This window comes from Mauremys mutica, chromosome 17, assembly GCF_020497125.1.
Source record: "Mauremys mutica isolate MM-2020 ecotype Southern chromosome 17, ASM2049712v1, whole genome shotgun sequence".
Classification (NCBI taxonomy): Eukaryota; Metazoa; Chordata; order Testudines; family Geoemydidae; genus Mauremys; species Mauremys mutica.
In genome coordinates this window covers 10,712,414-10,959,349 of record NC_059088.1, presented here as the reverse complement: position 1 = coordinate 10,959,349, position 246,936 = coordinate 10,712,414, and the positions used below count along the sequence as shown (strand labels likewise).

At 53.5% G+C, this 246,936-nt stretch overlaps 5 protein-coding genes and 1 long non-coding RNA gene across 7 annotated transcripts; all 6 read right to left on the bottom strand.

The window, feature by feature from the left end:
• Positions 1-26,951: 26,951 nt before the first annotated feature.
• On the bottom strand, positions 26,952-28,409 carry LOC123351533. The gene is made up of 3 exons (XR_006574034.1): positions 28,020-28,409; positions 27,784-27,883; positions 26,952-27,027 (listed from the first exon to the last, which is right to left on the bottom strand). It is a non-coding gene; the product is annotated as an uncharacterized LOC123351533 (long non-coding RNA).
• A 681-nt stretch (positions 28,410-29,090) lies between these two features.
• On the bottom strand, positions 29,091-67,041 carry LOC123351978 (sialic acid-binding Ig-like lectin 13). Its single transcript, XM_044991662.1, has 9 exons — positions 66,818-67,041; positions 55,445-55,594; positions 34,661-35,062; positions 33,359-33,679; positions 31,776-31,829; positions 30,853-31,116; positions 30,488-30,568; positions 30,287-30,340; positions 29,091-29,191 (listed from the first exon to the last, which is right to left on the bottom strand). Exons 2-9 carry the CDS (start codon positions 55,566-55,568, stop codon positions 29,091-29,093), a joined length of 1,401 nt encoding a protein of 466 aa, XP_044847597.1. The 5' UTR covers positions 55,569-55,594; positions 66,818-67,041.
• A 7,121-nt stretch (positions 67,042-74,162) lies between these two features.
• LOC123351977 (sialic acid-binding Ig-like lectin 13) lies at positions 74,163-77,550 on the bottom strand. Its single transcript, XM_044991661.1, has 4 exons — positions 77,224-77,550; positions 75,608-75,661; positions 74,531-74,794; positions 74,163-74,284 (listed from the first exon to the last, which is right to left on the bottom strand). Exons 1-4 carry the CDS (start codon positions 77,540-77,542, stop codon positions 74,163-74,165), a joined length of 759 nt encoding a protein of 252 aa, XP_044847596.1. The 5' UTR covers positions 77,543-77,550.
• A 12,576-nt stretch (positions 77,551-90,126) lies between these two features.
• Positions 90,127-236,579, bottom strand: LOC123351530 (myeloid cell surface antigen CD33-like). The gene is made up of 8 exons (XM_044990919.1): positions 236,522-236,579; positions 231,274-231,423; positions 230,523-230,927; positions 226,972-227,292; positions 225,585-225,632; positions 93,089-93,173; positions 92,721-92,844; positions 90,127-91,733 (listed from the first exon to the last, which is right to left on the bottom strand). Exons 2-8 carry the CDS (start codon positions 231,395-231,397, stop codon positions 91,542-91,544), a joined length of 1,299 nt encoding a protein of 432 aa, XP_044846854.1. The 5' UTR covers positions 231,398-231,423; positions 236,522-236,579; the 3' UTR covers positions 90,127-91,541.
• On the bottom strand, positions 117,185-169,536 carry LOC123351528 (sialic acid-binding Ig-like lectin 13). Of its 2 annotated transcripts, XM_044990915.1 has the most exons (12): positions 142,597-142,684; positions 135,061-135,210; positions 133,894-134,298; positions 132,572-132,892; positions 131,178-131,582; positions 129,856-130,176; positions 128,464-128,868; positions 127,139-127,459; positions 124,879-124,932; positions 123,919-124,216; positions 123,540-123,639; positions 117,185-117,631 (listed from the first exon to the last, which is right to left on the bottom strand). In XM_044990915.1, the coding sequence occupies exons 2-10, from the start codon at positions 135,182-135,184 to the stop codon at positions 123,996-123,998; spliced, it is 2,577 nt and encodes an 858-aa protein (XP_044846850.1). In that variant the 5' UTR covers positions 135,185-135,210; positions 142,597-142,684; the 3' UTR covers positions 117,185-117,631; positions 123,540-123,639; positions 123,919-123,995. The 2 variants fall into 2 exon arrangements, with proteins under 2 accessions (XP_044846850.1, XP_044846851.1); XM_044990916.1 differs by lacking the exons at positions 133,894-134,298; positions 135,061-135,210; positions 142,597-142,684 and adding an exon at positions 169,434-169,536.
• On the bottom strand, positions 200,430-206,318 carry LOC123351531 (myeloid cell surface antigen CD33-like). The gene is made up of 5 exons (XM_044990920.1): positions 206,267-206,318; positions 203,182-203,331; positions 202,428-202,832; positions 201,110-201,427; positions 200,430-200,539 (listed from the first exon to the last, which is right to left on the bottom strand). The coding sequence occupies exons 2-5, from the start codon at positions 203,303-203,305 to the stop codon at positions 200,439-200,441; spliced, it is 948 nt and encodes a 315-aa protein (XP_044846855.1). The 5' UTR covers positions 203,306-203,331; positions 206,267-206,318; the 3' UTR covers positions 200,430-200,438.
• Positions 236,580-246,936: the final 10,357 nt, after the last annotated feature.

Below are 246,936 nucleotides of genomic sequence, written 5' to 3'. Positions count from 1 at the left end.
TCTTTCGCAGACTAGACTCCTTCCTAGTCTGTGCCCAATCCTCTCCCCTGGTTGAATGCTTGTTAGCTCCAGCTCAGTTGGTACGTAGGGATTTCTTCATGACCAGCAGCCCCCTTTGTTCTGTTCCACCCCCTTTTATATCTTTGGCACAAGGAGGGAATCATTAGTCTCTCCTTCCTTCCCACCCCTCCTTCTAACTGGAGAAGCACCAGGTTAAAGATGGATTCCAGGTCAGGTGACATGATCACATGTCCCGTGAGCCCCCCCTCCATTCCTCCAGGACTGGCCTAAACGTATGCACTGGAGACTTGCAGGTAAACAGAGCCATCCACAGTCAATTGTCCTAGCTAATGGGAGCCATTAAGATTCCAAGCCACCATTAATGGTCCACAGTTTGCATAATTACAATAGGACCTCAGAGTTATGCTACATATTCCTAGATTCAGGTACAAGAATGATACATTCATACAACTAGGAGGACCACACTCAGTAGATTATAAGCTTTGTAATGATCCCTTACAAGAGACCTTTTGCATAAAGCATATTCCAGTTACGTTATATTCACACTTATACACATATTTTTATAAAACATGGTGCAGTGCAACGTCACAGCGGCGCCTCCGCAGCAGGGGTGCCCCTCCCCCTGCTGGCTTCTGCAGCCCCATGGCTCCTGCCCCCTGCCTTGGAGCCACCCTGGCCAGCTGCTCCTGGGAGATTCCAGTCTGCTGTAAGGAGCAGGGGGAGGGGCTCTGATGTCAGCCTGTTCCCTGTCCTCCCAATGTGCCCCATCTCCGCAGAGCGGGGGGGGTGGGGGGGGGACAGGGCTCACCCAGAGTGGGATGGCGCGGCTGTGTCTCAAGGAGCTTTCCTTCAGCCTGCAAAGAGCTGCTCTCTTAAAGGGGCAGCATGCGGTCTCGCACACACTCCCCCAGCTCACACACACTGTCTCTTTCACACTCACCCCACCCAACACATACTTATCTTGCTGTTGTTACTTGTTACTTCCTGCAATGCACATATATGCTCTGTAATTTTATTCTTTCAAAGTTCTGTTAGTTGAGTTTGTTGACTGGTCTCTGCATTTCATAATTTTATTTCTCTTTTACGCTTACATTGAATTCTTTGAGTAGTGAGTTCTAAACTGCCTGACCTGTCCTGGCTGGAGTAATTATCATCATTATTATTGTTGTTGTCATATTGTGCTTTATCATTCATTGTGTAAAGTGGTACAATCAAATAATAGCATCCTCCTAGAATGGAATGTTAGCTTGAACTCACTTTAGTAATTTCAGTTTCAAAAACATTAGCTAAACACAGAACTTTAGACACTGCACAGATGTAAGTCGTTTATTTTCAAATTGTATTTTTAATTATAGCTGTAAATTAACTTAACATTTGCATGAAAATGACTGCGGTTCCAACTGTGATACCAATAGCAATGATGGAGTCAAATGTTAGTGAGTCACATACAAATTCAGGATTGTGGTCGGTAAACACAAATGCCAAAAGAATTAGAAACATTAATTCCTTTAATAAAATAAAAGACAAAAAAACCTGAATCACGTATAATAAAATTATGTTTTTTGTGAAAAATACTTGACTAAAATAGAGGAGATAATGGCAGTAACACAGTGTGTCTGTTACAGAAAGTAAGACAATATTATTTATTTTTATTTATCTCTACTAAAGATTGTGTATGAAGTCTCAGACGTGTGTTTCTGATAGCTGCATTAAAGCTCCAGAACTGATACCTCAAGGCTTGGGATTGAAATATCTTGCTGTATTATCTCCTGATTGTTCTAAATTTACATATAAGATTTAAACTTGGTTTTAATTGGCGTTTGTATATATATCAGAGCAGTAGCCGTGTTAGTCTGGATCTGTAAAAGCAGCAAAGAGTCTTGTGGCACCTTATAGACTAACAGACGTTTTGGAACATGAGCTTTCGTGAGTGAATACCCACTTCGTCGGATGCATCCCACGAAATCTCATGCTCCAAAACATGTTAGTCTATAAGGTGCCACAAGACTCTTTGCTGCTTGTATATATATTGTCTTTCTTTATATAACAATTAGATACTGTGCTCCTGTCAGCTAATCCCTACTTTATTATCTGCAAAGCCCTGAGAGTTTTCAGGTGCCTAAGTAGTCCCTGGAATCATGGCTAAAGTTTCCTCCCCCCACCCCAAATCTGAACTGGTGCCCCCATCCCGGGTGAGCCAGGAGTGGCCGGGGGCTGCGGGAGGCCGTGGGCTCTGGCGAGATGCAGCCCACATGTGACAGCGCGAAGCCTTGAGCCACATGCCGAGCACCAGGCACCACAAGCCCCAGCAGCAGCGCAGGAGGGTGGCAACACCCCATGTGCCAGGCCCCCCTGACTTCTGTGCTGCTGCTGGTGGTGGCGCTGCCTTCAGAGCTGGGTGCCCAGCCAGCCCCCACCAGTATCAGGCCGCCCTGCCAGGGCTTAATTTGAGCCACAGCTGAGCTCTGGCATCTCTTTCAATACAAATTAAACCCTGGGGGAGGCAACAGGGCCCATTGGCCTCACCCAGGGTGGCAGTTCCCCCAGCTGAGGTCTCGTTCTCTGTTTCCTCGGTCCCGTGAGTTTCTAATTCCCTGTCGGCTCTTCGGTGGCTGAGGAACATCCCGATCTACACGCCAAACTCAGGCATTGTGGATTCCCTGACCCCCGGCTCGTCCTTCCTTCTGCTTCCACGAGAGCAGCAGGGTGTCCTGGGAGAGTGAGAGAAAGAGAGATTCTGGGATATGTAAATGGCTGACACTCAGGATAGATAGATAGATAGATAGATAGATAGATGATAGATAGATGATAGATAGATAGATGATAGATAGATATATGATAGATAGATATGGGTGTATGGGTGTATGGGGATGAATAGATGCATAGACAGGTGGGTAGGGACAGAGTTGGGTGGGTGGGTGGATAGATGGTAGGTAGGTGGGTAGATTGGTGGGTAGCATGGGCAGCAAGTTCTTTGGGCCTGTGGTGCCTGGGCACCAGGAATATTACTGTCCCGGGTCCCAGATCCAGCACTGTTTGAGGCCTCGCCTCTCCCTTGGCCCCACCTTCTGCCCCAGGCGCTCCTCCCGCGCATCCTCCAGGTGATTTAAAACGGCCCGGGGCCCCCACCCACCACTGGCAGTGCAGCTTCCTGTCTGCTCGCTCCACGTGGCTGCCAGCCCCTCCCTGCAGCCTCTGGGTGGGGTGGGTCTGTGTCCCGCTGCAAGCGCCCCTGCAGCCAATAGGAAGCTGCGGGGCAGTGCCTGGGGGTAGAAGCAGATGGAGCCCCCCCAGCCCGCCCTACCTAGGAGCTGTAGGTAAGCGCTGCACCTGCCCACCCGCTCCCAGAGCCTGCACTCCCACCCCTTTCCCATGCACTCCACCCCCAAACTCCCTCCAAGAGCCTGCAACCCTCCCTCCGCACCCCCTCCCATCCCCAAACTCCCTCCGAGAGCCTGCAACCCTCCCTCCGCACCCCCTCCCATCCCCAAACTCCCTCCGAGAGCCTGCACCCCTCACCCCCTCCTGCACCCCCACCCCTTGCTCCAGCTCAGAGCCTGCACCCAGCACCCAAACTCTGTCCCAGAGTCTGCTCCCCACCCCCTTCCCACGCACCCTATCCTGCCCCCAAACTCCCTCCCAGAGCCTGCACAACTCACCCTCTCCTACACCCCTACCCCTTCCCCCAGCCCGGATCCTGCACCCCAGGTCCGCCCCCATCCAAACTCCCTCCCAGAGCCCAAACTCTCACCCCTTCTGCACCCAAACTGCCTCTCAGATCCTGCACCCTGCACCCATCCTGCACTCCAATCCCCTGTCCCCACTCAGGGCCTGCATCCCAGACCTCCTCCCCCCACCGAAACTCCCTCCCAGAGTCTTAGGCAGGTGGGGGATGAAGTTTGGGGGGCGCGGGCTCTGGGTGTTCTGGGCAGCACCAAAATTTCTACAAACCTGCCACCCCTGGTGGGTAGGTATATGGGTAGGGGGGTAGATGGGTGGGTGGGTAGGTCAGTAGGTGGGTCGGTAGCTGAGTTACCGTCTGTAATAGAGCAGGGTGAGGTAATAGGCCAGGAAGAATCCAGTCGCCGCGAAGACGAGTTTGCAGCTGATTTCGATAAATGCCCGAGTGAGGCCACCTGTGGGAGCTGGAAGAAGCCGAGAGTCAGGGATAGATCCCTGCAACCCCTGTCCCAAACCAGCCAGCCCCCCCACCCCCGTCTCCACTCCTCTTCCAGCTCAGGGTGCTGATGGCCTCATGCCCCTGGGCTCAGGGGCTGACCTGCAGGGCTCCACCTGAGCCGTTCCCAGCCAGGGGCTCCCCGTCCACCTGCCACTGGAGCTGGGGCGGGGGCTGGGAGCGCAGGGAGCAGCTGCAGCTGATGCTGGGCCCCTGGCTCTGGCAGGACGAGTTCAGCCCAGTCCCCGGCCGGAGGCTGTCTGGGGAGAGCAGGTGACACAGCAACAAATTAATAGTCAGAGAAAGATACCCTGGGGCAGGGAGCTTCCCGGCTCAATCTCACTCATCTCCAGTGGCAGGGAGTCCTGTTAATTAACCCCACTCACACCCTTGGCAAGGAGTCCCACGGGTTAACCTCACTCACACTCAACGAGCAGCTGGATTGTCCCATGGGCAGAGCTCTCCTCTCTCTGGGCCCAGCACCCGTACAGCCCCCCATCCTTGGCCCTCACGTTGGGAAGCTCCAGTCACAGCTGGCTTGCCCTCCCCCAGCCCAGCGTGGGGTGGCTGCTCATGATGGAGCAGAGGAACCTCAGGGAGTCGCCCTCCCGGACCTTGAGCTGTGACCCTCTCCCCTCTCCCCCAAGGACAGTGCCCCCCACTGACTCTCCACCCCACTCCCAGCAGCACAGCACGCCCCACTGATGCCCTGCCCTGCTCCATTTGGCACAGCGCCCCCTAGCGCCTTACGCTACACGTGCACACGCAGGACCCAGCTGGTCAACCCAAAGGGATTCTTCGCCCAGCACCGATACACCCCAGTGTCCCCTCTGCTGAGATTTGGCAGCTCCAGGTGCCCGGCCCCTCCCTGGCCCTTGCCCAGTGTGGAGACGTAGCAGCTCTGGGGTCGGAGCACAATCTTGGTGCCTTGCCATGGCAGCAGGTCTCTGTCGCAGAGATCGGTCCCTGACCCATCTCCTCCCCACTGCCCAGCCCCCACTAGTGCCACCGTGGGTCTGGACACAGAGGGAATCGAGCCTGCTTCCCCCCTCCACAGTCCTGTGGCTTCCCTCGGGCTCCCCTCTCCAGTCATGGATCAGCCTGGCCCGGCTGAGCCTGGTGCCTGGCCCTGAGCGTGGGCAGAGCGTGACTAGGAGGCGCTCACTGATTCCCGGGGCTCGCAGCGTGGCCTCTCACCGGGGCGTCTGTTCCTGGTCAGGGTCCCGGTGACAGACCTGACTGAGCCCTACCCAAGAGGTGCCCGACGGAACTCAGGGGCCAGGTTAGGGCCGCACCGGGGAACCAGAACCGTGGGAAACTGATACCCAAGGGACCAAAACTGAGGGGTCAAAATTGGGCCTAATTGGTAGAGTCACTAACGAGGGGACGGGCTCCTCCGGCCTGGGTATTGGGGCGAGTGTCACCAGGGTCACAGTCTGCCTGGCGCCTGGGCATTCAGCGTACTGCTCACCAAATGTCTCTTCCCCAGGGCGGGACAGAGCCAGGGGTCTAAATAACCCCACCCCCACCCCCACCCTAGACCCAGCACCACCAGGGACATCTGACACCCCCGTCATGGGTCCTTAGCCGTCTCCCCTCGGTTCGTCTCTCCCCAGCCCTCTCCTTTTGTCCCCGGCCTTGGACAGCCAAACCTGGGTAGTTTGCAGCCCGGCTGCGCCCAGAGGGCAGGCTAAAAGACGCTGATACTGGCTGGCCAGGCTGGTAGGTTCCGTCCACTCTGCCCTCAAAGCCCCGCGGCGCCGAGGCTCAGAGCCTGGGTCCGTTGGGTCGGGCTCACGGGGCTTGGGCTGCGGGTCTCTGATTGCAGCGCGGACGTTTCCTCCGAGATCTGTGTAGACCAGGGGTCCCCAACGCGGAGTGCCCGCCTCCTGGCCCCCGGGAGAGCGCCTCTCGATGATGTTGCTTGTTGGCAACAAGCGTTGTCATCGAGAGGCGTCCCGGCCGAAATGCCGCTGAAATTCAGAGGCATTTTGGCGGGTGCTCCACCGCCGCAGTGGTCCTTTGTCTGGCGCCCACCAGACAAAAAGTTTGGAGACCACTGGTTTAGACGTTCGGGGTCGGGCTGGGGCCTGGGCTCAGACACATGTGGGGGACTTGGGGGCCGGTTCCTTCTAAATCTCCCACTGGCTGAAGGGAACAAGGGCCGTCCTTACAGTGATGCCTGATTTGATCCTTCACCTTGAAAAGGCGGCCACTGATTTCCCCTCTGCCCTGGATCTGCAGCGCGGGGGTCACAGGCCGTTTAACGGGGGTTTCCCTGAGGCAGGGCGGGCCAAGGTCTCTGGGCACCGAACCCAGAGCCTGGAGTGTGTTTAGTGCCAGACAGTGACTGGATCCCATTAACACTCTGCCCCATATAGAGCATCCACAGATCCCGGCAACAAGGGGAAAGAGGGAGGAGACGCAGTGGGACAACCTGGGGGGATCTCAGGAAGACCTGGGGTGGCTGGTGTGAGGGGAAATCCCAACAAGGGGGGACAGGAATGGCATGTGTGGATCGGAGCACAGGAGGATTGTGGGGGCAGGGCAGGTCGGGGGTAGACAGGATCCCAGAAGGACCTGGGGGTGTGGATGGGAGGGGGGGAGCCATAGCCAAGGCGGGCAGGAAGGGGTGAAGATCCCAAAGGAGAAGGGTCTGCACGGTGTGGGGTGAAGGGGCTTGGAGTAGAATTGGCTGAGGGTGCCTGGTGGGGGGTGGGGATCCCAGCACAGGGCTGAGTCGGGGGAGGGGCTGGAGGGCAGGGCTGGGGGGCCCAGGGGGGAATCCCAGAGGGGGCTGGGGGCCGGCGTGGAGGGGCTGGGGGGCGGTCACTGACAGACGACGTGGAGCCGGACGGTTCTGCGGGTGGAAGGTCCCTGTGGTGGCCTGTAGGTGATGCTGCAGACGAGCTCTTTGCCGTGGTCCCCCAGGCCGGGCGTGAAGCTGAGCGCGGAGCTGCGGGCCCAGGTGCCGTTCGCCAGCTGGGCTGAGACGTTCTGGGCTGTGTCGCTGAACGGTCCCGTCCAGGTGACTCGGGGAGGGGGCCCGGAGCAGTGCCCAGGGGCCGTGCAGGTCACAGTCACCGGCTCCCCGGCCAGCAGCGTCCCTGGCAGCTCCTCCGCCGGCGAGATCTGGATCTCTGGCTCCTCCGTCAGCCCTGAGACACGGGGAGAGGGGAGAGAATCACTCAGGGACACGGGGCCTTTCCCCTCTAGTGGCGCAGCCCCGATCCGGCCCCAGGGCGGGGACTGGCTGGCTCAGGGGGGCTGATGAGCGGTGTCATAAGTATAGAGGGAAGAGTAACAACTCTCTGTGTGCAGTAGCATCGAATCCCTCTGTGGCAGCTGTACTAAATCGCCTTCCCTGCAAGGGATTAATCAGCTCAAATAACCTAGTTGGCACCTGACCAGAAGGACCAATGAAGGAAGAAGAAACTTTCAAATCTGCGGGGGTGGAGGGAGGATTTGTTTGTTGCTCTCTTTGTTGTTCCCTCTCTAGACTGAGGGAGAGACCAAGCAGGTACATCTCCTGAAACTATACCTGGAAGAATAGATCTAAAACCACAGACATTGTAAGCAGGCAAGGAAAGGCGCTAGGTTATCTTGTGTTTTAGCTTGTGAATTTTCCTATGCTACAGATGCAGTTTGATTCCTGTTTTTGTAACTGTGAAGCTGAGCCAGAGGGGAATCCTCTGTGTTTGAAATCTTTTATTTACCCTGTGAAGTTACCTTCCAAACTGATTTTGCAGCTGTGATTCTATTTTTCTCTCTCTCTATATAAAATTCTTCTTTTAAGAACATGATTGATTGTCAGTGTTCTGAAGACAAAGAGTCTGGTCTGTGCTCACATTGCTAACCAATTGTTTGGTACATTATTCTCCAGCGTCCACAGGAAAGGGGGTGAAGGGGCTTGGGGGGTGTTATTGCCCCAAAGGGTCCGAGGTACTCTGCAAGAACGAGACCGACTCCACACTGAGAGTAATTGGCTTTAATGAAGGTAAAGTGACACATCTGCAATGGGGACCCCAAGCGTTGCTGTCACTGAGACGGGGACCCAGCGCCCTGTAGCTCGGCCTGGGGTGAAGTCCGAAAACAAACACAAAGCATGCTCATTTTATACAAAACAGCAGCATATCAGCTCATACATAATGCAATAGAAACTCTCCACACTCCGGGGCTGCCCCCCTGCCCAACAGCCAGGGGCTTGCCACACAGCAGTCCCAGCCGGTTGCGGCAGGTTAAAGCTAGCATGCTGTGTCCTACAATAACCGGAGGCTGAGAAAGCGGAACGGCCTAAGCTAAGCCGTAACAGAATCTTCTGTGGTTCCCTAGCCTCCTACAGGGGGATACTTTGGGGGGACAGGGATTCCAAGTGACCCTTCCCTGGATTTTTCTATAAATCACTTGGTGTTGGCAGCAATACCATCCAAGGACAAGGGAAGGAATTTGTGCCTTGGGGAAGTTTTTAACTGAAGCTGGTAGAATATAAGCTTAAGGGGTCTTTCATGCGAGTCCCCACATCTGTACCCCAGAGTTCAGAGACAGGGGGACCCTCACAAGCGGTGACTGCGGCTGCTCTTACCTGGCACAGAGATCGTGAGCGCAGGGTCAGCGCCACTGGAATTGGAGCGGTAAGTGTGATCTAACAGGCCTTTCTCGAAGCTAAAGAAATATCTCCCGGCATCCGTCCGTCGGGCATCACTGATTTGCAGGGAGCAGTCGCCGCGTGCTGGATCACCCGTCAGCCGGAACCGGCCCTGGGCCTCCTGAGACACCTTCACGGTGGGGACACTGCTGGCCACGGCAGGATCCCAGCCCACAGTAGCAGGCTCCTTGTACCACCATCCGTAGAGCTGGGCCGAGTGATTGTCGGTGTCGTACGAGGCTGGGTACGTGAAGGTGCAGGGGACGAGAACGCAGAGACCCTCCTGCACCGACACCGACTGCGGCACCGTCAGGGTAAATCCGGGCAGCTGGGACAGGGACCCTGCAGGGGACGGGGAGGGATCGAAGTGGGGCCCATAGAGAGCAGAGACCCCCCCCCCGAGCTCCCCCCCAGACAGGGCCGCTCCAGGCACCAGCCTGCCAAGATTGGGAGGGGGCGGCACCCGGGTTTGTTTTTGTTTGCCCGGGCGGCGCTGGGAGGGAGGCGGGGCCTAGGAGGCGGGGTGCCCTGTTGGGGGGGTGGGGACTTGGGCGACACGATGCTCGGGGGGCGGGGACTTGGGCCACGCGAACTCGAGGGGGCGGGGACTTGGGCGGGGCGACGCTCGGGGGGGGCTTGGGCGACGCGACGCTCGGGGGGGGACTTGGGCGACGCGACGCTTGGGGGGCGGGGACTTGGGCGACGTGACGCTCGACGGGCGGGGACTTGGGCGACGTGAAATTGGGGGGGCTGGGACTTGGGTGGGGCGACGTTCAGGGGGCGGGGACTTGGGCGGGGCGAAGCTCAGGGGGCGGGGACTCGGCGGGGCGACGCTCAGGGGGCTGGGCTTGTTTGACGCTCGGAGGGGGGGCGGCGCTCCTTGTTTTTGCTTAGGGCGCCAAAAATGTTAGAGCCGGCCCTGCCCCCAGAGCTCTGCCGGTGCCCCTCACTCCCGACCTGCAGCCCCCTGCGAGCCCAGCCCTGGGTCCTTGAGCATTTCTCACTCCATTTAGTTTCCATCCCTCCCTACATCGAGCCCCCTGCCCCCAGTCCCTGTCACTCAGCGCCCCCTAGCACCACACTGGGGCACTGGGCTCCCCTCCCCCTCTGGCCAGTCTCCCTTCCAAGTCCTGAGACAGACCTGGCCCTGCTTAGCGCAGGTTCTGCCCTTCCTCCTGCCCTGGGGCTGCAGGTGCTGCTTACTTACCCCTCCAGAGCAGGGCGAGGATCAGGACCCTCAGCGTGGCAGGACCCCCTGCCCTCCAGGGGGGGCCCTGAGGTGGGAGCTCCCTTTCCCCAGCATCTTGCTGTGGCAGCAGGGCTCTGCCCATGTCTGGAGCGTTGGTCTGGTACAGACCTAGAGACAGACGCGGAGTGGGAAGTGTGAGAACAGAGGCTGTTTGGGGACAAAGATCTGCCTGGGGGACCATCAATGCTGCTGGGTTCTGCAATGGGCATATCTGGGGCTGCTGGCAGCGCAGTGACCTCCCCCTCCTCAGAAAATCCCAAATCACCAGATGATCCTGAGAGATCGTGGGCTAAAAAAATCCTTAAATTGCCAAAAAAAAAAAACCTGAGATTTTCCTCTAAGAATCATGAGAGCGGCCAGAAAATCCTGATCTGGTGACAGAAGATGGTCAGAAGACAGAACTGCTGAGTGCCTGCTTTGCTTCAGTGTAAAACAACATGTGTGCAGGCAACCAGTGAAGTTACCATGGACAACAAAGGGGAAAGGCTGCAAATCGGGATCAGTAAAGAACACGTCAGAGATGTTCCGGACAATTTGAATGAATTCAGATCAGTGGGGCAGGAAGCTGTTCAACCCAGGGGGCTGAAGGAATGAGTCGAAGAAATCTTGGAGCCACTGGCAATAATATTTGCAAACTCATGGATGATAGGAGGGGCCCCAGAAGACGGGGGAAGGGCTAACAGAGTGGCCATCTTTAAAAGGGGGAAAAGGGAGGAGCCGGGGAACTATAGACCAGTCAGCCTGATCTCAACACCTGGAAAGCTACTAGAACAATGTATAAAACCTTCAATTTGTGAGGCCGAAGGCGTGATCAGCAGCATGGATTTACCAAGAACAAATCCTGCCAAACCAGCTTCGTTTCCTTCTTTGACGAGGTAACTGGTTGGGAGCTGGGGGAAAGCAGTGGACATAACATACCTGGACTTCAGCAAGGCTTTTGATACAGTCCCACATGACATTCTCATAAGGAAGCTGGAGAAGACGTCTGACGGAACGCAAATGTGAAATTGCAGAACTACTAACTCTCATTTAAATCAGCTTCTGTACCAGATGACTGGAGGAGAGCGAATTTGACACCAACTTTTAAAAAAGGCTCCAGGGGTGATCCTGGCAATTGAAGGCCAAGAAGCCTAACTTCAGTGATGGGCAAACTGGTTGAAATTATAGTAAAGTGAAACTATAGCAAAGAGCAGAATGATCAGATGCAGAGATTTGTTGGGGAAGACTCAATATGGTTTTTGTAAAGGGAAATCATGGTTCACCAAACTCCTAGAATTTTTTGAGGGAGTCAACAGCATGTGGACAAGGGTGACCCAGTCCATGTACTTAGATTTTCAGAAAGCCTTGGACAAGGTTCCTCCCAAAAGGCTCCTATGCAAAGTGAGCTGTCATGGGATAAGTGGGAAGATCCTCTCCTGGATCAGTGACTGGTTAAAAAATAGCAAACAAAGGACAGGAATAAATGGCTAATTTTCACAGTGGAGAGAGGTGAATAGTGGTGTCCCCAGGGGTCTGTACTGGGAGCAGTGCTGTTCAACATGTTCATAACTGATCTGGAAAAAGGGGTAACCAGTGAGGTGGAACAATTTGCAGATGATAACTATCTTGAGAAGTTTTGTAAGTTCAAAGCTGACCGCAAAGAGCTACAAAGGGATCTCACAAAACTGAATGACTGGGTAACAAAATGGCAGATGAAATTTGATGTTAATAAATGAAAAGTTATGCACATTGGGAAACATAATCCCAACTATACATATAAAGTGATGGGGTATAAATTAGCTGTTACCACTCAAGGAAGAGATCTGAGAGTCAGTATGGAGAGTTCTCTGAAAACACCCACTCAATGTGCAGCGGTTATCAAAAGAATTTGTTGGGCATCATTAAGAAAGGGATAGATAATAAGACAGAAAATATCATATTGCCTCGATATAAATCCATGGTAACAATCAAATCTTGAATACTGTATTCAGTTCTGGAGGCCCCATCTCAAATTGGAATTAGAAAAGATTCAGAAAAGGGCATCAAAAATGATGATGGGAATGGAACAGCTTTCACAGAAGGAGGGATTAATAACACTGGGACTGTTCAGCTTGGAAAAGAGATGACTAAGGGGGGATATGATAGAGGTCTGTAAAATCCTGACTAGTGTGGAGACAGTAAATAGGGTGGTATGATTTACTCCTTCCCATAACACAAGAACTAGAAGTCCCCAAATGAAATGAATAGGCGGCAGGTTTAAAAGAAATGTAAGGCCGTATGTCTTCACACAAGGCACAGTGAACTCTGCAGACAGGGTGGGGCGCTAATGCTGCCCTCTCTGGCCCACAGCTGCATTCTCCCCTCCCCCGCTCAACCCTGCTCCTCCTGCAGCTGGGACTCTCCTCCTTGTCAGTGTTACGGACCCTCCATCCTCTTCCTTCTTGTGAGAATGGTGGGGCCCACTCCCTCCTTCCCCTCCTCACATGTGAATTGGGCCATTCACACCTTCCCCCCGTCTTTACCTGTTAAAATGGTACAGGCCTCTCACTCCTGCCTCCCCTCCCCCATCCACTGCAGTGAGCTGGGCAGTTCTCAGCTCGGATCCCCCATGGCCCATGCACCATCCCCTGCCAGAGCAGGGTGGGTCGGGCCCCATTGCCCAGGGCTGGAGGGGGAGGGGCCGGGCCCGAGAGATCCAGACTCCACCCCTAACCCTGGGGGGCTGCCCTGCCCCTGTAGAGTATCTGGGAGCCTCAGGGGGTCTGTGCCCCACACATACACCCCACTTTGCCCCCCATGGAGTTGGGTCAGCACAAAGGAGTGAGCACAGTGGGACTATGGGTGAGAAGTTTGCACGTATGTGCTCAACCTGGGATATCTATAACTGCCCCCTCTGCAATACCTGCCCTCCCTGCCCCCAAACCCGCCCCCATGGGGAAGGGGAAACCCCCGGCAGTTCCATTTCCCACCATCCCTCTGCTGCCCTCAGGAAGGAGACTGAGAGATGGGAGCTGGGGAAAACCCTGCTGTACGTGCCCCCCTGAGCCAATGTCTCCAGTCTGGTCCCCATGGTGGGGGAGCCCTGGGGTGGGATCCTGCTTGGGCTGGAGGGGCATCAGCAGAGCTGTGGGGGTGGGGAGCCCAGGGCTGGGATAACAAGGGGCTGTGGGTCGGGATTGAGGGGCACCCCAGTCTCCATAGACCATCCAGCTCCCTCCCCCCCATTTCCACTCACCCCTAGACCTGCAGAGGGGGGCTCAGCACCCGGCTCTCCGACCCTGCAGCCCGGGTACCTCAAGGTTTGTGACTCGGAGCCTGGGGAAGCAGCATGCACAGAAACCTGAAAGCAGAAGTGGGAGCTGTCAGGGGCCCTTGGGAGCAGATGCTCTCTCAGAAACCCCAGAATCAGCATCTGCCAACTTCCCGTCCCTCTGGCTGGCACTGCCTGCGGCTTCCCTGCAAGAGGGTCAGGCTGCATATTGCTTGTGGGGCTGGAAATAGAACCCAGGAGTCCAGACTCTGAGCCCTGCTAACCCTCACTCTCCTCCCACAGCTAGGACAGAACCCAGTAGTGGCAGGGGGGCGTCCAGCCCCTGCATCCTCTCTAACCCTTTATTTCTGCTGTCTCCAGTTACCAAACAATATTTTAACACTAGCAGTTTGCACCTCTTATCACACTGTACGGGCCGCAGATCCTAATCACTTACCCGGAGCTGAGATGCGTTCGCCTCTGGGGTGGGGCAGCTGCAAAGAGCTCACTGGCGCCGCTCAGAGAATTCTTCCTGAATCCTAAATCCTAAAATACTGAATTAACTTTAGAAAAAACACAGAAAGATGCACAGTTCCATGTCGAAACCATTGTCAGTCATTTATTTAGGGGGTTTTGCCGACTCAATAATAAAATAATGTTCAGTTCTCTCTATTCTTTCCTGGACCTGAACAGAACAGAGACATAAATAAGGGGCTTTGAACGTTCCTGTCTTTTGTTGTTGTTATTTTTTCCCATGGGGGTTCCAGCCCGGGAGCACCCACAGAGTCGGCCCCTGAACTTTTTCCAGCCTCCCAGCTAGCTCCTAAGTCTGCTGGGAAAAGGGACAAACATACACGTATCCCTTCTCCCAGCAGACTGACTCAGCCCCGGAAGTGCAGGGGACAAATTAAGCCCCAGATGGGGAGGTGGGTAGGGAGGCAGTGGGGGCCAGAGGAAAATAGGGGGACTGGATGGGGGGGCTTGGGGAGGCAGTCGGAGCGATGGGTAGGGGGGGTGAGCCCGGGGCTGGAGTCTACTGCTGCATGGGCAGGGTCCAGGTCCAGAGCCCAGCACTGTGTGTCCAGGAGACAGAGCCCAAAGCCCACAGGACAGGGCCCAGGGAGGGACCCCGGGGCCCGGAGATGGAGCCTGAAACCCCACAGCTGGAGCCTGCCACCCCAGGGCTGAACCGACTTCACCACCCTGGGAAGGGGAACTCACTGGCCCCCTCTCCTCCAGAGTTTGTGTCTCCAGATGGGGCAGGGCCAAACCCCTGCTGGCGGGCCCAGGGAAGGGGTCCCTACTTTGTCCACCCCAGTCACGACCCATGAGGATCTGACCACAGGAAAACCCGCATTTGAGAAACGTCTTGGATAACCTGGATCCGCTGGCCGGAGATCTCGGTGCCATCGATGCAAGCGAGAGATTGTCCCAGATACATGGAGCTCCAACGGACAGCTGGCTTCTGACCCCACCATGGGGGGACTGGCTGTGGGAAGGGGGAATAGGACACGGGTATTTTCCCCTGCGGACTCCTAGCAGAGGAAGCATTAGCAGATCAGAACTGGTCCATTGAGAGCAGACATTTGTTTTCTGTCTCTTGGTTCCTCAAACGCCTCCCAGGTCCCGGGTCACTGAGGATTCCCTAGTGATGAGAGCTGGGGCAGCGGGTCTCAGAAGGGGCAGCTGAATTCCAGTGGCTGCAGACTCCAGCCTTCGATTTAAGAGCTGAGATGCAGCTGAATCTGGGGTGGGGCACAGGGACTGTTTATACAGGGATCCCTCGTCCAGTGCTGAGCTGCAGAAGTGTCTGGGAAAAACTTATAACTAAAAGAAATGCAGCACCCTCTAGATGCATTGAGGCCAGCCCTGGCGGCTGGGCCCTCCCCAGTCTCCCAGCCTGGCCCGGTCTCCCAGCAAGACCATGGCACGCTTTGCCCCAGGCCAGTGGCACGTCAGCTCTGCCCCCCTCTATGTGGGCATCAATGGCTGTGCTGGAAGGCTGGTTGCCAAGCGGATCTCGTACAACAGGAAGTTTCCAGTCAGTGAGTTTGCTCCACTTCCGGCCAATCGGCCACAGTTCGGGGCCGGGCAAGAGCAGCGGAGAGCAGGGGAGCGGGTGTGATGAAGCAGGATTTTTTGTTTTGTTTTTTCAATGGTTTGCATGCAGAGGGGGTGGGACTCAGTTTCCTGGGTGTTACTGGTTTAGCGAAGTGGTGGGAGAGGGAGTTTGTTGTTACAGGGGGCCAGTGAATGGCCTGGAGAATGGATACCCCAGTGACTGGTGACCTGGTGACTCGGAGGCCCAGTTCGGGAGTCACAGCTGGTTCTGGCCAGTGGGAGAACAATGAGCTATGAAGAGAGGACTTGAGTGACCAGACCAGCCAGTTCCATCCAGAGGGAAAACAAAGGAAGAATAGAGTCATAGATTCATAGACTTTAAGGTCAGAAGGGACCATTATGATCATCTAGTCTGACCTCCTGCACAACGTAGGCCACAGAATCTCACCCACCCACTCCTGCAATAAACCCCTAACCTATGTCTGAGCTATTGAAGTCCTCAAATCATGGTTTAAAGACTTCAGGGTGCAGAGAATCCTCCCGCAGGTGACCCGTGCCCCACGCTGCAGAGGAAGGTGAAAAACCCCCAGGGCCTCTGCCAATCTGCCCTGGAGGCAAATTCCTTCCCCACCCCAAAAATGGCGATCAGCTAAACCCTGAGCATGTGGGCAAGACTCACCAGCCAGACACCCAGGAAAGAATTCTCTGTAGTAACTCAGATCCCACCCCATCTCACATCCCATCATAGACCATTGGGCATATTTACCACTAATAGTCAAAGATCAATTAATTGCCCAAGTTAGGCTATCCCATCATACCATCCCCTCCATAAACTTATCAAGCTTAGTCTTGAAGCCAGATATGTCTTGTACCCCACTGCTCCCCTTGGAAGGCTGTTCCAGAATTTCACTCCTCTGATGGTTAGAAACCTTCATCTAATTTCAAGTCTACACTTCCTGATGGCCAGGTTATATCCATTTGTTCTTGTGTCCACATTAAATAATTCCTCTCCCTCCCTGATATTTATTCCTCTGATATATTTATAAAGAGCAGTCATATCCCCCCCTCAGCCTTCTTTTGGTTAGGCTAAACAAGCCAAGCTCTTTGAGTATCCTTTCATAAGACAGTTTTTCCATTCCTTGGATCATCCTAGTAGCCCTTCTCTGTACCTGTTCCAGTTTGAATTTATCCTTATTACACATGGGAGACCAGAACTGCACACAGTATTCCAGGTGAGGTCTCACCAGTGCCTTGTATAACGGTACTAACACCTCCTTATCTTTGCTGGAAATACCTCGCCTGATGCATCCCAAGACCGCATTAGCCTTTTTTCACAGCCATATCACATTGGTGGCTCATCCTGTGATCAACCAATACTGCGAGATCCTTCTCCTCCTCTGTTAATTCCAACTGATGAGTCCCCAGCTTATAACAAAAATTCTTGTTATTAATCCCTAAATGCATGACCTTGCACTTTTCACTATTAAATTTCATCCTATTACTTCTACTCCAGTTTACAAGGTCATCCAGATCTTCTTGTATGATATCCCGGTCCTTCTCTGTGTTAGCAATACCTCCCAGCCTCGTGTCTTTTGCAAACTTTATTAGCACACTCCCACTTTATGTGCCAAGGCCAGTAATAAAAAGAGTAAATAAGATTGGTCCCAAAACCAATTCCTGAGGAACTCCACTAGTAACCTTCCTACACCCTGACAGTTCACCTTTCAGTATGAGCCATTGTAGTCTCCCCTTTAACCAGTTACTTATCCACCTTTCAATTTTCATAATGATCCCCGTCTTTTCCAATTTAACTAATAATCATGCCACTCATTATTGGAACTCATTTACAAAACATTTTTTTTAAATATTACATGAATATCTTGTCTCATACTATAGAATTAGAATTTATACTCCCTATTCCATGATGAGATATTTTGGGGCTATAATGTATTTTAATTAAAACAATCTTTCGATAGAGCAGCAAAGAATCCTGTGGCACGTTATAGACTAACAGACGTTTTGCAGCATGAGCTTTCGTGGGTGAATACCCACTTCGTCGGATGTCTTGCATCCGACAAAGTGGGTATTCACCCACTAAAGCTCATGCTGCAAAAACGTCTGTTAGTCTATAAGGTGCCACAGGATTCTTTGCTGCTTTTACAGATCCAGACTAACACGGCCACCACTCTGATACTTGACATAATCTTTAGATAGATTTTTTTTCCTCAAAAAGTATTTTATAAAAGAAAAATCCTATTTAAATTAAAAAAATCCAATTTTATTTATTTATTTAAAAAAAATCATTGATTTCTATCCACCCAGTTTTGTATACTAAGCAAATACATAGGTGTGGGTGGGAAAGATGGTAAAGTTAAGTTTTGTAAAATGTTTTTTCCCCCTTATCAGGCATGTGCAGCTCTCCTGACAATGCTGTAGTTGGAGCTACAGGGACACCTTCACCGGAACAGCCAAAGAACCAGGAATCTGCTTTGAGACCATTAAAGACACCAATACCAAATAGCACAAGAGTGCAGATGAAGCCTCAGGACAGTCCACACCTCCTATACGTCAAACCCAAGGACAACACAAAAGACTCTGTTAAAAACCAACCACTCAAACACAACTCCAGTTCCTCAGTGGCCAACACCACACCAAGCCCTGAGAAAACTGTGAGCGAAAACGCCCACATTCACACACCTGGAGCACACGCTTTAGGGGTTGTGAATAAAAAAACCAAGGACTGACAAACCATTCTCCCAACACCATAATCTCCTCTCAGCTCCCCCATATTCTAGTATTTGGGAAAAGGATGATGCTTCATTCAGAATACTGGTGGACGCTGGATCCTCAGGGGGTCTAAAAGAAAGGAGGACTGGAAACGACATCTGTCATAAACAGACAGTTAAGGGTTAATTCCTCTTTTACCTGAAAAGGGTTAAGAAGGTCACATAACCTAGCTGACACCTGACCAGAGGAACCAATGGGGGGACAAAGAGGGAGGAGGGAAATCAGTCTTTGTCTCTTCAGAAAAGTTTATGACGGAGTGAAGGATCCAGGAATCAGCCATTTAACATTTCTTAAAAGTAGTAAGTGTTTAGAGAAGGAATGTATTAGCTTATGTTTATTTTCTTTTGTGACTTGGTTTTGCACAGAGGGAAAATCAAATTGGGTTTCTTTGTGTAACTAAGGTTTCTGCCCAGAGGAACATCCTCTGTGTTTTGAACAGGGCCGGCTCCAGGCACCAGCCAAGCAAGCTCGTGCTTGGGGCGGCAGGTTCTAAGGGGCGGCGTTCCCTCAAATTCTTTTTGTTTTTGTTTTTTTTACTTTGCCGCTTCGGCTGCCCCACGGTATTTTTTTTTTTTGCTTCATCGCTTCGGCCGCCCCGCGGGTTTTTTCTTTTTAGCTCACCGCTCCAGCTGCCCTGTAGGGGGCGGTGGCACGGAGGAGAGGAGCACCCTGCTGGGAGCGGGCTGCACCCTCTGTCTGCCCCAGCTGGCCGACCCCCTTCTCTTTCCTCCCTTGCTCCCTCCCGCTCCCTCCGCTGCCCAGGGCACGTCTGCAGCGCCGGGAGTCCCCCTGCACCCACGCCCTGGCCGCCCTGCACCGTTTTTTTGCTCTGGCGCTCCAGCCACCCCGCAGGTTTGCTTTTTTTTTGTTTGCTTGGGGCAGCAAAAAAGCCAGAGCTGGGCCTGGTTTTGAATCTGTTGTCTGTGAGAGTAGCTTGCATGCTAATCTCACAGAGATTTTCCTTTCACCCCTTTTTCTTTAATTAAAAGTCTTCCTTTAAGAATGTCGGAGAAAAACTCAGTTCTCGCTTTTTCGTTTGGGTGCAGCAAAATCAAATACTTTATTATTTCTCCAGTAATTACAATGGAGGGAGAGAGTGCCATAGGACACAGGGTCGCCCCAGTCCCGGACAGGTCTCTCAACTGGTAAACAATTACAGCAAGCCTTTATACTTTTGTTACAGACAATAACTAGCAATAATACAGACAATAAAGAGCAACAACTTCATTTTGTTTATACATAAGCCATTCTGCTATCTTGTTTTCTCACTCCTAAAAGACACCAGGCTGCATATTTGGTTATCAGTTACAAGGTCTTCCTTCCACAAGAACCTGATTGATTTTTTCCTTGTTTTAAGATCCAAGGGTTTTTTGGATCTGGGCTCACCAGGAACTGGTGGGAGGTGAATCAGTCTCAATCCTGCCAGGAAAAGGGGGATAAAGACTGGGGAAATATTTGGGGGGAAGACAGAGTTTCCAATGATGCTCCCATAAACGTTTGTTTAAACTATTTGGTGGTGGCAGCTACTAAATCTAAGCTGGCAAATAAGCTTAGGGGTTATCTCATGCAGGTCCCCACATCTAACAGAGTGGCCATCTTTAAAAGGGGGCAAAGGAGGAGCCTGGGAACTATAGACCAGTCTGCACCCAGTTCTTTGCAGCCCATTTCCTCATCCACCCCACCTGGGTGCTGGTGCAGTGAGCTGAGCGGGTGTCAGCCTGGATCCCCCATGGCCCATGCACCAGCCCAGAGCAGGGTGGGATGGGCCCTGCTGCCCAGGGCTGTAGGGGCAGGGTCCAGCCCCGTGAGATCCAGCCTCCATCCCCATCCCTGGGTCGGGACCCTGCTCGGCCTTGAGGGGCATCGGCAGAGCTGTGGGGGCGGGGAGCCCAGGGCTGGGATAGCAAGGGGCTGCGGGTCGGGATTGAGGGGCACCCCAGTCTCCACAGACCTTCCAGCTCCCTCCCCAACCCTACTTCCACTCACCCCTAGACCTGCAGAGGGGGACCCAGCGCCTGGCTCTCTGACCCTGCAGCCCGGGTTCCCCAGGGCTTGTGACTCGGAGCCTGGGGAAGCAGCAAGCACAGGAATGTGAAAGCAGAAGTGGGAGCAGACGGGAGGGGGTTGGGGGGAGATGCTCTCTCAGAAACCCCAGCACCAGCATCCTGCCGACTTCCCTTCCTTCTGGCCGGCCCTAACCACAGCTTCCCTGCAAAAGAGGCAGGCTGCATATTGCTTGTGGGGCTGGAAATAGAACCGAGGAGTCCAGGCTCTGAGCCCTGCTAACCCTCACTCTCCTCCCAGAGCTGGGATAGAACCCAGGAGTCCTGACTCCCTGCCTCCACCCCCCACTGTAACCCACTAGACCCTGCTCCCCTCCCAGAGCCAGGGACAGGAAAGGAGTCCTGACTCTGAGACCCTGTACACCCCACTCTGGTCCCAGAGCTCTGGATGGACCCAGGAGTCCTGGCTCCCAGCCCCGCTGTTCTGACCATTCCCCTCCCAGAGTCGGGAATAGAACCCAGGAGTCCTGGCTACCTGCCCCCCATCCCAGGTCTATCCTTTTATTACTGCTTTTCCCCGTCACACAATAATATTTGAATGCTAGCAGCTCACACCTCATATCGTATTGTACATGCTGCAGACGCTAATCACTCACCCCAAGCGGAGATGCAGCTGCCTCCAGGCAGGGCAGCTGGGGAACAGCCACACAGTGACACTGCCCAGGGGTTGCTCACCCGGAGCTGAGATGCGTCTGTTTCTGGGGGGGGGGCGGCTGGGAACAGCGCACGGAACAGCAGATGTCCGGTTAGGATGGCTAGTGAATCCCGACTCCAATGGGAAGAGCCGGGTGCGTGAGGAGACCTGCGTGGCAGGGAGCGAGTGCGAGTGTCAGGCTGGGGCGAGATGTGAGATTTCAAGACAGGAAAGGGAAGTCAGGGCGTGAATCTGGCCCTAGAACGTCTTGCAGTAGCCGGTTCCAGTAGCTGCAGATCTCGGTGCCATTGACGCAAGTGGGAGATTGTCCCAGATACAGGGAGCTCCCGGGCACAGCCGGCTTCCAGCCCCACCGCGTGGGGGGACGTACTGGCTGGGGGGACTGGCTGGGAGGGTAATGGGGCACAGGGCCCTTCCCCTCTATGGGGCGCTGGCTCCTATCTGCCCCAGGGTGGGTTTGACGCTCTGTATCTCAGGGGAACAACCTACATCCCCATTTTTATCGTTAGAAAATGACTGTGTGAATCCAATGCAAAGTTTGTCATTTCGGGTGTCTTCAAAAGGCTTGTGCTGCAGTGAGCATTGCTGTTATAGTAACTGTTCTTACAGTAATGTTCATAGAAAAGGGGCATCCGAAGAAGTGAGCTGTAGCTCACAAAAGCTTATGCTGAAATAAATTTGTGAATTCTTTCTAAAATCCAAAAAATACTGTGATTAGTTTTATGAAACTTTTATTTTAAAAAAAGCCTGTGACAAAGTTGGTTTTTTTTTAGTGATTTGCATGAATACTGTCTGTGCCTCAGTTTCCCTGTGTGGTGAGTGTGTAATGAGGTGGTGGGAGAGGGGGGTTGTGGTTGCAGAGGGCCAGGTGTGACCTCGCCTAACAGCCCTGACCCTGGACATCGGCCTGGACACTATAGAACTTAACAACCCGTGAGCCGGAGGCCCAGCCCATCTTGGGAGCCAGCTGGTTCTGGCCCGTGGGAGGACAAAGGGCAGAGGAGAGAGGGCTCCGGAAGGCAGCCGGTTCTGGCCAGTCAGAGAACAAAGGACGGAAGAGAGGGGACTCAGGTGACCTGTTTGCCCAGGAACAAAGACAAAGGGTGGAGGAGGGGCTGTGGGGGAGGAGATATGGGGGGCTCGGCCGGAAGGACGTCACTTCTGGACTGGCGACAAAGAAGGGCCTGAGCTACCTGGATGGGGACAGACCCAGCTGGATGGTGCTGCGACTGGCCAGGCCCGAGGGCCCTGAGAACTGCCTGTGCTGGGTTCAGACATTCAATAAACCTCCTGTGTTACGCTGCCTGAGACTCACTGCAGGGTAGAAATCGGGGGGGTGTTGCTTCTTCTGTAGGTGGTGGCTGTGGGGGTGCAGAGGAGACTCCCTGAGGGGCCTACAGCGAGAGACAGTCAGGCTGAAGATTCGGGAGATGCGGCTCTGGGAGGTGCTGGAGCCCAGGTCTTAACCCCCCCAGAGTGTGTGTGACCCCGAGAAGGGCTGTCACACCGAAGCATGGGGTCCTCCCAGGGACCATACAGATCCGAGAGAACCCGGGGCCTGGGAGTCTGTGACACCACCCAGATCTGGTGTAATAGGTTTAATACAAGAAATAAAACTTAATTAGCATCAATATATAAAATATAGCCTAAAATGTATGTATCTATCCAGTGTATGTGTGTGCGCACTGTCTATATGTACTCTCTCTCTCTCTCTCTCTATGTATATATGTGTGTGTGTGTGCATGTATTTACAGTACAGAGCCATTTACGTGCGACCAGCTTAGGTATGAATCCACTTAACACGCGGTAGCGCCATGCCTCCCTGTGCTACCTATTTAACATGTGAGACTCGTTAACACGCGGTACAGGAACTTGCTATGTAGCGCTACGGATTTGCTCACTAACTCACTGACATACAAATCGACAGGCAGTGCGGAGCGGAAATTTGTTGTACGTCTCTACTAATATTTGTAAAGATGTATCATGCACACTTAGTCATTGTCACGCTAGAGGGCAGAGGGCAAGCGTCAGCCTTCCTACAGTGGAGAAGAAAAGCTGCTGCAATACATCGAGCAAATAGCGGAGAAACCCAGGCCAAAGTTGCAAAAGACATTGGGATTGCCGAATTTCCTCTCCAAGGATGGCTAAAAACCAAATCTAAACTGAATGTGATTCTCTGACATTTCTAGAAACCAAGGATTCTGCTGTGTTTGGACCAATCCAAGCCATAGTAGGTGCTACTGTAACACAAAGACAAACCCAATCGATTCAGCATTTCTCAAAGACTCAACACTTGCTTTCACGCTAAGATCTGGCTTTGTGGTAACTGCATTGTCTTGCAAGGATCAGTAACTAGCATCACCTGGTCTGCTCTGTTCTCGCAGGGGGTCTAAAACTTCATCGCACCATAACCCCCTTCTGACAACAAACATTACTGCACGACCCCAGGAGGGGGGATTGAAGTCTGAGCCCACCAGATCCCAGGCAGTGAGTCTCGGGCTTTGGTCCCTGGGTACAGCAAGTCTAAGCCAACCTTGGCGACCCCATTAAAATGGGGTTGTGACCCACTTTGAAGTGCTGATCCACAGTTTGAGAGCCACCGCTCTAGAGGGTATCGTACTGCGCTCGTCACCGGGGTATCTGGACGCCTTGCAGTCATCACAGAAAAAACAAAAAGTAATCCAGGGCTGGCCTTAGCCATGGGCGAACGGGACTGTAACGGGTTCGGTCACAGAGTCCCCCTTGGGACTGTCACCTGATGTGCTCACACTACCTCAGAGTCCATTTTCCCTGCCAGCTTGGGACTGCAGAAACCTGCCTTGTTGAGCCAGACATGCCAGCCTGCTGCAACACAGACCCAGGTTCTGAACCATGGCCCCAAAGCCGCAGATTTAAATGAAAATGACTTAGCATGTGCTCCTGTCTCCAGCACCCAGAGACCCAGCTCCCAATGGGATCCAAACCCCAAATAAATCCGTTTTACTCTGTATAAAGCGTATCAAGGGGAAACTCATGAATTGTCCACCCTCTCTAACACTGATAGAGAGATATGCACAGCTGTGTGCTCCCCCAGGTATAAATCACTTACTCTGGGTTAATTAATAACAAAAGTGATTTTATTAAGTATAAAAAACTGGATTTAAGTTGTTTCAAGAAATAACAGACAGAACAAAGTAAGTTACCAAGCAAAATAAAACAAAACAGGCAAGTCTAAGTCTGATACATCAAGAAGCTGAATACAGGTAAATCTCACCCTCAGAGATGTTCCAATAAGCTTCTTTCACAGACTAGACTCCTTCCTAGTCTGGGCCCAATCCTTTCCCCTGGTTCAATTCTTGTTAGCTCCAGCTCAGGTGGTAAGTAGGGGATTTCTTTGTGACCGGCAGCCCCCTTTGTTCTGGTCCACCCCCTTTTATATCTTTGGCACGAGGAGGGAATCTTTTGTCTCTCTGTATCCCCATCCCTCCTTCTAATGGGAGAAGCACCAGGTTTAAGATGGATTCCAGTTCAGGTGACCTGATCACATGTCCCGTGAGCCCCCCTCCATTCCTCCGGGACTAGCCCCCACGTATGCAGTGGAGACTTGCAGGTAAACAGAGCCATCTACCGTCAATTGTCCTAGTCAATGGGAGCCATCAAGATTCCAAACCACCATTAATGGCCCACACTTTGCATAATTACAATAGGACCTCAGAGTTATGCTCCATATTCCTAGTTTCAGGTACAAGAATGATGCATTCATACAAATAGGAGGACCACACTTAGTAGATTATAAGCTTTGTAAAGATCCCTTAGAAGAGACCTTTTGCATAAAGCATATTCCAGTTACGTTATATGCACACTCATAGACATATTTTTATAAAGCATGGTGGAGTGCAACCTAACAGGGGCGCCTCCGCAGAAGGGGTGTCTCTCCCCCTGCCTTAGAGCCGCCCCTGGCCAGCTGCTCCTGGGAGCTCCCTGTCTGCTGTAAGGAGCAGGGGGAGGGGCTCTGATGTCAGCCTGTCCTTCCAATGTGCCCCATCTCCGCAGAGCAGGGGGCGTGGGGGACAGGGCTCACCCAGAGGGGGACGGTGCTGCTGTGTCTCAAGGAGCTTTCCTTCAGACTGCAAAGAGCTGCTCTCTCAAAGGGGTAGCATGCGGTCTCGCACTCACTCCCTCACCTCACACAGACCCAGCTCACACACACTGTCTCTTTCACACTCACCCCACCCATTGTTGTTACTTCCTACAATGCACATACATGCTCTGTAATTTTATTCTTTCAAAGTGTTGTTAGTTGAGGTTTTTGATGGGTCTCTGCATTTCATAATTTTATTTCTCTTTTACGCTTACATTGAATTCTTTGAGTAGTGAGTTCTAAACTGCCTAACCTGTCCTGGCTGGAGTAATTATCATTATTATTGTTGTTATCGTATTGTGCTTTATCATTCATTATGTAAAGTGGTACAATCAAATAATAGCATCCTCCTAGAATGGAACTTAAGCTTGAACTCACTTTAGTAATGTCAGTTTAAAAAACATTAGCTAAACACAGAACTTTAGACACTGTGCAGATGAAAGTCGCTTATTTTCAAATTGTATTTTTAGTTATATCTGTAAAGTAACTTAACATTTGCCTGAAAATAACTGCAGTTCCCACTGTGATACCAATAGCAATGATGGAGTCACATGTTAGTGAGTCACATACATGACTGTGGTCGGTAAATATAAAAGCCAAAAAAATTAGAAAAATTAATTTGCTTTCTTAATAAAAGAGAAAAAAAACCCTTAGTCACATATGTTAAAATTATGTTTTAATGACAAACAATTGACTAAAATAGAAGAGACAATGGCAGTAACACAGTGTGTCTGCGTAAGCAGATTTTATTTGTATTTATTTATCTCTACTAAAGATAGTGTGTGAAGTATTAAACGTGTGTTTCTGATGCAGGAGGAAAACGAGTCCTCACTCTGAGGTTGGTTGCTACATGTCAGAGGCAGTTTATTCTCAAGCAATATTGCAAGGGGGAGAAACCACAATGGCAGGTCTCCCAAAAGATAAACAATGAGGTCAAGCATTTATACCTTTCATTACATACAGTGATGATCAACAACTACATCTTGTTTATAGATATTCCTTCCTGAGACCTTACTTTCCTCAGCAACTTCTGCTACAGTCTGTGTTCCATTCTTATCTAACACACGGTCGAAACCAGCATCTCTTACAGTCCTTTTCCACTCGCCCAGGCCCTGCTTGGGAGTCTCGCGTTATTAGCTGTTAGAGTTAGCCTGACTCTTGCTCTTCCTGGCAGACTAAGATGTCTGCGCTTTTCCCAACTTCCACATTGATGTCTGCGTTAAAGCTCCAGAACTGATACCACAAGGTTTGGGATTGGGATTATTTTGCTGTATTAGCTCCTGATTTTTCTAAATTTACATACAAGCTTTAAACGTGGCTTTAACTGGCGTTTGTATATATATTTTCATTCTTTATATAACAGCTAGATACAGTGCTCCTGTCAGCTAATCCCTACGTTATTATCTGCAAAGCCCTGAGAGTTTTCAGGTGCCTAAGTAGTCCCTGGAATCATGGTTAAAGTTTCCTCCCCCCACCCCAAATCTGAACTGGTGCCCCCGCCGGGTGAGCCAGGAGTGGCGAGGGGCTGCAGGAGGCTGTGGGCTCTGGCGAGATGCAGCCCATGTGTGAGAGCGCGAAGCCTTGAGCCACGTGCCAAGCACCAGGCACCACAAGCCCCAGCATCAGCGCAGGAGGGTGGCAACACCCCATGTGCCAGGCCCCCCTGACTTCTGCGCTGCTGCTGGCGGTGGTGCTGCCTTCAGAGCTGGGTGCCCGGCCAGCCCCCGCCAGTATCAGGCCACCCTGCCGGGGCTTAATTTGAGCCACAGCTGAGCTCTGGCATCTCTTTCAATACAAATTAAACACCGGGGAGGCAACAGGGCCCATTGACCTCACCCGGGGTGTCTGTCCCCCAGCTGAGGTTTCATTCTCTGATTCCTCAGTCCCCTGAGTTTCTAATTCCCTGTCGGCTCTTCGGTGGCTGAGGAACGGCCTGATCTACACGCCAGACTCGGGCACCATGGATTCCCTGACCCCCGGGCTGTCCTTCCTTCTGCTTCCACGAGAGCAGCAGGGTGTCCTGGGAGAGAGAGATTATGGGGTATGTAAGTGGCTGGCAGTCGAGATGATAGATAGATAGATAGATAGATAGATAGATAGATAGATAGATAGATAGATAGATAGATAGATAGATAGATAGAGGGTGGGTGGATGGGTGGGTGGGATTGTAGGTGAGTAGGTAGATGGGTGGGTGAGTAGGTAGCTAGGCCCTGTGTTGGGTGGGTAGATGGGTACATAGGTGGCTGGGTAGGTAGGTAGTTGGGTAGGTAGGTAGATGGGAGGTATGTGGGTACCTAGGTTGGTAGATCAGTAGGTGGGTAGGTCAGTGGGTGGTTGGGTCAGTTGGTTGGTAGCTAGGCGGGGTAGTAGGTAGATGGCTGGGTCAATGGGTACATAGGTAGGTCAGTGAGTGAGTGGGTGAGTAGGATGGTAAGTTTGTAGGTAGGTAGCTAGAGGAGGGGTAGTTGGGTAGATCGGTGGGTAGGTCGGTGGGTGGGAAGGTCGGTAGGTGGGTCGGCCATCATGGATTCCTGGGCTCCCCACCTATCCTTCCTTCTGATTACATGACAGCAGCAGGGTCTCCTGGGAGAGAGAGATTCTGGGGTATTTATGTGGCTGGCAGTCTGGATAGATAGGTGGGTGGGTGGGTGGGGATGAATAGATGCATAGATGGGTGGATAGGTACAGACTTGGGTGGGTGTGTGGATAGATGGTAGGTAGGTGGGTAGGTATATGGGTGGGGGTAGGTCGGTAGGTGGGTCAGTAGCTGAGTTACCATCTGTAATAGAGCAGGGTGAGGTAATAGGCCAGGAAGAATCCAGTCGCTGAGAAGACGAGTTTGCAGCTGATTTCGATAAATGCCCGAGTGAGGCCACCTGTGGGAAATGGAACAAGCCAAGAGTCTGGGATAGATCCCTGCAACCCCTGCCCGAACTAGCCAGCCCCCACATCCCTACTCCTCTTCCAGCTCAGGGTGCTGATGGCCTCATACCCCTTGGCCCACGAGCTGACCTGCAGGGCCCCCTGTGAGCCCTTCACAGCCAGGGACTCCCCGTCCACTTGCCACTGGAGCCAGGGTGGGCGGTGGGAGTGCAGGGAGCCGCTGCAGCTGATGCTGAGCCCCTGGCGCTGGCAGGATGAGTTCAGCCCAGTCCCCGAACAGGGACTGTCTGGGGAGAGCAGGCGACAGAGCAACAAATTAATAGTCAGAGAGAGAAACCCTGGAGCAGGGAGCTTCCCGGCTCAACCTCACTCAAATGCAGTGGTAGGGAGTCCTGCTAATTAAACCCACTCACACCCGTGGCAGGGAGTCCCACGGGTTAACCTCACTCACACTCGATGAGCAGCTGGAACGTCCCATGGGCAGAGCTCTCCTCTCTCTGGGCCCAGCACCCGTACAGCCCCCCATCCTCGGGCGTCACGTTGGGAAGCTCCAGTCACAGCTGGCTCGCCCCCCAGCCCGGCGCGTGGGGGGCTGCTCATGGCGGAGCAGATGAACTGCAGGGAGTCGCCCTCCCGGGCTGTGAGCTGTGAGCCTCTCCCCTCTCCCCCCAGCACAGTGCCCCCCACTGACTCTCCACCCCACTCCCAGCAGCACAGCCCACCCCACTGATGCCCTGCCCTGCTCCGTTTGGCACAGCACCCCCTTGCGCCTTACGCTACACGTGCACACGCAGGGCCCGGATGGCTGACCCAAAGGGATTCTTTGCCCAGCACCGATTCTCCCCAGTGTCCCCTCTGCTGAGACTCGGAAGCTCCAGGTGCCCGGCCCCTCCCTAGCCCTCGCTCAGTGTGGAGACGTAGCAGCTCTGGGGTCGGAGCACAATCTCGGTGACTTTCCATGGCAGCAGGTCTCTGTCACAGAGATCGGTCCCTGACCCATCTCATCCCCACTGCCCAGCGCCCCCTTAATGCCACCATTGGTCTGGGCACAGAGGGAATCGGGCCCGCTTCCCCCACCCTCCCATGGGCAGAGCTCTCCTCTCTACAGTCCTGTGGCTGCCTCAGGCTCCCCTCTCTGGTCATGGGTCAGCCTGGCCCGGCTGAGCATGGGGACGGGCCCTGAGCGTGGGCAGAGCGTGACTAGGAGGCGCTCGCTGATTCCCGGGGCTCGCAGCGCAGCCTCTCACTGGAGTGTCCGATGCTGGTCTGGTTCCCAGTGGTGTTGGGGGGCCCGGGCGGGTCTGTAACACAAACCAGACAGGGGGGATCAGGGAGGCTGGACAGCACCGGTGGCTATACAGGCCCCCCTCACCCAGCGTGGGGACGTAGCCAGCTCGGGGGGTGCACAATCTCGGTGCCTTTCCATGGCAGCAGGGCCGGTGCAACCATTTAGGCAGCCTAGGCAGTTGCCTAGGGTGATAGGATTTTGGGGGGCGGCATTTTCTTTGGCAGCGACCATGGTGGCCGGATCTTCAGCCGCCCCGGTCGCCGCCGGCATTTAGGTGGAGGGAGCTGGGGCAGGGGAGCACAGGGAGGGCCGCCTGCAGCAAGTAAGCGGGGGGGCAGCACACAGGGGAATCCCTGCCCCAGCTCACCCCTGCCCTGCTTCCTTCCTGAGCACGCCGTGGCTGCTTCACTTCTCCCGCCTCCCAGGCTTGCGGCGCCTAAGCTGATTGGCCCTGCAAGCCTGGGAGGCAGGAGAACTGAAGTAGCGACGGCATGCTCGGCAGGAGGCAGGGCAGGGGTGCCTCAGGATAGAGGGTGGGGGGGTGGGGAGCTGCTGCGGGGGGGCGCCTCAGGACCGAGGAGGGGAGCTGCCGCAAGGGGGGCACCTCAGGGCGGGGGCTCAGGGATGGGGGAGGGCGCAAGGTGGAAGTTTCGCCTTGGATGCAAAACATCCTTGCACCGGCATGGCATGCACCTGCAAAACATCCATGCACCTGCATGGCAGCAGGTCTCCATCACACAGATCAGTTCCTAACCCATCTCCTCCCTGCCGCCCAGCACCCCCTAGTGCTGCCCCGTGGGCTGGAGACAGAGGGAACTGGGCTCTAGCCTCCTGGAGTCTCGGGCCGCAGGCCGGCCCCCTGTATCCCTAGCCCTGGTCCCAGCGCTGCCCTGGGGGAACAGCGCGGGCAGTGAGCAGGAGAGGGCCTGGGGGCAGAGGATGGGCGGGGCCACGTAGGGCTGTTTGGGGCAGCTCAGCCTCCCCTGGTCTGAGACACCCCCCACCCATGAGCCTGGCCCGGCTGAGCCTGGGGCCAGGCCCTGAGCGTGGGCAGAGCATGACTAGGAGGCGCTCGCTCATTCCCAGGGCTCACAGCGCGGCCTCTCACCGGGGCGTCCGTTCCTGGTCAGGGTCCCAGTGATGTTGGGGGGCCCGGGCAGGTCTGTAACAGAAACCAGACAGAGGGGATCAAGGGGTCTGGTTCATCCCAGTCCCTGGCCAGGGGCTGTCTGGGGAGAGCAGGAGAACCAGCGACAATAGTCAGAGAGAAATCCAGTGGCAGGGAGTCCCGTGGGTTAACCCCACTCACACTTGACGAGCAGCTGGAACCGCAGGGAGTCGCCCTCCCAGGCTGTGAGCTGTGAGCCGTTGGCCACCAGGGTGCCGGGATCTGGGAACAGGAATAACAAGAAGCCGCCCGCACACTGAGCCAGCCAGTTCCTGCCCGGGGGCTGGATCGGGGCCAGCGTCCCCTAGAGGCGAAAGGCCCCGTACCCCACTCCCCTCCCCCTAGCGATACTTTGGAATAGCTGGGGGTCGCTCCTGTTAGCTCTGGAGATGGGGATTTGCAGTGTCCTCACTGGAGCTGAAATACCCACGGCAACGTATTAGATTGGAGAGAGCCCCCCACTGACCCCCTGCCACACTGCAGCACGGCGCCCCCTAGCACCTTACTCTGCACGTGCACACGCAGGGCCCGGCTGGCCGACTTGTAGGAATTCTTGGCCCAGCATCGATACTCCCCTGCATCCCCTCTGCTGAGATTCGGCAGCTCCAGGCACCCGGCCCCTCCCTGGCCGGGGCTCAGGGACTCCTTCCCCTTGGCCCAGATCAGGGTGCCCTCGGCTCTGCTCCCAGGCTCACAGCTCAGACTCAGGGAGTCGCCCTCCTGGGTCTCCAGAGACACGACCTCGCCCTCAGCTCCCCACGCATCTGGCACTGGAGGAGAGGAACAGGCAGGTTAGGCCCCCCAGAGATCCTCCGCTAAGGAACCGAGATTCAGCCACCTCTGGGCAGGGCTGGTTCCAGGGTTTTTCCACCCCAAGTGCTGGGAAAAAAAAAAGCCGCAATCGCGATCGGCAGTAGGTCTACTGTGCCGCTTTCATCTTTGGCAGCACGTCCTTCCCTCCGAGAGGGACCAAGGGACCCTCAACCAAATTACTGCCGAAGAGCCCGATGTGTCACCCCGAGCACTTGCTTGCTGAGCTGATGCCTGGAGCCAGCCCTGCCTCTGGGGTGGGAAACGGGGGCTGTTTACATGAGGAGCCCTCACCCAGTGTGGAGACGTAGCAGCTCTGGGGAAGGAACACAATCTTGGTGACTTTCCATGGCAGCAGGTCTCTGTCGCAGAGATCGATCCCTGACCCATCGCATCCCCACTGCCCAGCTCCCCCTAGTGCTGCCTCTGGGTCTGGAGAAAGAGAGAACTGGGCCCGCTTCCCCCACCACCCTCCCTACAGTCCTGTGGCTTCCTCAGGCTCTCCCCTCTGAACATAGAGCAGCCTGGCCCAGCTGAGCCTGGCCCCTGTCCTGAGCGCGGGCAGAGCGTGACTAGGAGGCGCTCGCTGATTCCCGGGGCTCACAGCGTGGCCTCTCACCGGGGCGTCCGTTCCTGGTCAGGGTCCAGGTGATGTTGGGGGGCCTGGGCGGGTCTGTAACACAAACCAGACAGTGGGGATCAGGGGGGCTGCACAGCACCGGGGAGGGGGGTTGTCACTAGTGATCCCTGAGCCTAGACATGGCCCCTCGCTGTGAGCTCAGCTGGGGGACGGGAAAGTCCCTGAGGTGACACAAGACCCGTGGGCGGGGAAGGGAAGCGACAGACCCGACTGAGCCCCACCCAAGAGGCGCCCGACGGAACCCAGGGGCCGGGTTAGGGCCGCGCCGGGGAACCAGAACTGTGGGAAATGGAAACCCAAGGGACCAAAACCAGGGGGGTCAAAACTCAGCCTAATTGGCAGAGTCACTAACGAGGGGCCGGGCTGCTCAGGCCTGGGTACTTGAGCGAGTGTCACCAGCGCTGCCGTACGCCGGGCACCTGGGTATTTAGCGTCCTGCTCCCCAAACGTGTCCTCCCCAGGGCGGGACAGAGCCAGGGGTCTAAATAACCCCACTTCCACTCCCACTCCAGACCCAGCCACCACCAGGGACATCAGACACCCCCGTCATGGGTCCTTTGCCTTCCCCCCTGAGTTCGTCTCTCCCCAGCCCTCTCCTTTTGTTAGCTGGCCATGGCCTGGGTATTTTGCAGCCCACCTGCACCCAGAGGAGTGGCTAAAAGTAACACCCGGAACAGACGGACACTAGCCTGGAAGGGTCCGTCCACGCTACCCTCAAAGCCCCACGGCGCCGAGACTCAGAGCCTGGGTCCGTTGGATCGGGCTCGCGGGGCTCGGGCTGAGGGTCTCTGATTGCAGCGCGGAAGTTTCCTCCGAGGTCTGTGTAGACGTTCGGGGTCTGGCTGGGGCCTGGGCTCAGACACGGGGGCAGGGCACGGGGGGGCAGGTTCCTTCTAAATCTCCCTCCGGCTGAAGGGAACAAGGGCCGTCCTTACAGTGAGGCCTGATTTGATCCTTCACCTCGCAAAGGTGGCGGCTGATTTTCCCTCTGACCTGGATCGGCAGCGCGAGGGTCACAGGCCATTTAACGGGGGTTTGCCCTGGGGCAGGGTGGGCCGAGATCTCTGGGCACCGATCCTGCAGCGTGTTTAGTGCCGGACAGTGACTGGGTCCCGTTAACACTCTGCCCCATATAGAGCATCCACCGATCCTGGCAGAAAGGGGAGGGGGGAGTAGACGCGGTGGGACAGCCTGGGGGGATCTCAGGGGGAACTGGGGTGGCTAGGATGAGGGAGGGAATTCCGGAACAGGGGCATTGGAATGAGGGGTGTGGATCGCAGCACAAGAAAATTATGGGGGCAGGGCAGGTCGAGGGTAGAGAGGGGAGCCATAGCCGGGGGGGGGCAGGAAGGGGTGAAGATCCCAAGGGAGAAGGGGCTGCACGGTGTGGGGTGAAGGGGCCTGGAGTAGAATTGGCTGAGGGTGCATGGTGGGGAGTGGGGATCCCAGCACAGGGCTGAGTTGGGGGAGGGGATGGAGGGCAGGGCTGAGGAGCCCAGGGGGTGGGGATCCCAGCAGAGGGGGCTGGGGGCTGGCGTGGAGGGGATGGGTGGGTCACTCACAGCCGACGTGGAGCCGGACGGTTCTGCGGGTGGAAGGTCCCCGTGGTGGCCTGTAGGTGACACTGCAGACGAGCTCTTTGCCGTGGTCCCCCAGGCCAGGCGTGAAGCTGAGCGCGGAACTGTGGGCCCAGGTGCCGTTCGCCAGCTGGACTGAGATGTCCCGGGCTGTGTCGCTGAACGGCCCCATCCAGGTGACTCGGGAAGGGGGCCCGGAGCAGCGCCCAGGGGCCGTGCAGGTCACAGTCACCGGCTGCCCGGCCAGCAGCGTCCCTGGCAGCCCCCGCGCCGGCGAGATCTGGATCTCTGGCTCCTCCGTCAGCCCTGAGACACGGGGAGAGGGGAGAGAATCACTCAGGGAGATGAGACGTTTGCCCGTTAGCAGTGCGACCCCGATCCGGCCCCAGGGCGGGACTGGCTCGCTCAGGGGGGCTGATGAGCGGTGTAATAAATATAGAGGGACAAGTAACAACTCTCTGTGTGCAGTAGCATCGAATCCCTCTTTGGCAGCTGTACTAAATCGCCTTCCCTGTAAGAGGTTCATCAGCTCAAATAACCTAGTTGGCACCTTACCAGAGGCCCAATGAGGAAAGAAGAAACTTTCAAATCTGTGGGGGTGGGGGGAGGATTTGTTTGTTGCTCTCTTTGTTGTTCCCTCTCTGGACGGAGGGAGAGACCAAGCAGGTACAACAGCTCCTGCAAATATACCTGGAAGAATAGATCTAAAAACCCAGACATTGTAAGTAGGCAAGGAAAGGCACTAGGTTATCTTGTGTTTTAGCTTTGCTACAGATGTAGTTTGATTCCTGTTTTTGTAACTGTGAAGCTGAGCCAGAGGGGAATCCTCTGTGTTTTAAATCTTTTGTTTACCCTGTGAAGTTACCTTCCAAACTCATTTTGCAGTTGTGATTCTTTTTTTATATATGTAAATAAAGTTCTTCTTTTAAGAACCTGATTGATTGTCAGTGTCCTGAAGACAAAGCGTCTGGTCTGTGCACACATTGCTAACCAATTGGTTGGTACATTATTCTCCAGCCTCCACAGGAAAGGGGGTGAAGGCGCTTAGGGGGATATTTTGGGGGGACAGGGATTCCAAGTTACTCTTCCCTGGATTTTTCTATAAATCACATGGTGGTGGCAGCAATACTGTCCAAGGACAAAGAAAGGAACTTGTACCTTGGAGAAGGTTTAACCAAAGCTGGTAGAATATAATCTTAAGGGGTCTCTCATGCGGGTGCCCACATCTGTACCACAGAGTTCAGAGTGCGGGGAACCCTCACAAGCGGTGACTGCGGCTGCTCTTACCTGTCACGGAGATCGTGAGCGGAGGGTCAGAGCCATCGGAATTGGAGCGGTAAGTGTGTTCAAACGCGCCTTTCTCAAAGCTAAAGGAATATCTCCCCGCATCCATCCGTTGGGCATCACTGATTTGCAGGGAGCAGTCACCGTGCGCCGGATCCTCTGTCAGCCGGAACCGGCCCTTGGTCTCCTGCGACACCCTCAGGCTGGAGATACTGCTGGCCACGGGAAGATCCTGGCCAGTAGCAGGCTCCTTGTACCAGTGTCCGTAGAGCTGGGCCAAGGGATTGTCGGTGTCGAAGGAGGCTGGGTACGTGAAGGTGCAGGGAACGAGAACGCAGAGACCCTCCTGCACCGACACCGACTGCGGCACCGTCAGGGTAAATCCAGGCAGCTGGGACAGGGACCCTGCAGGGGATAGGGAGGGAACGAAGTGAGAGCAGAGCCCCCCCCCAAACTCCCCCCACAGCTCTGCCAGTTCCCCTCACTCCTGACCAACAGCCCCATGCGAGCCCAGCCCTGGGTCCTCAACCAATTCTGACTCCATTTACTTTCCATCCCTCCCTACAACGAATCCCCTGCCCCCACTCTCTGTCACTCAGCGCCCCCTAGCACTGCACTGGGGCATTGGCCTCCCCTCCCCCTCTGGCCAGTCTCCCTTCCAAGTCCTGGGACAGACCTGGCCCCGCTTAGCGCAGGTTCTGCCCTTCCCCCTGCCCTGGGGCTGCAGGTGCTGCTTACTTACCACTCCAGAGCAGGGCGAGGATCAGGACCCTCAGCGTGGCAGGACCCCCTGCTCTCCAGGAGGGGCCCTGAGGCGGGAGCTCCCTTTCCCCGGCGTCATGCTGTGGCAGCAGGGCTCTGCCCATGTCTGGGGCATCCAACTGGGACAGACCTATAGACATAGAGCGGGTGAGTAGTGTGAGAGCAGAGGCAGTTCTAGGAGGGCGCAGCTCTGCCTGGGGGACCATCAGTGCTGCTGGGCCCTGCAGGGGGCTGATCTGGGGCTGCTGGCAGCGCAGTGACTTCCCCCTCCTCAGAAAATCCCAAATCACCAGATGATCCTGAGAGATCGTGGGCTAAAAAATCTTTAAATTGGCAAAAAAAATCCTGAGATTTTCCTCTAAGAATCATGAGAGCGGCCAGAAAATCCTGATCTGGTGACAGAAGATGGTCAGAAGACAGTACTGCTCAGTGCCTGCTTTGCTTTAATGTAAAATAACATGTGAGCAGGCAACCAATGAAGTTACCACAGACAACAAAGGGGAAGGGCGGCAGATCGGGATCCGTGAAGAACACGTCAGAGATGTTCCGGCCAATTTGAATGAATTCTGATCAGTGGGGCAGGAAGCTGTTCAACCCAGGGGGCTGAAGGAATTAGTCGAAGAAAACTTGGAGCCACTGGCAATAATATTTGCAAACTCATGGATGATAGGAGAGGTCCCATAAGACAGGGGAAGGGCTAACAGAGTGGCCATCTTTAAAAGGGGGAAAAGGGAGGAGCCGGGGAACTATAGACCTGTCAGCCTGACCTCAACACCTGGAAAGCCACTAGAACAATGTATAAAACCTTCAATTTGTGAGGACGAAAGTGTGATCACCAGCATGGATTTACCAAGAACAAATCCTGCCAAACCAGCTTGGTTTCCTTCTTTGACGAGGTAACTGGTTGGGAGCTGGGGGAAAGCGGTGGACATAACATACCTGGACTTCAGCAAGGCTTTTGACACAGTCCCACATGACATTCTCATAAGGAAGCTGGAGAAGACGTCTGACGGAACTCAAATGTGAAATTGCAGAACTACTAACTCTCATTTAAATCAGCTTCTGTACCAGATGACTGGAGGAGAGCTAATGTGACACCAATTTTTAAAAAAGGCTCCAGGGGTGATCCCAGCAGTTGAAGGCCAATAAGCCTAACTTCAGTGATGGGCAAACTGGTTGAAATTATAGTAAAGTGAAAGTATAGCAAAGAGCAGAATGACCAGATGCATAGATTTGTTGGGGAAGACTCAATATGGTTTTTGTAAAGGGTAATCATGGGTCGCCAAACTACTAGAATTTTTGGAGGGAGTCAACAGCATGTGGACAAGGGTGACCCAGTCCATGTATTTAGATTTTCAGAAAGTCTTCGACAAGGTTCCTCCCCAAAATACTCTTAAGCAGAGTGAGCTGTCATGGGATAAGTGGGAAGGGCCTCTCCAGGATCAGTGACTGGTTAAAAGATAGCAAACAAAGGACAGGAATAAATGGCTAATTTTCACAGTGGAGAGAGGTTAATAGTGGTGTCCCCAGGGGTCTGTACTGGGAGCAGTGCTGTTCAATATGTTCATAACTGATCTGGAAAAAGGGGTAACCAGTGAGGTGGAACAATTTGCAGATGATACAAAACTTCTCAAGATAGTTAAGTTCAAAGCTGACCGCAAAGAGCTACAAAGGGATCTCACCAAACTGGGTGACTGGGTAAGAAAATGGCAGATGAAATTCAATGTTAATAAATGAAAAGTTATGCCCATTGTAAACATAATCCCAACTATACATATAAAGTGATGGGGTATAAATTAGCTGTTAGCACTCAAGGAAGAGATCTGGGAGTCACTATAGATAGTTCTCTGAAAACACCCACTCAATGTGCAGCGGCCATCAAAAGAATTTGTTGGGCATCATTAAGAAAGGGATAGATAATAAGACAGAAAATATCATATTGCCCCTATATAAATCCATGGTAACACTCAAATCTTGAATACTGCATGCAGTTCTGGAGGCCCCATCTCAAATTGGAATTAGAAAAGATTCAGAAAAGGGCAACAAAAATGATGATGGGTGTGGGAGAGATTAAGAAAACTGGGACTGTTCAGCTTGGAAAAGAGACGACTAAGGGGGGATATCATAGATGTCTGTAAAATCCTGACTAGTGTGGAGACAGTAAATACGGTGGTATGATTTACTTCTTCCCATAACACAAGAACTAGAAGTCCCCAAATGTCATGAATAGGCGGCATGTTTAAAAGAAATGTAAGGACGTATTTCTTCACACAACGCACAGTGAACTCTGCAGACAGGATAGGGCGCTAATTGTTATACCCTTGGGGCAGCCGGTGTAGGAAGCAATCACTTGAGGCCAGAGAGCAGACAGCTAACAAACCACCATTTTATTTACAGAACAGAGAGCTCACTCGTTGAAACTGGCTGAGCTAACCCATAATAATCTAACTCAGTTGCCATAGCAACAAAAACCATGACAACCAAATACACAACATATTCCTCCCCCCCCTAATAAGAACATCCCCTAAATAAAACACACACTAGACTAGAGAAGGAGGGTAGACTGCCTCCATTCCCGGCTAAACCCTGGGGATTATTTTGCCCCATACCCGTGGGTTCGCCCTAGCTAAAGATCCAGCCGATGAGGAGGCCTTCTGTCTCTAGGTGGATTACGGCGAACTTCTGGTGTTATTGCACCCGAAAGCACTAGGGGCTCACGGTCCTCAGCACGAACAGGTGAGGAGGTGGTATCAGCTTGTGCTGGGCAAAGGGGTATCTCAGCCGCCGGCAGTAATGGAGGAGAACAGTCAGAAACAGGGGACTCGTGATTCGGTCCCTCACCAGAAGAGTTGAAATCAGACCCCTCAACTGCAGATGGGTCCTGAGGACTGGCATGACCTGGCAACAGCTGATCTACATGTCGCCGCCAGGTAAGATTCTCTGCAGTCCGGACTGTGTAGGAAACAGGTCCTGTTTGAGTGATGACTGTGGCCGGAACCCATTTAGCTCTGGAAGTATAATTCCGAGCCAAAACTGGCTGTCCCGGGCTAAAGGTTCGGTCTTTTGCTCTGGGTGCCCATCTGATGACTTGATATTGCTGCTGATGTTGCACAATTTGTCGGGGTTCAGAAGGTTTCAGCAGATCAAAGCAAGTGCGCAGCTGTCGTCCCATCATTAGAAAGGCCGGAGATGCGTGGGTCGTAGCATGAGGTGTGTTTCTGTAGGAAAGTAAAAAGATATCTAGACGCTTTTGAATGGAGTGTTGTCCCCTTGCTGATTTCAAAGCGTTTTTCATTGTCTGCACAAATCTTTCAGCTAATCCGTTGGTGGACGGATGATATGGTGCTGACGTGATGTGGTGTATCCCATTTGCCTTCATAAAATTTTGAAACTCCTGAGAAACGAAGTGTGGTCCGTTGTCGCTCACAAGTTGTTCTGGCAGACCAAAACGACTAAAGAGTCCTAGTAGTTTTTGGATAGTACTCTCTGCAGAAGTGGACTACATTATAGAGACTTCTGGCCATTTAGAATGGGCATCTATTGCCACCAAGAACATGCTTCCTTCAAGGGGGCCATCAAAGTCAACGTGAATACGTTGCCACGGGTTTTCAGGCCAGTCCCATGGGTGTAGGGGTGCCCACTGGGGTGCATTCCTCACACCCTGACATGACATACAAGCTTTTGCCTTCTCTTCAATAGCGCTGTCCAGTCCAGGCCACCAAAAATAGCTTTGTGCAATTTCCTTCATGCGCACTATTCCACAGTGACCGGAATGTAGCTGTTCTAACATCTGTGATCTCAGGGGTGTTGGAATAATGACACGTCTCCCCCACAACAAACAACCAGATTGGACCGATAACTCCGTCCGCTTGGACATGTAGGGAACAAGGTCGGATGAGACCGGAGAGGTTTGTTGAGATTTTCCATGCATCACCAGGTCCATAACTTGGGACAATACTGGGTCAACGCGAGTTGCCTTCTTTATCTGAGTAGCAGTGATGGGTGTATTCTCTACCTGTTCAAAGTAGAAGATTTCCTTTTGGGCACTATCTTGGTGTTTGACCGGCAAAGGCAACCTTGAGAGGCCATCTGCATTGCCGTGTAGAGTGGATTTCCGATATTTGATTTCATATTTGTGTGCTGAAAGTAACAATGCCCAACGTTGCATACGACTAGCAGCTAATGGGGGAATGCCTGTGTAGGGTCCAAAAATTGATGTCAGAGGTCGATGGTCTGTGAGAAGAGTAAATTTTCGCCCAAACAGGTACTGATGAAACTTCCGAATTCCAAAAACAATTCCTAATGCCTCACGTTCGATTTGGGCGTAGTTAGTTTCTGCTTTGCTTAGAGTGCGTGAAGCAAAAGCAATAGGTCTCTCTTCTCCTGAAGGCATAATATGTGACACGACTGCTCCCACTCCATAAGGGGAGGCATCGCAGGCCAATTGCAGTGGTAAGGATGGATCAAAGTGCGTTAGAACTTCAGAATTTAGCAATGCATCCTTAGCTTTGTTAAACGCAACATCACAGGCTTCAGTCCACTTCCAGGCCTTGTTCTGCCCAAGGAGCTCATGAAGTGGTTTTAGCAGTGTGGCTAACTGTGAGATGAACTTTCCATAATAGTTCAGGAGTCCTAGAAACGAGCGCAGCTGGCTTACATTTCGAGGTGGGGGAGCCTCCACAATAGCTTTAACTTTTGCAGGGGCCTTATGAAGACCTGCAGAATCAATGATGTGTCCCAAATATTCAACAGAGGGCTTGAAGAATTCACACTTGTCTTTGCAAACTCGTAGGCCATACTCTTCCAGTCTTTGTAGGGTAGCCTCTAAATTCTTTAAGTGATCCTCTTCATTTCTTCCAGTGACCAGGATATCATCCAGATAGCACTTAACTCCTGACAAGCCACACAGATCTGGTCCATAGCCCTCTGGAACAGGGCGGGAGCAGATGTTATTCCGAAGGGTAGGCGACAGTATCGATAAAGCCCCTTATGAGTCACAATAGTCAACAGCTCTTGGGACTTTTCATCGACGTGCATCTGTAAATATGCTTGACTCAGATCAATCTTACTGAACTTTTGTCCCCCAGCCAGGCCTGCGAAGAGGTCATCGATGCGGGGAAGCGGGTATTGCTCTGCACACAACACTGGGTTGACAGTGACTTTAAAATCACCGCAAATCCGGAGAGAGCCATCTTTCTTCACGATTGGAATGATAGGAGTGGCCCATGAGCTATGGGTAACTGGTATTAGGACTCCATTGGTGACCAGGCGCTCCAGGTCTGCTTCAACTTTTGGCCTGATGGCATATGGCACAGTTCGGGCTTTCAGATATTTTGGTGGACTGTCAGGTTTAATGTTCAATGTCACAGTGTCGACACACCAAGTCCTTACACCAGCATGCTGATGCCTGGTGACCCGGCTTACCACAGCGGTAACATTCTTGACTCTGCACAGTTTTGTGGGTCGGTTCTTGTGACACTTTTTGCACCCTAGGGGGTGCACCGATGTATTGTGCCTCCCTTGTAGCCAGTTCCATGGAGACAGCAATATCAACAGCCTTCTGTAAGGTAAGCTGAGCCTCTGTCAGTAGGCGCTTCCGTATAGCTTCACTGTACAGGCCACACACTAACCTGTCACGCAGGGCATCATTTAACATTTCTTTAAATTCACAGTGTTCTGCTTGCTTTTTTAGAATGGCTACAAATTGTACAACTGTTTCATCTTCCTTTTGGTCTCTTTTGTGGAACCTATATCTTTCAGCAATTACCAGTGGTTTTGGGGAAAAATGGGACCCCAGGATTTCCACAATGTCACTGTAAGATTTAGTTGCTTGCTTAACAGGGTGTAGTAAGCTGTGTAGCAGGGAGTAGGTTTTAGCCCCTACAACACTTAAGAATATTGGCACCTTCTTCGCTTCTGTAATGTCATTTGCAATAAAAAAAAGCTCAAAACGCTCAGTATACACATGCCACTGCTCTATATTCTCATCAAAAGGTTCCAGAGGCCTGGTCATGGGATCTCACCCCCACTTTGAGCTTGTGGGTTCAAAGATGGGGACCCGCATGTATTCTGCCACTACCCTAACCCTTATGGTGGGGTTCCTTCTCGCTGCCACCACTCGATTATTTCGGTGAATCGAGACACCCCTCTGTCCCCCCCGTCTCCCTTCAAAGACACTCCCTGGGAACACAGATCCACTCACAGAGGAGGAACCTTCCCCCTCCCTTCTCTTCCCTCTCTCCAGCCTGCTCCGGAGAGAGAGATACCTTGATTCAAACTCCTTGAATCTCTACACACCGGGAAGCAGCCCACTTCCCCCCTCCCTCTCCTCCTTCCAGAGACTTTCCCTGCTTTCTCTGCTTGGAGACACCCTTGTCTCCACAGAGTGGCGCCTAGCTTCCTTCCCCTGAATCCACAGGTAAGGAACTTAACCAAGTCCTGAACTTAAAAGAGTTTATTAAAAGAATAAAAAAAAGAAGAGAAAAAATACACAATCTCTATGAATCCAAGATAGACATTCATAGGGTCTAATCTTATTAATCCCTGGAGAAATTTCTCCCTTTTCCTCAGTACAAACAATACAGGCAAAATTACGAATAATCAATACATACACACAGAATTGCAGACACAGGATTCTTATATGAAATTACCCAGTACTTCTAATACTCACTAGCTTGAATAGAAGAAATTAGTTCAGAGAGATGAGCAGACTTGGTTAAGCGTCTGGTCTGGTGTAGGTCCAGACGGCTAAGAACACAGAACAAAGAACACAGAGACCCAAGTTCCCGCTCTCTGGGATTTTCAAATTCTCTTCCCTGATTGGTCCTTTGGTCAGGTGTTTCACCAGGTCTGGGTTAACCCTTTACAGGTAGAACTTAACCCTTAACTAACTACTTATGACACCATGATTTTAGTTTCACTTTCACAGTCAGTGCAAACAAGCTGCTTTTGTTTGTTTGTTTGTTCTTTACCTTAACTTCTACTTCCTTCTGTTACTGGAGCAGCACCGGAGTCTCACCCTCGTCGCCACTTGTTATACCCTTGGGGCAGCCGGTGTAGGAAGCAATCACTTGAGGCCAGAGAGCAGACAGCTAACAAACCACCATTTTATTTACAGAACAGAGAGCTCACTCAGCCGGTTGAAACCGGCTGAGCTAACCCATAATAATCTAACTCAGTTGCCATAGCAACAAAAACCATGACAACCAAATACACAACACTAATGCTGCCCTCTCTGCCCCACAGCTGCATTCCACCCCGCCCCCCGCTCCACCCTGCTCCTTCTGCAGCTGGGACTCTCCTCCTTGTCAGTGTTACAGACCCTCCATCCTCTTCCTTCTTGTGAGAATGGTGGGGACCATTCCCACCTTCTCCTCCTCATATGTGAATTGGGCCACTCACACCTTCCCCCCGTCTTTACCTGTTAAAATGGTACAGGCCTCTCACTCCTGCCTGCCCCTCCCCCATCCACTGCAGTGAGCTGGGCGGGTCTGAGCTTGGATCCCCCATGGCCCATGCACCATCCCCTGCCAGAGCAGGGTGGGTCGGGCCCCGTTGCCCAGGGCTGGAGGGGAAGGGACCGGCCCTGAGAGATCCAGACTCCATCCCTAACCCTGGGGGGCTGCCCTGCCCCTGTAGAGTATCTGGGAGCCCCAGGGGGTCTGTGCCCCGCACACCCCCACACTTTGTGCTGACTCAACTCCATGGGGGGCAATGGAATGAGCGCAGTTGGACTATGTGTGAGAAGTTTGCACGTATGTGCTCAACCTGGGGTATCTATAACTGCCCCCTCTGCAATACCTGCCCTCTTTGCCCCCCCAAACCACCCCCATGGGGAAGGGGAAACCCCCGGCAGTTCCGTTTCCCACCATCCCTCTGCTGCCCTCAGGTGCTCTCAGGAAGGAGGCTGACAGATGGGATCTGGGGAACCCCCTGCTGTACGTGGCCCCTGGAGCCAACGCCTCCAGTGTGCTCCCCATGGTGGGGGGGCCCTGGGTTGGGACCCTGCTCAGGCTGGAGGGACCACGGCAGGGCTGTGGGGGCGGGGAGCCCAGGGCTGCGATAGCAAGGGGGCTGCGGGTCGGGATTGAGGGGCACCCCAGTCTCCACTGACCTTCTAGATCCCTCCCCCCTATTTCCACTCACCCCTAAACCTGCAGAGGGGGGCGCAGCCCCTGGTTCTCCGACCCTGCAGCCCGGGTTCCCCAGGGTTTGAGACTCGGAGCCTGGGGAAGCAGCATGCACAGAAACCTGAAAGCAGAACTGGGAGCTGTCAGGGGCCCTTGCGGGCAGATGCTCTGTCAGAAACCCCAAATTCAGCATCTGCCAACTTCCCCTCCCTCTGGCTGGCACTGCCTGAGGCTTCCCTGCAAGAGGGGCAGGCTGCATATTGCTTGTGGGGCTGGAAATAGAATCCAGGAGTCCAGACTCTGAGCCCTGCTAACCCCCAACTCTCCTCCCTCAGCTAGGACAGAACCCAGTAGTGGCAGGGGGGCGTCCAGCCCCTGCATCGGCTCTAACCCTTTATTTCTGCTTATTCCAGTTACCAAACAATATTTTAACACTAGCAGTTTGCACCTCTTATCACACTGTACGGGCTGCAGATACTAATCACTTACCCAGAGCTGAGATGCGTTCGCCTCTGGGGTGGGGCGGCTGCAAAGAGCTCATTGGCGCCACTCTGAGAAATCTTCCTAAATCCTAAAATACTGAATTAACTTTAGGAAAAACAAAGAAATATGCACAGACCCATGTCAAAATCACTGTCATTCATTTATTTAGGGGGTTTTGCCAACTCAATAATAAAAATAAAATAATGTTCAGTTCTCTCTAGTCTTTCCTGGACCTGTACAGAATAGAGACACAAATAAGGGGCTTTGAATGTTCCTGTCTTTTGTTGTTGTTACTGTTTTTCCCCATGGATGTTCCAGCCCGAGAGCACCCACAGAGTCGGCCGCTGAGCTTTTTCCAGCCTCCCAGTTAGCTCCTAAGTCTGCTGGGAAAAGAGACAAACATACACATATCCCTTCTCCCAGCAGACTGACTCAGCCCGGAAGTGCAGGGGACAAATTAAGCCCTGGATGGGGAGGTGGGTAGGGAGACAATGGGGGCCAGAGACAATGGGGGACAGGATGGAGGGCTTGGGGAGGCAGTGGGAGCCCAGCACTGCGTGTCCAGGAGACAGAGCCCAAAGCCCATGGGCCAGGGCCCAGGGAGGGATCCCGGGGCCCGGAGATGGAGCCCTAAACCCCACGGCTGGATCCTGCCACCCCAGGGCTGAAAACCGACCCCACCACCCCTGGGAAAGTGGGAAACTCACTTGCCCCCTGCTCCTCCAGTGTTTGTGTCTCCAGAGGGGGCAGGGCCAAACCCCGGGGGAGGGGCCTCTGCTTCCCCTCCTCCCCCCACCAATAACCACCTGGGAGGCTCAGGCCACACGAAAAGCTGCATTTGAGAAACGCTGCCCCAGAACGTCTTGCACAACCTGGATCCACTGACTGGAGATCTCGGTGCGATCGATGCAAGCGAGAGATTGTACCAGACATAGGCAGCTCCAATGGACAGCCGGCTTCTGACCCCACCACGGGGGGGACTGGCTGTGGGGAGGGGGAATGGGACACGGGTATTTCCCCCTGCGGTCTCCTAGCAGGGGAAATGTCAGCAGATCAGAACTGGTCCATTGAGCGCAGACGTTTGTTTTCTTTCTCTCCGTTCCTCAAATGCCTCCCAGGTCCCGGGTCACTGAGGTTTCCCTAGTGATCAGTGCTGGGGCAGCGGGTCTCAGGAAAGGCAGCTGGATTCCAGTGGCTGCTGACTCCAGCCTTCGATTTAAGAGCTGAGATGCAGCTGAATCTGGGGTGGGGTGTGGGGACTGTTAATACAGGGATCCCTCGTCCAGTGCTGAGCTGCAGAAGTGTCTGGGAAAATCCTATAGCTAAAAGAGGCATTGAGGCCAGTCCTGACGGCCGGGCCCTCCCAAGTCTCCCACCCTGGCTCGGTATCCCAGACAGACTCTGGCCCGCTCTGCCCCAGGCCAGTGGCACGTAAGCTCTGCCCCCCTGTGTGTGGGCATCAGTGGCTGTGCTGGGAGGCTGGTTGCTAAGCAGATCTCGTACAAGAGGAAGTTTCCAGTCAGTGAGTTTGCTCCACCTCCGGCCGATCAGCCCCAGTTCGGGGCACAGGGGTAAAGGGAGGCTCTGTAAGCAGTGTCAGGGTTTGATCACCCGTGATGTAGACAGCCAGCTCTGTTTCATGGGCAGCATTCGAAAGCCCAGATCACCAGGAAAGTGTATTTTTTACGATTTTGAATGCACGCAGGAGGCTGGGCTGCACATACCCAATTACATTGTTTCGGTGTCTCTAAAGCTGGAAAAATCCTGGGAATTTAAGGGCAGTGAGTGTCTTTCTACCTTTGTTAAGACCTTTCTTGGCAAAGAGTTCCGGGACTGCCCGTTCCTAGCACCCAGTTCCAAAGGTTACGATGCGAACGTCGTCGTTAGACAGTTACTGAAGGAAAAGATGTGCACTCGGAGGCAGGTTTTCTAACCTGTTAATCATTCTCCTGCCTCCTCTCTGAGCCCTCCCCGATGGGTCAATGTCCTTCTGGAACTGCGGGCACCAGAACTGGACACCGGATCCCAGCAGCGGTCGCACCAGGGCCAGATCCAGAGGGAAAATCACCTCCCTGCTCTGACTCCAGAGCTCACTGTTGATGCACCCAGGACGGCCGCAGCATCGCACCGGGAGCTCCTGTTCAGCTACTTATCCAGCATCACCCCCGAATTGTTGTCAGAGTCCCTGCTGCCCAGGAGAGCGTCCCCCATCCTGTGAGTCCGGCTGACACCCTGTGTTCCTAGTTGTACATGTTGACATTTAGCCCTATTGAAACACACATTGTTTCCATGTGGCCAGTTTACCAAGCGACCCTGAGTGCTCTGCAGCAGTAACCTGGCCTCCTCATTATCTGCCACTCCCCCCATCTGTGTGTCATCTGCAAACTTGACCACGGCTGATTTTATGTTGTCTTCCAGGTCGTTAAAAAAGGTGTTAAGGAGCGTTGCCCCCGCGGTGCCGACGGACGGTGCCGGTCGTCACGTGGTCTAGCCGGCGAACGGGACCTGCGCGTGGCGCGGTGCTGGGAGCTCGACCGGCGGTGCCGGGAGCTCGACCTTTGGCCCCGGGAGCTCGACCTTTGGCCCCGGGAGCTCGACCTGCGGCGTCGGGAGCGCGACCGACGGTGCCGGGAGCTCGACCGACGGTGCCGGGATGCGGATCTGGACCGCGTGCGGCGGCGCCTGGAGCGGCTACGTGACTCTCGACGCCTCTCGCGGTGCCTGGAGCCGGACCTGGTACGGTGCCGGCGACTCGGCGACCGGGACTTGGAACGTCGTCGGGAGTGCGACCGGTACCGCGACTGGGAGCGTTACCGGGACTGCGACCGGCGAGGAGACGGGGAGCGTCGTCTTGACGTGGATCGTCGTGCCCGGTGCGGTGGAGAGCGGTGCCGTGAGCGAGATCGGGATCGAGATCTGGCGGCGGTGCTGCGATCAGCTCGGTCGCCCGGGGACGGGGGGCGCATCATAAGTGGCTTCCCAATAGATTTGAGAGTCCGCACCGGTGGCAACGGCAGCTGAGCGCTTGCATCAGCGGTAAGGTCAATCAAATGTCTTGCCGTCGCGAACGCCTCAGGCGTGGATGGCAGCCTCAGCTCCTCCTCGGTAGGTACCGGGGAGCTGGGCGGTGCCGGACTCGACGGGCCTTGCGGCGCCGGAGTCGACAGCACGGTGCACGTTTTGTGCACAGCCTCAGCCTGCACCGTTAAAGTCGGAGGCGGCTGGGCTAACGGTCTCTTGTGCTTGTCAGAGACCGTCTTCGGCACTTTGCGCTTCTTTCCCGGGGAGAGGGAGCGGTGCCGGGTCTTCGGCGCCGGGTGCCGAGATGCATCGGCACCGGGGCGGCTGGGTGCGGTCGGCGCGCTGCTAGCTGAGGCAGTCTTTGGCGCCGTCGGTGCCGGTGCCGGAGGTTGGAGAGCTGACTCCATGAGGAGTTGTTTCAACCATGAGTCCCGTTCCTTCCTGGTGCGAGGCCTGAAAGCGACGCAAATGGGGCACTTGTCCGACCGGTGCGACTCTCCAAGACAGCGGAGGCAGGAGTCGTGCGGGTCACTTACCGGCATAGACCGCTGGCAAGCCGCGCAGGGCTTGAAACCCGCCGGTCCGGGCATAAGCCCGCACCGGGGCGGAAGAAGAGGGCTAACCCCTCTAATTCCCTAATGACTATCGTAAACACTAACTATAGAACTATTAACAAGACTTAACAACTATGATAACTATATACACTAACGATCGGAGAATGCTAAGGCTGTGGAGGAAAGCAGATCACTCCACTGTTCCTACTAGCCGTCACGGGCGGAAAGAAGGAACTGAGGAGCGGACGGGCCGGCTGGGGTATATATCCGCCGCCATGGCGGCGCCACTCCAGGGGGCGCCAGCCGGCCCGCCGGAGTTGCTAGGCTAAAAATGTTCCGAAGAGCCGTGCACGCGCGGCGCGCACACCTACATGGAATGGATAGGAGCAATCACTCGAAGAAGAACAGGAATAAACCTCCCTCTTAGCACAGGGAAAAGTCACAAGCTAAAACAAAAGATAATCTAATGCATTTCCTTGCTGTTACTTACAATTTTAGTAACCTTAGATGCTTATTTCAAGTAGGGTTTTAGGAGAGGTGTTTTTCCTGCCCTGGTCCCTCTCCATCTCGAGGGAGCACACACAAAGAGCACAAACAAAACCTCTCCTCCGTCCCCCACATTGGAAAGTATTTTCATTCCCCATTGATCCTTCTGGTCAGGTGCCAACCAGGTTATTTGAGCTTCTTTACCCCTTAGAGGTAAAGGAGGGATTTTATGCTCCTCTTACCTGTATGTTTATGACAAGGGCCCTATTGTGCCAGATGCTGATCATACACAGCAAGAGACAGGCCCTGCCCCAGCTGGAATTGGGGCTGAGTTATGCCTGGCCCTGCCCAGAAACCAGCTGCGATCGGGGCCCTCCCAGGGGAAAGGCAGACGTGAAAACTGATTCTTTACTGGACACAAATAAGTCATAGTGGTTATTGACTCTTTGTTGAAAAAGTAGCCATGACAAAATATGATACATGAAAATCTATTTCAAGTAACAGCTTGTAAACAGGGAATTTTACAGTTGGATGTTTTTGGCTTTGGAGTGAACAAGTTACCTTTAATAGAACATTGTTATTAAGAAGTTATAATCATGTGGCACTGATTGACCTTGACAGATACCAGGACCCTGTTGTGCCAGGCGCTGCTTAGACACAGTGAGAGACCACCCCTGCCACTAAGAGTTTATAATGTAAATAGCCCAGGGCACCATTATTATCCTGATTTTTGGGGTAAGGAAACTGAGGCTAGACAAATGTAGCAACCTCACCCTACAGCATTTTTAGCAAAGCAGAGATTAGAAGCAGCTTAGACACAAACCCATCCCTCCACTCCCACCAGCTGCTACCCTTGAGGTTTAAAAATCCTGTCCATCTGTGAAACAAGTTGTTGAGGACTCAGGCAGGGTAGAAGAGAGACTCTCTGGGGCTGAGGGGTGAGATGCTCTTTCCCCCGGGAGCAGTGGGGTTTGGGAGGGGGCAGGCTTTGAGACCCGGCTGCAGAGGACTCTGTGATACTTCCCCACAATGCAGTGCTCCAGCATCTCCAAGGCCTAGTTGACTCCGCTCTGAGTCCAGGCCGGAGCAGGGATTTGCACCCAGGTTTCCCACATCACAGGTCCAGCCCTCGGCCGACCCCTTCCCCCTTCCCTCCACACTGTGACCCCCCTGCACTGGATGGGCCAGAGATTCCAACCTTGGCCCATGGTTCAAGAGGGCTATTTGCGCCGGACCTCAGAATATTCCATGTCTGGGGACTCTGAAGGCTCCCCTCCTTTGCGCTGCAGCTTGGAGAACTCGACGGAGGCGTAGTGCAGCTCCTCTGGCTTCCCGGGGCCTAGCGGGGCCTGTGCTGCTGCAGCCCCATCCTGGATGCCTTTGGTCTGGCGGCCGGCTGGAGTCTTGTGATGCTGAGTGAGAAGCAAGGCAGAGACACCAGGCAGAGACTTGCATCCACCCTGCTGAGCTGATTTCATGGGCTGCCCCAGGCCTCGTTTCCCCCACCCTCCATGCAAATACATTTCCGGCATCGGGTGTGCACTAGCAAGAGGCGTGGGTTTGGGTGTGCACTCATGAGCCAATCCCATGCCAGCACCAGCTCGGTTAATGCATTCACTGCCTCACCTGCACAGGCCACGCATTAGCAACATGTGTGTGGGTATGTTCATTTAATGCACTACGAATGCAGGATTTCGTCTCATGCCTCTCATCGCAGAACAGGTTCAGGAAATGTTGTCTCTGCATTTCATGCATCAAGCACTTGGGGCAGCACTAGCTAAATTAATGCATTCTCTGCATTGGCTGCACTGGCCATGCATTAGCAATATGCAAGAGGTTGTGTACATTGTATGCACTGTGCATGCATGATTTGATCCCATGCATGTTGTGGTTGCATACACGATGCTGATGCGTTTGTTGCATTTTCTGCAGGGTGCATATATTTGCAACAGACACGGTGCACCCTGCATGCATTGTCTGAGCATATGCACCTAATACTATAGCAGGCAGCTGCAGAAATGCATTTCTTTCCCAGCTGGTGCATTTGGGAGATGTCCAGGGATTGACAGAATTGCAGCCCCAATCTAGTCCCATGCACCTTGTGAGTGCACATGAATGCATTCGCTGCATGTCCTCCCCTCTGAGCGAGACCCGAGGGATGAGGTACATTTTCTGCATGCAGGAACCAACCCCACACAGTTCAGGGGGCCCAGACTGGTGGCAGGGGTGCATTTCTTGCACCGGGCATACATGGGGGGTTGTGTGCCCTGGTGAAAGCCTGGCTTATATTCATGCATTGGTTATGGGGGTGGGAAGCAGAAGGAGTGGAGGGGGCAGAGACGGGGTGGGGAGGGCAGGTGGGCTTGGTCCCCCGCTCCCCACAGGTACATACCATGGGGATCCTGGTGACGGTGCTGTAGATCACACTGGCCTCGTTGACCGTGTGCTCCACCTGGCTGCCGTTAGCCGTCTCCCCGGCCTCGGCGCTGGGGGGTGCTGGCTTCCGGCCCCGCAGTCTGAAGGGAAACGTATCAGGACAGATGCATGAGCCTGGGGGGAGGGGCGTAGACTAGCCCTGTGGGAAGGGAGAAAGGGGGGACACTGCTGTGGGAGTGCAGGGGACTGGGATAGGCCAGGGAGAGGGGAGATCTTACTGGGGACTGGGGGGGCTGGAATAGCCCAGGGGCAATGGCAGGGGATCTCAGTGGGATCTGGGAAGCGCAGTTGGGGGTCAGTGCAGGAGGCCTCATACTTACTTGATCACATAGAGCCCGAGAAGCAATAAGCCAATGAGGACCACCAGTCCACAGGCCGTCCCGATGATCACCGGATTGTCAGACTTCAATGGGGCCGGACCTGGAGAAGACGAGCAGGCAGGTTTTGCCCCCCCAGAGATCCTGTGCTAAGGAGCTGAGATGCAGCCACCTCTGGGGTGGGAAATGGGGGCTGTTTACATGAGGAGCCCTCGCCCAGTGTGGAGACGTAGCAGCTCTGGGGTCAGAGCACAATCTTGGTGCCTCGCCATGGCAGCAGGATTCGGTCACAGAGATCGGTCCCTGACCCATCTCATCCCCCCTGCCCAGCGCCCCCTAGTGCCGCCCCAGGTCTGGAGACAGAGAGAACCAGATCTGCTCCCCTCACCACCCTCCCCACAGTCCTGTGGCTGCCTTGGGCTCCCCACCCCGGGAACAGATCACCCTGAGCACGGGCAGAGCGTGATTAGGAGGCGCTCGCTGATTCCCGGGGCTCGCAGCGCAGCCTCTCACCGGGGCGTCCGTTGCTGGTCTGGTTCCAAGTGGTGTCGGGGGGCCCGGGCGGGTCTGTAACACAAACCAGACAGGGGGGATCAGGGGGGCTGGACAGCACCGGTGGCTATACAGACACCCCGCAACCAGCGTGGGGACGTAGCCAGCTCTGGGGTGGGCGCACAATCTCGGTGCCTTTCCATGGAAGCAGGTCTCTGTCACAGAGATCGGTCCCTGACCCATCTTCTCCCCACTGCCCAGCGCCCCTGTAATGCCACCCCATGGGCTGGAGACAGAGAGAATTGGGCCCTCTCCCCCCATCACCCTCCCCACAGCCCTGCAGCTTCCTCGGGCTCTCCCCTCTGGGCACGGACCATCCTGGACCAGCTGAGCCTGGGGCCTGGCCCTGAGCACTCGCAGAGTGTGACTAGGAGGCGCTCGCTGATTCCCGGGGCTCGCAGCGCGACCTCTCACCGGGGCGTCCGTTCCTGGTCAGGGTCCCAGTGATGTTGGGAGGCCAGGGCGGGTCTGAAACACAAACCAGACAGGGGGGATCAGGGGACTGGACAGCACCGGGGGGGGGTGTCGCTAGTGATCACAGAGCCTAGACATGGCCCCTCGCTGTGAGCTCAGCTGGGGGACGGGAAAGTCCCTGAGGTGACACAAGACCCGTGGGTGGGAAGGGAAGCGACAGACCCGACTGAGCCCCACCCAAAAGGCGCCCGATGGAACCCAGGGGCCGGGTTAGGGTCGCGCCGGGGAACCAGAACCGTGGAAAATAGAAACCGAAGGGACCAAAACTGGCTGGTCAAAAAATGACCTAATTGGCAGAGTCACTAACGAGGGGCCGGGCAGCTTCAGCCTGGGTACTGGAGCGAGCGTCACCAGCGCCACTGACTGCCGGGCGCCTGGGCATTCAGTGTCCTGCTCCCCAAACATGTCCTCCCCAGGGTGGGACAGAGCCAGGGGTCTAAATATCCCCACTCCCACCCCCACCCCAGACCCAGCCACCACCAGGGACATCAGACACCCCCCATCATGGGTCCTTTGCCTTCCCTCCTCGGTTCGTCTCTCTCCAGCCCTCTCCTTTCGCCCTCTGGCTTGGCTGGCCAGGCCTGGGTATTTTGCAGAGGGGCACTTAAAAGCAACACCCAGGACAGCCGGATGCTGGTACTGACTGGACTGTCCTGGCAGGGTCCGTCCACGCTGCCCTCAAAGCCCCGTGGCGCCGAGGCTCAGAGCCTGTGTCCGTTGGGTCGGGCTCGTGGGGCTCGGGCTGCGGGTCTCTGATTGCAGCGCAGACGTTTCCTCCGAGGTCTGTGTAGACGGTCGGGGTCGGTCTGGGGCCTGGGCTCAGACACGGGCAGGGGACTGGGGGGCAGGTTCCTTCTAAATCTCCCTCCGGCTGAGGGAACAAGGGCCGTCCTTACAGTGGAGCCTGATTTGATCCTTCACCTCGCAAAGGCAGAGGCTGATTTTCCCTCTGCCGTGGATCTGCAGCGCGAGGGTCACAGGCCATTTAATGGGGGTTTGCCCTGGGGCAGGGCAGGCCAAGGTCTGTGGACACAGAGCGACAGCCCAGAGGGATCTCAGGGGGAACTGGGGTGGCTGGTGTGAGGGGGCTGAATCCCAGCAAGGGTGGACTGGAATGGGGTGGTAGATCCCAGCAGAGGAGGTTTCTGGGGGCAGGGCAGGTTGGGGATAGAGAGGGAAGCTATAGCTAAGGGGGGCAGGAAGAGAGTTGTGGGAGGGGCTGGAGATCCCAGCAGAGGGGTCTGGGGGTGTGGATGGGAGGGCAGAGCCATAGCCAAGGGGGGCAGGAAGGGGTGAAGATCCCAAGGCAGAAGGGGCTGCACGGTGTGGGGTGAAGGGGCCTGGAGTCGAATTGGCTGAGGGTGCCTGGTGGGGCGTGGGGATCCCAGCACAGGGCTCAATTGAGGGAGGGGCTGGATGCCAGGGCTGGGGAGCCCGTGGGGGGGATCCTAAAGGGGGCTGGGGGCCGGCGTGGAGGGGCTGGGGGAGGGTCACTCACAGACGACGTGAAGCCGGACGGTTCTGCGGGTGGAAGGTCCCCGTGGTGGCCTGTAGGTGACACTGCAGACGAGCTCTTTGCCGTTGTCCCCCGGGCCGGGCATGAAGCTGAGCGCGGAGCTGTGGGCCCAGGTGCCGTTCGCCAGCTGGGCTGAGACGTTCCGGGGTGTGTCGCTGAACAGCCCCGTCCAGGTGACTCGGGGAGGGGGCCCGGAGCAGCGCCCAGGGGCCGTGCAGGTCACAGTCACCGGCTCCCCGGCCAGCAGCGTCCCTGGCAGCCCCCGTGCCGGCGAGATCTGGATCTCTGGCTCCTCCGTCAGCCCTGAGACATGGGGAGAGGGGAGAGAATTACTCCTGGATATGGAGTGTTTGCCCTTTAGGGGCGCAGCTCCGATCCGGCCCCAGGGCGGGGACTGGCTGGCTCAGGGGGGCTGCTGAGCGGTGTCATAAATATAGAGGGAAGAGTAACAACTCTCTGTGTGCAGTAGCATCAAATCCGTCTTTGGCAGCTGTACTAAATCGCCTTCCCTGTAAGGGATTAATCAGCTCAGATAACCTAGTTAGCACCTTACAAGAAGGACCAATGAAGAAAGGAGAAACTTTCAAATCTGTGGGGGTGGGGGGTGGACTTGTTTGTTGCTCTCTTTGTTGTTCCCTCTCTGGACGGAGAGAAGAGACCAAGCAGGTACAACATCTCCTGAAACTATACCTGGAAGAATAGATCTAAAACCACAGACATTGTAAGGAGGCGAGGAAAGGCGCTAGGTTATCTTGTGTTTTATCTTGTGAATTTTCCTATGCTACAGATGCAGTTTGATTCCTGTTTTTTGTAACTGGGAAGCAGAGCCAGAGGGGAATCCTCTGTGTTTGAAATCTTTCATTTACCCTGTGAAGTTACCTTCCAAACTGATTTTAGCAGGTGGGATTCTTTTTTTATATATATAAATAAAGTTCTTCTTTTAAGAACCTGAGTGATTTTCAGTGTCCTGAAGACAGAGTCTGGTCTGCACTCACATTGCTAACCAACTGGTTGATACATTATTCTCCAGGCTCCACAGGAAAGGGGGTGAAGGGACTTGGGAGGATAATTTGGGGGGACTGGGATTCCAAGTGACCCTTTCCTGCATTTTTCTATAACTCACTTGGTGGTGGCAGCAATACCGTCCAAGGACAAGGGAAGGAATTTGTGCCCTGGGGAAGGTTGAACCTAAGCTGGTAGAAAATAAGCTTATAGGGTCTTTCCTGCAGGTTTCCACATCTGTACCCCAGAGTTCAGAGTCGGGGGGGAACCCTCACAAGCGGTGACTGTGGCTGCTCTTACCTGGCACGGAGATCGTGAGCGCAGGGTCAGTGCCATCGGAATTGGAGCGGTAAGTGTGTTCAAACAGGCCTTTGTTGAAGCTAAAGAAATATCTCCCTGCATTCGTCCGTCGGGCATCACTGATTTGCAGGGAGCAGTCGCCGCGTGCTGGATTCCCCGTCAGCCGGAACCGGCCCTGGGTCTCCTGCGACAGCCCCTGGCTGGAGACACTGCTGGCCACGGGACGATCCTGGCTCACAGTATCAGGCTCCTTGTACCACTTTGCGTAGAGCTCGACCGAGGGATTGTTGGTGTCGTACGAGGCTGGGTACGTGAAGGTGCAGGGGACGAGAACGCAGAGACCCTCCTGCACCGACACCGACTGCGGCACTGTCAGGGTAAATCCTGGCAGTTGGGACAGGGACCCTGCAGGGGACGGAGAGGGATTGTAGTGGTACCCATAGAGAGCAGAGACCCACCCTGAGCTGCACCCCCCAGAGCTCTGCCGGTGCCCCTCACTCCTGACCTGCAGCCCCCTGCGAGCCCAGCCCTGGGTCCTCGACCAAATCTCACTCCGTTTACTTTCCATCCCTCCCTACATCGAGCCCCCTGCCCCCGCTCCCTGTCACTCAGCGCCCCCTAGCACCACACTGGGGCACTGGGCTCCCCTCCCCCTCTGGCCAGTCTCCCTTCCAAGTCCTGGGACAGACCTGGCCCCGCTTAGCGCAGGTTCTGCCCTTCCCCCTGCACTGGGGCTGCAGGTGCTGCTTACTTACCCCTCCAGAGCAGGGCGAGGATCAGGACCCTCAGCGTGGCAGGACCCCCTGCTCTCCAGGGGGGGCCCTGAGGCGGGAGCTCCCTTTCCCCAGCGTCCTGCTGTGGCATTGTGGCTCTGCCCATGGCTGGGGCATCCGGCTGGTACAAACCTAGAGACAGATGGTGGGTGAGAAGTCTGAGAGCAGAGGCTGTTTGGGGGGCGCAGATCTGCCTGGGGAACCATCAGTGCTGCTGGGCTCTGCAGGGGGCTGATCTGGGGCTGCTGGCAGCGCAGGGACCTCCCACCCACACAGAAAACCCCAAATCACCAGATGGTCCTGAGAGATCATGAGCTAAAAAAATCCTTAAATTGGTGAAAAAAACCTGAGATTTTCTTTAAGAATCATGAGAGCGGCCAGAAAAACCCAAGCTGGTGACAGAAGGTCGGAAGGCAGCGCTGCTCAGTGCCTGCTTTGCTTCAGTCTTCCCACAAAAAACAACATGTGAGCGGGAAACCAGCGAAGTTACCACGGACAACAAAGGGGAAGGGCTGCAGATCGGGATCAGTAAAGAACACGTCAGGGATGTTCTGGCCAATTTGAATGAATTCAGATCAGTGGGGCGGGAAGCTGTTCAACCCAGGGGGCTGAAGGAATTAGTGGAAGAAATCTTGGAGCCACTGGCAATAATATTTGCAAACTCATGGATGCCAGGAGAGGTCCCAGAAGATGGGGGAAGGGCTAACAGAGGGGCCATCTTTAAAAGGGGAAAAGGGAGGAGCTGGGAAACTACAGACCAATCAGCCTGACCTCGACACGTGGAAAGCTACTAGAGCAATGTATAAAACCTTCAATTTGTGAGGCCGAAGGGGTGATCACCAGCATGGATTTACCAAGAACAAATGCTGCCAAACCAGCTTGGTTTCCTTCTTTGATGAGGTAACTGAACTAAGAACTTTGCCATTACTGTATGTAATTGATTCCATTTAACCAATTCTACCTCTCATCTCTACCTTTTTCCTTTGATGAATAAACCTTTAGGTTTTAGATTCTAAATGATTGGCAACAGCGTGATTTGTGGGTAAGATCTGATTTGTATATTGACCTGGGGCTTGATTCTTTGGGATAGAGAGAACCTTTTTCTTTTATTGGGGTGTTGGTTTTCATAACCATTCATTCCCCAGGATGAGTGGCTCTGGTGGTGATACTGGGAGACTGGAGTGTCTAAGGAAATTGCTTGTGTTGGTCACTGGGGTAAAACCAAAGTCCTCTTTGTCTCGCTGGTTTGGTTTGCCTTAGAGATGGAAAAACCCCCAGCCTTGGGCTGTAACTGCCCTGTTTAAGCAATTGGTCTTGAATTGGCACTCTCAGTTGGGTCCCACCAGAACCGCATCGTCACAAGGTGATCCCAGCAGTTGAAGGCCAATAAGCCTAACTTCAGTGACGGGCAAACTGGTTGAAATTATAGTAAAGTGAAAGTATAGCAAAGAGCAGAATGATCAGATGCAGAGATTTGTTGGGGAAGACTCAATATGGTTTTTGTAAAGGGAAATCATGGGTCGCCAAACTACTAGAATTTTTTGACGGAATCAACAGCATGTGGACAAGGGTGACCCAGTCGATGTCCTTAGATTTTCAGAAAGTCTTGGACAAGGTTCCTCCCCAAAATACTCTTAAGCAAAGTGAGCTGTCATGGGATAAGTGGGAAGGGATCAGTACCTGGTTAAAAGCTAAGAAACCAAGGATGGGAATAAAAGGCTAATTTTCACAGTGGAGAGAGGTGAATAGTGGTGTCCCTAGGGGTCTGTACTGGGACCAGGGCTGTTCAACATGTTCATAAACGATCTGGAAAAAGGGGTAAACAGGGAGGTGGAAAAATTTGCGGATGATACAATACTACTCAAGATCGTTAAGTTCAAAGCTGACTGCGATGAGCTACAAAGGGATCTTACAAAACTGGGTGACTGGGCAACAAAATGGCAGATGAAATTCAATGTTAAATGAAAAGTAATGCACATTGAGAAACATACTCCCAAATATACATATAAAGTGATGGGGTATAAATTAGCTGTTACCACTCAAGGAAGAGATCTGGGAGTCACCATGGATAGTTCTCTGAAAACATCCACTCAGTGTCCAGCGGCCGTCAAAAAACCTAACAGAATGTTGGGAATCATTAAGAAAAGGAAAGATAATAAGACATAAAATATCATATTGCCTCTATATAAATCCATGGTACGTGCACATCTTGAATATTGTGTGCAGTTCTGTGGCCCTATCCCAAATTGGAATTGCTAAAAAAGTTCAGAAAAGGGCAACAAAACTGATTAGGGGATGGAACAGCTTCCGTATGAGGAGAGATTACTAAGACTGGGGGTACGTCTACACTACGGGACTATTCCGAATTTGCATAAACCCCCCGGTTTTGTAAAACAGATTTTATAAAATCGAGTGCGTGCGGCCACACTAAACACATTAAATCGGTGGTGTGCGTCCATGGTCCGAGGCTAGCGTCGATTTCTGGAGCGTTGCACTGTGGGTAGCTATCCCGTAGCTATCCCATAGTTCCCGCAGCCTCCCCCGCCCCTTGGCATTTCCGGGTTGAGATCCCAGTGCCTGATGGGGCAAAAATCATTGTCATGTGTGGTTCTGGGTACAGCCTCACCCCTGCCTCCCTGAGCAGCAGACAACCGTTTCGCGCCTTTTTTTGCTTGATGAACTGTGCAGACGCCATAGCACAGCAAGCATGGACCCTGCTCAGCTCCATACCGCAATCGTGAATGTTTTAAACACCTCGCGCACTCTCGTGCAGTCTATGGTGAACCAGGACCTTCAATCCGAGGCGAAGAGGAGGCGGATACGGCAGCGCGGCGATGACAGTGATGAGGACATGGACACAGAATTCTCTCAAACCGCGGGCCCCTGCGCTTTGGAGATCCTGATGGTAATGGGGCAGATTCTATCCATTGAACGCCGATTTTGGGCCCGGGAAACAAGCACTGACTGGTGGGACCGCATTGTGTTGCAGGTGTGGGACGATTCCCAGTGGCTGCGAAACTTTCGCATGCGTAAGGGCACTTTCATGGAACTTTGTGACTTGCTTGCCCCTGCCCTGAAACGCCATAATACCAAGATGAGAGCAGCCCTCACAGTAGAGAAGCGAGTGGCGATAGCCCTGTGGAAGCTTGCAACGCCAGACAGCTACCGGTCAGTCGGGAATCAATTTGGAGTTGGAAAATCTACTGTGGGGGCTGCTGTGATGCAAGTAGCCAAAGCAATCACTAAGCTGCTGCTACGAAAGGTTGTGACTCTGGGAAATGTGCAGGCCATAGTGGATGGCTTTGCTGCACTGGGATTCCCTAACTGTGGGGGGGCGATAGATGGAACCCATATCCCTATCTTGGCACCGCAGCGCCAGGGCACCCAGTACGTAAACCGCAAGGGGTACTTTTCAATGGTGCTGCAAGCACTGGTAGATCACAAGGGACGTTTCACAAACATCCACGTGGGATGGCCAGGGAGGGTTCATGACGCTCGCGTCTTCAGAAGCACTACTCTGTTTAAACGGCTGCAGCAAGGGAATTACTTCCCAGACCAGAAAATAACAGTTGGGGATGTTGAAATGCCTGTCGTTATCCTGGGGGACCCAGCCTACCCCTTGATGCCATGGCTCATGAAGCCATACACAGGCAGCCTGGACAGTGGTCAGGATCTGTTCAATTACAGGCTGAGCAAGTGCAGAATGGTGGTGGAATGTGCATTTGGCCGTTTAAAGGCGCGCTGGCGGACATTACTGACTCGCTCAGACCTCAGCCAAACCAATGTCCCCTATGTTATTACTGCTTGCTGTATTCTCCACAATCTCTGTGAGAGTAAGGGGGAGACCTTTATGGCGGGGTGGGAGGCTGAGGCAAATCACCTGGCCGCTGATTACGCGCAGCCAGACACCAGGGAGATTAGAAGAGCACACCAGGAAGCGGTGCGCATCAGAGAAGCTTTGAAAATGAGCTTCATCAATGGCCAGGGTACAGTGTGACTGCTGTGTTTGTTGATGAACACCCAACCCCCTTGATTGACTCAGTCCCTGTAAGCAACTCCCCCACCCCCTTCGAGTACAGCTTACTTATGCAAATAAAGTCACTCTCATTTAAAAAGCATGAATTCTTTATTGATTCATTATAAAAAGAGGGAGAGAAGTAAGGGTGTGGTTTGGGAGGAGGATAGGAGGGATGGAGAAGGCCATTAAAAAAAAAATTCACAGTAATGACATCCTTCTGGTTGGGCTGTCCACGGGGGTGGAGTGGGCGGGTGCACGGAGCCTCCCCCCACGCGTTCTTACACGTCTGGGTGAGGAGGATGTGGAACATGGTGAGGGTTGAGGGTGGTTATACAGGGGCTGCAGCAGCACTCTGTGATCCTGCTGCCGTTCCTGACGCTCCAGACGACGCCGGAGCATGTCAGTTTGATCACGCAGCAGCCCCAGAGTTGCATCCCGCCACCGCTGATCTTCCTGCCGCCACCGCTGATTTTCCTGCCGGTCTTCCTGCCGCCACCTCTCATCTCGGTTGTCCCTCCTGTCCTCACGTTCATCCCTCCTGTCCTCACGTTCACTGGCCTCTTTCCTGTAATTTGAAACCACGTCCTTCCACTCATTCAGATGAGCTCTTTCATTGCGTGTAACTTCCATAATATCCGAGAACATCTCATCTCACGTCTTCTTTTTCCTCCGCCTTATCTGTGCTAGCCTTTGGGATGGAGGAGGGATGGTTGAAAAATTTGCAGCTGCATGAGGGAGATAAATATTTAGAAAGATACATTTTACAGAACAATGGTTATACTCTTTCACAGTGAACAGCACTATTCACCTAGCACATGTGATTTCCCTACAAGGTCGCATTTTTCATCTTAATAGTGAGTGCTTGCAGCTCTGGAGTTACAGATCTCACAGACACAGGTCCAGGCATCAGAATTCAGCTTGCATGCAGCCATGGTAAGCCACTGTCTTTCAGCTTCTGTAGTGATTTACCCCTCCCCCCCAACGCATGGCTAATCATAGAATCATAGAATCATAGAATTCAAGATCAGAAGGGACCATTATGATCATCTAGTCTGACCTCCTGCAAGATGCAGGCCACATTAGCCGATCTACCCACTCTTTTAGCAAGCGACCCCTGCCCCATGCTTCGGAGGAAGGCGAAAAACCTCCAGGGACACTGCCAATCTGCCCTGGAGGAAAATTCCTTCCCGACCCCAAATATGGCGGTCAGCTGAACCCCGAGCATGCGGGCAAGACTCTCCAGCCATACCCTCTGAAAGAGGTTAAGAATATCATATTATTGACCCAATTTGACCCAATTAAGTACCAGTTTGGCACTTAATTGACCTATTGACTAAGCCCGTTATCCTGTTATACCATCTCCTCCATAAACTTATCTAGCTTAATCTTAAAGTCATGGAGGTCCTTCGCCCCTACTGTTTCCCTCGGTAGGCTGTTCCAGTATTGCACTCCCCTGATGGTTAGAAACCTTCGTCTAATTTCAAGCCTAAATTTCCTGACTGACAATTTATATCCGTTTGTCCTCGTGTCTACATTAGCACTGAGCTGAAATAATTCCTCTCCTTCCCTGGTATTTATCCCTCTGATATATTTAAAGAGTGCAATCATATCTCCCCTTATCCTTCTTTTGGTTAAGGAAAACAAACCGAGCTCCTCAAGTCTCCTGTCATACGACAGGCCTTCCATTCCTCGGATCATTCTAGTGGCCCTTCTTTGTACCCGTTCCAGTTTTAACTCATCCTTCTTAAACATGGGAGACCAAAACTGCACACAATACTCCAAATGAGGTCTCACCAACGCCTTATATAACAGGACTAGCACTTCCTTATCCCTACTAGAAATACCCCGCCTAATGCAACCCAAGACCGCATTAGCTTTTTTAACGGCCACATCACATTGCCTACTCATAGTCATCCTACGATCAACCAGGACTCCCAGGTCCTTCTCCTCCTCCGTTACTTCCAACTGGTGCGTCCCTAGCTTATAACTAAAATTCTTGTTAGTCATCCCTAAATGCATAACCTTACACTTCTCACTATTGAATTTCATCCTGTTACTAATACTCCAGTTTACAAGGTCATCCAAATCTCCCTGGAGGATATCCCGATCCTTCTCCGAATTGGCAATACCTCCCAACTTGGTGTCGTCCGCAAACTTTATCAGCCCACTCCTACTCTTGGTTCCCAGGTCAGCAATAAATAGATTGAATAAAATAGGACCCAAAACCGAACCTTGAGGAACTCCACTGGTAACCCCCCTCCAACCCGACAGTTCCCCTTTCAGTACTACCCTCTGCAGTCTCCCCTTTAACCAACTCCTTATCCACCTCTGGATTTTCATTTCGATCCCCATCTTTTCCAATTTAACCAATAATTCCTCATGCGGTACCGTATCAAACGCCTTACTGAAATCCAGATATATTAGATCCACCGCATTTCCCTTGTCTAAAAAATCTGTTACTTTCTCAAAGAAGGAGATCAGATTGGTTTGGCACGATCTACCTTTCGTAAATCCATGCTGTAATCTATCCCAGTTGTCATCGGCCTCCTGCTCCTTAACCACTCTCTCTTTCAAAATTTTTTCCATTACTTTGCATACTACAGATGTTAAACTAACAGGCCTGTAGTTACCCGGGTCACTTTTTTTCCCCTTCTTGAATATAGGAACTACATTAGCTAATCTCCAGTCCAACGGTACAATCCCCGAATTTAGAGATTTATTAAAAATCATCGCTAACGGGCTAGCAATATCACTCGCCAATTCCCTTAATATTCTAGGATGAAGATTATCCGGGCCCCCCGATTTACTTCCGTTAAGCTGTTCAAGTTTGGCCTCCACCTCAGATACCGTAATGTCTACCCCCATATCTTCATTCCCATCGGTCCCTCTATCACTATTCCTTAGCCCTTCATTAGCCTCATTAAAGACCGTGGCAAAATATTCATTCAGATATTGTGCCATTCCAAGATTATCCCTAATCTCCACTCCGTTTAAAGTTTTAAGCGGTCCCACTTCTTCTTTCTTGGTTTTCTTCCTATTTATATGGCTAAAAAACCTTTTGCTATTGGTTTTAATCCCCTTCGCTAGGTCCCTGCTAATCAACAACCTTCCCCCCCACCCCCCACCCACTGCGTGTCTGGTAGCTTGGGGAAGATCGCCGGTGACCAAACACAGAAAAGATCATCGGCATTTCACTCCTCCCCTCCCCCTGCTTCGCTACGTGCAGGAAAGTTTTTTTTTAAGCTGATGCAGTCCACGAACCCAGTAGAAAAATGGCCACCCCCCTTACTTAAATTCCTGATTTTTAACCAGGTTATCCTGAACGATATCACTTTGCTGAGGATAACAGAACAAGATAAAGAGCGGATGCTTCTTGAATGCCAGCAGTCACCGGGACCATACGCTGCTATGCTTTGCCACGCAATGATACCTGATTACTTGCTACATGCATGGCGTGGTAAAGTGTCCTACCATGGTGGGCGGAACAAGGCTGCCTTGACCAGAAACCTTCTGCAAAGGCTTCTGGAGTACCTACAGGAGCGCTTCATCGAGATGTCCCTGGAGGATTTCCTCTCAATCCCCGGACATGTTAACAAACTTTTCTAAGTAACTATACTGTCTGCGAATGCATCCCAAGTCCTCAGGGCAAATCAATCATTAAAAAAGGCTTGCTTAAAAAACAATGTTTGCTATTTGCAAAGGTACACTCACCAGAGCTCCCTTCCATGGCGTCATTGTCTGGGATAGTGGCTTGTGAGGGCTGGGAGGACGGTAATTCCGTCAGGGTGAGAAAAAGCTCCTGGCTGCTGGGGCTCACGGAGTGCTGTGTGCTCTCTGCTAGGTCTTCCTCCTCTTCTTCATCTTCATCTTCCCCTTCTGCATAATCCTCAGCCATGGCAGAGATTACAATCCCCACCTCGGAATCCACGATCAGGGGTGGGGTACTTGTGGCGCAGCCCCCTAAATTGCATGCAGCTCAGCATAGAAGCGGCATGTTTTTCGACCTGCCCCGGACCTTCCGTTTGCTTCTTTGGTTTTCTGGTAGGCTTGTCTGAGCTCCTTAACTTTCACTCTGCACTGCACTGAGTCCCTGCTGTGGCCTTTATCCGTCATAGCCTTAGAAATTCTTTCAAATACTTTTTCATTTCGTCTTTTGGAACGCAGTTCTGTTAGCACTGAATCCTCTCCCCAGATAGCGATCAGATCCAGTACCTCCCGTGCAGTCCATGCTGGGGCTCTTTTACGATTCTCAGGAGACTGCATTGTTAACTGTGCTGATGAGCTGTGCGTGGTCACCTGTGCTGATGAGATCTCCACGCTGGGGAAGCAGGAAATGAATTTCAAAAGTTCGCGGGGCTTTTCCTGTCTACCTGGCCAGTGCATCCGAGTTCAGAATGCTGTCCAGAGCGGTCACTGGTGCACTGTGGGATACCGCCCGGAGGCCAATACCGTCGATCAGCGGCCACACTAACACTAATCCGATATGGTAATACCGATACTAGCATTACTCCTCTCGTTAGGGAGGAGTACAGAAACCGGTTTAATGAGCCATTAAAATCGATATAAGGTGCCTCCTAGTGTGGACAGTTGTGGCGTTAAATCGGTTTTACGCTCCTAAAACCGATTTAAACGCCTAGTGTAGACCAGGCTTGGGAGTGTTCAGCTTGGAAAAGAGACGACTAAGGGGGGATATGATAGAGGTCTGTAAAATCATGACTGGTGTGGAGACAGTAAATAAGGGAGTGTTATTTACTCCTTCCCATAACACAAGAACTAGGAGTTCCCCAATGAAATTAATAGGCGGCAGGTTTAAAAATAATGTAAGGAAGTATTTCTTCACACACAGTCAAACTGTGGAACTCTTTGCCAGAGGATGTTGTGAAGGCCAAAACTCTAACAGGGTTCAAAAAGAACTGGATAAATTCATAGAGGGTAGATCAATCAATGGATTATTAGCCACGATCTACATTGATAGTGTCTATAGCGTCTTTTTGCCAGAAGCTGGGAATGGGGGACAGGGGACGGGACACTTGATGATTCCCTGTTCTGTCCATCTCCCCGGGACACCTGGAATTGGCCACTGTCAGAAGACAGGATACTGGGCTAGATTGTCCTTTGGTCTGACCCAGTCTGGTCGTTCTCATGGAGAAATGTGGACTTGGTGGAACTACCATTAAGTGGATACAGAACTGGTTAAACAACCGCAAACAATGAGTAACTGTTAATGGAACGATGTGGGATTGGAGGGAGGTCCCAAGTGGGGCTCCACAGGGATTTGTTCTAGGTCCCATGTTGTTTAACATCTTTATCAATGACGTGGATGTAGGACTAGGGAGCAGACTGATCAAATCTGCAGATGACACAAAGCTGGGAGGAGCTGCCAACACTTTGGAAGATGGAGCTAAAATTCAGAAGAATCTTGATAAATTGGAGAATTGGGCTGTAGCTGACACAATGAAATTCATCAAGGACAAACGGAAGATGCTCCACGTAGGGAACAAAAACCAAATGCACAAATACAAGATGGGGAAGAACTGGCTTGGCAGCAGCACTGCTGAGAAGGAGCTGGGAGTTGTGGCGGATCACAACCTCGACAGGAGTCAGCAATGTGATGCTGTTGCAAAAAAACCCCCAAACAAATGCAATGTCAGGTTGCATGAAGAGAGGCAGAGCATGCAAGTCAGGAGAGGTGACAGTACCGCTCTACGCCTCAGCTGGAGGACTGTGTCCAGTTTTGGTCACCAATGTATAGAAAGGATGTAGAGAAATTGGAAAGGATTCAGAGGCGAGGGATCAAAGGGGTGGAATGGAAGCCCTAGGGGCACAGCCTGAAGGAACTGGGTATGACTAGTTTGGAAAAGAGATTGGTGGGGTGAGAGGGGACATTATCACAGTTTTCAAGTACAGGACAAGCTACCATAGAGAAGCTGGAGAAAAGTTGTTCTTTCTCACCCCAGAGAGCAGGACGAGAGCAGTTGGACAATGGAGCAGATGCCCAGGGAGGTGGTGGAAGTGCCTTCACTGGAGGGTTTCGAGACGGGGCTGGACAGTATCTGTCTGGGATGGGTTAGACCCAACAAATCCTACATCTTGGCAGGGGTTGGACTAGGTGACCCCTGTGGTCCCTTCTCACCCTGTGGGTCTGTGATTCTAGGATTCACTAAAAAATCCCAAGATTGAATGTGAACATGACAACCCCAACCCCTCCCTGAAATTCACTGATAAATCCTGAGGTTTGCTTTAAAAATCCTGAGATTGGACAAATATTGTGAGATTTGCTCTCAGAATCCTGACTTTGGCTTTTAAAATCCACAGATTTGTGCTTTGTCTCCCTGCACCCGGTTCTTTGCAGCCCTTTGCCTCATCCACCCCACCTGGGTGCTGGTGCAGTGAGCTGGGCGGGTGTCAGCCTGGATCCCCCATGGCCCATGCACCAGCCCAGAGCAGGGTGGGACGGGCCCTGCTGCCCAGGGCTGTAGGGGCAGGGGCCAGGGCCCGTGAGATCCAGCCTCCATCCCCATCCCTGGGTCGGGACCCTGCCCGGCCTTGATGGGCATCGGCAGAGCTGTGGGGGCAGGGAGCCCAGGCTGGGATAGCAAGAGGCTGCAGGTGGGGATTGAGGGGCACCCCAGTCTCCACAGATCATCCAGCTCCCTCCCCCCTATTTCCACTCACCCCTAGACCTGCAGAGGGGGGCTCAGCACCTGGCTCTCCGACCCTGCAGCCTGGGTTCCTGACTCAGAGTCTGGGGAAGCGGCAAGCACAGGAATGTGAAAGCAGAAGTGGGTGCGGACGGGAGGGGGTTGGGGGGAGATGCTCTCTCAGAAACCCAGCACCAGCATCCTGCCGACTTCCCCTCCTTCTGGCTGGCCCTAACCACGGCTTCCCTGCAACAGAGACAGGCTGCATATTGCTTGTGGGGCTGGAAATAGAACCCAGGAGTCCGGGCTCTGAGCTCTGCTAACCCTCACTCTCCTCCCAGAGTTGGGATAGAGCCCAGGAGTCCTGACTCCCTGCCTCCATCCCCCACTGTAACCCACTAGACCCTGCTCCCCTCCCAGAGCCACGGACAGGAAAGGAGACCTGACTCTGAGACCCTCTACACCCCACTCTGGTCCCAGAGCTCTGGATGCACCCAGTAGTCCTGGCTCCCAGCCCCACTGTTATGACCATTCCCCTCCCAGAGTCGGGAATAGAACCCAGGAGTCCTGGCCACCTGCCCCCCATCCCAGATCTATCCCTTTATTACTGGTTTTCCCCATCACACAATAATATTTGAAGACTAGCAGCTCACACCTCGTATCGTATTGTACATGCATTATATGCTAATCACTCACCCCGAGCTGAGATGCAGCCGCCTCTGGGGTGGGGCGGCTGGGAACAGCCACACAGCGACACTGCCCAGGGGTTGCTCACCCGGAGCTGAGATGCGTCTGCCTCTGGGGCGATGCGCTGGGAACAGCGCACTGGAACAGCAGATGTCCGGTTAGGACGGCTAGTGAATCCCGACTCCAATGGGAAGAACCGGGTGCGTGAGGAGACCTGCCTGGGACTGAGCAGGCATGAGTGTCAGGGCGAGGGCTTTGGAGAGATGTGAGATTTCAAGACAGGAAAGGGAAGTCAGGGCGTGAATCTGTCCCTAGAGCGTCTTGCACAAGCCAGTTCCAGTGGCTGCAGATCTTGGTGCCATCGACGCAAGCGGGAGATTGTCCCAAATACAAGCAGCTCCCACGGACAGCCGGCTTCTGACCCCACCGCGTGGGGGTGTGTACTGGCTGGGGGGACTGGCTGGGAGGGTAATGGGGCACAGGGCCCTTCTCCTCTATAGGGCACTGGCTCCAATCTGCCCCAGGGTGAGTTTGACACTCTGTATCTCAGGGAAACAACCTACACCCCCATTTTTATCGTTATAAAATGACTGTGTGTATCCAATTCAAAGTTTGTCATTTCGGGTGTCTTCAGAAGGCTTGTGAGGCACTGAGCATTGCTCCCTCCAGCCAGGCCCATCTCCTTCTATAGATGGAGAGAGACTGACTGGGCTTCTGGCTTCCCTGGCCTTCTTATAAGGCCCTGGTGCTCATTTTGGGGCGTGGCCCCAGCTGCAGCCACTTCCCAAATCAGCCCAGCCTAAAGCCCCTTCCCAGGGCTGTTTTCAACCCCTTCAGGGCAGGAGCAGGGGTCCACCCTGCTACATATCCTAAAATAATAGTCAGTGTATGTATCTATCCAGTGTATGTGTGTGCGCACTGTCTATATGTACTCTCTCTCTCTCTGTATATATATATGTGTGTGTGTATGAGTGTGTATGTGTGTGTGCGCATGTATGCACGGTACAGAGCCATTTACGCACGACCTGTTTACGCGCGAATCCACTTAACACGCGGTAGCGCCATGCCTCCCCGTGCTGCCTATTTAACACGTGAGACTCGTTAACACGCGGTACAGGAACTTGCTATATAGCGCTACAGATTTGCTCACAACTCACTGAGATAGAAATCGACAGGAAGTGTGGAGCAGAATCGTGTTGTATGATTTTCCCCGTGTTTGTAAAGACGTATCACGCACGCTTAGTCATTGTCACGCTACAGGGCAGAGGGCAAGCGTCAGCGTTCCTACAGTGGAGAAGAAAAGCTGCTGCAATACATCGAGGAAATAGCGGAGAAACCCAGGCCAAAGGTTCAAAAGACACTGGGATTGCCGAATCTGCTCTCCGAGGATGGAAAAACAATGAATATAAAATGAACGGCTTTGTACAAAATATCGATTCTGCCACGGGGCTTAAGTGAAAACGTGTGCGCTATTCAGCAAAACCAACAGGGGATGAATCATTCCAAGCCAGCAAGGGGTTTATAAGTCTTTTTAAAAAGCGTCATGGCACAGCACAGGTATCGATTTCTTTTGGCAGGTGCCAAAAAGTGAGTTTTATTCCTATTTGCAAGTTTACAGTTTCTGTGATTCTCTGACATGTCTAGAAACCAAGGATTCTTCTGTGCTTGGACCAATCTTAGCACATAGTAGGTGCTACTGTAACACAAAGACAAACACAATCAATTCAGCATTTCTCAAAGACTGAACACTTGCTTTCACGCTAAGATTTGGCTATGTGGTAACTGCATTGGCTTGCAGGGATCAGTAACTAGCATCACCTGGTCTGCTCTGTTCTCGCAGGGGGTCTCAAACTTCATCGCACCATAACCCCCTTCTGACAACAAACATTACTACACGACCCCAGGAGGGGGGATCGACGTCTGAGCCCACCGGCGCCCAGGCAGTGAGTCTCGGGCTTTGGTCCCCGGGTACAGCAAGTCTAAGCCAGCCTTGGTGACCCCATTAAATGGGGTCGTGACCCACTTTGAGGTCCTGATCCACAGTTTGAGAGCCACTGCTCTAGAGGATATCGTACTGCGCTCGACACCGGGGTATCTGAACGCCTTCTGGTCATCACAGAGCAAATGAAGTAATCCAGGGCTGGCCTTAGCCACGGGCGAATGGGGCTGTAACGGGTTGGGTCACAGAGACCCCCTTGGGACTGTCACCTGATGTGCTGACACTACCTCAGAGCCCATTTTCCCTGCCAGCTTGGGACTGCAGAAACCTGCCTTGTTGAGCCAGACATGCCAGCCTGCTGCAACACAGACCCAGAGTCTGAACCACACCCGCAAGCCGCAGACTTAAATGAAAATGACTTAGCACGTGCTCCTGTCTCCAGCACCCAGAGACCCAGCTCCCAATGGGATCCAAACCCCAAATAAATCTGTTTTACTCTGTATAAAGCTTATCAAGGGGAAACTCATGAATTGTCCACCCTCTCTAACACTGATAGAGAGAGATGCACAGCTGTTTGCTCCCCAGGTATAAATCATTAACTCTGGGTTAATTAATAAACAAAAGTGATTTTATTAAGTATCAAAAACAGGATTTAAGTGGTTTCAAGTAATAACAGACACAACAAAGTAAGTCACCAAGCAAAATAAAACAAAACACGCCAGTCTAAGCCTAATACATCAAGAAACTGAATACAGGTAAATCTCACCCTCAGAGATGTTCCAATAAGCTTCTTTCGCAGACTAGACTCCTTCCTAGTCTGGGCCCAATCCTCTCCCCTGGTTCAATTCTTGTTAGCTCCAGCTCAGTTGGTACGTAGGGATTTCTTCATGACCAGCAGCCCCCTTTGTTCTGTTCCACCCCCTTTTATGGTGGGGTTAGCCTCTCCTTCCTTCCCACCCCTCCTTCTAACTGGAGAAGCACCAGGTTAAACATGGATTCCAGGTCAGGTGACATGATCACATGTCCCGTGAGCCCCCCTCCATTCCCCCAGGACTGGCCTGCACGTATGCACTGGAGACTTGCAGGTAAACAGAGCCATCCACAGTCAATTGTCCTAGCTAATGGGAGCCATTAAGATTCCAAGCCACCATTAGTGGCCCACACGTTGCATAATTACAATAGGACCTCAGAGTTATGCTACATATTCCTAGATTCAGGTACAAGACTGATACATTCATACAACTAGGAGGACCACACTCAGTAGATTATAAGCTTTGTAATGATCCCTTACAAGAGACCTTTTGCATAACTCATATTCCAGTTAGGTTATATTCACACGTATACACATATTTTTATAAAGCATGATGGAGTGCAATGTCACAGGGGCGCCTCCGCAGCAGGGGTGCCCCTCCCCCTGCTGGCTTCTGCAGCCCCGTGGCTCCTGCCCCCTGCCTTGGAGCCACCCTGGCCAGCTGCTCCTGGGAGATTCCAGTCTGCTGTAAGGAGCAGGGGGAGGGGCTCTGATGTCAGCCTGTTCCCTGTCCTGCCAATGTGCCCCATCTCCGCAGAGCAGCTGGGGTGGGGGATAGGGCTCACCCGGAGTGGGACGGCGCTGCTGTGTCTCAAGGAGCTTTCCTTCAGACTGCAAAGAGCTGCTCTCTTAAAGGGGCAGCATGCGGTCTCGCACACACTCCCCCAGCTCACACACTCCCCCAGCTCACACACACTCCACCCAACACATACTTATCTTGCTGTTGTTACTTGTTACTTCCTGCAATGCACATACATGCTCTGTAATTTTATTCTTTCAAAGTGCCGTTAGTTGAGTTTTTTGACAGGTCTCTGCATTTCATAATTTTATTTCTCTCTTATGCTCACACTGAATTCTTTGATTAGTGAGGTCTAAACTGCCTAACCTGTCCGGGCTGGAGTAATTAGCATTATTACTGTTAGTATCATATTGTGCTTTGCCATTCATTATGTAAAGTGGCACAATCAAATAATAGCATCCTCCTGGAATGTAACTGTAGCTTTTACTCACTTTAGTAATTCCAATTTCAAAAACATTCGCTAAACACAGAACTATAGACACTGCGCAGATGAAAGTCGCTTATTTTCAAATTGTATTTTTAGTTATAGCTGTAAATTAACTTAATATTTGCATGAAAATAACTGCAGTTCCAACTGTGATACCAATAGCAATGGTGGAGTCAAATGTTAGTGAGTCACATATAAATACACGATTATGGTCGATAAACATAAATACCAAAAGAATTAGAAACATTAATTCCCTTTCTTAATAAAAGAGAAAAAAAAACCTTAATCATACATGTTAAAATTATGTTTTTAGTGAAAAATAATTGACTAAAATAGAGGCGATTTGGCAGTAATACAGTGTGTCTGTTTCAGAAAGTAAGACGATATTATTTATTTTTATTTATCTCTACTAAAGATTGTGCACAAAGTATCAGACGTGTGTTTCTGATAGCTGCGTTAAAGCTCCAGAACTGATACCTCAAGGCTTGGGATTGGGAATATCTCACTGTATTAGCTCCTGATTGTTCTAAATTTACATATAAGATTTAAATGTGGCTTTTGTATATATATTTTCTTTCTTTATATAACAGCTAGATACAGTGCTCCTGTCAGCGAATCGCTAAGTTATTATCTGCAAAGCCCTGAGAGTTTTCAGGTGCCTAAGTAGTCCCTGGAATCATAGCTAAAGTTTCCTCCCCCTGCCCCAAGTCTGAACTGGTGCCCCCCCCCCGCTCCGGGTGAGCCAGGAGTGGCCAAGGGGCTGCGGGAGGCCGTTGGCTCTGGCGAGATGCAGCCCACATGGGAGAGCGCGAAGCCTTGAGCCACATGCCGAGCACCAGGCACCACAAGCCCCAGCAGCAGCGCAGGAGGGTGGCAACACCCCATGTGCCAGGCCCCCCTGACTTCTGCCCTGCTGCTGGCGGTGGGGCTGCCTTCAGAGCTGGGTGCCCGGCCAGCCCCCGCCAGTATCAGGCCGCCCTGCCGGGGCTTAATTTGAGCCACAGCTGAGCTCTGGCATCTCTTTCAATGCAAATTAAACACTGTGGGAGGCAACGGGGCCCATTGGCCTCACCGTGGGTGGCCGTTCCCCCAGCTGAGGTCTCATTCTCTGATTCCTCAGTCCCTTTAGTTTCTAATTCCCTGTCGGCTCTTCGGTGAAGATCTACACGCCGAACTTGGGCACTGTGGGTTCCCTGACCCCTGGCCTGTCCTTCCTTCTGCTTTCATGAGAGCAGCAGAGTGTCCTGAGAGAGAGAGAGAGACAGAGAGAGATTGTGGGATATTTAAGTGGCTGACACTCGAGACAGAGAGATAGATAGATGGGTGGGTGGGTGTGTGAGTAGGTAGCTAGGCCTGGTGATAGGTGGGTACATAGGTGGGTGGGTAAGTAGTTAGTTAGTTGGTATCATAAATATAAAGGGAATGGTAATAACCCTATGTATGCAGTAACATAAATCCCTCCTGGCCAGAGGTACAGAATAATTTACCTGTAAAGGGTTAATCAGTTCAATTAACCTAGTTGGCACCTGACCAGAAGGACCAACAGGAAAAGGAGATACTATCAAAACTGGGAAGGGGGGAGGTTTTGTTTGTGCTTTTTCTGTTGTTTTTTCTCAGGGCAGAGAGAGGGACCAGGCAGAAAAATAAACTCTCCTAAAGCCCGACCTGGAATAAGCATCTAAAATTACAAAAATAGCAAGGAAATGCATTAGATTGTCTTTTGTTTTAGCTTGTGAATTTTCCCAATGCTAAGAGGTAATTTTATTCCTGTTTTGTAACTGGAATGTAGAGTCAGAGCGGAATCCTCTGTGTTTTCAATCTTTTTATTTACCCTGTAAAGTTATCATCCATCCTGATTTTACAGAGGTGCTTCTTGTACTTGTTTTCTTGAGAATACAATTCTTCTTTTAAGAACCTGATTGATTTTCAGTGTCCTTAAAAAACAGGGATTTGGTCTGTTCTCATTGGTTTAACCTATTGGTTGGTACATTATTCTCAAGCCTCCCCAGGAAAGTGGGTGAAGAGGATTGGGGGGATATCTTGGGGGGGATAGGGCTCCAAGTGACACCTCCCTGAATGTTTGTTTAAATCACTTGGTGGTGGCAGCAATACCGTCCAAGGACAAGGAAAGGAATTTGTGACTTGGGAAATTTTTAACCTAAGATGGTGGAATATAAGATTAGGGGGTCTTTCATGTGGGTCCCCACATCTGTACCCCAGAGTTCACAGTGGGGAGGGAAAGCTGACAGTTGGATAGACAGATAGGAGGTAGGTGAGTGCGTAGGCGGGTAGGTCAGTGGGTGGTTGGGTCAGTGCGTTGGTAGCTAGGGAGGTAGTAGGAAGGTGGGTAGGTCAATGGTTACATAGGTAGAAAGTTGGGTATGTAGGGGGGTGGGATGGTGGGTGGGTTGTTGAGTAGGATGGTAAGTTTGTAGGAAGGTAGCTAGGTGGGGTGGTATATGGGTAGATGGATGGGTCAGTGGGTTGGCAGCTAGGCAGGCTGGTAAGTTGGTAGATTGGTGGATCAGTGGGTTGGTAGCTAGGTGGGTACATACGTGGAGAGGTCGGTAAGTGGGTCAGTAGCTGAGTTACATCTGTAATAGAGCAGGGTGAGGTAATAGGCCAGGAAGTATCCAGTCGCCACGAAGACGAGTTTGCAGCTGATTTCGATAAATGCCCGAGTGAGGCCACCTGTGGGAGCTGCAAGAAGCCGAGAGTCTGGGATAGATCCCTGCAACCCTGCCCCGAGCCAGCCAACCCCCACCCTGGGGCCGGATACAAGCCAGCTGCCCCTAGAGGGGAAATTCCCAGCCCCCTGAGACAGCCAGTCCCTCCTCTGGAGCTGGGTCAGAGCCAGCGCCCCCTAGAGGGGATAAGCCCCGTACCCCATTCCCTGCTGCCTGAGGAAGCCAATCCCCCACCCTCGGGCCAAGTTAGATCCGGCGCCCCCTAGAGGGGTAGGACTCTCACCTGTTTCCGGTGGGTTCAGCAGTAAAATATGAAACCCGTGGGGGTTGGAGCCGAGGCAAAAGATCTGGTGGCTTCCATCACCACCCCCCATCCAGCTCAGGGTGCTGACAACCTCGTCCCCCTGAGCCCAGGAGCTGACCTGCAGGGCCCCCCGTGAGCCATTCCCAGCCACGGCCTCCCCGTCCACCTGCCACTGGAGCAAGGGTGGGGGCTGGGAGCGCAGGGAGCAGCTGCAGCTGATGTTGGGCCCCTGGCGCTGGCAGGACGAGTTCAGCCTGGTCCCCGGCCAGGGGCTGTCTGGGGAGAGCAGGAGACACAGCGACAACAGTCAGAGAGAGAAAACCAGGGAGTCCTCTGGGTTAACCCCACTCAAACGCACTGGCAGGGAGTCCTGTGGGTTAACCTCACTCAGACTTGACAAGCAGGTGGAACGTCCCCTGGGCAGAGCTCTCCTCTCTCCGGGCCCAGCACCTGTACAGCCCCCCCGTCCTCGGCCGTCACGTTGGGCAGCTCCAGCTGCAGCTGATTCTCTCCCACGGGACGGGTACCCTCGATGGCTCAGCCCCCGCTCACCCAGCCCAGCACAGCAGTGGGGCTGCTGGTGATGGAGAAGAGGAACCGCAGGGAGTTGCCCTCCCTGGCCATGAGCTGTGAGCCTCTCCCCACTCCCCCCAGCACAGCACCCCCCACAACTCTCCACCCCGCACCCTGCAGCCCAGCACCCCTACTGACCCACCAAATTGATCCCTGCAGCATGGCACCCCCTAGAGCCTTACGCTGCACATGCACACGCAGGGCACGGCTGGCCGACCCGTAGGAATTCTTGGCCCAGCACCGATACTCCCCAGTGTCCGCTCTGCTGAGATTCGGCAGCTCCAGGTGCCCGGCCCCTCCCTGGCCGGGGCTCAAGGACTCGTTCCCCTTGGCCCAGCTCAGGGTGGTCTCGGTTCTGCTCCCAGCCTCACAGCTCAGGCTCAGGGAGTCGCCCTCCCGGGTTTCCAGAGACACAACGTCACCCTCAGCTCCCCACACATCTGGCACTGGAATAGAAGAATGGGCAGGTTAGGTCCCCTCAGAGATTCCTGCCCCCCCAACAAGGCACCGAGCTCCAGCCACCTCTTGGGTGGGGTATGGGGGCTGGCTATACAGGCATGACTCACCCAGTAGCCAGCTTTGGGGTAGGTGCACAATCTCGGTGCCTTTCCATGGCAGCAGGTCTCTGTCGCACAGATTGGGCCCTAACCCATCTCCTCCCCACTGCCCAGCACCCCCTAGTGGCACCCCCCAGGTTGGAGACAGAGGGCACTGGGCCCGCTCCCCCCACCACTCTCCCCACTGCCCTGCGGCTTCCTCAGACTCTCCCCTCCGGGCACAGAGCAGACTGGCCATGGGCGACATATGAACCGCCAGCTCAGGGAGGCTGGCCCCAGGCACCGCCCCTTCTACCCGAGGTCCCAACCCAACTGGAGCCCAGAGCCACCCCACCATGGCTGCTGGCCCCCTTGATCCAGGCCTGGGCCACAAGAGCACCCCAGCCCCAGAGCACTGGGCGAGAAGGGGGTGCATCACTCGTCTCCTGGAGTCCCAGGCCACAGGCCGGTCCCCTGTACCCCTAGCCCCAGCCCCAGCACTGCCCTGGGGGAACAGCGTGGGCCGTGAGCAGGAGAGGACCTGGGGGCAGAGCATGGGCGGGGCCACGTAGGGCTGTTTGGGGCAGCTCAGCCTCCCCTGGCCTGCGATTCCCGTCGCCCATGAGCCTGGCCCGGCTGAGCCTGGGGCCTGGCCCTGAGCGCGGGCAGAGCGTGACTAGGAGGCGCTCGCTGATTCCCGGGGCTCGCAGCGCGGCCTCTCACCGGGGCGTCCGTTCCTGGTCAGGGTCCCGGTGATTCTGGGGGGCCCGGGCGGATCTGTAACACAAACCAGACAGGGGGGATCAGGGGGGCTGGACAGCAACCGGGGGAGGGGGGCGCTAGTGATCCCTGAGCCTAGACATGGCCCCTCGCTGTGAGCTCAGCTGGGGGAGGGGAAAGTCCCTGAAGTGACACAAGACCCGTGGGTGGGGAAGGGAAGCGACAGACCCGACTGAGCCGCACCCAAGAGGCGCCCGACGGAACCCAGGGGCCGGGTTAGGGCCGCGCCGGGGAACCAGAACTGTGGGAAATGGAAACCCAAGGGACCAGAACCAGGGGGGTCAAAACTCGGCCTAATTGGGGCAGGCACTAACAAGGGGCTGGCCCGCATCAGACTGGGTACTTGAGCAAGTGTGACCAGCGCCACTGTCTGCTGGTGCCTGGGCATTCAGCGTCCTGCTCCCCAAACGTGTCTTCCCCAGGGCAGGACAAAGCCAGGGGTCTAAATAACCCCACTCCCACCCCCAGCCCAGGCCCAGCCTCCACCAGGGACATCAGACACCCCCGTCATGGGTCCTTTGCCTTCCCCCACTTCATCTCTCCCCAGCCCTCTCCTTTTGCCCCTGGGGCTTGGCTTGCCAGGCCTGGGTATTTTGCAGCCCGGCTGCACCCAGAGGGGCGGCTGAAAGCAACACCCAGAACAGCCGGACGCTGATACCGTCTGGCCAGGGTCCGTCCATGCTGCCCTCAAAGCCCCGCGGCGCCGAAGCTCAGAGCCTGGGTCCATTGGGTCGGGCTCGCGGGGCTCGGGCTGCGGCTCTCTGATTGCAGCACGGACGTTTCCTCCGAGGTCTGTGCAGTGGTTTGGGGTCGGGCTGGAGCCTGGGCTCAGACACAGGTGGGGGACTGGAGGGCGGGTTCCTTCTAAATCTCCCTCCGGCTGAAGGGAACAAGGGCCGTCCTTACAGTGGAGCCTGATTTGATCCTTCACCTCGCAAAGGCGGCTGCTGATTTCCCCTCTGCCCTGGATCTGCAGCGCGAGGGTCACAGGCCATTTAACGGGGGTTTGCCCTGGGGCAGGGCGGGCCGAGGTCTCTGGGCACCGAGCCTGGAGCGTGTTTAGTGCCGGACAGTGACTGGGTCCCGTTAACACTCTGCCCCATATAGAGCATCCACCGATCCCGGCAGAAAGGGATCTCAGGGGGAACTGAGGTGACTGGTGTGAAAGGGGGAATCCCAGCAAGGGGGGATACGAATGTGGGGGCGGATCCCAGCATAGGTCGATTCTGGGGGCGGATCCCAGCATAGGTCGCATGGGGGCAGGGCATGTTGGGGGTAGAGAGGATCCCAGAGGAGAAGGGCCTGGGGGTGCGGAGGGTAGAGGGGGGAGCCATAGCCAAGGGGGGCAGGAAGGGGTAAAGATCCCAAGGGAGAAGGGGCTGCACGGTGTGGGGTGAAGGGGCCTGGAGTAGAATTGGCTGAGGGTGCCTGGTGGGGGGTGGGGATCCCAGCACAGGGCTGATTGGGGGAAGGGCTGGAGGGCAGGGCTGGGGAGCCCGGGGGGGGGATCCCAGAGGGGGCTGGGGGCCAGCATGGAGGAACTGGGGTGGGTCACTCACTGGTGACGTGGAGCCGGACGGTTCTGCGGGTGGAAGGTCCCCGTGGTGGCCTGTAGGTGACGCTGCAGACGAGCTCTTTGCCGTGGTCCCCCAGGCCGGGCGTGAAGCTGAGCGCGGAGCTGTGGGCCCAGGTGCCGTTCGCCAGCTGGGCTGAGACGTTCTGGGCTGTGTCGCTGAACGGCCCCGTCCAGGTGACTCGGGGAGGGGGCCCGGAGCAGCGCCCAGGGGCCGTGCAGGTCACAGTCACCGGCTCCCCGGCCAGCAGCGTCCCTGGCAGCCCCCGCGCCGGCGAGATCTGGATCTCTGGCTCCTCTGTCATCCCTGAGACACGGGGAGAGGGGAGAGAATCGTTCAGGGAGATGAGATGTTTGCCCTTTAGCAGTGCGACCCCAATCCGGCCCCAGGGCGGGGACTTGCTGTCTCAGGGGGCTGCTGAGTTGTGTCATAAATATAGAGGGAAGAGTAACAACTCTCTGTGTGCAGTAGCATCAAATCCCTTGTTGGCAGCTGTACTAAATCACCTTCCCTGTAAGGGATTAATCAGCTCAGATAACCTAGTTGGCACCTGACAAGAAGGACCAATGAGGAAAGAAGAAGCTTTCAAATCTGTGCTGGTGGGTGGAGGATTTGTTTGTTGCTCTCTTTGTTGTTCCTTCTCTGGATGGAGGGAAGAGACCAAGCAGGTAGAACATCTCCTGGAAGTATACCTGGAAGAATAGATCTAAAACCTCAGACATTGTAAGTAGGTGAGGAAAGGTGCTAGGTTATCTTGTGTTTTAGCTTGTGAATTTTCCTAGGCTACAGATGTAGTTTGATTCCTGTTTTTGTAACTGTGAAGCTGAGCCAGAGGGGAATCCTCTGTGTTTGAAATCTTTTATTTACCCTGTGAAGTTACCTTCCACACTGATTTTGCAGGTGTGATTTTATTTCTCTCTCTATATATATAAAATTCTTCTTTTAAGAACATGATTGATTTTCAGTGTTCTGAAGACAGGTCTGCGCTCACATTGCTAACCAATTGTTTGGTACATTATTCTCAAGCCTCCACAGGAAAGGGGGTGAAGGGGCTTGGGGGGATATTTTGGGGGGACAGGGATTCCAAGTGACCCTTCCCTGGATTTTTCTATAAATCACGTGGTGGTGGTAGCAATAGCGTCCAAGGCGAAGGGAAGGAATTTGTGCCTTGGGGAAGGTTTAACCGAAGCTGGTAGAATATAAGCTTATGGGGTCTTTCAGGCAGGTCCCCACATCTGTAGCCCAGAGTTCAGCGTGGGGGGAACCCTCACCAGCGGTGACCGCGGCTGCTCTTACCTGGCACAGAGATCGTGAGCGCAGAGTCAGTGCCACTGGAATTGGAGCGGTAAGTGTGATCTAACAGTCCTTTCTCGATGTTAAGGAAATATCTCCCCGCATCCGTCCGTCGGGCATCACTGATTTGCAGGGAGCAGTCGCCGTGCGCTGGATCCCCCGTCAGCCGGAACCGGCCCTGGGTCTCCTGCGACAGCCCCAGGTTGTGGAGACTGCTGGCCACAGGACGATCCTGGCCCACAGTAGCAGGCTCCTTGTACCACTTTCCATAGAGCTGGGCTGAGGGATTGTCGGTGTCGTACGAGGCTGGGTACGTGAAGGTGCAGGGGACGAGAACACAGAGACCCTCCTGCACCGACACTGACTGCGGCACCGTCAGGGTAAATCCGTGTTCCTGGGCCAGGGACCCTGCAGGGGATGGGGAGGGATCGAAGTGGGGCCCAGAGAGAGCAGAGACCCCCCCTGAGCTCCCCCCAGACAGGGCCGGCTCCAGGCACCAGCCTACCAAGCACGGGAGGGGGCGGCACTCGGGGTTTGTTTTTGTTTGGCCAGGCGGCGCTGGGGGGAGGCGGGGCTTAGGAGGCGGGGTGCCCTGCTGGGGGGCGGGGCTTGGGCGACGTGAACTCGGGGGGGCGGGGACTTGGGCCAAGTGACTCTTGGGGGGGGCGGGGACTTGGGCGACGCAACACTCGGGGGGGTGGGGACTTGGTCGACGTGAAGCTCGGGGGGCGGGGACTTGGGCGGAGCGACGCTCGGGGGGGCGGGGACTTGGGCGACGCGAAGCTCGGGGGGCGGGGACTTGGGCGGGGCGACGCTCGGGAGGCGGGACTTGGGCGGGGCGACGCTCGGGGGGGCGGGACTTGGGCGGGGCGACGCGACGCTCAGGGGGCGGGGATTGGGTGGCGTGGTGCTCGGAGGGGGGCGGCGCTCCTTGTTTTTGCTTCCTGCGCCAAAAATGTTAGACCCAGCCCTGCCCCCAGGGCTCTGCCGGTGCCCCTCACTCCCGACCTGCAGCCCCCTGCGAGCCCAGCCCTGGGTCCTTGACCAATTCTCACTCCATTTAGTTTCCATCCCTCCCTACATCGAGCCCCCTGCCCCCGCTCCCTGTCACTCAGCGCCCCCTAGCACCACACTGGGGCACTGGGGTCCCCTCCCCCTCTGGCCAGTCTCCCTTCCCAGTCCTGGGACAGACCTGGCCCTGCTTAGCGCCGGTTCTGCCCTTCCCCCTTAGCTGGGAGCTCCCTTTCCCCGGTATCCTCCTGTGGCATCAGGGCTCTGCCCATGGCTGGGGCGTTGGGCTGGGACAGACCTAGAGCCAGACGGGAGTGAGACGTGTGAGAGCAGAGGCTCTCTGGGGGTCGCAGATCTGCCTGGGGGACCCTCAGTGCTGCTGGGCTCTGCAGGGGGCTGATCTGGGGCTGCTGGCAGCACAGGGACCTCCCCTCCATGTAGAAAACCCCAAATCACCAGACTGTCCTTTGAGTGATCCCAGCAGTTGAAGGCCAGTAAAAGCCCTAACTTCAGCTCAACTCCCCCTCGAGATCTATCAATGCCCCTCACTCCCGACCTGCAGCCCCATCTGAGCCCAGCCCTGGGTCCTTGACCAATTCTCACTCCCTTTAGTTTCCATCTGTCCCTACATCGAGCCCCCTGCCCCCAGTCCCTGTCACTCAGCGCCCCCTAGCACCGCACGGGGGCACTGTGCTCCCCTCCCCCTCTGGCCAGTCTCCCTTCCAAGTCCTGGGCCAGACCTGGCCCCGCTTAGCGCAGGTTCTGCTCTTCCCCCTGCCCTGGGGCTGCAGGTGCTGCTTACTTACCCCTCCAGAGCAGGGCGAGGATCAGGACCCTCAGCGTGGCAGTACCCCCTGCTTTCCAGGGGGGGCCCTGAGTCAGGAGCTCCCTTTCCCCTGGGTCAAGCTGTGGCAGCAGGGCTCTGCCCATGGCTGGGGCGTTGGGCTGGGACAGACCTAGAGACAGATGGGGGGTGGGAAGTGTGAGAGCAGAGGCTGTTTTGGGGACAGAGATCTGCCTGGGGGACCATCAGTGCTGCTGGGCTCTGCAGGGGGCTGATCTGGGGCTGCTGGCAGCGCAGTGACCTCCCACCCACACAGAAAGCCCCAAATCACCAGACGGTCCTGAGAGATCGTGGGCTAAAAAATCCTTAAATTGGTGACAAAACCGAAGATTTTCTCTAAGAATCATGAGAGTGGCCAGAAAATCCTGATCTGGTGACAGAAGATGGTCAGAAGACAGAACTGCTCAGTGCCTGCTTTGCTTCAGTGTAAAACAACATGTGAGCAGGCAACCAGTGAAGTTACCATGGACAACAAAGGGGAAAGGCTGCAAATCGGGATCAGTAAAGAACACGTCACAGATGCTCTGGCCAATTTGAATGAATTCAGATCAGTGGGGCAGGAAGCTGTTCAACCCAGGGGGCTGAAGGAATTAGTCGAAGAAATCTTGGAGCCACTGGCAATAATATTTGCCAACTAATGGATGATAGGAGGGGTCCCAGAAGACGGGGGAAGGGCTAACAGAGTGGCCATCTTTAAAAGGGGGAAAAGGGAGGAGCCAGGGAACTATAGACCAGTCAGCCTGACCTCGACACCTGGAAAGCTTCTAGAGCAATGTATAAAACCTTCAATTTGTGAGGCCGAAGGGGTGATCAGCAGCTTGGATTTACCAAGAACAAATCCTGCCAAACCAGCTTCGTTTCCTTCTTTGACGAGGTAACTGGTTGGGAGCTGGGGGAAAGCAGTGGACATAACATACCTGGACTTCAGCAAGGCTTTTGACACAGTCCCACATGACATTCTCATAAGGAAGCTGGAGACGACTTCTGACGGAACTCAAATGTGAAATTGCAGAACTACTAACTCTCATTTAAATCAGCTTCTGTACCAGATGACTGGAGGAGAGCAAATGTGACACCAATTTTTAAAAAAGGCTCCATAAAAAAGGGGTGATCCTGGTATTTGAAGGCCAATAAGCCTAACTTCAGTTATGGGCAAACTGGTTGAAATTATAGTAAAGTGAAAGTATAGCAAAGAGCAGAATGATCAGATGCAGAGATTTGTTGGGGAAGACTCAATATGGTTTTTGTAAAGGGAAATCATGTCCATGTACTTAGATTTTCAGAAAGCCTTGGATAAGGTTCCTCCCAAAAGGCTCCTATGCAAATTCAGCTGTCATGGGATAAGTAGGAAGATCCTCTCCTGGATCAGTGACTGGTTAAAAGATAGCAAACAAAGGACAGGAATAAATGGCTAATTTTCACAGTGGAGAGAGATGAATAGTGGTGTCCCCAGGGGTCTGTACTGGAAGCAGTGCTGTTCAACATGTTCATAACTGATCTGGAAAAAGGGGTAACCAGTGAGGTGGAACAATTTGCAGATGATACAAAACTTCTCAAGATAGTTAAGTTCAAAGCTGACTGCAAAGAGCTACAAAGGGATCTCACAAAACTGAGTGACTGGGTAACAAAATGGCAGATGAAATTTGATGTTAATAAATGATAAGTAATGCACATTGGGAAACATAATCCGAACTATACATATAAAGTGGTGGGGTATAAATTAGCTGTTACCACTCAAGGAAGAGATCTGAGAGTCACTATGGAGAGTTCTCTGAAAACACCCACTCAATGTGCAGCAGTCATCAAAAGAATTTGTTGGGCATCATTAAGAAAGGGATAGATAATAAGACAGAAAATATCATATTGTCCCTATATAAATCCATGGTAACACTCAAATCTTGAATACTGCGTGCAGTTCTGGAGGCCCCATCTCAAATCAGAATTGGAAAAGATTCAGAAAAGGGCAACAAAAATGATGATGGGTGTGGAACAGCTTTCATAGAAGGAGAGATTAATAACACTGGGACTGTTCAGCTTGGAAAAGAGACGCCTAAGGGGGCCTATGATAGAGGTCTGTAAAATCCTGACTAGTGTGGAGACAGTAAATGCGGTGGTATGATTTACTCCTTCCCATAACACAAGAATTAGAAGTCCCCAAATGAAATGAATAGGCAGCAGGTTTAGAATAATGTAAGGACGTATTTCTTCACACAACGCACAGTGAACTCTGCAGACAGGGCGGGGCGCTAATGCTGCCCTCTCTGCCCCACAGCTGCATTCCCCCCTCCGCCGCTCAACCCTGCTCCTCCTGCAGCTGGGACTCTCCTCATTGTCAGTGTTACGGACCCTCCATCCTCTTCATTCTTGTGAGAATGGTGGGGCCCACTCCTTCCTTCCCCTCCTCAGATGTGAATTGGGCCACTCACACCTTCTCCCCGTCTTTACCTGTTAAAATGGTACAGGCCTCTCACTCCTGCCTCCCCCTCCCCCATCCACTGCAGTGAGCTGGGCGGGTCTCAGCTAGGATCCCTCATGCCCCATGCACCATCCCCTGCCAGAGCAGGGTGGGACGGTCCCATTGCCCAGGGCTGGAGGGGAAGGGACTGGCCCTGAGAGATCCAGACTCCATCCCTCACCCTGGGGGGCTGCCCTGCCCCTGTAGAGTATCTGGGAGCCCCAGGGGGTCTGTGCCTCACACATACACCCCACTTTGCCCCCCATGGAGTTGGGTCAGCACAATGGAGTGAGCACAGTTGGACTATGGGTGAGAAGTTTGCACCTACGTGCTCAACCTGGGGTTTCTATAACTGCCCCCTCTGCAATACCTGCCCTCAGGTACAGTGACTAAAGTGAAATCCCTGCAAGTTGCGTGGGCCCTTTTTAAAGACACCATAATAGAGGCCCATCTTCAATGTATACCCCAAATTAAGAAAAACAGTAAAAGAACTAAAAAAGAGCCACCGTGGCTTAATAACCATGTAAAAGAAGCAGTGAGAGATAAAAAGACTTCCTTTAAAAAGTGGAAGTCAAATCCTAGTGAGGCAAATAGAAAGGAGCACAAACACTGCCAACTTAAGTGCAAGAGTGTAATAAGAAAAGCCAAAGAGGAGTTTGAAGAACGGCTAGCCAAAAAGTCCAAAGGTAATAACAAAATGTTTTTTAACTACATCAGAAGCAGGAAGCCTGCTAAACAACCAGTGGGGCCCCTTGACGATGAAAATACAAAAGGAGCGCTTAAAGATGATAAAGTCATTGCGGAGAAACTAAATGGATTCTTTGCTTCAGTCTTCACGGCTGAGGATGTTAGGGAGATTCCCAAACCTGAGCTGGCTTTTGTAGGTGACAAATCTGAGGAACTGTCACAGATTGAAGTATCACTAGAGGAGGTTTTGGAATTAATTGATAAACTCAACATTAACAAGTCACCGGGATCAGATGGCATTCACCCAAGAGTTCTGAAAGAACTCAAATGTGAAGTTGCGGAACTATTAACTAAGGTTTGTAACCTGTCCTTTAAATCGGCTTCGGTACCCAATGACTGGAAGTTAGCTAATGTAACCCCAATATTTAAAAAGGGCTCTAGGGGTGATCCGGCAATTACAGACCGGTAAGTCTAATGTCGGTACTGGGCAAATTAGTTGAAACAATAGTAAAGAATAAAATTGTCAGACACATAGCAAAACATAAACTCTTGAGCAATAGTCAACATGGCTTCTGTAAAGGGAAATCGTGTCTTACTAATCTATTAGAGTTCTTTGAAGGGGTCAACAAACATGTGGACAAGGGGGATCCGGTGGACATAGTGTACTTAGATTTCCAGAAAGCCTTTGACAAGATCCCTCACCAAAGGCTCTTACGTAAATTAAGCTGTCATGGGATAAAAGGAAAGGTCCTTTCATGGATTGAGAACTGGTTAAAGGACAGGGAACAAAGGGTAGGAATTAATGGTAAATTCTCAGAATGGAGAAGGGTAACTAGTGGTGTTCCCCAAGGGTCAGTCCTAGGACCAATCCTATTCAATTTATTCATAAATGATCTGGAGAAAGGGGTAAACAGTGAGGTGGCAAAGTTTGCAGATGATACTAAACTACTCAAGATAGTTAAGACCAAAGCAGATTGTGAAGAACTTCAAAAAGATCTCACAAAACTAAGTGATTGGGCAACAAAATGGCAAATGAAATTTAATGTGGATAAATGTAAAGTAATGCACATTGGAAAAAATAACCTCAGCTATACATACAACATGATGGGGGCTAATTTAGCTACAACGAGTCAGGAAAAAGATCTTGGCGTTATCGTGGATAGTTCTCTGAAGATGTCCACGCAGTGTGCAGAGGCGGTCAAAAAAGCAAACAGGATGTTAGGAATCATTAAAAAGGGGATAGAGAATAAGACTGAGAATATATTATTGCCCTTATATAAATCCATGGTACGCCCACATCACGAATACTGTGTACAGATGTGGTCTCCTCACCTCAAAAAAGATATTCTAGCACTAGAAAAGGTTCAGAAAAGAGCAACTAAAATGATTAGGGGTTTAGAGAGGGTCCCATATGAGGAAAGATTAAAGAGGCTAGGACTCTTCAGTTTGGAAAAGAGAAGACTAAGGGGGGACATGATAGAGGTATATAAAATCATGAGTGATGTTGAGAAAGTGGATAAGGAAAAGTTATTTACTTATTCCCATAATACAAGAACTAGGGGTCACCAAATGAAATTAATAGGCAGCAGGTTTAAAACAAATGAAAGGAAGTTCTTCTTCACGCAGCGCACAGTCAACTTGTGGAACGCCTTACCTGAGGAGGTTGTGAAGGCTAGGACTATAACAATGTTTAAAAGGGGACTGGATAAATTCATGGTGGCTAAGTCCATAAATGGCTATTAGCCAGGATGGGTAAGAATGGTGTCCCTAGCCTCTGTTCGTCAGAGGATGGAGATGGATGGCAGGATAGAGATCACTTGATCATTGCCTGTTAGGTTCACTCCCTCATGGGCACCTGGCATTAGCCACTGTCGGTAGACAGATACTGGGCTAGATGGACCTTTGGTCTGACCCGGTACGGCCTTTCTTATGTTCTTATGTTCTTATGTTCCCTGCCTCCAAAACCACCCCCATGGGGAAGGGGAAACCCCCAGAAGTTCCATTTCCCACCATCCCTCTGCTGCCCTCAGGTGTTCTCAGGAAGGAGGCTGAGAGATGGGAGCTGGGGAACCCCCTGCTGTACGTGGCCCCCGGAGCCAACACCTCCAGTGTGGTCCCCATGGTGGGGGAGTCCTGAGGCGGGACCCTGCTTGTGCTGGAGGGGCCACGGCAGAGCTGTAGGGGCAGGGAGCCCAGGGCTGGGATAGCAAGGGGCTACGGGTCGGGATTGAGGGGCACCCCAGTCTCCACAGACCATCCAGCTCCCTCCCACACCCTAGTTCCACTCACCCATACAGAAGGGGGCTCAGCACCTGGCTCTCCGACCCTGCAGCCCGGGTTCCTCAGGGTTTGTGACTCGGAGCCTGGGAAAGCAGCATGCACAGAAACCTGAAAGCAGAAGTGGGCGCTGTCAGGGGCCGTTGGGGGGAGCTGCTTTCTCAGAAACCCCAGAATCAGCATCTGCCAACTTCCCCTCCCTCTGGCTGGCACTGCCTGTGGCTTCCCTGCAACAGGGGAAGGCTGCATATTGCTTTTGGGGATGGAAATAGAACCCAGGAGTCCAGACTCTGAGGCCTGCTAAACCGCCCTCTCCTCCCACAGCTAGGACAGAACCCAGTAGTGGTGGGGGGGCGTCCAGCCCCTGCATCGGCTCTAACCCTTTATTTCTGCTGTCTCCAGTTACAAAACAATATTTTAACACTAGCAGTTTGCACCTCTTATCATATTGTATGGGCTGCAGATCCTAATCACTTACTCGGAGCTGAGATGCGTTTGCTTCTGGGGTAGGGCAGCTGCAAAGATCTCACTGGCACCGCTCTGAGAATTCTTCCTAAATCCTAAAATACTGAATTAACTTTAGAAAAAACAAAGAAATATGCACAGACCCATGTCGAAACCATTGTCAGTCATTTATTTAGGGGGTTTTGCCGACTCAATAATAAAATAATGTTCAGTTCTCTCTAGTCTTTCCTGGACCTGTACAGAACAGAGACACAAATAAGGGGCTTTGAACGTTCCTGTCTTTTGTTGTTGTTACTATTTTTTCCCATGGGGGTTCCAGCCTGGGAGCACCCACAGAGTTGGCCCCTGAGCTTTTTCCAGCCTCCCAGCTAGCTCCTAAGTCTGCTGGGAAAAGGGACAAACATACACGTATCCCTTCTCCCAGCAGACTGACTCAGCCCGGAAGTGCAGGGGACAATATAAGCCCCAGATGGGGAGGTGGGTAGGGAGGCAGTGGGGGCCAGAGGCAATAGGGGAGTGGATGGGGGGCTTGGGGAGGCAGTGGGAGCCATGGGGGGTGGGGGGGGTGAGCCTGGGGCTGGAGCCTACTGCTGCATGGCCAGGGGCCAGGGCCAGAGCCCACCACTGCATGGCCAGGAGACAGAGCCCAAAGCCCACGGGACAGGGCCCAGGGAGGGACCCTGGGGCCCAGAGTTGGAACCTGAAACCCCACAGCTGGAGCCTGCCACCCAAGGGCTGAACCGACTTCGCCACCACTGGGAAGGTGGGGAACTCACTGGCCCCCTGCTCCTCCAGTGTTTGTGTCTCCAGACGGGGCAGGGCCAAACCCCTGCTGGCAGGCCCAGCTGTGGCGTCCCTGCTTTGCCCACCCCAGTCACGACCCAGGAGGCTCTGACCACAGGAAAAGCCACATTTCAGAAACATGGCCCTAGAATGTCCTACATAACCTGGATCCACTAGCTGGAGATCTCGGTGCCATTGACGCAAGGAGAGAGATTGTTACAGACACAGGCAGCTCCCATGAACAGCTGGCTTCCGAACCCATCGCGGGGGGGACTGGCTGTGGGAAGGGGGAATGGGACACTGGTATTTCCCCTCTGGGGTCTCTTAGCAGGGGAAACGTCAGCAGATCAAAACTGGTCTATTGAGCGCAGACGTTTGTTTTCTGTATCCTGGTTCCTCAAATGCCTCCCAGGTCCCGGGTCACTGAGGATTCCCTAGTGATCAGAGCTGGGGCAGCGGGTCTCAGGAAAGGCAGCTGGATTCCAGGGGCCGCTGACTCCAGCCTTCGATTTAAGAGCTGAGATGCAGCTGAATCTGGGGTGGGGTGCAGGGACTGTTTATACAGGGATCCCTCGCCCGGTGCTGAGGTGCAGAAGTGTCTGGGAAAAACCTATAACTAAAGGAAATGCAGCGCCCCCTAGATGCATTGAGACCAGCCCTGATGGCCGGGCCCTCCCAAGTCTCCCACCCTGGCCCGGTCTCCCAGCCAGACCCTGGCCCGCTCTGCCCCAGGCCAGTGGCACGTCAGCTCTGCCCCCCTGCGTGTGGCCATCAGTGGCTGTGCTGGGAGGCTGGTTGCTGAGCGGATCTCGTACAACAGGAAGTTTCCAGTCAGTGAGTTTGCTCCACCTCTGGCCGATCGGCCCCAGAACGTTTTGCACAATCTGGATCCACTGGCTGGAGATCTCGGTGCCATCGATGCAAGCACAGGCATAAAGAGAGGCTCTGTAAGGAGGGTCAGGGTTTGATCACCCGTGATGTAGACAGCCAGCTCTGTTTCATGGGCAGCATTTGAAAGCCCAGATCACCAGAAATGTGTATTTTTTACTATTTTGAATGCACGCGGGAGGCTGGGCTGCACATGCCCAATTACATTGTTTCAGTGTCTCTAAAGCCGGAAAAATCCTGGGAATTTAAGGGCAGTGAGTGTCTTTCTACCTTTGTTAAGACCTTTCTTGGCAAAGAGTTCCAGGACTGCCCGTTCCTAGCACCCAGTTCCAAAGGTTACGATGCGCATGTCGTCGTTAGACAGTTACTGAAGGAAAAGATGTGCACTCGGAGGCAGGTTTTCTAACCTTTTAATCGTTCTCCTGCCTCCTCTCTGAGCCCTCCCCAATGGGTGAACGTCCTTCTGGAACTGTAGGCACCAGAACTGGACACCGGATCCCAGTAGCAGTCGCACCAGGGCCAGATCCAGAGGGAAAATCACCTCCCCGGCTCTGACTCCAGAGCTCACTGTTGATGCACCCAGGATGGCCGCAGCATCACACGGGGAGCTCAAGTTCAGCTACTTATCCAGCATCACCCCCGAATTGTTGTCAGAGTCTCTGCTGCCCAGGAGAGCGTCCCCCATCCTGTAAGTCTGGCTGACATCTTGTGTTCCTAGTTGTACATGTTGACATTTAGCCCTATTAAATCACACACTGTTTGCTTGTGCCCAGTTTACCAAGCGACCCACAGTGCTCTGCAGCAGTAACCTGGCCTCGTCATTACTTGCCACTCCCCCTATCTGTGTCTCATCTGCAAACTTGTCCAGGGCTGATTTTATGTTGTCTTCCAGGTCGTTAAAAAAGGTGTTAATGAGCGTTGGGCGAAGGACAGTTCCCTGTGGGATCCCTCTGGTAACACGCACTCGCTGCTGATTCCCTGGTGCCAGTTACCTCTGGAGATCTAGCAGCTCGCCAGTTAGCCAGGCACAGCGGGGCTCTGAGCTCAGCCAAGGTTTCAAAAGCCCTATTGCAATACAAATAACACGCACATATATGGCCTTACAAGTCCTCCCCCCTGATTTTCACACTTCTGCTAAAATTAATGGTGGTGATGTAATATCCATCGCCATCCATAGGGAGTTTCACTTGGCACCGCTCGACATTTTGATTAAAAAAACTAGAAGGATACGAAATTACCATGACCCATATTTAAAACTGGCTAATTGTTAGCAAGAATGAGTCCTGTGAGTCTGTGACAACTGGGTGCTGCCCAGACACAGCAAGAGACAGGACTTGCCTCAGCTGGGATCAGGGCTGTCAGGTTTCCTCCCTACTCTGAACTCTGGGGTACAGATGTGGGGACCCGCATGAAAGACCCCATAAGCTCATTTCTACCAGTTTGGGTTAAAAACTTCCCCAAGGCACAAATCCTTCCTTGTCCTTGGATGGTATTGCTGCCACCACCAAGTGAGTTAGACAAAGATTCAGGAAAAGGACCACTTGCAGTTCCTGTTCCCCCAAAATATCCCCTCAAGCCCTGTGATGAAGTGGGACTGTTCGTACTGGGGGCTGGGAATGCTGGGTGCAGATCTCAAGTATCTAGCAAAGCAAAAGGCCATGCAGCCGAATGCCTGACACTTTGTCTCCTAGCAACTGATGGGTTGGGCACCCCCCCTGCAAAGGTGCTGGCTGAAGGTGTGGGAGACAAAGGGGTCAGGTGACCTCCTGGCCTGGGAAAGAAGCTGAGCAGAGAGGAGGGGGTTGGGCTGACTAGAGCTGGCTGGGGAAAGAAGGGAAGCACAGACAGGGCTCTGATCCCCACTGGGGGCGGTGGGGCTCCTGGGGCCCCAAGATGGACCTAACAGGGGGGATCCTGGTATCTGTGCCTGCAAGACCTGTGTTGGACTATGTTCCTGTCGTCTAAATAAACCTTCTGCTTTACTGGCTGGCTGAGAGTCCTGGTGAATCGCAGGGAGCCCGGGGGTGCAGGGCCTGACTCCCCCACACTCCGTGACAAGCCCCTTCACCCCTTTCCTGGGGAGGCTTGAGAATAATACACCAACCAAATAGGTGAACAAGGTGAGCACAGACCAGACCCTTGGGTTTTAGGACACTAAAAACCAATCAGGTTCTTTAAAGCAGAAATTTATTATAAAGAATAAAGTAAGAGAAGACCCTCTGTCAAATCAGGATGGAAGGTAATTTTACAGGGTAATAAGATTGAAAACACAGAGGATTCCCCTCTAGGCAAAACTGCAAAGTTACAAAAAACAGGAATAAACCTCCCTCTTATCACAGGGAAAATTCACAAACTAAAACAAAAGATAATCTAATGCATTTCCCTGCTATTACTTACAATTTTGTAACCTTAGATGCTTATTTCAGGTAGGGTTTAGGAGAGGTTTTTCTCCTTCCCTGGTTCCTCTCCATCCCGAGGGAGCACACACAAAGAGCACAAACAAAACCTTCCTCCCAAACCCCAGATTTGAAAGTATTTTCCTTCCTCATTGGTCCTTCTGGTCAAGTGCCAACCAGGTAAAGGAGGGATTTTATCTTCCCCTTAGCTGTATGTTTATGACAAGGGCCCTATTGTACCAGGTGCTGATCATACACAGCGAGAGACAGGCCCTGCCCCAGCTGGAATTGTGGCTGAGTTATGCTCGGCCCTGCCCAGAAACCAGCTGCGATCGGGGCCTTCCAGGGGAAAGGCAGACGTGAAAACTGATTCTTTACTGGACACAAATAATTCATAGTTGTTATTGGCTCTTTGTTGAAAAAGTAGCAGCGACAAAAGTGACACATGAAAATCTATTTCAAGTAACTGCTTGTAAACAGGGAATTTTACAGTCGGATGCTTTTGGCTTTGGAATGGACAAGTTACCTTTAATAGAACATTGGTATTAAGAAGTTATAATCACGTGGCACTGATTGACCTTGACAGATACCAGGGCCCTGTTGTGCCAGGCGCTGCCCAGACACAGCGAGAGACCATCCCTGCCCCTAAGAGTTTATAATGCAAGTAGCCCAGGGCACCATTATTATCCTGATTTTTGGGGTAAGGAAACTGAGACTAGACAAATGTAGCAACCTCTCCCAATAGCATTTTTAGCAAAGCAGAGATTGGAACCCAGAGTAGCCAACCAGCAGCTTAGACACAAACCTATCCCTCCACTCCCACCAGCTGATACCCTTGAGGTTGAAAAATCCTGTCCATCTGCGAAACAAGTTGTTGAGGACTCAGGCAGGGTGGAAGAGAAACTCTCTGGGGCTGAGGGGTGAGATGCTCTTTCCCCCGGGGGCAGTGGGGTTTGGGAGGGGGCAGGCTTTGAGACCCGGCTGCAGAGGACTCTGGGATACTTCCCCACAATGCAGTGCTCCAGCATTTCCAAGGCCTAGTTGACTCCGCCCTGAGTCCAGGCCAGAGCAGGGATTTGCACCCAGTTTTCCCACATCATGAGTCCAGCCCTGGGCTGACCTCTTCCCCCTTGCCTCCACACTGTGATCCCCCCTGCACTGGATGGGCTGGAGACGCCCAGCCTGGGCCCATGGTGTGAGGGGGCTATTTGCGCCGGACCTCGCAATATTCCGTGCCTGGGGCCTCTGAAGGCTCCCCCCCTTTGCGCTGCAGCTTGGAGAACTTGACAGAGGCGTAGTGCAGCTCTTCCGGCTTCCCGGGGCCTAGCGGGCCCTGTGCTGCTGCAGCCCCGTCCTGGATGCCTTTGGTCCGGCGGGTGGCTGGAGTCTTGTGATGCTGAGTGAGAAGCAAGGCAGAGACACCAGGCAGAGACTTGCATCCACCCTGCTGAGCTGATTGCATGGGCTGCCCCAGGCCTCGTTTCCCCCACCCTCAGTGCAAATGCATTTCCAGCATCGTGTGTGCACTAGCAAGAGGCATGAGATTGGGTGTGTTTCACACTCTTCATGCATAAGCCAATCCCATGCCAGCACCAGCTCGGTTAATGCATTCACTGCCTCACCTGCACAGGCCACGCATTAGCAACATGTGTGTGGGTATGTTCATTTCATGCACTACGAATGCAGGATTTCATCTCATGCATCTCATCGCAGAAGATGTTCAGGAAATGTATTTTCTGCATTTCATGCATCAAGCACTTGGGGCAGCACTGGCTAAGTTAATGCATTCTCTGCATTGCCTGCATTAGCAATAGGCAAGGGGTTGTGTACATTGTATGCACTGTGAATGCATGATTTGATCCCATGCATGTCATGGTTGCATACACGATGCTGATGCTTTCGTTGCATTTTCTGCAGGGTGCATATATTTGCAACAGACACGGTGCACCCTGCATGCATTGTCTGAGCATATGCACCTAATACCATAGCAGGCAGCTGCAGAAATGCATTTCTTGCCCACCTGGTACATTTGGGAGATGCCCAGGGATTGACAGAATTGCAGCCTCAATCTAGTCCCATGCACCTTGTGGATGCACGTAAATGCATTCGCTGCACGTCCTCCCCTCTGAGCGAGACCCGAGGGATGAGGTGCATTTTCTGCCTGCAGGAACCGATCCCAGACAGTTCAGGGAGCCCAGGCTGGTGGCAGGGGTGCATTTCTTGCACCGGGCACACATGGGGGGGTCAGGTGCCCTGGTTAAAGCCTGGCTTAAATTCATGCATTGGTTATGGGGGTGGGAAGGAGAAGAAGTGGAGGGGGCAGAGACAGGTGGGGTTGGAAGGGCAGGTGGGCTTGGTCCCCCGCTGCCCCCCAGGCACATACCATTGGGATGCGGGTGACGGTACTGTAGATCACGCTGGCCTCGTTGGCTGTGTGCTCCACCTGGCTCCCGTTAGCCGTCTCCCCGGCCTCGGCGCTGGGGGGTGCTGGCTTCCGGCCCCGCAGTCTGAAGGGAAACGTATCAGGACTGATGCATGATCCTGGGGGGAGGGGCATAGAATAGCCCCGTGGGGAGGGAGAAAGGGGGACACCGGTGTGGGAGGCTAGAGTGCAGGGGACTGGGATAGATCAGAGGAGGGGAGATCTTACTGGGGGCTGTGGGGGCTGCAATACCCCAGGAGCAATGGCAGGGATCTCGGTGGGATCTGGGAGGGTCAGTTGGGGATCACTGCTGGAGGCCTCAGACTTACTTGATCATATAGAGCCAGAGAAGGAAGACGCCAATGAGGACAACCAGCCCACAGGCCGCCCCGATGCCCACCAGCATCGCCAAATCTGCAATAACAAAGAGCACGGGACATGGTTGGAAGAGAACCCCCCTGTCCCAGAGCTGGGGATAGAATCTAGAAGTTCTGGATCCCAGCCCCAGCCCCCAACTCCCTTCCCTGAGCTGGGGACAGAATCCAGGAGACAAGGGTCTCACCTTTCTGCAGGGGGCTGAGTTCAAAGTGCAGGGCGGCGTAGCTCCCGTGGGTGTTGGAGCTGATGCAGAAGATCCGGAGGTCCGTGTCCCCGCTCCCACTCCAGGTCAGGGCAGAATCATAGAATCTCAGGGTTGGATGGGACCTCAGGAGGTATCTAGTCCAACCCCCTGCTCAAAGCAGGACCAACCCCAACTAAATCATCCCAGCCAGGGCTTTGTCAAGCCTGACCTTAAAAACCTTTAAGGATGAAGATTCCACCACCTCCCTAGGGAACCCATTCCAGTGCTTCGCCACCCTCCAAGTGTAAAAGGTTTTCCTAATATCCAACCTAAACCTCCACCACTGCAACGTGAGACCATTATTCTTTGTTCTGTCATCTGGTACGACTGAGAACAGTCTAGATCCATCCTCTTTGGAACCCCCTCTAGAGGTAGTTGAAGGCTGCTATCAAATCCCCACTCATTCTTCTCTTCTGCAGACTAAATAAGCCCAGTTCCCTCCGCCTCTCCTCGTAAGTCATGTGCTCCAGCTCCCTGTTCATTTTTGTTGCCCTCCGCTGGACTCTTTCCAATTTTTCCACATCCTTCTTGCAGTGTGGGGCTCAAAACTAGACACAGTCTCCAGATGAGGCCTCACCAATGTCGAATAGAGGGGAACGATCTGCTGGCAATGCCCCTACATATACAGCCCTGTTAGCTCTGAAGACGGTGATTTGCAGAGTCCTCACTGGACCCACGAGAACATGTTAGATTGGAGAGCGCCCCCTTCTGACCCCCCGACACACTGCAGAACAGTGCCCCCTAGAGCCTTACGCTGCACATGCACATGCAGGGCCCGTCTGGCCGACCCATAGGAATGCTTTGCCCAGCACCGATACTCCCCAGCGTCCCCTCTGCTGAGATTTAGCAGCTCCAGGTGCCTGGCCCCTCCCTGGCCAGGGCTCAGGGACTTTTCCCCCTTGGCTGATCTCAGGGTGACCTCGAGTCTGCTCCCAGCCTTACAGCTCAGGCTCAGGGAGTCGCCCTCCTGGGTCTCCAGAGACACAATGCTGCACTCGCCTTCAATGGGGCCGGCCCTGGAGAAGACGAGCAGGCAGGTTTTGCCCCCACAGAGATCCTGTGCCAAGGAGCTGAGATGCAGCCACCTCTGGGGTGGGAAACAGACGCTGTTTACATGAGGAGCCCTCGCCCAGTGTGGAGACGTAGCCAGCTCTGGGGTCGGAGCACAATCTTGGTGCCTTGCCATGGCAGCAGGTCTTGGTCGCAGAGATCGGTCCCTGACCCATCTCCTCCCCACTGCCCAGTGCCCTCTTAATGCCACCCCAGGTCTGGAGACAGAAAGAACCAGGTCTGCTCCCCTCACCACCCTCCCGACAGTCCTGTGGCTGCCTCGGGCTCTCCCCTCCGGTCACGGACCAGCCTGGCCCGGCTGAGCCTGGTGCCTGGCCCTGAGCGCGGGCAGAGCGTGAGTAGGAGGCGCTCGCTGATTCCCGGGGCTCACAGCGCGGCCTCTCACCTGGGCTGGGCTGGTTCCCAGTGGTCTTGGGAGGCTCAGTCAGGTCTGTAACACAAACCAGACAGGGGGGATCAGGGGGCTGGACAGCACCAGTGGTAATATAGGCCTCCCTCACCCAGCGTGGGGACGTAGCCAGCTCTGGGGTGTGTGCACAATCTCGGTGCCTTTCCATGGCAGCAGGTTTCCGTCGCACACATTGGACCCTAACCCATCTCCTCCCTGCTGCCCAGCACCCCCTAGTGCAACCCCCGCGGGCTGGAGACAGAGGGAACCGGGCCAGATCCTCCCACCATCCTCCCTACAGCCTTAAGGTTCCCTGGGCTCTCCCCTCCGGGCACAGACTAGTCTGGCCATGGGCGACATATGAACCACCAGCTCAGGGAGGCTGGCCCCTGGCCCCGCCCCTTCTGCCCAAGGCCCCACCCCCACTGGAGCCCAGAACCCCCCCACTGGAGCCACTGGCCCCCCCAAGCCAGCCCTGGGCCACCAGAGCACCCCAGCCACAGAGCACTGGGCAGGAGGGAGGCGCAGCACTCGCCTCCTGGAGTCCCAAACCGCAGGCCGGCCGCCTGTACCCCTGGCCCCAGCTCCAGGGCTGCCCTGGGGGAACAGCGTTGGCAGTGACCAGGAGAGGACCTGGGGGCAGAGCATGGGCAGGGCCATGTAGGGCTGTTTAGGGCAGCTCAGCCTCCCCTGGCCTGCGATACCCGTTGCCCATGAGCCTGGCCCGGGTGAGCCTGGGGCCTGGCCCTGAGCGCGGGCAGAGCGTGACTAGGAGGCGCTCGCTGATTCCCGGGGCTCGCAGCGCGGCCTCTCACCGGGGCATCCGTTCCTGGTCAGGGTCCCGGTGATGCTGGGGGGCCCGGATGGGTCTGTAACACAAACCAGACAGGGGGGATCAGGGGGGACTGGACAGCACCGGGGGGGGAGGGTGTTGCTAGTGATCACTGAGCCTAGACACGGCCCCTCACTGTGAGCTCAGCTGCGGGATGGGAAAGTCTCTGAAGTGACACAAGACCCGTGGGGGTGAAGGGAAGCGACAGACCCGACTGAGCCCCACCCAAGAGGCGCCCGACAGAACCCAGGGGCCGGGTTAGGGCCGCGCCGGGGAACCAGAACCCTGAGAAATGGAAACCCAAGGGACCAAAACTGGTTGGGCCTAATTTGCAGAGTCACTAACGAGGGGCCGGGCTGCTTCAGCCTGGGTACTGGAGTGAGCGTCACCAGCGCCACTGTCTGCCAGGCACCCGGGCATTCAGCGTCCTACTCCCCAAACGTGTCCTCCCCAGGGCGGGTCAGAGCCAGGCGTCTAAATAATCCCACTCCCACCCCCACCCCAGACCCAGCCACCATCAGGGACATCAGACACCCCCGTCATGGGTCCTTTGCCTTCCCCCCTCGGTTTGTCTCTCCCCAGCCCTCTCCTTTTGCCCTCTGGCTTAGCTGGCCAGGCCTGGGTATTTTGCAGCCCGGCTGCGCCCAGAGGGGCGGCTGAAAGCAACACCCGGAACAGCCGGATGCTGATATCAGCTGGCCAGGCCTGGCAGGGTCCGTCCACGCTGCCCTCAAAGCCCCGCGGCGCCGAGGCTCAGAGCCTGGGTCCGTTGGGTCAAGCTCATGGGGCTCGGGCTGCGGGTCTCTGATTGCAGCACGGACGTTTCCTCCGAGGTCTGTGTAGATGTTTGGGATTGGGCTGGGGCCTGGGCTCAGACACAGGGGTGGGGGAGAGTTATTGCTAAATCTCCCTCCGGCTGAGGGAACAAGGGCCGTCCTTACACTGATGCCTGATTTGATCCTTCACCTTGCAAAGGCAGCTGCTGATTTTCCCTCTGCCCTGGATCTGCAGCGCGAGGGTCACAGGCCATTTAACGGGGGTTTCCCTGGGGCAGGGCGGGCCAAGGTCTCTGGGCACCGAGCGTGGAGCGTGTTTAGTGCCAGACAGTGACTGGTCCCGTTCACAATCTGCCCCATATAGAGCATCCACCCATCCTGGCAGAAAGGGGAGGGAGTCGAGGAGACGTGGTGGGACAGCCTGGGGGGATGTCAGGGGGAACTGGGGTGGCTGGTGTGAGGGGAAATCCCAACAAGAGGGGAATGGAATGGGGGGGTGGATCGCAGCACAGGAGGATTTTGGGAGCAGGACAAGTCGGGTAGAGAAGGGAGCCTACTGCCCTTTATACAGCCCAAAATGCCGTTAGCCTTCTTGGCAACAAGGGCACACTGTTGACTCATATCCAGCTTCTCATCCACTGTAACCTCTGGGTCCTTTTCTGCAGAACTGCTTCCTAGCCATTCGGTCCCTAGTCTGTAGCAGCACATGGGATTCTTCCATCCTAAGTGCAGGACTCTGAACTTGTCCTTGTTGAACCTCATTAGGTTTCTTTTGGCCCAATCCTCTAATTTGTCTAGGTCCCTCTGTATCCTGTCCCTACCCTCCAGCGTATCAACCACTTCTCCCAGTTTAGTGTCATCTGCAAACTTGCTGAGAGTGCAGTCCACACCATCCTCCAGATCGTTAATGAATATATTGAACAAAACCGGCCCCAGGACCGACCCTTGGGGCACTCCACTTGATACCGGTTGCCAACTAGACATGGAGCCATTGATCACCACCCGCTGAGCCCAACGATCTAGCCAGCTTTCTATCCACCTTATAGTCCATTCATCCAGCCCATACTTCTTTAACTTGCTGGCAAGAATACTGTGGGAGACCATATCAAAAGCTTTGCTAAAGTCCAGAAATAGCACATCCACTGCTTTCCCCTCATCCACAGACCGAGTTATCTCCTCATAGAAGGCAATTAGGTTAGTCGGGCATGACTTGCCCTTGGTGAATCCATGCTGACTGTTCCTGATCACTTTCCTCTCCTCTAAGTGCTTCAGAATTGATTCCTTGAGGACCTGCTCCATGATTTTTCCAGGGACTGAGGTGAGGCTGACTGGCCTGTAGTTCCTCGGATCCTCCTCCTTCCCTTATTTGAAGATGGGCACGACATTAGGCTTTTTCCAGTCATCCGGGACCTCTCCCGATCGCCATGAGTTTTCAAAGATAATGGCCAATGGCTCTGCAATCTCATCCGCCAACTCCTTAAGCACCCTCGGACGCAGCGCATCCGGCCCCATGGGCTTGTGCTCGTCCAGCTTTTCTAAATAGTCCCAAACTACTTCTTTCTCCACAGAGGGCTGGTCACCTTCTCCCCATGCTGTGCTGCCCAGTGCAGCAGTCTGGGAGCTGACCTTGTTTGTGAAGACAGAGGCAAAAAAAGCATTGAGTACACTAGCTTTCTCCACATCCTCTGTCACTAGGTTGCCTCCCTCATTCAGTAAGGGGCCCACACTGTCCTTGACTTTCTTCTTGTTGCTAACATAACTGAAGAAACTCTTGTTGTTACTCTTAACATCTCTTGTAGCTGCAACTCCAAGTATCAGAGGGGTAGCCGTGTTAGTCTGGTTCTGTAAAAGCAGCAAAGAATCCTGTGGCACCTTATAGACTAACAGACATTTTGCAGCATGAGCTTTCGTGGGTGTATGCCCACTTCGTCGGATGCAAGAGTGGAAATTTCCAGGGGCAGGTAAATATAAGCAAGCAAGAAGCAAGATAGAGATAACGAGGTTAGATCAATCAGGAAGAATGAGGCCCTGTTCTTGCAGTTGAGGTGTGAAAACCAAGGCAGGAGAAACTGGTTCTGTAGTTGGCAAGCCATTCACAGTCTTTGTTTAATCCTAAACTGATGGTGTCAAATTTGCAAATGAACTGAAGCTCAGCAGTTTCTCTTTGAAGTCTGGTCCTGAAGTTTTTTTGCTGGAGGATGGCCACCTTAAGATCTGCTATTGTGTGGCCAGGGAGGTTGAAGTGTTCTCCTACAGGTTTTTGTATATTGCCATTCCTAATATCTGATTTGTGTCCATTTATCCTTTTCCTTAGAGACTGTCCAGTTTGGCCGATGTACATAGCAGAGGGACATAGCTGGCATATGATGGCGTATATTACATTGGTGGACGTGCAGGTGAATGAACCAGTCATGGTGTGGCTGATCTGGTTAGGTCCTGTGATGGTGTCGCTGGTGTAGATATGTGGGCAGAGTTGGCATCGAGGTTTGTTGCATGGATTGGTTCCTGAGCTAGAGTTACTATGGTGCGGTGTGCAGTTACTGGTGAGAATATGCTTCAGGTTGGCAGGTTGTCTGTGGGCGAGGACTGGCCTGCCACCCAAGGCCTGTGAAAGTGTGGGATCATTGTCCAGGATGGGTTGTAGATCCCTGATGATGCGTTGGAGGGGCTTTAGCTGGGGACTGTATGTGATGGCCAGTGGAGTCCTGTTGGTTTCTTTCTTGGGTTTGTCTAGCAGTAGGAGGCTTCTGGGTACACATCTGGCTCTGTTGATCTGTTTCCTTATTTCCTCGTGCGGGTACTGTAGTTTTGAGAACGCTTGGTGGAGATTTTGTAGGTGTTGGTCTCTGTCTGCGGGGTTAGAGTAGATACGGTTGTACCTCAGTGCTTGGCTGTAGACAATGGATCTTGTGGTGTGCCCGGGATGGAAGCTGGAGGCATGAAGGTAGGCATAGCGGTCGGTAGGTTTTCGGTATAGGGTGGTGTTAATGTGACCATCACTTATTAGCACCGTGGTGTCTAGGAAGTGGACCTCCCGTGTAGATTGGTCCAGGCTGAGGTTGATGGAGGGGTGGAAGCTGTTGAAATCGTGGTGGAATTTTTCCAGAGTCTCCTTCCCATGGGTCCAGATGATGAAGATGTCATCAATGTAGCGTAGGTAGAGAAGGGGTGTGAGTGGACGTGAGCTGAGGAAGCGTTGTTCCAGGTCGGCCATAAAAATATTGGCATACTGTGGGGCCATGCGGGTGCCCATAGCGGTGCCACTGACCTGGAGATATATATTGTCATCAAATTTGAAATAGTTGTGTGTCAGGATAAAGGCACAGAGCTCAGCAACCAGTTTTGCTGTGGCATCATCAGGGATACTGTTCCTGACAGCTTGTATTCCATCAGTGTTTGGGATGTTTGTGTAGAGAGCCTCTACATCCATGGTGGCTAGGATGGTGTTTTTTGGAAGGTCACCAATGCATTGTAGTGATTCAACTCCAAGTGTGATTTGGCCTTCCTGATTTCACTCCTGCAGCCTAGCGATATTTTTATACTCCTCCCTAGGCTTTTGTCCAATCTTCCACTTCTTGTAAGCTTCTTTTTTGCGTTTAAGATCAGCAAGAGTTTCACTGTTAAGCCAAGTTGGTCGCCTGCCATATTTACTATTCCTTCGACTCCTTGGGATGGTTTGTTCCTGCAACCTCGATAAGGATTCTTTAAAATACAGCCAGCTCTCCTGGACTCTTTTCCCCGCCATTTTATTCTCCCAGGGGATCCTGCCCATCAGTTCCCCAAGGGAATCACTCTGCTTTTCTGAAGTCCAGGGTCCGTATTCTGCTTCTCTCCTTTCTTCCTTGTGTCAGGATCCTGAACTCGACCATCTCATGGTCACTGCCTCCCAGGTTCCCATCCGCTTTTGCTTCCCATACTAATTCTTCCCCGTTCGTGAGCAGCAGGTCTAGAAGAGCTTTGCCCCTAGTTGGTTCCTCCAGCACTTGCACCAGGAAATTGTGCCCTACACTTTTCTGACAGTCTCATCCCCCTGGGCCCACGAGCTGAACTGCAGGGGCCCCTGTGAGCCGTTACCAGCCAGGGGCTCCCCGTCCACCTGCCACTGGAGCTGGGGGAGTGCAGGGAGCAGCTGCAGCTGATGCTGAGCCACTGGCATTGGCAGGACGAGTTCAGCCCTGTCCCCAGCCGGGGGCTGTCTGGGGAGAGCAGGAGACACAGTGACAATAGTCAGAGAGAGAAATCCAGTGGCAGGGAGTCCCGTGAGTTAACCACACTCACACTCAACAAGCAGCTAGAACATCCCCTGGGCAGAGCTCTCCTCTCTCTGTGCCCAGCACCCGTACAGCCCCCTGTCCTCAGCTATCACGTTGGGCAGCTCGAGCCACAGCTGATTCTCCCCCATGGGGCGGGCACCCTCGACGGCTCGGCCCCCCCATCACCCAGCCCAGCGCAGCGCGGGGGCTGCTGGCAACAGAGCAGAGGAATTGCAGGGAGTCGCCCTCCCGGGCCGTGAGCTGTGACCTGTTTGCCACCAGGGTGCTGGGATTTGGGAACAGGAATAACAGAAGCCACTCGCACACTGAGCCAGCCAGTCCCTGTCCTGGGGCCAGATTGGATCCAGAACCCACTAGAGGGGAAAGTCCCCGTGTCCCACTTCCCGCCCCCCCAGCAATACATCGGAATAGCTGGGGGTTGGTCCTGTTAGCTTTGGAGATGGTGATTTGCAGAGTCCTCACTGGAGCTGAAATACCCACGCCAACATATTAGCTTGGACAGAGCTCCCCACTGACTCCCTGATCCGCAGCCCAGCAGCCCCCAATGACCCCTTGCCACACTGCAGCACGGCACCCATAGCGTGGAATTCTTGGACCAGCATCGATACTCCCCAGCTTCCCCTCTGCTGAGATTTGGCAGCTCCAGGCGCCCGGCCCCTCCCTGGCCAGGGCTCAGGGACTCGTTCCCCCTGGCCCAGCTCAGGGTGGCGTCGGCTCTGCTCCCAGCCTCACAGCTCAGGCTCAGGGAGTCGCCCTCCTGGGTCTCCAGAGACACAAGGTCACGCTCAGCCTTCAATGGGGCCGGCATTGGAGGAGACGAGCAGGCAGGTAACACCCGCTCAGAGATTCTCTGCCAAGGAACCGAGATTCAGCCACCTCTGGGGTGGGAAACGGGGGCTGTTTACACGAGGAGCCCTCGCAGTGTGGAGACGCAGCAGCTCTGGGGTGGGCACACAATCTTGGTGACTTTCCATGGCAGCAGGTCTCTGTCACAGAGATAATTCACTAACCCATCTCCTCCCCACTGCCCAGCGTCCCCTAGTGCCACCCCGGGGTCTGGAGACAGAGGGAACGTAGTTCGTACCCTCACCACCCTCCCCACAGTCCTGAGGCTGTCTCGGGCTCTCCCCTCTGGGCACGGACCAGCCTGGCCCGGCTGAGCCTGGGGCCTGGCCCGGAGCGCGGGCAGAGCGTGACTAGGAGGCGCTCGCTGATTCCCGGGGCTCGCAGCGCGGCCTCTCACCGGGGTGTCCGTTGCTGGTCAGGGTCCCGGTGATGTTGGGGGGCCTGGTTGGGTCTGTAACACAAACCAGACAGGGGAGATCGGGGGGGTTGGACAGCACCGGGGGAGGGTGTCGCTAGTGTTCCCTGAGCCTAGACATGGCCCCTCGCTGTGAGCTCAGCTGGGGGACGGGAAAGTCCCTGAGGTGACACAAGACCCGTGGGGGGGGAAGGGAAGCAACAGACCCGACTGAGCCCCACCCAAGAGGCGCCCGACGGAACCCAGGGGCCGGGTTAGGGTCACGCCGGGGAAACAGAACTGTGGGAAATGGAAACCCAAGGGACCAAAACTGGTTGGTCAAAAAATGGCCTAATTGGCAGAGTCACTAACAAGGGTCCGGGCTGCTTCAGCCTGGGTACTTAAGCGAGCGTCACCAGCGCCACTGTCTGCCGGGCGTCTCTGCATTCAGCGTCCTGCTCCCCAAACGTGTCCTCCCCAGGGCGGGACAGAGCCAGGGGTCTAAATAACCCCACTCCCACTCCCACCCCAGACCCAGCCACCACCAGGGACATCAGACACCCCCGTCATGGGTCCTTTGCCTTCCCCCCTCGGTTCGTCTCTCCCCAGCCCTCTCCTTTTGCCCTCTGGCTTGGCCGGCCAGGCCTGGGTATTTTGCAGCCTGGCTGCGCCCAGAGGGGTGTCTGAAAGCAACACCTGGAACAGCTGGACGCTGCTACCGGCTGGCCAGGCCTGGCAGGGTCCGTCCACGCTGCCCTCAAAGCCCCGCGGCGCCGAGGCTCAGAGCCTGGGTCCGTTGGGTCGGGCTCGCGGGGCTCGGGCTGCGGGTCTCTGATTGCAGCGCGGACGTTTCCTCCGAGGTCTGTGTAGATGCTTGGGGTTGGGATGGGGCCTGGGCTCAGACACAGGGGTAGGGGAGAGTTTCTTGCTAAATCTCCCTCCGGCTGAGGGAACAAGGGCCGTCCTTACACTGATGCCTGATTTGATCCTTCACCTCGCACAGGCAGCTGCTGATTTCCCCTCTGCCCTGGATCTGCACCACGAGGGTCACAGGCCATTGAACGGGGGTTTGCCCTGCGGCCAGGGGCGGCTCTAGAAATCAACCTGCCCCAAGCAGCGCGGTGCGCTGCGCCGCCCTTCCCCGGTCCCATGGCGGGTCCCCTTTTCCCGCGGCTCCGGTTGAGCCCCCGTAGGCATGCCTGTGGCAGGGCGGGCCGAGGTCCCTGGACATGGAGCGACAGCCCGGAGGGATCTCAGGGGGAACTGGGGTGGCTGGTGTGAGGGGGGGAATCCCAGCAAGGGGGGACTGGAATGGGGTGGTAGATCCCAGCACAGGAGGATTCTAGGGGCAGGGCAGATTGGGGGTAGAGCGGGGAGCCATAGCCGGGGGGGGGCAGGAAGGGGTGAAGATCCCAAAGGGAGAAGGGGCTGCACAGTGTGGGGTGAAGGGACCTGGAGTAGAATTGGCTGAGGGTGCCTGGTGGGGGGTGGGGATCCCAGCACAGGGCTGAGTTGTGGGAGGGGCTGGAGGGCAGGGCTGGGAGCCGGGGGGGGGGGGATCCCAGCAGAGGGGGCTGAGGGCCGGTGTGGAGGGGCTTGGGGGGGGGGGTCACTCACTGGTGATGTTGAGCCGGACGGTTCTGTGGGTGGAAGGTCCCTGTGGTGGCCTGTAGGTGACGGTGCAGACGAGCTCTTTGCCATCGTCCCCCAGGCCGGGCGTGAAGCTGAGCGCGGAGCTGTGGGCCCAGGTGCCGTTCGCCAGCTGGGCTGAGATGTTCCGCGCTGTGTCACTGAACGGCCCCGTCCAGGTGACTCGGGGAGGGGGCCCGGAGCAGCGCCCAGGGGCCGTGCAGGTCACAGTCACCGGCTCCCCGGCCAGCAGCGTCCCTGGCAGCCCCTGCGCCGGCGAGATCTGGATCTCTGGCTCCTCCGTCAGCCCTGAGACACAGGGAGAGGGAAGAGAATCGCTCAGGGAGATGAGATGTTTGCCCTTTAGGGGTGTGGCCCCAATCCGGCCTCACGACAGGGACTGGCTGGCTCAGGGGGGCTGTGAGCAGTGTCAAATATAGAGGGAAGAGTAACAACTCTCTGTGTGCAGTAGCATCAAATCCCTCGTTGGCAGCTGTACTAAATCGCCTTCCCTGTAAGGGATTAATCAGCTCAAATAACCTAGTTGGCACCTGACCAGAAGGACCAATGAGGAAAGAAGAAACTTTCAAATCTGCGGGGGTCGGGGGAGGATTTGTTTCTTGCTCTCTTTGTTGTTCCCTCTGTGGACGGAGGGAGAGACCGAGCAGGTACAACATTTCCTGAAAATATACCTGGAAGAATAGATCTAAACCCACAGATATTGGAAGTAGGCAAGGAAAGGTGCTAGGTTATCCTGTGTTTTAGCTTGTGAGGTTTCCTATCCTACAGATGAAGTTTGATTCCTGTTTTTTGTAACTGTGACGCTGAGCCAGAGGGGAATCCTCTGTGTTTGAAATCTTTATTTACCCTGTGAAGTTACCTTCCAAACTGAGTTTAGCAGGTGTGATTCTTTTTTTACACATTTTAAGAGTCTGGTCTGTGCTCACATTGCTAACCAACTGGTTGATACATTATTCTCCAGCCTCCACAGGAAAGGGGGTGAAGGGGCTTCGGGGATATTTTGGGAGGAGAGGGATTCCAAGTTACCTTTCCCTGCATTTTTCTATAACTCACTTGGTGGTGGCAGCAATAGCGTCCAAGGAGAGGAGAAGGGATTTGTGCCTTGGGGAAGGTTTAACCTCAGCTGGTAGAATATAAGCTTAAGGGGTCTTTCATGCAGGTCCCCACATCTGTACCCCAGAGTTCGGAGTGGGAGGGACCCTCACAAGCGGTGACTGCGGCTGCTCTTACCTGCAAGGCCGGCTCTAGGTTTTTTGCCGCCCCTAGCAAAAAAAAAATTTGGCTGCCCCCCCGCCCCCAGGCATGAGCCCCCCCACCCACCAGTGCCCCCCACTCACACCCCCTGTTGCCCTAGCACTGGGCTCCCCCCCCAAATGTGGGATCCGCTACCAGCACACTGCAGCCGAGCCCTGGCCCAGCTGCGACTCTGTCCCCATGCGCGTGGAGCTGCTGGGCAGCACGGAGCGGGAGTACTTCCAGGTGGCGGCGCGGCTACGGGGTGGCGCAAAGAACACGGCCCCCTCCCTGGGCTTCGCAGCACTGCTGGTGGCCGAGGTGGATCAGTTTGAGCTCACCACCCTCACCCCCGACATGCTGGTGGCCGAGGACCTGGAGAGCCCCCTGGACCAGCTGCTCTTCAGCCTCACGGTACCTTGGCCCAGCCCTGGCAGGAGGTAAGGCGAGGATCTCCGGCTGTGGGGCTACCTGCTCAGCACCGACGAACCCAGCCGGCCGCTCACCTCCTCACACACTCCAGGAGCCCCTCGCCGCCATCGCAGCCCGGGCTCGGCTCCAGGGGACCCCGTTTCCCTTCCTCCCCAGCTCCTCACACACACTGGGTAGGGCCGCCCAGAGGATTCAGGGGTCTGGGGCAAAGCAATTTTGGGGGCCCCTTCCATAAAAAAAAGTTGCAATACTATAGTAACATGTATTTGGAAATGTAAAAAATAACTAGTGAAAATTAATTTGTAATAATTTGAAAATACACCAAATACATGATTTAAAAACATGAACTGCTTTACTGGTCTGTCTACATTGGCAGTTACACAATGGGCGGTCGCTGGGTGAGGGTGATGGTTGGTGCCAATGGGCTGTCACTGCCTGGAGGTGGTGCTGCTGTTGCCCAGGGCTGGGTGGGGAGCTGGGCTCTGGGGGGTGCCCGGCTCACAGGGGCTGAGATCAGGACTGTGAGGAGATGGGGTCGGAGGTTGTCTGGCTCAGAGGGGCTGGGCTCAGAGCTGGGGGTCTGGGCTGGGGGGGGATGGGGTCAGGGAGGTGTCTGGATCAGAGGGGCTGGGCTCGGAGCTGGGGGTCAGGGCTGTGGGGGGGATGGGGTCGGGGGTGCCCGGTTCAGAGGGGCTGGGCTCGGAGCTGGGGGTCAGGGCTGTGGGGGGGATGGGGTCGGGGGTGCCCGGTTCAGAGGGGCTGGGCTCGGAGCTGGGGGTCAGGGCTGTGGGGGGGATCGGGTCAGGGGGGTGTCCGGCTCAGAGGGGATGGGCTCGGAGCTGGGGGTCAGGGCTGGGCCTGGGGGGTAATGGGGTTGGGGGGTGCCTGACAACCACTTCCCTGAGACCCCCCAATCCAACCCCCCTTCCCTGCCCCCCACAGAACCTCCGCCCCCTCCCTGCCCCCTGAGTGTCCCCGGGACTCCCTGCCCCTTAGCCACCCCCCCAGCCCCTTACCCCCGGCTCCCCGCGCACCTCGAGGAGCGGCCCTAACAGCGCGGCAGCCGCATGGCTCCGGGGCGGGGAGCGGGGGGTGAGCTCTTCTCCGCTCAGAGCCGCGTGGGGAGGGGAGGAGCCCCCCGACCCGGAGCTCGCAGCCCCGCCCCCTGACCACGCGGCTGGGAGCGGGGCGGGGCTCAGCCCCCCGCCTCAGGAGCCAGGCGGCTGCCGCGCTGTGTAGGACCCGGGCGCGAATAAGCGGCGTAGCAGCGGCCCGATCCCTGCAGCCAGGCGGGGCCGCGCTACTGGTCAGGGGCCGCCCCTTCCCCCCGCAAGCGGAGCCGGTAGCGTGGCCCTGTCCCAGTTGCAGGGGACGGGCCGCTCCTCGGCTCGCAGCGGCGGGGTGAGCTGGGGCCCCAGCCTTTTGCCGCCCCCTATATTTTGCCACCCTAGGCACCAGCTTGTTTTGCTCGTGCCTAGAGCCGCCCCTGCTTACCTGGCACGGAGATCGTGAGCGCAGGGCCAGCGCCATCGGAATTGGAGCGGTAAGTGTGTTCTAACAGGCCTTTCTCGAAACTAAAGAAATATCTCCCCGCATCCGTCCGTCGGGCATCACTGATTTGCAGGGAGCAGTCGCCACGCGCTGGATCCCCCGTCAGCCGGAACCGGCCCTGGGTCTCCTGCGACAGCCCCAGGTTGTGGAGACTGCTGGCCACAGGACGATCCTGGCCCACAGTAGCAGGCTCCTTGTACCACTTTCCATAGAGCTGGGCTGAGGGATTGTCGGTGTCGTACGAGGCTGGGTACGTGAAGGTGCAGGGGACGAGAACGCAGAGACCCTCCTGCACCGACACCGACTGCGGCACCGTCAGGGTAAATCCAGGTGGCTGGGCCAGGGACCCTGCAGGGGATGGGGAGGGATCGAAGTGAGACCCATAGAGAGCAGAGCCCCCCCCAAACTCCCCCCACAGCTCTGCCGGTGCCCCTCACTCCTGACCAACAGCCCCATGCGAGCCCAGCCCTGGGTCCTCAACCAATTCTCACTCCATTTACTTTCCATCCCTCCCTACATCGAGCCCCCTGCACCTGCTCCCTGTCACTCAGCGCCCCCTAGCACCACACAGGGGCATTGGGCTCCCCTCCCCCTCTGGCCAGTCTCCCTTCCAAGTCCTGGGACAGACCTGGCCCTGCTTAGCGCAGGTTCTGCCCTTCCCCCTGCACTGGGGCTGCAGGTGCTGCTTACTTACCCCTCCAGAGCAGGGTGAGGATCAGGACCCTCAGTGTGGCAGGACCCCCTGCTCTCCAGCGGGGGCCCTGAGGCGGGAGCTCCCTTTCCCCAGCGTCCTGCTGTGGCAGCAGGGCTCTGCCCATGGCTGGGGCATCCGGCTGGGACAGACCTAGAGACAGACGGGGGGTGAGAAGGGTGAGAGCAGAGGCTGTTTGGGGGGCGCAGCTCCGCCTGGGGAACCATCAGTGCTGCTGGGCTCTGCAGGGGGCTGATCTGGGGCTGCTGGCAGCGCAGGGACATCCCACCCACACAGAAAACCCCAAATCACCAGATGGTCCTGAGAGATCATGAGCTAAAAAAATCCTTAAATTGGTGAAAAAAACCTGAGATTTTCTTTAAGAATCATGAGAGCGGCCAGAAAAACCCAAGCTGGTGACAGAAGGTCGCAAGGCAGTGCTGCTCAGTGCCTGCTTTGCTTCAGTGTAAAACAACATGTGAGTAGGAAACCAGTGAAGTTACCATGGACAACAAAGGGGAAGGGCTGCAGATAGGGATCAGTAAAGAACACGTCAGGGATGTTCTGGCCAATTTGAATGAATTCAGATCAGTGGGCGGGAAGCTGTTCAACCCAGGGGGGCTGAAGGAATTAGTGGAAGAAATCTTGGAGCCACTGGCAATAATATTTGCAAACTCATGGATGCCAGGAGAGGTCCCAGAAGATGGGGGAAGGGCTAACAGAGGGGCCATATTTAAAAGGGGAAAAGGGAGGAGCTGGGAAACTACAGACCAATCAGCCTGACCTCAACACCTGGAAAGCTACTAGAGCAATGTATAAAACCTTCAAATTTGTGAGGCCGAAGGGGTGATCACCAGCATGGATTTACCAAGAACAAATGCTGCCAAACCAGCTTGGTTTCCTTCTTTGATGAGGTAACTGAACTGCTTGTGTTGGTCACTGGGGTAAAACCAGTCCTCTTTGTCTCGCTGGTTTGGTTTGCCTTAGAGATGGAAAAACCCCAGCCTTGGGCTGTAATTGCCCTGTTTAAGCAATTGGTCTTGAATTGGCACTCTCAGTTGGGTCCCACCAGAACCGCATCGTCACAAGGTGATCCCAGCAGTTGAAGGCCAATAAGCCTAACTTCAGTGACGGGCAAACTGGTTGAAATTATAGTAAAGTGAAAGTATAGCAAAGAGCAGAATGATCAGATGCAGAGATTTGTTGGGGAAGACTCAATATGGTTTTTGTAAAGGGAAATCATGGGTCGCCAAACTACTTGAATTTTTTGATGGAATCAACAGCATGTGGACAAGGGTGAACCAGTCGATGTCCTTAGATTTTCAGAAAGTCTTGGACAAGGTTCCTCCCCAAAATACTCTTAAGCAAAGTGAGCTGTCATGGTATAAGTGGGAAGGGATCAGTAACTGATTAAAAGCTAAGAAACCAAGGATGGGAATAAAAGGCTAATTTTCACAGTGGAGAGAGGTGAATAGTGGTGTCCCCAGGGGTCTGTACTGGGACCAGGGCTGTTCAGCATGTTCATAAACGATTTGGAAAAAGGGGTAAACAGGGAGGTGGCAAAATTTGCGGATGATACAAAACCACTCAAGAGAGTTAAGTTCATAGCTGACTGCGATGAGTTACAAAGGGATCTCACAAAACTGGGTGACTGGGTAACAAAATGGCAGATGAAATTTAATGTTAATAAATGTAAAGTTATGCTCATTGGAAAACATAATCCCAACTATACATATAAAGTGGTTGGGTATAAATTAGCTGTTACCACTCATGGAAGAGATCTGAGAGTCACCATGGATAGCTCTCTGAAAACACCCACTCAATGTTCAGCGGCTGTCAAAAAACTTAACAGAATGTTGGGAATCCTTAAGAAAGGGATAGCTAATAAGACAGAAAATATCATATTGCCGCTATATAAATCCATGGTACGTGCACATCTTGAATACTGTGTGCAGTTCTGTGGCCCTATCCCAAATTGGAATTGGAAAAGGTTCAGAAAAGGGCAACAAAACTGATTAGGGGATGGAACAGCTTCCTTATAAGGAGAGATTACTAAGACTGGGACTGTTCAGCTTGGAAAAGAGATGACTAAGGGGGGATATGATAGAGGTCTATAAAATCATGACTGGTGTGGAGACAGTAAATAAGGGAGTGTTATTTACTCCTTCCCATAACACAAGAACTAGGAGTTCCCCAATGAAATTAATAGGCGGCAGGTTTAAAAAAAATGTAAGGAAGTATTTCTTCACACACAGTCAACCTGTGGAACTCTTTGCCAGAGGATGTTGTGAAGGCCAAAACTCTAACAGGGTTCAAAAAGAACTGGATAAATTCATAGAGGGTAGGTCAATCAATGGATTATTAGCCACGATCGACAGTGATAGTGTCTATAGCGTCTTTTTGCCAGAAGCTGGGAATGGGCGACAGGGGACGGGACACTTGATGATTCCCTGTTCTGTCCATCTCCCCGGGACACCGGGCATTGGCCACTGTCAGAAGACAGGATACTGGGCTAGATTGTCCTGTGGTCTGACCCAGTCTGGTCGTTCTTATGGAGAAATGTGGACTTGGTGGAACTACCATTAAGTGGATACAGAACTGGTTAAACAACCGCAAACAATGAGTAACTGTTAATGAAACGATGCCGAATTGGAGGGAGGTCCCAAGTGGGGCTCCACAGGGATTTGTTCTAGGTCCCGTGTTGTTTAACATCTTTATCAATGACGTGGATGTTGGACTAGGGAGCAGACTGATCAAATCTGCAGATGACACAAAGCTGGGAGAAGTTGCCAACGCTTTGGAAGATGGAGCTAAAATTCAGAGGAATCTTGATGAATTGGAGAATTGGGCTGTAGCTGACACAATGAAATTCATCAAGGACAAACGGAAGATGCTCCAAGTAGGGAAGAAAAACCAAATGCACAAATACAAGATGGGGAAGAACTGGCTTGGCAGCAGCACTGCTGAGAAGGAGCTGGGAGTTGTGGCGGATCACAACCTCGACAGGAGTCAGCAATGTGATGCTGTTGCAAAAAAAACCCCAAACAAATGCAATGTCAGGTTGCATGAACAGAGGCAGAGCATGCAAGTCAGGAGAGGTGACAGTACTGCTCTATGCCTCAGCTGGAGGACTGTGTCCAGTTTTGGTCACCAATGTATAGAAAGGATGTAGAGAAATTGGAAAGGATTCAGAGGCGAGGGATCAAAGGGATGGAATGGAAGCCCTAGGGGCACAGCCTGAAGGAACTGGGTATGACTAGTTTGGAAAAGAGATTGGTGGGGTGAGAGGGGACATTATCAGAGTTTTCAAGTACAGGACAAGCTACCATAGAGAAGCTGGAGAAAAGTTGTTCTCTCTCACCCCAGAGAGCAGGACGAGAGCAGTTGGACAATGGAGCAGATGCCCAGGGAGGTGGTGGAAGTGCCTTCACTGGAGGGTTTCGAGAGGGGGCTGGACAGTATCTGTCTGGGATGGGTTAGACCCAACAAATCCTATATCTTGGCAGGGGTTGGACTAGGTGACCCCTGTGGTCCCTTCTCACCCTGTGGGTCTGTGATTCTAGGATTCGCTAAAAAATCCCAAGATTGAATGTGAACATGACAACCCCAACCCCTCCCTGAAATTCACTGATAAATCCTGAGGTTTGCTTTAAAAATCCTGAGATTGGCCAAATATTGTGAGATTTGCTCTCAGAATCCTGACTTTGGCTTTTAAAATCCACATATTTGTGCTTTGTCTCCATGCACCCGGTTCTTTGCAGCCCTTTGCCTCATCCACCCCACCTGGGTGCTGGTGCAGTGAGCTGGGCGGGTGTCAGCCTGGATCCCCCATGGCCCATGCACAAGCCCAGAGCAGGGTGGGACGGGCCCTGCTAACCAGGGCTGTAGGGGCAGGGGCCGGGCCCGTGAGATCCAGCCTCCATCCCCATCCCTGGGTCGGGACCCTGCTCGACCTTGAGGGGCATCGGCAGAGCTGCGGGGGCAGGGAGCCCAGGGCTGGGATAGCAAGAGGCTGCAGGTGGGGATTGAGGGGCACCCCAGTCTCCACAGACCATCCAGCTCCCTCCCCCCTAGTTCCACTCCCCCCTAGACCTGCACAGGGGGGCTCAGCACCTGGCTCTCCGACCCTGCAGCCTGGGTTCCTGACTCAGATCCTGGGGAAGCGGCAAGCACAGGAATGTGAAAGCAGAAGTGGGTGTGGACGGGAGGGGGTTGGGGGAGATGCTCTCTCAGAAACCCAGCACCAGCATCCTGCCGACTTCCCCTCCTTCTGGCTGGCCCTAACCACGGCTTCCCTGCAACAGAGGGAGGCTGCATATTGATTGTGGGGCTGGAAATAGAACCCAGGAGTCCGGGCTCTGAGCCCTGCTAACCCTCACTCTCCTCCCAGAGTTGGGATAGAGCCCAGGAGTCCTGACTCCCTGCCTCCACCCTCCACTGTAATCCACTAGACCCTGCTCCCCTCCCAGAGCCAGGGACAGGAAAGGAGACCTGACTCTGAGACCCTGTACACCCCACTCCGGTCCCAGAGCTCTGGATGGACCCTGGAGACCTGGCTCCCAGCCCCACTGTTATGACCATTCCCCTCCCAGAGTCAGGAATAGAACCCAGGAGTCCTGGCTACCTGCCCCCCATCCCAGATCTATCCCATTATTACTGGTTTTCCCCATCACACAATAATATTTGAAGACTAGCAGCTCACACCTCGTATCGTATCGTACATGCATTAAATGCTAATCACTCACCCCGAGCTGAGATGCAGCCGCCTCTGGGGCGGGGCGGCTGGGAAATGCCACACAGCGACACTGCCCAGGGGTTGCTCACCCTGAGCTGAGATGCGTCTGCCTCTGGGGCGAGGCGCTGGGAACAGCAAACTGGAACAGCAGATGTCCGGTTAGGACGGCTAGTGAATCCCGACTCCAATGGGAAGAACCGGGTGCGTGAGGAGACCTGCCTGGGACTGAGCAGGCGCGAGTGTCAGGGCGAGGGCTGTGGAGAGATGTGAGATTTCAAGACAGGAAAGGGAAGTCAGGGCGTGAATCTGGCCCTAGAGCGTCTTGCAGAAGCCGGTTCCAGTGGCTGCAGATCTCGGTGCCATCGACGCAAGCGGGAGATAGTCCCAGATACAAGCAGCTCCCACGGACAGCCGGCTTCTGACCCCACAGCGTGGGGGTACGTACTGGCTGGGGGGACTGGCTGGGAGGGTAATGGGGCACAGGGCCCTTCCCCTCTATAGGGCGCTGGCTCCAATCTGCCCCAGGGTGAGTTTGACACTCTGTATCTCAGGGAAACAACCTACACCCCCATTTTTATCGTTAGAAAATGACTGTGTGTATCCAATGCAAAGTTTGTCATTTTGGGTGTCTTCAGAAGGCTTGTGAGGCACTGAGCATTGCTCCCTCCAGCCAGGCCCATCTCCTTCTATAGATGGAGAGAGACTGACTGGGCTTCTGGCTTCCCAGGCCTTCTTATAAGGCCCTGGTGCTCAGTTTGGGGCGTGGCCCCAGCTGCAGCCACTTCCCCAATCAGCCCAGCCTAAAGCCCCTTCCCAGGGCTGTTTTCAACCCCTTCAGGGCAGGAGCAGGGGTCCACCCTGCTACATATCCTAAAATAATAGTCAGTGTATGTATCTATCCAGTGTATGTGTGTGCGCACTGTCTATATGTACTCTCTCTCTCTCTCTCTGTATATATATGTGTGTGTATATGAGTGTGTATGTGTGTGTGCGCATGTATGTACGGTACAGAGCCATTTACGCACGACCCGTTTACGCGCGAATCCACTTAACACGCGGTAGCGCCATGCCTCCCCGTGCTACCTATTTAACACGCGAGACTCGTTAACACGCGGTACAGGAACTTGCTATATAGCGCTACAGATTTGCTCACTAACTCACTGAGATAGAAATCGACAGGAAGTGCGGAGCAGAATCGTGTTGTATGTTTTTCCCCGTGTTCGTAAAGACGTATCACGCACGCTTAGTCATTGTCACGCTACAGGGCAGAGGGCAAGCGTCAGCGTTCCTACAGTGGAGAAGAAAAGCTGCTGCAATACATCGAGCAAATAGCGGAGAAACCCAGGCCAAAGTTTCAAAAGACACTGGGATTGCCGAATCTGCTCTCCGAGGATGGAAAAACAATGAATATAAACTGAACGGCTTTGTACAAAATATCGATTCTGCCGCGGGGCTTAAGTGAAAACGTGTGCACTATTCAGCAAAACCCACGACAGAGAAAACCATGCGCACGTGGTTTGCTCAGGAAAGGCTGAAAGGAATGCCCCTAAGGTGGGCCAACTCTTCAAGCCCAAGCGACCAAATTTGGAAATTTAACAGGGGATGAATCATTCCAAGCCAGCAAGGGGTTTATAAGTCGTTTTAAAAAGCGTCATGGCACAGCGCAGGTATCGATTTCTTTTGGCACGTGCCAAAAAGTGAGTTTTATTCCTATTTGCAAGTTTACAGTTTCTGTGATTCTCTGACATGTCTAGAAACCAAGGATTCTTCTGTGCTTGGACCAATCTTAGCACATAGTAGGTGCTACTGTAACACAAAGACAAACACAATCAATTCAGCATTTCTCAAAGACTGAACACTTGCTTTCACGCTAAGATCTGGCTTTGTGGTAACTGCATTATCTTGCAGGGATCAGTAACTAGCATCACCTGGTGTGCTCTGTTCTCGCAGGGGGTCTCAAACTTCATTGCACCATAACCCCCTTCTGACAACAAACATTACTACATGACCCCAGGAGGGGGGATCGAAGTCTGAGCCCACTGGAGCCCAGGCAGTGAGTCTCGGACTTTGGTCCCGGGATACAGCAAGTCTAAGCCAGCCTTGGTGACCCCATTAAAATGGGGTTGTGACCCACTTTGAGGTCCTGATCCACAGTTTGAGAGCCACTGCTCTAGAGGGTATCGTACTGCGCCCAACACCGGGGTATCTGAACGCCTTCTAGTCATCACAGAGCAAATGAAGGGCTGGCCTTAGCCACGGGCGAACGGGGCTGTAACGGGTTCAGTCACAGAGACCCCCTTGGGACTGTCACCTGATGTGCTGACACTACCTCAGAGCCCATTTTCCCTGCCATCTTGGGACTGCAGAAACCTGCCTTGTTGAGCCAGACATGCCAGCCTGCTGCAACACAGACCCAGGGTCTGAACCGCACCCGCAAGCCGCAGACTTAAATGAAAATGACTTAGCACGTGCTCCTGTCTCCAGCACCCAGATACCCAGCTCCCAATGGGATCCAAACCCCAAATAAATGTGTTTTACTCTGTATAAAGCTTATCAAGGGGAAACTCATGAATTGTCCACCCTCTCTAACACTGATAGAGAGAGATGCACAGCTGTTTGCTCCCCAGGTATAAATCATTAACTCTGGATTAATTAATAAACAAAAGTGATTTTATTAAGTATCAAAAACAGGATTTAAGTGGTTTCAAGTAATAACAGACACAACAAAGTAAGTCACCAAGCAAAATAAAACAAAACACGCCAGTCTAAGCCTAATACATCAAAAAACTGAATACAGGTAAATCTCACCCTCAGAGATGTTCCAATAAGCTTCTTTCGCAGACTAGACTCCTTCCTAGTCTGGGCCCAATCCTCTCCCCTGGTTCAATTCTTGTTAGCTCCAGCTCAGTTGGTACATAGGGATTTCTTCATGACCAGCAGCCCCCTTTGTTCTGTTCCACCCCCTTTTATATCTTTGGCACAAGGAGGGAATCGTTAGTCTCTCCTTCCTTCCCACCCCTCCTTCTAACTGGAGAAGCACCAGGTTAAAGATGGATTCCAGGTCAGGTGACATGATCACATGTCCCGTGAGCCCCCCCTTCATTCCTCCATGACTGGCCTGCACCTATGCACTGGAGACTTGCAGGTAAACAGAGCCATCCACAGTCATTTGTCCTAGCTAATGGGAGTCATTAAGATTCCAAGCCACCATTAGTGGCCCACACGTTGCATAATTACAATAGGACCTCAGAGTTATGCTACATATTCCTAGATTCAGGTACAAGAATGATACATTCATACAACTAGGAGGACCACACTCAGTAGATTATAAGCTTTGTAATGATCCCTTACAAGAGACCTTTTGAATAAAGCATATTTCAGTTATGTTATATTCACATTCATACACATATTTTTATAAAGCATGATGGAATGCAACATCACAGGGGCACCTCCGCAGCAGGGGTGCCCCTCCCCCTGCTGGCTTCTGCAGCCCCGTGGCTCCTGCCCCCTGCCTTGGAGCCACCCTGGCCAGCTGCTTCTGGGAGATTCCAGTCTGCTGTAAGGAGCAGGGGGAGGGGCTCTGATGTCAGCCTGTTCCCTGTCCTCCCAATGTGCCCCATCTCCGCAGAGCAGGTTAGGTGGGGGACAGGGCTCACCCAGAGTGGGACGGCGCTGCTGTGTCTCAAGGAGCTTTCCTTCAGCCTGCAAAGAGCTGCTCTCTTAAAGGGGCAGCATGCGGTCTCGCACACACTCTCTCAGCTCTCACACTCCCCCAGCTCACACACACTGTCTCTTTCACACTCACTCCACCCAACACATACTTATCTTGCTGTTGTTACTTGTTACTTCCTGCAATGCACATATATGCTCTGTAATTTTATTCTTTCAAAGTGCCGTTAGTTGAGTTTGTTGACTGGTCTCTGCATTTCATAATTTTATTTCTCTCTTACGCTCACACTGAATTCTTTGAGTAGTGAGTTCTAAACTGCCTAACCTGTCCTGGCTGGAGTAATTAGCATTATTAATGTTATTACCATATTGTGCTTTGCCATTCATTATGTAAAGTGGTACAATCAAATAATAGCATCCTCCTAGAATGGAACTTTAGCTTGTACTCACTTTACTAGTCTCAGTTTCAAAAACATTAGCTAAACACAGAACTATAGACACTGCGCAGATGAAAGTCGCTTATTTTCAAATTGTATTTTTAGTTATAGCTGTAAATTAACTTAAAATGTGCATGAAAATAACTGCAGTTCCAACTGTCATACCAATAGCAATGGTGGAGTAAAATGTTAGTGAGTCACATATAAATACACGATTGTGGTCGATAAACATACATGCCAAAAGAATTAGAAACATTAATTCCCTTTCTTAATAAAAGAGAAAAAAAACCCTTAATCACATATGTTAAAATTATGTTTTTAGTGAAAAATAATTGACTAAAATATAGGCGATTTGGCAGTAACACAGTGTGTCTGTTTCAGAAAGTAAGACGATATTATTTATTTTTATTTATCTCTACTAAAGATTGTGCACAAAGTATCAGACATGTGTTTCTGATAGCTGCGTTAAAGCTCCAGAACTGATACCTCAAAGCTTGGGATTGGGAATATCTCGCTGTATTATCTCCTGATTGTTCTAAATTTACATATAAGATTTAAACGTGGCTTTAATTGGCGTTTGTATATATATTTTCTTTCTTTATATAACAGCTAGATACAGTGCTCCTGTCAGCAAATCGCTAAGTTATTATCTGCAAAGCCCTGAGAGTTTTCAGGTGCCTAAGTAGTCCCTGGAATCATGGTTAAAGTTTCCGCCCCCTGCCCCAAGTCTGAACTGGTGCCCCCCCTCCCGGGTGAGCCAGGAGTGGCCAGGGGCTGCGGGAGGCCGTGGGCTCTGGCGAGATGCAGCCCACATGTAACAGTGCGAAGCCTTGAGCCACATGCCGAGCACCAGGCACCACAAGCCCCAGCAGCAGCGCAGGAGGGTGGCAACACCCCATGTGCCAGGCCCCCCTGACTTCTGCGCTGCTGCTGGCGGTGGCGCTGCTTTCAGAGCTGGGTGCCCGGCCAGCACCCGCCAGTATCAGGCCGCCCTGCCGGGGCTTAATTTGAGCCATAGCTGAGCTCTGGCATCTCTTTCAATACAAATTAAACACTGTGGGAGGCAACGGGGCCCATTGGCCTCACCGGGGGTGGCCGTTCCCCCAGCTGAGGTCTCATTCTCTGATTCCTCAGTCCCTTGAGTTTCTAATTCCCTGTCGGCTCTTCGGTGGCTGAGGAACAGCCCGATCTACACGCTGAACTTGGGCACTGTGGATTCCCTGACCCCTGGCCTGTCCTTCCTTCTGCTTTCATGAGAGCTGCAGAGTGTCCTGTGTTGTGTATTTGGTTGTCATGGGTTTTGTTACTATGGCAACTGAGTTAGACTATTAAGAGATAGCTCAGCCGGTTTCAACCGGCTGAGTGAGCTTTCTGTTCTGTAAATAAAATGGAGGTTTTGGTTAGCTGTCTGCTCTCTGGCCTCAAGTGATTGTTTCCTACACCGGCTGCCCCAAGGACTTAACACTGGCGACGAGGATGGGATCCTGGTGCTGCTCCAGTAACAGAAGGAAGTAGAAGTCAAGGTAAAGACCAAACAAAGAAAAAATGCTACTTGTTTGCACTGACTGTGAAAGTGAAACTAAAAATCATGGCTACTCTGACCAGGCCCCTGGAGCCTTTTGATGAGAATACAGAGCAGTGGCATGTGTATACTGAGCGTTTTGAGCTTTTTGGTATTGCAAATGACATTACAGAAGCGAAGAAGGTGGCAATATTCTTAAGTGTTGTAGGGGCTAAAACCTACTCTCTGCTACACAGCTTACTGCACCCTGTTAAGCCTGAGACTAAATCTTACAGTGACATTGTGGAAATCCTGGGGTCTCATTTCTCCCCAAAACCACTGGTAATTGCTGAAAGATATAGGTTCCACAAAAGAGACCAAAAGGAAGAAGAAACAGTTGTACAATTTGTAGCCATTTTTAAAAAGCTAGCAGAACACTGTGAATTTAAAGAGATGTTAAATGATGCCCTGTGTGACAGGTTAGTGTGTGGCCTCTGCAGTGAAGCTATACGGAAGTGCCTACTGACAGAGGCTCAGCTTACATTACAGAAGGCTGTTGATATTGCTGTCTCCATGGAACTGGCTACAAGGGAGGCACAATACATCGGTGCATCCCCTAGGGTGCAAAAAGTGTCACAAGAACTGACCCACAAAACGGTGCAGAGTCAAGAACGTTACCGCTGTGGTAAGCTGGGTCACCAGGCATCAGAATGCTGGTGTAAGGACCTGGTGTGTCGACACTGTGGCAAAAAGGGACACATTGAGTATGCCTGTAAACAAAAGAAAAAGAGGCCTGTGGTCTGGCTGACAAAAAGAGGAACCTTGCATACCCTAGAGCAGACACAGGATGATCAAGGTGACACCTCCTCACAAGAGGAAGTGCCACTGCATGTTTTGTCTTTGGCAGCGGGCTCACATGAATACTGGGTAACCCCCTTATTGGAGGGCAAACCTATACGCATGGAACTAGACACCGGTGCAGCTGTCTCGCTGGTTCCTGAGACTGTGTATAAGGAAAAGCTACAGCATCTTCCGCTTAAGGCAACAAAAACTGTTCTGAAGACGTATACAGGTGAAGCTGTGCCCATGTTGGGCACTATTGATGTTAAGGTGGAGCTCAATGGAAAGGCGGCTAAATTGCCACTGTTTGTGGTGAGAGGTAACTACCCAGCCTTAATGGGTAGGTCTTGGCTTGGGAAGATTCAGCTGAACTGGGCAGAAGTGCACCGGATGACTAAAGAAGAAACCAGTCTAACCCCTATACTAAGGAAACATGCTGCTGTTTTTGGAGATGATTTGGGAAGTATGAAGGGAATCACTGTGACATTGAACATTAAACTTGGCAGTCCACCAAAATATCTGAAAGCCCGAACTGTGCCATATGCCATCAGGCCAAAAGTTGAAGCAGACCTGGAGCGCCTGGTCACCAATGGAGTCCTAATACCAGTTACCCATAGCTCATGGGCCACTCCTATCGTTCCAATAGTGAAGAAAGATGGCTCTCTCCGGATTTGCGGTGATTTTAAAGTCACTGTCAACCCAGTGTTGTGTGCAGAGCAATACCCACTTCCCCACATCGATGACCTCTTCGCGGGCCTGGCTGGGGGACAAAAGTTCAGTAAGATTGATCTGAGTCAAGCATATTTACAGATGCACGTCGATGAAAAGTCCCAAGAGCTGTTGACTATTGTGACTCATAAGGGGCTTTATCAATACTGTCGCCTACCCTTCGGAATCACATCGGCTCCCGCCCTGTTCCAGAGGGCTATGGACCAGATCTTGTGTGGCTTGTCAGGAGTTCAGTGCTATCTGGATGATATCCTGGTCACTGGAAGAAATGAAGAGGATCACTTAAGGAATTTAGAGGCTACCCTACAAAGACTGGAAGAGTATGGCCTACGAGTTCGCAAAGACAAGTGTGAATTCTTCAAGCCCTCTGTTGAATATTTGGGACACATCATCGATTCTGCAGGTCTTCATAAGGCCCCTGCAAAAGTTAAAGCTATTGTGGAGGCTCCCCCACCTCGAAATGTAAGCCAGCTGCGCTCATTTCTAGGACTACTGAACTATTATGGAAAGTTCATCTCACAGTTAGCCACACTGCTAAAACCACTTCATGAGCTCCTTGGGCAGAACAAGGCCTGGAAGTGGACTGAAGCCTGTGATGTTGCATTTAACAAAGCTAAGGATGCATTGTTAAATTCTGAAGTTCTAACGCACTTTGATCCATCCTTACCCCTGCAATTGGCCTGCGATGCTTCCCCTTATGGAGTGGGAGCGGTCGTGTCACACATTATGCCTTCAGGAGAAGAAAGACCTATTGTTTTTGCTTCACGCACTCTAAGCAAAGCAGAAACTAACTACGCCCAAATCGAACGTGAGCCATTAGGAATTGTTTTTGGAATTAGGAAGTTTCATCAGTACCTGTTTGGGCGAAAGTTTACTCTTCTTACAGACCATCGACCTCTGACATCAATTTTTGGACCCTACACAGGCATTCCCCCATTAGCTGCTAATCGTATGCAACGTTGGGCATTGATAATTTCTGCACACACATATGAAATCAAATATCGGAAATCCACTCTGCACGGCAATGCAGATGGCCTCTCAAGGTTGCCTTTGCCGGTCAAACACCAAGATAGTGCCCAAAAGGAAATCTTCTACTTTGAACAGGTAGAGAATACACCCATCACTGCTACTCAGATAAAGAAGGCAACCCGCGTTGACCCAGTATTATCCCAAGTTATGGACCTGGTGATGCATGGAAAATCTCGACAAACCTCTCTGGTCTCACCCGACCTTGTTCCCTACATGTCCAGGCGGACGGAGTTATCGGTCCAATATGGTTGTTTGTTGTGGGGGAGGCGTGTCATTATTCCACCACCCCTGAGATCACAGATGTTAGAACAGCTACATTCCGGTCACTGTGGAATAGTGCGCATGAAGGAAATTGCACGAAGCTATTTTTGGTGGCCTAGATTGGACAGTGCTATTGAAGAGAAGGCAAAAGCTTGTATGTCATGTCAGAGTGTAAGAAATGCACCCCAGTGGGCACCCCTACACCCATGGGACTGGCCTGAAAACCCGTGGCAACGTATTCACGTTGACTTTGCTGGCCCCCTTGAAGGAAGCATGTTCTTGGTGGCAGTAGATGCCCATTCTAAATGGCCAGAAGTCTCTATAATGCAGTCCACTACTGCAGAGAGTACTATCCAAAAACTATGAGGACTCTTTAGTCGTTTTGGTCTGCCAGAACAACTTGTGAGCGACAGCGGACCGCAGTTCGTCTCTCAGGAGTTTCAAAATTTTATGAAGGCAAATGGGATACACCACATCACATCAGCACCATATCATCCGTCCACCAACGGATTAGCTGAAAGATTTGTGCAGACAATGAAAAACGCTTTGAAATCAGCAAAGGGACAACACTCCATTCAAAAGCGTCTGGATACCTTCTTACTTTCCTATAGAAACACACCTCATGCTACGACCCAGGCTTCCCCAGCCTTTCTAATGATGGGACGACAGCTGCGCACTTGCTTTGATCTGCTGAAACCTTCTGAACCCAGACAAACTGTGCAACATCAGCAGCAATATCAAGTCATCAGACGGGCACCCAGAGCAAAAGACCGAACCTTTAGCCCAGGACAGCCAGTTTTGGCTCGGAATTATACTTCCAGAGCTAAATGGGTCCCGGCCACAGTCATCACTCAAACAGGACCTGTTTCCTATACAGTCCGGACTGCAGAGAATCTTACCTGGTGGCGACATGTAGATCAGCTGTTGCCAGGTCATGCCAGTCTTCAGGACCCATCTGCAGTTGAGGGGTCTGACTTCACCCCTCCTGGTGAGACACCGAATCATGAGTCACCTGTTCCTGACTGTTCTCCTCCATTACTGCCGGCAGCTGAGATACCCCTTTGCCCAGCACGAGCTGATACCACCTCCTCACCTATTCGTGCTGCGGACCCTGAGCCCCTAGTACTTTCGGGTGCAACAACACCAGAAGTTCACCGTAATCCACCTAGAGACAGAAGGCCTCCTCATTGGCTGGATCTTTAGTTAGGGCGAACCCACGGTTATGGGGCAAAATAATCTCCAGGGTTTAGCCGGGAATGGAGGCAGTCTACCCTCCTTCTCTAGTTTAGTGTGTGTTTTATTTAGGGGATGTTCTTATTAAGGGGGGAGGAATATGTTGTGTATTTGGTTGTCATGGGTTTTGTTACTATGGCAACTGAGTTAGACTATTAAGGGATAGCTCGGCTGAGTGAGCTCTCTGTTCTGTAAATAAAATGGAGGTTTTGGTTAGCTGTCTGCTCTCTGGCCTCAAGTGATTGTTTCCTACACCGGCTGCCCCAAGGACTTAACATCCTGAGAGAGAGAGAGAGACAGAGAGAGATTCTGGGATATGTAAGTGGCTGACACTCGAGACAGAGAGATAGATAGATTGATGGGTGGGTCGGTGAGTAGGTAGCTAGGCCTGGTGATAGGTGGGTACATAGGTGGGTGGGTAAGTAGTTAGTTAGTTGATGTCATAAATATAAAGGGAATGGTAATAACCTTATGTATGCAGTAACATAAATCCCTCCTGGCCAGAGGTACAGAATCACTTACCTGTTAGGGGTTAATCAGTTCAATTAACCTAGTTGGCACCTGACCAGAAGGACCAACAGGAAAAGAAGATACTTTCAAAACTGGGAAGGTAGGAGGTTTTGTTTGTGCTTTTTCTGTTCTTCTCTCTCGGGGCAGAGAGAGGGACCAGGCAGAAAAATAAACTCTCCTAAAGCCCGACCTGGAATAAGCATCTAAAATTACAAAAATAGCAAGGAAATGCATTAGATTGTCTTTTGTTTTAGCTTGTGAATTTTCCCAATGCTAAGAAGTAATTCTATTCCTGTTTTGTAACTGGAATGCAGAGTCAGAGCGGAATCCTCTGTGTTTTGAATCTTTTTATTTACCCTTTAAAGTTATCTTCCATCCTGATTTTACAGAGGTGCTTCTTTTACTTTTTTTCTTGAGAATACAATTCTTCTTTTAAGAACCTAATTGATTTTCAATGTCCTTAAAAACCAGGGATTTGGTCTGTGCTCATTGGTTTAATCTATTGGTTGGTACATTATTCTCAAGCCTCCCCAGGAAAGCAGGTGAAGAGGCTTGGGGGGATATTTGGGGATGGGGGGATAGGGCTCCAAGTGACGCCTCCCTGAATGTTTGTTTAAATCACTTGGTGGTGGCAGCAATACCGTCCAAGGACAAGGAAAGGAATTTGTGACTCGGGGAAGTTTTTAACCTAAGCTGGTGGAATATAAGCATAGGGGGTCTTTCACGTGGGTCCCTACATCTGTACCCCAGAGTTCAGAGTGGGGAGGGAAAGCTGACAGCTGGGTAAGTGCATAGATAGATAGGAGGTAGGTGGGTGCGTAGGTGGATAGGTCAGTGGGTGGTTGGGTCAGTGCATTGGTAGCTAGGTGGGGTAGTAGGAAGCTGGGTGGGTCAGTAATTACATAGGTAGGAAGGTGGGTATGTAGGGGGGTGGGATGGTAAGTTCGTAGGTAGGTAGGTGGAGTGGTAAGGGCAGTAGATGGGTGGGTCAGTGGGTTGGTAGCTAGGTGGGTACATAGGTGGGTAGGTATATGGGTAGGGGGGTAGGTCGGTAGGTGGGTCGGTAGCTGAGTTACCGTCTGTAATAGAGCAGGGTGAGGTAATAGGCCAGGAAGAATCCAGTCGCCATGAAGACGAGTTTGCAGCTGATTTCGATAAATGCCCGAGTGAGGCCACCTGTGGGAGCCAGAACAAGCCGAGAGTCAGGGACAGATCCCTGCAAGCCCTGCCCCGAGCCAGCCAACCCCCACCCTGGGGCCGGATACAAGCCAGCGCCCCCTAGAGGGGAAATTCCCAGCCCCCTGAGACAGTCAGTCCCTACTCTGGGGCTGGGTCAGAACCAGCGCCTCCTAGAGGGGAAAAGCCTGTACCCCATTCCCTGCCCCCAGAAGAAGCCAATCCCTCACCCTCGGACCAAGTCAGAGCTGGCGCCCCCTAGAGGGGAAGGACTCTCACCTGTTTCCGGTGGGCTCAGCGATAAAATATAGAACCCGTGGGGGTTGGAACCGAGGCAAAAGATCTGATGGCCTCCATCAGCGCTCCCCATCCAGCTCAGGGTGCTGACGGCCTCGTCCCCCTGGACCCAGGAGCTGACCTGCAGGGCCCCCTCGTGAGCCGTTCCCAGCCAGGGGCTCCCCGTCCACTTGCCACTGGAGCTGGGGTGGGGGGTGGGAGCGCAGGGAGCAGCTGCAGCTGACGCTGGGCCCCTGGTGCTGGCAGGACGAGTTCAGCCCGGTCCCCGGCCGGGGGCTGTCTGGGAAGAGCAGGAGACAAAGCGACAGGAGTCAGAGAGAGAAAACCAGGGGCAGGGAGTCCTCTGGGTTAACCCCACACACACTCGCAGGCAGGGAGTCCTGTGGGTTAACCTCACTCAGACTCGACGAGCAGCCGGAACTCATGCCCCTTGGCCTCGGCTCTGCTCCCAGCCCAGACTCAGGGAGTCGCCCTCCCGGGTCTCCAGAGACACAATGTTGCACTCAGCTCCGAATGGGGCCAGCACTGGAGGAGAGGAACAGGCAGGTTTTGTCACCCCCAGGGATCCTGTGCCAAGGAACCGAGATTCAGCCACCTCTGAGGTGGGAAATGGGGGCTGTTTACATGAGGATTCCTCGCCCAGTGTGAAGATGTAGCATCTCTGGGGTCGGAGCACAATCCTGGAGACTCTCCATGGCAGCCGGTCTCTGTCTCAGAGACTGGTCCATGACTGATCTCATCCCCACTGACCAGTACCCCCAGGATCTGGAGGCAGAGGGAACTGGGCCTGCTCCCCCACCACCCTCCCCACAGTCCTCGGGCTCTCCCCTCCGGTCACGGACCAGCCTGGCCTGGCTGAGCCTGGGGCCTGGCCCTGAGCATGGGCAGAGCGTGACTAGGAGGTGCTCGCTGATTCCAGGGGCTCGCAGCGCGGCCTCTCACCGGGGCGTCCGTTCCTGGTCAAGGTCCCGGTGATGTTGGGGGGCCAGGGCGGGTCTGTAACACAAACCAGACATGGGGGATCAGGGGAGCTGCACAGCACCGGGGGGGGGTGTCGCTAGTTATCACAGACCCTAGACATGGCCCCTCGCTGTGAGCTCAGCTGGGGGACGGGAAAGTCCCTGAGGTGACACAAGACCCATGGGTGGGGAAGGGAAATGACAGACCCGACTGAGCCCCACCCAAGAGGCGCCCGACGGAACCCAGGGGCCGGGTTAGGGCCACGCCAGGGAACCAGAACTGTGGAAAATGGAAACCCAAGGGACCAAAACTGGTTGGTCAAAGTTGGGCCTTATTGGCAGAGTCACTAACGAGGGGCCGGGCTGCTCCGGGGTACCTGAGCGAGCATCCACAGCCCCACTGTCTGCCAAGTGCCAAGACGTTCAGTGTCTGGCTTCTCAAACGTGTCCTCCTCAGGGTGGGCCAGAGCTGGGGGTCTAAATAACCCCACTCCCATCCCCACCCCAGACCCAGCCACCACCAGGGACATCAGACACCTCTGCCATGGGTCCTTTGCCTTCCCCACTCAGTTCATCCTTCTCCAGCCCTCTCCTTTCATCCTCTGGCTTAGCCGGCCAGGCCTGGGTATTTTGCAGCCCAGCTGCGCCCAGTGAGGCGGCTAAAAGCGACACCCAGAACAGCCGGACGCTGGTACCGGCAGGCCAGGCCTGGCAGGTTCCGTCCACGCTGCCCTCAAAGCTCTGTGGTGCCGAGGCTCAGAGCCTGGGTCCGTTGGGTCGGGCTCATGGGGCTCGGGCTGCGGGTCTCTGATTGCAGCGCGGACGTTTCCTCCGAGGTCTGTGTAGACGTTCGGGGTTGGGCTGGGGCCTGGGCTCAGACACGGGGGTGGGGGACTGGAGGCCGGGTTCCTTCTATATCTCCCTCCGGCTGACGGGAACAAGGGCCGTCCTTACACAGATGCCAGATTTGATCCTTCACCTCGCAAAGGCGGTGGCTGATTTCCCCTCTGCCCTGGATCTGCAGCGCGAGGGTCACAGGCCATTGAACGGGGGTTTCCCCTGGGGCAGGGCGGGCCGAGGTCTCTGGGCACCGACCCTGCAGCGTGTTTAGTGCCGGATAGTGACTGGGTCCCGTTAACCCTCTGCCCCATATAGCGCATCCACCGATCCCAGCAGGAAGGGGAGGGATGAGGTCAAGGAGACGCGGGGGGACAGCCTGGGGGGATCTCAGGGGAGACTGGGGTGGCTGGTGTGAGGGAAAATCCCGATGTTGCCGGCACAGAGGCCCAAGGACAGCAACAGGGGTTCGTTGCCCGGTGTGCGCCGCACTAATTAACACACCAGGGTGGAGAAGCAAACCAGGTTTATTTGAGCCCAAATAAGGTGCAAGGGAGACATAGCAATCTCAAATCCTGCACACACATACAAGCAGTTTTCCCCTCTTTATACATGATTTCAGCTAAGCCTTCCCATCACCCCCCACACTACTCATTCCCCTTTACCCTGCCTTCTTGCCCCTCCCGTCTATTCCCATGTAGCAAATACACTTTGCAATGGCAATTACATTAAGCAGTTAAGTCATACTTGGCAAAAACCACTTTAGCTCGTTAGTAACTCTTCTGTGAACTGTTATCTTGTTTTACTCCCTCTTTGAGCAGGCACGCTCATTATAGCAGACCTTGTTATTACCTTTTGGTGCAGGTGTTGTAAGTGATAACCATTCTTTGTTGCCGGCCTGTTAGGTCAATTAAAGTTCAAACATCAACATGGAAGCGATTTGGTCAGACATGGAGTGACTTTAGTTCATTCAGGCCTACTACAAAAAGGCTTCATTGGCACTGTGGTTTTCCACCCTCCTGAGTTACCTAGAGTCATGCCTAATGACACCAACACCGACAAGGGGTAATTGGAATGGGGGGGTGGATCCCAGCAGAGCAGGCTTCTGGGTGCAGGGCAGGTCCGGGGTAGGGAGGATCCCAGAAGAGAAGGAACTGGGGGTGTGGATGGGAGGGGGGAGCCATAGCCAAGGGGGGCAGGAAGGGGTGAAGATCACAAGGGAGAAGGGGCTGCACGGTGTGGGGTGAAGGGGCCTGGAGTAGAATTGGCTGAGGGTGCCTGGGGGGGGGGATCCCAGCATAGGGCTGAGTTGGGGGAGGGGCTGGAGGGCAGGGCTGGGGAGCCCAGGGGGGGGATCCAAGAGGGGGCTGAGGGCCGGTGTGGAGGGGCTGGGGGGGGTCACTCACAGCCGACGTGGAGCCGGACTGTTCTGTGGGTGGAAGGTCCCTGTGGTGGCCTGTAGGTGACGCTGCAGACGAGCTCTTTGCCGTGGTCCCCCAGGCCGGGCGTGAAGCTGAGCGCGGAGCTGTGGGCCCAGGTGCCGTTCGCCAGCTGGGCTGAGATGTTCCAGGCTGTGTCGCTGAACGGCCCCATCCAGGTGACTCGGGGAGGGGGCCCGGAGCAGCGCCCAGGGGCCGTGCAGGTCACAGTCACCGGCTTCCCGGCCAGCAGCGTCCCTGGCAGCCCCCGCGCTGGTGAGATCTGGATCTCTGGCTCCTCCGTCAGCTCTGAGACACGGGGAGAGGGGAGAGAATCACTCAGGGACACGGGGCCTTTCCTCTTTAGGGGCACAGCCCATATCCAGCCCCAGGGCGGGGACTGGCTGGCTCAGGGGGGGCTGCTGAGCGGTGCCATAAATATAGAGGGAAGAGTAACAAGTCTCTGTGTTCAGTAGCATCAAATCCCTCGTTGGCAGCTGCACTAAATCGCCTTCCCTGTAAGGGATTAATCAGCTCAGGTAACCTAGTTGGCACCTTAACAGAAGGAACAATGAGGAAAGAAGAAACTTTCAAATCTGTGGGGGTGGGGAGAGGATTTGTTTGTTGCTCTCTTTGTTGTTCCCTCTCTGGATGGAGAGAAGAGACCAAGCACGTACAACATCTCCTGGAAGTATACCTGGAAGAATAGATCTAAATCCACAGACATTGGAAGGAGGCGAGGAAAGGCGCTAGGTTATCTTGTGTTTTAGCTTGTGAATTTTCCTAGGCTACAGATGTAGTTTGATTCCTGTTTTTGTAACTGGGAAGCTGAGCCAGAGGGGAATCCTCTGGGTTTTAAATCATTTATTTACCCTGTGAAGTTACCTTCCAAACTGATTTTGCAGGTGTGATTCTATTTCTCTCTCTCTATATATATAAAATTCTTCTTTTAAGAACCTGATTGATTGTCAGTGTCCTGAAGAAAAAGAGTCTGGTCTGTGCTCACATTGCTAACCAATTGGTTGGTACATTATTCTCCAGCCTCCACAGGAAAGGTGGTGAAGGGGTTTGGGGGGATATTTTGGGGGGACTGGGATTCCAAGTGACCCTTCCCTGGATTTTTCTATATATCACTCAGTGGTGGCAGCAATAGCATCCAAGGATAAGGGAAGGAATTTGTGCCCTTGGAAAGTTTTTAACCTCAGCTGGTAGACTATAAGCTTAAGGAGTCTTTCATGGAGGTCCCCACATCTGTACCCCAGAGTTCAGAGTTGGGGGGAACACTCACAAGCGGTGACTGCGGCTGCTCTTACCTGGCACGGAGATCACGAGCGCAGGATCAGTGCCAAAAGAATTGGAGCGGTAAGTGTGTTCTAACAGGCCTTTCTCGATGCTAAAGAAATATTTCCCTGCATCCGTCCGTCGGGCATCACTGATTTGCAGGGAGCAGTCGCTGTGCGCTGGATCCCCCACCAGCCGGAACCGGCCCTGGATCTCCTGCGACACCCTCAGGCTGGAGACACTGCTGGCCACGGGAGGATCCTGGCCCACAGTAGCAGGCTCCTTGTACCAGTTTCCATAGAGCTGGGCCGAGGGATTGTCGGTGTCGTAGGAGGCTGGGTACGTGAAGGTGCAGGGGACGACAATGCATAGACCCTCCTGCACCGACACCTGCTGAGGCACCGTCAGGGTAAATCCAGGTGGCTGGGACAGGGACCCTGCAGGGGACAGAGAAGCATCAAAGTGGGACCCATAGAGAGCAGAGACCAACCCTGAGCTGCACCCCGCAGCTCTGCCGGTTCCCCTTACTCCCGACCAACAGCCCCACACTGCCCTCAAAGACCCGCGGTGCCGAGGCTCAGAGCCTGGGTGCTTTGTGTCGGGCTCGTGGGGCTCAGGCTGTGATCTCTGATTGCACCGCGGACGTTTCCTCTGAGGTCTGTGTAGACGTTCGGGGTCAGGCTGGGGCCTGGGCTCAGACACGGCGGCGGGGCACTGGGGGGCGGGTTCCTTCTAAATCTGCCTCCGACTGACAGGAACAAGGGCCGTCCTTAAACAGATGCCAGATTTGATCCTTCACCTTGCAAAGGCAGCTGCTGATTTCCCCTCTGCCCTGGATCTGCAGCGCGAGAGTCACAGGCCATTTAACGGGGGTTTGCCCTGGGGCAAGGCGGGCCGAGGTCTCTGGGCACTGAACCCGGAGCGTGTTTAGTGCCAGACAATGACTGGGTCCCGTTAACCCTCTGCTCCATATAGAGCATCCACCAATCCCGGCAGGAAGGGGAGGGATGAGGAGACACTGTGGGACAGCCTGGGGGGATCTCAGGGGAGACTGGTGTGAGGGGGGAATCCCAGTAAGAGGGGACTGGAATGGTGGGGGTGGACACAAGCACAGGAGGATTCTGGGGGCAGGGCAGGTTGGGGGTAGAGAGGATCCCAGAAGAGAAGGACCTGGGGGTGCGGAGGGAAGTGGGGGAGCCATAGCCAAGGGGGGCAGGAAGGGGTGAATATCCCAAGGGAGAAGGAGCTGCATGGTGTGGGGTGAAGGGGCCCGGAGTAGAATTGGCTGAGGGGGCCTGGGGGGGGGGCGGATCCCAGCACAGGGCTGAGTTGGGGGAGGGGCTGGAGGACAGGGCTGGGAGCCCAGGGGGGATCCCAGCAGAGGGGGCTGGGGGCGGCATAGAGGGGCAGGGGGGGTCACTCACAGCCGACGTGGAGCCGGACGGTTCTGTTGGTGGAAGGTCCCCGTGGTGGCCTGTAGGTGACGCTGCAGATGAGCTCTTTGCCGTGGTCCCCCGGGCCGGGCGTGAAGCTGAGCGCGGAGCTGTGGGCCCAGGTGCCGTTCGCCAGCTGGGCTGAGACGTTCCGGGATGTGTCGCTGAACGGCCCCGTCCAGGTGACTCGGGGAGGGGGCCCGGAGCAGCGCCCAGGGGCTGTGCAGGTCACAGTCACCGGCTCCCCGGCCAGCAGCGTCCCTGGCAGCCCCCGCGCCGGAGAGATCTGGATCTCTGGCTCCTCCGTCAGCCCTGAGACACGGGGAGAGGGGAGAGAATCACTCAGGGACACGGGGCCTTTCCCCTCTAGGGGCGCGGCCCCAATCTGGCCCCAGGGCGGGGACTGGCTGGCTCAGGGGGGCTGATGAGCGGTGTTATAAATACTGAGGGAAGAGTAACAACTCTCTGTGTGCAGTAGCATCAAATCCCTCCTTGGCAGCTGTACTAAATCGCCTTCCCTGTAAGGGATTAATCAGCTCAAATAACCTAGTTGGCACCTTACCAGAAGGAACAATGAGGAAAGAAGAAACTTTCAAATCTGTGGGGGTGGGGAGAGGATTTGTTTGTTGCTCTCTTTGTTGTTCCCTCTCTGGACAGAGGGAGAGACCGAGCAGGTACAACATCTCCTGCAAATATACCTGGAAGAATAGATCTAAAACCAAAGACATTGGAAGGAGGCGAGGAAAGGCGCTAGGTTATCTTGTGTTTTAGCTTGTGAATTTTCCTGGGCTACAGACGTAGTTTGATTCCTGTTTTTGTAACTGTGAAGCTGAGCCAGAGGGCAATCCTCTGTTTTTTTAATCTTTTATTTACCCTGTGAAGTTACCTTCCAAACTGATTTTGCAGGTGTGATTCTATTTCTCTCTCTCTATATATATAAAATTCTTCTTTTAAGAACCTGATTGATTGTCAGTGTCCTGAAGACAAAGAGTATGGTCTGCGCTCACATTGCTAACCAATAGGTTGGTACATTATTCTCCAGCTTCCACAGGAAAGGGGGTGAAGGGGCTTGGGGGGATATTTTGGGCGGATTGAGATTCCAAGTGACCCTTCCCTGGATTTTTCTATAAATCACGTGGTGGTGGCAGCAATAGCGTCCAAGGACAAGGGAAGGAATTTGTGCCCTGGGAAAGTTTTTAACCGAAGCTGGTAGAATATAAGCTTAAGGGGTCCTTCTTGCGGGTCCCCACATCTGTACCCCAGAGTTCAGAGTGGGGGGAACCCTCACAAGCGGTGACTGCAGTTGCTCTTACCTCGCACAGAGATCACGAGCGCAGGGTCAGTGCCATCGGAATTGGAGCGGTAAGTGTGTTCTAACAGTCCTTTCTCGAAGCTAAAGAAATATTTCCCTGCATCCGTCCGTCGGGCATCACTGATTTGCAGGGAGCAGTCGCCATGCGCTGGATCCCCCGTCAGCCGGAACCGGCCCCGGGTCTCCTGCGACAGGCTCAGGCTGGAGACACTGCTGGCCACGGGAGGATCCTGGCCCATGGTAGCAGGCTCCTTGTACCACTTTCCGTAGAGCTGGGCCGAGGGATTGTCGGTGTCGTACGAGGCTGGGTACGTGAAGATGCAGGGGACGAGAACGCAGAGACCCTCCTGCACTGACACCGACTGAGGCACCGTCAGGGTAAATCCGGGCGGCTGGGACAGGGAGCCTGCAGGGGATGGGGAGGGATCGAAGTGGGACCAATAGAGAGCAGAGACCAACCCTGAGCTGCACCCCACAGCTCTGCCGGTTCCCCTCACTCCTGACCAACAGCCCCACACTGCCCTCAAAGACCCGCGGTGCTGAGGCTCAGAGCCTGGGTCCGTTGGGTCGGGCTCGTGGGGCTCAGGCTGTGATCTCTGATTGCACCGCGGACGTTTCCTCCGAGGTCTGTGTAGACGTTCGGGGTCAGGCTGAGGCCTGGGCTCAGACACGGCGGCGGGGCACTGGGGGGCGGGTTCCTTCTAAATCTGCCTCCGACTGACAGGAACAAGGGCCGTCCTTAAACAGATGCCAGATTTGATCCTTCACCTTGCAAAGGCAGCTGCTGATTTCCCCTCTGCCCTGGATCTGCAGCGCGAGAGTCACAGGCCATTTAACGGGGGTTTGCCCTGGGGCAAGGCGGGCCGAGGTCTCTGGGCACTGAACCCGGAGCGTGTTTAGTGCCAGACAATGACTGGGTCCCGTTAACCCTCTGCTCCATATAGAGCATCCACCGATCCCGGCAGGAAGGGGAGGGATGAGGAGACACTGTGGGACAGCCTGGGGGGATCTCAGGGGAGACTGGTGTGAGGGGGGAATCCCAGTAAGAGGGGACTGGAATGGTGGGGGTGGATCCTAGCACAGGAGGATTCTGGGGGTAGGGCAGGTCGGGGGTAGAGAGGATCCCAGAAGAGAAGGACCTGGGGGTGCGGAGGGGAGGGAGGAGCCATAGCCAAAGGGGGAAGGAAGGGGTGAAGATCCCAAGGGAGAAGAAGCTGCATGGTGTGGGGTGAAAGGGCCGGGAGTAGAATTGGCTGAGGGGGCCTGGGGGGGGTGGGGATCCCATCACAGTGCTGAGTTGGGGGAGGGGCTGGAGGGCAGGGCTGGGGAGCCCAGGGGGGGATCCCAGCAGAGGGGGCTGGGGGCCAGCGTGGAGGGGCTGGGGGGGTCACTCACAGCCGACGTGGAGCCGGACGGTTCTGCGGGTGGAAGGTCCCTGTGGTGGCCTGTAGGTGACGCTGCAGACGAGCTCTTTGCCGTGGTCCCCCGGGCCGGGCGTGAAGCTGAGCGCGGAGCTGTGGGCCCAGGTGCCGTTCGCCAGCTGGGCTGAGACGTCCCGGGCTGTGTCGCTGAACGGCCCCGTCCAGGTGACTCGGGGAGGGGGCCCGGAGCAGCGCCCAGGGGCCGTGCAGGTCACAGTCACCGGCTCCCCGGCCAGCAGCGTCCCTGGCAGCCCCCGCGCCGGCGAGATCTGGATCTCTGGCTCCTCTGTCAGCCCTGAGACATGGGGAGAGGGGAGAGAATCACTCAGGGACACGGGGCCTTTCCCCTCTAGGGGTGCGGCCCCGATCCGGCCCCAGGGCGGGGACTGGCTGGCTCAGGGGGGCTGCTGAGCGGTGTCATAAATGTAGAGGGAAGAGTAACAACTCTCTGTGTGCAGTAGCATCAAATCCCTCCTTGGCAGCTGTACTAAATCGCCTTCCCTGTAAGGGATTCATCAGCTCAGATAACCTAGTTGGCACCTTACCAGAAGGACCAATGAGGAAAGAGGAAACTTTCAAATCTGTGGGGGTGGGGAGAGGATTTGTTTGTTGCTCTCTTTGTTGTTCCCTCTCTGGACAGAGGGAGAGACCGAGTAGGTACAACATCTCCTGCAAATATACCTGGAAGAATAGATCTAAAACCACAGACATTGTAAGTAGGCAAGGAAAGGCGCTAGGTTATCTTGTGTTTTAGCTTGTGAATTTTCCTGGACTACAGACGTAGTTTGATTCCTGTTTTTGTAACTGTGAAGCTGAGCCAGAGGGGAATCCTCTGTTTTTTTAATCTTTTATTTACCCTGTGAAGTTACCTTCCACACTGATTTTGCAGGTGTGATTCTATTTCTCTCTCTCTATATATATAAAATTCTTCTTTTAAGAACCTGATTGATTTTCAGTGTCCTGAAGACAAAGAGTCTGGTCTGTGCTCACATTGCTAACCAATTGGTTGGTACATTATTCTTCATCCTCCACAGGAAAGGGGGTGAAGGGGCTTGGAGGGATATTTTGGGGGGATTGAGATTCCAGGTTACTCTTCCCTGGATTTTTCTATAAATCACGTGGTGGTGGCAGCAATAGCGTCCAATGACAAGGGAAGGAATTTGTGCCCTGGGAAATTTTTTAACTTAAGCTGGTAGAATATAAGCTTAAGGGGTCTTTCATGCGGGTCCCCACATCTGTACCCCAGAGTTCAGAGTGGGGGGAACCCTCACAAGCGGTGACTGCGGCTGCTCTTACCTGGCACAGAGATCGTGAGCGCAGGGTCAGTGCCATCGGAATTGGAGCGGTAAGTGTGTTCTAACAGGCCTTTCTCGAAGCTAAAGAAATATCTCCCCGTATCCGTCCGTCGGGCATCACTGATTTGCAGGGAGCAGTCACCATGCGCTGGATCCCCCCTCAGCCGGAACCGGCCCTGGGTCTCCTGCGACACCCCCAGGCTGGTGGCACTGTTGGCCACGGGAGGATCCTGGCCCACAGTAGCAGGCTCCTTGTACCAGTATCCATAGAGCTGGGCCGAGGGATTGTCGGTGTCGTACGAGGCTGGGTACGTGAAGGTGCAGGGGACGAGAACGCAGAGACCCTCCTGCACCGACACCGACTGCGGCACCGTCAGGGTAAATCCGGGCAGCTGGGACAGGGACCCTGCAGGGGATGGGGAGGGATCGAAGTGGGACCCATAGAGAGCAGAGACCCCCCCTGAGCTCCCCCCAGACAGGGCCGGCTCCAGGCACCAGCCTGCCAAGCACGGGAGGGGGCGGCACTCGGGGTTTGTTCATGTTTTGTTTGGCCAGGCGGCACTGGGGGGAGGCTGGGTGCCCTGTTGGGGGGGCGGGGACTTGGGCGATGTGACGCTCTGGGTGGTGGGGACTTGGGCGACGTGAACTCCGGGGGGCGGGGACTTGGTCGACGAGACGCTCGGGGGGCGGGACTTGGTCGACGCGACGCTCAGGGGCGCGGACTTGGGCGGGGCGACACTCGGGGTGGGGACTGGGAGGGGTGACGCTCGGGGGGAGGGGCTTGTGTGACGCTCAGGGGCGGGGCCTTGGGTGCGTGACGCTCGGAGGGGGGCGGCGCTCCTTGTTTTTGCTTTGGGCGCAAAAAATGTTAGAGCCGGCCCTGCCCCCAGGGCTCTGCCAGTTCCCCTCACTTCCGACCTGCAGCCCCATCTGACCCCAGCCCTGGGTCCCTGACCAAATCTCACTCCATTTAGTTTCCATCCCTCCCTACATCGAGCCCCCTGCCCCCACTCCCTGTCACTCAGCGCCCCCTAGCACCACACTGGGGCACTGCGCTCCCCTCCCCCTCTTGTCAGTCTCCCTTCCAAGTCCTGGGACAGACCTGGCACCGCTTCGCGCAGGTTCTGCCCTTCCCCCTGCCCTGGGGCTGCAGGTGCTGCTTACTTACCCCTCCAGAGCAGGGCGAGGATCAGGACCCTCAGCGTGGCAGGACCCCCTGCTCTCCAGGGGGGGCCCTGAGGCGGGAGCTCCCTTTCCCCGGCGTCGTGCTGTGGCATCGGGGCTCTGCCCATGGCTGGAGCGTTGGGCTGGGACAGACCTAGAGACAGACGCGGAGTGGGAAGTGTGAGAGCAGAGGCTGTTTGGGGACACAGATCTGCCTGGGGAACCATCAGTGCTGCTGGGTTCTGCAGGGGGATGATCTGCTGCTGCTGGCAGCGCAGTGACCTCCCCCTCCTCAGAAAATCCCAAATCACCAGACGATCCTGAGAGATCGTGGGCTAAAAAATCCTTAAATTGGTGACAAACGCTGAGATTTTCCTCTAAGAATCATGAGAGCGGCCAGAAAATCCTGACCTGGTGACAGAAGATGGTCAGGAGACAGAACTGCTCAGTGCCTGCTTTGCTTCAGTGTAAAACAACATGTGAGCAGGCAACCAATGAAGTTACCACAGACAACAAAGGGGAAGGGCGGCAGATTGGGATCAGTAAAGAACACGTCAGAGATGCTCCGGCCAATTTGAATGAATTCAGATCAGTGGGGCAGGACGCTGTTCAACCCAGGGGGCTGAAGGAATTAGTCGAAGAAATCTTGGAGCCACTGGCAATAATATTTGCAAATTCATGGATGCCAGGAGAGGTCCCAGAAGATGGGGGAAGGGCTAACAGAGGGGCCATCTTGAAAAGGGAGGAGCTGGGGAACTATAGACCTGTCATCCTGATCTCAACAAATGGAAAGCCACTAGAACAACATATAAAACCTTCAATTTGTGAGGACGAAAGTGTGATCACCAGCATGGATTTACCAAGAACAAATCCTGCCAAACCAGCTTGGTTTCCTTCTTTGACAAGGTAACTGGCTGGGAGCTGGGGGAAAGCAGTGGGCATAACATACCTGGATTTCAGCAAGGCTTTTGATACAGTCCCACATGACATTCTCATAAGGAAGCTGGAGAAGACTTCTGATGGAACTCAAATGTGAAATTGCAGAACTACTAACTCTCATTTAAATCAGCTTTTGTACCAGATGACTGGAGGAGAGCGAATGTGACACCAATTTTTAAAAAAGGCTCCAGGGGTGATCCTGGCAATTGAAGGCCACGAAGCCTAACTTCAGTGATGGGCAAAATGGTTGAAATTATAGTAAAGTGAAACTATAGCAAAGAGCAGAATGATCAGATGCAGAGATTTGTTGGGGAAGACTCAATATGGTTTTTGTAAAGGGAAATCATGGTTCACCAAACTCCTAGAATTTTTTGAGGGAGTCAACAGCATGTGGACATGGGTGACCCAGTCCATGTCCTTAGATTTTCAGAAAGCCTTGGACAAGGTTCCTCCCAAAAGGCTCCTATGCAAAGTGAGCTGTCATGGGATAAGTGGGAAGATCCTCTCCTGGATCAGTGACTGGTTAAAAGATAGCAAACAAAGGACAGGAATAAATGGCTAATTTTCACAGTGGAGAGAGGTGAATAGTGGTGTCCACCAGCATTCTGTACTGGGACCAGTGCTGTTCAACATGTTCATAAATGATCTGGACAAAGGGGTAACCAGTGAGGTGGAACAATTTACAGATGATACAAAACTTCTCAAGATAGTTAAGTTCAAAGCTGACCGCAAAGAGCTACAAAGGGATCTCACAAAACTGGGTGACTAGGTAACAAAATGGCAGATGAAATTCAATGCTAATAAATGAAAAGTTATGCACATTGGGAAACATAATCCGAACTATACATTTAAAGTGGTGGGGTGTAAATTAGCTGTTACCACGCAAGGAAGAGATCTGAGAGTTACTATGGATAGTTCTCTGAAAACACCCACTCAATGTGCAGCGGTCATCTAAAGAATTTTTTGGGCATCATTAAGAAAGGGATAGATAATAAGACAGAAAATATCATATTGCCCCTATATAAATCCATAGTAACACTCAAATCTTGAATACTGCAGTTCTGGACACCCCATCTGAAATTGGAATTAGAAAAGATTCAGAAAAGGGCAACAAAAATGATGATGGGTGTGGAACAGCTTTCATAGAAGGAGAGATTACTAAGACTGGGACTGTTGTGCTTGGAAAAGAGACCACTACGGGGGGATATGATAGGGTCTATAATATCTTGACTAGTGTGGAGACAGTAAATACGGTGGTATGATTTACTCCTTCCCATAACACAGAACATAAGAACATAAGAACATAAGAAAGGCCGTACCGGGTCAGACCAAAGGTCCATCTAGCCCAGTATCTGTCTACCGACAGTGGCCAATGCCAGGTGCCCCTGAGGGAGTGAACCTAACAGGCAATGATCAAGTGATCTCTCTCCTGCCATCCATCTCCATCCTCTGACGAACAGAGGCTAGGGACACCATTCTTACCCATCCTGGCTAATAGCCATTTATGGACTTAGCCACCATGAATTTATCCAGTCCCCTTTTAAACATTGTTATAGTCCTAGCCTTCACAACCTCCTCAGGTAAGGAGTTCCACAAGTTGACTGTGCACTGCGTGAAGAAGAACTTCCTTTTATTTGTTTTAAACCTGCTGCCTATTAATTTCATTTGGTGACCCCTAGTTCTTGTATTATGGGAATAAGTAAATAACTTTTCCTTATCCACTTTCTCAACATCACTCATGATTTTATATACCTCTATCATGTCCCCCCTTAGTCTTCTCTTTTCCAAACTGAAGAGTCCTAGCCTCTTTAATCTTTCCTCCTATGGGACCCTCTCTAAACCCCTAATCATTTTAGTTGCTCTTTTCTGAACCTTTTCTAGTGCTAGAATATCTTTTTTGAGGTGAGGAGACCACATCTGTACACAGTATTCGAGATGTAGGTGTACCATGGATTTATATAAGGGCAATAATATATTCTCAGTCTTATTCACTATCCCCTTTTTAATGATTCCTAACATCCTGTTTGCTTTTTTGACCGCCTCTGTACACTGCGTGGACATCTTCAGAGAACTATCCACGATAACTCCAAGATCTTTTTCCTGACTCGTTGTAGCTAAATTAGCCCCCATCATGTTGTATGTATAGTTGGGGTTATTTTTTCCAATGTGCATTACTTTACATTTATCCACATGAAATTTCATTTGCCATTTTGTTGCCCAATCACTTAGTTTTGTGAGATCTTTTTGAAGTTCTTCACAATCTGCTTTGGTCTTAACTATCTTGAGTAGTTTAGTATCATCTGCAAACTTTGCCACCTCACTGTTTACCCCTTTCTCCAGATCATTTATGAATAAATTGAATAGGATTGGTCCTAGGACTGACCCTTGGGGAACACCACTAGTTACCCCTCTCCATTCTGAGAATTTACCATTAATTCCTACCCTTTGTTCCCTGTCTTTTAACCAGTTCTCAATCCATGAAAGGACCTTCCCCTTTATCCCATGACAACTTAATTTACGTAAGAGCCTTTGGTGAGGGACCTTGTCAAAGGCTTTCTCAAAATCCAAGTACACTATGTCCACCGGATCCCCCTTGTCCACATGTTTGTTGACCCCTTCAAAGAACTCTAATAGATTAGTAAGACACGATTTCCCTTTACAGAAACCATGTTGACTATTGCTCAAGAGTTTATGTTTTTCTATGTGTCCGACAATTTTATTCTTTACTATTGTTTCAACTAATTTGCCCGGTACCGACGTTAGACTTACCGGTCTGTAATTGCCGGGATCACCCCTAGAGCCCTTTTTAAATATTGGCGTTACATTAGCTAACTTCCAGTCATTGGGTACCAAAGCCTATTTAAAGGACAGGTTACAAACCTTAGTTAATAGTTCCGCAACTTCACATTTGAGTTCTTTCAGAACTCTTGGGTGAATGCCATCTGGTCCCGGTGACTTGTTAATGTTGAGTTTATCAATTAATTCCAAAACCTCCTCTAGTGACACTTCAATCTGTGACAGTTCCTCAGATTTGTCACCTACAAAAGCCAGCTCAGGTTTGGGAATCTCCCTAACATCCTCAGCCGTGAAGACTGAAGCAAAGAATCCATTTAGTTTCTCCGCAATGACTTTATCATCTCTAAGCACTCCTTTTGAATTTCGATCATCCAGGGGCCCCACTGGTTGTTTAGCAGGCTTCCTGCTTCTGATGTACTTAAAATACATTTTGTTATTACCTTTGGAGTTTTTGGCTAGCCGTTCTTCAAACTCCTCTTTGGCTTTTCTTATTACACTCTTGCACTTAAGTTGGCAGTGTTTGTGCTCCTTTCTATTTGCCTCACTAGGATTTGACTTCCACTTTTTAAAGGAAGTCTTTTTATCTCTCACTGCTTCTTTTACATGGTTGTTAAGCCACGGTGGCTCTTTTTTAGTTCTTTTACTGTTTTTCTTAATTTGGGGTATACATTGAAGTTGGGCCTCTATTATGGTGTCTTTAAAAAGGGCCCACGCAACTTGCAGGGATTTCACTTTAGTCACTGTACCTTTTAACTTTTGTCTAACTAACCCCCTCATTTTTGTATAGCTCCCCCTTTTGAAATTAAAGGCCACAGTGTTGGGCAGTTGAGATGTTCTTCCCACCACAGGGATGTTGAATGCTATTGTATTATGGTCACTATTTCCAAGCGGTCCTGCTACAGTTACCTCTTGGACCAGCTCCTGCGCTCCACTCAGGATTAAATCTAGAGTCGCCTCTCCCCTTGTGGGTTCCCGTACCAGCTGCTCCATGAAGCAGTCATTTAAAGTATCGAGAAATTTTATCTCTGCATTTTGTCCTGAAGTGAAATGTTCCCAGTCAATATGGGGATAATTGAAATCCCCCACTATTATTGGGTTCTTAATTTTGATAGCCTCTCTAATTTCCCTTAGCATTTCATCATCACTATTACTGTCCTGGTCAGGTGGTCGATAATAGATCCCTACTGTTATATTTTTACTAGAGCATGAAATTTCTATCCATAGAGACTCTATGGAACCTGTGGATTCGCTTAAGATTTTTACTTCATTTGAATCTACACTTTCTTTAACATATAGTGCCACTCCTCCCCCCGCACGGCCTGTTCTGTCCTTCTGATATATTTTGTACCCTGGAATGATTGTGTCCCATTGATTGCTCTCAGTCCACCAGGTTTCTGTAATGCCTATTATATCTATATCCTCCTTTATCACAAGGCACTCTAGTTCACCCATCTTATTATTTAGACTTCTGGCATTTGTGTACAAGCACTTTAAAAACTTGTCCCTGTTTATTAGCCTGCCTTTTTCTGATGTGCCAGATTCTTTTTTATGTGACTGTTTATCATCTGATCCGGCCCTTACATTATACTTTTCAGTCCTCTGCTCCTGACTATAACCTGGAGATTCTCTACCATCAGACTCTCCCCTAAGAGAAGTCTGTGTCCGATCCACACGCTCCTCTGCAGCAGTCGGCTTTCCCCCATCTCCTAGTTTAAAAACTGCTCTACAACCTTTTTAATGTTTAGTGCCAGCAGTCTGGTTCCACTTTGGTTTAGGTGGAGCCCATCTCTCCTGTATAGGCTCCTCCCATCCCAGAAGTTTCCCCAGTTCCTAATGAATGTGAACCCCTCCTCTCTACACCATCGTCTCATCCACGCATTGAGACTCTGAAGCTCTGCCTGCCTACCTGGCCCTGCGCGTGGAACTGGGAGCATTTCTGAAAATGCCACCATAGAGGTCCTGGATTTCAGTCTCTTCCCTAGCAGCCTAAATTTGGCTTCCAGGACATCTCTTCTACCCTTCCCTATGTCATTGGTACCTACATGTACCACGACCACCGGCTCCTCCCCAGCACTACACATAAGTCTATCTAGATGCCTCGAGAGATCCGCAACCTTCGCACCAGGCAGGCAAGTCACCATACGGTTCTCCCGGTCATCACAGACCCAGCTATCTACATTTCTAATAATCGAATCTCCCATTACTAACACCTGCCTTTTCCTAGAAACTGGAGTTCCCTCCCCCGGAGAGGCAACCTCAGTGCGAGAGGCAACCCCAGCACCATCTGGAAGGAGGGTCCCAACTACGGGAAGGTTTCCCTCTGCTCCGATTGACTGCTCTACTTCCCTGGGCCCTTCTTCCTCCTCAACAGCACAGGAGCTGTCTAAGCGGAGGTGGGACAATTCTACAGTGTCCCGGAAAGCCTCATCAACATACCTCTCTGCCTCTCTTAGCTCCTCCAGTTCTACCACCCTGGACTCCAAAGTCCGTACATGGTCTCTGAGGGCCAGGAGCTCCTTGCACCGACTGCACACATACGCCACCCGCCCACAGGGCAGGTAATCATACATGCGACAGTCAGTGCAATAAACTGGATAGCCCCCACTCTGCTGCTGGGCTTCTGCCTGCATTGTCTCCTAGTTAGTGAAAGGGTGGTTTACGGAAAGTAGTTTTAGAATGTGGTTTGGTTTATAGGTTTTAGGATTTTAGGGGGGGGCCACAGGGAAGGGGTTACGGCCGGCGAGGGACTCCCACTCCCTTCCCACTCCCCTTCTAAACACAGGAACTAGAAGTCCCCAAATGAAATGAATAGGCAGCAGGTTTAAAAGAAATCTAAGGACGTATTTCTTCACACAACGCACAGTGAACTCTGCAGACAGGGTGGGGCGCTAATGCTGCCCTCTCTGCCCCACAGCTGCATTCCCCCCTCCTCCGCTCAACCCTGCTCCTCCTGCAGCTGGGACTCTCCTCATTGTCAGTGTTACGGACCCTCCATCCTCTTCCTTCTTGTGAGAATGGTGGGGCCCACTCCCGCCTTCCACTCCTCACATTTGAATTGGGCCACTCACACCTTCCCCCCCGTCTTTACCTGTTAAAATGGTACAGGCCTCTCACTCCTCCCTCTCCCTCCCCCATCCACTGCAGTGAGCTGGGCGGGTCTCAGCTTGGATCCCCCATGGCCCATGCACCATCCCCTGCCAGAGCAGGGTGGGTCGGGCTCCGTTGCCCAGGGCTGGAGGGGAAGGGACCGGCCCCGAGAGATCCAGACTCCACCCCTAACCCTGGGGGGGGGGGCTGCCCTGCCCCTGTAGAGTATTTGGGAGCCCCAGGTCTGTGCCCCACACATACACCCCACTTTGCCCCCCATGGAGGTGGGTCAGCACAAAGAAGTGAGCATAGTTGAACTATTGGTGAGAAGTTTGCACGTATGTGCTCAACCTGGGATATCTATAACTGCCCCCTCTGCAATACCTGCCCTCCCTGCCCCCCAAATCCACCCATGTGGGGAAGGGGAAACTCCCGGCAGTTCCATTTCCCATCATCCCTCTGATGCCCTCAGATATTCTCAGGAAGGAGGCTGAGAGATGGGGAACCCCCTGCTGTAAGTGGCCCCCGGAGCCGACGCCTCCAGGGTGGTCCCCTATGGGGAGCCCTGGGACGGGACCCTGCTTGGGCTGGAGGGGCCACGGCAGAGCTGTGTGGGCGGGGAGCCCAGGGCTGGGATAGCAAGGGGCTGCGGGTCGGGATTGAGGGGCACCCCAGTCTCCACAGACCATCCAACTCCCTCCCCCTCATTTCCACTCACCCCTAGACCTGCAGAGGGGGGCTCAGCACCTGGCTCTCCGACCCTGCAGCCCGGGTTCCCCAGGGTTTGTGACTCGAAGCCTGGGAAAGCAGCATGCGCAGGAACCTGAAAGCAGAAGTGGGCGCTGGCAGGGGCCATTGGGGGGAGATGCTTTCTCAGAAACCCCTGAATCAGCATCTGCCAACTTCCCCTCCCTCTGGCTGTCACTGCCTGTGGCTTCCGTGCAGGAGGGGCAGGCTGCATATTGCTTGTGGGGCTGGAAATAGAACCCAGGAGTCCTGGCTCTGAGCCCTGCTAAACCCCCATTCTCCTCCCAGAGCTGGGACAGAAATCGGGAGTCGTGATTCTCTGCCTCCACTCCCCACTGTAACCCAATAGACCCTGCTCCCCTCCCCGAGCTGGGATAGAACCCAGGAGTCCTGGCTCCCAGCCCCCCTACTCTAACCTGCCAGACCCCCCCTCACCTCCAAGAGCCAGGGACAGAACCCAGTAGTGGGGGGCGGGGGGAGCCCAGCCCCTGCATCGGCTCTAACCCTTTATTTCTGCTGTCTCCAGTTACAAAACAATATTTTAACACTAGCAGTTTGCACCTCTTATCACACTGTACATGCTGCAGATCCTAGTCACTTACCCGGAGCTGAGACGCGTTCGCCTCTGGGGTGGGACAGCTGCAAAGAGCTCACTGGCGCCACTCAGAGAATCCTTCCTAAATAAAAAATGCTAAATCCTAAAATACTGAATTAACTTTAGGAAAAACAAAGAAATATGCACAGATCCATGTCCGTCGGATGCACGAAAGCTCATGCTCCAAAACGTCTGTTAGTCTATAAGGTGCCACAGGACTCTTTGCTACTTTTACAGATCCAGACTAACACGGCTACCCCTCTGATATATAAACAGGGGGCTTTGCCATGAAACTTTGGGTTCATCCTGCCAAGACTTCCCAGGAGCATCATGTTGCGACCAACAGAACCGGGCTCCTCCCTACCCTTGATCAACCTAGCTGTCATTCATTTATTTAAGGGGTTTTGCAGACTCAATAATAAAATAATGTTCAGTTCTCTCTATTCTTTCCTGGACCTGTACAGAATAGAGACACAAGTAAGGGGCTTTGAACGTTCCTGTCTTTTGTTGTTGTTAGTATTTTTTCCCATGGATGTTCCAGCCCGGGAGCACCCACAGAGTCGGTCCCTGAGCTTTTCCCAGCCTCCCAGCTAGCTCCTAAGTCTGCTGGGAAAAGAGACAAACATACACGTATCCCTTCTCCCAGCAGACTGACTCAGCCCGGAAGTGCAGGGGACAAATTAAGCCCCGGATGGGGAGGTGGGTAGGGAGGCAGTGGGGGCCAGGGGCGATGAGCCTGGGCCAGAACCTACTGCTGCATGGCGAGGGTCCAGGGCCAGAGCTCACCACTGAGTGGCCATGAGAAAGAGCCCAAAGCACGGGGACCAGGGATGGACTATGAGTTAGAGCCCCAAACCCCACAGCTGGACCCCACCCCCGCAGGGCTGAAGACTGACCCCACCACCCCCGGGAAGTTGGGGAACTCACTGGCCCCCTGCTCCTCCAGTGTTTGTGTCTCCAGATGGGGCAGGGCCAAACCCCTGCTTGTGGGCCTGGGAGAGGGGCCTCTGCTTTGCCCCCTCATCCCCCCAATCACCACTGGGGAGGCTCTGGCTGCCGGAAAAGCCACATTTGAGAAACACGTCCCTAGAACGTCTTGCGCAACCTGGCTCCAGTGGCTGGAGATCTCATAATAAATATAATAATTGGAGATATACCAATCTTCTAGAACTGGAAGGGACCTTGAAAGATTGAGTCCAGCCCCCTGCCTTCACTAGCAGGACCAATTTTTGCTCCAGATCCCTAAGTGGTCTCCTCAAGGATTGAACTCACAACCCTGGGTTTAGCAGGCCAATGCTCAAATCACTGAGCTATCCCTCCCCCCCTTATCTTGGTGCTATCGATGCAAGGAGAGAGATTGTCCCAGACACAGGCAGCTTCTGACCCCACCATAGGGGGTGGGCTGTGGGGAGGGGGAATGGGACACGGGTATTTCCCCTCTGGGGTCTCCTAGCAGGGGAAACGTCAGAAGATCAGAACTGGTCTATTGAGCGCAGACGTTTGTTTTCTGTCTCTCGGTTCCTCAAACGCCTCCCAGGTCCCAGGTCACTGAGGATTCCCTAGTGATCAGAGCTGGGGCAGCAGGTCTCAGGAAAGGCAGCTGGATTCCAGGGGCCGCTGACTCCAGCCTTCGATTGAAGAGCTGAGATGCAGCTGAATCTGGGTTGGGGCTCAGGGGTTGTTTATACAGGGATCCCTCGCACTGTGCTGAGCTGCAGAGGTGTCTGGGAAAAACCTATAACTAAAGGAAATGCAGCGCCCCCTAGATGGATGCATAGAGGCCAGCCCTGATGGCTGGGCCCTCCCAAGTCTCCCACCCTGGCCCGTTCTGCCCCAGGCCAGTGGCACATCAGCTCTGTGCCCCTGCATGTGGGCATCAGTGGCTGTGCTGGGAGGCTGGTTGCTTAGTGGATCTTGTACAACAGGAAGTTTTCAGTCAGTGAGTTTGCTCCACCTCCGGCCGATCGGCCCCGGAGAGCAGGAGAGCGGGTGTGATGAAACAGGTATTTTTGTTTTGTTTTTTCAATGGTTGGCATGCAGAGGAGGTGGGACGCAGTTTCCCTGGGTGTTACTCGTTTAACGAGGTGGTGGGTGAGGGAGTTTGTTGTTACAGGGGGCCAGCAAATGGCCTGGAAAACGGATACCACAGTGACTGGTGACCTGGTGTGCGGGAGACCCAGCTCGGGAGTCACAGCCGGTTCTGGCCAGTGGGAGAACAATGGGCCGTGGAGAGAGAACTGCAGTGACCTGACCAGCCGGTTCCAGACAGAGCGGGCACAAAGGACAGATAGATTCATAGACTCATAGGCTTTAAGGTCAGAAGGGACCATTATGATCATCTAGTCTGACCTCCTGCACAATGCAGGCCACATAATCTCACTCCCCCACTCCTGTATCAAACCCCTAACCTATGTCTGAGTTACTGAAGTCCTCAAATCATGGTTTAAAGACTTAGGCCCGGTCTACACTACGACTTCAGGTCGAATTTAGCAGCGTTACCTCGATTTAAGCCTGGAACCGTTCACACGACGAAGCCCTTTTTTTCAACTTAAAGGGCTCTTTAAATTGATTTCTTTACTCCACCTCCGACGAGGGGATTAGCACTGAAATCGGCCTTGCCGGGTTGAATTTGGGGTAGTGTGGATGTAATTCGACGGTATTGGCCTCCGGAAGCTATCCCAGAGTGCTCCATTGTGACCGCTCTGGACAGCACTCTCAACTCAGATGCACTGGCCAGGTATACAGGAAAAGGCCTGCGAACTTTTGAAGCTCATTTCCTGTTTGGCCAGCGTGGCAAGGTGCAGGTGAGTGCAGATCTCATCAGCAGAGGTAAACAAGATGGAGTCCCAGGATCGCAAAAGAGCTCCGGCATGGAGCGAACGGGAGGGACGGGATCTGCTCGCCATATGGGGAGATAAATCCGGGCTAGCTGAACTCTGTTGCAGTAAATGAAATGCCAAAACATTTGAACAAGTCTCAAAGGGCATGAAGGACAGAGGCCGTAACAGGGACACACAGCAGTGCCGTGTGAAAATTAAGGAGCTAAGACAAGCCTACCACACAACCAGAGAGGCAAACGGATTGTCCGGGTCAGAGACGCAGACATGCCACTTCTACGCTGAGCTGCATTCCATGCTAGGGGGTGCAGCCACCAGTACTCCAACCCTGTGCTTTTACTCCGTCAATGGAGAATCACGCAACAAGGAAGTGGGTTTGGGGGACAATGAAGATGATGATGAAGAGATTGAAGATAGCTCACAGCAAGGAAGTGGAGAAACCTGTTTCCCCAACAGCCAAGATATGTTTCTCACCCTGGACCTGGAGCCAGTTCCCCCCGAACCCACCCAAGGCGTGCTCCTGGACCCTGCAGGCGGAGAAGGTCCCTCTGGTGAGTGTACCTTTGTAAATATTACACGTGGTTTAAAGGCAAGCGTGTTTAATGATTAATCTAGCCATTGTCATCTCCTGGGTGCTCAGCAGAAGGAGTCTGCCCAGGCACCTATCACTGCCCTCACCAATGTCAGTTAAAAGAGCCCCCAGGAATATGATGACGATGGCTACCAGTTGTAATGCACCATCTGCTGCCAAAAGGCAAGGAGCTGCTGCTGTGTAGCAATGCAGTCCCACGGCTGCCAGCACCCAGGAGACGTACGGTGATGGTGAGCTGTGCGGGCTCCATGCTTCCCGTGGTATGGCGTCTGCACAGGTAACCCAGGAAAAAGGGTGCAAAATGATTGTCTGCCATTGCTTTCATGGAGGGAGGGAAGGAGATGGGGGCCTGACAACATTTACCCAGAACCACCCGCAACACTGTTTTTGCCCATTAGGCAATGGGATCTGAACCCAGAATCCCAATGGACAGCGGCGACTGTGGGAACTGTGGGATAGCTACCCACAGTGCAACGCTCGGGAAGTCGACACGAGCCTCAGTACTGTGGACGCAGTCCGCCGACTTAATGCACTTTAAGTATATTGTGTGGGGACACACACAGTCGACTGTATAAAAACGATTTTTTAAAAACCCACTTCTATAAATTCAACCTCATTTCGTAGTGTAGACATACCACAAAAGTTCAGAGAATCTTCCAGCAAGTGACCCATGCCCCATGCTGCAGAGGAAGGTGAAAACTCCCCAGCACCTCTGCCAATCTGCCCTGGAGGAAAATTCCTTCCCGACCCCAAATATGGTGATCAGCTAAACCCTGAGCATGTGGGCAAGACTCACCAGCCAGCACCCAGGAAAGAATTCTCTGTAGTAACTCAGATCCCACCCCATCTAACATCCCAACACAGGCCATTGGCCATACTTACCACTAATAGTCAAAGATCAATTAATTGCCAAAATTAGGCTATCCCATCATACCATCCCCTCCATAAACATATCAAGCTTAGTCTTGAAGCCAGATATGTCGTTTGCCCCACTGCTCTCCTTGGCAGACTGTTCCAGAACTTCACTCCTTTGATGGTTAGAAACCTTCATCTAATTTCAAGTCTACACTTCCTGATGGCCAGGTTATATCCATTTGTTGTTGTATCCACATTGGGCCACATTAAATAATTCCTCTCTCTGCCAGGTATTTATCCCTCTGATATATTTAGAGAGAGCAATCATATCTCCCCTCAGCCTTCTTTTGGTTAGGCTAAACAAGCCAAGCTCTTTGAGTCTCCTTTCATAAGACAGGTTTTCCATTCCTCGGATCATCCTAGTAGCCCTTCTCTGTACCTGTTCCAGTTTGAATTCATCCTTATTACACATGGGAGACCAGAACTGCACACAGTATTCCAGATGAGGTCTCACCAGTGCCTTGTATAATGGTACTAACACCTACTTATTGCTACTGGAAATACCTCGCCTGATGCATCCCAAGACCACATTGGCTTTTTTCACGGCCATATCACTTTGGCGGCTCATAGTCATCCTGTGATGAAGATCAAGATCCTTCTCCTCCTCTGGTAATTCCAACTCATGAGTCCCCATCCTATAACACAAATTCTTGTTATTAATCCCTAAATGCATGTCCTTGTACTTTTCACTATTAAATTACATCCTATTACTATTACTTCAGTTAACAAGGTCATCCAGATCTTCCTGTAGGATATCCCGATCCTGCTCTGTGTTAGCAATACCTCCCAGCTTTGTGTCATCCGCAAACTTTATTAGCACATTCCCACTTTTTGTGCCAAGGTCAGTAAGAAAAAGATTAAATAAGATTGGTCCCAAAACCAGTCCCTGAGGAACTCCACTAATAACCTCCCTTCAGCTTGACAGTTCACCTTTCAGTATGACCCGTTGTAGTCTCCCCTTTAACCAGTTCCTTAGCCAACTTTCAATTTCATATTGATCGCCACCTTTTCCAATTTAACTAATAATAATGCCATTTGTTATTGGAACTCATTTGCAAAACTTTTCTTAACATTACATGAATATATTGGCTCATACTATAGAATTAGAATTTATAATCCCCATTCCATGATGAGATATTTTGTGGCTATAATGTATTTTAAGTAAAATGATTTTTAGATAAAATGCTTTTTGAGGGGAAAAACCTATAAAAAAATCCAATTAAAATACAAAAAATCCAATTTTTCGATTTTTAAAAAATATCATTGATTTTTATCCATCCTGTTTTTTATTTTAAGCAAATACATAGGTGTGGGTGAGAAAGTTGGTAACGTTCAGTTTTGTAAAAAGTTTTTCACCTTAATCAGGCATGTGCAGCTCTCCTGACAATGCTGTAGTTGGAGCTACAGGGACAGCTTCACCGGAACAGCCAAAGAACCAGGAATCTGCTTTGAGACCATTAACGACACCAATACAAAACAGCACAAGCTCATCACAGCTCCCACATATGCTTGTATTTCAGAAAAGTAGGATGCTTCATTCAGAATACTGGTGGACGCTGTGTCCTTAGGGGGTCTAAAAGAAAGGAGGGCTGGAAATGACATCAAAAATGCAAAAGCTCTTGCTGGTGACTTTTGGAAAAATACTTCAATTTTTCCAAAGGGAGGCTCTGAGCAGGTGTGACGAGTAGTGGAAAGGGGCGTGGGTAAAAGGGGCACCCTCAAGGGTACACGTCAGCTCAGGTGTAAGCAAAAGGGGGACAGCACTTGGGGGGTAAACAGATGGCTGCCCAAAAGTTCCAGGCCAGGATTGCTGTAAAATTTTTGAAAAAGGCTAAAGAAGAAATAAGGAGAAAAAAAAACACAAAAAGAGATGCTCCCTAGTGGAGGCTCATCTGAAAATGGGGAGGCAGAATCTGACCTGCGGGGTGGTGGTAACTCTCACACAGAGTCTGATTTAGAAAATACCCCAGACAACTCTCTAGAGGGGTCCCCGTCTGCTCCTCATGATCCTCGCAGAGGCCCCTCGAAGTCTGACTCTCAAATAGCATCTGACGTAGAAGATGACGCTGATGGTCCCATAGAGGACCCCCCAAGTAACCCTGAAAATGCAGAGGTGTATCTGGAGAGAGTGAGAAGTTGGCAACATGAATTACCTAGATTTGAGGGGTCGATGTATTGTGAGGAATTTTGTTTTGTCAATCTTGAGCGAATACATTCAGCTCAGCAGGTTGTTGAAGCTGTACCCAGGGGGAGATAGTAAGTTGTCAATGACGTTGATGGCTGGGTAGACCCTGATGATTATGTTCAGTGGTGATGATATAATATCCATCGCCGTCCGTAGGAAGTTTCATTTGGCACCACACAACATTTTGATTAAAAAACTAGAAGGATACAAAATTACTGTGTGTCACAGGCTCACAGATTGTGCCCACTCGTGGCCCCATATGGTCTGTGGGGGGTGCCCCTTTCAGTGCGACAGCCCTTCTCGGGGGTCCACTCTCTCCCGGGGTCAGGCACCTCCACCTCCTGGAGCCGCACCTCTCTGAGCCTAAGCACGTCTGCTCTCGCCGTGGGCCCCGTCAGGGAGTCCCCTCGCTCTGGACTCCAGGGGCCTCCACCCCCTGAAGGGGTTGATGCCCCCTGTTCTCTAGCCCGGAGCGACTCTCAGCCAGCGTAACACAGGAGGGTTTATTGAGAGCTGAACCCAGTGCAGGAAACTCTCAGGGCCTCAGACCTGGCCTCCCTCAGCACAGCACATCCCAGTCCCCCTGCATACAGGTGGGCTCTGCCTGTTCCCCCTCTCCAGCCCAGAGCCCCCCTGCTTCCCACCTGGGCCTCCGATACCCCTTCCCCAAGCCCCGCCTCTGTCCATTGTCTTCTCTCCAGGTAAACAGGGTCGTAAACAGGATGGCCTGGGTATCCTCTCCTCTCAGCCCTCCTCTGGCTGAAACCGGCTGGTCTGGTCACCATTGTCCTCTCTTCACAGCCCATTGTCCTCCCACTGGCCAGAACCAGCTGTGACTCCTGAGCTGCGTCTCCAGGTCACCAGGTCACCAGTCGCTGGAGTCTCCATCCTCCAGGCCATAGGCCGGGGTCTCAAGTTCCCTCTCCGGTCCTCTGTAACAACAAACTCCCTCGCCCCTCCCCTCGTTAAACCAGTAACACCTGGGGACACTGAGTCCCCCTCCCTCTGAATGCAACCCACTGGAAAACACAGAAAAACCAAGAACCGCCCCCCCCGACTCCATCACACCGTGACCCAGATTTAAAACTGGCTAACTGTTAGCGAGGATGAGTCCTGTGAGTCATGACAGCTGGATGCTGCCCAGACACAGCAAGAGACAGACCTTGCCCCAGCTGGGATCAGGGCTGTCAGGGTTCCCTCCCCACTCTGACCTCGGGGGTACAGATGAGGGGACCTGCATGAAAGACCCCTAAGCTTATTTCTACCAGTTTGGGTTAAAAATTTCCACAAGGCACAAATCCTTCCGTGTCCTTGGACGGTATTGCTGCCACCACCGAGTGAGTTAGACAAAGATTCAGGAAAAGGACCACTTGGAGTTCCTGTTCCCCCAAAATATCCCCCCAAACCCCTTCACCCCCTTTCCTGGGAAGGCTTGAGAATAATATACCAACCAAATAGGTGAACAAGGTGAGCACAGACCAGATCCTTGTGTTTTAGGACACTAAAAACCAATCAGGTTCTTAAAAGCAGAACTTTATTATAAAGAAAAAAGTAAAAGAAACACCACTGTCAAATCAGGATGGAAGGTAATTTTACAGAGTAATAAGATTGAAAACACAGAGGATTCCCCTCTAGGCAAAACTGCAAAGTTACAAAAAACAGGAATAAACCTCCCTCTTAGCACAGAGAAAATTCACAAGCTAAAACAAAAAGATAATCTAAAGCGTTTCCTTGCTATTACTTACAATTTTTGTAACCTTAGATGCTTATTTCAGGTAAGGGTTTAGGAGAGGTTTTTTCCTGCCCTGGTCCCTCTGCATCCCAAGGGAACACACACACACACACACACAAACAAGTATCAGAGGGTAGCCGTGTTAGTCTGGATCTGTAAAAGCAGCAAAGAGTCCTGTGGCACCTTGTAGACTAACAGACATACTGCAGCATGAGCTTTTATGGGTGAATACCCACTTCGCTGCATGCATCCGACGAAGTGGGTATTCACCCACGAAAGCTCATGCTGCAGTATGTCTGTTAGTCTATAAGGTGCCACAGGACTCCTTGCTGCTTTTACACACAAACAAAACCTCCTCCCCTCCCGTCCCCAATTTGAAAGTATCTTCCTTCCCCATTGGTCCTTCTGATCAGGTGCAAACCAGGTTATTTGAGCTTCTTAAACCCTTAGAGGTAAAGAAGGGATTTTATCCTCCCGTTAGCTGTATGTTTATGACAAGGGCCCTATTGTGCCAGGTGCTGATCATACGCAGCGAGAACAGGCCCTGCCCCAGCTGGAATTGGGGCTGAGTTATGCATGGCCCTGCCCAGAAACCAGCTGCAATCAGGGCCTTCCAGGGGAAAGCCAGATGTGAAAACTGATTCTTTACTGGACACAAATAAGTCTTAGTTGTTAGTGGCCCTTTGTTAAAAAAAGTAGCAGTGACAAAAATGACACATGAAAATCTATTTCAAGTAACAGCTTGTAAACAGGGAAGTTTACAATCAGATGCTTTTGGCTTTGGAGTGAAAAAGTTACCTTTAATATTACATCGTTATTAAGAAGTTATAATCATGTGGCACTGATTGACCTCGACAGAGACAAGGGTCCCATTGTACCAGGCGCTGCTCAGACACAGCGAGAGACCATCCCTGCCCCTAAGTGTTTATAATGTAAGTAGCCCAGGGCACCATTATTATCCCGATTTTGGGGGGTAAGGAAACTGAGACTAGACAGATGCAGCAACTGGACCAACCTCACCCTACAGCATTTTTTAGCAAAACAGAGGTTAGAACCCAGAGTACCTGGCCAGCAGCTTAGACACAAGCCCATCCCTCCACTCCCTCCAGCTGCTGCCCCTGAGAATGACCATCCTGTCCACCTATGAAACGAGTTGTTGAGGACTCAGACAGGGTAGAAGAGAGATTCTCTGTGACTGAGGGGTGAGAGGCTCTTTCCCCCGGGGGCAGGGGGTTTGGGAGGGGACAGGCTTTGGGACCCAGCTGCAGGGGACTCTGGGATACCTCCCCTCAATGCAGCGCTCCAGCATTTCCAAGGCCTAGTTGACTCCGCCCTGAGTCCAGGCCAGAGCAGGGATTTACACCCAGGTTTCCCACGTCGCAGGTCCGGCCCTGGGCCGACCCCTTCCCCCTTCCCTCCACACTGTGATCCCCCTGCACTGGATGGGCTGGAGACGCCCAGCCTGGGCCCATGGCGCGAGGGGGCTATTTGCGCCGGACCTCGCAATATTCCGTGCCTGGGGCCTCTGAAGGCTCCCCCCCTTTGCGCTGCAGCTTGGAGAATTCGACGGAGGCGTAGTGCAGCTCTTCCGGCTTCCCGGGGCCTAGCGGGGCCTGTGCTGCTGCAGCCCCGTCCAGGATGCCTTTGGTCCGGCAGGCGGCTGGAGTCTTGTGATGCTGAATGAGAAGCAAGGCAGAGACACCAGGCAGAGACTTGCATCCACCCTGATTGCATGGGCTTCCCCAGGCCTCGTTTCCCCCACCCTCAGTGCAAATGTGTTTCCGGCATTGGGCGTGCACTAGCAAGAGGCGTGGGATTGGTGTGTTTCACACTCTGCACGCATAAGCCAATCCCATACCAGAACCAGCTCGGTTAATGCATTCACTGCCTCACCTTCACAGGCCACACATTAGCAACATGTGTGTGGGTATGTTCATTTCATGCACTACGAATGCAGGATTTCATCGCCTGCATCTCATCGCAGAACAGGTTCAGGAAAGGTATTTTCTGCATTTCATGCACCGAGCACTTGAGGCAGCACTGGTTAAGTTAATGCATTATCTGCATTGCCTGCACTGGCCATACATTAGCAATATGCAAGGGGTTGTGTACATTGTATGCACTGTGAATGCATGATTTGATCCCATGCATGTTGTAGTTCCATAGACGATGCTGATGCGTTCATTGCATTTTCTGCAGGGTGCATATATTTGGAACAGACAAGGTACACCCTGCATACATTATCTGAGCATATGTCCCTAATACCATAGCAAGCAGCAGCAGAAATGTATTTCTTGCCCAGCTGGTGCATTTGGGAGATGCCCCAGGGATTGGCGGCATTGCAGCCCCAATCTAGTCCCGTGCACTTTGTGAGTGCACATGAATGCATTCGCTGCATGTCCTCTCCTCTGAGCAAGACCTGAGGGATGAGGTGCATTTTCTGCCTGCAGGAGCCGATCCCACACAGTTCAGGGAGCCCAAGCTGGTGGCAGGGATGCATTTATTGCACCGGGCACACGTGGGGGGTCATGTGCCCTGGTGAATGCCTGGCTTGTATTCATGCATTGGTTATAGTGGTGGGAAGGAGAAGAAGTGGAGGGGGCAGAGACGGGTCGGGTTGGAAGGGCAGGTGGGCTTGGTCCCCCGTTCCCCCCAGGTACATACCATGGGGATGCTGGTGACCGTACTGTAGATCACGCTGCCCTCGTTGGCTGTCTCCCCGACCTCTGGGCTGGGGGGCCCCGGCGCCCGGCCCCGCAGTCTGCAGGGAAACATATCAGGACAGATGCATGAGCCTGGGAGGAGGGGCGTAGACTAGCCCATGGGGAGGGAGAAAGGGGGGACACCGGTGTGGAGGCTAGAGTGCAGGGGACTGGGATAGGTCAGGGGAGGGGAGATCTTACTGGGGGCGGGAGGGGCAGTTGGGGGTCAGTGCGGGAGGACTCAGACTTACTTGATCACATAGAGCCCAAGAAGGAGTAAGCCAATGAGGATCACCAGCCCACAGGCCATCCCGATGATCACCCACTTGACAGTCTCCTCTGAACCTGCAAAAACACAGAGCATGGGGCATAGCTGGAAGAGAACCCAGGAATCCTGGCTCCCAGCCCCACCCATTCCCGTCCCAGAGATGGGGATAGACTCTAGGAGACAAAGGTCTGCAGGGGGCAGAGTTCAAAGTGCAGGGGGGCGTAGCTCCCATGAGGGTTGGAGCCAAGGGAGAAGTTCTGGAGGCCCCTGTCCCGACTCCCAGTCCAGGTCTGGGCAGAATCACAGAATCTCAGGGTTGGAAGGGACCTCAAGAGGTATCTAGTCCAACCCCCTGCTCAAAGCAGGACCAATCCCCAACGAAATCATCCCAGCCAGGGCTTTGTCAAGCCTGACCTTAAAAACCTCTAAGAAAGGAGATTCCACCACCTCCCTAGGGAACCCATTCCAGTTCTTCACCACCCTCCTAGTGAAAAACCTAAGCCTCCCCCACTGCAACTTGAGACCATTACTCCTTGTTCTGTCATCTGGTACCATTGAGAACAGTCTAGATCCATCCTCTTTGGAACCCCCTTTCAGGTAGTTGAAAGCAGCTATCAAATCCCCCCTCATTCTTCTCTTCTGCAGACTAAACAATACCAGTTCCCTCAGCCTCTCCTCATAAGTCATGTGCTCCAGCCCCCTAATCATTTTTGTTGTCCTCCCCTGAGCTCTTTCCAATTTTCCACATCCTTCTTGTAGTGTGGGGCCCAAAACTGGACACAGGACTCCAGATAAGGCCTCACCAACGCTGAATAGAGGGGAACGATCACATCTTTCAATTTACTTATACAACCCAAAATGCCGTTAGCCTTCCTGGCAACAAGGAAACACTGTTGACTCATATCCAGCTTCTCATCCACTGTAACCGCTAGGTCCTTTTCTGCAGAACTGCTGCCTAGCCATTTGGTCCCCAGTCTATAGCAGTGAATGGGATTCTTCAATTGTCCTTGTTGAACCTCATCAGGTTTCTTTTCGCCCAATCCTCTAATTTGTCTAGGTCCCTCTGTATCCTATCCCTACCTTCCAGTATATCTACCACACCTCCTAGTTTAGTGTCACCTGCAAACTTGCTGAGGGTGCAGTCCACACCATCCTCCAGACCACTAATGAAGATATTGAACAAAACCAGCCCCAGGACCAACCAGGGCCGCCGAGAGGATTCAGGGGGTCTGGGGTCTTCAGTGGCAGGGAGCCCCTGCCGCTGAAATGCTGCTGAAGACCCGGAACTTCGGCGGCAGGTCCCAGGGCAGAAGGACCCCCCCACCACCGAATTGCCGACGACGATCCGGAGCGGAAGATGCTTCGGGGACCCAGGTCGTGTGAGAGTTTTCTGGGGCCCCCGGAGTGAGTGAAGGACACTGCTGCAGAGCCCCCAAAAAACACTCGTGGGGGCCCCTGTGGGGCCCAGGGCAAATTGCTCCTCTGTACCCCCCCTCCGGACGGCTCTGGGACCGACCTTTGGGGCACTCCGCTTGATAGCGGCTGCCAACTAGACATGGAGCCGTTGATCACTACCCGTTGAGCCCGACCATCTAGCCAGCTTTCTATCCACCTTATAGTCCAGTCGTCCAGCCCATACTTCTTTAACTTGCCGGCAAGAATACTGTGGGAGACCGAATCAAAAGCTTTGCTAAAGTCAAGGAATAACACGTCCACTGCTTTCTCCTCATCCACAGACCCAGTTATCTCCTCATAGAAGGCAATTAGCTTAGTCAGGCATTACTTGCCCTTGGTGAATCCATGCTGACTGTTCCTGATCACTTTCCTCTCCTCTAAGTGCTTCAAAATTGGTTCCTTGAGGACCTGCTCCATGGTTTTTCCAGGGACTGAGGTGAGGCTGAGGGGTCTGTAGTTGCCCAGATCCTCCTCCTTCCCTTTTTCACAGATGGGCACTACATTAGCCTTTTTCCAGTCATCCGGGACATCTCCCGATGGGCATGAGTTTTCCAAGATAATGGCCAATGGCTCTGCAATCTCATCGGCCAACTCCTTTAACACCCTCGGATGCAGCGCATCTGGCCCCATGGACTTATGCTCGTTCAGCTTTTCTAAATAGTCCCAAACCACTTCTTTCTCCACAGAGGGCTGGTCACCTCCTCCCCATACTGTGCTGGCCAGTGCAGCTGTCTGGGAGTCACCCTTGTTCGTGAAGACAGAGGCAAAAATAGCATTTAGTACATGAGCTTTTTCCACATCCGCAGTCACTAGGTTGCTCCCCCATTCAGTAAGGGGCCCACACTTTCCTTTACTTTCTTCTTGTTGCTAACATAGCTGAAGAAACCCTTCTTGTTACTCTTAACATATCTTGTAGCTGCAACTCCAAGTGTGATTTGGCCTTCCTGATTTCACTCCTGCAGCCTGAGCAATATTTTTATACTCCTCTCTGATCATTTGTGCAATCTTCCACTTCTTGTGAGCTTCTTTTTTGCGTTTAAGATCAGCAAGGATTTCACTGTTAAGCCAAGCTGGTCGCCTGCCGTATTTATTATTCTTTCTACACATCGGGATGGTTTGTTCCTGCAACCTCAATAAGGATTCTTTAAAATACAGCCAGCAATCCTGGACTGCTTTCCCCTTTGTGTTATTCTTTCAGGGGATCCTGCCAATCAGTTCCCTGAGGGAGTCAAAGTCTGCTTTTCTGAAGTCCAGGGTCCATATTCTGCTGATCTCCTTTCTTCCTTGTGTCAGGATCCTGACCCCGACCATCTTATGGTCACTGCCTCCCAGGTTCCCATCTGCTTTTGCTTCCCATACTAAGGCCTGGTCTACACTAGGACTTTAATTCGAATTTAGCAGCATTAATTCGAATTAACCGTGCACCCGTCCACACCAGGAAGCCATTTAATTTGACATAGAGGGCTCTTTAGTTCGAATTCTGTACTCCTCCCCGACGAGGGGAGTAGCGCTAAATTCGACATGGCTATGTCGAATTAGGCTAGGTGTGGATGCAAATCGAACTTAGTAGCTCCGGGAGCTATCCCACAGTGCACCACTCTGTTGACGCTCTGGACAGCAGTCCGAGCTTCGATGTTCTGACCAGCCACACAGGAAAAGCCCCGTGGAAAAAGCCCCCTTTTCTTGTCTGGACAGTTTGAATCTCATTTCGTGGTTGGACTTGGGGCGAGCTCAGCAGCACCGGCAGCAATGCAGAGCTCTCCAGCAGAGGAGTTCATGTAATCTCTGAATAGAAAGAGGGACCCAGCATAGACTGACCGGGAAGTCTTGGATCTGATCGGTGTGTGGGGCGAGGAGTCTGTGCTTTCGGAGCTGCGCTCCAAAAAACAGAATGCAAAGACCTACGAGAAGGTCTCCAAAGCCATTAGAGACAGAGGATGCAGGCGGGACGCAACGCAGCGCCGCGTGAAAATCAAGGACCCCAGACAAGGCTACCAAAAAATCAAAGCGGCCAACGGACGCTACGGAGCCTGCCACCACTGCCCCAACAGTGACCGTGGACTCTGACGATGGGACAGTGTCGACGGACAGTTCCTCGGCCATGTTCACGGACAGGGAAGATGAGGAAGGGTTTGTGGAGGACGAGGCAGGTGACAGCGCTTACAACGCTGGTTTCCCCGACAGCCAGGATCTCTTCATCACCGTCACGGAGATCCCCTACCAAGCCTCCCCGTCCGTTAACCCGGACCCTGAATCAGGGGAAGGAGCAGTCGGTAAGTGCTTTAATCATGTAAACTTTTATTCTTAATATAACAGGAATCTGAAGTATGTGAAAAGGAGGTCTCTATATATATGGGGATAGAACAGAAATCCTCCTGGAAGATCTCCACAAAGCTCTCCTGGAGGTAATCGAAAAGCCTCCGCAGGAGGTTCCTGGGGAGAGCTGCCTTATTGGATGCTCCGTGGTAGCACACTTTTCTGCGCCAGGCTTTCATGAGGTACTCAGGGAGCATTGCCTCCCCGAGCACGGCTGCATAGGGCCCTGGTTTGTGCTGGCTTTCACGCAGCATGCGCTCTCTATCTCCTTCAGTGACCATCCTCAGGGTGATCTCGCTCGGAGACTCCTGCATCTAATTAGGGGAATTACTGTAATGTTACGCCTGGTCCAAAGTATTTTTAAAAAATCTCCGGACAGACAGCGTAGCAGAGACTCAGCACGCTGCTGCGTGACAAGCGTAACGGAAAGCCAAAGAATCAAATGGACACTCATGGAGGGATGGGGGACTGAGGACGCAAGGTATCCCATAGTTCCTGCAGTCTCCGAAAAGCATTTGCATTCTTGGCTGAGCTCCCAATACCTGTATGGTCAAACACATTGTCCGCGGCGGTTCAGGGTATAGCTCGTCAATGTACAACCACCCCCCACCCCCAGAAAGAAAAGGAAAAAAACCCGTCTCTTGACTCTTTCAAATGTCACCCTATGTGTACTGAATGCTGCTGGTAGACGCGATGCTGCAGCACTGTACTGTAGCATCCTCCGCCCCCCCCCCCGATGGGTGGCTGACGGTGCAATATGACTGATATCCGTTGTCATCATCATCAGCCTTGCTGTAGATGGTGTAGTGCAATACGACTGGTACCTGTCCTCGTCATCAGCCCATAAGTAGATGACCTGCTAACCGTCTTCATCATAGCAACAGGGGACTGAGCTCCATCAGCCCCCGCCCTTCCTGTGTAAAGAAAAGATTCTGTACTGCCTGGACTGTCATAGTAGCAGGATGCTGTTTTCCTCTCCCACACACTGCTTAATGTCCTGTCTGGACAATCATAGCAGCTGGAGGCTGCCTTCCCCTTATTTCATTTCAGTAACAAGTCACTGTTTCTTATTCCTGCATTCTGTATTACTTCAGCACACAAATCAGGTGACACTGCAATGGTAGCCCGGGAAGGCTGGGGGAGGAGGGAAGCAACAGGTGGGATTGTTGCAGGAGCACCCCCTGTGAATGCCATGCAGCTCATCATTCCTGCATAATCTGACACGGAGCGGCTGTGCTCTCTAGTTCTCTGAAACACTGGATCTCTACTACACTAGCCCCATATTCTATGCAGGAATTATTCTATTTTTAGATACCATAAAGGAGGGATTGACTCGGGGAGTCATTCCCAGTTTTGTCTTTTGCACCCCTGGCTGATCTCGGCCAGGGGCACCTATGACAGCAGCAGAAGGTATAATGCAATACGACTGGTAACCATCATTACCTTGCCAATTTACAATGGCATGGTAGATGGTACAGTATGGCTGATAACCATCTCTGCTGTCATGCAAAAGCAAATGAATGCTGCTGTGTAGTGCTGCTGAATCGCCTCTGTCCGCGGCATCTAGTACACATACGGTGACAGTGACAAAAGGCAAAACATGCTCCATTGTTGCCACGCTATGGCGTATGCCAGGGAAATCCAGGGAAAAAGGGCTCGAAATGATTGTCTGGCGTTGCTTTCCCGGAGGAAGGAATGACTGACTACATTTACCCAGAACCACCCGCGACAATGAAATTTGCACCATCAGGCACTGGGATCTCAACCCAGAAGTGCAAGGGTCAGGGGACACTGCGATGGGGTGGAACAGGGGCAGAGTTTATGCTTTCAGGATTGCCTGCTGCAGGAGTGCGGACGAGATAGGTGCTGTGCATGGAGTTGTTCACAGACACAGACTAGACTGTGTTCATTGTTCGCAAAAATGTATCTTTGCAAGGAATTCACTCCCTTTCTCCCATCACACAGCTTCGACTGTCTCCAGACCTGCCACAGCATCTCACAGAGGCTGGCAAAGATTAGGTGGCGAAAGAAAAAGACACGGGACGAGATGATCGCTGAAGTTATGGGGTGCTCCCGAGCCGAGGCGGCCCAGCAGAGCCAGTGGAGGGAGAACCTCTCTCAGTACCAGTGCTCACACAGCGAACGGGAGAAGAGGTGGCGTGAGGAAGACAAGCAGGCGACTCAAACGCTGCTTGGACTAATAAGGAAGCAAACGGATACGCTCCGGCGCCTTGTGGATGTTCTGCAGGACCGCAGCCAGGAGGACAGAGCCCCCCCGCAGTGTATCTGCAACCGCCGTCCCCCGCCACAAAGTCCCATACCTCCCGTCACCCAAAGTAACCAGAAGGAGTGGCGCCAGGGGCCGTGAAAACTGTCACTGCACCCCAGCAGAGTGCTCAAGTACCCAAAAGCTCTCATACCCTAATTTTTGAGAATTCCTTCCATTCCTGACTCACCCAGGCCCCAATCCCAGTTTCATCCCCTGACTGTCTGGTTAATTATTAAACATACTTTGCTGTTAATTACTGTTTCTGTCATGCTTTTTTACACAACACTGTGTTTGAAGGTGTGAGTGGGGAAGGGGGTAGGGTATTGCATAGGACAGTCACCTTTAGCAGGGTACCGAGACAGGGGCAGGATCAGCAGCAGGTCACACACACAGTGCAGTCAGTAGGCACCCTGGTCGGTATGGGAGGTGGTTTGCAGGTTCTGTGTGGGTGGGGGGGTACGTGACTTTGTAGCGGGCGAGGGGGGTTACAGATCTCATGCAACGGTCCCTATCCTGGACCACAGAGCTACGCAGCAGAGGAATCTGTATCCGTCCTCCCCCGCCGCAAGGCCACATAGCCCCCGCACACAGAGTCCCAAAAAGGAGGGATGGCAGGCTCCGTTGAAACAACCAGTCCGGCACTGCGGACCACTCTGGGAGCAGGAGCCTGTCATTCCTCGAGTTTAGAGGCGGTCTTTACATCACCGCACACCCTACCCAGCACAGTCTGCGTCCCAGTTTCAACCCTTTAACGCAAAGTCATCAATAAAGAAACCTTTGTAAAGTCACAGTGGAACATGTGTTTTATTTTTAAACGTGTGTTGGAAGTGGGGGAAGCGGGGTGGACGGGGTATGTAACTGCAGAGGATAGTCAACAGTAACTTGGTAAAGAAAGAGGGGCAGGTTCAGCTTCTCTGTAAAGAAACTGAACAGTCACAGGTCACGCTGCTCGCTGCTCGCTGGTACTTGAAGAGTTCCTTGTCGCTGTGCAAGGCGCCTGCACAGAGCTTCACGAGCCAGGGCATTAGCGGGTAGGCTGGGTCCCCGAGGATCACTATAGGCATCTGCACATCCCCAAGAGATATTTTGTGGTCCGGGAAGAAACTACATTCTTGCATGCGTCTAAACAGACCAGAGTTCCTGAAAACATGCGCGTCATGAACCTTGTCCGGCCACCCGACGTTGATGTTGGTAAAACGTCCCCCATGGTCCACCAGTGCTCGCAGCACCATTGAAAAGTAGCCCGATTTCTCAGCAGCTGACTGTGGAAGAGGTGGACGATAAGGTGCGAGGAGTTGACAACGGCCATAACTGCAGCGGGCTCCGTGCTCGCAGTGCTGTGGCGCCCGCGCTGTCACTGAGCAGAAAAGTACACGAACAGATTGCCCGCAGGCACTTTCGGGGAGGGAGGGAGGGCGTGATTGACGGTTCAATGATGACAGTTACCCAAAACCACCCTCGACACATTTTTCCACCAGCATGCATTGGGGGGAAATCCCAGAATTCCAATGGGCAGCGGGGACTGCGGGAACTGTGGGATAGCTTCCCACAGTGCACCACTTTCAAAGTCGACGCTGGCCCCGTTACTGTGGACTCACACAGTCGAATTAGTGTATTTAGTGTGGATACATAAATTCGACTTCATAAGGTCGATTCCACAAATTCGACTTAAGTTGATTCGAAATATTCTTGTAGTGTAGACATACCCTAATTCTTCCCGGTTCGTGAGCAGCAGGTCTAGAAGAGCTTTGCCCCTAGTTGGTTCCTCCAGCACTTGCACCAGGAAATTGTGCCCTACACTTTTCTGACAGTCTCATCCCCCTGGGCCCACGAGCTGAACTGCAGGGGCCCCTGTGAGCCGTTACCAGCCAGGGGCTCCCCGTCCACCTGCCGCTGGAGCTGGGGGAGGGGGGGAGTGCAGGGAGCAGTTGCAGCTGATGCTGGGCCCCTGGCGTTGGCAGGATGAGTTCAGCTCTGTCCCAAGCCGGGGGCTGTCTGGGGAGAGCAGGAGACACAGTGACAATAGTCAGAGAGAGAAATCCAGTGGCAGGGAGTCCCGTGGGTTAACCCCACTCACACTCAACAAGCAGCTGGAACATCCCCTGGGCAGAGCTCTCCTCTCTCTGTGCCCAGCACCCGTACAGCCCCCCGTCCTCAGCTATCACGTTGGGCAGCTCCAGCCACAGCTGATTCTCCCCCATGGGGTGGGCACCTTCGACCGCTCGCCCCCCCCCATCACCCAGCCCAGTGCAGCGGGGGGGCTGCTGGCAACAGAGCAGAGGAATCGCAGGGAGTCGCCCTCCCGGGCCGTGAGCTGTGACCTGTTTACCACCAGGGTGCCGGGATTTGGGAACAGCAGTAACAGAAGCCACTCGCAGACTGAGCCAGCCAGTCCCTGTCCTGGGGCCAGATTAGAACCCACTAGAGGGGAACGTCCCCATGTCCCACTCCCCACCCCCTAGCAATACATCGGAATAGCTGGGGGTTGGTCCTGTTAGCTTTGGAGATGGTGATTTGCAGAGTCCTCACTGGAGCTGAAATACCCACGGCAACATATTAGCTTGGAGAGAGTCCCCCACTGACTCCCTGATCCGCAGCCCAGCAGCCCCCAATGCCCCCTTGCCACACTGCAGCACGGCGCCCCTAGCGTGGAATTCTTGGCCCAGCATCGATACTCCCCAGCGTCGCCTCTGCTGAGATTCGGCAGCTCCATACGCCCGGCCCCTCCCTGGCCAGGGCTCAGGGACTCGTTCCCCTTGGCCCAGCTCAGGGTGGCCTCAGTTCTGCTCCCAGCCTCACAGCTCAGACTCAGGGAGTCGCCCTCCTGGGTCTCCAGAGACACAAGGTCACGCTCAGCCTTCAATGGGGCCGGCATTGGAGGAGACGAGCAGGCAGGTTACACCCCCTCAGAGATTCTCTGCCAAGGAACCGAGATTCAGCCACCTCTGGGGTGGGAAACGGGGGCTGTTTACACGAGGAGCCCTCGCAGTGTGGAGACGCAGCAGCTCTGGGGTCGGAGCACACAATCTTGGTGACTTTCCATGGCAGCAGGTCTCTGTCACAGAGATTGGTCCCTAACCCATCTCCTCCCCACTGCCCAGCGCCCCCTAGTGCCACCCCGGGGTCTGGAGACAGAGGGAACCGAGTTCGTCCCCTCTCCACCCTCCCCACAGTCCTGAGGCTGTCTCGGGCTCTCCCCTCTGGGCACGGACCAGCCTGGCACGGCTGAGCCTGGTGCCTGGCCCTGAGCGTGGGCAGAGCGTGACTAGGAGGCGCTCACTGATTCCCAGGGCTCACAGTGCGGCCTCTCACTGGGGCGTCCGTTGCTGGTCTGGTTACCAGTCGTGTTGGGGGCCCCGGTCGGGTCTGTAACACAAACCACACAGGAGAGATCAGGGGGGGCTGGACAGCACCGGGGGGGGATGTCGCTAGTGATCACTGAGCCTAGACACGGCCCCTCGCTGTGAGCTCAGCTGGGGGACGGGAAAGTCCCTGAAGTGACACAAGGCCCGTGGCGGGGAAGGGAAGCGACAGACCCGAATGAGCCCCACCCAAGAGGCACCCGATGGAACCCAGGGGCCGGGTTAGGGCCGCGCCGGGGAAACAGAACTGTGGGAAATGGAAACCCAAGGGACCAAAACTGGTTGGTCAAAAAATGGTCTAATTGGCAGAGTCACTAACAAGGGTCCAGGCTGCTTCAGCCTGGGTACTTAAGCGAGCGTCACCAGCGCCACTGTCTGCCGGGCACCTGGGCATTTAGCGTCCTGCTCCCCAAATGTCTCCTCCCCAGGGCGGGACAGAGCCAGGGGTCTAAATAACCCCACTCCCACCCCCACCCCAGACCCAGCCACCACCAGGGACATCAGACACCCCTGTCATGGGTCCTTTGCCTTCCCCCCTCAGTTCATCTCTCCCCAGCCCTCTCCTTTTGCCCACAGGCTTGGCCGGCCAGGCCTGGATATTTTACAGCCCGGCTGCACGCAGAGGGGCATCTGAAATCAACACCCAGAACAGCTGGATGCTGGTACCGTCTGGCCAGGCCTGGCAGGGTCCGTCCACGCTGCCCTCAAAGCCCCGAGGTGCCGAGGCTGAGAGTCTGGGTCCGTTGGGTCGGGCTCGCGGGGCTCGGGCTGCGGGTCTCTGATTGCAGCGTGGACATTTCCTCCGAGGTTCCTGTGCAGAGGTTTGGGGTTGTGCTGGGTCCTGGGCTCAGACACAGGCAGGGGACTGGGGGCCAGATTCCTTCTAAATCTCCCTCCGACTGAAGGGAACAAGGGCCACTGGGGTGGCTGGTATGAGGGGGGGAATCCCAGCAAAGGGGGACTGGAATGGGGTGGTAGATGCCAGCACAGGAGGATTCTAGGGGCAGGGCAGATTGGGGGTAGACGGGGGAGCCATAGCCAAGGGGGGGCAGGAAGGGGTGAAGATCCCAAGGGAGAAGGGGCTGCACGGTGTGGGGTGAAGGGACCTGGAGTAGAATTGGCTGAGGGTGACTGGTGAGGGGTGGGGATCCCAGCACAGGGCTGAGTTGGGGGAGGGGCTGGAGGGCAGGGCTGGAAGCCGGGGGGGAATCCCAGCAGAGGGGGCTGGGGGCCGGCGTGGAGGGGCTTGGGAGGGGTCACTCACTGGTGATGTTGATCCGGACGGTTCTGTGGGTGGAAGGTCCCCGTGGTGGCCTGTAGGTGACGCTGCAGACGAGCTCTTTGCCATGGTCCCCCAGGCCGGGCGTGAAGCTGAGCGCGGAGCTGTGGGCCCAGGAGCCATTCGCCAGCTGGGCTGAGACGTCCCGGGCTGTGTCGTTGAACGGCCCCGTCCAGGTGACTCGGGGAGGGGGCCCAGAGCAGCGCCCAGGGGCCGTGCAGGTCACAGTCACCGGCTCCCCGGCCAGCAGCGTCCCTGGCAGCCCCCGCGCCGGCGAGATCTGGATCTCTGGCTCCTCCGTCAGCCCTGAGACACGGGGAGAGGGAAGAGAATCACTCGAGGACATCTCAGGGAGATGAGATGTTTGCCCTTTAGGGGTGTGGCCCCAATCCGGCCTCACGACAGGGACTGGCTGGCTCAGGGGGGCTGTTGAGCAGTGTCATAAATATAGAGGGAAGAGTAACAACTCTCTGTGTGCAGTAGCATCAAATCCCTCCTTGGCAGCTGTACTAAATCGCCTTCCCTGTAAGGGATTAATCAGCTCAAATAACCTAGTTGGCACCTGACCAGAAGGCCCAATGAGGAAAGAAGAAACTTTCAAATCTGTGGGGGTCGGGGGAGGATTTGTTTGTTGCTCTCTTTGTTGTTCCCTCTGTGGACGGAGGGAGAGACCGAGCAGGTACAACATCTCCTGAAAATATACCTGGAAGAATAGATCTAAAACCACAGATATTGGAAGTAGGCAAGGAAAGGCGCTAGGTTATCTTGTGTTTTAGCTTGTGAGTTTTCCTATGCTACAGATGTAGTTTGATTCCTGTTTTTTGTAACTGTGACGCTGAGTCAGAGGGGAATCCTCTGTGTTTGAAATCTTTTATTTACCCTGTGAAGTTACCTTCCAAACTGATTTTAGCAGGTGTGATTCTTTTTTTTACACATTTTAAGAGTTTGGTCTGTGCTCACATTGCTAACCAACTGGTTGATACATTATTCTCCAGCCTCCACAGGAAAGGGGGTGAAGGGGCTTCAGGGATATTTTGGGAGGAGAGGGATTCCAAGTTACCTTTCCCTGCATTTTTCTATAACTCACTTGGTGATGGCAGCAATAGCGTCCAAGGAGAGGAGAAGGGATTTGTGCCTTGGGGAAGGTTTAACCTCAGCTGGTAGAATATAAGCTTAAGGGGTCTTTCATGTAGGTCCCCACATCTGTACCCCAGAGTTCAGAGTGGGAGGGACCCTCACAAGCGGTGACTGCGGCTGCTCTTACCTGCAGGGCCGGCTCTAGGTTTTTTGCCGCCTCTAGCAAAAAAAAATTTGGCTGCCCCCCTCTCCCCCAGACATGAGCCCAGGGGTGAGCTGGAGCCGGTTCGCACCGGTTCGCACGACCCCGTTGTTAAATTTAGAAGCGGTTTTAGAACCGCTTGTTAACTAGCTTCCCTGCCAGGGAAGCTTTGATGGGCTCTGCCTGGGAAGCCTGTAATTCCTCCTCCCGGCCGCCGGGGGGCGCTGTGCTGTGATGCGAGAGCCATGTGAGCTGCCTCCTGGCCCTGTTGCTGCTCCTGCTCTTTGGACCTCTGGCCCTGGGGCTCCTGCTGCTGCCGGTGAGTCCCGGCTGCTCCCGGCCCCCCGCCCAGTGTGAGTGTCTGCGCCCCTCCCCCGCCTTCCCTCCCCCTGCCCCACCCCCTGCCCCCAGCCAGCCCCAGCCAGCCCCTGCCCCCAGCCACCCGCAGCCACCCCCTGCCCACAGCCACCCGCAGCCCGCCCGTCTGCATCACCTGCCCACAGCCAGCCCGTGTCACTCCCTGCCTCCAGCTAGCCCTGCCCCACGCCCCTATCTGCAGCCAGCCCCACATCCACTGGTGCCCTGCAGTTCCCAGGGCAGTAACCCTGCACACCTGCTTTAATGGGGGGGGGGGGGCAGGGAGCAGCTGGGACCCACACATGTGCACACCCTAGAGTGACCAGACAGCAAGTGTGAAAAATCGGGACGGGGGTGTGGGGTAATAGGAGCCTATATAAGAAAAAGACCCAAAAATTGAGACTGTCCCTGATCACCACCCACACATGTGAAACGGAGCTCATTTCTAGTTCAGCCCCATCTTTTTAAAAAAGAACTTTAGGTAGGGTTAAAATACATCTGTATTTTCCTGGACATGTCAGGCTTTTCGGTTCTTAATCACCTCCTGGGAAAATATGGACGTATGGTAACCCTATTGGTACAAAAAATACATGCTGTCGCACATCTCTTAAATCAGAACTTTTTATAGGGAACCCGTTGTTAAATAAGAACTTTTTATAGGGAACCCGTTGTTAAGATTTTGGCAGCTCATCACTGCATGAGCCCCCCCGCCCACCAGTGCCCCCCACTCATACCCCGTGTTGCCCTAGCACTGGGCTCTCCCCCAAATGTGGGATCCGCTACCAGCACACTGCAGCCGAGCCCTGGCCCAGCTGCGACTCTGTCCCCATGCGGGTGGAGCTGCTGGGCGGTGCGGAGCAGGAGTACTTCCAGGTGGCGGCACGGCTATGGGGTGGCGCAAAGAACACGGCCCCCTCCCTGGGCTTCGCAGCACTGCTGGTGGCCAAGGTGGATCAGTTTGTGCTCACCGCCCTCACCCCTGACATGCTGGTGGCCAAAGTGGATCAGTTCGTTCTCACCACCCTCACCCCCTACATGCTGGCGGCCGAGGACCTGGAGAGCCCCCCGGACCTGCTGCTCTTCAGCCTCACGGTGCCCTGGCCCAGCCCCGGCAGGAGGGAAGGCGAGGATCTCCGGCTGCGGGGCTACCTGCTCAGAACCGACGAACCCAGCCGGCCGCTCACCTCCTCACACACTCCAGGAGCCCCTCGCCGCCATTGCAGCCCGGGCTCGGCTCCAGGGGAACCCGCTTCCCTCCCTCCCGGCTCCTCACATACACTGGGCAGGGCTGCCCAGAGGATTCAGGGGGCCTGGGGCAAAGCAATTTTGGGGGCCCCTTCCATAAAAAAAGTTGCAATACTGTAGTAACATGTATTTGGAAATGTAAAAAATAACTAGTGAAAATTAATTTGTAATAATTTGAAAATACACCAAATACATGATTTAAAAACATGAACTGCTTTACTGGTCTGTCTACATTGGCAGTTACACAATGGGCGGTCGCTGGGTGAGGGTGATGGTTGGTGCCAATGGGCTGTCACTGCCTGGAGGTGGTGCTGCTGTTGCCCAGGGCTGGGTGGGGAGCTGGGCTCTGGGGGGTGCGCGGCTCACAGGGGCTGGGCACAGGACTGTGGGGAGATGGGGTCGGAGGTTGTCTGGCTCAGAGGGGCTGGGCTCAGAGTTGGGGGTCTGGGGTGGAGGGGGATGGGGTCGGGGGGTGCCCAGCTCAATGGGGCTGGGCTCAGAGCTGGGGGTCAGGGCTGTGGGGGGAATGGGGTCAGGGGGGTGTCCGGATCAGAGGGGCTGGGCTCAGAGCTGGGGGTCAGGGCTGTGGGGGATGGGGTCGGGGTGCCCAGCTCAGAGGGGCTGGGCTCAGAGCTGGGGGTCGGGGCTGTGGGGGATGGGGTCAGGGGGGTGTCCGGCTCAGAGGGGCTGGGCTCAGAACTGGGGGTCAGGGCTGTGGGGGGAATGGGGTCAGGGGGGTGCCCAGCTCAGAGGGGCTGTGCTCGGAGCTGGGGGTCAGGGCTGGGCCTGGGGGGTAATGGGGTCGGAGGTGCCTGACAACCACCTCCCTGAGACCCCCCCAATCCAACCCCCCCTTCTCTGGCCCCTGACCGCCCCCCCCCCACAGATCCTCTGCCCCCTCCCTGCCCCCTGAGTGTCCCCGGGACTCCCTGCCCCTTAGCCAACCCCCCAGCCCTGGCTGCTCACCCCCCGCTCCCCGCGCGCCTCGAGGAGCGGCCCCGCCCAGCGCTACAGCCACATGGCTCCGGGCGGGGGGCGGGGCTGAGCTCTTCCCCGCTCAGAGCCGCGTGGGGAGGGGAGGAGCCGCCCGGCCCGGAGCTTGACCACGGGGCTCGGAGAGGGGCGTGGCTCAGCCCCCCCGGAGCCAGGCGGCTGCCGCACTGTTTAGGACCCAGGCGCGGAGAAGCGGCGGAGCAGCAGCCCGTCCCCTGCAGCCAGGCGGGGCCGCGCTACCGGTCAGGGGCCGCCCCTCTCCCCCAAGCGGAGCCGGTAGCGCGGCCTGCCCCAGCTGCAGAGAACGGGCTACTCCTCGGCTCGCAGCGGTGGGATGAGCTGGGGCCCCAGCCTTTTGCCGCCCCCTATATTTTGCCACCCTAGGCACCAGCTTGTTTAGCTGGTGCCTAGAGCCGCCGCTGCTTACCTGGCACGGAGATCGTGAGCGCAGGGTCAGAGCCATCGGAAATGGAGCGGTAAGTGTGTTCAAACAGGCCTTTCTCGATGTTAAGGAAATATCTCCCAGCATCCGTCCGTCGGGCGTCACTGATTTGCAGGGAGCAGTCGCCATGCGCCGGATCCCCAGTCAGCCGGAACCGGCCCTGGGTCTCCTGCGACAGCCTCAGGTTGGTGACACTGCTGGCCACGGGAGGATCCTGGTTCACAGTAGCATTCTCCTTGTACCACTTTCCGGATAGCACGGTGGAGGGATTGTCGTCCCCGGAATTGTTGGTATCGTACTCGGTTGGGTACATGAAGGTGCAGGGGACGAGAACACAGAGACCCTCCTGCACCGACACCGACTGCGGCACCGTCAGGGTAAATCCGGGCAGCTGGGACAGTGACCCTGCAGGGGATAAGGAGGGATCGAAGTGGGACCCATAGAGAGCGGAGCCCCCCCCCAAACTCCCCACACAGCTCTGCCGGTGCCCTCACTCCTGACCAACAGCCCCGTGCGAGCCCAGCCCTGGGGTCCTCAACCAATTCTCACTCCATTTACTTTCATCCCTCCCTACATCAACCCCCCTGCCCCCAGTCCCTGTCACTCAGCGCCCCCTAGTACCACACGGGGGCACTGGGGTCCCATCCCTCTCTGGCCAGTCTCCCTTCCAAGTTCTGGGACAGACCTGGCCCTGCTTAGGGCAAGTTCTGCCCTTCCCCCTGCCCTGGGGCTGCAGGTGCTGCTTACTTACCCATCCAGAGCAGGACGAGGATCAGGACCCGCAGCGTGGCAGGACCCCCTGCTCTCCAGTGGGGGCCCTGAGGCGGGAGCTCCCTTTCCCCAGCGTCCTGCTGTGGCATCGGGACTCTGCCCATGGCTGGGGCATCCGGCTGGTACAAACCTAGAGACAGACGGGGGGTGAGAAGTGTGAGAGCAGAGGCTGTTTGGGGGGCGCAGATCTGCCTGGGGAACCATCAGTGCTGCTGGGCTCTGCAGGGGGCTGATCTGGGGCTGCTGGCAGCGCAGGGACCTCCCACCCACACAGAAAACCCCAAATCACCAGATGGTCCTGAGAGATCATGAGCTAAAAAAATCCTTAAATTGGTGAAAAAAACCTGAGATTTTCTTTAAGAATCATGAGAGCGGCCAGAAAAACCCAAGCTGGTGACAGAAGGTTGGAAGGCAGTGCTGCTCAGTGCCTGCTTTGCTTCAGTCTTCCCACAAAAAACAACATATGAGTGGGAAACCAATGAAGTTACCACGGACAACAAAGGGGAAGGGCTGCAGATCGGGATCAGTAAAGAACACGTCAGGGATGTTCTGGCCAATTTGAATGAATTCAGATCAGTGGGGCGGGAAGCTGTTCAACCCAGGGGGCTGAAGGAATTAGTGGAAGAAATCTTGGAGCCACTGGCAATAATATTTGCAAACTCATGGATGCCAGGAGAGGTCCCAGAAGATGGGGGAAGGGCTAACAGAGGAGCCATCTTTAAAAGGGGAAAAGGGAGGAGCTGGGAAACTACAGACCAATCAGCCTGACCTCGACACCTGGAAAGCTACTAGAGCAATGTATAAAACCTTCAATTTGTGAGGCCGAAGGGGTGATCACCAGCATGGATTTACCAAGAACAAATGCTGCCAAACCAGCTTGGTTTCCTTCTTTGATGAGGTAACTGAACTAAGAACTTTGCCATTACTGTATGTAATTGATTCCATTTAACCAATTCTAGCTCTCATCTCTACCTTTATCCTTTTATGAATAAACCTTTAGGTTTTAGATTCTAAAGGATTGGCAACAGCGTGATTTGTGGGTAAGATCTGATGTGTATATTGACCTGGGGCTTGATTCTTTGGGATAGAGAGAACCTTTTTCTTTTATTGGGGTGTTGGTTTTCATAACCATTCATTCCCCAGGATGAGTGGCTCTGGTGGTGATACTGGGAGACTGGAGTGTCTAAGGAAATTGCTTGTGTTGGTCACTGGGGTAAAACCAAAGTCCTCTTTGTCTCGCTGGTTTGGTTTGCCTTAGAGATGGAAAAACCCCAGCCTTGGGCTGTAACTGCCCTGTTTAAGCAATTGGTCTTGAATTGGCACTCTCAGTTGGGTCCCACCAGAACCGCATCGTCACAAGGTGATCCCAGCAGTTGAAGGCCAATAAGCCTAACTTCAGTGATGGGCAAACTGATTGAAATTATAGTAAAGTGAAAGTATAGCAAAGAGCAGAATGATCAGATGCAGAGATTTGTTGGGGAAGACTCAATATGGTTTTTATAAAGGGAAATAATGGGTCGCCAAACTACTAGAATTTTTTGACAGAATCAACAGCATGTGGACAAGGGTGACCCAGTCGATGTCCTTAGATTTTCAGAAAGTCTTGGACAAGGTTCCTCCCCAAAATACTCTTAAGCAAAGTGAGCTGTCATGGGATAAGTGGGAAGGGATCAGTAACTGGTTAAAAGCTAAGAAACCAAGGATGGGAATAAAAGGCTAATTTTCACAGTGGAGAGAGGTGAATAGTGGTGTCCCCAGGGGTCTGTACTGGGACCAGGGCTGTTCAACATGTTCATAAACGATCTGGAAAAAGGGGTAAACAGGGAGGTGGAAAAATTTGCGGATGATACAAAACTACTCAAGATCGTTAAGTTCAAAGCTGACTGCGATGAGCTACAAAGGGATCTTACAAAACTGGGTGACTGGGCAACAAAATGGCAGATGAAATTCAATGTTAATAAATGAAAAGTAATGCACATTGAGAAACATACTCCCAACTATACATATAAAGTGATGGGGTATAAATTAGCTGTTACCACTCAAGGAAGAGATCTGGGAGTCACCATGGATAGTTCTCTGAAAACATCCACTCAATGTTCAGCGGCCATCAAAAAACTGAATGTTGGGAATCTTTAAGAAAAGGAAAGATAATAAGACATAAAATATCATATTGCCTCTATATAAATCCATGGTATGTGCACATCTTGAATACTGTGTGCAGTTCTGTGGCCCTATCCCAAATTGGAATTGCTAAAAAAGTTCAGAAAAGGGCAACAAAACTGATTAGGGGATGGAACAGATTCCGTATGAGGAGAGATTACTAAGACTGGGACTGTTCAGCTTGGAAAAGAGACGACTAAGGGGGGATATGATAGAGGTCTGTAAAATCATGACTGGTGTGGAGACAGTAAATAAGGGAGTGTTATTTACTCCTTCCCATAACACAAGAGCTAGGAGTTCCCCAATGAAATTAATAGGCGGCAGGTTTAAAAAAAATGCAAGGAAGTATTTCTTCGCACACAGTCAACCTGTGGAACTCTTTGCCAGAGGATGTTGTGAAGGCCAAAACTATAACAGGGTTCAAAAAGAACTGGATAAATTCATAGAGGGTAGGTCAATCAATGGATTATTAGCCACGATCTACAGTGATAGTGTCTATAGCGTCTTTTTGCCAGAAGCTGGGAATGGGCGACAGGGGACGGGACACTTGATGATTCCCTGTTCTGTCCATCTCCCCGGGACATCTGGCATTGGCCACTGTCAGAAGACAGGATACTGGGCTAGATTGTCCTTTGGTCTGACCCAGTCTGGTCGTTCTTATGGAGAAATGTGGACTTGGTGGAACTACCATTAAGTGGATACAGAACTGGTTAAACAACCGCAAACAATGAGTAACTGTTAATGGAACGATGTGGGATTGGAGGGAGGTCCCAAGTGGGGCTCCACAGGGATCTGTTCTAGGTCCCATGTTGTTTAACATCTTTATCAATGACCTGGATGTAGGACTAGGGAGCAGACTGATCAAATCTGCAGATGACACAAAGCTGGGAGGAGTTGCCAACACTTTGGAAGATGGAGCTAAAATTCAGAGGAATCTTGATAAATTGGAGAATTGGGCTGTAGCTGACACAATGAAATTCATCAAGGATAAACGGAAGATGCTCCACGTAGGGAACAAAAACCAAATGCACAAATACAAGATGGGGAAGAACTGGCTTGGCAGCAGCACTGCTGAGAAGGAGCTGGGAGTTGTGGCGGATCACAACCTCGACAGGAGTCAGCAATGTGATGATGTTGCAAAAAAAAACCCAAACAAATGCAATGTCAGGTTGCATGAACAGAGGCAGAGCATGCAAGTCAGGAGAGGTGACAGTACCGCTCTATGCCTCAGCTGGAGGACTGTGTCCAGTTTTGGTCACCAATGTATAGAAAGGATGTAGAGAAATTGGAAAGGATTCAGAGTCGAGGGATCAAAGGGATGGAATGGAAGCCCTAGGGGCACAGCCTGAAGGAACTGGGTATGACTAGTTTGGAAAAGAGATTGGTGGGGTGAGAGGGGACATTATCACAGTTTTCAAGTACAGGACAAGCTACCATAGAGAAGCTGGAGAAAAGTTGTTCTCTCTCACCCCAGAGAGCAGGACGAGAGCAGTTGGACAATGGAGCAGATGCCCAGGGAGGTGGTGGAAGTGCCTTCACTGGAGGGTTTCGAGAGGGGGCTGGACAGTATCTGTCTGGGATGGGTTAGACCCAACAAATCCTACATCTTGGCAGGGATTGGACTAGGTGACCCCTGTGGTCCCTTCTCACCCTGTGGGTCTGTGATTCTAGGATTCGCTAAAAAATCCCAAGATTGAATGTGAACATGACAACCCCAACCCCTCCCTGAAATTCACTGATAAATCCTGAGGTTTGCTTTAAAAATCCTGAGATTGGCCAAATATTCTGAGATTTGCTCTCAGAATCCTGACTTTGGCTTTTAAAATCCACATATTTGTGCTTTGTCTCCCTGCACCCGGTTCTTTGCAGCCCTTTGCCTCATCCACCCCACCTGGGTGCTGGTGCAGTGAGCTCGGTGGGTGTCAGCCTGGATCCCCCATGGCCCATGCACCAGCCCAGAGCAGGGTGGGACGGGCCCTGCTGCCCAGGGCTGTAGGGGCAGGGGCCGGGCCCGTGAGATCCAGCCTCCATCCCCATCCCTGGGTCGGGACCCTGCTCGGCCTTGAGGGGCATCGGCAGAGCTGTGGGGGCAGGGAGCCCAGGGCTGGGATAGCAAGAGGCTGCAGGTGGGGATTGAGGGGCACCCCAGTCTCCACAGACCATCCAGCTCCCTCCCCCCTAGTTCCACTCACCCCTAGACCTGCAGACGAGGGCACAGCACCTGGCTCTCCGACCCTGCAGCCTGAGTTCCTGACTCAGAGTCTGGGGAAGCGGCAAGCACAGGAATGTGAAAGCAGAAGTGGGTGTGGACAGGAAGGGGTTGGGGGGAGATGCTGTCTCAGAAACCCAGCACCAGCATCCTGCCGACTTCCCCTCCTTCTGGCTGGCCCTAACCACGGCTTCCCTACAACAGAGGCAGGCTGCATATTGCTTGTGGGGCTGGAAATAGAACCCAGGAGTCCGGGCTCTGAGCCCTGCTAACCCTCACTCTCCTCCCAGAGTTGGGATAGAGCCCAGGAGTCCTGACTCCCTGCCTCCACCCTCCACTGTAACCCACTAGACCCTGCTCCCCTCCCAGAGCCAGGGACAGGAAAGGAGACCTGACTCCGAGACCCTCTACACCCCACTCTGGTCCCAGAGCTCTGGATGGACCCAGGAGTCCTGGCTCCCAGCCCCACTGTTATGACCATTCCAATCCCAGAGTCGGGAATAGAACCCAGGAGTCCTGGCTACCTGCCCCCCATCCCAGATCTATCCCATTATTACTGGTTTTCCCCATCACACAATAATATTTGAAGACCAGCAGCTCACACCACTTATCGTATTGTACATGCAGCAAATGCTTATCACTCACCCCGAGCTGAGATGCAGCCCCCTCTGGGGCGGGGCAGCTGGGAACAGCCACACAGCGACACTGCCCAGGGGTTGCTCACCCGGAGCTGAGATGCGTCTGCCTCTGGGGCGAGGCGCTGGGAACAGCGCACTGGAACAGCAGATGTCCGGTTAGGACGGCTAGTGAATCCCGACTCCAATGGGAAGAACTGGGTGCGTGAGGAGACCTGCCTGGGACTGAGCAGGCGCGAGTGTCAGGGTGAGGGCTGTGGAGAGATGTGAGATTTCAAGACAGGAAAGGGAAGTCAGGGTGTGAATCTGGCCCTAGAGCGTCTTGCAGAAGCCGGTTCCAGTGGCTTCAGATCTCAGTGCCATCGACGCAAGCGGGAGATTGTCCCAAATACAAGCAGCTCCCACGGACAGCCGGCTTCTGACCCCACAGCGTGGGGGTGCGTACTGGCTGGGGGGACTGGCTGGGAGGGTAATGGGGCACAGGGCCCTTCCCCTCTATAGGGCGCTGGCTCCAATCTGCCCCAGGGTGAGTTTCATGCTCTGTATCTCAGGGAAACAACCTACACCCCTATTTTTATCATTAGAAAATGACTGTGTGTATCCAATGCAAAGTTTGTCATTTCGGGTGTCTTCAGAAGGCTTGTGAGGCACTGAGCATTGCTCCCTCCAGCCAGGCCCATCTCCTTCTATAGATGGAGAGAGACTGATTGGGCTTCTGGCTTCCCTGGCCTTCTTCTAAGGCCCTGGTGCTCAGTTTGGGGCGTGGCCCCAGCTGCAGCCACTTCCCCAATCAGCCCAGCCTAAAGCCCCTTCCCAGGGCTGTTTTCAACCCCTTCAGGGCAGGAGCAGGGGTCCACCCTGCTACATATCCTAAAATAATAATCAGTGTATGTATCTATCCAGTGTATGTGTGTGCGCACTGTCTATATGTACTCTCTCTCTCTCTATATATATATGTGTGTGTATATGAGTGTGTATGTGTGTGTGCGCATGTATGTACGGTACAGAGCCATTTACGCACGACCTGTTTACGCGCGAATCCACTTAACATGCGGTAGTGCCATGCCTCCCCGTGCTACCTATTTAACACACAAGACTCGTTATCACGCAGTACAGGAACTTGCTATATAGCGCTACAGATTTGCTCACTAACTCACTGAGATAGAAATCGACAGGAAGTGCGGAGCAGAATCGTGTTGTATGTTTTTCCCCGTGTTTGTAAAGTCGTATCACACACGCTTAGTCATTGTCACGCTACAGGGCAGAGGGCAAGCGTCAGCGTTCCTACAGTGGAGAAGAAAAGCTGCTGCAATACATCGAGCAAATAGCGGAGAAACCCAGGCCAAAGTTTCAAAAGACACTGGGATTGCCAAATCTGCTCTCCGAGGATGGAAAAACAATGAATATAAACTGAACGGCTTTGTACAAAATATCGATTCTGCCACGGGGCTTAAGTGAAAACGTGTGCACTATTCAGCAAAACCCACGAGAGAGAAAACCATGGGCACGTGGTTTGCTCAGGAAAGGCTGAAAGGAATGCCCCTAAGGTGGGCCAACTCTTCAAGCCCAAGCGACCAAATTTGGAAATTTAACAGGGGATGAATCATTCCAAGCCAGCAAGGGGTTTATAAGTCGTTTTAAAAAGCGTCATGGCACAGCGCAGGTATCGATTTCTTTTGGCACGTGCCAAAAAGTGAGTTTTATTCCTATTTGCAAGTTTAGTTTCTGTGATTCTCTGACATGTCTAGAAACCAAGGATTCTTCTGTGCTTGGACCAATCTTAGCACATAGTAGGTGCTACTGTAACACAAAGACAAACACAATCAATTCAGCATTTCTCAAAGACTGAACACTTGCTTTCACGCTAAGATCTGGCTTTGTGGTAACTGCATTGGCTTGCAGGGATCAGTAACTAGCATCACCTGGTCTGCTCTGTTCTCGCAGGGGGTCTCAAACTTCATTGCACCATAACCCCCTTCTGACAACAAACATTACTACACGACCCCAGGAGGGGGGATCGAAGTCTGAGCCCACCGGAGCCCAGGCAGTGAGTCTCGGGCTTTGGTCCCCGGGTACAGCAAGTCTAAGCCAGCCTTGGTGACCCCATTAAAATGGGGTCGTGACCCACTTTGAGGTCCTGATCCACAGTTTGAGAGCCACTGCTCTAGAGGGTATCGTACTGCGCTCGACACCGGGGTATCTGAACGCCTTCTGGTCATCACAGAGCAAATGAAGTAATCCAGGGCTGGCCTTAGCCACGGGCGAACGGGGCTGTAACGGGTTGGGTCACAGAGACCCCCTTGGGACTGTCACCTGATGTGCTGACACTACCTCAGAGCCCATTTTCCCTGCCAGCTTGGGACTGCAGAAACCTGCCTTGTTGAGCCAGACATGCCAGCCTGCTGCAACACAGACCCAGGGCCTGAACCACACCCACAAGCCGCAGACTTAAATGAAAATGACTTAGCACGTGCTTCTCTCTCCAGCACCCAGACACCCAGCTCCCAATGGGATCCAAACCCCAAATAAATCCATTTTACTCTGTATAAAGCTTATCAAGGGGAAACTCATGAATTGTCCACTGTCTATAACACTGATAGAGAGAGATGCACAGCTGTTTGCTCCCCAGATATAAATCATTAACTCTGGGTTAATTAATAAACAAAAGTGATTTTATTAAGTATCAAAAACAGGATTTAAGTGGTTTCAAGAAATAACAGACACAACAAAGTAAGTCACCAAGCAAAATAAAACAAAACACGCAAGTCTAAGCCTAATACATCAAGAAACTGAATACAGGTAAATCTCACCCTCAGAGATGTTCCAATAAGCTTCTTTCACAGACTAGACTCCTTCCTAGTCTGGGCCCAATCCTCTCCCCTGGTTCAATTCTTGTTAGCTCCAGCTCAGTTGGTACGTAGGGATTTCTTCATGACCAGCAGCCCCCTTTGTTCTGCTCCACCCCCTTTTATATCTTTGGCACAAGGAGGGAATCGTTAGTCTCTCCTTCCTTCCCACCCCTCCTTCTAACTGGAGAAGCACCAGGTTAAAGATGGATTCCAGGTCAGGTGACATGATCACATGTCCCGTGAGCCCCCCCTCCATTCCTCCAGGACTGGCCTGCACGTATGCACTGGAGACTTGCAGGTAAACAGAGCCATCCACAGTCAATTGTCCTAGCTAATGGGAGCCATTAAGATTCCAAGCCACCATTAGTGGCCCACACGTTGCATAATTAAAATAGGACCTCAGAGTTATGCTACATATTCCTAGATTCAGGTACAAGAATGATACATTCATACAACTAGGAGGACCACACTCAGTAGATTATAAGCTTTGTAATGATCCCTTACAAGAGACCTTTTGCATAAGGCATATTCCAGTTACGTTATATACACACTCATACACATATTTTTATAAAGCATGATGGAGTGCAACGTCACAGGGGTCGCCTCCACAGCAGGGGTGCCCCTCCCTCTGCTGGCTTCTGCAGCCCCGTGGCTCCTGCCCCCGGCCTTGGAGCCACCCTGGCCAGCTGCTCCTGGGAGATTCCAGTCTGCTGTAAGGAGCAGGGGGGCGGGCTCGGATGTCAGCCTGTTCCCTGTCCTCCCAATGTGCCCCATCTCCGCAGAGCAGGTGGAGTGGGGGACAGGGCTCACCCAGAGTGGGACGGCGCTGCTGTGTCTCAAGGAGCTTTCCTTCAGCCTGCAAAGAGCTGCTCTCTTAAAGGGGCAGCATGCGGTCTCGCACACATTCCCCCAGCTCACACACTCCCCCAGCTCACACACACTGTCTCTTTCACTCTCACTCCACCCAACACATACTTATCTTGCTGTTGTTACTTGTTACTTCCTGCAATGCACATATATGCTCTGTAATTTTATTCTTTCAAAGTGCCGTTAGTTGTATTTGTTGACAGGTCTCTGCATTTCATAATTTTATTTCTCTCTTATGCTCACACTGAATTCTTTGAGTAGTGAGTTCTAAACTGCCTAACCTGTCCGGGCTGGAGTAATTAGCATTATTACTGTTAGTATCATATTGTGCTTTGCCATTCATTATGTAAAGTGCCACAATCAAATAATAGCATCCTCCTAGAATGTAACTGTAGCTTTTACTCACTTTAGTAATTCCAGTTTCAAAAACATTAGCTAAACACAGAACTATAGACACTGCGCAGATGAAAGTCGCTTATTTTCAAATTGTATTTTAGTTATAGCTGTAAATTAACTTAATATTTGCATGAAAATAACTGCAGTTCCAACTGTGATACCAATAGCAATGGTGGAGTCAAATGTTAGTGAGTCACATATAAATACACGATTTTGGTCGATAAACATAAATGCCAAAAGAATTAGAAACATTAATTCCCTTTCTTAATAAAAGAGAAAAAAAACCCTTAATCACATATGTTAAAATTATGTTTTTAGTGAAAAATAATTGACTAAAATAGAGGCGATTTGGCAGTAACACAGTGTGTCTGTTTCAGAAAGTAAGACGATATTATTTATTTTTATTTATCTTTACTAAAGATTGTGCACAAAGTATCAGACGTGTGTTTCTGATAGCTGCGTTAAAGCTCCAGAACTGATACCTCAAGGCTTGGGATTGGGAATATCTCACTGTATTAGCTCCTGATTGTTCTAAATTTACATATAAGATTTAAATGTGGCTTTAATGGGCATTTGTATATATATTTTCTTTCGTTATATAACAGCTAGATACAGTGCTCCTGTCAGCGAATCGCTAAGTTATTATCTGCAAAGCCCTGAAAGTTTTCAGGTGCCTAAGTAGTCCCTGAAATCATGGTTAAAGTTTCCTCCCCCTGCCCCAAGTCTGAACTGGTGCCCCACCCCGGGTGAGCCAGGAGTGGCCAGGGGGCTGTAGGAGGCTGTGGGACTAAGGAAACAGAGATTGAGACCTCAACTGGGGGAACGGCCACCACGGGTGAGGCCAATGGGCCCTGTTGGCTCCCACAGTGTTTAATTTGTATTGAAAGAGACGCCAGAGCTCAGCTGTGGCTCAAATTAAGCCCCCCACTGTAACCCACTAGACCCTGCTCCCCTCCCAGAGCCAGGGACAGGAAAGGAGCCCTGACTCTGAGACCCTCTACACCTCACTCTGGTCCCATAGCTCTGGATGGACCCAGGAGTCCTGGCTCCCAGCCCCACTTTTATGACCATTCTCCTCCCAGAGTCGGGAATAGAACCCAGGAGTCCTGGCTACCTGCCCCCCGTCCCAGCTCCATCCCTTTATTACTGCTTTTCCCCATCACACAATAATATTTGAACACTAGCAGCTCACACCTCGTATCATACTGTATATGCAGCAGACGCTAATCACTCACCCCGAGCTGAGATGCAGCCGCCTCCAGGCGGGGCAGCTGGGGAACAGCCACACAGCGACACTGCCCAGGGGTTGCTCACCCGGAGCTGAGATGCAGCCGTCTCTGGGGCGGGGCGGCTCGGAACAGCGCACTGGAACAGCAGATGCCCGGTTAGGACGGCAAGTGAATCCCGACTCCAATGGGAAGAGCCGGGTGCATGTGAGGACCTGCCTGGCAGGGAGTGGGTGCGAGTGTCAGGGCGAGGGCTGTGGAGAGATGTGAGGTTTTAAGACAGGAAGGGGAAGCCAGGGCATGAATCTGGCCCTAGAGTGTCTTGCAGAAGCTGGTTCCAGTGGCTGGAGATCTCGGTGCCATCAACGCAAGCGGGAGATTATCACATTTAAGCCGGCTTCCATGGGACCTGCCTGTCTGACCCCACCGCATGTGGGGGTGGACTCGCTTGGGGGACTGGCTGGGAGGGTAATGGGGCACAGGGCCCTTCCCCTCTATGGGGCGCTGGCTCCAATCTGCCCCAGGGTGGGTTTGACACTCTGTATCTCGGGGGAACAACCTACACCCCCATTTTTATCGTTAGAAAATGACTGTGTGTATCCAATGCAAAGTTTGTCATTTCGGGTGTCTTCAGAAGGCATGTGAGGCACTGAGCATTGCTCCCTCCAGCCAGGCCCATCTCCTTCTATAGATGGAGAGAGACTGACTGGGCTTCTGGCTTCCCTGGCCTTCTTATAAGGCCCTGGTGCTCAGTTTGAGGCGTGGCCCCAGCTGCAGCCACTTCCCCAATCAGCCCAGCCTAAAGCCCCTTCCCAGGGCTGTTTTCAACCCCTTCAGGGCAGGAGCAGGGGTCCACCCTGCTACATATCCTGAAATAATAGTCAGTGTATGTATCTATCCAGTGTATGTGTGTGCGCACTGTCTATATATACCCTCTCTCTCTCTCTGTATATATATATTTATGTGTGTATATGAGTGTGTATATGTGTGTGAGCATGTATGTACAGTACAGAGCCATTTACGCACGATCCATTTACTCACAAATCCACTTAACACACAGTAGCGCCATGCCTCCCCGTGCTACCTATTTCACATGTGAGACTCGTTAACACGCGGTACAGGAACTTGCTATGTAGCGCTACAGATTTGCTCACTAACTCACTGACATAGAAATCGACAGGGAGTGCGGAGTGGAATCGTGTTGTACATTTTTACCCGTGTTCGTAAAGATGTATCACGCATGCTTAGTCATTGTCACGCTAGAGGGCAGAGGGCAAGCGTCAGCGTTCCTACAGTGGAGAAGAAAAGCTGCTGCAATACATCGAGCAAATAGCGCAGAAACCCAGGCCAAAGTTTCAAAAGACACTGGGATTGCCGAATCTGCTCTCCGAGGATGGCTAAAATCTGAATCTAAACTGAACGGCTTTGTACAAAATATCAATTCTGCCGCAGGGCTTAAGTGCAAACGTGTGCACTATTCAGCAAAACCCACGACAGCGAAAACCATGCGGATGTGGTTTGCTCAGGAAAGGCTGAAAGAAATGCCACTAAGGGGGCCAATTCTTCAAGCCCAAGCGACAAAATTTGGAAATTTAACAGGGGATGAATCATTCCAAGGCAGCAAGGGGTTTATAAGTCGTTTTAAAAAGCGTCATGGCACAGCGCAGGTATTGATTTCTTTTGGCATGTGCTAATTACAATCCTGCAGCTCCAGTGGAGTATCTCTTGATCCCTGATCACAATTGTGCTTCCTAATTTGAGAAACATATGGAAATAAAAAGTGAGTTTTATTCCTATTTGCAAGTTTACAGTTTCTGTGATTCTCAGAAATGTCTAGAAACCAAGGATTCTGCTGTGTTTGCACCAATCTGAGCACATAGTAGGTGCTACTGTAACACAAAGGCAAACACAATTGATTCAGTATTTCTCAAAGACTGAACACTTGCTTTCACGCTAAGATCTGGCTTTGTGGTAACTGCATTGTGTGACGAAGTGGGACTGGTCTGGCTGGGGGCTGGGTACAGATCCTGAGTTCCAGCAGCACAAATGCCTGACACTCTGTCTCCTACACCTTAGCCAGCACCTCTGCAGGGAGGGGCCCGGCCATCAGTTGCTAGGAGACAGAGTGTCAGGCATTGCAGCGGTGGGATAGACTGCACCCCGTGGACGGCGCTTCCTGTAGTAAGTGACTGGGGAGCAGTCAAACGAAGGGGCGATTCACCCCTGGGCGAGTGTGACCAGAGAGCAGGACTTTGCAGTAACAGGGTCACCCGGGGGATCACAGCGAGCGATCCCAGGGGCGGAGGAGTCTGCAGCTCGACCCTGGCAAAGAGGGGGTGACCTGAAGGACTGGCACACTAGGGGTCCCCCCTGGAACCCGTGGGGAGCGGCGAGCACCCCGGCCTGCAAGTGGCCAGCAGGAAGATGTATGCCCAGCAGCGCAAGTGCGACCTGGTGGAGCAGTGCAAGCACAGGGGGCTGCGCAGTGGGAAACTCACCAAGGCCCAGCTGATTGCCCAGCTGGAGGAGGCAGAATGAACCGATCCCTGTCTCTGAGGGAAGCAGCCTGGCAGATGCAGCACAGGCACCAGTGTCTGTCCCCGCTGGGAGTGGTCAGCCGGCCACTGAGGGCTCCCCGAGACCTCCCACCCCTAGGCCTAGGGGGAGGGGGAGGAGGAGCCCAGCTACCGAGGGCACCGTGACCCCCCCGGCCAGCAGGGGATCCTCCCGGCGAAGCTCACCCCCCAGCAGGGAATCGTCCCGGCGACGCTCATCCGTGGAGCGCCAGCGGCTGGACTGGGAGAGAGAGCTAAAACTGAGAGAGCTGGAGGATCGTAAGGAACAAAGGGAACAAAAACGCAGAGAGCTGGAGGATCGTAAGGAACAGAGGGAACATGAGGCGCGACAGAGGGAACATGAGGCACAACAGAGGGAACATGAGGCGCAACAGAGGGAACATGAGGCACAACAGAGGGAGCAGGAACGGGTGGAGAAAGAGCGACAGCGTCAACATGAGCTGGACCTGGCGAGGCAGGGGGGCAGCAGGCCCCGGGCGGCGGTGAGTGAGGGGGGGCCCAGGACTGCGCGGAGCTTTGATAAGTCCATCCTGGCCCCGCGCAAGGAGTGGGAGGACATGGGTTCTTCCTAGACGCCTTTGAGATGGCCTGCGAGTTGCACCAGGTGGATCCTGCGGACAGGCTCCGGGTTCTCACCCCCTTACTGGACCCCAAAGCCGTGGCATTGTACGGCCAGCTGGGGGAGGAGGAGAAAGGGAACTACGAACCATTCAAGCAGGCCCTGCTGCGCGAGTTTGGGCTGACCCCTGAGATGTACCGGGAGAGGTTCCGGAGTCAGGATAAAACCCCTGAGGTCTCCTATCTGCAGCTGGCCGTTCACATGGAGGGATACGCCAGCAAGTGGGCAGCTGAGGCCCAGACGAAGGGGGACCTGGTTAAACTGCTGGTACTGGAGCAGCTGTATGAGCGGTGCCCATCCGACCTGAGGCTGTGGTTAAGGGACCAAAAGCCAGAGAACCCGCGACACGCAGGGCGGCTGGCCGATGACTATGTGAAGAGCCGGTTGGGGGGTGGCAGGGAGGAGCCCCAAAGGAACAGGCCCGTCGCGACGCCGAGGGAGAGTCATCCTGAGACCACCCAAAAGGGGAATCGGGAGAACCCCCTCCCAAAGGGAACGGCCAGCGCCAGGGACAACCGACAGGTTCGAGGGGACCAACGGGACATGCGCTGCTATCACTGTGGCCAGAGGGGCCACCTGCGGTCCCAGTGCCCCAAACTCCCGGACAAACTGAGCAGACCAACCCCACACCGGGTTAACTGGGTAGAGACCCAGCCGGAGGAGGGGCAGCGTTCGCAGGAAAGGGGGGCTGGCCGTGTACCACCTGCGAAGGAGGGAGGGGGACCCCGGGTCGACCCCTCCGAGGGGCTGGATGCTCCCAACCCTGAGTTTTGGGTTTACAGGGTGGGCACAGGGCTGCCCCTCCGGAGCGAGTGCCTTGTTCCCCTGGAGGTAGACGGGAGGGAGGTCACTGGGTACTGGGACATGGGCGCAGAGGTGACGCTGGCCCGTCCCGAGGTGGTGGGCCTAGATCGGATGGTGCCCAACACCTACCTGAACCTGAGGGGTGTGATCGGAACCCCATTCAAGGTGCCTGTGGCGAGGGTACACCTGAAGTGGGGGGACAAGGAGGGCCCCAAGGACGTGGGGGTGCACCCACATTTGCCCACGGAGGTGTTAATGGGGGGGGACCTCGAGGACTGGCCCAGTATCACCCGGGGTGCCCTGGCCGTGAACCATAGTCAGAGCCAACGCAGGGCTCTGCACCCTGACACCGGGGAAGGTACTCTGCTCAAGGCACTGGACCCTGACCCGGTGGGGAGGGAACGCCCAGGTACGGGGCTCAGAGAGGCTGGGGCCTCAGACCCAGCTGGGGAGAGAGAGCAGATCCCCGTCCCTGCCCCAGCGTCTGAGTACCAGGCCGCGGTGCGGGAAGACCCCTCCTTGCGGAGGATAGGGGACCTGGCCAACCTCGGGGGGGGACAGACCATGGGACGAGGTGGCCGGAAAAGGTTCCTGCGGGAGAAGGGGCTCCTGTACCGAGAATGGGCTCCCCCAGGGAAGATGGAGTCAGGGGGGATCAGGAGGCAGCTGGTGGTACCCCAGGAGTATCGCCACCAGCTGCTGTGCCGGGCCCATGACATTCCCCCCTCAGGGCACCAGGGAGCCTGGCGTACCCAGCAGAGGCTGCTGCAGAACTATTACTGGCCTGGGGTCTTTGCCCATGTCCGGCAGCACTGCCGCTCCTGTGACTTCTGCCAGAGGGGGAGGAAGGCCCGGGACAGGGGGAAGATGGCTGTAAGACCCTCGCCCCGCCCCGAGGAGCCTGTCCAGAGGGGGACCAGGGTCAAAAAGGGGGCTCTGAGCCGAGAGAGCCCAAATCACAGCCCCCCAGACTGGAACGTGGGGAGAAGGCCCCAGCCCCGCGTGCACCCCAGGGGTACTGGGGTGGGGAAAGGGCGCGGGCGGCATAAGGCTTCCCCCCTGCAACCTGCAAGTGCCCTCGAGTCCCCCCGGCCTACAGGGGGGCAGGAAACTGGAATGGCCTGGGGCCCTGGGGCATCTGTGGCAATGTAGGTGGGTTCAAACTTCCCCAGGTCACTGGCTGGAGTGACCCCGCTCTGTTCGGTCTCGAAGGGGGGAGAGGTGTGACGAAGTGGGACTGGTCTGGCTGGGGGCTGGGTACAGATCCTGAGTTCCAGCAGCACAAATGCCTGACACTCTGTCTCCTAACAACTGATGGCCGGGCCCCTCCCTGCAGAGGTGCTGGCTAAGGTGTAGGAGACAAAGGGGTCAGGTGACTTCCTGGCCCGGGAAAGAAGCGGAGGAGAGAGGAGGGGCCGGAGGGGGAGGGGAGACGGTTGTTGGCTGGGGAAAACAAGGGAGCAGGGAGAAAGGGCCCTGATCCCCGAGGGGGGACTGTAAGGCCCCCAAAATGGACCTAACCGGGGGGGTCCTGTTATCTGTGCCTGCAAGACCTGTGTTGGACTGTGTTCCTGTCGTCTAAATAAACCTTCTGCTTTACTGGCTGGCTGAGAGTCCTGGTGAATCAGCAGGGAGCCCGGGGGTGCAGGGCCTGACTCCCCCACACTCCGTGACACATTGTCTTGCAGGGATCAGTAACTAGCATCACCTGGTCTGCTCTGGTCTCGCAGGGGGTCTCAAACTTCATTGCACCATAACCCCCTTCAGACAGCAAACATTACTACACGACCCTAGGAGGGGGGATCGAAGTCTGAGCGCACCGGATCCCAGGCAGTGAGTCTCGGGCTTTGGTCCCGGGATACAGCAAGTCTAAGGCAGCCTTAATGACCCCATTAAAATGGGGTCGTGACCCACTTTGAGGTCCTGATCCACAGTTTGAGAGCCACTGCTCTAGAGGGTATCGTACTGCGCTTGTCACCGGGGTATCTGAACACCTTGTGGTCATCACAGAGCAAATGAAGTCATCCAGGTCTGGCCTTAGCCACGGGCTAACGGGGCTGTAACGGGTTCAGTCACAGAGACCCCCTTGGGACTGTCACCTGATGTGCTGACACTACCTCAGAGCCCATTTTTCCCTGCCAGCTTGGGACTGCAGAAACCTGCCTTGTTGAGCCAGACACGCCAGTCTGCTGCAACACAGACCCAGGGTCTGAACCACGCCCCCAAAGCCACAGACTTAAATGAAAATGGCTTAGCACGTGCTCCTGTCTCCAGCACCCAGACACCCAGCTCCCAATGGGATCCAAACCCCAAATAAATCCATTTTACTCTGTGTAAAGCTTATAAAGGGGAAACTCATGAATTCTCCACCCTCTCTAACACTGATAGAGAGAGATGCACAGCTGTTTGCTCCCCAGGTATAAATAATTAACTCTGGGTTAATTAATAAACAAAAGTGATTTTATTAAGTATAAAAAACAGGATTTAAGTGGTTTCAAGAAATAACAGACCAAGCAAAATAAAACAAAACACACAAGTCTAAGCCTAATACATCAAGAAACTGAATATAGGTAAATCTCACCCTCAGAGATGTTCCAATAAGCTTCTTTCGCAGACTAGACTCCTTCCTAGTCTGGGCCCAATCCTTTCCCCTGGTTCAATTCTTGTTAGCTCCAGCTCAAGTAGGGGATTTCTTCATGACCAGCAGACCCCTTTGTTCTGTTCCACCCCCTTTTATAGCTCTGGCAGAAGGCGGGAATATTTTGTGTCCCTGGTTCCCCCCCTCCTCCTTCTAACTGGAGAAGCACCAGGTTAAGGATGGATTCCAGTTCAGGTGACATGATCACATGTCCCGTGAGCCCCCCTCCATTCCTCCAGGACTGGCCCGCACTTATGCAGTGGAGACTTGCAGGTAAACAGAGCCATCTAAAGTCAATTGTCCTAGTCAATGGGAGCCATCAAGATTCCAAACCACCATTAATGGCCCAGACTTTACATAATTACAGTAGGACGTCAGAGTTATGCTCCATATTCCTAGATTCAGGTACTAGAATGATGCATTCATACAAAAAGGATGACCACACTTAGTAGATTATAAACATTGTAATGATCCCTTACATAAGAACATAAACATAAACATAAGAACGGCCATACCGGGTCAGACCAAAGGTCCATCTAACCCAGTTCCATCTACCGACAGTGGCCAATGCCAGGTGTCCCAGAGGGACCTTTTGCATAAAGCATATTCCAGTTACGTTATATTCACACTTATACACATATTTTTATAAATCATGGTGGAGTGCAACGTCACAGGGGCGCCTCCGCAGCAGGGGTGCTTCCCCCCAGCCCCCGCTGGCCTTTGCAGCCCCGCGGTTCCTGTCCCCTGCCTTGGAGCTGCCCCTGGCCAGCTGCTCCTGGGAGCTCCCTGTCTGCTGTAAGGAGCAGGGGGAGGGGCTCTGATGTCAGCCTGTTCCCTGTCCTCCCAATGTGCCCCATCTCCACAGAACAGGTGGGGTGGGGGACAGGGCTCACCCAGAGTGGGAGGGTGCTGCTGTGTCTCAAGGAGCTTTCCTTCAGCCTGCAAAGAGCTGCTCTCTTAAAGGGGCAGCATACGGTCTCGCACGCATTCCCCCAGCTCACCCCCCACAGCTCACACACACTGTCTCTTTCACACTCACCGCACCCAACACATACTTATCTTGCTGTTGTTACTTGTTGTTACTTCCTGCAATACACATACATGCTCTGTAATTTTATTCTTTCAAAGTGCCGTTAGTTGAGTTTGTTGACTGGTCTCTGCATTTCATAATTTTATTTCTCTCTTATGCTTACATTGAAATCTTTGAGTAGTGAGTTCTAAACTGCCTGACCTGTCCTGGCTGGAGTAATTAGCATTATTATTGTTGTTATCATATTGTGCTTTATCATTCATTGTGTAAAGTGGCACAATCAAATAATAGCATCCTCCTAGAATGGAACTGTAGCTTGAACTCACTTTAGTAATTCCAGTTTCAAAAACATTAGCTAAACACAGAACTATAGACACTGCGCAGATGAAAGTCGCTTATTTTCAAATTGTATTTTTAGTTATATCTGTAAATTAACTTAAAATGTGCATGAAAATAACTGCAGTTCCAACTGTGATACCAATAGCAATGATGGAGTCAAATGTTAGTGAGTCACATACATGATTGTGGTCGGTAAACATAAATGCCAAAAGAATTAGAAACATTAATTCCCTTTCTTAATAAAAGAGAAAAAAAACCTTAGTCACATATGTTAAAATTATGTTTTTAGTGAAAAACAATTGACTAAAATAGAGGAGACAATGGCAGTAACACACTGTCTCTTAGAGAAAGTAACATAATATTTATTTTTGTTTATCTCTACTAAAGATTGTGTGCGAAGTCTCATACGTGTGTTTCTGATATATGCGTTAAAGCTTCAGAACTGATACCTCATGGCTTGGGATTGGGAATATCTTGCTGTATTATCTCCTGATTCTTCTAAATTTACATATAAGATTTAAACATGGCTTTAATTGGCGTTTGTATATATATTTTCTTTCTTTATATAACAGCTAGATACAGTGCTCCTGTCAGCGAATCCCTAAGTTATTATCTGCAAAGCCCTGAGAGTTTTCAGGTGCCCACGTAGTCCCTGGAATCATGGTTAAAGTTTCCTCCCCCCACCCCAAATCTGAACTGGTGCCCCGCCCCCCCCCCCCCCGGTGAGCCAGGAGTGGCCAGGGGGCTGCGGGAGGCTGTAGGCTCTGGTGAGATGCAGCCCACATGTGACAGCGCAAAGCCTTGAGCCACATGCCGAGCACCAGGCACCACAAGCCCCAGCAGCAGCGCGGGAGGGTGGCAACACCCCATGTGCCAGGCCCCCCTGACTTCTGCGCTGCTGCTGGCGGTGGCGCTGCCTTCAGAGCTGGGTGCCCGGCCAGCCCCCGCCAGTATCAGGCCGCCCTGCCGGGGATTAATTTGAGTCACAGCTGAGCTCTGGCATCTCTTTCAATACAAATTAAACACCGGGGAGGCAACAGGGCCCATTGGCCTCACCCGGGGTGTCTGTCCCCCAGCTGAGGCTTCGTTCTCTGTTTCCTCAGTCCCTTGAGTTTCTAATTCCCTGTCAGCTCTTCGGTGGCTGAGGAACAGCCCGATCTACATGCCGGACTCGGGCACTGTGGATTCCCTGTCACCTGGCCTGTCCTTCCTTCTGCTTCCATGAGAGCAGCAGGGTGTCCTGAGAGAGAGAAATTATGGGGTTTGTAAGTGGCTGGCAGTCGAGATGATAGATAGATAGATAGATAGATAGATAGATTAGATGGTGGGTGGGTATGATGGTAGGCAAATAGGTAGATCGGTGGGTGAATAGGTAGCTAGGCCCTGTGTTAAGTGGGTAGATGGGTACATAGGTGAGTGGGTAGGTAGGTAGTTGGGTAGGTAGATAGATGGGAGCTATGTGGGTATGTAGGTTGGTAGATCAGTAGGTGGGTAGGTCAGTGGGTGGTTGGGTCAGTGGGTTGGTAGCTAGGCAGGGTAGTAGGTAGATGGCTGGGTCAATGGGTACATAGGTAGGTCAGTGAGTGGGAGGGTGAGTTTGTAGGTAGGTAGCTAGAGGAGGGGTAGTTGGGTAGATCAGTGGGTAGGTCGGTGGGTGGGAAGGTCGGTAACTGGGTCGGCCATCATGGATTCCTGGGTGTTGGGAATGTTTTGCTAGCTTGGCTGATGGTAGTGTGGGAAGCTTAAGATGTTTAGGTTTCTAGGATGGGTTAATTAGGCTGTGAGCCTTGTTGTGAGAAATTGGCCTTGGCCAGTTCTCACTTGCTAGTAGGCAGTAAATAGGATAATAAATTAGAAAGCTGTCTAGGATGATGGTATCCTATGAAGTTATAGCAGTGCTTGTGTGTATTTTGTTAACCAATTAGCAATTGCTTGCTTGCCTGCTTCAAGAGTATAAAGATGTATGCTGGAGAGAAATAAATGACTCTGCTACCAATCATACTGACTGCTGAGCTTTGTCCATTCCCGCATGAGGTGCACTGAGGTGCAACAAATGGTGACCCCGACGTGATTCGAATCGAATGGTGATAGTGTCGGTGGCCTGACCCAGGCGGAAGAGCCGTGGCGGGGAGTGCTGGAGAAGGGCCAGCCCCCGGGCGTCCGAAGGAGAGGCGCATCTGAGCTCAGAGGTGAGCGGCTAATATGGGGACCGCTGCATCAGCGGAAGAAAAAACGGTGCATGAATATTTGATACGCATCGCGGAACGGCAGGGAGAAAAGCTCCCCTCTGATACGTTATCCCGCCTGCTACGGTGGGGACAGAAAAGGGGACTTTTCGTTAAGCCGAGTACAATTTTTGATAAAACTGTTTGGGAGCGGCTAGGCTCCGAGCTTTGGAAGTCGGTGGCTCAGGGCGATAAGGAAGCCTTCTCCCTGAGCCCAGTATGGGATAAAACGAGGAAGATAGTGGAAACTCTCACAGCCGAAGCAGGAGTGCAGGCGGCCCTTTCTGAGATTTTCCACCCACCGCCCGAAGTGCCTTCTGTGTTGCCGGTTGGAGCCCGGGAGTTTTTCGGTGGCGAGCACACGGTGATACCTTTGGCTTCCGACCTGGATGATTTTGCCCCTGCTACGGTCCCACTACCCTCCAATGTGGCTCTTGGCCCCGACATGATTGATCCTGCTACGGTCCCGTTACCCCCCGACACGCCCGAGCCTATGGAGACGGCCTCGCCGTATGCACCCCCCCCAAAGCCATGCCGTGTCCACGGGGCCTGGGGGTGTCACGATTGCGGGGAAGCAGAGGGGGCTCGGATGGAACATGTGCCATTACAGACACCACAGATATATCCCGATTTGACGACGTTTACTCAGTTTACTCAGTCTGATGCCTTTTATAAGGAGATGGAGCGCCAGGGGCAGCAGCTGCAGGATATTGGTGAAAAGCTGGATCGACTGCAAGGCTTGCCGCCTGGATCATCGCGTTCGCATCTTCACGAGTGTTTTCATCCGACTCGCCCTTCTGCCCCGCCTGACCCCGGGGACCTCCCAACTGGGGGCCCTCCGGATCCGGTACAGCGCTGGCATGGAGTTGATGCAGGCTCCGATCTGGTTATTAGGTCGAGATTGTTTAAGTCAGTGGGGCGTTGTGCTGCAGAATTCACCTTTTGCCTAGCGGCCATTGAGGGGCGGCCGATCCTACAGCTGGAATGGACAACCACCACACCGGTCTGGGTCGCTCAGTGGCCGCTGCACAAAGACAAGCTCGCCCGAGTACATGAACTTGTGCAGGACCAACTGGCTAAGGGTCATCTTGAACCTTCCCTTAGCCCCTGGAATACCCCTATTTTTACCATACCCAAAAAATCTGGGCGCTGGCGTTTGTTGCAAGATCTACGAGCTGTTAATGCTGTGATGAAGGACATGGGTGCCCTCCAACCTGGGCTGCCCACACCTACTATGCTTCCGCATGGATGGCCTTTGCTTGTTATTGATCTTAAGGATTGCTTTTTTACCATTGCTTTGCATCCTGCGGACCGAGAGAAGTTTGCCTTTTCCGTGCCTTCTGTTAATAAGGCTGAACCTGTCAAACGGTATCAATGGACTGTTCTGCCACAAGGTATGAAAAATTCTCCTACCATTTGTCAGTTGTATGTTGCTTGGGCCATAGCGCCCCTGCGAGCGGCACATCCTGACTGGATTATTTATCATTACATGGATGATCTTTTGTTTACCAGCGCCCACCTTTCAATGGAAGCAGCCATTGTTGAAATTGACTCTGTGTTACAAAAGGCTGGTTTGGTCATTGCTCCAGAAAAGATTCAACAGCAAGCCCCGTATCGGTATCTTGGTATGGAGATAACCGATTCGATTGTGCGGCCACAGAATTTAACCATTCAATTGGATATTTGTAATTTACATGATGTGCAACGTTTCGTGGGTGACCTGCAGTGGATTCGCGGTCTCTGTGGTATTACAAATGAGGATCTTGCACCCTTCATTTCATTGCTCAAGGGTGGTCGTGCCCCGGATGAGCCACGCTCTCTTCAAGCTGAACATCATGTTGCCCTGCAAACCATTGCAAATAAGTTAGCCACGCGGTACTCCGGACGCATTTATCCGGATTTACCTGTGTTTTTGGCCATTTTTTCTACGGATATTTCCCTGACGGCCCTGCTTTTCCAGTGGCATGAAGCTCTTTCAGATCCGCTTGTGGGTATTGAGTGGGTTTTTCCGCCTTCGCATTATGCTACAACTGTGACCACGCGACTTGATGCAGTTGCTCATCTCATTCGAGTGGCCCGACAGCGTTTGTTAGCCATTGCGGGCATGGATCCGCACATGATTTATTTGCCCTTTGATGATGCTACCGTGACTCAGTTGCTTGTTACTCACCTTTCCTTTGTACTTGCCACCATGGACTATGCCGGTCAGTTTAGTAGCCATTTTCCCCCACATCGGTTTTTTGCTACTATGCTGCCCTTGGAGAAAGCCCTGATGTTACGGCCCAGTCCTGTTGCCGGCCTCACCGTTTTTACAGACGCCAGCGGTAGTGCTCAGCGTGCAGGACTTTTTTGGTTTGCTGACAATCGCTGGCACCACAAATTTGTCCTTGCTGATGGCTCCTTGCAGGTTTTGGAGCTTCGTGCTATTGTTCGAACCTTTGAAAAATGGCCCGATACTCCATTGAATATTGTTAGTGACTCCTTATATGCTGTAGATGTGCTTCGCCGTTTGGAACGGTCCCTATTGGGCCGAGTCACGAATTCCGTTTTGTGGACCGCTCTTTTTCAGCTTTGGCATTTGCTGAATGCTTGACGGTGCCCTTATTTTGTTATGCATATTAGGAGCCATTCTGGACTGCAGGATGGTCTTGCCGAAGGCAATGCCCTGATTGACCATTTGGTTGGCGCTGCCCAAGTTCCGAATTCCTTTGCTCAGGCACGGGTCTCTCATGAATTTTTTCACCAGTCTGCTCGTGCTTTGGCACGCCAGTTTGCGATTTCTATTACTGATGCTCGCGCTATTGTGGCCTCCTGCCCTGATTGTCAACAACATGTGTTGCCTCTTGTATCCGGTGTTAATCCCCGTGGCCTTTTGTCGCTTCAAATTTGGCAGTCTGATGTTACTACGTTTGCTGAGTTTGGCACCTTGCGCAATCTTCATGTTACCATTGATACCTTTTCTGGCTTTATTTGGGCAACGGCACTAACCTCTACCAGCTCCCGTGATGTGATTAAGCATTGGCAAGCCTGTTTTGCTGTTATGGGGGTTCCTGCGCTCATTAAGACTGATAATGGTGGAGGTTATGTTTCTCACCGCACTGCCCGGTTTCTTTCACAATGGGGTGTGCAGCATTCTACCGGTGTTCCTGGCAATTCTACTGGACAAGCTATTATTGAGCGTGCCCACGCATCCTTAAAGGCGCTTCTTCTGAGACAAAAGGGGGGCATTCGGAGTGAAAGGGCAGACGCTTTGGACAAGACGCCTGCCGCCCGGTTGCTGAAAGCTCTTTATGTGCTCAATTGGTTACATCTTGGGAAAGACAGCCAAGTACCCCCCGCGATTAAACATGTTGGCGGGATAACCGGGGAAGAGCAGGGTACAAGCCCACGACCCTCGGTCAAATGGTTTGATTATCAGCAGCAACTTTGGAAAGGACCAGTTGACTTGCTAACGTGGGGGAGGGGTTATGCTTGTGTTGCCACTGACGCAGGTCCTAGGTGGATACCGGCGAAATGGGTCCGGCCTTGGCTGCGTCCTCGGACGCAACAACAGACAGATACGGAAGAGCCACACGAGACGCGCCCAGACGCCGAGGAGCCAGAGCCCCTGAAGAATAACTGCTCGCTGGCCACGCCAGGACTCTTGCCTGCTTTCTTTGATTCTGTGTGATTGCATATTAATTGTGTTGTACCCTTTTGTTGCCCATAGGTTTGGAGACGTGCGCTCCGGGCAGTGCAGCATGGCCCGCTTTCCAATGCGTCCCACAAGCCTCCGTGACCCTGGCCTGGGCTCCTATTCTGCTGGATGCGGAGAATCAGCCTCGCCTGGTTTTGCTCTGTTGCTTGTTTTGGCGCTCCTTGTGAGGGGAGGCGCCACGTATGATCTTATACCCCCAGTCAATGCTTGGCTGACTTTGGCGCAGAGTGCCATAAATACAACGGCCTTCTGCCTGCCCCATGTTCCTGCAGTGGGAGCCCTTATGGAAACCTGCTTTGTGGGTGTGTGTACTGAATTGGAGGTGCTGCAGCAGCACACCTGGTTGTTTCGTATCCCCAGGGATATACCTTATGCAGAGTTGTATGCTTTGGGCCCTGGAGCCACTTTGGATAAGTTAGATGCCAGTATGTATTCGTTTCGTTTGGCTAATGTGACAGCTGCTACTACGTGTATGAATTTTGTTAATGCTAAGCATGTAGCTATTAATCATGATAATGTGGAGCTTGTTTGTCGCCATAAGAGGGATGTGTCCTTTGCTTATGGACATATGAAGTTGCCCCTGGGGTGGTTTTTGTTGTGCGGCCGCACAGCCTTTACTTATGTTCCAGCTAATAGTTCCGGTGGTCCCTGTGCTATTGGCCATGTGGCCCCTTTGTTGTTTCCCCATCCCATAGTGAGAGGGCATCGCCAACGGTGGGAGAGTATCCCCTTAGGCCCTACCTGTAAGGCAGATGTTACATTGTTTTCAGAACGAGAGGCAGCAGCCCTTACTTTCACCCTGGTGGGCCTCCCTGGTTTGGTGGTGCATAATTACCATGCTGTGGCACATCTTGCCTGTACTGTGGCGAAGGCTTTGAATTTGACCTCTACTGTTCTTGCCTTGTTAACTCAAGAGATGGGAGAAGTTCGCCGAGGAGTTTTGCAAAACCGCTTAGCCATTGATTATTTATTGCTGCGACATGGTCATCCCTGTTCTGATTTTGTGGGTATGTGCTGCTTTAATATTACAGATGCAAGTGCGGCTATTGAGGCTGATTTGGATCGTTTGCGCCATCTAGCGGAGGGCATCCGCCAGCAACAGGGAGATTTCTGGCTGTGGTCATGGATGTCGTCGCTACGTGGCTGGGCTGCACATTTATTGCAAGGGTTAATGTTAGGAATGCTGTGTATTTTTGTTGCATGCCTTTTATATTTTTGCTATGTGTGTGCCCGCCGTTGCTGTTGTGTGGCACGCACGTTGGCAGGACCCTCCTGGCCCCTTGGGCCACTTGCGTTACCTGGAGGGGGGATGTGATAGGTAAGAGCAGGGCACTGCGGAAGAGATTGTTACGGCTTAGTTAGATAGCTGGTGTTTTATTTGCCCTTTTGCTTTGACTTGTGTGAATTGTAGTATTGATATTATGAGTTGGGATTGTTTTGCTATTGCTTTTTTTTTGTTTTGATTTTGAGTTAAGGGGGGAGGTGTTGGGAATGTTTTGCTAGCTTGGCTGATGGTAGTGTGGGAAGCTTAAGATGTTTAGGTTTCTAGGATGGGTTAATTAGGCTGTGAGCCTTGTTGTGAGAAATTGGCCTTGGCCAGTTCTCACTTGCTAGTAGGCAGTAAATAGGATAATAAATTAGAAAGCTGTCTAGGATGATGTTATCCTATGAAGTTATAGCAGTGCTTGTGTGTATTTTGTTAACCAATTAGCAATTGCTTGCTTGCCTGCTTCAAGAGTATAAAGATGTATGCTGGAGAGAAATAAATGACTCTGCTACCAATCATACTGACTGCTGAGCTTTGTCCATTCCCGCATGAGGTGCACTGAGGTGCAACACCTGGGCTCCCCACCTATCCTTCCTTCTGCTTACATGACAGCAGCAGGGTCTCCTGGGAAAGAGAGATTCTGGGGTATTTATGTGGCTGGCAGTCTGGATAGATAGGTGGGTGGGTGGTTGGGGATGAATAGATGCATAGATGGGTGGATAGGGACAGAGTTGGGTGGGTGGGTGGATAGATGGTAGATAGGTGGGTAGATGGGTGCATGGGTAGGTTGGTGGGTGGTCGGTAGCTGAGTTACCGTCTGTAATAGAGCAGGGTGAGGTAATAGGCCAGGAAGAATCCAGTCGCTGCGAAGACAAGTTTGCAGCTGATTATGATAAATGCCCGAATGAGGCCTCCTGTGGGAAATGGAAGAAGCCAAGAGTCTGGGATAGATCCCTGCAATCCCTGCCCAAACCAGCCACCGCCCGCCGTCCCCACTCTTCTGCCAGTTCAGGGTGCTGACGGCCTCGTGCTCCTGGGCCCAGGAGCTGACCTGCAGGCCCCCCCCATGAGCCTTTCACAGCCAGGGGCTCCCTGTCCACCTGCCACTGGAGCTGGGGTGGGAGCGCAGGGAGCAGCTGAAGCTGATACTGAGCCCCTGGCACTGACAGGACGAGTTCAGCCCAGTCCCCGACCGGGGAGTGTCTGGGGAGAGCAGGCGACACAGCAACAAATTATTAGTCAGAGAAAGAAATCCTGGGGCAGGGAGCTTCCCGGCTCAACCTCACTCACATGCAGTGGCAGGGAGTCCTGCTAATTAACCCCACTCACACCCATTGGCCAGGAGTCCCACGGGTTAACCCCCTCACACCTGTGGCAGGGAGTCCCACGAGTTAACCTCACTCACACTTGACAAGCAGCTGGATTGTCCCATGGGCAGAGCTCTCCTCTCTCTGGGCCCAGCACCCGTACAGTCCCCAATCCTCGGCCGCCACGTTGGGAAGCTCCAGTCACAGCTGGCTCGCCCCCCCAGCCCAGCGCGACGGGGGCTGCTCATGACGGAGCAGAAGAACCGCAGGGAGTCACCCTCCCGGGCCGTGAGCTGTGAGCCTCTCCCCTCTCCCCTCAGCACAGTGCCCCCCACTGACTCTCCACCCCACTCCCAGCAGCACAGCACGCCCACTGATGCCCTGCCCTGCTCCGTTTGGCACAGCGCCCCCTAGCGCCTTACGCTACACGTGCACACGCAGGGCCCGGCTGAGCGACCCAAAGGGATTCTTGGCCCAGCAACGATACTCCCCAGCATCCCCTCCAGGTGCCCGGCCCCTCCCTGGCCCTCACCCAGCGTGGAGACATAGCCAGCTCTGGGGTCGGAGCACAATCTCGGTGCCTCACCATGGCAGCAGGTCTCGATCACAGTGATCGGTCCCTGACCCATCTCCTCCCCACTGCCCAGCACCCCCTTAATGCCACCCTGGGGTCTGGAAGCAGAGAGAACATGGCCGGCTCCCCCCACAATCCTATGGCTTCCATCGGGCTCTCCCCTCCGGGCACGGACCAGCCTGGCCCGGGTGAGCCTGGGGTCTGGCCCTGAGCGTGGGCAGAGCGTGACTAGGAGGCGCTCGCTGATTCCCGGGGCTCGCAGCGCGGCCTCTCACCGGGGCGTCCGTTCCTGGTCAGGGTCCCAGTGATGTTGGGGGGCCTGGGCGGGTCTGTAACACAAACCAGACAGGGGGGATCAGGGGGGTTGGACAGCACCGGTGGCTATACAGACCCCCTTCACCGAGCTTGGGGACGTAGCCAGCTCTGGGGGGGTGCACAATCTCGGTGCCTTCCCATGGCAGCAGGGCCAGTGCAACCATTTAGGCAGCCTAGGTAGTTGCCTAGGGCGCTAGGATTTGGGGGTGGCATTTTCTTTGGTAGCAACCGCAGCAGCCAGATCTTCGGCCACCCCGGTCGCCGCCGGCATTTAGGCGGAGGGAGCTGGGGCAGGGGAGCGTGGGGAGGGCCGTCTGCAGCAAGTAAGGGGGGGGCAGCACGCAGGGGAATCCCTGCCCCAGCTCACCCCTGCCCCACCTCCTGCACAAGCACGCTGTGCCTGCTTCACTTCTCCCGCCTCCCAGGCTTGCGGCGCCTAAGCTGATTGGCCCTGCAAGCCTGGGAGGTGGGAGAACTGAAGCAGCGACGGCGTGCTCGGGCAGGAGGCGGGGCAGGGGTGCCTCAGGATAGAGGGTGGGGGGTGGGGAGCTGCTGCAGGGGGGGTGCCTCAGGGCGGAGGGGGGGAGCTACCATGGGGGGGAAGTGCCTCAGGGCGGGAGCTCGGGGATGGGGGAGGGCGCAAGGTGGAAGTTTTGCCTAGGGTGCAAAACATCCTTGCCCCGGCCCTGCATGGCAGCAGGTCTCCATCACAGAGATCAGTTCCTAACCCATCTCCTCCCTGCTGCCCAGCGCCCCCTAGTGCCGCCCCACGGGCTGGAGACAGAGGGAACCGGGCCCTACCCTCCCGGAGTCCCGAACTGCAGGCTGGCCCCCTGTAATCCCAGCTCCAGCGCTGCCCTGGGGGAACAGCGCGGGCAGTGAGCAAGAGAGGACCTGGGGGCAGAGCATGGACGGGGCCACGTAGGGCTGTTTGGGGCAGCTCAGCCTCCCCTGGCCTGCGATACCCGTCGCCCATGAGCCTGGCCCAGCTGAGCCTGGGGCCTGGCCCTGAGTGTGGGCAGAGCATGACTAGGAGGCGCAGGCTGATTCCCGGGGCTCGCAGCGCGGCCTCTCACTGGGGCGTCCGTTCCTGGTCAGGGTCCCAGTGATGCTGGGGGTCCCGGGTGGGTCTGTAACACAAACCAGACAGAGGGGATCAAGTGGTCTGGTTCAGCCCAGTCCCTGGCCAGGGGCTGTCTGGGGAGAGCAGGAGAACGAGTGACAATAGTCAGAGAGAAATCCAGTGGCAGGGAGTCCCGTGGGTTAACCCCACTCGACGAGCAGCTGGAACCACAGGGAGTCGCCCTCCCGGGCCATGAGCTATGAGCCGTTGGCCACCGGGGTACCGGGATCTGGGAACAGGAATAACAAGAAGCCGCTCGCACAATGAGCCAACCAGTTCCTGCCCGGGGGCCAGATTGGGGCCAGCGACCCCTAGAAGGGAAAGTCCCCCTGCCCCACTCCCCGCCCCCTAGCAATAGGTTGGAATAGCTGGGGGTCGCTCCTGTTAGCTCTGGAGACGGTGATTTGCAGAGTCCTCACTGGAGCTGAAATACCCACGGCAACATGTTAGACTGGAGAGCGCCCGCCACTGACCCCCTGCCACACTGCCTGCAGCACAGCGCCCCCTAGAGCCTTACTCTGCACGTGCACATGCAGGGCCCGGCTGGCCGACCCGCAGGAATTCTTGGCCCAGCACCGATACTCGCCAGCGTCCCCTCTGCTGAGATTCAGCAGCTCCAGGCGCCTGGCCCCACCCTGGCCAGAGCTCAGGGACTCGTTCCCCTTGGCCCAGCTCAGGGTGGTCTCGGCTCTGCTCCCAGCCTCACAGCCCAGACTCAGGGAGTCGCCCTCCTTGGTCTCCAGAGACAGAACAACGCCCTCAGCTCCCCAAACATCTGGCACTGGAGAAGACGAGCAGGCAGGTTAGGCCCCCCAGAGATCCTCTGCTAAGGAACCGAGATTCAGCCACCTCTGGGCAGGGCCGGTTCCAGGGTTTTGCCACTCCAAGAGCCAGGGAAAAATAAAAAAGCCCCAATTGCGATCAGCGGTAGGTCTACCGTGCCACGTCCTTCCTTCCGAGAGGGACCAAGGAACTCGCCGCCAAATTGCCGCCACAAAGCCCTAAGTGTCACCCCAAGCACTTGCTTGCTGAGCTGGTGCCTGGAGCCAGCCCTGCTTCTGGGGTGGGAAACGGGGGCTGTTTACATGAGGAGCCCTTGCTCAGTGTGGAGACGTAGCAGCTCTGGGGTGGGTGCACAATGCTGGTGACTTTCCATGGCAGAAGGACTCTGTTGCAGAGATCGGTCCCTGACCCATCTCATCCCCACTGTCCAGCACCCTCTTAATGCCACCCCGGAACATGGCCGGCTCCCCCCACCACCCTCCCTACAATCCTGTGGCTTCCTCGGGCTCTCCCCTCTGGGCAATGACCAGCCTGGCCCAGCTGAGCCTGGCGCCAGGCCCTGAGCGTGGGCAGAGCGTGACTAGGAGGCGCTCGCTGATTCCCGGGGCTCGCAGCGCGGCCTCTCACCGGGGCGTCCGTTCCTGGTCAGGGTCCCGGTGATGTTGGGGGGCCCGGGCGGGTCTGTAACACAAACCAGACAGGGGGGATCAGGGGGGCTGGACAGCACCGGGCGGGGGGGTCACTAGTGATCCGTGAGCCTAGACACGGCCCCTCGCTGTGAGCTCAGCTGGGGGACGGGAAAGTCCCTGAGGTGACACAAGATCCGTGGGGGGGAAGGGAAGCGACAGACCCAACTGAGCCCCACCCAAGAGGCACCCGACGGAACCCAGGGGCCGGGTTAGGGCCGCGCCGGGGAACCAGAACCGTGGGAAATGGAAACCCAAGGGACCAAAACCGGTGAGTCAAAATTGGGCCTAATTGGCAGAGTCACTAACGAGGGGCCGGGCTGCTTCAGCCTGGGTACTTGAGCGAGTGTCACCAGCGCCACTGTCTGCCGGGCGCCTGGGCATTCAGCGTCCTGCTCCCCAAACGTCTCCTCCCCAGGGCGGGACAGAGCCAGGGGTCTAAATAACCCTGAACCCACCCCACCCCAGACCCAGCCACCACCAGGGACATCAGAAACCCAAGGGGGGGGGATCCCAGCAGAGGGGGCTGGGGGCCGGCGTGGAGGGGCTGGGGGGGGTCACTCACAGCCGACGTGGAGCTGGACGGTTCTGTTGGTGGAAGGTCCCTGTGGCCTGTAGGTGACGCTGCAGACGAGCTCTTTGCCGTGGTCCCCCGGGCCGGGCGTGAAGCTGAGCGCGGAGCTGTGGGCCCAGGTGCCGTTCTCCAGCTGGGCTGAGACGTCCCGGGCTGTGTCGCTGAACGGCCCCGTCCAGGTGACTCGGGGAGGGGGCCCGGAGCAGCGCCCAGGGGCCGTGCAGGTCACAGTCACCGGCTCCCCGGCCACCAGCGTCTTTGGCAGCCCCCGCGCCGGCGAGATCTGGATCTCTGGCTCCTCCGTCAGCCCTGAGACACGGGGAGAGCGGAGAGAATCACTGGAGGACACGGGGCCTTTCCCCTCTAGGGGCATGGCCCCGATTCGACCCCACGGTGGGGACTGGCTGGGTCATGGGGCTGCTGAGCGGTGTCATAAATATAGAGGGAAGAGTAACAGCTCTCTGTGTGCAGTAGCATCAAATCCCTCTTTGGCAGCTGTACTAACTCGCCTTCCCTGTAAGGGATTAATCAGCTCAGATAACCTAGTTGGCACCTTACCAGAAGGACCAATGAGGAAAGAAGAAACTTTCAAATATGGGGGAAGGGGGAAGGATTTGTTTGTGGCTCTCTTTGTTGTTCCCTCTCTGGATGGAGGGAGAGACCAGCAGGTACAACATCTCCTGAAACTATACCTGGAACAATAGATGTTAAACCACAGAAATTGTAAGTAGGCAAGGAAAGGCGCTAGGTTATCTTGTGTTTTAGCTTGTGAATTTTCCTATGCTACAGATGTAGTTTGATTCCTGTTTTTGTAACTGTGAAGCTGAGCCACAGGGGAATCCTCTGTGTTTTACTTCTTTTGTTCACGCTGTGAAGTTACCTTCCAAACTGATTTTGCAGGTGTGATTCTCTTTCTCTCTCTCTCTCTATAATTCTTCTTTTAAGAACCTGATTGATTGATTTTCAGTGTCCTGCAGACAAAGAGTCTGGTCTGTGCTCACATTGCTAACCAATTGGTTGGTACATTATTCTCAAGCCTTCACAGGAAAGGGGGTGAAGGGGCTTTGGGAGATATTTTGGGGGGACAGGGATTCCAAGTGACCCTTCCCTGGATTTTTCTATAAATCACGTGGTGGTGGCAGCAATAGCGTCCAAGGGCAAGGGAAGGAATTTGTGGCCTGTGGAAGATTCATCCTAAGCTAGTGGAATATAAGCTTAGGGGGTCTTTCCGGCAGGTCCCCATATCTATACGCCACAGTTCAGATTGGGAGGGGGAACCCTCACAAGCGGTGACTGTGGCTGCTCTTACCTGGCACGGAGATTGTGAGCGGAGGGTCAGAGCCATCGGAATTGGAGCGGTAAGTGTGTTCAGACAGGCCTTTCTCGATGTAAAAGAAATATCTCCCCACATCCGTCCGTCTTGTATCACTGATTTGCAGGGAGCAGTCGCCGTGCGATGGATCCCCCGTCAGCTGGAACCGGCCCTGGGTCTCCTGCGACAGATTCAGGCTGGTGCGACTGCTGGCCATGGGAGGATCCTGGCCCCCAGTAGCAGGCTCCTTGTACCAGTGTCCGTATAGCTCAGCTGAGGGATTGTCGGTGTCGTACGAGGCTGGGTACGTGAACGTGCAGGGGACGAGAACGCAGAGACTCTCCTGCACAGACACCGACCGCGGCACCATCAGGGTAAATCCAGGTGGCTGGGACAGGGACCCTGCAGGGGACAGGGAGGGATCGAAGTGGGGCCCATAGAGAGCAGAGACCCACCCTGAGCTGCACCCCCACAGCTCTGCCAGTGCCCCTCACTCCCGACCTGCAGCCCCCTGTGAGCCCAGCCCTGGGTCCTTGACCAATTCTCACTCTGTTTAGTTCCCAGCCTTTCCTCCATCGAGCCCCCTGCCCCCACTCCCTGTCACTCAGCGCCCCCTAGCACCACACTGGGGCACTGGGCTCCCCTCCCCCTCTGGCCATTCTCCCTTCCAAGTCCTGGGACAGACCTGTCCCCGCTTAGCGCAGGTTCTGCCCTTCCCCCTGCCCTGGGGCTGCAGGTGCTGCTTACTTACCCCTCCAGAGCAGGGCGAGGATCAGGACCCTCAGCGTGGCAGGACCTCTGGGTATCCATGGAGGGCCCTGAGCAAGGAGCGCCCTTTCCCTTGCATCCTGCAGTGGCGACAGAGCTCTGCCCATGGCTGGGGCATCCGGCTGGGACAGACCTAGAGACAGATGGGGGATGAGAAGTGTGAGAGCAGAGGCTGTTTGGGGATGCAGATCTTACGGGGGGACCATCAGTGCTGCTGGGCTCTGAAGGGGGCTGATCTGGGGCTGCTGGCAGCACAGTGACCCCCCCACAGAAAACCCCTAAACACCAGACGGTGACAGAAGATGGTGGGAAGGATGTACTGCTCAGTGCCTGCTTTGCTTCAGTCTTCCCCACAAAAAGCAGCATGTGAGCGGGGAAACAGTGAAATTACCACGGACAACAAAGGGGAAGGGCAGCAGATCGGGATAAGTAAAGATAAGTTCCGACAAATTTGAATGAATTCAGATCAGTGGGGCAAACTCATGGGTGCCAGGAGAGGTCCCAGAAGATGGGAGAAGGGCTAACAGAGGGACCATCTTTAAAAGGGGAAAAAGGAGGATCTGGGGAACTACAGACCAATCAGCCTGACCTCGACACCTGGAAAGCTCCTAGAGCAATGTATAAAATCTTCAATTTGTGAGGCCGAAGGGGTGATCACCAGCATGGATTTGCCAAGAATAAATCCTGTCAAACCAGCTTCGTTTCCTTCTTTGACAAGATAACTGGTTGGGAGCTGGGGGAAAGCAGTGGACATAACATACCTGGACTTCAGCAAGGCTTTCGAGACAGTCCCACATGACATTCTCATAAGGAAGCTGGAGAAGACGTCTGGCGGAACTCAAATGTGAAATTGCAGAACTACTAACTCTCATTTAAATCAGCTTTTGTACCAGGTGACTGGAGGATAGTGAATGTGACACCAATTTTTAAAAAAGGCTCCACAGGTGATCCCAGCAGTTGAAGGTCAATAAGCCTAACTTCAGTGATGGGCAAACTGGTTGAAATTATAGTAAAGTGAAAGTATAGCAAAGAGCAGAATGATCAGATGCAGAGATTTGTTGGGGAAGACTCAATATGGTTTTTGTAAAGGGAAATCATGGTTCACCAAACTACAAGAATTTTTGGAGGGAGTCAACAGCATGTGGACAAGGGTGTCCCAGTCCATGTATTTAGATTTTGAGAAAGCCTTTGACAAGGTTCCTCCCAAAAGGCTCTTAAGCAAAGTGAGCTGTCATGGGATAAGTGGGAAGGGCCTCTCCTGGATCAGTGACTGGTTAAAAGATAGGAAACCAAGGATAGGAATAAATGGCTAATTTTCTTAGTGGGGAGAGGTAAATAGTGGTGTCCCCCAGGGGTCTGTACTGGGAGCAGTGCTGTTAAACATGTTCATAAACGATCTGGAAAAAGGGGTAAACAGGGAGGTGGAAAAGTTTGCAGATGATACAAAACCACTCAAGAGAGTTAAGTTCAAAGCTGACTGCGAAGAGCTACAAAGGGATCTCACATTACTGAGAGACTGGGTAACAAAATAGATGAAATTCAATGTTAATAAATGCAAAGTTATGCACATTAGGAAACATAATCCCAACTATACATATAAAGTGATGGGGTATAAATGAGCTGTTACCACTCAAGGAAGAGATCTGAGAGTCACTGTGGATAGTTCTCTGAAAACACCCACTCAATGTGCAGCGGCCATCAAAAAACTGAATGTTGGGAATCATTAAGAAAAGGAAAGATAATAAGACAGAAAATATCAAATTGCCTCTATATAAATCCATGGTACGTGCACATGTTGAATACTGTGTGCAGTTCTGGTGGCCCCATCTCAAATTGGATTTGGAAAAGATTCAGAAAAGGGCAACACAAATGATGATGGGTGTGGAACAGCTTTCAAAGAAGGAGAGATTAATAAGACTGGGACTGTTCAGCTTGGAAAAGAGACGCCTAAGGGGGGCTATGATAGATGTCTGTAAAATCCTGACTAGTGTGGAGACAGTAAATACGGTGGTATGATTTACTCCTTCCCATAACACAGGAACTAGAAGTCCCCAAATGAAATGAATAGGCGGCAGGTTTAAAAGGAATGTAAGGACGTATTTCTTCACACAACGCACAGTGAACTCTGCAGACAGGGTGGGGTGCTAATGCTCCCCTCTCTGCCCCACAGCTGCATTCTCCCCTCCCCCGCTCCACCCTGCTCCTCCTGCAGCTGGGACTCTCCTCCTTGTCAGTGTTACGGACACTCCATCCTCTTCCTTCTTGTGAGAATGGTGGGGCCCACTCCCTCCTTCTCCTCCTCACATGTCAATTGGGCCACTCACACCTTCCCCCCGTGTCTTTACCTGTTAAAATGGTAACTAACTAACTCCTGCCTCTCCCTCCCCCATCCACTGCAGTGAGCTGGGCGGGTCTCAGCTTGGATCCCCCATGGCCCATGCACCATCCCCTGCCAGAGCAGGGTGGGCCAGGCCCCGTTGCCCAGGGCTGGAGGGGAAGGGGCCGACTCTGAGAGATCCAGACTCCATCCCTAACCCTGGGGGGCTGCTCTGCCCCTGTAGAGTATCTGGGAGCCCCAGGGGGTCTGTGCCCCACACATACACCCCACTTTGCCCCCCAATGGAGTTGGGTCAGCACAATGGAGTGAGCGCAGTGGGACTATGGGTGAGAAGTTTGCACGTATGTGCTCAACCTGGGGTATCTATAACTGCCCCCTCTGCAATACCTGCCCTCCCTGCCCCCCAAAACCACCCATATGGGGAAGGGGAAACCCCCGGCAGTTCCATTTCCCACCATCCCTCTGCTGCCCTCAGATGCTCTCGGGAAGGAGGCTTAGAGATGGGATCTGGGGAACCCCCTGCTATACGTGGCCCCCTGAGCCGATGCCTCCAGTGTGGTCCCCATGGTGGGGTAGCCCTGGGGCGGGACCCTGCTGGGCTGGAGGGGACATGGCAGAGCTGTGTGGGCAGGGAGCCCAGGGCTGGGATGGGAAGGGGCTGTCGGTCGGGATTGAGGGGCAGCCCAGTCTTCACTGACCTTCTAGCTCCCTCCCCCACATTTCCACTCACCCCTAGACCTGCAGAGGGGTCTCAGCACTCGGCTCTCCGACCCTGCAACCCGGGTTCCCCAGGGTTTGTGACTCAGAGCCTGGGGAAGCAGCATGCACAGGAACCTGAAAGCAGAAGTGGGAGCTGGCAGGGGCGGTTGGGGGGAGATGCTTTCTCAGAAACTCCAGAATCAGCATCTGCCAACTTCCCCTCCCTCTAGCTGGGGCTGCCTGCGGCTTCCGTGCAACAGGGGCAGGCTGCATATTGCTTGTGGGGCTGGAAATAGAACCCAGGAGTCTAGACTCTGAGCCCTGCTAAACTCCACTCTTCTCTCAGAGCCAGGAGAGAAGCCAGGAGTTGTGAGTCTCTGGGCTTGGCTACACTTACAAGTTGCAGCGCTGGTGGAGGCTTTCCAGCGCTGCAATTATTCTCCGTCCACACTTGCAAGGCACATCCAGCGCTGCAACTCCCTGGCTGCAGCGCTGGCTGTGCACCCGTTTGGGTTGGGGTATAAGGAATGCAGCGCTGGTGATCCAGCGCTGCTCATCAGGTGTGGACACGCACCAGCACTTTAATTGGCCTCCAGGGAATAAGGAGATATCCTAGAATTCCTGTTCAGCCACTCTGCTCATCAGTATGCACGCTACTGCTCTGGCCTCAGGTGACCCGCCCTTTAAGTGCCCCGGGAATTTTAAAAATCCCCTTCCTGTTTGCTGCAGTCAGGTGTGGAGTGCAATCAGGTAATCTTTCCAGGTGACCATGCCTCCACGTGGCAAACGAGCCCCAGCATGGAGCAATGGTGAGTTGCTGGACCTCATTAGTGTTTGGGGGGAGGAAGCTGTGCAGTCCCAGCTGCGCTCCAGCTGTAGGAATTATGATATCTTTGAGCAGGTATCAAGGTCCATGCTGGATAGGGGCCATGATCGGGACACGCTGCAATGCAGGGTTAAAGTAAAGGAGCTGCGGAGTGCCTATTACAAAGCCCGCGAGGGGAATCGCCGATCCGGCGCTGCCCCCACGACCTGCCGTTTTTACAGGGAGATGGACGTGATACTTGGGGGTGACCCCACTGCCAATCCGAGAACCACGATGGACACTTCTGAGCAGGGTGGGGGACAGGAGCAGCAGGAGGAGGAGGAGGAGGCGGGGGGGTGGAAACCGCGAGTGAAGCTACTGGGATGGGGGAAGACACCCCAGAGTCCCTGGAGGCATGCAGCCAGGAGCTCTTCTCAAGCCAGGAGGAAGGAAGCCAATCGCAGCAGCCAGCAGTTGCTGAAGGACAAACAGAGGAGCGAGTTACCGGTAAGCGTCTTTTATTTTCAGGGTGGAAATGTTTCAGGAGAGGAGGGGGGGTTAGGGCTGCATTCATGCCTGCCTAGATGTGTAATAGCGCATTGATGTGGTCTATCACGTCGCGGTAATCGGCTGCAGTAATCTCCTCAAAAGTTTCAGCCAGAGCGTGGGCAATGTGCCTGCGCAGGTTTATAGGGAGAGCCACTGTGGTCCTTGTCCCAGTCAGGCTAACGCGTCCGCGCCACTGTGCCGCGAGGGGTGGGGGGACCATTGCTGAACACAGGCAAGCTGCATAGGGGCCAGGGCAGAATCCGCATTGCTGTAGAAGACCTTCCCGCTCTTCCCTAGTGACCCGCAGCAGGGAGATATCTTCCAGGAGTAACTCCTGTGGAAAATGTTGGGAGACTGTTTAGTGCAGATCCCCCATGCAGCTGTTTGCTGTCCCCAACGCACAGAAACCCCTGCACAGCCCTGAAGCAATCTCAGTACCCCTTACTCACCATTTCCTGTCTTCTGTTGTGTTATGTGTGGTCTTATTTGGTATGGGAAAAGAATGCTAAAGTGAACACTGAAAACTCCTTCAGTGTGTGGGAATTACTGTTTGGATGAGATAATTAACAATGCTACCCTGTTAAATGTTGCCATTTTTGCCTTCAAGAAGTGACCTTGACTGCTGGACTGCCCAGATCTACCATAGCACAGAGACTACAGAATCTGAGGAAAAAGCCGCGAAAAACCAGGGAAGACATGCTGAAAACAGTTATTGATCACTCTGCTCGAGAGAGTAAACAGCTGCAGGAGTGGAGAGAAAGGGAAAGCAGGATCCGCCAGAGGGACAGCAGGATCCGCCGGAGAAACGCTGTGGCAAAGAGGAAAAGCACAGACCAGCTGCTAGGCATCCTGGCGCGCCAAGCGGACTCTCTACAGGCACTCGTAGCTATGCAGGCAGAGCAGTCCCGTGCTGCCCCACAGCCCCCCCGTCCCAAATTTTATTCTCTTCTGCCCCAATGTTAGCTCCAAACCCCCTTCCCCAGCATCCAGGTTCTTACCACCACCAGCTGCCTCCAACACCTGTACGTTCACCAACCAGCCCTGAGAACTATGACCCTTACCCTCTGCACTCAACCCCCATCACCATGCAGTATATGCACCCTGAAGTGCAGCAGCCATTGCACAGCACTGCAGACAGGACATATGCAAACTTGTGACTGTACAGTTCACCCACCTACCCCCCTGCCCTAGGTACCTGAAATGTTGTGTGTCTGTCAATGAAGTATTTTTCTATTCAATAAAATACATCTTGGCTTTGAAAAGTCTTTATTATTGCATAGTGAAAGATACCTTATCCCAGTAAAGAAACAGTCACTGGAAATCATGTTAGGGATAATAGAATCCTAACAGTGTAACCACTGCACTTCACTCCCATGCAAGGCAGCAAACATTACTGTTGGCTTTCAGCCTCAAATTCTTCCCTCAAGGCATCCCTAATCCTTGTAGCCCTGTGCTGGGCTTCTCTAATAGCCCTGCTCTCTGGTTGTGCAAATTCAGCCTCCAGGACTTGAACCTCAGTGGTCCATGCCTGACTGAATGTTTCACCTTTCCCTTCACAAATATTATGGAGGGTACAGCATGCGGATATAACTGCGGGGATGCTGCTTTCCCCCAAGTCTAGCTTCCCATACAAGGACCGCCAGTGGGCTTTTAAACGCCCAAAAGCACACTCCACAGTCATTCGGCACCGGCTCAGCCTGTAGTTGAACCGGTCCTCGCTCCTGTCAAGCTTCCCTGTATAGGGTTTCATGAGCCAAGGCAGTAACGGGTAAGCGGGGTCTCCAAGGATCACAATGGGCATTTCGACGTCCCCTACTGTGATCTTCCTGTCTGGGAAATAAGTCCCTGCCTGCATCTTCCTGAACAGGTCACTGTTCCGAAAGATGCGTGCATCATGCACCTTTCCAGGCCAGCCTGTGTAAATGTCAATGAAACGCCCACGGTGATCCACAAGCGCCTGGAGAACCATAGAGAAATACCCCTTCCGATTAACGTACTCTGATGCTAGGTGGGGGGGTGCCAGAATAGGAATATGCGTCCCATCTATCGCCCCTCCACAGTTAGGGAAACCCATTTGTGCAAAGCCATCCACAATGTCCTGCACGTTCCCCAGAGTCACGGTCCTTCTTAGCAGGATGCGATTAATGGCCCTGCAAACTTGCATCAACACGATTCCAACGGTCGACTTTCCCACTCCAAACTGGTTCCCGACCGACCGGTAGCTGTCTGGAGTTGCCAGCTTCCAGATTGCAATAGCCACCCGCTTTTCCACCGTCAGGGCAGCTCTCAATCTTGTGTCCTTGCGCCGCAGGGTGGGGGCGAGCTCAGCACACAGTCCCATGAAAGTGGCTTTTCTCATACGAAAGTTCTGCAGCCACTGCTCGTCATCCCAGACTTCCATGACAATGTGATCCCACCACTCAGTGCTTGTTTTCCGAGCCCAAAAGTGGCGTTCAATGGTGCTGAGCATTTCCGTGAATGCCACAAGCACTGTAGTGTCACACGCGGCAGGCGACTCGATATCATCGATATCATCGTCGGACTCCTCACTGTCACTTTGGAGCTGAAGGAATAGCTCAACTGCCAAACGTGTTGTGCTGACGACACTCATCATCACAGTCCTCAGCAGCTCGGGCTCCATTTCCAACAGAAATCGCGATTCACAGACAGAGAGTAAAACAGAAAGAGACTCACAATGGCGCCAAACGTGGCCGGAAAGACTGTGAATGCTGGGATGTGAAGCGATGCACCACGGGGCGTTGGCACAGGAATCGGAATGAGCCACACACTTCCTTCCCCTTCCCACAATACTCAGCACCAAAACGGGACGAGGTGCTCTGTGGGATAGCTGCCCACAATGCACCTCTCAATACAGCACTGGAAATGCTGCAAGTGTGGCCACACTCCAGCGCTGGCCCTACACAGCTGCATGACCAGCCCTGTAACTCCCAGCGCTGCAACTTGTAAGTGTAGCCAAGCCCTCTGTCTCCATCCCCCACTGTAACACACGAGACCCTGGTCCCCTCCCAGAGCTGGGATACAACCCAGGAGTCCTGGCTCCCAGCCCCCACTGCTCTAACCTGCCAGACCCCCCTCACCTCCAGAGCTAGGGACAGAACCCAGTAGTGGCGGGGGGGGGGGTGTGCCCAGCCCCTGTATCGGCTCTAACCCTTTATTTCTGCTGTCTCCAGTTACCAAAACAATATTTTAACACTAGCAGTTTGCACCTCTTATACAGGCTGCAGATCCTAATCACTTACCCGGCGCTCAGATGCGTTCGCCTCTGGGGTGGGGCAGCTGCAAAGAGCTCACTGGCGCCGCTCAGAGAATTCTTCCTAAATCCTAAAATACTGAATTAACTTTAGGAAAAAGAAGGAAATATGCACAGATCCACATCGAAATCACTGTCAGTCATTTATTTACGGAGTTTTGCTGACTCAATAATAAAATAATGTTCAGTTCTCTCTGTTCTTTCCTGGACCTGTACAGAATAGAGACACAAATAAGAGGCTTTGAATGTTCCTGTCTTTGTTGTTGTTAGTATTTTTCCCATGGGTGTTCCAGCCCGGTAGCACCCACAGAGTCGGCCCCTGAGCTTCCTACAGCCTCCCAGCTAGCTCCTAAGTCTGCTGGGAAAGGGACAAACATACACGTATCCCTTCTCCCAGCAGACTGACTCAGCCCAGAAGTGCAGGGGACAAATTAAGCCCCGGATGGGGAGGTGTGTAGGGAGGCAGTGGGGGCCAGAGGTGAGTGGGGGTTGAGCCCGGGGCCAGAGCCCACATCTGCATGGCCAAGAGACAGAGCCCAAAGCCCACGGGACGGGGCCCAGGGATGGACTATGGGGCTCGGAGTTAGAGCCCGAAACCCCACAGCTGGAGCCTGCCACCCCAGGGCTGAACACCGACCCCACCACCCCTGGGAAGGTGGGGAACTCACTGACCCCCTGCTCCTCCAGTGTTTGTGTCTCCAGATGGGGCAGGGCCAAACCCCTGCTGGCGGGCCCGGGGGAGAGGCCTCTGCTTTGCCCCCCGAATCACCACCCAAGAGGCTCTGGCCTCAGGAAAAGCTACATTTGAGAAACGCTGCCCCAGAACATCTTGCACAACTTGGATCCACTGGCTGGAGATCTTGGTGCCATCAATGCAAGCGAGAGATTGTCCCAGATACAGGCAGCTCCCACGGACAGCCGGCTTCCGGCCCCACCACGGGGGGGACTGGCTGTGGGGAGGGGGAAAGGGACATGGGTATTTCCCCTCTGGGGTCTCCTAGAAGGGGAAACGTCAGCAGATCAGAACTGGTCCATTGAGCGCAGACGTTTGTTTTCTGTCTCTCGGTTCCTCAAACGCCTCCCAGGTCCCGGGTCACTGAGGATTCCCCAGTGATGAGAGCTGTGGCAGCGGGTCTCAGGAAAGGCAGCTGGATTCCAGGGGCTGACTCCAGCCTTCAATTTAAGAGCTGAGATGCAGCTGAATCTGGGGTGGGGTGTGGGGACTGTTTATACAGGGATTCCTCACCCGGTGCTGAACTGCAGAAGTGTCTGGGAAAAACCTATAGCTAAAAGAAACGCAGAGCCCCCTAGATGCATTGAGGACAGTCCTGATGGCCGAGCCCTCCCAAGTCCCCCACCCTGGCCCAGTCTCCCAGCCAGACCCTGGCCCGTTCTGCCCCAGGCCAGTGGCACGTCAGCTCTGCCCCCCTGTGTGTAGGCATCACTGGGTGTGCTGGGAAGCTGGTAGCTAAGTATCAGAGGGGTAGCCGTGTTAGTCTGGATCTGTAAAAGCAACAAAGAATCCTGTGGCACCTTATAGACTAACAGACGTTTTGCAGCATGAGCTATCGTGGGTGAATACCCACTTCTTCAGATGCAAGGTTTTAGGAGAGGTTTTTTTCCTGCCCTGGTCCCCCTGCATCCCGAGGGAACACACAACAACAAAGCAACAAAGAATCCTGTGGCACCTTATAGACTAACAGACGTTTTGCATCTGAAGAAGTGGGTATTCACCCACGATAGCTCATGCTGCAAAACGTCTGTTAGTCTATAAGGTGCCACAGGATTCTTTGTTGCTTTGGTAGCTAAGTAGATCTCGTACAACAGGAAGTTTCCAGTCAGTGAGTTTGCTCAACCACCGGCTGATCGGCCCCAGTTTCGGGCACAGGTGTAAAGAGAAGCTCTGTAAGCGGTGTCAGGGATTGATCACCCCTGATGTAGACAGCCAGCTCTGTTTTATGGACAGCATTAGAAAGCCCAGATCACCAGAAAAGTGTATTTTTTATGATTTTGAATGCACGCAGGAGGCTGGGCTGCACATGCCTAATTATATTGTTTCAGTGTCTCTAAAGCCAGAAAAATCCTGGGAATTTAAGGGCAGTGAGCGTCTTTCTACCTTTGTTAAGACCTTTCTTGGCAAAGAGTTCCGGGACTGCCCGTTCCTAGTGCCCAGTTCCAAAGGTTACGATGTGCACGTCGTCGTTAGACAGTTACTGAAGGAAAAGTTGTGCACACTGAGGGAGAATGAGTCCTGTGAGTCTGTGACAGCTGGGTGCTGCCCAGACACAGCAAGAGACAGGACTTGCCCCAGCTGGGATCAGGGCTGTCAGGGTTCTTCCCTACTCTGACCTCTGGGGTACAGATGTGGGGACCTGCATGAAAAAAACCCTAAGCTTATTTCTACCAGCTTGGGTTAAAAACTTCCCCAAGGCACAAATCCTTCCTTGTCCTTGGACGGTATTGCTGCCACCACCAAGTGAGTTAGACAAAGATTCAGGAAAAGGACCACTTGGAGTTCCTGTTCCCCCAAAATATCCCCCCAAACCCCTTCATCTCCTTTCCTGGGGTGGGGGGCTTGAGAATAATCTACCAAACAAATGTGTAAACAAAGTGAGCACAGACCAGACCCTTGGGTTTTAGGACACTAAAAACCATTCAGGTTCTTAAAAGCAGAACTTTATTATAAAGAATAAAGTAAAAGAAGCACCTCTGTCAAATCAGGATGGAAGGTAATTTTACAGGGTAATAAGATTGAAAACACAGAGGATTCCCCTCTAGGCAAAACTGCAAAGTTACAAAAAACAGGAATAAACCTCCCTCTTAGCACAGGGAAAAGTCACATGCTAAAACAAAAGATAATCTAATGCATTTCCTTGCTATTACTTACAATTTTTGTAACCTTAGATGCTTATTTCAGGTAGGGTTTTAGGAGAGGTTTTTTTCCTGCCCTGGTCCCCCTGCATCCCGAGGGAACACACACAAAGAGCACAAACAAATCCTTCCTCCCACCCCAGATTTGAAAGTATTTTCCTTCCCCATTAGTCCTTCTGGTCCGGTGCCAACCAGGTTATTCGAGCTTCTTAACCCCTTAGAGGCAAAAGAGGGATTTTATGCTCCCCTTACCTACATGTTTATGACAAGGGCCCTATTGTGCCAGGTGCTGCTGAGACACAGCGAGAGACAGGCCCTGCCCCAGCTGGAATTGAGGCTGAGTTTTGCCCGGCCCTGCCCAGAAACCAGCTGCGATCCGGGCCTTACCAGGGGAAAGGCAGACGTGAAAACTGATTCTTTACTGGACACAAATAAGTCATAGTTGTTATTGGCTCTTTGGTGAAAAAGTAGCAGCGACAAAAAATGACCCATGAAAATCTATTTCAAGTAACAGCTTGTAAACAGGGAATTTTACAATCAGATGCTTTTGGCTCTGGAGTGAACAAGTTACCTTTAATATAACATCGTTATTAAGAAGTTATAATCATGTGGCACTGATTGACCTCGACAGAGACAAGGGTCCCGTTGTACCAGGCGCTGCTCAGACACAGCGAGAGACCATCCCTGCCCCTAAGAGTTTATAATGTAAGTAGCCCAGGGCACCATTATTATCCCGATTTTGGGGGTAAGGAAACTGAGACTAGACAAATGTAGCAACTTCTCCCAACCTCACCCTACAGCATTTTTAGCAAAGCAGAGATTAGAACCCAGAGTACCCGGCCAGCAGCTTAGACACAAGCCCATCCCTCCACTCCTGCCAGCTGCTGCCCCTGAGCGTGACCATCCTGCCCATCTGTGAAACGAGTGGGTGAGGGCTCAGGCAGGGTAGAAGAGAGACTCTCTGGGGCTGAAGGGTGAGAGGCTCTTTCCCCCGGGGGCACTGGGGTTTGGGAGGGGACAGGCTTTGGGACCCGGCTGCAGGGGACTCTGGGATACCTCCCCTCAATGCAGCGCTCCAGCATTTCCAAGGCCTAGTTGACTCCGCCCCGAGTCCAGGCCAGAGCAGAGATTTGCACCCAGGTTTCCCACGTTGTGGGTCCGGCCCTGGGCCAACCCCTTCCCCCTTCCCTCCACACTGTGACCCCCCCTGCACTGGATGGGCTGGAGATGCCCAGCCTGGGCCCATGGTGCGAGGGGGCTATTTGCGCCGGATCTCGGAATATTCCGTGCCTGGGGCCTCTGAAGGCTCCCCCCCTTTGCGCTGCAGCTTGGAGAATTCGATGGAGGCGTAGAGCAGCTCTTCCGGCTTCCCGGGGCCTAGCGGGCCCTGTGCTGCTGCAGCCCCGTCCTGGATGCCTTTGGTCCGGCGGGCAGCTGGAGTCTTGTGATTCTGAATGAGAAGCAAGACAGAGACACCAGGCAGAGACTTGCATCCACCCTGATTGCATGGGCTTCCCCAGGCCTCGTTTCCCCCACCCTCAGTGCAAATGCATTTCCGGCATTGGGCGTGCACTAGGAAGAGGCATGGGATTGGTGTGTTTCACACTCTGCACGCATAAGCCAATCCCATACCAGCACCAGCTCGGTTAATGCATTCACTGCCTCACCTGCACAGGCCACACATTAGCAACATGTGTGTGGGTATGTTCATTTCATGCACTACGAATGCAGGATTTAATCTCCTGCATCTCATCACAGAACAGGTTCAGGAAAGGTATTTTCTGCATTTCATGCACCGAGCACTTGGGGCAGCACTGGTTAAGTTAATGCATTATCTGCATTGCCTGCACTGGCCGTACATTAGCAATATGCAAGGGGTTGTGTACATTGTATGCACTGTGAATGCATGATTTGATCCCAGGCATGTTGTAGTTCCATAGACGATGCTGATGCGTTCATTGCATTTTCTGCAGGGTGCATATATTTGGAACAGACAAGGTGCACCCTGCATGCATTATCTGAGCATATATCCCTAATACCATAGCAAGCAACAGCAGAAATGTATTTCTTGCCCAGCTGGTGCATTCAGGAGATGCCCCAGGGATTGGCAGCATTGCAGCCCCAATCTAGTCCCGTGCACTTTGTGAGTGCACATGAATGCATACGCTGCATGTCCTCTCCTCTGAGCAAGACCCGAGGGATGAGGTGCATTTTCTGCCTGCAGGAGCCGATCCCACACAGTTCAGGGAGCCCAAGCTGGTGGCAGGGGTGCATTTATTGCACCGGGCACATGTGGGGGGGTCATGTGCCCTGGTGAATGCCTGGCTTATATTCATGCATTGGTTATAGGGGTGGGAAGGAGAAGAAGTGGAGGGGGCAGAGACGGGTGGGGTTGGAAGGGCAGGTGGGCTTGGTCCCCCGCTCCCCACAGGTACATACCATGGGGATGCGGGTGACGGTACTGTAGATCACGCTGGCCTCGTTGGCTGTCTCCCCGACCTCGGGGCTGGGGGGCGCCGGCGCCCGGCCCCGCAGTCTGCAGGGAAACGTATCAGGACAGATGCATGAGCCTGGGAGGAGGGGCGTAGACTAGCCCGTGGGGAGGAAGAAAGGGGGGACACCAGTGTGGGAGGCTAGAGTGCAGGGGACTGGGATAGGTCAGGGGAGGGGAGATCTTACTGGGGGCGGGAGGGGCATTTGGGGGTCAGTGCAGGAGGACTCAGACTTACTTGATCACATAGAGACCAAGAAGGAGTAAGCCAATGAGGACCACCAGCCCACAGGCCGTCCCGATGATCACCCAATTGACAGTCTCCTCTGAACCTGCAAAAACACAGAGCATGGGGCATGGCTGGAAGAGAACCCAGGAATCCTGGCTCCCAGCCCCACCCATTCCCGTCCCAGAGATGGAGATAGAATCTAGGAGACAAAGGTCTGCAGGGGCAGAGTTCAAAGTGCAGGGGGGCGAAGCTGCCGCAGAGGTTGGAGCCAAGGGAGAAGATCCGGAGGCCCCTGTCCCCACTCCCAGTCCAAGTCAGGGCAGAATCACAGAATATCAGGGTTGGAAGGGACCTCAGGAGGTATCTAGTCCAACCCCCTGCTCAAAGCAGGACCAATCCCCAACGAAATCATCCCAGCCAGGGCTTTGTCAATCCCGACCTTAAAAACTTCTAAGGAAGGAGATTCCACCACCTCCCTAGGGAACCCATTCCAGTGCTTCACCACCCTACTAGTGAAAAACCTAAACCTCCCCCACTGCAACTTGAGACCATTATTCCTTGTTCTGTCATCTGGTACCACTGAGAACAGTCTAGATCCATCCTCTTTGGAACCCCCTTTCAGGTAGTTGAAAGCAGCTATCAAATCCCTCCTCATTCTTCTCTTCTGCAGGCTAAACAATCCCAGTTCCCTCAGCCTCTCCTCATAAGTCATGTGCTCCAGCCCCCTAATCATTTTTGTTGCCCTCCCCTGAGCTCTTTCCAATTTATCCACATCCTTCTTGTAGTGTGGGGCCCAAAACTGGACACAGGACTCCAGATAAGGCCTCACCAGTGCTGAGTAGAGGGGAACAATCACATCTTTCAATTTACTTATACAACCCAAAATGCCGTTAGCCTTCCTGGCAACAAGGGCACACTGTTGACTCATATCCAGCTTCTCATCCACTGTAACCCCTAGGTCCTTTTCTGCAGAACTGCTGCCCAGCCATTTGGTCCCTAGTCTATAGCAGTGAATGGGATTCTTCAATTGTCCTTGTTGAACCTCATCAGGTTTCTTTTCGACCAATCCTCTAATTTGTCTAGGTCCCTCTCTATCCTATCCCTACCCTCCAGCATATTAATGAAGATATTGAACAAAACCGGCCGCAGGACCGGCCAGGGCTGCCCAGAGGAGTCAGGGGGCCTGGGGTCTTCAGTGGCAGGGAGCCCCCGCTGCTGAAATTCTGCTGAAGACCCAGCACTTCGGCGGTGGGTCCCAGGGCAGAAGGACACCCCCACCACCGAATTGCCGACGACAATCCAGAGCGGAAGATGCTCCGGAGCCCCGGGCCCCGGGAGAGTTTTCTGAGGCCCCCGGAGCGAGTGAAGGACACTGCTGCAGAGCCCCCAAAAAACTTTCGTGGGGGCCCCTGTGGGGCCTGGGGCAAATTGCTCCTCTTCCCCCCCCCCAGGCGGCCCTGGGACCAACCCTTGGGGTACTCCGCTTGATACCGGCTGCCAACTAGACATGGAGCCGTTGATCACTACCCGTTGAGCCCGACCATCTAGCCAGTTTTCTATTCACCTTACCGTCCATTCATCCAGCCCAGACTTCTTTAACTTGCCGGCAAGAATACTGTGGGAGACTGTATCAAAAGCTTTGCTAAAGTCAAGGAATAACACATCCACTGCTTTTCTCTCATCCACAGACCCAGTTATCTCATCATAGAAGGCAATTAGGTTAGTCAGGCATGACTTGCCCTTGGTGAATCCATGCTGACTGTTCCTGATCACTTTCCTCTCCTCTAAGTGCTTCAGAATGGATTCCTTGAGGACCTGCTCCATGATTTTTCCAGGCACTGAGGTGAGGCTGACTGGCCTGTAGTTCCCCGGATCCTCCTCCTTCCCACACTTTCCTTGACTTTCTTCTTCTTGCTAACATACCTGAAGAAACCCTTCTTGTTACTGTTAACAGCTCTTGCTAGCTGCAACTCCATGTGTGATTTGGCCTTCCTGATTTCACTCCTGCAGCCTGAGCAATATTTTTATACTCCTCCCTGGTCATTTGTCCAATCTTCTACTTCTTGTAAGCTTCTTTTTTGCGTTTAAGATCAGCAAGGATTTCACTGTTAAGCCCATCTGGTTGCCTGCCATATTTACTATTCTTTCTACACATCAGGATGGTTTGTTCCTGCAACCTCAATAAGGATTCTTTAAAATACAGCCAGCTCTCCTGGACTCCTTTCCCCTTCGTGTTATTCTTTCAGGGGATCCTGCCCATCAGGTCCCTGAGGGAATCAAAGTCTGCTTTTCTGAAGTCCAGGGTCTGTATTCTGCTGCTCTCCTTTCTTCCTTGTGTCAGGAAACTAAACTCGACCATCTCATGGTCAGTGCCTCCCATGGTCACTTTTGCTTCCCCTAATAACTCTTCCTGGTTCGTGAGCAGCAGATCAAGAAGAGCTCTGCCCCTAGTTGATTCCTCCAGCACTTGCACCAGGAAATTGTCCCCTACACGTTTCTAACAGTCTTGTCCCCCTGGGCACGCGAGCTGAACTGCAGGGTCCCCAGTGAGCCAGTCCCAGCCAGGGGCTCCCCGTCCACCTGCCACTGGAGCCAGGGGCTGGGAGTCCAGGGAGCAGCTGCAGCTGATGCTGAGCCACTGGCGCTGGCAGGACGAATTCAACCTGGTCCCTGGCCGGGAGTTGTCTGGAGAGAGCAGGAGACCCAGCGACAATACTCAGAGAATGAAATCCAGTGGCAGGGAGTCTCGTGGGTTAACCCCACTCACACTCGGCGAGCAGCTGGAATGTCCCCTGGGCAGAGCTCTCCTCGTTCTGGGCCCAGCACCCGTACAGCCCCCCGTCCTCGGCCGTCATGTTGGGCAGCTCCAGCCACAGCTGATTCATGGGGCGGGTGCACCCAATAGCTCGCCCTCCCCCACCCAGCTCAGCACTGCAGGCGGGGGCTGCTGGCGAGGGAGCAGAGGAACCGCAGGGAGTCGCCCTCACGGGCCGAGAGCTGTGAGCGGTTGGCCACCAGGGTGCTGGGATCTGGTAACAGGAATATCAATAAGCCACTCGCACCCTGAGCCAACCTGTCCCTGCCCAGGGGAGCGGGGGGGGGGGAATCGGGGCCAGCGCCCACTGGAGGGGAAAGTCCCCGTGCCCCACTCCCCACCCCCTAGTGATACCTTGGAATATCTGGGGGTCGCTCTTATTAGCTCTGGAGACAGTGATTTGCAGAGTCCTCACTGGACCCACGGCAACATGTTAGATTGGAGAGAGCCCCGCACTGACCCCCGACACACTGCCTGCAGCACGGCGCCCCCTAGATCCTTACACTGCATGTGCACACGCAGGGCCCGGCTGGCCGACCCGTAGGAATTCTTGGCCCAGCATCGATACTCGCCAGCGTCCCCTCTGCTGAGATTCGTCAGCTCCAGGTGCCTGGCCACTCCCTGTCCAGGGCTCAGGGACTCCTTCCCCTTGGCCCAGCTCAGGGTGGCTTCAGGTCTGCTCCCAGCCTCACAGCTCAGGCTCAGGGAGTCGCCCTCCTGGGTCTCCAGAGACACAATGTTGCACTCAGCCTTCAATGGGGCCGGCCCTGGAGAAGACGAGCAGGCAGGTTTTGCCCCCCCAAAGATCCTGTGCCAAGGAGCTGAGATGCAGCCACCTCTGGGGTGGGAAACGGAGGCTGTTTACATGAGGAGCCCTCACCCAGTGTGGAGACGTAGCCAGCTCTGGGGTCGGAGCACAATCTTGGTGCCTTGCCATGGCAGCAGGTCTCTGTCGCAGAGACCAGTCCCTGACCCATCTCATCCCCCCTGCCCAGCACCCCCTTAATGCCACCCCTGGGTCTGGAGACAGAGAGAACCAGGTCTGCTCCCCTCACCACCCTCCCGACAGGCCTGCGGCTGCCTTGGGCCCCCCCCTCCAGTCACGGACCAGCCTGGCCCAGCTGAGCCTGGGACCTGGCCCTGAGCACAGGCAGAGCGTGACTAGGAGGCGCTCGCTGATTCCCGGGGCTCACAGCGCGGCCTCTCACCGGTGTCTCCGTTGCTGGCCTGGTTCCCGGTGATGTTGGGGTGCCCAGTCGGGTCTGTAACACAAATCAGACGGGGGGCGGATCAGGGGGGACTGGACAGCCCCGGTGGCTATACAGGCCCCCCTCACCCAGCGTGGGGACGCAGCCAGCTCTGGGGTGGGTGCACAATCTCGGGGCCTTGCCATGGCAGCAGGTCTCTGTCACACAGATTGGGCCCTAACCCATCTCCTCCCCGCTGCCCAGAGCCCCCTAGTGCCACCCCCATGGGCTGGAGACAGAGGGAACCGGGCCCGATCCTCCCACCATCCTCCCTATGGCCTTAAGGTTCCCTGGGCTCTCCCCTCCGGGCACAGACTAGTCTGATCATGGGCGACATATGAACCGCCAGCTCAGGGAGGCTGGCCCCTGGCCCCGCCTCTTCTGCCCGAGGCCCCACCCCCACTGGAGCCCAGAACGCCCCCACCCCAGCTGCTGCCCCCCCGTCTAACCCTAGCTCCAGCCCCAGCGCTGCCCTGGGGGAACAGCGTGGGCAGGAGAGGACCTGGGGGCAGAGCACGGGTGGGGCCACGTAGGGCTGTCTGGGGCAGCTCAGCCTCCCCTGGCCTGCGATACCCGTCGCCCATGAGCCTAGCCAGGCTGAGCCTGGTGCCTGGCCCTGAGTGTGGGCAGAGCGTGACTAGGAGGCACTCGCTGATTCCCGGGGCTCGCAGCGCGGCCTCTCACCGGGGCGTCCGTTCCTGGTCTGGTTCCCACTGGTCTTAGGGAGCCCGTTCGGGTCTGTAACACAAACCAGACAGGGGGGATCAGCTGGGCTGGAGAGCACCAGGGTGGGGTGGGGGGGTCACTAGTGATCACTGAGCCTAGACATGGCCCCTCGCTGTGAGCTCAGCTGGGGGACGGGAAAGTCCCTGAAGTGACACAAGGCCCGTGGGCGGGGAAGGGAAGTGACAGACCCGACTGAGCCCCACCCAAGAGGCGCCCGACGGAACCCAGGGGCCGGGTTAGAGCCGCGCTGGGGAACCAGAACCGTGGGAAATGGAAACCCAAGGGACCAAAACTGGTTGGGCAAAGTTGGCAGAGTCACTAACGAGGGGGCGGGCTGCTTTAGCCTGGGTACTTGAGTGAGCGTCACCAGCGCCACCATCTGGGCGACTGGGCATTCAGTGTCCTGCTCCCCAAACGAGTCCTCCCCAGGGCGGGACAGAGCCAGGGGTCTAAATAATCCCACTCCCACCCCCATCCCAGACCCAGCCACCACCAGGGACATCAGACACCCCGTCATGGGTCCTTTGCCTTCCCCCCTCGGTTTGTCTCTCCCCAGCCCTCTCCTTTTGCACTCTGGCTTAGCTGGGCAGGCCTGGATATTTTGCAGCCCATCTGCACGCAGAGGGGCATCTGAAATCAACACACAGAACAGCCGGATGCTGGTACCATCTGGCCAGGCCTGGCAGGGTCCGTCCACGCTGCCCTCAAAGCCCCGCGGTGCCGAGACTCAGAGCCTGGGTCCGTTGGGTCGGGCTCGCGGGGCTCGGGCTGCGGGGCTCTGATTGCAGCTCGGACGTTACCTCTGAGGTCTGTGCAGACGTTTGGGGTTGGGATGGGGCTTGGGCTCAGACACGGGGGTGGGGGGGAGTTTCTTGCTAAATCTCCCTCCGGCTGAAGGGAACAAGGGCCGTCCTTACAGTGATGCCTGATTTGATCCTTCACCTTGCAAAGGTGGCCGTTGTTTTTCCCTCTGCCCTGGATCTGCAGCGCGAGGGTCACAGGCCATTTAACGGGGGTTTGCCCTGTGGCAGGGCGGGCCGAGGTCTCTGGGCACCGAGCCCAGAGCGTGTTTCGTGCCAGACAGTGACTGGGTCCCGTTAACCCTCTGCCCCATATAGAGCATCCACCGATCCCAGCAGAAAGGGGAGGTGTGGAGGAGACGTGGTGGGACAGCCTGTGGCGGGGAGGATCTCAGGGGGAACTGGGGTGGCTGGAGTGAGGGGAAATCCCAACAAGTGGGGATTGGAATTGGGGGTGTGGATCGCAGCACAGGAGGATTTTGGAAGCAGGACAAGTTGGGGAAGAGAAGGGAGCCTACTGCCCTTTATACAGCCCAAAATGCTGTTAGCCTTCTTGGCAACAAGGGCACACTGTCGACTGATATCCAGCTTCTCGTCCACTGTAACCCCTAGGTCCTTTTCTGCAGAACTGCTGCCTAGCCACTCAGACCCTAGTCTGTAGCAGTGCATGGGATTCTTCCGTCCTAAGTGCAGGACTCTGCACTTGTCCTTGTTGAACCTCGTTGAGCCCGATGATCTAGCCAGCTTTCTATCCACCTTATAGTCCATTCATCTAGACCATACTTCTTTAACTTGCTGGCAAGAATACTGTGGGAGACTGTATCAAAAGCTCTGCTAAAGTCAAGGAATAACACATCCACTGCTTCCCCGACATCCACAGAGCCAGTTTTCTTCTCATAGAAGGCAATTAGGTTAGTCAGGCATGACTTGCCCTTGGTGAATCCATACTGACTGTTCCTGATCACTTTCCTCTCCTCTAAGTGCTTCAGAATTGATTCCTTGAGGACCTGCTCCATGATTTTTCCAGGGACTGAGGTGACGCTGACTGGCCTGTAGTTCCCCGGATCCTCCTTCTTCCCTTTTTTAAAGATGGGCACTACATTAGTCTTTTTCCAGTCATCTGGGACCTCCCCCGATCGCCATGAGTTTTCAGAGATAATGGCCAATGGCTCTGCAATCACATCCACCGACTCCTTTAGCACTCTCGGATGCAGCGCATCCGGCCCCAAGGACTTGTGCTCGTCCAGTTTTTCTAAATAGTCCTGAACCACTTCTTTCTCCAAGGGCCGGTCACCTCCTCCCCATGCTGTGCTGCCCAGTGTAGCTGTCTGGGAGCTGACCTTGTTCGTGAAGACAGAGGCAAAAAAAGCATTGAGTACATGAGCTTTTTCCACATCCTCTGTCACTAGGTTGCCTCCCTCACTCAGTAAGGGGCCCACACTGTCCTTGACTTTCTTCTTGTTGCTAACATATCTGAATAAACTCTTCTTGTTACTCTTAACATCTCTTGTAGCTGCAACTCCAAGTGTGATTTGGCCTTCCTGATATCACTCCTGCAGCCTAGCAATATTTTTATACTCCTCCCTAGGCTTTTGTCCAATCTTCCACCTCTTGTAAGCTTCTTTTTTGCATTTAAGATCAGCAAGAATTTCACTGTTAGGCCAAGCTGGTCACCTGCCATATTTACTATTCTTTCTACACATCGGGATGGTTTGTTCATGCAACCTCAATTAGGATTCTTTAAAATACAGCCAGCTCTCCTGGACTCCTTTCCCCGCCATGTTATTCTCCCAGGGGATCCTGCCCATCAGTTCCCTGAGGGAGTCAAAGTCTGCTTTTCTGAAGTGCAGGGTCCGTATTCTGCTGCTCTCCTTTATTCCTTGTGTCAGGATCCTGAACTCGACCGTCTCATGGTCACTGCCTCCCAGGTTCTCATCCACTTTTGCTTCCCCTACTAACTCTTCCCGGTTTGTGAGCAGCAGGTCAGGAAGAGCTTTGCCCCTAGTTGGTTCCTCCAGCACTTGCACCAGGAAATTGTGCCCTACACTTTTCTGACAGTCTCGTCCCCCTGGGCCCACGAGCTGAACTGCAGGACCCCCTGTGAGCCATTACCAGCCAGGGGCTCCCCGTCCACCTGCCACTGGAGCCAGGGGGTGGGAGTGCAGGGAGCAGCTGCAGCTGACGCTGGGCCCCTGGCACTGGCAGGACGAGTTCAACTCAGTCCCCAGCCGGGGGCTGTCTGGGGAGAGCAGGAGACACAGTGACAATAGTCAGAGAGAGAAATCCAGTGGCTTGAAGTCCCACTCACATTTGACAATCAGCCTGAACGTCCCCTGGGCAGAGCTCTCCTCGTTCTGGGTCCAGCACCAGTACAGCCCCCCCGTCCTCAGCTATCATGTTGGGTAGCTCCAGTCACAGCTGATTCACCCCCATGGGAGGGCACCCGCAATGGTTCGGCTCCCCATCACCCAGCCAAGCGCAGCAGGGGGGCTGCTGGTGACAGAGCAGAGGGACCACAGGGAGTCGCCCTCCCAGGCCATGAGCTGTGACCTGTTTGCCACCAGGGTGCTGGGATTTGGGAACAGGAATAACAGAAGCCACTCGCACACTGAGCCAGCCAGTCCCTGTCCGGGGTCCGGATCGGGTCCACCACCCCCTAGAGGGGAAAGTCCCCGTGTCCCACTCCCCACCCCCTAGCAATACGTCGGAATAGCTGGGAGTTGCTCCTGTTAGCTTTGGAGATGGTGATTTGCAGAGTCCTCATTGCAGCTGAAATACCCACAGCAACACGTTAGCTTGGACAGTGCCCCCCACTGACTCCCTGATCCGCAGCCCAGCACCCCCCAATGACCCCTTGCCACACTGCAGCACGGCGCCCCCAGCGTAGGAATTCTTGGCCCAGCACCGATACTCCCGAGCGTCCCCTCTGCTGAGATTCAGCAGCTCCAGGTACTCGGCCCCTCCCTGGCCCCTCCCCCGGCTCAGGGACTCGTTCCCCTTGGCCCAGCTCAGGGTGGTCTCGGTTCTGCTCACAGCCTCACAGCTCAGGCTCGGGGAGTCGCCCTCCTGGGTCTCCAGAGACACAATGTCACACTCACCTTCAATGGGGCCGGCGCTAGAGGAGACGAGCAGGCAGGTGTCCCCCCGCCCCGAGATCCCCTGCCAAGGAATCGAGATTCAGCCACCTCTGGGGTGGGAAACGGGGGCTGTTTACATGAGGAGCCCTCGCCCAGTGTGGAGACGTAGCAGCTCTGGGGTCAGAGAACAATCTTGGTGCCTTTCCATGGCAGCAGGTCTCCGTTGCAGAGATCAGTCCCTGACCCATCTCCTCCCCACTGCCCAGCGCACCCTAGTGCTGCCCCGGGATCTGGAGACAGAGGGAACCGGGTTCTCTCCCTTCACAACCCTCCCCACAGTCCTGAGGCTGTCTTGGGCTCTCCCCTCCAGGCACGGATCAGCCTGGCTCAGCTGAGCCTGGTGCCTGGCCCTGAGCGTGGGCAGATCGTGACTAGGAGATTCCCAGGGCTCGCAGCGCGGCCTCTCACCGGGGCGTCCGTTCCTGGTCCCAGTGGTGTTGGGGAGCCCGGTCGGGTCTGTAACACAAACCAGACACGGGGGGGATTAGGGGGACTGGACAGCACTGCGTGGGGGGGGTCACTAGTGATCTCTGAGCCTAGACATGGCCCCTCGCTGTGAGCGGAACCCAGGGGCCAGGTTAGGGCCATGCCGGGGAACCAGAGCCGTGGGACATGGAAACCGAAGGGACCAGAAGTGGTTGGTCAAAAAATGGCCTAATTGGCAAACTCACTAATGAGGGGCTGGCCTGCTACAGCCTGGGTACTGGAGCAAGTGTGACCAGCGCCACTGTCTGCCGGGCGCCTGGGCATTCAGCATCCTGCTCCCCAAACGTGTCCAGCCCAGGGCGGGACAGAGCCAGGGGTCTAAATAACCCCACTCCCACCCCACCCCAGACCCAGCCACCACCAGGGACATCAGACACCCCCGTCATGGGTCCTTTGCCTTCCCCCCTCGGTTCGTCTCTCCCCAGCCCTCTCCTTTTGCCCCCGGGCTTGGCCGGCCAGGCCTGGGTATTTTGCAGCCCGGCTGCACCCAGACGGGCATCTGAAATCAACACCCAGAACAGCCGGATGCTGGTACCGTCTGGCCAGGCCTGGCAGGGTGCATCCCTGCTGCCCTCAAAGCCCCGCGGCGCCGAGGCTCAGAGCCTGGGTCCGTTGGGTCGGGCTCGCGGGGCTCGGGCTGCGGGTCTCTGATTGCAGCGCGGACGTTTCCTCCGAGGTCTGAGCAGAAGTTCGGGGTTGGGCTGGGGCCTGGGCTCAGACACGGGCGGGGGATTGGGGGGCAGGTTCCTTCTAAATCTCCCTCCGGCTGAAGGGAACAAGGGCCGTCCTTACACTGATGCCTGATTTGATCCTTCACCTCGCAAAGGCGGCAGCTGATTTTCCCTCTGCCCTGGATCTGCAGCGCGAGGGTCACAGGCCATTGAACGGGGGTTTGCCCTGGGGCAGGGCAGGCCGAGGTCTCTGGACACAGAGCGACAGCCCGGAGGGATCTCAGGGGGAACTGGGGTGGCTGGTATGAGGAGGGGAATCCCAGCAAGGGGGGACTGGAATGGGGTGGTAGATCCCAGCACAGGAGGTTTCTGGGGGCAGGGCAGTTTGGGGGTAGAGGGGGGAGCCATAGGCAAGGGGAGGGGCAGGAAGGGGTGAAGATCCCAAGGGAGAAGGGGCTGCACGGTGTGGGGTGAAGGGGCCTGGAGTAGAATTGGCTGAGGGTGCCTGGTGGGGGGTGGGGATCCCAGCACAGGGCTGAGTTGGGGGAGGGGCTGGAGGGCAGGGCTGGGAGTCCAGGGGGGAATCCCAGCAGAGGGGGCTGGTGGCCGGCGTGGAGGGGCTAGGGGGGGTCACTCACAGCTGACGTGAAGCCGGATGGTTCTGTTGGTGGAAGGTCCCCGTGGTGGCCTGTAGGTGACGCTGCAGACGAGCTCTTTGCCGTGGTCCCCCGGGCCGGGCGTGAAGCTGAGCGCGGAGCTGTGGGCCCAGGTGCCGTTCGCCAGCTGGGCTGAGACGTCCCGGGCTGTGTCGTTGAACGGCCCCGTCCAGGTGACTCGGGGAGGGGGCCCGGAGCAGCGCCCAGGGGCCGTGCAGGTCACAGTCACCGGCTCCCCGGCCAGCAGCGTCCCTGGCAGCCCCCGCGCCGGCGAGATCTGGATCTCTGGCTCCTCCGTCAGCCCTGAGACACGGGGAGAGGGAAGAGAATCGCTCAGGGAGATGAGATGTTTGACCTTTAGGGGTGTGGCCCCGAACAGGCCTCACGACAGGGACTGGCTGGCTCAAGGGGGCTGTGAGCAGTGTCATAAATATAGAGGGAAGAGTAACAACTCTCTGTGTGCAGTAGCATCAAATCCCTCGTTGGCAGCTGTACTAAATCGCCTTCCTGTAAGGGATTCATCAGCTCAAATAACCTAGTTGGCACCTGACCAGAAGGACCAATGAGGAAAGAAGAAACTTTCAAATCTGTGGGGGTCGGGGGAGGATTTGTTTGTTGCTGTCTTTGTTGTTCCCTCTCTGGACGGAGGGAGAGACCGAGCAGGTACAACAGCTCCTGAAAATATTCCTGGAAGAATAGATCTAAAACCACAGATATTGGAAGTAGGCAAGGAAAGGCGCAAGGTTATCTTGTGTTTTAGCTTGTGAGTTTTCCTAGGCTACAGATGAAGTTTGATTCCTGTTTTTGTAACTGTGAAGCTGAGCCAGAGGGGAATCCTCTGTGTTTGAAATCTTTTATTTACCCTGTGAAGTTACCTTCCAAACTGATTTTAGCAGGTGTGATTCTTTTTTTATATATATAAATAAAGTTCTTCTTTTAAGAACCTGATTGATTTTTAGTGTCCTGAAGACAAAGAGTCTGGTCTGTGCTCACATTGCTAACCAACTGGTTGATACATTATTCTCCAGCCTCCACAGGAAAGGGGGTGAAGGGGCTTCGGGGATATTTTGGGAGGAGAGGGATTCCAAGTTACCTTTCCCTGCATTTTTCTATAACTCACTTGGTGATGGCAGCAATAGCGTCCAAGGAGAGGAGAAGGGATTTGTGCCTTGGGGAAGGTTTAACCTCAGCTGGTAGAATATAAGCTTAAGGGGTCTTTCATGCAGCTCCCCACATCTGTACCCCAGAGTTCAGAGTGGGGGGGACCCTCACAAGCGGTGACTGCGGCTGCTCTTACCTGCAGGGACGGCTCTAGGTTTTTTGCCGCCCCAAGCAAAAAAAATTTTGGCTGCCCCCCCGCCCCCATACATGAGCCCCCCCGCCCACCTGTGCCCCCCACTCACACCCCGTGTTGCCCTAGCACTGGGCTCCCCCCCAAATGTGGGATCCGCTACCAGCACACTGCAGCCGAGCCCTGGCCCAGCTGCGACTCTGTCCCCATGCAGGTGGAGCTGCTGGGCGGCGCGGAGCGGGAGTACTCCCAGGTGGCGGCGCGGCTACGGGGTGGCGCAAAGAACACGGCCCCCTCCCTGGGCTTCGCAGCACTGCTGGTGGCCAAGGTGGATCAGTTCGTGCTCACCGCCCTCACCCCCGACATGCTGGTGGCCGAGGACCTGGAGAGCCCCCTGGACCTGCTGCTCTTCAGCCTCACGGTGCCCTGGCCCAGCCCCAGCAGGAGGGAAGGCGAGGATCTCCGGCTGCGGGGCTACCTGCTCAGCACCGACGAACCCAGCCGGCCGCTCACCTCCTCACACACTCCAGGAGCCCCTCGCCGCCATCGCAGCCCGGGCTCGGCTCCAGGGGAACCCGCTTCCCTCCCTCCCCGGCTCCTCACACACACTGGGCAGGGCTGCCCAGAGGATTCAGGGGCCTGGGGCAAAGCAATTTTGGGGGCCCCTTCCATAAAAAAAAGTTGCAATACTATAGTAACATGTATTTGGAAATGTAAAAAATAACTAGTGAAAATTAATTTGTAATAATTTGAAAAATACACCAAATACATGATTTAAAAACATGAACTGCTTTACTGGTCTGTCTACATTGGCAGTTACACAATGGGCTGTCGCTGGGTGAGGGTGATGGTTGGTGCCAATGGGCTGTCACTGCCTGGAGGTGGTGCTGCTGTTGCCCAGGGCTGGGTGGGGAGCTGGGCTCTGGGGGGTGCCCGGCTCACAGGGGCTGGGCTCAGGACTGTGGGGAGATGGGGTTGGAGGTTGTCTGGCTCAGAGGGGCTGGGCTCAGAGCTGGGGGTCTGGAGTGGAAGGGGTCGGGGGGGGCCCAGCTAACGTGGCTGGGCTTGGAGATGAGGGTCAGGGCTGTGGGGGATGGGGTTGGGGGTGCCCAGCTCAGATGGGCTGGGCTCAGAGCTGGGGGTCAGGGCTGTGGGGGGAATGGGGTTAGGGGGGTGCCCAGCTCAGAGGGGCTGGGCTCGGAGCTGGGGGTCAGGGCTGTGGGGGGGTGTCTGGATCAGAGGGGCTGGGTTCAGATCTGGGGGTCTGGGGTGGAGGGGGATGGGGTTGGGGGGTGCCCAGCTGAACGGGGCTGGGCTTGGAGATGAGGGTCAGGGCTGTGGGGGGAATGGGGTCGGGGGTACCCAGCTCAGAGGGGCTGGGCTCGGAGCTGGGGGTCAGGGCTGTGGGGGAAATGGTGTCAGGGGGGTGTCCGGCTCAGAGGGGCTGGGCTCGGAGCTGGGGGTCAGGGTTGTGGGGGGAATGGGGTCAGGGGGGTGTCCGGCTCAGAGGGGCTGGGCTCAGAGCTGGGGGTCAGAGCTGTGGGGGGAATGGGGTCAGGGGGGTGTCCGGATCAGAGGGGCTGGGCTCGGAGCTGGGGGTCAGGGCTGGGCCTGGGGGATAATGGGGTCGTGGGGTGCCTGAATACCACCTCCCTGAGACCCCCCCTTCCCTGGCCCCTGACTGCCCCCCCCCACACAGAACCTGTGCCCCCTCCCTGCCCCCTGAGTGTCCCCGGGACTCCCTGCCCCTTAGCCAACCCCCGGCCCCGGCCGCTTACCCCCAGCTCAGCGCGCGCCTCGAGGAGCGGCCCTGCCCAGCACTGCAGCCGCCTGGCTCTGGGGGGGGGGGCTGAGCTCTTCCCCGCTCAGAGCCACGTGGTCAGGGGAGGAGCCGCGCGGCCCGGATCTCAAAGCCCCGCCACCTGACCACGCGGCTCGGAGCGGGGCGGGGCTCAGCCACCCCCCCGCCCGGAGCCAGGTGGCTGTTTAGGACCCGGGCGCGAACAAGCGGAGGAGGAGCGGCCTGTCCCCTGCAGCCAGGCAGGGCCGCGCTACTGGTCAGGGGCCGCCCCGCCCCCGCAAGCGGAGCCGGGAGCGCGGCCCTGCCCCGGCTGCAGGGGACGGGCCGCTCCTCGGCTCGCAGCGGCGGGATGAGCTGGGGCCCCAGCTTTTGCCGCCCACTATATTTTGCCACCCTAGGCACCAGCTTGTTTAGCTGGTGCCTAGAGCCGCCCCTGCTTACCTGGCACGGAGATGGTGAGTGAAGGGTCAGCGCCATCGGAATTGGAGCGGTAAGTGTGTTCTAACAGGCCTTTCTCGAAGCTAAAGAAATACTTCCCGGCATCCATCCGTCGGGCATCACTGATTTGCAGGGAGCAGTCGCCGCGCGTCAGATTCCCCGTCAGCCAGAACCGGCCCTGGGTCTCCTGCGACACCCCGTATCTGGTGGCACTGCTGGCCACGGGAGGATCCTTGCCCACAGTAGCAGGCTCCTTGTACCAGTATCCGTAGAGCTGAGCCGAGGGATTGTCGGTGTCGTACGAGGCTGGGTACGTGAAGGTGCAGGGGACGAGAACGCAGAGACCCTCCTGCACCGACACCGACTGCGGCACCGTCAGGGTAACTTCAGGTGGCTGGGCCAGGGACCCTGCAGGGGATGAGGAGGGATCAAAGTGGGACCCATAGAGAGGAGAGACCCCCCCAAACTCCCCCCACAGCTCTGCCGGTGCCCCTCACTCCCGACCTGCAGCCCCATGTGAGCACAGCCCTGGGTCCTCAACCAATTCTCACTCCATTTACTTTCCATCCCTCCCTACATCGAGCCCCCTGCCCCCACTCCCTGTCACTCAGCGCCCCCTAGCACCACACTGGGGCACTTGGCTCCCCTCCCACTCTGGCCAGTCTCCCTTCCAAGTCCTGGGACAGACCTGGCCCCGCTTAGCGCAGGTTCTGCCCTTCCCCCTGCCCTGGGGCTGCAGGTGCTGCTTACTTACCCCTCCAGAGCAGGGCGAGGATCAGGACCCTCAGCGTGGCAGGACCCCCTGCTCTCCAGTGGGGGCCCTGAGGCGGGAGCTCCCTTTCCCCAGCGTCCTGCTGTGGCATCGGGACTCTGCCCATGACTGGGGCATCCGGCTGGTTCAAACCTAGAGACAGACGGGGGGTGAGAAGTGTGAGAGCAGAGGCTGTTTGGGGGGGCAAAGATCTGCCTGGGGAACCATCAGTGCTGCTGGGCTCTGGAGGGGACTGATCTGGGGCTGCTGGCAGCGTGGGGACCTCCCACCCACACAGAAAACCCCAAATCACCAGATGGTCCTGAGAGATCATGAGCTAAAAAAATCCTTAAATTGGTGAAAAAAACCTGAGATTTTTTTTAAGAATCATGAGAGCGGCCAGAAAAACACAAGCTGGTGACAGAAGGTCGGAAGGCAGCGCTGCTCAGTGCGTGCTTTGCTTCAGTCTTCCCACAAAAAACAACATGTGAGTGGGAAATCAGCAAAGTTACCACGGACAACAAAGGGGAAGGGCTGCAGATCGGGATCAGTAAAGAACACATCAGGGATGTTCTGGCCAATTTGAATGAATTCAGATAAGTGGGGCGGGAAGCTGTTTAACCCAGGGGGGCTGAAGGAATTAGTGGAAGAAATCTTGGAGCCACTGGCAATAATATTTGCAAACTCATGGATGCCAGGAGAGGTCCCAGAAGATGGGGGAAGGGCTAACAGAGGGGCCATCTTTAAAAGGGGAAAAGGGAGGAGCTGGGTAACTACAGACCAATCAGCCTGACCTCCACACCTGGAAAGCTACTAGAGCAATGTATAAAACCTTCAATTTGTGAGGCCGAAGGGGTGATCACCAGCATGGATTTACCAAGAACAAATGCTGCCAAACCAGCTTGGTTTCCTTCTTTGATGAGGTAACTGAACTAAGAACTTTGCCATTACTGTATATAATTGATTCCATTTAACCAATTCTAGCTCTCATCTCTACCTTTTTCCTTTTATGAATAAACCTTTAGGTTTTAGATTCTAAAGGATTGGCAACAGCGTGATTTGTGGGTAAAATCTGATGTGTATATTGACCTGGGGTTTGATTCTTTGGGATAGAGAGAACCTTTTTCTTTTATTGGGGTGTTGGTTTTCATAACCATTCATTCCCCAGGATGAGTGGCTCTGGTGGTGATACTGGGACACTGGAGTGTCTAAGGAAATTTCTTGTGTTGGTCACTGGGGTAAAACCAAAGTCCTCTTTGTCTCGCTGGTTTGGTTTGCCTTAGAGATGGAAAAACCCAAGCCTTGGGCTGTAACTGCCCTGTTTAAGCAATTGGTCTTGAATTGGCACTCTCAGTTGAGTCCCACCAGAACCGCATCGTCACAATGTGATTCCAGCAGTTGAAGGCCAATAAGCCTAACTTCAGTGACGGGCAAACTGGCTGAAATTATAGTAAAGTGAAAGTATAGCAAAGAGCAGAATGATCAGATGCAGAGATTTGTTGGGGAAGACTCAATACGGTTTTTGTAAAGGGAAATCATGGGTCGCCAAACTACTAGAATTTTTTGACGGAATCAACAGCATGTGGACAAGGGTGACCCAGTCGATGTCCTTAGATTTTCAAAAGACTTGGACAAGGTTCCTCCCAAAAATACTCTTCTGCAAAGTGAGCTGTCATGGGATAAGTGGGAAGGGATCAGTAAATGGTTAAAAGCTAAGAAACCAAGGATGGGAATAAAAGGCTAATTTTCACAGTGGAGAGAGGTGAATAGTGGTGTCCCCAGGGGTCTGTACTGGGACCAGGGCTGTTCAACATGTTCATAAATGATCTGGAAAAAAGGGGTAAACAGGGAGGTGGAAAAGTTTGCGGATGATACAAAACTACTCAAGAGAGTTAAGTTCAAAGCTGACTGCGATGAGCTACAAAGGGATCTTACAAAACTGGGTGACTGGGCAACAAAATGGCAGATGAAATTCAATGTTAATAAATGCAAAGTTATGCGCATTGAGAAACATACTCCCAACTATACATATAAAGTGATGAGGTATAAATTAGCTGTTACCACTCAAGGAAGAGATCTGGGAGTCACCATGGATAGTTCTCTGAAAACATCCACTCAATGTTCAGCGGCTGTCAAAAAACCTAACAGAATGTTGGGAATCATTAAGAAAAGGAAAGATAATAAGACATAAAATATCATATTGCCTCTATATAAATCCATGGTACGTGCACATCTTGAATACTGTGTGAAGTTCTGTGGCCCTATCCCAAATTGGATTGCTAAAAAAGTTCAGAAAAAGGCAATAAAACTGATTAGGGGATGGAACAGCTTCCGTATGAGGAGAGATTACTAAGACTGGGACTGTTCAGCTTGGAAAAGAGACGACTAAGGGGGGATATGATAGAGGTCTGTAAAATCATGACTGGTGTGGAGACAGTAAATAAGGGAGTGTTATTTACTCCTTCCCATAACACAAGAACTAGGAGTTCCCCAATGAAATTAATAGGCGGCAGGTTTAAAAAAAATGTAAGGAAGTATTTCTTCACACACAGTCAACCTGTGGAACTCTTTGCCAGAGGATGTTGTGAAGGCCAAAACTATAACAGGGTTCAAAAAGAATTGGATTAATTCATAGAGGATAGGTCAATCAATGGATTATTAGCCACGATGTACAGGGATAGTGTCTATAGCGTCTTTGTGCCAGGAGCTGCCAATGGGCAACAGGGGATGGGTCACTTGATGATTCCCTGTTCTGTCCATCTCCCCGGGACACCTGGCATTGGCCACTGTCAGAAGACAGGATACTGGGCTAGATTGTCCTTTGGTCTGACACAGTCTGGCTGTTCTTATGGAGAAAAGTGGACTTGGTGGAACTATCATTAAGTGGATACAGAACAATTAAACAACCGCAAACAATGAGTAACTGTTAATGGAACGATGTGGGATTGGAGGGAGGTCTCAAGTGGGGCTCCCCAGGGATTTGTTCTAGGTCCCGTGTTGTTTAACATCTTTATCAATGACGTGGATGTAGGACTAGGGAGCAGACTGATCAAATCTGCAGATGACACAAAGCTGGGAGGAGTTGCCAACACTTTGGAAGATGGAGCTAAAATTCAGAGGAAACTTGATAAATTGGAGAATTGGGCTGTAGCTGACACAATGAAATTCATCAAGGACAAACGGAAGATGCTCCACGTAGGGAACAAAAACCAAATGCACAAATACAAGATGGGGAAGAACTGGCCTGGCAGCAGCACTGCTGAGAAGGAGTTTGGAGTTGTGGTGGATCACAACCTCGACAGGAGTCAGCAATGTGATGCTGTTGCAAAAAAAAACCCCAAACAAATGCAATGTCAGGTTGCATGAACAGAGGCAGAGCATGCAAGTCAGGAGAGGTGACAGTACCGCTCTATGCCCCAGCTGGAGGACTGTGTCCAGTTTTGGTCACCAATGTATAGAAAGGATGTAGAGAAATTGGAAAGGATTCAGAGGCGAGGGATCAAAGGGATGGAATGGAAGCCCTAGGGGCACAGCCTGAAGGAACTGGGTATGACTAGTTTGGAAAAGAGATTGGTGGGGTGAGAGGGGACATTATCACAGTTTTCAAGTACTGGACAGGCTGCCATAGAGAATCTGGAGAAAAGTTGTTCTCTCTCGCCCCAGAGAACAGGATCAGGGGCAACAGGTTCAAACTACAGCAGCGTTGACTGAGATTTAATCTCACAGAAAACTCCCCAGCAGTGAGAGCAGTTGGACAATGGAGCAGATGCCCAGGGAGATCGTGGAAGCTCCTTCACTCGAGGGTTTTGAGAGGAGGCTGGACAGCATCTGTCTGGGATGGGTTAGATCAGTTGTCCCCAACCTTTTTCGTCTGGCAGGCGCCAGACGACGAGCCACAGAGGACCGTGGCAGTGAATGAGCATCGGCCGAAATTCTGCCAACAAGCGGCAATGTCGATAGGTGTTGCCGCTGAAATGCCACCAAGAAGCAGCATCATCCAGAGGCGTCGTGGCCGAAATGCTGCTGATTTTCGGCGGCATTTTGGTGGCAACACCTCTGGGTGACGCTGCTTCTCAGCAGCATTTTGACTGATGCTCATCTGCCGGCCAGTATGTGGGCACATTTAGATGCTCCAGCGGGTGCCATGGCACCCGCGGGCGCTGTATTGTGGACCCCTGGGATAGACCCAACTAATCCTACATCTTGGCAGTGGTTGGGCTAGGTGACCCCTGTCGTCCCGTCTCACCCTGTGGGTCTGTGATTCTAAGATTCGCTAAAAAATCCTGAGATTTAAACATCAGGAACCCACCCCCCGCCCCAAAATTCACTAATAAATCCTGAGATTTCCTCTAAGAATCACGTGATTGGCTGAAAAAGGTTTCAACATCCTGAGACTGGGTTTTTAAATCCACAGATTTGTGCTTTGCCTCCAAACCCCCTGTTGTTTGCAGCCCGTTGGCTCAGCCCCCGCCCCCCCCCCACCAGTGATGGTGTCGCACGGTGAGGGGCTGGTTCTGCAGGGACCCAGTGGAACTGGACGTGGGTAAATCATCCCTGGGGTGGGGGTGCTGCAGAGAGCTCATGGCTCCTCCCCTCTGCAGACAGGGTGGGGCACTAATGCTGCCCTCTCTGCCCCACAGCTGCATTCTCCCCTCCCCCGCTCCACCCTGCTCCTCCTGCAGCTGGGACTCTCCTCATTGTCAGTGTTACGGACCCTCCATCCTCTTCATTCTTGTGAGAATGGTGGGGCCCACTCCCGCCTTCCCCTCCTCACATGTGAATTGGGCCACACTTTGTGCTGATCCAACTCCACGGGGGGCAATGGAGTGAGCGCACTTGGACTATGGGTGAGAAGTTTGCACATATGTGCTCAACCTGGGGTATCTATAAATACGCCTTCTGCAATGCCTGCCCTCCCTGCCCCCCAAAACCACCCCCATGGGGAAGGGGAACCCTCGGCAGTTCCATTTCCCACCATCCCTCTGATGCCCTCAGATGCTCTTGGGAAGAAGGCTGAGGGATGGGAGCTGGGGAACCCCCTGCTGTACGTGGCCCCCGAAGCCAACGCCTCCAGTGTGGTCCCCATGGTGGGGGAGCCCTGGGGCGGGATCCTGCTCGGGCTGGAGGGGCACAGGCAGAGCTGTGGGGGCGGGGAGCCCAGGGCTGGGATAACAAGGGGCTGCGGGTCGGGATTGAGGGGCAGCCCAGTCTCCGCAGACCTTCCAGCTCCCTCCCCCTCATTTCAACTCACCCCTAGACCTGCAGAGGGGGGCTCAGCACCCGGCTCTCAGACCCTGCAGCCTGGGTTCCTCAGGGTTTGTGACTCTGAGCCTGGGAAAGCAGCATGCACAGGAACCTGAAAGGAGAAGTAGGCGCTGGCAGGGGCGGTTGTGGGGAGATGCTTTCTCAGAAACCCCAGAATCAGCATCTGCCAACTTCCCCTCCCTCTGGCTGGCACTGCCTGCAGCTTCCCTGCAACAGGGGCAGGCTGCATATTGCTTGTGGGGATGGAAATAGAACCCAGGAGTCCTGGCTATGAGCCCTGCAAAACCCCCACTCTCCTCCCAGAGTTCGGACAGAAACCGGGAGTCGTGATTCTCTGCCTCCACCCACCACTGTAACCCACTAGACCCTGCTCCCCTCCCAGAGCTGTGAAACAACCCAGGAGTCCTGGCTCCCAGACCCCCTACTCTAACTTGCAAGACCCCCCTCACCTCCAAGAGCCAGGGACAGAACCCAGTAGTGGTGGGGTGCCCAGCCCCTGCATCGGCTCTAACCCTTTATTTCTGCTGTCTCCAGTTACAAAACGATATTTTAACACTAGCAGTTTTCACCTCTTATCATATTGTACAGGCTGCAGATACTAATCACTTACCCGGAGCTGAGACACATTCACCTCTGGGGTGGGGCAGCTGCAAAGAGCGCACTGGAACCGCTCAGAGAATTCTTCCTAAATCCTAAAATACTGAATTAACTTTAGGAGAAACAAAGTAAAATGCACAGATCCATCTCAAAATTATTGTCATTCATTGTTGTAGGGGGTTTTGCAGACTCAATAATAAAAATAATGTTCAGTTCTCTCTATTCTTTCCTGGACCTGTACGGAATAAAAACACAAATAAGGGGCTTTGAACGTTCATGTCTTTTGTTGTTATTACTTTTGCTTTTTTAGTCCTGCTGGCTGTCGGAGAATAACAGAGTTCTCACTTTTTGGTTGGGTGCAGCAAAGTCAGATACTTTATTCTGTTTAGCAGCGACAGCAGGGAGAGAGCGCACTGGGACACAGGGTCTCCCCTTCTTAGACAGGTCTCTCAACAGGTAAACAATTACAGCAGCATTTATACTTTTGTTACAGACAATAATAAGCAACAGCTGCATTGTGTTTATACATAGGTCATCCTGATATCTTGTTTTTCTCACTTAAGAGACTCCAGTCTACATTTCATATTATCTACACAAGGTCAAAACAATTTCTCACACAGTTCTTTTCGACTCGCTTCACACAATCCTCGCTTCTACAAATCTCGCGTTATTAGGGTTACAGCTAGCCTGACTCTTGCTAACAGAGACTGTCTTGCATTAAGATCCACTACAAATCCCTGTCAGTTCTTTCTGTACTTCCACACTCCCCTATTTTGTACTTCTAGTACAACAAATATTTTCAAACCTCTATTTGCATTAAGCCATGGATCTCAGATTCTACATCAGATGTTTCAACCTTAGCAGTTTTGATTGGATGGACTGACAATGCGTGATTAGCCTGGACATGAAAGGTATTGCTATTATCACGTCCTTTACCACAACAACATAATCCTAAACTAAATAACACCAATACAAAAAATAACATTCCTATAATAATAACATGATGGGGTTGTTGTACAGTTTTACTGACAAAGCACAATACATCACACTTAGTACATAAAATAGACACTCTATAAGCAGTATGAAAGGCATACTTTTCAACTTGATATATATTTTGAAGCATGTGAATTTGCCCTTTTACTTCAGAGATTCTTTGAACCTCTGGTAACAATGAAAGCAAATCTTGAAACCGTTCAGGTACTAAACTTGTCCAATTAAAGGGTATCTGGAACCTAAGGGCTACATACAAAAGTCTATCTGCAGGCCAGTAAACAATATGATTGCCTGCAGTGGTAATGAGATTAAAATGTATATCTTGCAATGTGGTGGTTTTAACAGACACACAGCTATCGTTAGCTTGAAAAAGTAGGTTTCCTGTCAGGGTAGTTCCTTCTCCTCTACCCTCCCAACAAACGTTGTCATGAACAGTGACAACTTCCCCTGGCTTCAGTTACGGATACACTGAAGCTGTAGGGGTTCTAACAGCCAAAATGTCCATTGACTCCCTATTCCTATCCAAAATGTCACTGACTATAAATTGGCTAGGCATACCAGGCGGTCTAATCTCCCAGATGTCACGGTGAATAATCCAGTCCCACGTGCATCCTCCTCATGGATCCAGCAGGATTCGGTATGTGGGAGCCCACACACCCCTAACCGGTCCAAATGCTTGGAAGGAGCACTGTGAATGTCCACACTTCCACCCAGAAAGTGTACAAGTATGTCCTTGTGGCCACAGATCAGATGGTTCCTGATGTGTCTGTAAGGACAGTGGGCCAAGTCTGGTGCTCAAGATCATTCCAAATGGCCATCAGCTGGTCATTGAGGAAATCCTGAATTTCTGAACATGCTAAATCCCACTGCAATGCCTTCCCAGCCTCAGTGATATTCAACACCATCTCTGTCAGCAACTTCTGGGTCATTGAACTAAGGGTGGAAATAACATGTAACTCACCATCTCCAGCCTGTACTTGGGTTAGCTGTGCCAGTGGCCTTCTCTAGTTGCCCCAATTTCTCATCATGTTCTTGGCTTTTAAGAATATTCCAAACTGCTGCTGCATTATTGGCCCCATCCCATAGGGATCCGGTCAAGTCCCTCTTCTTCCAGAGGAAATAACCCAGGCCATCTGTTGTGCTAATCTAATGACATCCTGCTGCTGTGAAAAGTGACCCCTGTACCTCAATATCTCTTTCCACCATAGGTGCAGACTTTTATTTTTCCCCAGGGAATGCTCCACCCCAGCTCTGCCTGCCCTGCCCCCACTCCACCCCTTCTTGCCTCCTCCCCGAGACCCGGCCCTTGCTCCGCCTTTCCCCTCCACTGAGGCCCTGACCTCGCCCTGCTCCCTTCCCAAAGGTCCCCTCCCCCGCCAATTGCTGTGCTCCGTCATCCCCCACACCCCTCCCCGAGCCGCCAAATAGCTGTGGTTGGTGGGTGCTCAGCACCCACTATTTTTTCCCATGGGGGTTCCAGCCCGAGACCACCCACTGAGTCGGCCCCTGAGCTTTTTCCAGCCTCCCAGCTAGCTCCTAAGTCTGCTGGGAAAAGGGACCAACATACACGTATCCCTTTTCCCAGCAGACTTACTCAGCCCAGAAGTGCAGGGGACAAATTAAGCCCTGGATAGGGAGGTGGGTAGGGAGGCAAAGGGGGTCAGGGGCGATATAGGGACTGGATGGAGGCCTTGGGGAGGCAGTGGGGGCCAGGGGCGATAGGGGGACAGGATGGGGGCCTTGTGGAGGCAGTGGGAGCCATGGGTGGAGGGGATGAGCCTGGGGCTGGAGCCTACTGCTGCATGGCCAGGGGTCAGAGCCCACTGCTGCATGGCCAGGAGACAGAGCCCAAAGCCCAGGGGACAGGGCCCAGGGATGGATCCCGGGGCCCAGAGTTAGAGCCCCAAACCCCACGGCTGGGGCCTTCCACCCCAGGGCTGAAGACCGACCCCACCACCCCTGGGAAGGTGGGGAACTCACTGGCCCCCTGCTCCTCCACTGCAACAACGATCTATACGGTCCCAGTTCACATTAATAACATGACACCTTGAGAGAGAATGGACCCTCGAGAAGGGCTGTCACACTGAAGGGGGTTCCTCCCAAGGACCACGGGGAGCCAGGAGAGAGTCCTCTGAGTCCGTGACAACTTGGTAGCAGAGGATGGTTGGTGGCAGGGCCGCCCCTAGGGGGGGTTCGGGTCCCGGGACAATGCCCCACTCCAGGCCAGACCCCACCCAACTCCACCCCTTCCCCAAGGCCCCACCCCACCTCTTCCTGCCCCTACTCCGCCCTCTCCCCATTCCCATTCCACCCCTTGGTCCAAGCTCCTGCCCCACCTGTTTCCAGCTTTCACCCCTTCCCTCAAGCGACCCCAGGATCCAGCAGGGCAGAGCGGAGTTGGGTTGGGTTGCTGCTGCTGGCGCCAGGCCCGCTGCTAACCAGGATCCCCCAAAGCATGGAGCTTGGGTCAGTTGCCCCAGTCCATCCTAGGGACTGGATGGCTCTGGTTGGTGGTGTCGTCAGATGTTTGGCTGCATGTGTGTGTTTTCCTTGTGTGCCATCCCAGCTCTGCGCACACAGCCGGACCAGCAGACCTCGAGCAATCCACCCAGTGACCACAAGATCCATCAAGATGTGAAATCGTTTGGTCAGGTTTATTGTCAGCAAAGCATGGTCCTAGCTCCCCGGATCAATGTCTACTGTTATGCTAGCACATGTATGCTGTGACAATGGACCAGCTCAGTTAGTGGTGGGACTTTCCACTATCCCCTTGGCCGGACAAAGACACTCTGTTACCCGGGGTTCTTTCAACCCAAAGCTCTTGGTAACTTTTACTCTGTGTGAGGAGGTGTCAGGAAATAAATCAGGGGAGACACGGCCGTCTAACCGATAGATGGCTGGCACAAACAGGATGACACAAGAGTGATTTCCCTTAAAGCTAAACTTTACTAGTCTCAAGCACTTACACACGTCCACAACAGGTTAGTAAAACACCCCCAACCCTTGATAATTACCAACGCTGAGTGTTGCTCTCGAGTGACACAGCGGCAGGCTTCCGGTGGCCAAATCTTCCGTCTGCCAGTGGGGAGCGCAAGATGTATCCAGAGAGAGAGTCCAAAAGAGTCCCCAAACGAGTCCCACTATCTCAAGCTTTTTCCCCGTATTTATACATTAGTAATAGAATGACGTGTCCCTTAAAAGAAACCTTGTTAAGTGAGCAATTTCAGTGATCCAGCAAGAGGTTCCTTCTGATTATTGGTTAACCAGGTGTGGGTCTTTCCAGGGTTTGCAGCCTTGAGACCCCCATAGACATTCCTGAGGGTACATCCTGCTCTTTTAAAATGCATGTATCAGCAACTTCAACACAATTCTTACCAGGAAGGACACCGGGTCCAGCTGCCCTTGCTGTGGCACCCGAAACACCCTCCCCTCCTGCCTTGGTCAAGCTGAGATTGCTAAATGGCCAATTTACAGCTTGCTGACTAGGCCACCTTTACCAATAAGTCAGAGTGGTTTTAGGTACTTTACTGGTTTGCCAAAGTCTCCTCATACAACTCCCTGTGAGATACATCTTTGTACACCAATACAAACAAGCTACGCATCACCCCTAGGTATCAGGGTGCCACCCATTGATGTGTCCATGGGTCTCCTGTTACCTTGTACATGTTGGTTCGATCAAAACATCCATCACCCTGTCATCCTGACCTCCTCTTTCGGATGGGTCAGCGTGTTCCTGGTATCTGTGGGGAATGTGCTGGTATCGAGGTGTTCTGGTACCACCCTTCTGGAACGTGTTCTGTGCCTGGGAACATCGGAACTGTGATTGGCAAATTCTGTGAGCAGGGCCTGCCTTCTGCTCCCAACCTGGCCTTGCTTTATATTAGTAAGTTTTGACCATTACTTTAGCCCAGGCCTTAGGCCTCAGACCAGGCCTCTGATACGCGGCCGAATATTTCAGGGTCTCTTCCTACTACAGATGGATGCCCCCTGTAGACAGTTGGCTGCGAGCTGAGGGGCTCTGCAGTGAGTGGCTGCCAGCGATAAAACAAAGGAATTGGAGGAATCAGTGAGGAAATGGCCTATAACCAGCTCCCTAAAAGGGACCTGGCACGTCTGTGCAGGGAGAGAGGCTGAGCATTGGGAGGCTCACCCAGGAGCAGCTGATTGCCTGGCTGGTAGAGTGACCAGTCTGAGAAACAAGTTCCAGATCCCAGCAGAGCCCCCGGGATGCCCGGAGAGCCTGGGAGTAGCCAGGGGGACGGTCCATGTAGCAGCCGGGAGTCTATTAGATTTCAATTCCCGGTCAGCCGGGAGCTCCCCAATCAGGTTTCTCCCTGGAGGAGCTGCGGAGACTGGAGCTGAGAATGAAGGAGCTAGAACTTGAAGAGCGGAGGCTGGTGGACAGAGAGAGAGAGAGAGAGAGAGAGAGAGGACCGTACAGAACAGCGAAAGCATGAACTGGAGTTGGAGGAGTGATGGGCCCAGTGGGCCTGCCGGGAGTAAGTGAAGAAGGTCCCTGAAATGCCAGTTCTGCAGGGAATCTGGACACCAAATTGTTGCCCCAGTTTAAGAGGGGGAGGAGGAGATCGATGCCTACCTTTGAGAAGGCTGGTGATTTGAACCAGATTGACCCCGCGGAAGGGGTGTCACCCAGCCACTGCTCAAAGGTGGGACTCCAGGAAGCCCATCTCGGGGTGCCCATGAAGGCCAGGCCAGTCCGACCCCCCATGATGGGACTTGCGGGACCTGAAATGTAATTACTGTGGCCAAAAAGGACACAAGGTGGCACAGTGCCCGAGGATGAAGAAAATGGCAGCAAAGCAGAACCTGTGGGGTGTCAACTGGGTGGGAGCCCACCCAGAGGGGGCACCGCCATTCAAGGGGGTTGCAGTTGACATGGCTGTCCCAGGAGGAGGGGACCGCCAGCCCAGGCCAGCTGGGGAAGGGGGGGGGGGGCTCCAGCCCCAGACCATCCACACTCAATTCGCCGACTGACCTGGGGGGATAATTGCCACATCATCCCCATTGAGGTGGGGGGAAAGAGCATCCAGGGGTTCTGGGACCCAAGCGCAGAGGTGACACTGGCCCGGCTGGAGGTGGTGGATCCAGAACAGTTAGTGTCTGATGCATACCTAACCCTTAGGGGAGGTGTTTGGGCCCCCGTCAAGGTGCCTGTAGCCAAGATACATCTGAAACTGAGGCTAAGGAGGGCCTGAAAGATGTTGGGGTGCACAATCCGCTACCCATGGAGGTGTTAATGGGTGCTGACTTGGAGGACTGGCCAGAAGGTACTCAGAGTGCCCTGGTCCTTACCTGGTGCCAGAACCAGTGAAGGACACCCTGTCCTGGTCCGGCAGCATGTGACCTCCCAATGGGGGCGGGGAGCCAAGCACTGAGGGTAGGGCTCAACAGGGCTGGCCCTGAAACTCTGGATGAGGAAACTGAGGCACAGCCAACCATGCCTGTGGCCCCAAACCCAGCAGCTGAATTCCATACGGAGCTGCAGGAGGATCCCTCCTTAGAGAAGCTGAGGGCCCTGGCTGGTCACAGCAGTGCAGGACCCCTTAGGGAGGATCACAGGGAGAGATTCCTCTGGAAGAAGGGATTCTTGTACCGGGAATGGGCTGGCCTGGGGCAAAATGAACCTTGGAAAGCCAGGAGGCAGCTGGTGGTTCACCAGAGGTACCGCCGAAGGCTATTGTACTTCACCCACAATATTCCCCTCTTGGAGGCATCAGGGCATCTGGTGCACCAGGCAGAGGCACTGGGGTCTTTGACACAGTCCAACAGTATTGCAGGTCCTGTGGCCCCTGCCAGAAGGTGGAGAAGGCCCAGGATAAGTGTAAAGCATCTCTGAGACCTTTGCCCATGTGGAAGAAACAAAACTCCACTCTCAGGTTGGAAGCAACGAAATCAGAGAGAGCTTTATTCAAGCAATTGCAGGGGAAGAATACAACTGGCAGAGAGCATCTCTGCCTCAGTTTCTCCAAAGTACAAGCAAAATCACACAAGCATTTATACCTCTTTGTGACGTGCATGAAATTAAAAACATCAACATTTTATTTAGACTATTTGCTATCTAGTCCAGCATTTTCTCACTCTCTCTTCTCAAAACATCGTTATCTCAAGGCTCGGACACACTGACTATTCTGCTGTTTTCTACTCACTTCTGACTTGAGTCCTGCTTCTACAGGTCTCGCAATATTAGGCTAAGACTTAGCTCAACAGTTGTTCTGTCTCTGACACTTAAATGGCTGCACTTAAACCCTCTCTTTCTTTCCCTGCTTCCACACTCCCCCCTTTTGTGCTTCCTTTAGCACAACGAACATTCTTAAGGCCTGGTCTACACTGGGGGGCGGGGTCGATGTAAGATACGCAACTTCAGCTATGGAAATAGCGTAGATGAAGTCAACATATCTTATTTCAACTTACCTCCCATCCTTGTGGCGCGGGATCGACGGCTGCGGCTCCCCCTGTTGACTCCGCTACTGCCGCTCGCCCTGGTGGAGTTCTGGAGTTGACAGGAGCGCGTTCAGGGATAGATATATCGTGTCTAGAGGAGACGCGATATTCGATCCCCAATAAATCGATTGCTACCCGCCGATCCAGTGGGTAGTCTGGATGTACCCTAAATCTCCAATTGCATCAAGCCTTGTATTTCTGTTTCTAACTCAAGAGGATCAGAATCAGCCCTGTAAGTCTTAAATGGATATAACGATAATGCATGATTAGTGTGAACATGAAAGGCATTTTTGTTAGTACATCCCTTACAACAATAACATTCCTACACGAAACAAAAGCAATACAAGCAGTAATGTCCTCATTGTAATATGCTGGGGTTGTTTCACTGCCTTAATTACATAGCACATTGCATCATAATTAGTACACAGAGTAGACACTCTATAGGCTGTATGAAAAGCATGTTTTTCAATTTGATATATATTCTGAAGCACACGGATTTGACTCTAAGTCAGAAGTTTTCTGAACTTCTAGTAGGAGTGAGTGTAAATTTTGAAACTGGTCTGTTATCAAAGTGGTCCAATTAAAAGAAATCTGACACCTAAGGTCTAGTTGAAGGGCTTTGTCTGCAGGCTAAGAAATAGTGTGCTTTCCTGCAGTCGTAGTGAGATTAAAATGCATGTCTAGCAAAGTGGTGGCTTTAACATATACACAGCTATCATTAGCTTGGAACAGCAACTGTCCTGTCAGGGTGGTTCCTTGTCCCATACCCTCCCAACAAACTTTGTTAAATACTGTGACAACTTCCCCTTGCTTCTATTTATAATAGTCCTTCTTTTCCACCAGGGCCAATTCTTAATGTCTTTTGTAGTGAGGAACTTCTGGACTTTGGTGGTTTCAGCAGAACGAGTGTTCCTCCTTCTTTCTTGGAACTGTCTCGTTTTAGCATCATACAGGGGAGAGGTTACTAGCACATTACCTTGTAGTGCTGTGGTTTCTGTAGCAAATGCTGATGGCACAATGATTTCATCAGTGGACAAGGGAGAGGTCACTAGCACTTGTGAAAGTAGAATGAATTATATTGTCAAAATAAGAATGGATTAAAGAAATGCTGTATGTACCTTTTAGCAGAAATTTAAAAAATGTTGAACTACAGGTGTCAGGAAAAGAAACATTAAGGCATAAACAGTGGGTCCACTTAAGCTAATGGTGAAACATTAACAGATCGGTAATAGTTCGTAAGGAAATAAGATGTGCATGTCTAGCCCAGGTAAACGTATCTGATTCTGCTTCCTTTGTTATCTTGTCAAGTTTGCGCCCTTTTATCTGTATAAATAAGATAGATAATGTGAGCACCGTGCAAGACACAAACTGGGTGTTATTAGCAGAGCGCTGTGCTAATAAAACAAAGTGGTCTGACAAACGGTGAGTCCCGAGTCTAACTTTGACACCCTTCATCTTCTCCTTTTCTCCTGCTGCTCAGGAGGAGGAGCAGAAATACAAGAAGTAGAAACAAGCTGACCAGCAGTTGATGTCGAATCATCTCAAGGCGGAGGGGTCTTTTTGCAGTGAGAAGCATGGGTCCAGGCGGTCAGTCCTTGGCACTTCACAGCAGTATTGGTAGTCAGCAGGACTTGGTAAGGGCCTTTCCAGCATGGAGCCAAAGCAGTCTTTAGCTGGTAGACCTTTACGTAGACCCAATTTCCTGGTTCCAAGGAGTGGCAGGGCTGTTCAGGGTCCTTGGGTAACGCTTCTTTCACCTGAGAGTAAAAAGACTTAACACATTTCATTAGTGCCTGGCAGTAACTAAGCATCATATTATCCATCAAATGAATGTCCATATGAGCAATGGCCAGTGGGGGTGCTACTGGAAGTCGCATCGGGCACCCTGCCAAAATCTCATGTGGGCTGAGTCCAGTCTTTCGGTTGGGAGTGGCCCTCGTGCTCATCAGTGCTAATGACAAAGCATTTGGCCATTTGAGATTTGTCTTTGCACAAATTTTAGCCAGTTTTTTTTTCAGAATCCCATTGTGACGTTCCACTGTTCCAGCAGATTGTGGATTGTGAGGCCAGTGGAGGTTGTGATGTATTTGCAAGGCTGCATGTAATTCTTTTACAATCTGTCCAGTAAAATGAGTGCCACAGTTGCTGTTGATACACACAGGTGTACCAAATTTTGGTACAAAGGTTTTGAGCAAAATTTTCACAACAGACTTGGCATCTGCCCACCTGCAGGGAAAAGCCTCAACTCAGCTTGAAAAAACATTAACTAATACCAATACGTATTCATAACTATAACATTTAGACATTTGAATGAAATCAATCTGAATATTTACAAACGGTCCCCACGGA

Excerpts from the sequence above, each read along its gene's own strand:
- LOC123351977 (XM_044991661.1), bottom strand. The coding sequence starts at position 77,542 with ATGACAGAGGAGCCAGAGATCCAGATCTCGCCGGCGCGGGGGCTGCCA. Across the intron at positions 75,662-77,223 it reads CGTCCGGCTCCACGTCACCA|ATCCGCCCGGGCCCCCCAGA; the intron begins GTGAGTGACCCA and ends TTTGTGTTACAG. Across the intron at positions 74,795-75,607 it reads GACCAGGAACGGACGCCCCG|TGCCAGATGTGTGGGGAGCT; the intron begins GTGAGAGGCCGC and ends CTTCTATTCCAG.
- LOC123351528 (XM_044990915.1), bottom strand. The coding sequence starts at position 135,184 with ATGGGCAGAGCCCCGATGCCACAGCACGACGCCGGGGAAAGGGAGCTC. Across the intron at positions 128,869-129,855 it reads CGTCCGGCTCCACGTCGGCT|GGTCCCTGTCCCAGCCACCT; the intron begins GTGAGTGACCCC and ends TGTCCCCTGCAG. Across the intron at positions 124,217-124,878 it reads GACCAGGAACGGACGCCCCG|ACAGCCCCCGGCCGGGGACC; the intron begins GTGAGAGGCCGC and ends TGCTCTTCCCAG.
- LOC123351531 (XM_044990920.1), bottom strand. The coding sequence starts at position 203,305 with ATGGGCAGAGCTCTGTCGCCACTGCAGGATGCAAGGGAAAGGGCGCTC. Across the intron at positions 202,833-203,181 it reads CCTCGCCCTGCTCTGGAGGG|GGTCCCTGTCCCAGCCACCT; the intron begins GTAAGTAAGCAG and ends TGTCCCCTGCAG. Across the intron at positions 201,428-202,427 it reads GCTCACAATCTCCGTGCCAG|GGCTGACGGAGGAGCCAGAG; the intron begins GTAAGAGCAGCC and ends CCCGTGTCTCAG.
- LOC123351530 (XM_044990919.1), bottom strand. The coding sequence starts at position 231,397 with ATGGGCAGAGTCCCGATGCCACAGCAGGACGCTGGGGAAAGGGAGCTC. Across the intron at positions 227,293-230,522 it reads ACTCACCATCTCCGTGCCAG|GGCTGACGGAGGAGCCAGAG; the intron begins GTAAGCAGGGGC and ends CCCGTGTCTCAG. Across the intron at positions 93,174-225,584 it reads GACCAGGAACGGACGCCCCG|ATTTGGCGATGCTGGTGGGC; the intron begins GTGAGAGGCCGC and ends TTGTTATTGCAG.
- LOC123351978 (XM_044991662.1), bottom strand. The coding sequence starts at position 55,568 with ATGGGCAGAGCCACAATGCCACAGCAGGACGCTGGGGAAAGGGAGCTC. Across the intron at positions 33,680-34,660 it reads GCTCACGATCTCCGTGACAG|GGCTGACGGAGGAGCCAGAG; the intron begins GTAAGAGCAGCC and ends CCCGTGTCTCAG. Across the intron at positions 30,569-30,852 it reads CCTGCGTGTGCACGTGCAGA|ATCCCGGCACCCTGGTGGCC; the intron begins GTAAGGTGCTAG and ends TCCTGTTCCCAG.